Source organism: Apodemus sylvaticus, chromosome 5 (assembly GCF_947179515.1).
Source record: "Apodemus sylvaticus chromosome 5, mApoSyl1.1, whole genome shotgun sequence".
Classification (NCBI taxonomy): domain Eukaryota; kingdom Metazoa; phylum Chordata; class Mammalia; order Rodentia; family Muridae; genus Apodemus; species Apodemus sylvaticus.
Genome location: NC_067476.1, coordinates 12,673,744 through 12,943,297, shown reverse-complemented (window position 1 = coordinate 12,943,297; position 269,554 = coordinate 12,673,744). Strand labels below are relative to the sequence as shown.

Genomic DNA, 269,554 nt, shown 5'->3' with positions numbered 1-269,554 from the left:
ACTGTTTGTGTATCTTTCTTTGTGTCTGTGTGTGTGTATGTCTGTGTGTGTGTGGTTTTGTGTGTATCTTTGTGTCTAGGTATGTGTGTGTGTGTGTATGTCTGTGTGTGTCTGTATGAGTGTGGACCTGTGTATCTGTGTGCCTGTGTCTGTGTGACTGTGTGAGCCTGTGTGTCTATTTGTGTGCCTGTGACTGTATGTCTGTGTGTGTATCCTTATTTGTGTCTGTGTGTACTTGTGTGTGTTTGTGTGTTTCTGTGTGTGTTTTGTATGTCTATGTCTGTGTGAGTGCGCATGTGTGCAACCATGTGTAGACAGGATGCCTGCAGAGACAAGGAAAGGGTGTTGGATTCTCTGAAGCTGGAGCTATATGTGGTGTGAGCCACCATTTGGGTTCTAGAAACCAAAGTGAAGTCCTCTGGAAGAGCAGCAAATGTTCTTGGCTTCTGAGCCATCTCTCCAGACCTGGGAGGGGTCTATTCAGTACTGAGTCAACTGGATACCCATGGGAAACAAGAGTTTCTTTCTTTCTTTTTTTCTTTCTTTTCTTTTCTTTCTTTCTTTCTTTCTTTCTTTCTTTCTTTCTTTCTTTCTTTCTTTCTTTCTTTCTTTCTTTTTTTTTTTTTGAGACTGGGTTTCTCTGTGTAGCCCTGGCTGTCCTGGAACTCACTCTGTAGACCAGGCTGGCCTCAAACTCAGAAATCTGCCTGCCTCTGCCTCCCAAGTGCTGATATTAAAGTCATGCGCCACCACTGCCCAGCACAAGAGTTTCTTGATCTTTGCCACACATTACATCAGCCCCAGATGATCAGCAAGTAAACAACAAAAGATTGAAGCATTGGCAAGACAGGAAGGAAGCCATCTTAGCGCCAAGGGCCAGGCCAACATGTCTGAAACTACCACACCAGGCTAAGCATGGAATATAAACACGTAAATAAAGAGTGTGTGCTCCAAGAAGATTATAGAAACAGGTACATAGCTTCTGGGAAGCAGGAGAGGTGTGTACGTGTACATGCACATTTAACAAGGAACCCAGGTCATCTGTGGTGGCACACACCTGTAGTCCTGACATCCATAAAACAGAAGCATAAAATCAATCACATCAGAGTCAAAGCCAGCCAGGTCTACACAGCACACTCCGGGCTATCCAGGGCTATGTAGTGAGACCTTGTCTCACAAAACCAAACCAGGGACTGGGTGTGATGCACACACATTTAATCCTAGGACTTGGAAGGCAGAGACAATTGGATCTCTGAGTTGGAAGCCAGCCTGGTCTATATAGGGAGTTTCAAAATAGCCAGGGCTACATAGAGAGACTCTGTCTCACAAAACCAAAACCAACCAACAAAAACCAAAAACAAAAAATTCACCAAGCCAGGGCCTGAAGAGATAGCTCAGTGGTTACAAACAAACAAACAAACAAACAAAAAACATATACTGCCCTTGCAGAGGGCTTGAGTTAGGATCCAGTAGGCATGCATGGTGGCTCACAAGCACCTGTAACTCCAGCTCCTGGGGATCTGGCGCCCTCTTCTGGCTTCCATGGGCATCTGTACTCAGGTGCACACCCTCACACAGACATATATGCACACATAATTTAAAAATAAACTAAAAGTCTGCTGACCAAAGCTCCAGACCACACTTTGGTCTACCCAATATGTTGCCAGCACTGGCTGTCCTGAGAAAGCCAGTACCCTGGGCCACCAAATATTTCCTGATTGGTTGGTGCTTAGATCTAACCTACTCTGCTTCTCCAGCCCATGTCCTATTAATGGAGCTTCTCACAACAGGTGAAGATTTCTAGAAATCCCTTCTATAAATTTACCTGTGGATACGGAAGGACAGAAGAGTTGGCACATGGTCAACTGGACAGTTATACACATCATAGTCTTTGGTTCACCTCAGTTTTCACTAAATTTTGAAAATGTAGTGGAAGTATGGGGTTGTGCGTGCTGGTGACCTCACCCTTTCAGAAGCTGAAGCAAGGGGGTTCCAAGTTGAGACAAACTTGGGCAAACAATGAGAGTCTGTCTAAAAATGAGTTAAGTTTTTAAATAGTGGACTTGCACATGCTTTTAATTCCAGCACTCAAGAGGCAGAGGCAGAGGCAGGGGCAGGGGCAGGGGCAGGGGCAGGGGCAGGGGCAGAGGCAGGGGCAGAGGCGGGGCAGGGGCAGAAGCAGGGGCAGAGGCAAGGGCAGAGGCAGGGGCAGAGGCAGGGGCAGAGGCAGAAGGATCTCTGTGAGTTTGAGGCCATCCTGTTCTACATAGTGAAATCCAGGACCACCAAGACTAAAGATACCCTGTCTCAAAACAAACAAAAAATGGAGTTGTTATACAAATCCTTTGCAGCCCTACAAAGCAGTCTGTACAAAAATGGCAATGTATACTAGGGAAAGTGTTCATGATTCAGCTAAGAGCCCATTCTTACAAACAATATTGGCATTAGCCCAGCTAGGTGTGTATTCTGTGTGTGTATATGTAAGATACATATAAATATCTGAGATGTATACATTAGATGCATGTGCACATAAATTTATATATACCAGCTATGCGTGTGTGCAGATCTGAGTGCATGTTTGGGAAAATGCTCTGCTGTTAAACACACCATAAATGGTGGAAATGGTTATTATTGGTGATGAGAACTCCAAGCATCATTTACTTTATTCTTTATAGATTCATGGATTGGCTGAAAAACTTTAGATGTGTGCAAATTGCCTTTTGAATATTTTTTGTAGTAGTTGTATGTGAGCTCAAACTTACAGAAATCTACCTCTCACTCTTCAGTGTGAGGATTAAAGGGCATGCATTACCACACCCGTCTTGTTCTTTTTTGAAGTAAGATATTTTCGACATACACAACATATTGACAATGAAATGAACTAGCAGGAAACTGTCAGCTAGCATAAGACACAGATAACTTTGGTTAAGAGAAGAATTATGCTCAATTATTCCAACAAATGCTGTTCCTTACGTTTCAAACAATACAAAGACACACAGAATATTCTCAACTTTACCTGGATTTTCATTGAATTGTGAAAAATGAATTCATGTCTTTAACAATATATTGCTAAGAAATTGAAACTATATACTATATATTTGGATGGGTTCTTGGTATAAGTATGTCAGTTCTGAGCTGGGAGATGGAGAGATTGGTAGAGTGTTCTCTGTACACAGAGTTCAAGGCCTAGAACCTGTACAGAAGAGGCAGGTGCAATTGTGACCTTAGGATCTCTGGCCCTTGTGATCTTAGCTTCAGGAAGGCAGAGACAGGTAGATCCCCAGCCTACCCTACTTGGTGAGTTACAGGGCAGTGATGAACTTTGTCTCAAAAAATCCCAGGTAAATGGTTCCTGAGGAATGTCACTTGAAGTTGTTCTCTGTCTTCATGTGTACATGAACACACACATGCTCATTCACACATGCATGCGTGCGCGCACGTGTGCACACACACACACACACACACACACACACATTACAATTCAACAAACAGTATTTCATTTTAGTAAGGGGGCAATAATTAAGAAATCACAGAGTGGGGGGGTTGGGGGTGGGGGCGGCGGCGCATGCCTGTAATCCCAGCACTCTGGGAGGCAGAGGCAGGCAGATTTCTGAGGTTGAGGCCAGCCTGGTCTACAGAGTGAGTTCCAGGACAGCCAGGGCTACACAGAGAAACCCTGTCTCGAAAAACCAAATCCAAAAAAAAAAAAAAAAAGAAAAAAAGAAAAAGAAAAGAAAAGAAAAGGAGAAAGAAAGAAAGAAAGAAAGAACGAAAGAAGAAATCACAGAAGCAAAAGAAGCTCTCTCTGAGAGTAAATGACAGAAGAGAAGCCATCCCTTCCAAGACTCAAAAAACATTTCAGAAGAGGGAGTGGAAGTAATATAAAAGCCACATGTTAGGGAGAATGGCTGTGGAATGCTATGTTCTGGGAATACAGGTCAGCTATGGGTGCCTGGAGGTCTGACAAGAAAGGGCCAGTGAGCAGTCAGGCATGGCTGGAGGAGGGGCTCACGAGGCCCCGCCCCCACCTCCTAGTCGCCCCCAGCTCCCCTACTTCCCCCGCTCCCCCCCTCGGAGGACCCATGGCTCCCATGGACAGCTCCCACCAAGGCTCACAGAAATGGCCCTGGTTAAATGAAGCAGGTCACAAAACAAATCAGAAGTCATGATCTGGGAAGGAGGCGATGGCGACAGGACTGGAAGGGAGCTGAGAGGGCGTGGGGGAGAGAGTCATCAGAATATTGTTAATTCATGCGTGACATTGCCAGAACACAAATTTAATAAGAAATGGAGAGGAAAAAAAAGCAGCAATCTTTTTGTAAGAAAACGGGATTGAATCCTAGCCTCGTAGCAAGAATACAATTTAAACTCAAATAGGAAATGACTCAAGGCAGGAACTGGAGGCAGGAACCGAAGGCAGGGACTGAAGCAGAGGCCAGGAAGGGATGATCCATCACAGGTTAGCTCGCTCTGTGCTCACCGACCTTTCTCATGCAGCCCAGGATGCCTACGGATGGCGCCGCCCACAGTGGACTGAGCCTTCCTTTAACAATTAATAAAATGCCTCACAGACATGGCAACAGGCCAGCCTGAGCTGGGCAATTCCTCAGCTGAGGTTTTCTCTTTCAGGAGACTTGAGGTTTGTGTCAAGTTGACCATTGAAGCCAACAATGACGTATACCTATTCCTTTGCTTATGTTTTCTTTTTAATCATTCATTGCTAGTATACTTGAACTTCATGCCCTTGAGCAGGGGCAACAGCCTTAAAATATTTAAAATATTTGCCTCTCAATTACAAGGTGTGGGTCACCTTGAGTTCGGCTCCTCTGATAACTGTTTCTATTGAATATGAATTACATTATCTTATATCTTCACATGTCTAATAACTTTAGAATATGACCTGGTCACTGTCCTTTATTGGTACTATATTGTTTGGAGGAGGGAACATACTACATAAAACTTAATTTTAAAAATTCATTCACTCATTCATTCATTCATTCATTCATTCATGTGCATCACTCTGGAGGTCAGAGGATTTTGGAACCTGGTTGTCTCCTTGCACCATGTGTGTCCTGGGAATCTGACTCAGACCTTCAGGCAACCTGGCTAGCTCCTTACCCACTGGACCATATAAAATTTAAATTTAAACACGTTTAGATTTCTATAAACAGCATTAAAAGACACACAGTAAATTGGAGGCAAAGGTGTTCCTGGTGCCTGTGACAGACAAAGGGTTAATTTTCAGCTCCTACAAATTGTTAAGAAAAAGACAAAGCATCCGACAGAAAATGGTTCCCAGGACATGAATAGGCAGGAGAAGAGTAAACCCCAATGGCCAATAAACATATGGCTGGAGCTCCTGCTCTCAGGGAAATGCAAATTAAAATAACAACGTGGTGGCGCTTCTCACCCATGCGATTGGCAAGGATTCAAGAGCATCCACACCTACTCCGAAAGAGAACACAAGAGAAAGTGGATTTTTAAGGATAGCTGGTGACAACAGAATTAATTCTGCCTGATGGGGAAAGCAATATGGGAAAGAAACTATTTTAAACACACACACACACACATGCACACATACTCATACACACAGTGTGTCACACACACACACACACACACACACACACACACACACATCTTTCAGCCAATAGCCCTGATCATAAGAATCTCCCAAAGAAATAAACAAAAGCTCTCAGGTGTGGGCATAGATGGTGTTTAATGTAGCAGGTTTTACTGCGGCTAAAGAGCTAGGGAGAATTCATCTATAGTAGAATGTTTAAATCATGGCAATTTACATAACAGAAAAAATAAGCCTTAAAAGAAAAAAACCTGACAATAGGGTTTCCACCATGTATTGCTAATTGAGAAAATCAAGCCAGGATGTAATAATGTTCAGCAATGGCCAGCAAGCCTGAGTGTATCTGATATGCAGGAGTGTGAAGTGTGGGCCCTGAGTGTGTCTGATATGCAGGAGTGTGAAGTGTGGGCCCTGAGTGTGTCTGATATGCAGGTGTTTGAAGTGTGGGCCCTGAGTGTGTCTGATATGCAGGAGTGTGAAGTGTGGCCCTGAGTGTGTCTGATATGCCGGTGTGTGAAGTGTGGGCCCTGAGTGTGTCTGATATGCAGGAGTGTGAAGTGTGGGCCCTGAGTGTGTCTGATATGCAGGTGTTTGAAGTGTGGGCCCTGAGTGTGTCTGATATGCAGGAGTGTGAAGTGTGGCCCTGAGTGTGTCTGATATGCAGGTGTGTAAAGTGTGGGTCCTGAGTGTGTTTGATAATGCAGGAGTGTGAAGTGTGGGCCCTGAGTGTCTGATATGTAGGAGTGTGTAGTGTGGGGAAGGGCGCAGACCAGGATATTGAGATTGGTTTTTGAGGACAAATCATATAACTAGAACAAACACTATTTTTTAAATTATTGTTTTATGTGTAGGAATATTTTGCTTGCAAGTATGTTTGTGTACTACATGTGTACCTGGTGCCCACCTCAGCCAAGGAGAGCCTCAGGTCCCCTGGAACTGGAGCTATGGAAGGTTTGAACTGCGATGTGGGTACCAGGAACTGAATCCAGGTCCTCTAGGAGAGCAGATGGTGCCCCTAACCACTCAGCCATATCTTCAGCCCCAGAACAATATTTTTATTATAAAGAAATATTGTTAACTACAGAAGTATAGAATACAATAGGTAAAAACTAGGGAGCTTCCCAGACTTCTGTTACTCAGATGCTCTATTTTAGGAATGAACTCTGAGATTAACTATATTATATATGCAAATATGCACACCCATAATATATATCATAATATATATACATATATTTGTATTATATATCAAGTGTGTGTGTGTGTGTGTGTCACCCGGGCTTTCTATTTTAGTGAGATTAACTATATCATATATGCAAATATGCACATCCATAATATATAAATTACGTAATATACATTTGCATGTACATATCCTGTGTGTGTATGTGTATTTGCACACATACATGTATCACTTACTTTCTATTGCTGTGATAAAACACCATGACCAGAAGCAACTCACAGAAGGAGGAGTTAATCTGGGATGACTGCTCCTGAGGGAACGTCCACCATGGTCGGGAAGAATGGCAGCAGGTAGCCAGGGGAGGTTGAGAGATCACATCGCCATGCACAAGCAGGAAGCAAAGCTTGAACGAGAAGTAGGGTGAGTCTATAAACGCTCAGAGCCCGCCCCAGCAATGTGCTTCCCCAGCAAGGCTGGACCTCCTAAGGGTTCTGTAACACCCCCAATCCAAACAGCACTGTCAACTAGGGATCAAACATTCAGATACCTGAGTCTATGAGAGACATTCCCCAATCAAACCACAATATGTATACACACATCTTTATTAGATTTGCTTATTTTACATTTGTGAGTGTTTGCCTGTGTGTATCTATGCACCACACGGGACTGCAGAGGCCAGAACAAAGCATCGGATCCCATGGAACTGGAGTTACAGGCGGTTGTGAGTCGCTGTGTAGGTACTGGGAAACAACCCAGGTCCTCCGTAAGAGCAGCAAGTCCCCTTAACCACCGAGTCACCTCTCCAGCTCCCATACACTATAAATACATATACTTTTTAATCTGCAAAAGCTATTTTGTTTAAAATGGAAAAGGAGGAGGAAATAACAATTGGGAGGACACCACAAAGGATGACAGACATGCTTTCTTACAGGACTGGGCTGTAACTCAGGTCTTGTGCATGCAAGCCCAGCGCTCTCCCTTGGATCTACATCCAGCATTTTCCTGATATCTATGTCTATGGCCTTGATGGTTTCGTGGGTATGCGCTTATCCTGAATCGAGTCCAGTTTTATATAGTAAGTATATACTTTCTGTATGTCAACCACACCTTACTGGAGAGTTTAAAAACTATCAAAAATGAAAGAAGAAAGACATACACTACAGGGTTAGTGGGGTCCCGGGTCTGCTCCACCACGGGGTTCAGCCACTTGGGGAGGCATGACAAGGGAAGTTTGACCGCTTCCCCCCACACCATTGCCAGGTGAGAGCGGGGCTATGGGGAAGCCTCAGGACAGCGCTCCTGGGGCGGGGGAATGCAGTCTGAGTTGTGGGACAGCCAGAGCTGGCTTGGGGGTCCCTGGGCCTGCAAGGAGGCCGGTGCCATCTGGCTCTGGGGGCTCTCAGGCACTCAGGTGCCTCTGGGAGCTGCCGAAGAGCTGAGAATGAAGTGGGACTGCGGCCTGGATCTAGCCGGGGAGTGGGGGGGCCTCTACCTGGTCCTGAAGGGAGAGAGTCCTTGGCTTGTCAGTGGGTGGCTTGGATTTGGCTTGGCTTGGTGGTAGCTGGGAGGACAGAGAGGCCTCTACAGGAGATTAGACAGTGGCTCTAGAGGTGAAAGCCTTCTCCAAGGCAGATCCCGATAAAAAGAGGCAGTCTATGATTTTAAGACATTGTCATGGCAGAAAGTGGATGAGTAAAACTGTACCCTGCTTCTCAGGGCAGGCCTGAGGTTAAATGCCTTTTGCAGGGAATAGTGTCTGGGAAGGAGTTTATTGGCTAAGTCTTCAGGCCTTTAGGTACCTCATTAAAATAGAGATCTGTCTTGAGGCTACCACAGGTCACGTTCTCTACCTGTGGAGGGGCTTGGGGTGTTGCCCAAACGTGACTGATAGCCACAAATCTATGGAAGGCTATGGCCTCATGCCAGAAAACTGGTGTCCAGGAGCAGGGCCAAAATACCTTCTGTCTCTTTAGGGTCACCAGGGTTTCTATCCTTAGTTCAACTAAGAACCAGGCTGCCTTTCACAGTCCTACAATACACAGTAAGGTATTATCCTTCTAGAAGTTTCTGAGTAATGGTGTCTGACCTGTCTGTTCCTCTGTCCTATCTCTCCTGTTGTGAGTCTCAGACTCAGGTGTCTGGTGACCCTGGACCTGGGACCTTCACTTAGTTTTATAAGAAACTGTCGCCTAGCATGAAGTATCCATAAAGGAGAGGGCATTCCAGCTACACGGTACAGGGCTTCACTCCACAGCCTGGAACAGCACAGTGTAAGGGAGGGCACCCAGACAACCAAGTGTGATTTATGTGCATGGGTGTGTTGCCTGCATGTATGTCCTGCACCACATGCATGCAGTGCTATGGAGGCCAGTCTTCCGGCAATAGATTCCCTTGAACTGGAGTTACAGAGGTGTAGCCACCATGTGATGCTAGGGACCAAGCCCAGGTCCTTTGCAAGGTCCCATGCAAGAAGTTCCATATCACCAGTACCCTATCCCTCAGGCCCTGAACATCTCTCCAGCCCAGTTAGTGACTCAGTGCTTTTCTAAGAAAAGGCACTGGAGTCCTCTGTGTGCCCTGAGGACACACTCAGAAGGTAGTTGTCCACAGCCCAGAGAGAAGGGCCCCCCAAGAAACACAATCAGCAGCACCTGACCTTAGGTGTCTCCCTCCACAGAGCTGGGAGAGAACTGACCTTTGTGGTTTGTTACCCAGTCTGTATTTGTTGTTGTCCTTGATGGTGGGGGTAGCAGTGGGGGGGGAGGGTAACTTGCAATGACTGGTTCTCTGGTGCCCTGGAGAGCTGGGGGCCACGTGATTACAGAGGGCATGGCTAGCATGAAGGCCTCCAAACTGGCTTTCCAACAGGCAGCCTTCCCTCTCCCCAGTGATCTTTCTAAAGCTCTAATCCCTAATGTTACCTGTTAAACTTTCTAGGATCCATTAAAACTTGGATTAGGATAAAACTTGGGTTAGGGTTAGGGTTAGGGTTAGGGTTAGGGTTAGGGTTGGGGGTTAGGGGCTTAGGGTTAGGGTTAGGGTTAGGGTTAGTTTCAACATCCCCATGCAGTCTCTCCCTCCTAGACTGTGGGTTTGTTTTACACTGTTTCTGTAGTTCACAGTCAACTGCAGCCCACACTACCAGACTACTAAACTGGCAATTCCAGAGATAAGCAATCTATACATTTTGATTGTAAGCTCTGAATAGCACAGTGAAATCTGCCAACAATGCTATCCTGCCTGTGTATCCACTGTTTCTGCTGCCCACTCTGTGACGTACACAGGGTTACAGAACAGCCTACCTTCTGCTCGGTGGACTCCAGACTCACATTCACACAGACTGAGATAGGCCCACTTTTGACTCCCTCTCGCTGAAGTGAATGACGAAGCAGCTCCATCTCACCTATGTCCTATCCTTGGTAGCTTGGTTACCTGCTGGAGACAATGGCTCTGGCAATTCTTCCTTGATGTCCACTACCATCTGCCATTCCCTCCCTCTCCTGGGTTATGGCTATCAGTACTCAAATGTCCCAGCCCCTGGACCTTCCCCTACCTAGAACTCCACTGGCCCAAGCATAGTTTTGATCTGGAATCTGTTTGGGAATGCTAAAGATCCTGGTTTCCAATTGGTCCTTGATCAATCAATAAAGAAGCTAGCGGCCAATGGCTGGGTGAAAGAGGCGGGACTTCTAGGTTCCTACTGGTCGTGCTTCAGACAGGGGAGAGGTCTGGGATGGAGTGGCCATTGTCCGCTTCCCTAACTAGGCCTGGGGTGGCAGCAGGGAGGTTAGAAATGCAACTAAGCCGAGGGCAGATTTAGTTTGCTGAGGAAGAAGAAGGTAACTGGACAACTAAGTTGAGGGAAGATTTAGAGGTGTTGAGCTGGGAGTAAAGGTAAGGTCACGTTAGCCAAGGGAGGCTTGGAAGTGCCCAGCCATTGAGTCAGAAAGCATATTAAAAGTAAGCTTGTGTGTGTGTGTGTGTGTGTGTGTGTGTTTCATCCACAGATCCAAGGAACCTGGGAAGGGCTAGTAGTGTGGTCAACCCGGAGCTTATGCTACACATAGTAAGTAATAACTTGGAGTTACCTATAGGAAAGTAGATTCTAATAACATAAACGGTAGATAGATGCCTAGCTTTTCTGATGTTTAAAGCTTATTGGAAATATAAACGTTGTGTGTGTCTTTTACCCAGGAAACTAATTTGATCAAAATTCTCAAAGGAGGGGTAGAAACCCTGGATCGGGACTCAAAACTTCTACAACATATTGGGGTCCAGCATGAGGCCTAGTCTGGTTCCACTGAGTCTCCCAGCCCACCATCTAGTGAGAGGTGCTGGCACAACCAAGCCTGATGGCAGAGGCCTAGGCATGCCAGCCTAAAGGCAGAGCAAGTTGGAAAGGCCTGGCCAGGGCTGGCAAAGGCTGAGCAAAGGGCCCTGAACTAGCTGAACAGCTAGGCGGGGTTAGTGCAGCACCAGGTACAAACTGAAAGGTCCCAAGAGTCTAAACAGATAAGGTATTAGATTTAAAGAACAATATAAAAAAAAAGTGTGAGGAGGAAGAAGAAGGCACCATGGTTAGGTGAGTTCATAAAAACGTGGCCCTGAGGGCTGGAGTTAAGGCAGCCCAGATGAAGCATGGTAAGTGATAACTTGAAATTACCATTAGGAAAGTAGATTCTAACAGCATAGAGGGGAGGCAGCTGCACAACTCTTGTGCTGATAAAGGCTTGTTGTAAATATAAAGGTTGTGTGTGTGTTTTATCCGGGAACTAAATGATCAAAGGCTGGGTCAAAACCCTGGATTGAGATTAAAATTTTTTCCAATACTGGTCACATGGTACAGAGACTCCTGAATTCCCCTCTCCATCTCTAAAGGACAGCCATGAGCTACCTCTCATAAAGGTCATAAAGGGAGCTGCCTCTTCAACAACTCTAACTGTGGAACACATAGGGACTTGCGTTTCATCCCCATCTTAATAAATACCACCACCTCCTACCAAATTGATCAAGTCCCAAATGTAGAAGCTAATCAATATTCTTATGAGCTTTTCAATGCCTCATTCAATCCAAGGGCAACCCCTCAGGGTCCCTGTCCAAACTATGTCCTGTAGTCCACCATCAGCAACACCAATATCTCAACCACTTAACTAATGGGCAGCTGCCAGATTCTGCCCTGGGAAAGAAGATTCCCTATTTGAAACAGGGAAACAATCTGCTGAGTAATATTCGAAAATTATGTGTCCATATCGCATTCCTTGAGATTTCATTCAAAGGTGTTAGCATCCACCTTACCTGGAGCAGATACTGCTTTGCTGACTGCAAAACGGTAAGTCCCGTAATCTTATCATTTCAGTATCAGCACTGTACACTATCTTTAAAGAACTTTCCCCTGTCCTCTCTGGGAATATTGATAAAAATTATGGATTACTTTTTAATTCTGTGTGCTATAACCCATAGTGGCCATTTTTTTCTAATATTTAAACTGTTAAGAATTTGGCCAAATCCTTCAAGCTATTTTTACCTTGCGGCAGGTTGCCCTGACCACCATTTTTGTGATCGCTAATCTTGGTTGTCAACTTCATTGCATCTGGAATCAATTAAAGCCAAAGAAGCTGGATGCTTCTGTGAGGGATTTTCTTGATCAGATTATTTGAAACAGGAAGGCCCACCCTTAGTCTGGGTGGTACCTTCAGGTGGCATCCCACATACAAGAAGAAGGAATCTTTACTCTTGCCTGCTTGCTCTCACTCTTGCTGACAAGAACATCTACTCTGTAGATGTGGCTTCTTCAGGATTCCAAAGCAGACTGAAGGCCAGGAGCTCTCCAGGAGCCTTTAAAGGCACCAGATTGGGACCACTAACACATTTGGTCTTGAGGACTAAGCAATGACTGGATTCTTGACCTCTCTGGTGTGAGACAGATGTTGTGGAAATACCTGTATCATATCCTGAAAGCCAAACTATAAACCCCATTTTAATATATTTAGTCATCCTATCTGTTCTGATTCTTTGATTAATATTAAAATAGCATCCCATTGTCACCCAGAGTCTTTCTTGACCTAACTTAATGTGTATGTGCATGCACATGTGTGTATGTACATGCACATGTGTGCATGTGTACACATGCACACATTATTTATACTTCTGTTCAATGTCACTCTCCACTGAGAAGCCCTCTCTGAACACTCTGCCAAAATAGCATCTCTACCCCAACCCAAAGTCTGTCCCCTGGCCCAGTTTAATCTGTGCATGTGCTTGCGTCTCTGAGGGCTTGCGTGTCTGTGCAGATATATGTGGTTCTGCAAGTGTGGTGGCCAGAGGCAAACCTCAGGTGTTACTTTTCCCATGGCACTCATGTTGGTTTTTCACATGGTCTCTCACTTGCCTGAAACTTGACAAACTAGGCTCATGTTGAGCACCAGTGACCCGTGTGTACCACCTCCTCAGCCCTGGAATTATAAGTGCATACTCTCAAGCCTGGCATAAGCTAAGATTTTTCAAAACCTACTTTAATTAGAGTTCTTAATGCGTCACCTTCTCTTCTAGCCTACAAACCAGAGGTAGCAGAGAAAGAGGGTTGATAGGAAAAGAGGGATATAGATCTGTTTAGAAGTAATTCTTTGGGGCGATTCCTATCTTTGTTGTCAGGATATCAGCAATCCATTCCAATAGCAACACCTAACACGAATCAGTAGCTGTCTGAAAGCACAAGGTTCTACTGAATCAGCAGGAGTTAGCAGAAGTGGTAACAAGAGCCGGAATAACACGAGAAGTTCTTTGGCACATTACTCTCTGCAGAGTGAAAACCAGCAACGCAAGAGCGGCCTCTCACTGTGGGGTTACATCACATGCCCTCTCAAACATCTGCTCCAGCAAAACATCACTTGCCCTCTCCCGTGTCTGCTTCATCAAAACATCCTCTCATGTGTCTGCTTCCAGAAAACCATCACGTGACACAGCTGAGTTTCCAAAGAACCCAAAAGTTTCTACTTCAGTCTGGCTTTTTAAATGTCGGTTCTGGGGACTGAGCTTAATGTCAGTGCTTTCATGACCATTGCCTTACAAATTAAACTGTATCTCCAGCCTCCAACTAATGCTTTATTGTTTCATCTTCCTGCCTGTTCCCCCCATGAAGTATAAGCAGAGACTGTTCAGTACTGTGACGTCAGCACCAAACACAAACACTTACATTGTCCTGATTAAATGAAGAGACATAGACATTGAGGACACAGACACTTAGGGAGCCTCTTACAGGCAGGCACATGGCAGAGCACACACACAGATTCTTAAGGAAGCAGAATCACATAGACATGTTTACAGGCGTGTAGCACGTAGTTCATGTAAACAAACACTTGTGCAAGGTAATGTATGCCTCCCTACCCCATGTCTGTGCAAGCATTGATGTACAACACAGGTTTGTACATGACACAGGAACAAACATGTTCTCATGGATACACGTATCCAAAGGTAGACATTTGGGTACACACGCATGGATGAACACCTACACACATGTACACACATGCATCCACAGCTGGCTATTATCCGGCATGCTCTCCATGCCCTTGCGGAGCCTAGTTAGAATGGAGGATGCTGGCCACTTGCTAGCTCCTAGCCAGGAGAACAGCATGGCTCCTGGCAGTGTTTCCTCTCAGGACAGATGATCTGAGAGGAGGTGGGGGCTGCTGGGGAGGCGCCCCCTGATGGATGACCTCTCTGTGGCCGTTGCTGGAGCAGCAATGTCACAGAGGCCATTAACAGTCTGGGCAGAGCCATAAAACATGCCTGGCTCCAGCAGCTCCTGCCCCGACTGTGATTGCCTCTGTAGTCACCCTGCCTCCAGGCCAGGAGGAACCAAAGGTAAAGACCTCTTACACCATACACTGAGGAGTTGAGGGTGGTAGGCCAAGCCCTGGGGCTTCTGCACTATCTCCTCAGCTGAGGACAGGGGAGTGACCCTCTGGGGTAGGAACAGGGAGAAGGTAGTGGTTGTCAGCCAGGTGAGGAAACCAGACAGAGCTAGCCCAGCAGGGGATAGGGGCCAGAGAAATGCTGTGTTACCAGGTGAGGAGCTAAAGTTTCCCAGATTGGCTCCATTAGTGTCTAATGTCCCCAAGTCATACTAGAGGGCTGATCCCAGACAGGAAGCTAGCTCCAGAATCCAATGGCTAGCATAGCATCCGCTGCCCACAGTTCCTTATGGTCTACGTAGGACTACAGTACGAGCCCACGAAGTCTCCACAGGACTGGACAACCTCATCCTTTCAATGAAGTTAGGGATCCCAAGGGGTTCTCCCCCCACAGCCATCCTGTTCAAACAGACCCTTTGGTCTGTGCTAGCTGAAGAAGGGGCAGGTGCACAGCATTCCTACTGGATCTTCAAATCCTAGACACAGCCGAGGAAACTGTGTAGATCTTGAGCTTAGAGCTGTGGAAGACGAGGGCCAGCATGATGAAGGGCAGGGTGGGGTGGGAGGATGGTGACATAAGAGGCTGTGGAGTGGAGGGATTTAGGAAGACTGACCAAGTTGGAGGAAACAGAAAGGTGGGGCCTCGGAGAGGCTGAAGAGGAGGTGTTACCTACTGAGCTGACCCAAGGAAAGGTTTGGGGCTTCACACCAAGGTGTTGGGGTTCCAGGAAAGGACCTTATGTGAAGGACTAGGGTGACATAATTTGCCATTCCTTCCAGACATGTCTGCCAGTACAGAAGGGCAGAACAGACCAAGACCACAAAGGGGAAGAACGTGGGAAGGACCATATAGCCTCCCTCCCTGTTTATTTTTCCTGCAGAAACTGTGTGTTCTGGGCTGGGAGGCAGCTCAGCCTACAGAGTGCCTGTTGTAAGCACAAGCATGAGGACCTGAGGTTAATCCCAAGAGCACAGCTTTAAAATGTTAGGTATGGTGTAGGTGCTGATGAACCTTGTGCTGGGGATGCAGGGGATGCAGGGGATGCAGGGGATGCAGGAGACGCAGAGACAGGTGGGCTCGCTGGTTAGCCAGCGGAATCTACTTGTTAGGCTCCAGGTCCCTGAGAGACCCTGCCAAAAAACTAAAAAAGGTGGATACCCTGACGGAACACTAGAGGGTTGTCCTGGCATCTACATTCAAGTTCATGCCTGCACAAACATGGATACACACAGAGAGAAGCTAATTTCTTCCATTCGATCATTTGTCCACACATGCTTTCACCATGCTTCATGCTGGAGGCGAAGGTGAGCCCTGTTTGGCTGTCTGGGGGCGGGGGTAGGCTGGGGGGGGAGTAGGTTGGGGGATGGGTTGGTAGAATAATAAAGTGGGGGCAGCAGTGATAGAGCATCTACTGGGCCTGGAGTGAGACAGATAGTGCCAGGTGTCACTTTAGCTCCGCAGTCCCCGGGAGGGAGGTCTCCTTCCTGCATCATTTTACAGAGAAACTAAGGCCCAGAGTGGTGAGTCTTCTGCCCAAGTTCCCATGAAGAGTTCCTACCCTGGCAGAGAGGCTTCTGAGGATGACAGAGAGGTCCTGAACCACTCCAAGGATGGTTTTCCATCCTTGTCTTCAGACTTGGCAAGGTTCTGAAGTCCCCAGAAAGGATGGGCCCCTGGGGATTGGTTCAAGAGCCCGACACTGCCTCTCCATTGGCCGTGATGGATGCCTGACAGCCCCTCCACTTGCTGGGAACTCATCAGACTAATGCCTCCCAGTGTGAACTCCTTGTCGCCTTTGGATGAGAAATCCCAGCCTCCTGGCGTTCTGTGCCCCCAGACGGATGGGATCCCGTCCCCAAGCCTGTGAGCAATGCAGCCTCATCTGCAGAGAGAGGTCGATAAAGGCCCTTCATCAGGACCACGGAGTCTCCCATCAGCCACTGGGTGATACGGTGTCCCTTCTGCATGCTTCCCCTTTGAGGCTGACTCCAGCTGCATACCAGCATGTGAAAACCTGGTGCCCAATGAACTGAGTCCCACGAAAGAGAAGAGGAGCAGGTCTTTCTCAGCCTTGCCACAGAGTTAGCAGGCCTAAGGGCAGGGGCGGGCCTGGTAACATTCTGCCTCGATGCTGAAGCTCCCGAGAGCTGTGGAGAGTGAGCATGAGTATACACTGGGAGGATCTGAAGAGAACAACTGCTCTAAGCATCCTGGGACCTCAAAGGTTCTGCAGACAAGGACAGGAGATGTTGGAAGACAGCAGCTGGAAGGACCAAATGTCAGTGTTTCTAGTACCAAGAGGCCATAGAAACGCATTCAGTGCCACCGACATGATGTTGGCATTGATGGCACTATCGTGTTGACCCTCCTGAAACCCCATGGAGAGGGCAGCATCTCTCATCTCCCTCCACAAGTGAGGCCCAGAGCAGCTAAACGATGCTCTGAGTGAGACAAGATCCTACCATAGATTTCCTCACCTCAGAGCTGGCCCTTTAGCTTCCTGTCATCCAGCCTCTCAGCTGGCGTTTGTAAGGTGGCACTTCCACACCAAGATGGCATCAGGGCAGAGCACTGGCAGAAGGACAATGGGAACCAATCAGGGTCCACCCTGAGCTGAGGCCATCGGGGAGGCTGCAGGCCGTGGATTTCTGCTTGGTCTGTGGAGTTGGGAGGATCTGGCCATGCAGAGCTGCCTACCTTTGGGCTTCAAGAAAGGACAGATGGGAAGGGAAGCAGCCTTGACCGCACCTTCACGTCTTGGCAGGACTTTGGACCCTCGGCTCGGTTCACCTTCTGGTGCTGTAAGGTTTGGGTCGCAGATTCTTCCCACCCACCCCACCCTGTGCCACCCCAGCTCAGGGCTCCTCCTGGGTCATCCTTCATCCCTACCCTGCTCTGGATCTCCCTCTGATTCCAGAGCCTCAACCGTCTTAGTCACCGTTCTGTTGCTGTGAAGAGACACCATGATCACAGCAACCCTCACAACAGAAGGCATCTCATGGGGTTTGCTTCAGAGCCTTTGTCTGCTACAAGCCTGGTGGCACACAAGCAGACATGGAGCTGGAGAGGTAGCGGAAGAGAGACACACTGGACTTGGCTTGCGCAGTGAAAGCCCACCCCCCAGTGACACGCTTCCTCCAACAAGGCCGTAACCCTCTCAAGTATGGCCACTCTCCAAAGATCAAGCGTTCAAATATTCGAGCCTATGGGGCCATTTCTCTTCAGTCAGCGCACTCGGCCCAGCCCAACCCAGCTCGCTGTCTGAGCCTGAGCCCCTATAACTCTCCATCCCTCCGTCTCCCAACCACAGTCCAGGACTCTGTGTACCCTGACCCCTCTGACTCCAGTCCTACCTTGCCTTCCCACACCCCCACCCCAAATCCTTCCTGTCAGATCAAAATCCTCCAGAGGAGAAAAAACAACATCTGCTGATTATGCTCTTAATTTGCTCTTCCCTGCTTTCTCTCCTTGTTATATATGTATGTGCATGTCCAGATGTGTGTGTGTGTGTGTGTGTGTGTGTGTGTGTGTGAGGCCAGATGTCTATGACACACATCTTCAGTTTCCTTGTTTTTTGAGACAGTGTCTCTCACCGAACCTAGAACTTTTGGCTAAACTGGTTTGCTGGTGAGCCTCAGGGATTATCCTGTCTCTACCTCTCTCCACCAGCATCCCCCAAAGCTAGGGTTACAGGGGTGTGTATCACACCCAGTGGTTCACATGGGTGCAGGGGACAGGATTTTACGGTAAGTGTTTTACAACCGAGCCCATTCCCCAGGTCCTCTTCTCCACCGCTAATATTTTCCTTGTTTTCAGGGTTCGGGCGAGCCCAGCTGTTGCCAGGCAAGTCCTCTGCCACTGAGCTGCAGCCCACACCTGCCATTTGTGAATTATATTGAAGACAAAAGACTCTTCTTTAACTTTGGGGACCAAATAACAGGTGGGAATTTCACAATGATCTCATTCAGCCACCATGGATAAAACTGAACCAGTGTCAGCCACCATCAGCCCTGTCCTGTGGAGGAGGACTTCTGGGAGTTTCTGGGGGTGGGGGTAAGGCTTTCTATTTGAGAGTCGGGAACACAGGTATGTTTTGTCTGGTTGGAAGGATTAACCAAGCAATGCATTTATGATCTGTGTGCTTTTCTGGATGTATATCCTGAATTTAAAGGCTTTTTCTTATTTTGGTTTCTTGTTTTAAGGCTGAGAGTATACCTCAGTGGTAGAACACTTTCTAATTTTTATGAGGTCCTGGATTCCATCTCAATACACCACACACACACACACACACACACACACACACACAGAGAGAGAGAGAGAGAGAGAGAGAGAGAGGAAGAGAGAGAGAGACAGAGAGAGACAGACACACACACAGAGAAAGAGAGAGACAGACAGACAGACAGACACACACACACACACAGTTCCATGGCCTGGACAGGTGGAGCCCTCGGGGCAATAGAGAAAGGCAGGTGGGTTTCTGTAGCAAGTGGGACATGGCTACCTGGGAGGCTGGTCAGGCCATTCTACCTTGACTTGCAGAGCACAGGAGTCTGGTCCCTGGTAGTCACAGCAAGCTTGCAGTCCAATGGAATGCTGGCAACCCCCCCACTCCCCCACCCCTCACCCCCACCCCCGCCACCACTAAGCACCCCACTGCCCGCTGGGACCCTGCCGTGGTGCCACCTGCCTCTCCTCCCCAACAGCTGTATTTTTCAGGTACGATATGACAGGCTCAATCTATTCCTGTTATATATTTCCCAGTAAATGGACAAGGTGAAAACAGTGTCAGTTCAAATCACTATCATGACACTTAGTTCTGATTTACGGCACCTTTTGCCGCAATCTTGAGAGCGCCTGCATCCATGCTCAGCTGGATTGCCCGGCAGGCCCCACGGGGTCAGTGTGCAGATCAGCTTCAATAAAAGAATTTAGGGTAAGGCGGCCCCAGGTGGGCAGGGGGCAGGCTAGGGGGCCCAGAGGAGGAACTGGCGGAGATGCTGAGGCCACCATTTTCTCCCACGCCTCCCTCCCTACGACTCTTTGTCCCCGGCCCTGTGGTTTGCAGCATCTGGGAAATTTATGGCGGCTCCATAAACGGGTTTTACAGACAGCTGTTAGAGCGTGTGGAGCAAGACCTGGCTGTCGGGGGAACCTAGTCTCAGGCTTACAGCCAAGACACTTAAATATTATGGCCACACATATATAAAAATTGTGCTAGGCGCGTCCTCTGCTGCCTCCCTCCTCCTGACCCGGCCAGAGAATAGGAGCTGCTTGCAGCTGCCGCCTCTGCAGAAGCAAATGCCCCCAACTCCCTTGCTCCAGCCCCTGCTATGCCTCCATAAGACTCAGCCTGGGCTGGAAGCATGGATGCAGGAGTTGCTGCCTCGGGGGCAGAAACGGATGTGTGGAATCCTAAGCTTTGTCTTCCTGGTCCAGGTTCACTGTACCAGGTTCTCCGAGCCTCCAAATCTTGTTGCTGTGAGCACTATCTTCTGCCTTCCTATTCCTCCAGCCAGTTTCGATTTCCGCTACCCTTCCAGAACTCCAGCTAACACTGCCTTCCTGGTGGTATTGTTCCCCACCCCACCCCACCCCACACACACTCCTGAGTCACTTCTCTGGTCATAAATGCTCAGAGCCCCCCTGGACTTCTTCATAACATCTCTAACAATTGCAGTGAAATAATTATTAGTGTCATTATCTGTTTAATGTCTGTCTTCCCCACTGGACAATAAAGCACAAGGAAGTGGGGTCCAGTGATGAACAGAACCTGGTACTCAGGGACTACACACTGAACAAATGGAAGTGAGTGTGTGTGTGTGTGTGTGTGTGTGTGTGTGTGTGTGTGTGTGTGTGTGTGAATGGCTCGTGACCCTCAGACAGAGCACAAGGCCACAGAGTTCTGTTCTAATAGCAGGAGAGAGCAGAGAGATCAGCAAGGGGGAGGTTTTGGGGAGAAGGAACCCCTGGACTTCACAGTATAATTTTCATGCGAGAGAACCAGTTGAGAGTCTTAGGATGTGAGACAGGAGCTGCTCCCGGAGTCTCTGACCTTTCCTTCACAGGGAGGCTAGAGATGACTTCACAGGGTTGTCAGGGTCCGATGCACTCAGTATGTGTAACAAAGAGCTCTTGATGCTGCATTATGACTACACGAGGCTTGAACTCAATAATTCCAGGCAAAGTTATTTATGGGGGGGGGGGGGGGAAGCCATTTTCCAGACACTCTGCTGCCTCTGAAGTCACATCGTGTTATTGCATGATTCCCTGCCTGAGTCATTTGACCAGAAGGGAATATATGACCCCACTGAAACCAATCATAGTGGGGCTTATAACCTATGACCCCTGGCAGGCCAGTCAGATGTCCTCTCCTGGGACTGAGGAACTGCGGGAAGACTTGTTAATGGGTTCAGAGAGAGCCAGCCTCACACACCCATAGCCTGGGATAACCCCGACTCCCATCCCAGTTTGAGGAGGAAGTATAAGTGGTTTAGATTCATCTCATCGCTAGAATATATCTGGATGTGTGATTTGGGGATTGAAACCTTAACCTCTGTGAATGTGCTTCCCCTACCCTTGAAATAGAGACCATTAAAAAAAGTGGATTGAATGATTCCACATGATAGAATGTTTTACCATTCACGATGTTCTCCTTACTAATACAACCAGATATTCCACTTTCTCAAAACTTAAGGTTATCCTTGGGCTTCTTTTCTTTATTTAATATGTATTGCATGGACCTGACTTTATGAGTACCACATGTTGCAGTACCCTTGCAGGCCAGAGGAGGGCATCAGATTCCCCAAGAACAGAAGCCACAGGCTGTTGTAAGCTTCCGGGCGGGTGCTGGGACTTCTGTGAGGTCTGGAGACTGGAACCCCCTGTCTTTTATAGATAGAAGAAACTACTGAGACATCTGCTCAACTTCCACACGGGCCAATGGGAAATTGCCAGTGTTCAACGACTTTCACCCCTCCCATCCCCCCCATGATTCTGCCTTAGACAAAATGGAAACAATAGGAAACATTAGGTGAAGCCGCTGCTGGCCTTTTAGCCAGGAGAGAGAGCTGATGAAATCTGCACTATCTCAGTCTCTCTTCCGTGAGCCTCTCCTGTCTAACTACGCTCACTTAACCACAGTACAGCAGACCTGTAAATGACATGTGAGTCGCTTTGCCTCATAGAACTTTGAACTGAGATAGAGACAGATTCCCAAAGCTCACTGGCTAACCAGCCTGACCTAAGGAGTGAGCCCCAGGTCCAAAGACAGACCAGACTCAAACACCAGCATGGACTCCTTCCTGCCCCATTCCAGTTGCAAGTGACCTCGGCTGATGCTAGGGTAGACCATCGAGGATTCCCCGAAAGGAGACTGACCAAGAGTGCGTCATCCTCGATGGGGTGGCGTTGTGAGGTGATGCAGGAATTGCAGGGTTACCCATTCCTTGTGTTAGTAGGGACACACAGGGCCACTGGAAGGAGAATTAATACAAAATAATAATAATAATAATAATAATAATAATGATGATAATCAGGTCTTCTGCCCTATAAATCCTTTAAAGTTACTGAAAGGGCTTAAAAGGGTGGATTATAGGGGGTTAGGTGAGTGTGGCTAGGCGGTGTGGGGGAAGGTGTCCAGGCGGGCCCTTGCCTGGGCACCTCTGCCCCTGAGGGACCACACACACAAAGCATAGTATAGAATAGAGTTTATTCAGAGTAGGGGATGGGAGTTAGTGGGAGAGAGAGAGAGAGAGAGAGAGAGAGAGAGAGAGAGAGAGAGCCGGCCATGACCACATGGAGGGGGGGAAAAGCCCCAGGGGCAGAGAGGTGAGAGAGTGTGGGAGAGCGGAGAGCAAAGAGAGAGAGGAGGAGCAAGTAGCCCCTCTTATAGTGGGCCAGATCTCTGGGGTGGGGCATACCTGGCTATTGCCAGGTAGGTGTGGGGTGGAGCTTAGACAAAACCCCAACAGTTACTTCTCCACAAGGGAACACAGAATTCCATATATGGAAATCTTCCATGTATGGTCCCCGGAAAACCCAGAGACTGATGTTTTGGAAATGAGGGGCGCCCTTCTGTGAGCTGCACAGTGTCTAGTCCATGTCTGTAAGCTCACACTTGAATAACTCAAGTATCTCCTTCACCAAACAAACAAGGCAAACCACTCCAGCAGAACGACGTCTGAGGTGGACCTCTGGCTTACACATGCACAGATACACATGCGCATGTTGCACACACACACACACACACACACTCACACACACACATACACACACAAAGAGAGAGAGAGAGAAACAGAGACAGAGACAGACAGACAGACAGGAACAGAGATTGAGAGCTCTGAATCAAATTTTCTGTTCTCTGACAAGGGCATCCCTTTCATTATACAAAGTGGTCGACTTCACGTGTGAACCTGACTAGTAGCTGAATGGAACGCCGGGTTGCTTGCCTGAAGATGATCATGCTCTACACACGGGAGACAGGAGTGGCCAGAGGAGCTGAGCCCCCACATGATGCTGTCACTCAGTCACTCATGCCCCAGTCTGTAAAGTTAATGTTAACCCCGCAAACTATTTTCAGCATGTCACAGTAAATGGCGACTGTGAGAGACAGGCTGTGCTTGCCACGTCCCTTTTCCTATTGAAACAATGTGTTCCAAACCTTCCCTCACCCCCACCCCGCCCCTGAAAAAAACAAAAAAAAAAAAGCTCTGGTATGGATCCTGGAAGAAAAACAAAGCAATAAAACTCAGGCTGCCAAGCTCAGCCAGCTTGCTCTGAACACAGAGCAGGAGTCCCTGGAACATTGGGATCCTTTGTTCCTATAGCTCAGCCTAGCTGATCCTGCCTGGTAAGAGGGTCAGCAAACAGCCGAGCATGCGGGCTGGCTGTGAATAATGCCACAATCGTTCCTTTCCCCTCCTTTGAAAGCCAGAGAACCACTGTACTAAATGGCAAAAAAATAAATAAATAAATAAATAAATAATAATAATACCAGGAGCATTTGGTTGGTGAAGAATTCAATGAAAACTGGCTCATCGGGTAAAGGTGCTTGCTGCGAAGCCTGACGACCTGAGTTCAATCCCGGGGACTTACATGACAGAAGAAGAGAACTGCCTCTTAAGTTGTCCTCTGACTCCACGCCATGCTGCATGCTGTGCATGCTCACAAATAGTGCAATAAAAATATTTCTTTAAAGAATACAATAAAACTGAAATGTGAGGCAGCAGTTGACAGTATGTGAAAAAACAGAAGGGCTCGCTCGGAACGGAAGTTGTATGCCTGGCCTCGCCAGCACTGAAGTTCTACGCCTGGCCCCCACTGAAAGACAGACAGATGCCCGCCTTCTCCCTGCCCTCTGCCCCTCATCTGCCCCCACTGCCCCTCAAGCTGCTGTCTTGAGGAGGGAGTTAGAAACGCTCCTGGGTCCCCAGGTTTGTGTTTCTGACTGCTTTACTCGGCCCACCACGTCACAGCCAAAACCAGCACGGCCCAGGGCAAGCAGAGCAAAAGAAGCAATTGATAAATGTGCTCAGTTAAAATGTAAAACTTCAGTGTGACAAGAGACACCATAAACACGCTAGAAACAGCTATCTCCAGGGAGAAAATATTTGCAATTTATATTGCAGATAAGGGATTAGCATCCAGAATATATAAAGAATTCTAACAAATCAATAAGAAAAAGACAAATGGCCCAATAGAACACCCAGCAAATGATTAAAAAAAAAAGTCGATTTATAGAAAAAAGAAGTTCAAATGGCCAATAAACTTGAAGAATGTTCATTTTCAGTAGCAATCAAGGGACTAAACCATTAAGCTATAGCGAAACATATTTTACTCGTCAGATTGGTTTTAAAAAACTAAGGTTTGGACACTAAACGTTAGTGAGGGTGCACAAAAATAGGGGTTCTCAAATACTATTGGCAATAATGCAAACCTGTACAACAAATTTGAAGAGCAAAAAAAAAAAAAGATAAAAAAATAAATAAAAATCGAATTTCTCATCTCTCTCCTGGAGAGGGCGTTTGCATGGGGGCCTCTGTGAAGGTGCTGTCCATCGAGAGAAAGCCTGGGACGGAGGCGGCTCAGTGGCACCGGAGCTCTCTCTCGCCGCCGTGCTAGAGTGCCTGATTGGTTCCCAGCACTCACATCAAGTGTTAACTCCAGTTCTAGGGGATCCAACGCCCTCTTCTGGCCTCTGTGGTCACACACACATTACACAACACACACACACACACACACACACACATTACACACACACAGATGCAAACATACACAAGAATAAAAACTATATTTCCTTTTATAATTAATAATAAACAGAGAATGAAACCTTAAATATCCACGGATGGGAGATACATTAAGCCACTATAGACGTGGGCCACCATTTAAAAGACCAAAGCAAGTCTCATGCAGAGGTGCCGTTGGGCAGATAACACAGGAAGTAAAACAGAGGCTGAATGGTATCTGGCAGGGCATCACCAGATAAACAGCTGATCTGCAAACATGAGGATCTGTGGAGTTCGGGTCCCTGTAGTGAGAATTTTGCTTTCTTTTAAAACACAGAAGTGTTATGTGATTTGTCTCGTGCTCTGGCAGGAGTGTGATTTTGCCAGCTGAAGATTGTTTATATTTGGAATTCTGGGGACTCTTGAGAGGGTATTAAAAATGCCAGAGCCCCAAAAGACACTGTGGTGGTGGCTGCCCTTGCTGTTTCCTGCGGATGCTGATGCTGATGCTGGTGCTGGTGCTGGTGCTGGTGCTGGTGCTGGTGCTGGTGCTGCTGCTGCTGCTGCTGCTGCTGTTGCTGGCTGCTGGCTAGAGATACATTGCCAGGTGAATATTGGATTTGTTCCAAGGAACTAGATGCCCCTAATCAGCTAAAGAGATCTATACCCCTTCCCCGCATAATCTTCTTTCTTGCCTACCTAGTGTTGGAGGGTTGGGAGGGATCAGGATAGAGAAGGGTGGTAGGTATAAGAACCCAATAAAATAGCCAAAAAGTACGGTTACAGATCCCCAGCACCGGTGTAAAGCTGGGAGCGGCAGCGGCACACACTTGTGACCTTAGTGCTTGTGTGGAGAGCAGAGACAGGCTGAGCTCACTGGCCAGCTGCACTAGCCAACCAATGAACACCAGCTTCAGGAAGAGGCCTTGCCTCACAAAAATAAGGTGGAAAGAGAAAGAGATCAGCCTCTGGCCTCCACACACAACACCCGTATACAGGTGAACCCAAAGGTACAGGTGCACACACATGCAAAGATGAGCACGTTTGCACACACAACCACACACTTTATAGGTAGCATGGTGGTTTGAATATACTTGGCCTATAGGGAGTGGTGTTGTCAGGAGGTGTGGCCTTGTTGGAGGAAGTGTGTCACATGACAGTGGGCTTTGGAGCTCTCCTAGGTTTAGGCTCCACCCATTGAGGAAGAGAGCCTCCTCCTAGCTGCCTGAGAAACTGTCTTCTTCTGTTTGCCTTCAGAATAAGAGGTAGAACTCTCAGCTCCTTCTGTGCCACACCTTCCTGGATGCTGCCAGGTTCCTGCCATGATGATAATGGACTGAACCTCAGAACCTGTAAGCCAGCGCCAACTAAATGTTGTCCTTAGAAGAGTTGGCTTGGTAGGGCTGGAGAGATGGCTCAGTGGTTAAGAGCACTGACTGCTCCTGAGTTCAAATCCCAGCCACCACATGGCGGCTCATCCGTAATGAGACACCCTCCTCTGGTGTGTCTGAAGACAGCTAGAGTGTACTTACATATAACAATAAATAACATCTTTTTTTAAAAAAGAGTTGATTTGGTCATGGTGTCCTTTCACAGAAAAGGAACAACACTAAGACAGGTAGGGACAAGACAGTCAGAAACAATATTTTTATGTTAAAAAAACACTGAAAAGGACAATTCAAATGAAATAAGGCTGCTTTTGGCATGAAGTCATAGATTGAACATACTTGGAACAGACATACAGGGTGGCTGGTGGTATGTCTAAAGAGCAAAGGGACAGGCTGGGAGTGGGACAGGACATAGTGGCGCAGTCTGTAATCTCAGCTCTTGGGAGACAGAGGTGGAGGTGATCAAGAGTTCAAGGCCAGCCTGGTCCACAGTATGTCTGAGGCCAGCCTGGGCTACATGAGACTCCGTCATAGAATAAGCAGGCGAGCAAACACATACATCAGAGAGGTTGGGGGTTTGTTGGGAAAGAGAACAATTCCATGAGTTGTTTAGACACTGATGCTGGGAGCTGGTGAACTCTGGAGTGCAGCAGCTGCTGGGGAAACCTGTGGGCCATGGAGATGGCTTGTTGTTTGACTGTGTCAGCGCTGGGGGGTGTCCATACAGACTCAGCTACCTGTCCCTGCGCTCTGGGCTGTCCTCCTATGGTTGTGTAGTCAGTAGTGGTTTGGAAAGTTGTCCTGTGGTCATTGCTGCCACCTGTGACTCCTGTGTGATGATCCTTCTTTTAGGCCCTTTACGGCTCCTTTTGCCAAGTCTGACAGGAGCGTTGCTGCTTTGTTTTTGTTTGTTGAGAAACTATAGTGTGTGTGATGCCCTTTTAAAAACTTTATTCACTTTCCATCCCAATGTCAGCCCCTCCTCCCAATACCCCATCTGAAGATCCTCCCCCATTCCTCCCTTCCCTTCTCCTTTGAGAAAGGGAAGCCCCCTTCTAGGTATTATACCCACCCTAATCATGGCACATAAAGTCACTGCAGGACTAGGGGCATCCTCTCTTACTGAAGCCAGACAAGGCGGCCCAGTTAGGGGAACAGGATCCACAGGCAGGCGACAGATTCAGGGACAGCCCCTGTTCCACGGTAGCCTGTCTTAGGGTTTTACTGCTGTGAACAGACACCATGACCAAGGCAACTCTTATAAGGACAACATTTAATTGGGGCTGGCTTACATGTTCACAGGTTCAGTCCAATATCATCAATGCAGGAGGATGGCAGCCTCCAGGCAGATGTGGTACAGGAGTAGCTGAGAGTTCTACATCTTCATCTGGAGGCTGCTAGAATACTGGCTTCCAGGCAGCTAGGACCCTGTATTAAAGCTCACACACACAGTGACACACCTACTTCAACAAGGCCACACCTCCTAACAGTGCCCCTCCCTGGCCAAGCTTATTCACACCACCACACAGCCTCAGCTCCTATTTACAAGGCTGTTTAAGAAACAGCCCATTCACCTTCTCAGAACACAGCCATTCCCTGCACTGAGCTCAGCCACGCCCCCAGCCACGCCCACACTGAGTGCCTAGGAAACGTTCCCACTATGACTGTCCAATAAAGGTAGGCCCACATTCTGTCTTAATCCATTATCTTGTCCCTGTAGCAGAGGGATATCCCACCCTACTCCCTAAAAACAGATGCTCAGCCTGGTTTCAGTTTCTAGGGGATGATTGTATTCTACCCTGTTACCCAGGTTAAGGACTCTAAATGTTTCCAGATGCCCTGGGGATTCCAGAGACACCGCTGTGAAGAATCAATGCCTCCGAAACTTGTGGGGCAGAGGTGAGGGGGTGGACAAAGTCTAGTGAGAGAAAAGGCAGCCACAGGGTCAGGTGTAGGAGGAAGGCCCTGGGGCAGGTGTGAGCTGTCAGATATGTGTGGACTCTGTAGGATGTGGTGGGAAGGTTAAAACAGAGACACAACGCTGCTTTCAGGAGGCTCCTGACACGGAGATGGAGACAAGGCTGGCGAGCAACGTCCAGGGACATCCATTTAGAATAACCCTGCAGGACGTCCATCTAGAATAACCCTGCAGGACGTCCATCTAGAATAACCCTGCAGGACGAGTGGGTTCAGAGAGACTCGGGCTGGGGTGGCGCCTGAAGGGACTGAGTCATTGAGGTAATTCTCTGGCATAGAAGCACCCAGCTCCCCTCCAAATGGGCAACAAGTGTGTCCTTGTTACACCTAAATCCCGAGATGAACTCATGGAAAGTTGGCCGAGCGGGGACTGGAAAGTGGACAGGTCAACAGATCACAGGAGCATGGGCCTAACCCTCGGAGAGTTCGCAGGCCCATTGACGGGCTAGCAGGAGCCCTTTGGCCCGGTGTGAGGTCTGTGGATTGCCATTGCCTTGCAGGCACTAGTGTGCGGTCTTTTTAAAATATTTCCTGCAACAGATTTTGGTATATTTTCTCCATCTCTGGTGTAGGACAGAAGAAGCAGGCTGGCTGAAGTAGCCCTAGCAAGGGAAAGGCACAAAGGCTTCTTGAGACATTGCTGGGAGCCCCTCAGGAGTGCCTGAAGTAATCCAACGAGGGATAAACAGGGCGGTCAGAGCGAGCAGGGCCAGACTTGGTGCAAGCCCAGGAAGGTCTGTCTCAGCTTAGGGCTTTGCGTTGACATTTTGAAATGCTTCGTGATTTTATCCAAATGTAATGAGTCAAAGGCACATGGAAGCAAACAGAGATGCTAGCAAACCAGTGTGCACCCACTGCCTCTGCCTCGTCATGCACGCAGAACAGTGCAAGCCTGGTGAGTCCAGGGAGACCGAAAGCCACGCCCTCCAGCCCATAGGGCACCACAACTCTAAGAGACCACATTTGCCTCTTGGATCAGAATGAGCTTACTTTTTGGAAAGACGGTGTGATTCTAAGCTACATGAATGGCTACATGTCCCTATCATGGTCCTTCTTCCTCATATTATATCCCCGGTGTATTGAAAATATTGACAAAAGTAAAGTCGGTCAGGCCGGATGGCAGCAGTGTCAACTACTTGGAAGCTGTCTTAGAGCCTCTTGCTGTGACAAAACAGCATGGCTAAGAAGCGAGTTGTGGAGGGAAGGGTTTATTTGGCTCACGCCTCCACACTGCTGCTCATCACTGAAGGAAGTCAGGACAGAAACACTCAAGGCAGGGTCTGAGAGGGAGGAGCTGATGCAGAGGCCATGGAGGGATGCTGCTCACTGGCTTGCTTGCTCCTCATGCCTTGCTCAGTCTGCTTTCTAGAACCCGGGACCACCATGCCAGGGATGGCCCCACTCACAATGGGCTGGGCCCTCCCTTCTTGATCACTAATTGAGAAAATGCCTAATAGCTGGATCTTATGGAGGTATTTCCTCAACTGGGGCTCCTTCCTCTATGATGAGTCTAGCTTGTGTCAAGATAACACAAAACCAGCCAGTACAGAGGCTGAGGAGGGACACTCACAAGTCCAAGGCTTGCATGAGCAACTTAGTGAGACCCTGTCTCAAAAAGAAGTGTGCTAGGCATGTGTCTCTCTTGGTAGAATGCTTGCCTAGTTACCATAAGCCCTAGGTTAAGTCCCTTGTACCATGTCAACCAACTGTGGTGGAGCAGGCCTGCACTGCTAGCACTTTGAGGGGTAGAGGCAGGAGGATCAGAAGCTCAAGGTAAATAGGGATTGCAAGGACAGCCTGGATGATAAGAGAGCCTGTCTCAAAGAATGAAAAGAAGAAAGCTAAGGGCCAGTGAGATGGCTCGGTGGGTAAGGTGGTGCCTGCTGCCAAGCCTGATGCCTGGGCTAGCCCCCGGGGTCTCTGGTGGGAGGAAAGAATCAACACATAAGAGTTGTAGAGCTTCCTCTACAGACCGGCTGTGACAGGGGCACACACAGACACATATACAAAACAGAAGGCTGGGACTGTAGGGTAGGCTGCATGCCTGGCATGCCTGAGGCCTTACTAGCAAGCCCGAGTCTTAGAAAAAAGAGGAGGAGGTGGGAGGGGAGAGGAAATCATAGCAGCCGCAGTTCCTTCTTCCTCTGAGTCGGTCCTTCCTGTCTCTGGGCTAACATAGCATTAGGAGACGTGTGCACTAAGACAGGGGATGCAATCAGTTAAGCTGGTTGGAGGCAGCAATTCGGTGTCTAGAAAGAGCGAAATGCATCTGTCTGCACGAGCTACGAAATCATCTAGGCAATTCCACACAGAAGTTAAACGCTCTCCTGTTTGCATTTAAAGGTGACTTTGCAAACTGCAAAGTAAAATCCACACGATAATTTTAAATTATATTACACTCTTTACTTACAGTGATATTACACAGCAAATAAAACCATCAGGCTAAGTCAAGAGAAAGGACGTTAGAGACAGGCAGGTGCTTTGGTGTTTTGTTTTGTTTGGTTAATATTTTAATTTAATTTAATTTAATTTTTTTTGCAGCTTCCTGAACAAAGCTCATTTAGCTCTGGGACCTGGGTCAGCTGGGACCTCAGGCCCAAAGGACCTGTCCGGAAGGCATCTTGACTCAGTTGCTTTGTCACCAGGGGTTTGAGACCATTTATCCCCACAACCTTGTCTCCAGCTCTCACGGCAGATCCGACCGGAGCCTCCTGAGCCACCAGTCCTGCTTTTGCTGACTACGTGTCCTCATGTCAGTGATTGGATATCTGCTGCGGTTAGGATAAAGGCCCAGGTGCCGATGGCTCGAAAACCATCCGTGGGACTCTGGAGGAGGGAGTGGGGCCTTGAAGAGGTGAGAGCTACTAAGAGAAGCTGGTTTACCAGGCCCTTGAAGGGAATGTTAGAACCTCATGCACCCCCAGCCTACCCTCCCTCACCCACTCCTCCCTGTCCCACCTCTCCCCTCCCTCCCCCCCTACTCCTCCCAACTCTCTGGCTCCCATGAAATGAGCAGCTTCCTTCCACAATGGGTTACCCACCATGATCCAAAAGCAGTGGCACCAACTAGCCAAGGACAAAACCTCAGCCAAAATAAACCCCGTCCCTTCCAGCTGATCGCCTTGGGTATTTTGTTGCAGTAACCGAAAGCTAAGGCAACGTGTATGTGCCTCATTTTGCTCCCTCTGGAACAGGGAGTTTTCTAGAATTACCTGCTTTAGAATGTTGGGAGGTCAGGGACCTTTGTGTAAACAGTTGGGGCTCAACACGTGTCACACAACTGTCACAGCATTTTCCAGTTTTGCTGTGGCGTGTAAGAAGCTTCTCATATCTCAGGGATGGTGAAGGATGGGTCAGACTCCACGCTGGTGCTGAGGAAGGTGCTCCAGGGAGCACAGCTCACTAGCAGGCCCTGGCTGCTCCTTGATGTGGGGTTGATAATCTGCCTCTGGCTCTGTGTGAGATTGTGATGCGGAAATGGGTGTGGCGTTGCTTTGGGGGTGGGTGCTACAGGGGACTTCTGGTCTCCTTGTCTGTGCTGGCCTGCTCAGGTTGTCCTAACAAAGTTCAATAGGCAAGAACAGTGACTTAAATAACAGACATTTTATGGCCTCATACTTCCAAAGGTCACAAAGGTAAGGTTGAGTTATCAGTCACTTCCATTTATCCTGAGGCCTCTTTTCCCTGTAACTTCACTTGGTTGACACTGTGTATCTGTGTCCTTGTACTTTGTAAGGACACCAGTCCCACCACTTGGATCCACCTTTGTGACCTCACTTAACATCAATGATCTCTGTATGAGCTCTGAGTCCATATACTGTTGCATTCTGAGATAGTTAACATGGAGACGCAGTTCAGATCCCAGTGTCTATGGATGTATGACTGCTCCATCGGTCTCCGTGACTCTAGAAATGACATCTGTGCTTCTGTGTCAGGTGTGTTTGTGTGTGTGTGTGTGTGTGTGTGTGAGCATCAGACCTGGTGGGACTCCATCTTTGTAAATATCCATTGCTGGAGCTCTAGGGTCCGGTCCTGCCTTTGGCTGTGAGATCTGATCAGCACTCTACATCAGCTTGTTGGTCATGGTATGTCTGTGAGTCAGATGACGTCAGAGAGAGCAGGATCTGTTCTCTGGGGCCAGAGAGAACAGGATCTACTTCCTTCTGAGTCTGAGTGAATGTGGGCACACACAACTGCATGGCTGTTGCAATTATCCCGGCCATCCATGGCCACTGGGCTGGATGGTGGCTTTTGAAGGAAGAGGAGAGGGTCCTACGGATTTGAGAGTTGGAAGAAGACAGAGAATCTGTGTTAGCAGAGAGCAGTGGGTGGATTCACTGGACACTGTCACACTGGGACAGCAGCTGAGTCAAGATGAATTCAGTGGCATTTTGGGTCTTGAAACTCACAAAAGCAGGCGCGGTTGCAAAGCAGTGGGCCTGAGTGGAATGTGCTAGAGGGGGTGTTGAAGTCCAGGAGAGGGTGTGCAGCCATGAAGGAGCCCTGTTGTCTCGGCACACTGATCTCACAACTGAGCCCTTTTCCCTGCTCTCTGAAGCCTGGGGCTATGGGTAGCCAGGCCCTCTAGGACTCTGGTCAGCTTCATATGCAATGTTCTGTTCTAGACTACAGGTCTGCAAGAGGGAAGATTTTATCCCCAGTGAGTAGGGGAGAAATTGATACCCAAAGAGATGAAGGGTGTTGCAACCTGGGTCTTCACAGATGGCTCCCAGGAATCTGGGGGTGTTGCTTGGAAAGGGAGAAATGGATGAAGGGATGAATGAATGAATGAATGAATGAATGAAACAAACATTGCCTTGCATTGGAATTGAGCCATGTCTAAGTGCTGGTGAAGAGTGAAGTTCGTTGCTAACTAGACTTTTCCCACCATGCGTGTCAGCCCTGAGATATGAAGCTAATCATGTTGTTGCTCAGTCCTTTTTGAAAACCAGTAACAGACAAGAGGCAGTGATGTTGGTCACTCGTGGCCCAGAAAAGAGGGATTCATCTGTTCCTGCCCTCAAAACAACCACATAGACACCAAGGTTCACTCTTGGCTGTTCGGGTCTGGTGTGTGTGTGTGTGTGTGTGTGTGTGTGTGTGTGTGTGTGAGACAGCCTGTGAACATCAGCCTGTTCCCTGTTCTTCCTTTTCTGTTCTGGGTTTATGATATTACCACTGTTTTCATCTTATCAAACAGGCTAAAATGCATGATTCCTCTACACTTAGGGTATAGAATGTCATGTTGGTTGTGCCTGTTGGGTCTTTCTCTTGGTATCTGATTTCTGATATGACTGTCATTTTTGTCTGTGAGGTCACACTGAGCAGAGCCTGTATTTACAGGCCTAGCTTGAGACTCTCATGCAGTTTGTGCTTACCTCTAACTTCAAGGCTTCACTCTGGGCCTAGATGAGGCTACTTATTAACTTCTCAGAATAAGTCACGGTGACTCCAGCCTCCAACAGAATATGGCTGCTCAGGCAAGTAATCAATCCAAAGACCGTCTAGGTCTGCATGATCTGGCTGGAATATAGACTCACCCTTAGTACACACCTTTAATCTTAAACCATGACATCTAATTGAGGGGCAGACAAAGTGACAAATCAGAGAAGGATTTGACAGACTGAGTCAGAGATAGGATATGCCCAACTTTCACAAGAACAGACACAAAGGAGAGGCTACATAAAAGCAGTACAGAGAGAGAGAGGTTGAGATGAATTCAGTTGAGTTCAGTTGAATTCGGTGCAGTTCAGATGAATGCAGTTGAGTCCAGTTCTGTTCATTTTGTGCAGTCAATGCAGTTCAGTTCATGAAATTCAGAGGCAGTTTTCCCAAGCAGAACAATTCAGTCAGAAGCCAAGAGAAGCCAATTTGAATCAGTTAGCTAAGAGAGGAGTTTGAGCCAGAACAGCTGAATTGAACCAGCCAGCCAGAGTTCAAAATGAGTCAAAAAGGATGAGTAAGTCTCAGAGGCTGAAATGTTCCAGCCTCAGTTAGCATATAGAAACTGGAAGCTGAAAGCTTCAAGGTCTGGGCTTGCAGAAGATTGTATGGATGCTAGAAGCTTCCAGTCCTATCCTAGAGATAGAAATGCTCTAGGCTCAGTCCAAGCCATGTATTCATAAAGCCTGGATGAGGCTCTCATCCCACTCCTCCATCTGAGGAAATAAAACCACCACTCACCTCTGATAGTAAAGCTGTTGTCCTTGTTCATTTCCAAGTCTGGCATACTTTTCTTGTGCCTGAAACACAGATGATATCTGTGCTAGTTAACGTTGTCAACTTGACACAGGTTAGAATCACTGAGGGGGAAAGCCAGATTGAAGGATTGCCTAGATCACACTGACCTGCAGGCATATCTGTGAGGGATTGTCTTTGCTATAATTAATGCAGGATCCATCCCTCTGTGGGCAGCAAGACTCCCAGACAGGTGGTTTTGGGATGCACGAGAAAGCTAGTTAAATACAAGCCTATGACCAAGCCACCAAGCAGAGTTCATCTACTATTTCTGCTTTGACATCCTGCCTTCATGTTCTTGCCTTGAGTTCCTGCCCTGACTCAACGATGGAGTTTGACCTGAAAGTATAAGCTAAAATAAATCCTCTCTTTTCCTAAGATGCTACTGGTCAGTGTGTGTTGCTATTGGTCAGTGTATGTTGTCATAGCAATAGGAAAGAAATTAGAACAATGTCTAATAAATGACTGATGCTGTGACATCAGCTCCCATTTTATAATAAAGGTCTGGGGCTCAGAGACATTAAGTAACCTGCCTGAATTCACACAGCTAGGTCATAGCATAAACACTGAGCCAAACACTGAACCCAGCAATGACTCTACTAGCCTCAGAGCCAGACATCTGGGCGATGAGGTCTTCAGAATGTCCTGGGCCCTCATCATCATTTGAGTATGACCTTGTGAGAGGCCCCAACTGAGAATGGTCTAGCAGAGCTTGGTGATGCACCAGATTTGTAAACCAAGAAATGTGAACAAATGATTACTGTTGCTGTAGGCCACTGTTTGGGTAAGGCTTATCCTACAGCAATACATCAGGGACACTTTCCCATTGCTCACTAGACATGGTTAACACCTTGGTTATCATCCAGTCACTCAACAGAGTCCTGCTGTGCACCAGGCTCTTTGTTAGGCAAACAGGACCAACAAGATAAGGAAGGCTGCAAACAAGCCATTAAATAGAAAACACCAGGCAGTGACAAGCAGCCATAAGTATCGGGATGAAAATAGAAGGGGCTTTCTGCTTAGGTGATGGGAGAGGCAGCTCTGGGGATTGTGATGTTGACGTTGAGATGGATGTTGATAGGGAATGTGGCAGCAGAATAGTCCAGGCAGGAAGATTTGATCATTCAGATGCTGAGGTGAGCTGGGCCAATGAGATTGCTTAGGTCAAGCACCCCTTCCAGGGCAAACGTTCTGCAATGGCATGACCTTGGAAACAGAGGACTGGAGAAGTCTGAGAGGTGGACAGGAACCACCATGAACAGACTTTGTAGCCAATGAAAAGTTTATGGATTCCCCTCCCACCCCCCAAATACAAGGAAAAGGTACTGGAGAGCATTTTAGCAAGGTGTGTCATTCAGATTAGGATGGGTTTTGCTGCAGAACAAACAAACCCAGCTATCGCTGTGGCTTCCTCTGACAGATGTTTATATCTCTTACATCAGTCTTGTATGTGTGGAGGATTTCTTCTAATGATGATTTAGCTGTCAGGCTGCCACCATCTTGTAGCTACATGTTAAACCTTCAAGACATCATCTACAGGGGCAGTGGAAGGGGAATAAGGGCTCAGAAAGCACCGCCAATGTTTCCACACCTTGGTTTGAATGTCTGTCTATCTACCTGTCTTAGGATTTCTAATGCTGTGACAAAACAGCATGACCAAAAAGCAAGTTGGAGAGGAAAATGTTTATTTGGCTTATACTTCCATATTGTTGTTCATCACTAAAGGAAATCAGGACAGGAACTCAAACAGGACAGGATCCTGGAGGCAGGAGCTCATCATAGGCCATGGCGGAGTGTTGCTTACTGGCTTTCTCCCCATGGCTTGCTCAGCCTGCTTTCTTATGGAACCTAGGACCACCAGCACAGGCATGGCACTGCCTGCAATGGTATGACAGCCCCTTGATCACTAATGAGAAAATGCTTTATAGCAAGATCTCATGGAGGCATTTCCTCAACTGAAGCTCCTTCCTCTTTGATGACTCTGGCTTATATCGAGTTGACACACAAAACCAGCCAGTACACACTATCATCTCTATCTATCTATCTGTCTGTCTGTCTGTCTGTCTGCCTGCCTACCTACCTTGCCATTCTACTTACCACCATGTGTTGTAATGGCAAGAGCCATGCTGTTGGGCTTCCCAAGTCCCAGAACCAGGAGCCTAGATCAACTCTATCCCTTTTGATTATCCCACCTCAGGTATTCTGTTACAAAAACACACTATTATGAGTCCCCTAGGGAGAAAACCCTCACACAGGTACAAAGTTGTTAAAGAGACCCATCTGACATTCAACAGACACCATATGAATAAAAAGATTCCCCAGTAGAAGAAGACAATCTGGCTTTAAATGTGATTCTCACACTGACTGTATTGAGGGAGCTCCATTGAGAAATTGTCCCGACCCGTAGGACAGTCAATAGGGTCCCCGGACCACCTAAGAGTAGGTGAGAGACAAGATACGTGAGAGATGGACAGCAAGACAGTATTCTGATCAAGCTGTCAAATTTTATTTTTATACAAGGCAATATAAAGGGAAGCAAGCAAGGTGTAGGGAGGAGTAAAGGGGGAACAATCTCGGGGGGCTGGCATCATTTCTCAGAAACAGTTTCTCAGAATTTCTGGGAAAAGCTAGCTATTGCTGCATAAATCTTGGCACAATAAAGGGTTCATGATAACATAACCACAGGTGAGCTCCGTTTGATCTAGCCCACTCAAGTGAGCTCTGCACGCACTGATTATCTAACCATTTGATTATCTTTAAGCTAGGATATTTCTGTTAACTTTATATGAGAAAAATAAAGACTATCATTTCAGTTTGTTCATTAAAAAAAAAAAAAGGAATAAAGAGTTACCCAGCCAAGATAAGATGCAGAGTAGCCTTCTGTGTGCTGAAGTGTGTGTGTGTGTGTGTGTGGGGGGGGTGCCAGTTTGGGTATACTACAGTCTGCCTGTCAACTATGTGACATTCTGGAAAAGGCGAAATCATGAAGATGAGGTGTTTTTTTGTTTTGTTTTGTTTTTTAAAGTCAGTGGCGGGCAGGAGTGGGGGACAGAAGGCTGCACAGGCGTCTGTGGGTGTTCAGGGCCAGGAGCAGGCAGTATGATGCTAGGCACATGTCATTATATATCTATCTGAAAGCATGGAATGCTTTCAAAGACAGCGCCCTGATGTAAGTTCTGGATTTTGGGTGACAGTAGCCTGTTAATGTAGGTGGGGAGTGTGTGTATGTGTATGTGTGTGTGTATTGATGTCGCAGAATTTTCCCTGTCTAATTACATTAGTACAGAGGAGGCCTGTGATTGGACAGAAAAAAGGGAGGCAGAGCTAAGAGTTGCAGAGACAGAGAGCATCTCAAGAGTAGGGAAGAAGCCAAGATGGAGGCAGATGGACAGAAAGAAGATCCTGATCCCATGTGGTTTTAACAGTCACAAGTAGCTGTGATTTCACAGGGTTGGGATTAAGCTTTTATCATTATCAATTGGCTCTGAAATTACTGTATTGGCATCTTGTAAATTGTGATCTTATTGATATATAAATCTGATTGGTTAATTAAGCTTTAAAAGTCTTTATTCTGCCGGGTTACTGGGTATTGTGGTATGCAACCTCAAGGTTCAAGATTCCATTTAGTTACTGGAATGTGGGATCATCAACTACATGGGATTATGGCAGGAAGTGCTAGCGGCTCCTGGGACAAGCGAGCCAGATGCTGGGGGAGCCAGCTAGAGAGCGACAGGAGAGTGTGGTCTGGCCCTACAGAGTGTTGGCGGGTTCATTTTTTAATATTTCCCACAATATGGTGAGGGCAGGGGTTACATTTGGAGACATTGTGTTTTGTGTTCAATTTTTCTACAAACCAAAAGCTGCTCAAAAAGTAGTCTCTCTAGGTAGTGCACACCTTTAATTCCACCACTCAGGCGGCAGAGGCAGGCAGATCTCTGAGTCTGAGGCCAGCCTGGTCTACAGAGTGAGTTCCAGAACAGCTGGGGCTAGACAGAGAAACCCTGTCTTGAAAAATAGAGCCAACATCAACAACATCAATAAATAAATAAACAACTCTCCCCAAAATGTTGAGTTTTAAAAAGAATCCATATAGATAAATGGTCTGAAAGCCACTATGCTGTTGAGTCACCAGGACCAATTTCTTCAAAGAGAAATGATGTTTGAAGTCTTTCATTGGAAGACTGGCAATTTGACCCAATCCTAGGGTTTAAAGGTCATAGGAGAGGCATGTAGTCAGTTATCTACCCAGGCATATACACAGATGCACAGAGAGATGGGAGAACAGAGGAAGGAGGGAGGAGAGAATCTAGGAAGGGAAGGAAAAGTGAAGGAAAAAGAGCCAGCTTACTTCTCTAGTATGGCTAGCTAACTTCTCCAGCATAGCTAAAAATGTGGAGATTCTGAAGGGCGGAGCCTCAGACCAGGACAAGAATGAGCAGCTGGATAGTGTGGAGGTGATAGAGCTCTCCCTGAGCCTCCGAACTATCCCTAGGAGGGTGTGGTAAGGAATAAAGCAGATGCAATTGTAACACTCACTAAATCAAAACGTTGGTGATCTTGCCTAGGACAACCCACCGCGCCAGCTCCAGCTCTCACCACTGAAGCAGCTGGGCTCCTATGACATGGCTGGCTTGGTTAGGCTAGGGTGGCCATCAGGATAGATAAACTAATCAGAATCTTTCCCTAGGATTAAAAAAAAATTGTTACTGGTGTATGTGCTTGCTCTGTGTGTGTGTGTGTGTGTGTGTGTGTGTGTTTGAGGTGTATGTGCAATGTTGTATGTTTAAAAATTAGAGGTCAATTTGTGTGAATCAATTCATTATACCTGTAGTGTGGGTCTCAGGGATCTAGTTCAGGTCCACTTTATCCACTGAGCCATCTTGCCAGCTCTGTAAGGATATACTTACTATCACAACCTTTTAAAAAGTCGTAATAATCGCTTTCTTCTCTGATAACAGAGTAGTGTTTTAAAAACTAGCCTGTGTTTTAAAAAGTAGCCTGGCTATCTTGCTAGTCTTGAGAAATGACCAAAACTATTGAAGCAAATTTCCCAACCTCCCTTGAAGTGAGGCACAGCCATGTGGCCATTTTGGTCATCGCCCCAGGATGCATACTCTTAACGGTTCTGTTCCCACACAAGGACTCTGAAAGAAGATACCTGGTGTCTCGTCAGACACATGCATCTATATTTCTAAGTGAGATGAATACCTTAAAATACAAATGATGCTTTGTGTGTAGACTCATCTCTAAGAGAAAGACGAAGTTAAAAGTTAATGTTTGGCCTAAGTATCTTTATGCATAACAGAATATTTATAAATAAATACAAATACATGTAAAATTGATGGGTTTATATGCTAAATGCATTATATTGTATAATCTGGTATGACATGTGTACTGGCTGGTTTTGTGTGTCAACTTGACACAGGTTGGAGTTATCACAGAGAAAGGAGTTTCAGTTGGGGAAGTGCCTCCATGAGATGCAGCTGTGGGGCATTTTCTCAATTAGTGATCAAGGGAGAGGGCCCCTTGTGGGTGGTGCCATCCTTGGACTGGTATTCTTGGGTTCTATAAGAGAGCAGGCTGAGCAAGCCAGGGCAAGCAAGCCAGTAAGTAACATCCCTCCATGGCTTCTGCATCAGCTCCTGCTTCCTGACCTGCTTGAGTTCCAGTCCTGGCTTCCTTTGTGATGAACAGCAACGTGGAAGTATGAGATCAATAAACCCTTTCATCCCCAGCTTGCTTCTTGGTCATGATGTTTGTGCAGGAATAGAAACCCTGACTAAGACAACATGCATGTGTGCATGCATGGGTTATCTGTGTTCTTACATGTGTGGATGCATATGTATGTGTAGATAAGTGTGGGGGTCAGAAGTTAGGTGTTGTTTGTAACTATGGTGGGATTTTCTATGTTCACCCAGTTCACATATAATGACACAGAGGCTTAAATGTATTTACAATGCTAATGGCTTGCTCTCAAATTAGCTCTTATATTTAAGTGGCTCTTATATTTAAGTGACACATGGCTGGCTACCTCTCCTCAGTTTTATACATCTGACTTCTTCCATGACTCAGTGGTGAATCTTCCCAAGCCTGACTCTTTTCCAGAGTTTCCCTATCTCTCCCAAAAGTCCCCCCTATTATCCCCTGCTCTGCTATTGGCCATTCAGATCTTTATTGACAGGTGATGCTTTTACCCAGTGCACAAGAGAATAAATATCCCTACATCTCCCAATTTTAGTCTGAAAAAAGGCTCTTTCTCTAACAATGATAAATTGTATACAATAAGCACAATTATAAGAACTATCAGGTCAGAATTACATTCATAATGTCCATTTGTATTTGGTAACCTTGGAGACAGCACTTTATTATTTATCCTATCTTGTTGAGTTCAAAGTTCTATACCTAAATCACTTTCTATCCTCACTTCACCAATCTAAAAACATCTTCTTAGACCTTAAATCATTTTCTTAAACCATAAACAACTTAAACTTCATCGTGAGACTGTAACTATCTAGTCTTCAGCCACATTAGAGACCTGGGAAGGGTAAGTATTACCTTAGGAAACAGGAAGTGCCGAGCAAGCAGCATCCAAGACTGTAGAACTGACAGAGACTGCTGGGCCTTCCTGACAGTCACCCAACGCAGCTCTGCATCATCTTCCGCCTACTGGCCTAGGATAGCTGCAGACTTGTCCGTGAAGCTGGATGATGCAGGGCCAGCCTACTTTGTCTCTGTGAAGCAAGGCAGTTAACTTCCTCTGTGTCCTGCTTGCTCACGGCTTGGCAGCATTCTGTCAGCAGCTGAAGAAGCAAGGGCAGTTTTGTTGCTGTTTTTGTTTGTTTGTTTGTTTGGGGGGTTGTTTGTTTTGTTTTTGTTGACGGCTAGCTGTGCCACATTGGAAGCAAACTATATAGAGGTTCTTCAATGCCCATCATCTCCTTTGAAGTAGTATGGGTATGCTGCTCTGAGCAGACCTGTCTCACTGTCATGAAAAGCCTCCTGTTAATAAAGCATCTTTAAATGCCATATTCTGTAGACCCCTAAGGTTTTTGAAGACCATCTCCCAATTTTATGATCTATAGTTCATCTGTGGTTGTTTCTAGCTGTATACTATCTGTCCAACCTATCAAACAAATTTCTGTGACTAACTATACTAATATCTAACATGGCCATAAGTTTGATTGACTAACTAGTAATTAAGATTTTGTAATTATGCTAAACAGTTTATAATAGTAGCTTTCAAAAGGACTGGAACTTCATATTGCATTTTTAAATGAATTGCATAGGAACAATACCTTATACAAGAGTTGAAACATGTATACAGTATGTTTTAGCAAAAATAACCTAAATTTGTATCAATATATAAAATCTGTACTTGATGTAAAATATTTGGCCTGTTAACATTCTTTAGTCTAAAAGCCAATTCGGTAACTTACCCTTTTATCAAATTATTTCTATTTCTCCCTTTTTTCATCCCTTCTTCCCCCTTTTCCTAATATTACATAGAAGAGAAAGAAGGATAAAAGAAAGAAAAAAAGGAAAAAAAAAACTAAATCTAACCTCATATAGTTTATTTTCCTCCCTGACCAAGACCATTAACAACTTGTCACTAACCCCCTTAAAATGGCAACAAACATCTGTCACTCACCAAATGACAGAAACCCAACCTCCCCACCTCTTGGGAATGGGGCATCATTCTCTTAAAATTGTGTCCTGCTGTCTGAGGGTGACTTTTGGGGTCTTTAAGGATATTTGCTAAGTCCTAAGAAAGCTAGGTGTATCACTGGCTGCCCAGTCTCTGTGTGGTGGGAAAGTGCAGGGCTCGACTGAGGTCCCCGCTGGAACGCTCTGTGAAACTGGACCAACCGAGAGCGCTTTGAAGTTGTCCCAGACGCAAGTGTTGACAGAAACAGAAGCTAAGGCAGCTTGTAAGGTAAGATCACCTGGGCTCTGTGTCTTGTTGGCTGTGGTGTCTGGTCCTTTTGTTCTCCAAACACAAAGCATTTCAAAGGTAGTATACATTTCTGTATTAGCACATGTGTGGAATGTGGGCGTGTGCACAATTCAGCTAAAGATGATAATGTTTGAGGAGGAAAAAGGAATCGACTTTATAAGGCTGTTAGGAATAATGTATATCCAAACTGTAATATAAATTTCCATCCATGTCATATGAAAGGATGGCATGATAGTCCTGAGGACTCTGTAGTCAGCAGAGTATTGGCTCTGCTTAGCTGAAGTCCTGGCTGGAGACACTCATGTCTCAGAGCTGCTACCACACACAGGGATCAGCGGTCATGATACTTATTTTGTTGTCCTTGGTTTTTCTCTTATGTCTGCAGCCAAGATTTTCAGGAGGTCTCCTCTGGTTAAATCTAATCTTTATTAATTTTGAAGGAATCCACAGCTTTTCATCTCCTATTGAAACAAAGACAAAACCTCTCCCCAAACGCAACATATTTCTTGCCTTCCATTCTGAGGTTATCATAGATAAAGGCTGATTTAACTCAGCAATCCTTCCTAAAACCCAGTGCTTCTCGGCATCTGTGCTATCTGTCACACTGACATTTTAAAAATTTAAGTCATTAAAGCATTATTAAATCTGTCTCTGGGAGATCCCATATCCTCCTCTGTTCTCAGAGCACTTCCTTTAAAGTGTAGCTAGATCCTTTTATAATTTCTTGACCTGTAGGATTTTAAGATACATTTATAACATGTTCTATGTCATAATGTCTAAAAAACAGCTGCATTTTAAACATATGTGGATATATATGTTTCATTTGCAAAGACATCTTCAAGATAGCTGCCGTCTCTAATAAAATGGGTAATCTTAGAATCCTCCTTTCCAGAATTTAAGGCAAAAGCCTTTTAGAATTCTGAACATGTATCATCTGTATGATGTAGTAACACATATACATGCTTCAGATTTTCAAGCTTACAAAATAAAATACATAATCTAAGGTATGATATTATGCTGAGGTAGCATCATTAAACAGACTCTGCATTTTTAATTCAGACTGTTACATCTCTATGGGTTACCATTCTTGTAATTTCATCACAAGGTTCTGGATTGGACTGATTTGAAGATGCTTTATTCTGATTTAAAGAATCCTCTAGCTTTTCGGCTTTCAGCTTGGAGGAGGCTATGGTGATTTGGGAATCTGTCATCCCAAATCCAGGTTCATCCAACACCAGCCACCTCCACCATGCTGCCCAAGTTGGACCCAATGAGATCAAAGTAGTGTTCTTGAGGTGCACTGTAGGCGAGGTCTGTGCCACATCCACCTTGGCCTCTAAGATTGGTCCTCTGGGTCTGTCTCCAAAAAACAGTTGGTGATGACATTGCCAAGGCTACCGGTGACTGGAAAGGTCTCAGGATTACAGAGAAACTGGCCATCCAGAACAGACAGGCCCAGACTGAGGTGGTGTCCTCAGCCTTTGCCCTGATCATCAAAGATCTCAAGGAGCCACCAGGGGACAGGAAGAAGCAGAGGAACTTAAACACAGTGGAAACATCACTTTTGATAAGATTGTCAATATTGTCCGACAGATGAGACACCGGTCTTTGGCCAGAGAGCTTTCTGGTGAGAGCAAGTTACTTTCTCTGAAAGACTGCCATTTTGCTGTTGAAGGTTCAAGATTTGGATGCATTGTTTTTTCCTCTGTTCCTGCAATGGAACTCTTGAATTCCCTTTCCCCTGCCGCTGAGACCACCATTCTTACTGTAGGAACTATCAAGGAGATCCTGGGTACTGCACAGTCTGTGGGCTGCAATGTGGATGGCCGCCACCCTCATGACATAGATGACATCAACAGTGGTGTGGTGGAGTGCCCAGCTAGTTAAGCAACAAGAAAATATTTCAATAAAAGACTATCTGATCAAAAAAAAAAAAAACCCTCTATTCTTTGTACCATGGCCTTTAATGTAGTAATCTGTTCTTCAGTCCTTTCATTATCTAAGTCTGTTTTATTTTGATTTTTCTTAGAGAGGATATAGAAAACTGTGGTCATTACTGAACATATTGTAATTAATTCCACGACTGCAGCAACTAAAATGAAATTATATGGGGTCCAAGTGCCCTTGGAGTGACATTGTGTTCTCCATTTTTAAATACAGAAAATATTTTTTTCTTAATCTCTCCGACTCTCACCTTCTTTTGGAGACTTCGCTTTTTTTTTTTTTTTTTTTTTTTTTTTTTTTTTGAGACAGGGTTTCTCTGTATAGCCCTGGCTGTCCTGGAACTCACTCTGTAGACCAGGCTGGCCTCGAACTCAGAAATCCGCCTGCCTCTGCCTCCCAGAGTGCTGGGATTACAGGCGTGCGCCACCACCGCCCGGCAACTTCGCTTTTTTTTTTTCCCAAACTAAATATTTGCTTCTCTTTTACTGTTTTCAAACTTATACATTGCCAGTTCAGAAGTCTGAGGCTTTTTAGTCCCGCTGCAGCTCCAGGAAAATGTTCCGTTTGTCCTTCTGTGCATCTGCGGACTCCTGCCAGCACGTGTCTCTGGCAGCTGGCTCTGTCTCCTCGGCTTGGTCTAGCATGCTGCCTTTGCTGGTTTGGGGGCTGGAGCCACTGCCTGCCATTTTGTGAGAGCGGAGCCTCATGCTAGCAGGCATTTACTGGAAGCCTCGCCTACCTGCCCCAGCTCTGGGTTGGCGTTTGTTTGCTGTGTTTGCCCTTGGGCAGCTCTGCACAGCCGTGCCACAGCTCCGGGAAGTTGCTCACCCGCCTGGGGCAGTGCACCGAGGCTCTGGCTGCCCACACACTACCAGCTGCTAGCAGGCCTCTGCTTGCTCCCTCTTAAAGGGATTTAGTGTCTTGTCCTAGGAAACTGCATCCAGTTCTGGGGAGTGTCTGTTTCCTGCTTTTCCACGGGGAGCTTTTTCTCAGACTCTAAGATAGGATTTTGCAAGCCTTGCTGAGGACCAGTTATAACCATTATGGGCTCCTCTATGTCCACCCAGTTCACAGATAATGTCAAAGAGACTTAAATTTATGTACAATGCTAATGGCCTTACGGTAGGCTTTCTCCCCAGTTAGCTCTTAACTTATATTAACCAGTTTATACTAATCTAAGTTCTGCCACATGACTGGTTACCTCTGCTCAGTTTCATACTTCTAATTTCCTCCAGGTCACAGTTGTAAATCTTCTCCTGCCTGAGTCTTTCTTAGAGTCTTTCTTATCGGCATCCCTCTCTCTGCCGGAAGTCCCGCCTATTCTCTCCTGCTTTGGTATTGGCCATTCAGCTCTTTATTGATAGGTGAATGCCTTTACACAAGATACAAGAGCCTATCCTTACAGTTGTTCTTCATGAGACATCCTCCTTATTTACAGGGTCTCTGAGTGGGACCTAGGGCTCCCTAGTTAGGCTTCGATCACTGGCTAGTAAATCCAGAGACATGCCGGCCTCTACCTCCCCGGGGTTGGGATTACAGGTGGGAAACCATCATACCAACCTTTTATGTGGGATCTGGGGACTGAACTCAGGTCCTCACGCTTGCAAGATGCAAGACTGAGCCATCTCCCTATCCTCATAACCTTTTTATTTAACAGAATACCAAGGTATGTTATGCTTACCTTAGCTTTTTTTTTTTTTTTTTTTTTTTGTAATTCAGCTTTTTTTTTTTTTTAAAGATTACTCTGTCATTATTAAACAGGGCATGTCTAATATTTTCACACCATTAGCAGCAACAAAATGTGCTTGTCAGTTTACTTTGAATAAAGTTGTGGACATGAACGAAGGGTGTGTTCATTTTAAAAGTTGATGCCTCTCCATGCAGATGCTTGCTAACTAAGGTGCTGGTACAGGTAGCATATATTTATGCTTAGAAAACCAAACAGCTTTCAGTCTGGAAAAAGGTCTGATCGCAGAATAGGGAGGCAAATCTCTGTAAGTTAGGGTGAATGATACGTGGGAATGAACTAATGCAGTAGATAGAGACCTATTTTACAGACTAGAAGCAAAAGTTCCAGGTAGTGGCATTTAAGCTGGGAGCTCAAGGCTGCAGACAGAGACACTTTAGTCTAACAGCCCAGAGAGAAATCTTGGAGATTTCAAGTCCTCAGAGAAAGCCTGTCTGGCTAGAGCAGTTGCCTAAAAGGACACAAGGTCTTGCAGCATGTGCCTGAGCATCAGAATTGTATTTTATTTCATTGGATGTTATTAGAAGGCATTAAAGCAAGGAAGTGACCTGTCACATGGCATGTTGACATTCTTTAATTATTGATTGAGTTGCTATTTTGTGATGGGAGCAAAGCCGAGAAATTCATTAGTTTTTGGAGTGATCTAGGTACATAAGGTGGTCTGGAATAGAATGCATAGAAATACACAAATTTGTATCGCCCATTTCTATTGTATATAAACAAAACAACAAATTAAAAGAAAATACTTGCCAGTGAAATTCAGAAAAAAACATGTATTTTCTTGGGGTCAGAGAGATGGAGTAGCAAGTTAGAATGCTTGCTGGGTTTACAGAGTACCTAAGTTCGGTTCCCGGTGCCCACAGTGGTCTGCTCACATCCACCTGGATTTTCAGCTCTAGGGGATCGAACGCCCCCTGCTGGTCTCTCTGGCCATGTGAGCATGCGCACAAGCGCAGTGTGTGCCTGCGCGTACCCACACACTTAAAGTTTATATCCCTACACTAGTGACCTGGTTATATTTGTCTGCCAGAGTTTTACATTCTATTTAGTAGCTGTTAAAACAAAATCCCCTCATAACTCTTCCATGTCTGAGATCCTTCCCCAATATTTATTTACCCAGATATACTTTACGATGATTTCGTCATGGTTTATCTCACTTCATTCCAAATATCCTACTACGTTTTGATGTAGATTTATGCATACATAAGTTGTTCTGGGAGATATTTTGCAGTCTTAAGACCTCCTGGCCAGGAAGTTATGAGGTTTCCATTCATGAACATCTTCTGTAAGGGTTTATGGTTTTCTTTGTCATTTCTTATTATACTTGTGATTAGCAATACACCTCATACCTACTTATCAGTAGTATAAACATAATTTCCTACCATACGTTCTAAGAGGTAGTCACTAACAAATCATGCTGTGTATGGGGCCTCTATAGCATTGCCTTTCTGCCTTCTAGCCTTCTACAAACTGAGGCGTAGAGGGAAAAGGATACGGGACATAAAAATCCTACCCTCAATGCTGCCAAAGGTGCTTGGGAAGTGCGGGTATTGCTCTGGAGCCAAATGGACTTGCTTTTTTTTTTTTCTCCTGTGAGTAGACAGATTCATTTCTGTAGTTTCAGGAATAATGGGACAGTGATATGTCCGTGCCTCCGAAACAGTTCTGCTCAATAGTGAAAGCTTATGAAAAAAAATTCTGTCTGCAGTCAATTCAGATCCAAAACAACTCAGAGCCATCTGCTCTGGTTTTAATTCCTTCACCAGCTCACTAACTCTCCCAACCTACTCCCCATCCTCCACTAGTGGGGAGAGGCTGGAAGTCTCTCCCTATAGAAGAGAAAGCCAACCACCGTTTTTGGTGTTTATCTTACTAGCCACCTTTAAAAAGGTCTGTAATGTTTTAAGTTGATGTTTTTGAGCTTTATTCATAGGGAAACAAGCGTGAACAAATCACAAAAATGTTCTCTTTGTCTCCATTATCACTCTCAATTACTTCTCTTATTTTACTGCATTCTTTTTAATAACACATCTGGTGTTCTTGTTTTTGACTTCAGTGAGAACACGCCCAGTGTTTTTGCCATTAGATGTGTATGTTGATAGCATCTGATAGATTAACTTTGCCATGCTGGGATACATAAATGTGACCAGGTATGGTGGCGCGTGCACATCTTTAGTCTGGGCACTTGGAAGGCAGATAGCGGTGGCTTTCTGTGAATTTGAGGTCAGCCTTGTCTTCATAGAGAGTTCAAGGCTATCCAGAGCTACAAAATGAGACCCTGTCTCAAAACAAAACAAAACAAAACAAAACAAAATCACCACAACGAAAACCTTCGGATTTCCTTTCTAGTTTACTGTTTTGTTTTAATAAGCCATTGGCATTGAGATTCATTAAGTATTTTAAAAGTACCCATTTTGGGATTGGAAAGACTCAAGCTAAGAATACCTGCTGCTCTTACAGAGGACCAGGGTTTTGTTCCCAGCATCTGCATAGTGGCTCACAACTATCCTAAACTTCAATTCCATGGATCTATTGCCCTCTTTTGGCCCCCATTGGCATGGTACACATGTGCTACACATACATACATGCAGACAAAACATGCACACAAAATAAAAATACATGTAAAATTTATAATATTTATCCTATTGATATATCTAGTTTTAAAATTAGTACAATGAATTATAAATATACACATATCTATCTATCTATCTAGATACTGATATCAAGATAGATTTTTTTAAAATAGGTTTTAACTATGTATCCCTGGTTGACCTGAAACTCTCTATGTAGACAAGACTAGTCCTAAACCCAGAGATCCAATAGCTATTCTTCCAATAGCTATTCTTCCAAAGGTACTAGGTTCAATTCTTCAAAAAACAGTGTCCTGTAAGGGATTTTTGGTTGCTTTATTGGGTTCTTTTTCTTACAGCCCTTCTGTACCCTTCCAATCCAACACTAGGTAGGAGAGAAAGGAGGATAGAGGGGAAAGGGGGCGATGATGTCATTAGACTGCTTCCTGCTGATTAGGGGTGAAGTGGAAACCCAAGGGTTCTTTGGAAAGTCTGTTGGATGGTGTTCTGCTGGGGCAAACATGTGAAGGAACGTTTTGTTAAAGTGGACACAAGGCTAAGGCTGCCTCGTGAAGGGACGTTTCCTTGGAGCAGACGCAGGAGAAAGACTGTTCTGCTAAAGCAAGCACATGAAAGGACACCGCATGAAGGATTCTTTGCCAACAACACGTATGTATTGGTCTGCCTTACTTTGCATAGTTGAGCTACATTTCTCAGGACGCCATAGAGAGAAACACACCAAAAAAACCCCTCTGGTGGTGTGCTGCATTTTTCTGCCGCTTCTGAGGACTCAGACTGATCGGAAGCACGTGCTGAAGCAAGACACAGAGGTGAGGCACTCGGGGGACACGCGATGTTTGGAAGGATAAACAGGACTCCACAGAGTGACGGAGACAGAGCTTGGCTTGCCGGTACAGTTGGCTGTGCAACGCTTGCGGGTCTCGTTGTCTTTGCTGATCTTCACTTCCCTGAGGCACAGCGAGAACTTCTGATGTTCTTCAGGGTCCCTCCTGCTGACTAGAGCCAAGGCTGAGGCCTGGCTGTCTCTGCTAGGTCATGTCACTGCTGTTGCTAACCCAACTCTACCGAACTGAACCAATGTTTTAGAGTTTGAGCTGGTTTTTATAGCCAAGTGGATCAGAAAATGCTACCATTTTAATAGGGCAACAGCTATGTGTGTATATATGTATTGTATGTATGCATATGTATGTATGTATGATGTATGTCAGATACGGTGGTAATTCTCAGGTAGTTAACTGATGGGCTTTGGGGAGAATGGTTTTCTTGGCCCAGATGATTCTGGGAAATGGCTGACTAAACAAATGAGCCAGGTTTTTGTTTTTACTATGGGAGCTCCCGGAGGTGTCCATAGAGTCTCCCAAAGGTGGACAGATGGGTGTCACACAGCACTTTCTTACTTTGTTAGACAGCAGACATCCTTTATAAAAAGTACATACATTCAAGTCTAGGGATAAAGCTCTGTACTTGAGTTCTTTTTGGTGTTATCTGATAGATCTTGATATCAGGGTTATGATAAATCTGGAAAAACATTTTCTTTTGCCTGTAGCAAGTTTTTGTTGGAGATAGGGTCTCTTTTCAAATCCCTTTGTGGCTGTCCTAAAACTCACTATGTAGACCAGGCTGGCGTCAAACTCACAGAAATCTGCCTGCCTCTGCATCCCGAGGGCTGGAATTAAATCAAGCACCGCCATGCTGGGCTCTGTACCAGTTTAAAAACACAGATCATCTGTTTCCTTATGGTGCATTTGGACTTGTTACAAACCCATTTGGATCAGTGGTGTTTCTGAGTGACACAAATACCTGGATTGTATGCACACATTTGAGAATTGTCCCCATGAGATCTTTTCCTCGACAGCCTGCTTAGCACCCTTTGCTTCAGGATCTGGCTATTTTGGAAAAGCATGGGATGTGTGACTATGAGCTACAGTGTGATCCTCTGTTTTAGATATCCAGTTTAGCATGCGTCCTCTCCAGGGCACGCAGGCAGGCTGGGCTGTGTTGGGGCAGGTGGTTCAAGGATCAAAAGTTGCTGCTGCCTCCTTTTCTTACAGCCGGAGGGTCCCGCTCCATTTCTTCCTGACTTCTGTACCTTTCCCCAGGCACTGAAGGGGCAGGAATCCTACTCTAGATGCCTCCTCAAGGCTTGCCCCCAGGCCTCTGTGGGTAAATCATTTGCCCAGCAAGAGGGGCGAGCTCTGAGACCTGCTCTGAGAGTGGGGTCAGTCTAAGGCCCGGCTGCACCGCATTAGGTTAGCCGGGTAGTGGGCAGAGCAGAGGGGACCGCCCCGGGGTGCAATCAAGCCTACTAGGGACAGGTGGGAAGGCGTCTCTGCAAAGGGCCACTCCGGGCCTGCAGGCCTGGGTGTCAGAGCGTCTAGCAGGGACCTACAGCCGAGCTGAGCGGTGGACGAGGGGGACGGCGAGGCCTAGCAGAGCCTAGCGGAGGCCGACTGGGGGCGGGGGACCGAGGGCGCCCGGGGCCACAGGGCGGTGCGCTCCCGGGCTCCGCCGCAGGCTGCGCGCCCCTCCCGCCCCGGCCCCGGCCCGAGCCGCTGCTGCTGTTGCAGTCGCCGCCGCCGCCAGGCCGCGCCCCGCCCCTCGCCGCCGCCGCTCCCGGGGAGGCTGCGCTCGAGCTGCGGCGCCGGCTGCAGCCGCCTGGGCCCCGGGCCCGGCTCCTCCCGCGCCGCCCGGGCGATGAGAAGCTGCTTCTGCGTGAGACGGAGCCGGGACCCGCCGCCGCCGCAGCCGCCGCCGCCCCAACGGGGAACAGTTAAGTGAGGCCCGCGCGGGAAGACGGGCGGGGGCGGGCGGGCACGGGAGGAGCCGGCCGGGCCCAGGCCTGCGGGCGGCTCGCGCGGCCCCGCGTGGGGACAGGCCCCTGGAGGGCGGCCTCCGCCCGGCGAGGTGCCGCAGGCTCTCGGGGCTCCGGCTCGGCCTTGCGGCTGGAGTGAGCTGGGGACTCGAGTGGCAGCAGCGCTCCGAGGGTGGAGCCAGGTGAGGGGCGACGATCTCCACCGGGGCACACGCTGGGGACAGTTCCCTTGACTCGCCTGGCCTGGGGTCCGGCTCTCAGCTGTCACGTGGGTGCGGATGAGTGTGCACCTGACCCTCAGACATCATTACCTGGGGGCACCCGAACTGTAGGGCACCTGTCTGCAAGGTGACCAGCCATCCAGGCGGCGTGGTGGGCATGTTGATGAGCCTCCCCTTGCAATGACTCCAGCCAGGGCAAGCGAGGCCCAACGGGCTGCTTAACACAGCACCGGGGACCACATCCTCACAGACAGACACAGTGAATAAGGTAGACCCAGGAGCATCTTTGTTTCCTTTGTCTTTAGCACACAGCTGTCCCTAAATTATCAGCCTGTCTCTTCTGTCCCCTGACCCCAACGACCTGTTCAGCAAGACAAGGCAGGCCCAAGGCAAATGGCCATAGCCCCTACTCCCTGCCCCCATGGGAGACCCAGAGCGCCTGGATTTCAGCCACATAGGCAGACAGCAGGCAAGGCTCCTCTTTCAGGGCCTTTGTCTCTGGTGATGCCTTGTTGAGGTAATCTGTGTTTCCCGACAGCTGGCTGAATCCTATCTCCCTTTAACTGGGCTGGTGAATCTTATCAGCTGCTTTGGAAAAGTTAGAAGATAAGCCCTGTAGAAACCTATACTAACTGAAAAACTCCCAGCAGGCAAGAGGTTAGTTACCAGAGACGGTGGCATCTTTCTTGCCAGCTGAGGAACTGTTCAGGAGTGCTTTGAGAATTTGTGCCACACTCAAATATAATGGGGTCTCTCTGAGAATTACTGCTTCTACCCGGGCACCAAGAGCCACGGAGGTCGACTGTTAGAGCGATAGCTGGTTCATTGACTATAAAATCACCCTTTCTTGTCTGCATCACCCATTGCCGTGCCTATATTGGTGGACCTACACCGCTCTAGAATATTTCACCCAAGTTAAGTGCAAGAAGTTTAAGAATAAAACCCTGGCCCGTGTCTGGTTTTCTACTCAACAATGTGCCATTGGTGCAATGAATGAAGTCTTCTGAGTCACCATTTCTTGGCATGCAGGCTGAAGATATCTGTCATAGAGGGTCATGGTGGGATATAAACGAAGTGTTGCAGGAGACGTTAACGTAGTGCCCGCCTTAGTGTGGTGAGTTTATCAGTAAAAGCGGTTCTTAGGGCTCAGCATCACACTTGTGCGCGTGGGTGAACTATACCATTGAGCTATATTCCCCAACCCAGTCAGCAATTACTGTTAGGCATTGGGTGAAGAAGTTTGTAGGCATAAGAAAGGCCATGCTATAGTAAACGTGGGTTTTGAGGGCTTGGGTTGAGTTCTCTCGCACCCTTGAGACCTCAGGTGGCCCTAATAAAGCACTATCCCTTTCTTGAATCCCCATCTTCTTAATTGTAAAAGTGGCTTACAAATAATACTTTTGCCATAAGGATCATCAATCAGGACGGTCCTTCATCCTTCCGGAGGCAGAGGGCCTCATGGAAATTAAGTGGGATCCAGCACTTGGCAGGCCTAATGCTTACGTGATTTGTTGCTGGGGTCAGGCCCTGTCAGAGAAATAATTCAGGAATATCTTGAGCTTGTGTGTGTTACAAGACCACATGGCCATGTGAAAACAGCCACTGGCCGCCTCTCAGGGATTAAGGAGTACGGGAGAATCTCTGCGTTGGATTTCTGCCTGTTTCATAGCAGATCTGCTTCATGGGGATCAGAAGCCGGTGGCTTGGGTCCCTCCCTCTGCAGTGGCCGGTTAGAAGTGTTCCGTGCTTCGAGTCCACAGAGCAACGGCCTCACACAGCCACACAATGATGGTGCTGGGGTTGAGTGTGGGGTGTGGAGTACGGTTGGCACAGGGGATGACAAATGATTGCATGGCTGGATGTGGTTGGGCTGAGGCTACTGGCTGCGGATGGTGGGAGCCTTCTGTGCCAGTTGGGGATATGGGGCGGTAGGGGGCCTGTAGTAAACTGTTTCCTCTCTGGTCTTTTCTGCTGGCCCTGGGGCTCTCCCTGGCCTCACTTCCTCTGCTGCCCCAGGGAACTGTGGTTTCTCAGTGCTGTCTGCAGGGCTGGGGTGTGTATGCCATTACTCCCTTAGTGGGGACATCCTATGGGCATGTGTCTGGTTTAGTTGACACACTCCTGGCAAGATACTAAGCTTGTCCTAGCAGAAATATGAGAGCCCCGTGGGCCCAGATCCCAGGGCCACACACAGGAGCTCCGTGACTAGGCTTCCTTGAAGAAGGAGGGCCCTCTAGTTGGCCTTCTAGCTGGGATTTTTTTTTTTTTTACTAATATATTCCTGTGTTCTTTTTATCTGTAGATACAGATGTGTGCACATGCTACATCCACTCTTTTAAAAAGTAAACAATAACAACAAAATAACAAGATACTAATCAGGACAGAATCAGGTTCAAAAGAGTGCCAGTATAGTCATGAAAGGAGAGAAATACATGATTCTTTTTAAAAACCATCTTTGTGTGGGATAGTGAGGTGAGAGTTACATGTGGGGCGGGGTCAGAAGGCAACTTGTAGGAGTTGGTTATCTCCTTCCACCAGGTCCCAGGCATCAGACTTGGGCTATCAGGCTTAGCTGCAAGTGCCTTTATTTACTGAGCCCTTTTCTTGGCCCATACAAGAGTTTGTTTTAAGATTTATTTTTAAGTATGTGTGTGTGGGGGGGGGCAGGCTTATGCACATGACTGCAGGTACTCTTTGAGGCCAGAAAAGGCTGTTGGAGCCCTGGCACTGGAGTTGCAGGTAGTTGTGAGCCACCCAGTGCAGGTGCTGGGAATTGAACTTGGGTCCTCTGTAAGTGCAGTCTTAACTACGGAGCCATTTCTTCAGCTCCAGGCCCAGTGAGCCTGTGGAGTTTAAGAAAAGGCAGATTCCAGGACTCCATCCCCAGAATTCACAGAGGTAAAAACTCTAGGAAAGGGACTCTGGAACCTGTGGGAGCACATTTGGGGTGTTCTATGCCTGCTGAAATTTGAGACCCCTGGTTCTAGATGCTTTTAGAAAAGTGTTACATGTGGACAACATAAACTTCACCAGTGTATCCAGTGTTAGCAGAGCAGTGACGGCCTAGTCACACTTGCTTTGCAGCCACTCTGTAGAGCTTTGCTCTCAGCATGTGTTTGTGTACATCAGCATGTGTGTGGAAGCCAGGACTCAACCTTGGGTGGTTCCTCAGAACCATCCACCTCATTTTTGAGGCAGGTTTTCTCATTGGTTTGGATCCGTGATTAGGCTAGCATGGCCAGGGTAGCCCAGAAAGCTGCCTGTCTCTGTCTCCTCAGTATTGGGACTATGGTGTGTGTTACCTTGGTTTTTATTTATATATTTATGTAAAAAATATAACTTTATTGTATCTTATGTGTGTGAATGTTTTGCTTGCATGTATGTCAGTGTGCTGTGTGCATCCCCAGAGGAGGGAACCCACCAGATCCCCTGGGACTGGGGTTGCAGATGGCTGTGAGTCACCAAGTGGGTGCCTGGCACTGAATCCAGATGCCGTGGAGGAGTGCCAGTGCCTTTTACAGATGAGCCGTCTCTCCAGCGACACCACTCACCTCTGTCTGGCTTTTTGACATGGGCTCTTGGGACTAAAATCAGGTCCTCTTATGTTTTCAAAGCTGAATCATCTCTCTAGCCCTAATCTCCAGACCTTTTTTGGCCTCAAAGTTGATATCACTAAAAAAGTCCCTTTCTTAGGGGGCCCCATTCAATCTTCTGTCTCCCTAGATGTGACCATGCTGGGAGCCTCATGGAGCCGGAATCCTAGGATGTCTAACTTTTTCGGACCGGCTTATCTTACTTAGCACAATATCCTCACAGTTCACCATGTCATACTATGGGTCAGATTTCCCTTCCTTTTGAAGGCTGACTGATGCCTGATTGGACGTATTGACTGTATTTCACTTAGCCATTTATCATATTTTGGCCATTGAATGAGGCTGTTCTGACAATTCTTTGTTCAATTCTTCAGGAGATATAGTTGGAAATGGATCATATGGAAACGTTATTTTTAATCCTCAGGGGAATTAACATTCTTTCCCGCATAAAGCCATGGCTGCGGTGTACTTTCCCATCCATAACATCAAACTTCTGATTTCTCCACATCCCCCCAACATTTGTTCCCCCCTGGGTCCTTGCTTCTTGGAGGTATCCAGTAGGATGTGTAAGACACTTCACTGTGGTCTGGGTTTTACCCGGCATTTCCCAGGGACTTCCTAGTTGGACATCTATGCTGCACGTGGTCCGTGCATCTCTCAGCCTTGGAGAAATGTTTGTTCTAGTCATTTGGCCACTACAGATGAGTAGGCTGACTCTTGTTTAGCTGAAGCTCTTTATAGATTTGGATATAACTCCTTGTCACATTGTGAGCTGATATGGTTGGCAAATAACTTCCTTCATTCTTCAAGTTGTCTTTTTACTCTATAGAGTGTGTTCTCTGGTGCGGTTCTAGAAGTTTTATGTGCCTTGTAATCCCATAGACAAAATATACCAAATACTCCCAGCTTGGTGAAAACTCAGGCCTGGGTTGATTGATGTGTTCGAGCCCCACAGCTGTGAGTGTCTGAGCTTCAATTGGCATTCTGGTCTGACTCCAGAGCTGTGCCTTCTTCATCCGACGAGGCTCTGGGGCCATACCTACACTGGCTAGTAACATAGGAGGCCTGGGGGGGGGGGGCTTGATGGAGACCATGTAGGCAGGAGAAACATAGAAATGAAGTCTTTGTCCACCCTGCTTTGGACCACTGGCGTCCTCCCCCTCTTGCCCTAAGCACGCTTGCTTAGTCTGAGGGATGGGCAGCAGTGCCATTTTTTTTTTTTAAATGGAGTTTAGTTGGATTTATTCGTTTGTTTGGGCATTTCACAAACTTGTTTCATAGCCCATCTGTTGCTTGCTGTGCCTCCAGAAGTCCATGCTTGTTCATACCACCATGCCTTTGTTGATGTCAGGAGACTCCCACAGCTGTCTCCAGGAGGGCAGTTCTTCCCTCTGAAGGAGGAGTCTCCTCATTTGCAGCCCCTTGCCTTGGGGATACTCCCTGTAGCCTGGGTTCACACCTTTCCGCTGCTACTTAGCCTTGTGGAGCTCCTCCCAGTCTGTGTGGCATTATTCAGTCTCAGCCCAGAGCCAGCACAAGCTCCTCAGGACATTGCCCCTGCAGCCGACTGGGACACTCTGAGCCCCTGCAGCCGACTGGGACACTCTGAGCCCCTGCAGCCGACTGGGACACTCTGAGCCCCTTGCAGGCCCTCATCCATCACCATTGCATCGAGATCCAGACTTTGCCAAAGGTTGCAGAACCTCCTCCCCTCCACACACAGTGCTTCTGGAGTTGAGTTTGTCCTTCCAGGACCTCAGTGACCCTGCTGGGGGTCCCATGAGGAGTGGCCAGGTAGGCTCACTGTCACTGTTGTTTCTGCAGCGTGATGCAGTCTCCTTAACCCACTGAAATTTGGGCAGTATTTGAGAGGGCAAGAACTTCATTCATACACTCTTTATATGTAGACCATGTATTGAGCACCGACTATCAGGATGTGCACGTGGCATGCCTTTGAACAACGTGAGGAAAGGGTATAGCCTGAGTAGCAAGGCTGTGTGTGCACTCGTCTTCATTCATGCTTGTGTGCACATACATATGTGCATGCTAAGACCACGTGCTAAGAATATTTATACTAGCTGGTTTTGTGTGTCAACTTGACACAGACAGGAGTTATCACAGAGAAAGGAGCTTCAGTTGAGGAAATGCCTACATGAGATCCAGTTATAAGGCTTTTTTTTTTTTTTTTTTTTTTTTGATTAGTGGTCAAGGGGGCGGGGCTTGTGGGTGGTGCCATCCCTGGCCTGGTAGTCTTGGGTTCTATAAGAAAGCAAGCTGAGCAAGCCAGGGGAAGCAAGCCAGTAAGTAATGTCCCTCCATGGCCTCTGCATCAGCTCCTGCTTCCTGATCTGCCTGAGTTCCAGTCCTGACTTCCTTTAGTGATTAACAACAATGTGGAAGTGTAAGCTGAATAAACCCTTTCCTCCCCAACTTGCTTCTTGGTCCTGATGTTCTGTCCATGAATAGAAACTAAGAGAATATTAGAACTCTGGGTGATACATTTGTCTGCATGGGCAGTTGGAGAAGGCTTGGGAAAATTCAAGAAGTGCCTGGCATGTTGAATGGTGGGGTGGGTGTCTCTGGGAGAGAAGCTGACCTGTAACCAGAACGCAGAGGACAGGAACCAGACCTGTAACCAGAACGCAGAGGACAGGAACTCATTCTTCTCAATGGGAAGTCACCTTCAAGTTCATTTCATTTCACTCATTCGCTGTTTGCTTATCAAACATAATAAAGACCAACCTTTGGGCTCTTGAATTGCAGGTCGTGACCAGCAGTGTCAGCATCAGCAGGGACCCTCTGAGAATGCAGCTTCTTGGGCTCCTTGCCCCGTCCCTGGCAGCCCCCGGGAGTCTATTTCTAGTATGGGGCTCGTAAGTTTTAGCAGCTTCCCAGGAGACACTCCCACTCCTGTATCCCAAATGCAGGACAACATTCCTCTCATCCTGGCTGTCCACAGATGCACGGCCCTGTTAGGGAGGGAATGTAGGAGAATGTATTGAGGTGAGCCACAGTGGCGGAGCCAGTGAGATATGTAGGGAAAGTCAGGCAGCAAAATACTGGCTACGCCCCTGAGTTTTAGGAGAGAACTGGAAAGCCCTTGTGGGATCTGTCAGCTGTCAGGTGAGCTGGTTGGATTGATGAGTGTCCTAGAGAAACACTCAACATGGGAAAGCCAAAAGGATATGGGATGTGGGAGCCCATTAGCCTGACAACGAGGTAACACGGCATCCATACTCTGACACTGGCCATCAGGGCGATGTATGACTTAATTATAACACCAAACATAAAAGGACCTTTGCTCTTGTGACCTCCTGGGATGATTTTGTTTTCTGGCCATTTTCTCTCCGTCAGGGTCTTCCTGTGTGGTAGATCAGGTTAGACCTGATAGGAACTGGTAGGATCAACCCTTATTTGCTGTGATCATAAATTAGGCAGAATGAGGTTCGACTGTGTTCTGGTAGACTCTCTACCTTCCGGCTGTGTTCCAGGGCTTACGTGGAGCTGGGTTCCTCCGGGCAGCTCTGTCTGGGCAGTGCTGGAAACTCCACCCTACATTTGTGTCTAGAGAGAGCCTGCCCTGTGTGCTTTATGGGAGGTATGTGTGGTCCTCAATGATTAAGTGAGAAAGGTCTGGTTGCATTTGATGCATGTGTGCACCAGACCCTTCCACTAGGAAAAACCGAGATCTTTACTGGGGGAAAGGGAAGTGCTTACCATTGTTCGCTTCCCAGCTGGAAAATTCTCTGTGACCTAGGAGAGCTTAGAAAAGTGTTTGCTATCATTCCCTGGTATCAGTACAGTCCTCCCAATAGTTAGTGGCCTGCTGCCACCTGCCTGGTCAATCCCTGACCCAGGGATTTCACTTCTGATGGGTCACCAGCTACTTAGCTGTGCACACACCCAGGTGCAAGTGGACCAGGCCCCCTCCTGAGGTTCTGTGGCAGATGCCTTCCAGCTGTGCACTCTCTCAGGCAGCCTGGTGCTAGCTGCACGCACACTCTCCTGGGTGCCTCACAGCCCCTGGTCTCAGCTTGCTGCCTCCAGGGGAGGTAGGTTCTGTACCTCTGTGTTCTGTGCAGTGTGGTGTGTTGAAGAAAATGGCTGCGCTTTTGGTCTCTTGTCTGCAGAACAGTGCTAGTCCTTGGGAGGTTCCACCCTGAGCATGGAGCCACTGGGAAAGAGGTGCAGAGTCCTCCCAGTCAAAGGATACCTGGCCTGAGCAGCAGCTCCTCAGGGGAGAGTCTGCCTCTTTAGCCATGGAGCGGGGAAATGTCTCCCTTTTCTTTCCTGCCCCACAAGCAGCAGGGTATGGGCAGTTCGTCTTTGGGCCCCTTGAGCTTGGACCACAACCAAACTGCACAGTTCATCTTCCGTAGGGACTTATTAACCCACTGGGTTTGTTATTTCAATTATAGTGGGCCGGTTTAACCTGCAATCCTCTCCCCCTTTGGTGCTTTGAGATGACTCTTTTCAGAAGACGTGTGATCACTCCCTGGTGGACAGGTGCTGGCATTGCTTCTGAGTCAGCCTTGCCCGTGCTTTCTGCAGGGAGGCTGGGATGGTGGGGGAGGCCAGGCCTTCCCTGAAGGCAGCAGCTCCCACCCCCTGCAGTCCTTGCTCTGGAAAGCACTTTAACTCCCTTGGCCCCCTCCCCACCGCAGCAGGGCTTCTGTGGAGGGACTGCATGGTGTTAGCTGGGTTTTGATTTCAGTTCTGGAGTTGATAAAACGAGATAAGCCCCAGGCTCACTAAGGCCGTGGAAATTAAACAGAGATGATCTCAAAGTTCCCCTGAGTCTTCAGCTGTGCTACAGAAGCTTCACTTTCTCCAGGCTGGGCCGAGGCAGCCTTTGATTCTGAAACAATGAGCAGCGTCAGTTAAGCCCAGAACTGCTGACTTTTAGGGATTAAGTGCATGGTTGTGGTAGTTCTTTGATCAGCTACAAGGGAGCAGTGTGCTGTGTGCCCGCCACACTGTGAAGGGCTTCATAGTTAAACTATAAAGTTCGCTCCTCTGTGAGCCTGGCATGACAGTCAGTGCTGTAGGGGTGCTGTGCTGTAGGGAACCAGACCTCCTCCTGGTCGGTCCTCCATTGCAGATGCACGTGGTGTGGTGGGGAGGGGAGGGGAGAGGAAAAGACCCCTCTCCCTTGGAAGACCAAACTCATGCCATGGTTCGCAGTGCATGCCCACAGTCTTGCCTTGAAGAGGGATCTCTCAGACACAAGACCAGATACCTGGAGCAGGGCTCTGCAGCCCTCAGCCTGAGAATGATCTGGCAGAGGCCACATGCCCACTCAGGAAAGGTTACTGGGGACTGACATCTGGAAGGTTACCTTAGGAGAACAGCTTCAGGTCACTGTCATCATGGCCAAGAGCAGATGTGACTCCCAAGTGCCCCATACCTTCCTTCCTTGCCTGGCCTGTGTTGAGAATCCACTGGTTTCAGATTGGCTCAGTATCTGCCATCCAGTCACCAAAATAGGGACGCCGCTCTGGCTTTCCCTGTGGACACTTCTGTGGCCACAGCTGGATGGCACAGTGTTGCTCTCTGCTCCCTTCCTCTAGGTCGGCTGGTCCCGCCACTTGCGCCTGGTAAGGGAGCCCCTGTGCTGTGACTCCTGCACATGCTAGGCCATAGATCAGCCATTCCCTCCTGTGCCGAGCTCAGATCTCCCTCATTAGGCCTGAATTTACCTCTGTCCTACACAAACATGGCCTTAGCTCATTTTTATTGTTGTAAATTATTTATGAGGGGAATGTTGAATCTCGAAACTGAGGTGCGAGGAAAATTAATCCCAGGTTACTTTTATCTTTCCGTACGTTTCTCCCCTTTGCTTTACTTATTGAGCTATGGCCAGAGGAAAAAAAGTGCTCTGGCATTTTAAAATATAATTAGTGTTGAACCCGCTTCCCCATTTGGGCAGGACGTTGGTCTTTGTGTGCAGTAGAACAGTGCAGAGACTAGACTGAGGAGGATCCCCTGCCTGCTATCAGCAAACAGCTGGGTGTCTGCGACAAACCTCAGTGTCTGCTTATGTAAAATAAGGCTAGCATGTTGGGGACCCTCCAGCTCTGAGGCAAGCTGATAAGGAACCTGAGAAAGTCCTGTGGATGTTCAGAGTTCTGTACAAATGTGGCCGTGGAGCCACTGTGATGGAACCCAGAGTTGTTGCAGGAAGGCCTTTTGTGTTTTATCCGTAGCCACCTCCTGCCCGGCTGCCCATCCTCAGTGTGGGTCTTGGCACACGCTCCCTTGCTCTCCGCTGTGGCCCTCTGTTGGGTTCACATTCGTGGTCCCTCTTCTTCCCTGCAGAGGCCTGGCTCAGGACCATGGACTACGGGCTCCTCCTGTTCTGCTCCGTGCCTTCTCTTCTGGCTGGAGGCTCCAGGCAGCCTGAGGAAACACGGAGTGCAAGTTAATAAATGGCCTTTTGTTAGGAAGGTCAATTGAAGTGACTGTAGAGACGCTGTAAAAAGTAATTTGCAGTCAGAAAATATGTAATTCAGGGCAAGCCACTTTGAGCGATGGCCTCTGCCATGGATATCTTGGGCGTTTCTCATTAAGAGGCTCCTTGGCTGGTGGCGGCCATGCCCCACCGCCAAGTGGGCCGCAGCCCCTGCAACAGCCATTTGTCTCCGAGGCACAAAGGCTGCCTTGATCCCCAGGGCACAGCAACCGGGCAACCAAGGGAGAGAGGCGGGGCGAGCGAGGAGAGGACTGTGCAGGCTGAGCCAGACCTGCAGTGGGCTGGGCAAGCTGGGCTCCTGAGCTCGGACGCCCTGTGCTTTGTCTGCTTCAGCTGGAGGCTGCCCGCAGCCATCTTGGAAGCTGCTGCTGGATGCCTCCCGGGGTGCATTATGGGAGCAGTACCTTCCCTTTGCAAGCATACTCACCCTCTTGCAATTGACAGCAAGCTAGAGAATCGAATCGTTGTCATTATGCCTCGTGGAGTGCATTGCCACGGGGAGCATGGATCTCCCAGCAAATGAGCTGTTCCTTGTCTGTGCTCACAACCTCGCTCTTTCCGTCTCCCTCCATCCCTTCTCCTTTCCGTCATTTCTTTTTCTCCTCTTTACTCCCCGTCCCTCTTTCTCTTTCATAGTAAAGGCAGTAGGATTTTTTTTTAAACATTTTTTTTTTTTGCTTCACATGTTCTTTATTAAATTCACAGCATGATATTTAACACTGGCAGGATTCGTACATTCTGCTAATGAGTTGTTAATTGCAAAGCATCTTTGGTAACAGACATCAGGTACCAATATTTTTGCAAACTGCAGCCGTGTGATTTTTATGTGCCCCCCCACCCCCCAATACAGGATTTTTCACGGACAGAGGCATTTTGTTTAGAGATTTGCTTTGAATTGGGTAGGTGCAGATATTTAACCCTAAACCCATATTGGGGTCACAAGTGTGGAGTCACCTGATAAATATTTACTCAATACCTACTGGGTGCCAAAGTACTAAGCATTGAGCAGTCCTAAATAAAAGCTGCCTAGAAAATGAAAATCCAAACCAGGAAAGGATAGAGAGGTGCAGCGGGGTCTCCACTTCCTGCCCCCAGCTATTGTACACCTATTTTTGGTAGAAGCAAATAAAATATAACTCTATAACTTGGCTAAGGGGCAAGGTGCCAGGTACTGCCAAGCCCTCACCCAGACCAAGTCTGTTTTCAGTGTGCTCTGTGGGTTCCGCTGACTAAACAGGTGACCTGCGTGTAACATCTTGATGGTTCCTGTGAGGTAGGCAGCAGACATCCTGAGTGGCCAGCACCTTTTGATAAGAGGCTGAGGAGCAAGAAGGTGCCTCCCACTGCCTCTTCAGACAGGATGTTTGCTTGAGACGCTGTAGCTGGCTCTGAGAGCTCTGCAGCCGGCAGGGTTTAACTGCTGCAGAATGTGGTGGGATTTAGTTTGTTCCTTCTCACTGCTTGCCCACACCTCTCTATGTCAGGTGTGGAGGTTTTTATTTGGATTCTGGGTGGCCAGGCCCACTGCTCTCTGTACTGGGTCAGCCTCCTCCTCTGGTCCTGGGCAGAGGCAGCGAGCAGCAAAATATTAATTCCACACATCGTCTTTTCATCCAAGTGACCAGTGAGCATTAGGATCGCTGTTAGTGCTTAGCTTTGAGTAAGTGCCACTTGACCTGGGGGTTAAACTAGACAAAGAAATGGGCCAGACCTCCAGAGCATGGTGCCTCCCGTCTGGCTCCAGCCAAAGTGCCCTTAAGCCCTCCAGTGTACCTGCTGTTTTCTGAGTGCCTACTGTGTGCCTCTCTTTTATATTTTCTCTCTGTTTTCACAACAGCCCCAGAGTGGGTCAAGACGTCATTTTATAGCTGATAGAAAGCTGGGGCTCCCCAAGGTTTAATTTCTTTTTCTTTTTCTTAAGATTTATTTCATTACATGAGTACACTGTTGTTACTCTCTTCAAACACACCTGAAGAGGGCATCAGTTCCCATTACAGATGGTTGTGAGCCACCATGTGGTTGCTGGGAATTGAACTCAGGACCTCTGGAAGAGCAGTCAGTGCTCTTAACTGCTGAACCATCTCTCCAGCCCCAGTTCAATTTCTTGTTCAGCCACTAACTTGTAAGTGTGGAGTCTGGAGCCATATCTACCTCCTGTGCCTGTGGCGGGTGTCTTCTCTGGAGCTCACTGAATTCTCTGTCTGCAGAATGTCTAGCTGTGCTTTGGAAGCCTGGCTCCATACAGGAGCACTGTGTGAGGGACAGACTTTACCAGGGGAGGCTTGTCCAGTATTGGTCCCTGGTCAGAAATCAGGTAGCTGGGAGTAAAGAATAATGTGGGGCGGGGCAGGCAGCACACTCAGTAGGTGGCATGCTTGTCTAGCCTGCATAAAGGGTTCCAGCCCTAGCACCACATAAAACTAGGTGCACACACCTGTAATGTGAGCACTCAGGAGGGAAGTAGAGGCAGGAAGACAGGAGTTCCAGGCCAGCCTGGAATATATGATAATGTGCTTTTGTGTTTGAGTGGAAATTACCTCCTGGTATGAGCCCTCAGCATTCCACACTAACAGCTTGAGGTGCGGTAGTTGAATTCTTGGTCTGAGTTCAGGGTCGGATAAGGCCAGTCAGGAACATAGAGCTCACTGACGAGCTGCCCTAGCACTCTCCGTCTACTTGAGACCTTGCTCACTCACATTAGATACTGACTATTGAATTGTTTGCTCTCCATTTCCTTTTCTAAACCAGGACCAAGCCACCATGCCTGAAGTCAAAGAGCTCTCAGAAGCCTTGCCAGAGACACCAATGGACCCCATCACGGGAGTCGGGGTGGTGGCCTCCCGGAACCGAGCCCCAACAGGCTACGATGTGGTAAGACACGATACCAGCTTGTCTGTTCTGCTCTCTGTCTCCTTCAGCTCCTGTGTGGAAACTGTGCTTCTTCCCTCCCAGAATTTAGGATGACCAGAAGAGGAAAGTCATGACCAAGGAGTGGCTAGGAGTGGGAGTCAGGGGACCTGCCGAGGCCATGGAGTGTGGGAATGATTTCCTGGCTTTGTCTGTGACAGGCTTTTGACATCTGTGGTGGTCACTTTTCACCTTTAATTAGATTCATGGATTTCTAAGTCACCTCTGGTTCTGATGCTTCGTGAAGAGAATTCCGGGAAGGTCCTGGGTGTGTAAATGTTCTGAGTGTGTTGCTTTTGCCCATAACCAGCAGGGAACTTGTACAGTGATTAGCTTCATGTGTGGACAGGAACTCTCAGTCAGGGCTTCTCAAAGTCAGAGCTAGTAATCAGGTAACTCTTCGTCATGGGACCGTCATGTGCATCCTAAGCTGTGTGCAGCAGTGGCCACGGCCTCTGCTTAGCTGGAATGAAGCTGTTTTGAGATGTTCCTGGGAAGGATAGCTGAGTAAAATCAGCCCCCATTGAGAACCTCTGTGGTGTGAGTCCGCATCAGATCCTCACTGCAGAAAGAGGAGTCCATAAAAAAAAGTCAAGAAAACAAAAACTCTCCTTCCCTTCACTGAGATGCTTGTGAAGAGATGGAGAGGACCCTTGTTGACAAAGATTTGCGGCTGGCCAGCCTCCTGTCTTCAAAGCCCAGTTGGACCGTCTAACTTTCCATAAAATAGAATCATTAGGTATGGCTTTCTGCCGTAAAACTCTTGGGGAAGCTAATAAAAATACTCCTGACCTGAGAAGCTGAAGTGTGTTTTGATGAATTGGGCTGAGGTGGCACTCTGTGTATCAGGCCTGCCGGGGAGCCCCTGCTCTGCCAAGGACCGGCCAGGGGCCCTGGGGGCTCAGGCCCCGGGCCTGGGTCTCACAGCTTCTTGCTGTTCTCTGTCCGTCAGTATCCATAGCATTCTGGCTGCACTTTTGGGGTCTTGCAGACTGCTTGGCTGTGGGCGGCAGATGGCCTTTGATAGCTTGGCTCTCTGGAAGCCTGACGGGGCACAATCTATCCCTATCATTTTCCTCTAATACCGAGCTCAAGGCAGTGGAGCGGGGGTCAGAGAGTGGAATTAATAAGCACATTTCACCACCACGCTGCACTGTGCATTTCAGTGGAAGGTGAGCAGGGCAAGAGGCTCACCAGCGTTCGCCTGTAATTACTCAGCCCACACATGGGCCTAACTCCTCTAAGAGCTCTTTCTGGGAGAGGGTGGCCAGTCCTCTGTTCATCTGACCTCTAGCCTCTTCTCAGATAAACATCTCATTCCCAAGAGCTCTGGCCCTAGTTCAAGGGGAAAGGTGGGGAGGGCAGGGTGAGAAGCAGCTCTTCCCCTTCTTCTCAGCTGGAGTTCCACATGAAGGCAACATGTGCAGGAATGTTTTGGGAAGGCTCCAAAGACTGTCCAGAGAAGGAGGAAGCCCTGTAAGCAGGAGGCTAGGATTAACCCCCCATCCTCTCACACACAGTGAGGCACTCTGACCACTCCTGCCATCAGTCAGCCTTAGAAAGGCTACTCCCCCACCTGTCCACACTCAGCCCCCCTCCCCTCCCCCACCTGTCCACACTCAGCCCCCCTCCCCCACCTGTTCACTCTCAGCCCCTCTCCCCTCCCCCACCTGTCCACACTCAGCCCCCACCTCCCCTCCCCCACCTGTACACACTCAGCCCCCCCCCCCAGTCACCTCCCTTCACTCTTCTACCACTGAGCACACTGGTGTTTATGTTGCTACTTTGTGAGTTCTTCCTTTTTCCACCCCTTTCCCACTCCTTCAGCCCCTGAACATTAGGAGAAAAAACAGAGGGAAGGGGCGACCTTACCCTTAGACCACTTTCTGCTGATAAGGGGTGTCAAGTTCCTTGGGGCAAATTTGATATTCACTGTCAGGATATCTAACTTCTTCTTGTTTCTTCTTTGTACATGACTACTTAACAAACCATACCAACAACCTAAACCCACCTCAAGCATCCCTAGCATTTATATACCCTCTGAAAAGTCCCCAGAATCACAAACGTCACGCAATATCAGAAACTATCTGCAGCTGGCAAATTTCACCTTTGCTAGAGCACGAGGCAAATCATAGTCAGCTGCTGTGGACAGTCTGAAGCAGTCCTGTATCCCCACCCCTGGGATTACAATGAAAACATATTCCTATTTCTGTGTTTTTAAAAAACAAAATTCTCACTACACTTCCAGCCCAGCAGTCTTGCTTCTGAGCCTTTTCTGAGACCCACCCCAATCTCTGAGAATGGGCACATCAGACTGTCACTCCAAGTCCTGGGCATGTGGTTGAAAGACAGACATGGGAGGCTGTTCTCAGAAGTCTGCAGAAATGGAGACAATGTATCGAGACAGCAAGTGATTTCCAGTGTCCTAGTCCAAGATGCTTCCCCAGTCCAGTGCACCTTTGGCATTTTTAACTTCAAGCAGCAGCAGTACCTAGAAAGTCTTTCTAAGGCAGAGGTGGGGGCTGAGTGTGGACAGGTGGGGGAGGGGAGGGAGGACTGAGTATGACAGGTGGGGCTGAGTGTGGACAGGTGGGGGAGGGGAGGTGGGGCTGAGTGTGGACAGGTGGGGGAGGAGAGGTGGAGGCTGAGTGTGGACAGGTGGGGGAGGCGAGGTGGGGCTGAGTGTGGATAGGTGGGGGAGGGAAGGGAGGACTGAGTGTGGACAGGTGGGGCTGAGTGTGGACAGGTGGGGGAGGGGAGGTGGGGCTGAATGTGGACAGGTGGGGGAGGGGAGGGAGGACTGAGTGTGGACACAGGTGGGGGAGGGGAGGTGGGAGCTGAGGGTGGACAGGTGGGGGAGAAGAGGTGGGAGCTGAGTGTGGACAGGTGGGGGAGGAGAGGTAGGGGCTGAGTGTGGACAGGTGGGGGAGGAGAGGTGGGGGCTGAGTGTGGACACAGGTGGGGGAGGGGAGGTGGGGGCTGAGTGTGGACAGGTGGGGGAGGGCAGGTGGGGGGCTGAGTGTGGACAGGTGGGGGAGGAGAGGTGGGGGCTGAGTGTGGACACAGGTGGAGAAGGGGAGGTGGCAGTGGGGGCCTGAGTGTAGACAGAGGTGGGGGAGATGACCGCTGGATCTGATATGGTGTCAGGAGCAGCCGTTTGAAGATGGGCAAGTGACAGGCTAGCCTAGGTGCAAATGGAGAGGATTCCAGGGTGAGACCTTACAGGTGGGCGGGGCCTGTGTGGTAAAGTCAGGCTGGGAGGTCGGGGGAGGTGCTGTCCAACAGCGGGTGATTTCCGTCCTGTGGCTCTTGTTCCTTCCTTCTGCAGTGTGCTGGGAAGCAGCCTTGGTGGTGGCCTCCAACTTCCACGTGCCTCCCTGGGCAGCATGTGAGCTACCCCCCTCCCTCCTTTCTTTCCCCACCTCTTTTCGTCTCCCTTTCTTTCAAGACTGTGGAAATTAATTAGGCAACAAAACATTTCCTCAAAACTGCTGGTCCTAGCCGGGGCAGTGGTGGTGCATGCCTTTAATCCCAGCACCTTGGGAGGCAGAGGCAGCTGGATTTCTGAGTTCAAGGCCAGCCTGGTCTACAAAGTGAGTTCCAGGACAGCCAGGACTACATAGAGAAACCCTGTCTCAAAAAAAAAAAAAAAAAAAAACAAAAAACAAAACAAAACAAAACAAACAAAAAAAAAAACAATCAAACAAACTGCTGGTTCTGCATTATTTATAGATACTCCAAGTCTCCCAGGTGTCTCCAGAATCACTGGAGCTGCTAATGTTTGAAGCATCAGGTATAGGGTGCTGTGACAAGCCAGCTCTTCTCTGGGCAGTGGGTTGGGTTTTAAAAGGACACACAGGTTTAAAACTGGAAACCTGCAAACGAGGAGCCAGTTATCAGGCACCAAAGCAGGAGAAGAAAGAAAACAAAAATAAATAAATAAATAAATCCCTCACAAAACCACCTGCTCAGTGTTGAAGCCGGCTAAAGAAAGCTTGAACATTCCCATCATGCTCAAGGAGTTAAAACCCTGGGCAGGAGGGTAGTGACTCTTGCCAAAAGCCTGTGGTACAAGTCAAGTGGAACACATGAGCCACAGTTGTCACTCAGTCACAGATGTGGCTGAGCCGTTACCCAGGTCTCCACAAAGGCCACGTTGTAGTAATAGGCCCTTGTTTCTCATAGCTAGAGGACAGGAGACCTCAGATGGGTCTGAGGTGCTATCCCTCCCATGTCTTACCCTGCAGCAGGCGAAAGGTGAGTAGCTTGCCCCTGTGGGCTCCTATGGGCCCCTGCTGGCCCCTGTGGACTCCTGCTGGCCCCTGTGGGTCCCCGGACCCCTCAGGGTGGCTCTGAGGGCAAGGGACTGCTTCTGAGCAAAGTCACGGAACTTGGAGGTTCCCACACCCCACAAGCCTCTCCTCATAGGCTCATTTCTGTTCAGAGCCAGCTAGTTTTGATAAAAGCACCAGGTGTTGCTCTTTGTTGTTTTGATAGAAAATACATTAGATCAAGATTTACTGAAAACACGGAAAGTGGTTTTATGACCAGCCTTGGGCCCTGGCTTCCTGCAGAGTGAATTTGGAAAGTTCCTGTGGACTGTCTGGAGACAGACCTGCCTTGAGAGGAGGGCACTTGGCGCTTGCTGTAGTGAATGCAGTGAGGCCAGCAAGACAGCTTCAGGAAGTTCTGTCAGGAACAGTGGCTTCCTGTGCCTGCAGTCAGTGACCAAAGCTCAGTTAGACAATGGGCAGGACAGCATCTTGATACTTCCTTCTGCTACAGAAGCGGCTGGCTCACTCTTGCAGACTTGTGGAAGATAAAGCCTCAATTATTTACACTCGCAGAGAAGTTAATTGTTCTTTTTTTTAATGTAGGATTTGTTTATGGATTTATATGGATTTATATGCACTTTAAGGAGTAACTCAAGCATGCTCATTCCTTACCTACAATCAAGTGACAAGGCAACAGAGGTGCGGTGTGAGCTTTGACCCCGTGGTAGTGTCTGAAAACACCAACATGGCTTCTGAACCAGGACTCTGAGTTTAATCAAATAATTTCTGGCCAGTGGATCATGAGATTGCTCTTGGAAAGATGGTTTTCAGATCATGGTTCCCAAGAGGAACAGTATGTCCTGCTGCTGGGCAGGGTCAGATAGGGACGTGTCAGGGCGGACAGGAGCCTGCAGAGCAGAGGCAGTGTGGGCATGAGCTTTCCAAGTAGCGTCTGCGTGCAGAGCAAGGCAGAGGCGGGGTAAGCAGACTTCAGCCCACCTAGAGGAAATGGCTGTGGCTCTGTGCCACAGGTGTAGTGTCTACTTGTCAGGTGTCTGGTGTCTTGGATGGCAGGAGCCTGATGCCTGAGAATGTGCTGGTTCATTTTTGTCACCTTGGCATATGCCAGAGTCATCTAGGAAGAGGGAAACTTTATTGAGGAGTTGTCTCCATCAGATTAGCCTGTGAGCGTATCTGTGGGACGTTTCCTTTTTCTGTTTTTTTAGGATTAATTTATTGTTTTTTATTTATATGTATATGGATGAAACTGGAGGAATTTGCATACACCCCATGAGTGCAGGTGTCAGCCGAGGCCAGAGGACATCCTGAGTTGCATGTCCCTGTGAGCAAGTTGCATGTGGGTGCTGGGAACTGAACCCGGAGTCCTGTAGAAGAGCAGTCCCCAGTACTCTTATCTGCTGCCCCGCATCTACCAGCCACATGTATGGAGCCCCCTGTGGGGCATTTTCTTGACTAATAATCGATGTGAGAGAGCCCAGCCCACTGTGGGAGATGCATCCTTGGGCAGGTGGACTTGAGTTGTATTAGAAACTCTGAGCAAGCCATGGAGAGCAGGTCAGGAAGCTGCATCTTCCTTGGTCTTTGCTTCAAATTCTGCCTCCAGGTTTCTTTCTGGTTCCTGTCTTGGGTTCCCTGGGGTATGGACTACTCCTAGAAGTGTAAAGTGGGGATACCCCTTTCCTCCCCACACTGCCTTCGGTCGGTGTTTCATTACAGCCACAGAAAGCTTACAGGGACAAGGTAGATGGGGAATATGGAATAGTGTCTTTTGGTTGATTTGTCAGAAGTGTGCTGCAAGGGAAGTCACTTCCTGTCTCTAAGACTAGCTGATCTGAGAGAGGCGGCTTGTCTTTGGGTTTGCTTGTGAAGCCAGCAAGATACCGAAGTATCATAAGCTGTGCTGTTCCTACCATAGTACCATTCCTACTGCTGGCCCCTGACGGCCACGCTCATCCCCGCTGCCTCCGCCAGAACCCCAGGATCCACTTCTCTTGTCTGCCCACTATAATTTTGTCATTTCTGAAGTGTGCTCATTAGTTTTTGTCAACATGACACAAGCACCTGTGGTCTGGGAAGAGGGACCCTCCACTGAGGATCTGCCTCCATCACACTGGCTTGTGGAGAGTCTGTGGGGCATTTTCTTGGTTGATAATAATTGTTGTGGAAGGGCACAGCCCACTGTGGGCAGTGCCATGCCCCAGGCTTGTGGCCCAAGGTTTTATAAGAAAGCAGACTGAGCAAGCCACGGGGAGTAAGCCTGTAAGCAACACGTCTGCTCCAGGTTCTGCCTTGAGCTCCTGTCTTACCTTCTCTCAGAGACGGACTATAATTTGTAGGCCACAATAAATTCTTTCCTTCCCAGGTTGCTTTTGGCATGGTGTTTGTCATAACAACAGAAGCCTGATTAGGAAAGGCCCTGTGTGAATAGATGCTGTCTTTAGAGTTTGGCTTTAATTTATCCAAACCACAGCCTTACTGAGAACAGCCTCATGTGCTAAGCGTTAGTTTTATTGATAAGTAACCCAGGGTGTGGCTGCACCACTCTTGTTTGCTCGCTGATGGAGGGTACCACTGTTGGCCTAATTTGAAACTATTGCAAGAGCTGTGCTCATGTGCAGGTTCTCATGCAACGTCAGCTTTTATTCCTGTGGCATGGAAGCATTTGCTCAGTGTGCAGTAGTTGTGTGTTTAGCTTTTAGGAGAAAACTATTCACTTATGTGTGGCTGTGGCTTATGAATGGTCTAGCTCCTCGGGGTCTTCTCCTGCCCTTGTATGTGTTTTTGCTGTTGTAGTCACTCCCATACGTGTGCAGTACTTTCATGGTGTCATTGTGTCCCTAGTGACCTGTGCTGTGTGTGCCAAGGTCTTCACAGGCCAATCCCTCTTCGGTGGGTCTCTGGGTAAGTCTCTTTAGGTTGTTTCTTAAATGGAGCACTTGATTTTTTACTGCTGACTTCCCAGGGTTCTTGACAGTCTAGTTGGGACCCCTCTGTGTGTAGACACTTTCTTCAGTAGGCATGTCTTCTCCCCTTAACACAGTGGTTCATGTGGTGAAAGCTTTAAAGTTTGAGCAGGTTCAGGGTCTCTATTTTGTTCATTTATGAATTGTTTATTTATGAATTATTTAAGTATAAGAACCTTTGCCAAGTATAAGAACTTTTCTGGAAAAGTTTCTAGTTTTCTACACATTTTATATTTCATGTAATATTTAATCATAATATTCATTTTAAAGTTAATTTTTATATAAGATGTGAACTTGAGCCGAGGTCCCCCTTTCCCCTTAGGAAAACAAAATGCCCGCAGCATTTGTGGCAAAAGTGATCTTTCCTTTTGAACCTGTGGCAGAAGTTATGGATGTGGGTCCCTTTGTTAGTACCGTGTAGCCCTGTTACTGAAGCTGTATAACAAGTTCTGAAGTCAATAGAGCTCGCTCCCCATCCCCCTCCTCCCTTCTCCCTCCTCCTCCTCTGCTTTGAGACAGAGAACTCCAATATGTAACTCTGCTGGCCTGGAACCCACTATGTGGCCCTGTCTATTCTCAGCCTCTGACAATCCTCTGCTTCGGCCTCCCAGGTACATGCATACATACATACATACATACACACATTTATTATTGGTATTTTTATTATTGTGCTTTCAAGCTTGTTAGAGTTGTCTGTCCTATAACTTTTAGAATAATTTTGTCTATACCAAGCAAACGTCTCTTGGAATTTTGGAGGGCATTGCCATAACCTCTGTGTAGGAGTCTAACGTCTTCGTCTTTCACATTGAACTTTCTTACTCATCCACAGTATTGGGCTCTTTGATTTCTTTCACAACATTTTCACTTTTTAAGCATACAAGTATACCCATATTTTGGTAGATAAGCGTGAATACTTTTTGAAATTGCATTTTTATTTATTGTACCTGTGGGAGCAAAATGTAGTGCATGTGTGGAAGTCAGAGGCAGCTTGCAGGAGTGCCCTCTCCTTTTCTCTTGCCCCTGAGGGAAGAACTGAGGTTTGGCTTTACCAACTGATCCATCTTACCAGCCCCAGAGCACTGAATGATTATAGACTGAGTTGTGCCTCTAATTTTGAGAGCTGATAGTCTATAGGAACATCGCTACTGACTGTGCTCCCTGACTAGCCTTCCTTTCTTGCTCTTGCTTGAAGCAGAAGCAGGGCAGTGAGCTTAACAACCTTGCTGAGTGGTCGATCACAGGGAAAATATTCACTATCAAGATTTGACTATGGAGTCAGCTGTAGATATCTGCACCAAGTTGAAGTTTCTGTTGACATTTTTCTGAGAATATCATGACTAATGGATGAATTTTTAGATGCCCTTTCTAAAAGATGCATCAATTGATCATGTGTGTGTGTGTGTTTTAATCCTGTTAACATGGTAGATTACATTGAATATTGATCAACCTTGTATTCCCTAAAATCTCATTTGGTGGCGATTTATACTCGTTATTGGCAAATTCTCTTTGCTAATTTTGTTAAGAACTTCTATGCTATGTTCATGAGGATTATCATTAGCTGTTTTATTGATTTTACACTACTTTTGTCTGTTTGATAACTCTAGATTCAAAAAATGAATTGGAAAGTACCTCCCCCTCACACACACACTGGTTCTACTTCCTAGAAAAGACTGTATAGTTGGTATTAATTATTCTTTAAATATAAAATGAAAAACTTTCAGGAAGCCTCCTGAGTCTGGGGATTTAACCTCTTTGAAAGTTTGAAAATTTCAAATTTAGTTTTCTTGATAATCAAAGGTCTGTTCACACGCTCTTAGTGAACTATGGCAGCTTGTGTGTTTAAGGAATTGCTTTGTTTGATCTAAGTTATCAAATGTGTGTAGAATTATTTGTAACAGTTCCTCATTCTTTTGATGTCTACAAAGGTTGTAGTAACTTGTTTTGTATTGATAATTTATATCTTCTCTTTTCTTAGCCTTCCAAGAAGCTAATTGGTTTTACTGATAATTTTCCCAAAAGCACCTATTTCATTGATAGTTACATATTGTTTTTTTCTTTCAATTTCATTGATTTCTGTTATTTTGTATTTGCTTTGGGTTTATTTTGCTAATTTTCTAGATCCTGAGACGGAAACTTAACAGACTGATTTGAGGCTTTATCCTTTTTATTCTTATTCTTTGAAAATTTAATGTTTTTTTAATCCTGTTCACTCCCTCCCCTAACTCCTCCAAGATTAACCCTTCCCATAGCAGTGAGCTTAGCTACATCACATCACCCACCCGGGATCTCTTTGGATTTGTGAATGACACGCACGCATGCACACACACACACACACACACACACACACACAGCAGTTTATGACATGCCATCACTAGCTCAAAGGCTGGGCACTCCTAAACCTTCCCCTGCTTCCCCAGGCCCAACAAGGGGAGTGGCCAGTGGCTTACATGGCTGGTTGGCTTTCTCTCTGCAGCTCTTACACCCCAGTCTCTTCCCCGAGAGTCATGGCGATTCCCTGCCTCCTTTCTTTCCCTCTCCCTAACTCCTAGCCTAAGAAAATCTCTAGGTCCCACCTCAGTCTAACTGTCCAGCCATTGGCCATTGGCTCTTTATTGATCAATCAAAAACCAATTGGGGACAAGGACCTACAGCATTTGGACATGCAGGTTCTAGATTTTGGGGGCTGGATTAATTCAAAGCATTAGAACCCACCCCCAACACCTTCCTTCCCTACCCACCCAATGTGGGGTCCTCTTTTTTTTTTATATATAAGCCATCAAGTCCGATTAGTGCTGCCCACAAGCTTGTGTATGTGTGGCCTTCCACTGGGGTGTGGTAGACTTCCCAGAGACTGCACCACTCTTAGAGAAAACAGATCCCCTCTCTCCCAGTACCCACCAGTTACCAGGAGCTCCTTAGTCCGAGGAAGAATGATGTACCCACTTTCCTGCTCCATTTGTGGATTTGGGCTAGCTCAGCCTCGCATGGGTCTTACACATGCTATCACTATTGCTGTGTGTTCACATGTGCAGCTGCCCCACTGTGCTCTTGTAGTCCTCCCTTGTAGTCCTCCACCCCACTTCTGCAATGGTCCCTGAGACTTGGGAGGAGGGGATATGAGAGAGACACACGTCCCATTTAAGTCTCTTACTCTGCAGCTGGGCCAGTTGTGGGTCTCTGTGTTAATTGTCATCTACTGCAAACAGACGTTTCTCTGGTGAGGGCTGAGAGACTCATAATCTTCTGTCAGTTTTCTTTTCAAGACTCATTTATGTATTCTATGTGTATGAGCACTCCATCTGTATGAGTGCCTGCACACCGGAAGAGGGCATCAGATCCTGTTATACTGGTCTGTGAGTCACCATGTGGCTGCTGGGAACTGACCTCAGGACCACTGGAAGGGCAGCCAGTGCGCTTAACCACTGAGCCATCTCTCCAGCCCCTTGTCAGGTTTATTTATTTATTAAAAATTTAAAGACACACTCTTACTCTGTAGCTCAAGCTTGTTTGGAACTTGCAGTGATCCTCCTGTCTCAGCCCCCTACATGGTAGAATTATGGATGTGAGCCTCCATGTGCAACTTTTCCTCATTTCTAGTGTGTTTTGTGTCCATATCTCCCTCTTGGCATTGGTCTCCTTGCTTAGCAGATTTTCAGGTTATTTACACTTTTCGGGACATTTAAAATTTTATTTAGGCGATGTATTTGATACATAGATACTTAAAATATGGTTTCCATATACAGAGAGGATTTAGTTACTGATTTCTAGTTCGATTCTGTTGTGTTTGGGAAGAAGGCTGATCTGGTTCTTGTAAACCCATAGCAGTGTGACAGTCTGCTAAGGGTGTGTGTGGTCTGTGCCTCGGGCACCTGGGGCCGTGCGTGCATTCACGCTCTGCAGTTGCTGGGTGAAGGTCAAGGAGACTGTTAACAGTGTTCACGGCCTCAGTGTCCTTGTTCGGTTTTGTAGGGTCCAACTGTTTTGTCAGTTTTTGAGAGAACCGTGTTGAAAGTTCTAATCGTATTTGTGAATTTATCTACTGATTTCTTTTCAGCTCTGTCAGTTTTTGTTTCACAGATATATGTTGCTTAGGATCACCATGTCTTCCTAGTGGACTAACTGATGAGTGTCACTTTTGACTGTTAATTACATTGTTTTATATGAATATAGATATTCCTTTCAATTAAGTACTCTTTTTTTTTTTTTAAGACTTTTAAAGCTACTCTGTCTATAGTCTTAGGGTTTCTATTGCTGCAATAAAATGCCATGGACCTAAGCAACTTGAGGAGGAAAGGGTTTATTTTGCCTACATTTTCTTTTCTTTTCTTTTTCTTTTTTTTTTTTTTTTAAGATTTATTTTATTATTATATCTAAGTACACTGAGGCTGTCTTCAGACACACCAGAAGAGGGCATCAGATCTCATTACAGATGGTTGTGAGCCACCATGTGGTTGCTGGGATTTGAACTCAGGACCTTCGGAAGAGTAGTCAGTGCTCTTAACCACTGAGCCATCTCACCAGCCCTTGCCTACATTTTCATATTACATTCGTAATTAAAGGGAGTCAGGGCAGGCACAGGAGGCAGGAACTTTTGCAGAAGCCATGCTTACTAGCTTACTCCCCGTGGCTTACTCAGTCTGCTTGCTTAGAGCACCCAGGACCCTCAGCTCTAGAATCTTACTGTCCCCACTGGGCTGTGCCCTCCGACATCAATCATCATGTAGAAAATGTAGAAATGAAGAAATTCTTACAACTGATATATCCAAAGTATACTTCTGTGTAGCCACCATCATCTCCAAAGGCTTCCTCCTGCCTCAGTTGTCTGTCCCTCACCCCCATCCCCATCAGCAGGGAGGCACTGATCCACTTCAGCCCTCTGCCTGCCTCCCCCACCCTCCCCTGCCACACCCACTCCCTGCCAAGTACAGTGTAGTTATTTGGTGATGCCCTCGCATTGTGGAGGATGTCAGTAGTTCTGGCCTAAGCAGCTGTCCTGCATTGCATCTCTGCTGACATGTTTCTGTTGGGGCTAACCAGAATGAAGCCACTGTGAGCAAGCACACAGACACGCATTCATTCCCTTTGCTAATTAATACCCAGCAGTGGAATGGCTTTAGCATTTACAGTTAAGGCAGTGACTTATTGGAGTTAATTTTTGTTTACCTTGATGTGTGGGTCAAGGGACACTTTTTAGCCCATTGTTTATTGTGTTGTAATCTTTGAAGATTACCCTTTCTTCAGTGAGTTAACATGAGCCTATTGTCTAAAATCAGTTGCTTGGTAGACACCGCCGATTGTTGTGCTCTGTATTCCAGGGCCTTTGGTGGCCTTGGCTTTGAAGCCATTGTTGGAGTGGGGTGGTCCTCACCTCTGTTCTCTTCAGCTTTTCCTTGGTTGTCCTAGGACTTTTGCATTGTAATAGAAGCTTAGGAATCCTTACCTCAGTGTCTAAAATACTCTGCTGGGACTTTGTGTGGCTGTGTGGAATCTGAGTCAGTTTGCAGGCTCTGGACATGTTAACAATTCTGGGCCTTTATGTCTATGAATATGGTATTTAAATATTTTAAAATTCCAACTACTTTTTCTTTTTCAGTGTGTAATTTGTGCAGATATTTTGTCAAAGTTATCCTTAGTTATCTCATATTTTCTAGTCTCTTGTGAAATGCTACTTATTCTCATTAATAAGAGTACAGGTAGCTATTGTTGCTATTAAATTAGTTCTTAAGGCTTTAAGAACAATCCCTTAAATAGCTACATAAGTAGCAATGGTGTCTATGAATACAAAGTTTTATTTCTTCCTTATCTCACAGCCTTTACAGCTTATTTTCCTGCCTTATATCAGTGGCTAGCATGTCCAGTGCACTACTGACTAACAGTTATGATTAGATAACTATCAGATTTCCATGCCCTATTTCCAGCCTTGGGGGAAAAGCCTTCAGTGTTTGACCGTTTAAATATGGCGTTGGCTGTAGGTTTATCTGTGGATACTGTGTAGCAGGGAGTACCCTTCCAGAAAGCTTTAGTTTTACGTGGAAGTTTAGTTTTGCCCAATGTTTTGTATGTTCCTGCTGCTGTCATATGAGTGGGCTCTCTTTAATTACTGGTGTGATGGAGCACACTGATGTGTGAATGTTAAACCAAACGTAAATTCCTAGGGTAAATACCATGTGGACACAAAAGATTGTCCTTTTTTCACGTTGCTTGATTTCATTTGCTAGAATTTCATTAAGAAATGTTATGTGTGGTGGGGGAATAAAAGATGAAGCGTGAAAAATAAATAATTTATAAAGAGAAAAAAGAAAAAAAGAAATGCTATACAGAGCTAGAAATGTAGTTGGTAATTGAGCACTTACATAGCGTGTATGAAACTTTGGGAAAACAGAAAAAAGGAAAGGAAAACAGAAATGTTATGCACATGTGCATGAGAAGTATGGATTACTGTGGCTCTCTGATCTTGTAATCTCTTTGGCTCTGGTACTGTGAAAAGGTGTCACTTTTTTGCTTTCTGAAGTGTTTACTGTAAATTTGGTATTTTTTTTCTTTAAATATTTGTAGAATTTACCCTTGAAAACTCTCTGGGTCAGTATGTTGAAAAGTTTGTAATAGGCTAAAGATGTAGCTAAGTGGTAGAACTCTTGTCTAGCATGTTCAAGGCCCTGGGTTCAATCCCTAGTGGTCCGAAAATACATAGAAGGATGGATGGATAGATGGATAGAAGGATGGACAGACGGATGGACGGACAAGGTGGATGGATGGATAGATTAAATAATTTGTAACATTTGCTTTTTCTTAAATGGAGGGATCTGAGTATATGTACGGGGGCCTGATGAATGTGTGTACATGTGTACATGCTGATAGCTGCAGGATATTGTGACACCGCCCCCCCCCCCCACACACACACACACACAGACAAGGACTGGAGTTACAGACACTTGCAAACCACCTAATCTGGGAACCAAACCCAGGTTCTGTGCAAGAGCAGCTAGTGCAGCTGATGGCTGAGCTGTCTCCGTAGCCCATGTTGGCTCTTCCTGATGAGCATCAGTAATTTATGTCCAACAAGACATCTTCCAATCAGTAGGTTTTCTGGTGTCCAGGCATAAAGTTCTTCATTATGTTCCCTTATTTTGTTTTTAGTTTTATAAGATCTGATAGTTACTTTTTCTTTAATTCTCAATAATGATAATTGATATTGTCTCCTTCCCCCCCCCCTTAGACTAGAGTTTCTCCAGTTTTATTTTCTCAAAGTTTTATTGGTTTTCTTTTCTCTTTTCTTGTTTTCTTCTTATCATCTTTAGACTTAGCGGCCTGGTTTCTAAGGGGGAGTTCTGTCCACTGACTTGGCAACCCCCCATATACACAAACATTAGTGATAAACATTTCCTTCTGGCTCTCTTGCCTCTCTCTCCCTTGCCTCTCGCTCCCCCTCTCTCCCCATTCGCTTCTCCCCTCTCCACATGCTCATGGCCGGCCTCTACTTCTCTCCTCTCTCCCTCTCTCTGCTTCTACTACCCTCTCAGTGTCCCTCCCCATGCCCTGCATTAGCTATTCTATACTAAAAAAAACTTCTTCTCACCTCAAAAATGATCATATCAGAGAATTTTAATTCATTCACAAAACTGTCTAATACCTTCTTTATTTGTCTCTTGATCAGTGTTTTATTTTAATGTGTGCTGTTTTGCTTTCCCATTTGGGAACTTTCTAGATGTGTACATTGTTGACCACTTGCTCTCTTCATGTGCCGAGAAAACATAGCAATAGGTATTGGAAGCCTTCTCCTGTAGACCTGATAATATTTTTAACATTTATGAGTTGTGTATGATCTCTGTGGCATATGGTTGTGTTTTAAATCCTTAAGGAATATAAAAACCATCTGCAAATCGCGGGATATACACAGCCTGCAAGCTGTATTTGCCCTGTCCTGCAGGCTGTGTATAAAAACCCAGGCCTTCCAGGTGATCAAGACAGCCAGGCAGTTAGACCCAGGTAAGGGGTAGCGGACTGGGGAAGACACATGTACACTCAGCTGCCGTCCAGGGCGGTTTGTCTCTGGTCACCCATTACAAACACTATCCGCTCCGCAGCCAGTGCTGCTGTGGCTCCTGTCATGAGACCTAAGTCACATATGCCCCTTCTTAGGGTGATCTGAATCACATGTATGCCGTGGCACAGATCAGACGTTAACCAAGTGGCCTAGTTACTTCTCTGTTGCTGTAATAAGCACTTTGACCAAACCACGTAGAGAGAACTGTTGACAGGCCATCATCAGGGAAGCCCAGGTAAGGTCTGCGACAGGAGCAGATGCAGACACTGGGGGATGCCGCTCACTGGCTTGCTTCCTCTGACTTGCTCAGTGACAGTTCTTTCAGCCCAGGACCACCTGTCCAGAGATGGCGCTGCCCATGGCTGGGCAGGAGGAAGGCTGGGTCCTCCTGTATCAATGTTAGTTCAGAAAATGCTCCACAGACGTGCATAACGCCCGTCTGATGGAGGCTCTCTCTTCCTGGATGTGTCACGCTGACCACTAATGCTAATAGTGACCCCAAGCTACTTCCTCGAGATGCAAGGCCCAGTGCCCTTCCTTGGGAACCCTTGGGAGTAGAGACGCCACCTTAGCTTCCCATGGTGGGATTACGAAAGACTTTTACTTGAAAGGACTGATCTGGGTCCTCTTCTCCCTCCCCAGTTATCTCACAGCCTACCCTGTGGTTTGTCCTGGGAAACATTCTAGAACATCTGGAAGCATATTCTGTTGTTATCACAGCTGAGTTTTCCACAGGCATCAGGAAGGCCTGGTGCGTTGACTTCATGTCTTCTAGATGCTGACTGGTTTTCTGTCTGTTTTTTCAGATATCAAGAGACAGATACTGGAATCTCTGACTATAATTAGGGATTAATGGTTTGTTTACTTTTTAGTTCTTGCTTTCTGCATTTTGCAGTTCTGTTAAGTTCATAAATATTAGAATTGGATACCATTCTTCTTGGTTGACCTCTTATCATTTTAAGTGACTTTGCCAATGTTTTTTTGCTCTGAATGCACTTTGGGGTATAATAGGATACAGCAGTAACTTTCTTAGGATTAGTGTTGGCATGAAACATCCTTTTCCATGCTGAATGAATCGATCTGTGTCTTTATACTTAAACTGGAATTTGTATAGTCTATTATCTAATCTATTTCTTTAGATCACTTAGCTTTAAAGCAGTTTTTGATGTGTTTGGGTTTCACTCCCCCTGGTTTGCTGTTATCCATTGTTCCCCAGTCCCCATCTGTCGCTGGTTCCTGTGGGGTTTGAATGAGACATGTCTCCAGTAGGCTCAGACATTTGAACACTTGGTACCCAGTTGGTGGCGATATTTGGGGAGGTTTAGGGCATGAGGCCTTCCTGGAGGAGGCAGACCATGAGAATATATAGCCTCACCCAGTCATCAGCTCTGTGTCTCTGCCTCATGCTTTTGTCTGAAGATACGGGCTCTGTTGTCAAGCTTCCCACTAGGACAGACTTACCCTGCAACTGAAGAGCCAACTCGTTCATAGCTCACTTTTGGTCATGGTGTTTTATCACAGTAACAGAGAAGAAACCAGCTTCCTTCCCCCTCCCCCTTCCACAGCGTCTTTCCTCTTCTCTTTAGTGCTGGGAATAAAGCCCAGAATTTGGCTTGTTACAGGCAAATCTCGTACCACTGAGCTGTATCCCCAGCGCTCCCTGAATTCTTTTACATTATTTTTATCCCGTCTTATTTTCTTTGTTATCTTACTATATGGATTTTTTAAAAAAGATTTCTTTTATTTTATATGTATGAGTGTTTGCCTGCATACATGCATGTATGTCCCTGGTGCTCACGGAGGACAGAATTGGGCATCTGATCCCCATGAGCTGGAGTTAGAGATGATTGTGAGCCACAGTGTGGGTGCTGCAATTGAACCTGGCCCTATGTGAGAGACCTTAACTGCTGAGCCAGCTCTCTGGCCCAGCGCTTGTCCAGCGTTCCTCAGTAGTTACTCTGGCTTCACCTCTTTAGCACACCACAGTCTGTCTTTCACAAGCAGTTCAGTGCTTCCTTCCTTCCTGGCTTTTGTGCTGTGGTTGCTATACAGTTTCCCTCTATGCATGCCATAAACCCCACAAAGCACGTGTATCAGCTTCTGTTTAAATTTGTATTATCTTATAAAAAGACATAGGAGTAGTGACTTCCTCACAGCTGTCCTTATATATCGCCATGTCTTGTATTCACCGCTCCCGGTTTCCATCTGATGTCGATTCCCCTCAACCTGAAGAACACGCTGTGGAGGAAACTTCCTGTGCTCTCTGCTAGCAATGTAATGGCTCTTCATTCGCATGCTTGGATAATTTATTGTTTCCTCTCTGTTATTACTTGTTCTCCTTTGGTATAGAATTCTTACCAGCATTTTCTTTCGCTGTGTTGGAATGTGGCCCGTTATCTTTCAGCTTGCCTTGTTTCTTATGGAAGTCAGCTGTTGCTCTTCTATCAGCCCTCTGTCTTCTGAGCCTGTGTGTTTTTTATCCCCACCCACCCCAACCCCCAACGCACTGGATATATAAGCACTTTGATGAGTTTCCTAACGGTTATTCTGCCTGCCCGTTATTTATCTGGAATCTGCGGGTTTATAGCCGTGGCTAAGTTTGGACTGTTTCTGTCGTGCATACAGTTCTTTCCAGTGCTCTTTTCTAAGGGCTCTGGCAGCTTGTGTATCTGACCACTACATGTTGTCTCACAGCTTAAGTAGCCAGAAGATACAGAAAGACAGAAGGACAAAATTAAAATTTTAATTGTTAATTAAGAATCAAGTCTTTGTAAAAAGCACAGTAACCCAGAAAATCTGATAGTAAAAAGAAACTAAGCAACATATAGATGAAGAAGAGGAAAACTAGAAAAGCATATTTTAAATGGTGTGAGAATATCGTGGGCAGTTTCCACGCGTGACAATGTGCCAAGAATGGGAGGCCTTAGTGTGCTGAGAATCTATCCTGCTTGTTGCTGGATTTTAAAAATGTGTTTAAATGTTTTTTCCATGTGTATAAATGTGCACCACATATATGAAGTACTTCCAGAGGCTAGAAGAGGGTGTCAGAGCCCCCAGAACTGGAGTTACAGATGGTTGTGAGCTGTAATGTAGGAGTTGGGAATTGTATTCAGGTCCTCTGCATGAACAGCCAGTGCTCTTAACCACTGACTCATCTCTTCCTGCCCCTTCCCTCTAGGTTTTGTTTGTTTGTTTGTTTGTTTGTTTGTTTTGTGGCAAGGTCTCTTGTAGCTGATGTAGCCAAGGCTGGCCTTGAGCTTCTGGTCCTTCTGCTTCTCCATATCAATGCAAGATTACAGAAGTGCATTGCCACACTCAGCCTCTATTGCCATTTATGAAGAACTCCAGCACCACCCCTGATTCCAAGAAAGAAACCAGTAATGTTGTTAGAGAGTTATTTCTGCAAAAGAACAAATCCTAGTGGCTTTTAGGAAACATTCCTGTGATGACAATTCTTGGCTGTCTACATCTGGAATTAGGTAAAACCCAAGCAGCTGGGAACACCTGTGAAAGACTTTTTCCCTAATTACATCATTTAAAGTGGGAAGACACATTTTTTTTTTGTTTGTTTGTTTTGTTTTGTTTTGTTTTTGAGACAGGATTTCTCCATGTAGCCCTGGTTGTCCTGGAACTTACTTTCTTAGACCAGGCTGGCCTCAGACTCAGAAATCCACCTGCCTCTGCCTCCCAAGGGAAGATACATTTTTAATCTGGTTCTTTTGAGACGGGAAGATCTGCCTTTAATCTGAGCCACACCTTCTGCTCGAAGCCTGTGTAAAGGCCATGGAAGAAGGGAACTTTTGCTCTTTGCCAGCTACTTTCACTAGCACGTCCATTTCTTCACTGACATTAGAGTCTGCTTTTATGGAATTCTGGTGTACACTGAAGACCAGCTAAGACATCCAGCCTTGGGGACTGAACACTCCTGGATTCTTGGACTTCCCGTTGGTGGACAGCCATGGCTGTACTAGCTGGGCCCAACCTGTAAGCCACTGTAATACATTCCCACATATGTGTTTTTTCATATATATTTATATACACACATAATAGTCATTCTATCAGTTTTGCCCTCCACAGACACCCACCCTGACTAATACAATCCACTTCACCTGCCTCTGCCTCTGTCCTAGTGCTGGGAATAAGGGTGTGGTCCACTACTGCCCCAGAGCGAGGGTTCGATGTGGGTAATGGCATCACTCCTGAGTACCGGGTTCCTGCTGCATAGTCAACTGGTTGTTGATTGTAGTGTGCATATTTTGCTTAGGAGAGAACTGGGTGGTGTTTGTTGTGTTTTCAGTTGATGTTCTTGTATACCCACAAACTTCATCGTCTTTCTCTCTGGTCCCTGTTTCCCACCTCGCTTCCCTCTGAGTTATCATTTAGGACCACATGTCTGCAATGTCTATGAAACTTTAAGACCTGGGAAGGACAGGCCAGGACGCAGGCTTAGAGGGAACAGTCTGCTCTGTTCCTCCTTGGTAAGGACTATTTTCCCAGAGTTCCCCAGCTCTGCTCTCACCTCCTCATCCTTCCCTAACCACTGACTGGCAACTCTCCCCCATCCGCAGCCCCACACCCTGCCCCATCCCATCCAGAACAGGGCCCTGGTTGTATGATTTTAACTTCAAGAGCCAGTTTATTGCTCTCCTTTCTAGAATAACTCCAGCATCCAGCACTGGGAAGATGTTTAGCAAAAGCATGGGATGCCCTGACCTGTAAGACTGCCTTCGCTCTGCCCCCCTGAACTCCATGCAGCTCCCCGCCCCCCAGTGCACTGCCGCTCCTGTCTCTGCGACTCGCACTTGTACCCTGCCCCTTTCCCTGTGCAGTTAGTCCTGTGTCTGTGAAGCAGCCTGTCACTCCAGCCCAGCCCCAGTGCAGCCTGGGTACACACTGGCTCCACCAGACCCGTGAAGAGTGCTTACTGAATTAGCTGGCTCTTTTCCGTTCTGCCTTCCTGTGCCTGGGATATTGGATGCCAGCATCCAGCTAAGTTATGTGTGTGTTAAACATGAATTGAAATGCAATTACAGCTGGCAATGTGGTCTGAGAGGCAAGTAATAGAGTAAATAAGAAGAGTGACTCAGTCAGCCGCCAGTTCATCTCCTTGGCCGGCTCGCTTGCTGTCACGGGGGTGACTCATGAGTTCAGCTTCTCTCAACTCCGTTCCCCTCACCTCTTGCTGCCTTCTCTTGTTGGATCTCTTCAGAACCTCTTTATTCAAACCCAAAGAAGCTCAGGGCCACGCCTGATGGCCCAAGCAGAGAGCTGGGCAGGGAGGAGCACACACAGGGGAGGAGCCTGGGGAGAGGTATGCAAACAGACACACTAGACAAGGGCCCTTTGTCAGGGGTGTGGCCTCCTGTTCATCTTAGGCACATGGTCTTTACAGCCTGTTTGATTGTGTTCAGAACTGTGTCCAATGACTGGGCCTCCCTAGAGTAGCTTGGTTTGACTTGATTGATGACAGAGCTGCCTCCTTGTCCTGTAGAAGGCACCTCGATGTCTGAGGGTTTTCAGGATCAGTGAGCGGCACATGTGGCTTATGAATGTAGACTCTACATACCAACCTGAAGGTCCTTCTCAGCAGTCACCCTCCTGGGCTCAAAGGGGCCTTCTAGAAAGCTCTGGAAGGGACTGGCTGCATGCATAATTAACAGTGATGTATACATTCAGGGCCACCTTGTGCTGGCCCAGGTGGGGTTCTGGGACTCAAATAGTGAGTTGGGATAGTTCCTGCCTGGGTGGAACTTGCATTCCCAGGCAGAAAGATACATAAATGGAGAACTGGCAAAGCCTGGCCCCTCCCCCTCTTCTGTCCCAGGTCATTTCCCTCAGGTGTGTCTTCTGCCTGGAGTCTCATTGGAAAGCCCCTCTGCCAGTCTCTTTTAAAAACCTTTTTTATATTTATTTATTGTAGATCATGTGTTTGTCTGCATGGATTTATGTGTACTACGTGTGTTCCTGGTGCACTTGTGGGTTAAAAGAGAGCATTAGAGAGCTGGAGAAATGGCTCAACAGTTAAGAGCACTGACTGCTCTTCCAGAGGTCCTGAGTTCAATTCCCAGCAACCACATGGCAGCTCACAACCATCTGTAATAAGATCTGAGTCTGAGGATAGTGACAGTGTACTCATATACGTAAAATAAATAAATCTTTTTTTTTTTTTTTTAAAGCACTGGGATAGAGAAGAACTAGATTGAAGATGGTCATTAGCTGATTATGTGGGTATCGGGAATTAAACAGGAGTAGCACATGCTCTTAACTGAAAAAAAATGTATGTATACATGTGTATGTATACATGCATGTATGTATGTTATGAGTATTTTGTCTACATGTATGTTTGTGTACCTCCTGTGAGCCTGGTACCCACAGAGGCCAGAAGAGGGCATTGGAGTCCCTAGGGCAGTAGGTATAGATGGTTATAAAATACCATGTGAGTGCCCGGAAAAAAACCCAAGTCTCTGGAAGCACAGCTAGTGCTCCTAACTGTTGAGTGCTCTCCAGCTCCCATTCTCTTCCTCCTTTGCCCTCGCCTGGACATAAAACCTTTCTGCTGTCCCCTGGGCAAGCAGGCATGACCAGTGCCTTCCCTGTCCTGCTGTCCTTCCCTGGGTTGTCCCTCTCCATCATCTCTAGCTCCTCACAGCTAGTCTCTCTCATAGGTCTCTAGGTCTTGCTCTCACCGTGAGTGGGTGGGTGGGGGTGCGCTACTCTTTGCTCCGGCTCCTGCTGCACCTGTCTCCTTCCTCAGTGGCCACAGAGACCCAAAGCTGTGTCAGCCAGCCAGCCTGCCCTTTCCCTAGTGACTGGCTTATGTTCCCTCCTGCCTGAGAGACTAGCCCACCAAGGATGGTGAATGCTAGGTGCTGTGGCCTAGCCGCAGCTCTCTTTTAGTTCCAGCCTCCAAAGCAGGGTAGCCCACTAGTGTTCCTCACAGAGCCTGAGATCCCTGTGGGGCTCCTCACCAGCACCGTACCCCACCCAAAGCTGGCCCTGGCTCTCACACCACTTCTGTATCTTACACAAGACAACTTTCAGCCAACTAATTATGTTCTCTGTGTTCCCTATGCACAGTTAGTTAGTATATGAATCTTTTCTGGGTCCATTGTCTGAGTTTTGTTTGGTTTTGTTTGTTTTTTTGAGATAGGTTCTCTCTACTCCTGACCTCCTGACTGTTCTGGGGCTAACAATGTGGACCAGGCTGGTCTCAAACTCGGAGCTGGTCTCAAATCTCCTTCTGCTGGGAGTAAAGGTGTGTGCCACGATGTCTGAGGGTTTGTTTTTTAATAAAAATTATGTTACAGACTTATATGAGAAAGCATCAGAAATAACATAACAAATGCCTAAAGGACCATTGGCAGCCTCCTCGAGTCTAAAAGGCCCACTAGGCTCAAGCAGCTTTTTAATAAAGAAAATCAAGTCTGGGGAGGGGCACTGTGCCCCTTTCTGCCAAGAATTCACACGGCTTGAAGTTGGTGTTGGATACCCTCGTGTTTCTCGAGGTTCCAGCTTGCCCGGGTTCTAGATAGCATGGATAACATGGGGCGCAGTCTCCAGTTCACGTCCCTTCCCCACTCGGTCCTGAGGGCTGCTGTTGCTCCTGTGTGTGGCCTTAGTGCACGGCCTTGTAAGACTGTGCCTAAGACTCTAGTTTGTGACTGTCCTTGAACTTAAGTCTGTTACTCTGTGGGATGTGGGTCCTTCCCAGTAGTTTCCTACTTCTAGGAAGACCATTGACATCATAGCCTCAGGGTTTGATTCCAGAGTTTCTTCTAGAAACGATTTTGGGGTAGTCATGCTGGATCCTTTGCACCCCCTGGGTGCAGAGAGGAGTTCTCTGAAGTAGTGTGATAGGTCGAGCTCCACTCTGACATCAAGGTCTTCTCAGCTGACTTCCAATACACATAAATTTTGCCAGACATTTCCTCTGAATAGAAGTCACTGTCATTTTGAATTTACGTTTTCTTCAGAGGTGAGCTGTTTTCTTCTATGGCTTCTCCAGCTTTCTTTCTTTTTAAGATTTATTTATTTTATGTGCACTGATGTTTTGCCCGAGTTCATGTCTATTCAAGGATGTCAGCTCCCCTGGAACTGGAGATACAGACAGAGTGTTGTGAGCTGCCATGTGGGTGCTGGGAATTAAACTTGGGTCCTCTGGAAAAACAGATAGTGCCCTTGACTCCTGAGCCATCTCTCCAGCTCTGGCCTTGTTTCTTAATCTTACTGAGTTGAGGAGTTCTCTGTATCCTTATTTTGGTTGTTAACCCACATGGGTTATGCACTACTGGATACAGATGTCTTGGTTAGGTTTCTATTGCTATGATGAAACACCATGACCAAAAGCAAGCTAGGGAGGAAAGGGATCACTTACTTGGCTTACACTTCCATACTGGAGTCTGCCACTGAAGGAGGTCAGGACAGGAACTCAAACAGGGTGAGAGCCTGGTGCAGGAGCTGATGCAGAGGCCCTGGAAGGGCGCTGCTTACTGGCTTGTTTCCCATTGTCTGCTCAGCCTGCTTTCTTATAGCACCCAGGACCACCAGCCAGAGATGTCACCACCCACAGTGGACTGCCCCCCTTCACTAATTAGTGTAGAGTATCACTAATGCTCTACAGGCTTGTCCTTATCTTACGGGGGCGTTTTCTCAGTTGAAAGTCCCTCCTTTCCAGTAACTCTAGCTTGTGTCAAATTGATATCAAACTAGCCAGCACATGTGTCCTTTGTAGTTTGAGGTTTTTGATTTTACAGCTGGATAGATAGTGTAAGGACTTGAATTTGATCTCCAGAATACCTTATTAAAATTTTTTTAAGGGGCTGGAGAGATGGCTCAACGGTTAAGAGCACTGACTGCTCTTCCAGGGGTCCTGAGCACCCACATGGTGGCTCACAACCATCTGTAATGGGATCTGATTCCCTCTTCCGGTGTCTGTGAAGACAAATCACTCATATATATTGAAATAAATAAATAAATATTTTTAAAATAATAATAAAATCTTTTTGAAGCTGGCTGCAGTCGTTGTGCCCATTTAAGCCTGGTGATAGGGGAGCAGAGGCAGGCACAGCCCTGAGGCTCACTGGTCATTCAGCTGGCCCACGTGGAGAGTTCCAGGGCAATGAGAAACCCTGTTTCAAAAATAAAACTGGGGGAGCACCTGAGGGATGATGCCTGAGGTGGTCATCTGTCCTGTCACGCGCTCACATGTGGGAACACCAATTTATTTTAGGGGAATAAAATAAGTCAGAGCCCTTGTACACATGTCTACTTCTTTAATAATTCCTTCTATTAAAGCAAAGATCTATTTGAAAACTGCTGAAAGTTTTCAAGTTTTGCTTGGTGTAGATTTTTGTCCTGTGGTGGCCACACTAGCCTCTTTCTGCTACTGACTGGGTAGTCCTTGCCACCACCCTTAGTGTTCCAGCTGCCCCAGAACTGAAGGGAATGGCTCTCCTGTGCATGCTCAGCAGCTGTGAGGCCCTCTCAGGACCACCAGACCATTTCCCACAGCTCTGTGGAGGCCTGGGGCCCGGCCCTGCCCGCCCTGGCCACCTGTGTGTGGTAAAAGCTAGGCGGCGGCTCTGGGCCAGGCCTTTCTCTCCGGCAGCCTCTCCTCTCCTGAGGCCTAGCTGCCGACTCTGTGTAATTGCTTCTCTTTGCCAGGCAGGGCTTCCTGGGGGCCTTGAGCACTGCTGCACCTTCAGGGTTTCTGCTGGGGTTGTGGCTCTGCTTCTTTCTATCCTGCCCCGCCCAAGGGGCTACTGAAGCTGGCGCTTAAGCTCTGGGTGAGGAGGGCTGCCTTGTGTGTGCTCTGCCACGCCAAGCACCAATCTCGCCATTGTCCACGCTCTGTCTTTTAAACCCCGCCATTTGGCAGTTATCTGAGTCCATATTACTAAGCCTCTGGGCTGGATGCCTGGGAGGCGTCCACTGCGTGAAACAGGACCCTTGACTGGAGGGCCAGAGCTGAGGAGCGTGTGCCCTGTGCCAGGCCCCCTGCTAAGTGCTTTATTGAGACAGTTCATATGCTGTGGTTTATCCTTCCGGGATTTACTGTTCAATCCATCTTAGAATATACACAGAGCTACCCAACAGTTATACCAATATCTAATTGTAGATCTTTGTTCCTAGCTCCCCTCGGTTCCCTCCCTGTCCTCCCTCTGACAAGGGCCACCTTCTTCCTTTCTATCCCTAAGGATTTCCCCTCTGGAACATTGTAGGAGAGCAGAGCCGCAGTGTGTGATTTGTGACTGTCTTGTTTTACTTAGCATAGTGCTTCTATGGCATGTTCTCTTGGGACTTCCTATAATATGGTTCTACTGGGACTTCATTCCCTTTTCGTGGTCCAGTAATATTCCACTGTGGATAACTTCGCGATGTCCATTTGTCAGTGGACATTTATGTTGTTTCTGCCCTTCAGTGACTTCCCTCATAAGCATGTTGTGTGTGAATGTGCTCAGTTCTCTGGAGTATATACTCAGAGAAGGAACTGCTAAGTCCTGTGGTGATACCATGAGGAACTAACTACCCTACCATTTTCACAGTGACCGTGCCAGGTTACAGTGCCAGCAGGATTCTTCTTTGTCCATGCAATGGTTGCTATTCTGTCTGTCTGCTACAGTTTTGTAACAGATCTGATGGAGATAAGTGATTTTCTGTGTTTTATTCCGTCGTTTTAATCCTATGGGGCCTACTCATTAGCATTTCCATGTTTTAATGAGGTGGAATGAGTCAGTATGACTTTGGGGGAATGTTTGCAGCAGAGTCAGGACTTGAACTCAGCCCCAGCTCACTCCAGAAATCCTGGTTCTGCCTGCGGAGTTCACAGAGGCTGTGAGATGGGGGTTCCTTCAGCCACAGCCCAGACAACAAGTTCATTCTATCATGGAGCTGTGTTGGGGGCTGGCAGGAGACAAGGTAGAGAAGTGTCTGAGAAAAGAACAAAGGGGAGCAGGCAGCCAGGGCCTGAGGGTGGGAGGCCTGATGTGTCCTGTGCCCGTGGGAGAGAAGCCTGCCCTGAGACTGGCAGAAACTCCAGTCTCCAGGGCAGAGCCAGGCGTTCACTTCTGAGAGATGTTAGAAGACATTTCAGCACAAGGTCTGTGGCTGACCTAAGTTCTCCATGCAGAAACCAAATTATGAATGGACACAAAAGCAGGGAGCCAGGGCAAGGCCAGGGCAAGGCCAGCCCTTGATTTCACCTAGGCCGCGCTCGTGCTCCCTGCCTTCTGGTGGGCTCCACTTTGTCTGAGGGAGGATGTGAGGCTTCTGCAGGCTGACCTGCGCCACGCTGCCATGTCTGGAGCCTTTGAACTGCACAGTGTCAGCCAGAAGTCGCCCCTGGAATGTCTGCAGAATTTCCTGCCCCTCTCCACCTCCCGCTGCCGTCTGCCAAACTCACCTTTGAGTTGTAGGTGGGCCTTCCTGAAACCGAAGGTGTGAACTGGGGCCCCTGCAGACTGCTCCTCCTCAGGCCGGCCCTCTGCATCCTACTTTAGCTGGGCACCAGTTCATTCATGGGATTTTCTCAAGTTTTAGTCCTGCAGATTTTCAATTTCTCACCTCATCAAGCAAAGCTTACAATTGTTGTTTTTCCATAAAAGCTGTAAGTGTTCATTGACCAAAAAAATGTGACATACACTAGCAAAGCAAAGGAACGGTTTAAAATTCTCTGTCTGTCGTTATATATTTATTTGCATGAATTTGTGGTGTGTGTGTGTATGTGTGTGTGTGTGTGTAAATGTGTGCTCTGCTGCCCTCCTGGCTCACTCTGCCCCTTACGGGTTGCAGCAGGATTTCTCACTGAATCTGGGACATGCAATTTTAGCCTGTGCCTAGACAGCTTGCTGTGGGCTTCCCCCACCTCACCTCCCATGCACTGAGCTGGAGCAACAGGCTGGGTTCCACATGTATGTGGTTTTTACATGGGTTCTGATGATCCAAACTCCAGTCCTCATGCTTGCCCTGCTGAGGCTTCTGACTGAGCTGATCCAGGTCGCTACCACCCAGCCGTGTGTACGTCTCTCTGTATATCCCTACTCTGAGCTGTTAGAGCCAAACAATGCTTTGTGGGTTAGTTTCTCTGTCCTTCTCTGTCCACAGCTGTCAAAACACAAAACTGGATCCCATGAGCCATATTCCTAGTTGTCCTGTAAGAAACGTCTTACTTTTGTTTGTCTTTGTGAACAGAGAGCCCTGGTGAAGACCAGGCTGGTCCCCTCACCTGGCTCCTCCATCTGCAGGAGGGACTCCCTCTCCTTCTCCCTCCTTCTCTCTCCCCCTTTAGTATGTGTGTGTGTGTGTGTGTGTGTGTGTGTGTGTGTGTGTGCGTGCGTAGGTCAGAGGACAACTCTGGGAGTCAGCTCTCTCCATATACTAAGTGGATCTCAAGGATTAAACATGGGTGTCAGTGCCCCTACCCACAGAGGCAGCTCACTGGGTGCTGGCCTCCCTCTTGTCACACAGCAGTAATGGGTGTGTCTGTTCTTAGGGTCTCTTTGCATTGATTGATCTGCTTTAAATGTTAGTATCAGTTGGGCAGAGCCCCTTTGAGATCAATAACTAGCCAAGGCTAGGGGTTGCTTACCCTTTGCATGGCTCTGCACCATTGCTGGTTGATGTGTGAGGCCTGCCTGTGGACTAGAGTGTTCGCCTTTTTCTATTACCTTATGAAAGCTCTCCACACATATTCTCTCATGTGCTTTCTGATAAGTAATTTTTCCTCTAACATATTCTGGGCAGCTCCATAGGCACGTGCTGTCCTGTGAACATGCTGTATTTGTGTAGCCAACACTCTGTGTCTTGGTTTCCTTGTCTAGAACTCAGACAGTAATTTTATCTCCTCATAGCTTTGTTATGTGCACTGCGGTGGTCCATGAATTACTTATACTGATGAGTTAAGGAAAAGAAATGATGTGAGGTGAGAAGAAACTGAGGGAAAAGAGCATCCGGCCTCAGATGGTCAATGTGCTTTCTCTCCCGAGGGTGTGGTTGAGACTCTTCCTGGTTTCAGTGAGCTTGATCTTTCCATTGTCAACCTGGCCTGGTAACCTATGGCGTTCACCCCTCTCGGCTTCTGAAGAGCCTGAGGACACCCTGCGTTACACCTGGATGTAGAGATCTTTTAAACCATTCAGCACCCCTCTTTGATTCAGGTCTTATAAAATAAGGCAATCGTTTGGCATGAAAATGTGTGTTGCCATGTCATGTTTGCTACAATGCTGCGGAAATAATTTGCTATTGCATCCACAGGCTGGGTGTTTAGAAACAATGGAAGTTATGGCTCTGGGGTCTTGAGGCTGGGAAACCCAAGATGGAGGAGCCATGTCCCATGAAGGCTTTCTTGTGGATAATGATCATAGATGATGAATGTGCAGAGGAAATGTATGAGGTGAACACCTGCCACAACAACCTCCCCAGAGTAACATGGGTCCCTCTCCAAGGGCAGTGGCCGTTTGGCCTAAGCACCATCTATTAGGCCCACCTCTTCAGCCTCACAGCACAATGGTGGCCACGCCCCAGTCTGGGCTTTGGAGGGGACACTGAACCATAGTACAGTTTCACACCTCTACCATCAAAGCAAAATCCTCAGCACTGCCATGCCTCCAAATGTGCCTCAAGTGTTGCTGTATCTGCAGCCTTCAACACCTCGTTGTGTTCCCAGCTTCCCCTCTGCACAGTGACAACAGCTCTCCCTGCCTGCTTCGGTGCTTCTGTATTCCAGCGAAGCCTGCCTGGGGCCTGTCAAATGTCCTGAAGGCATTTTCCCAAAGTGGCCCTAGGGGTCTGGGTTTGGCCCTGTAGCTGAGCACTGAATGACTAGAGTAAGTGTGCTGCTGTTTGCAGGCTCAGTTATCTAAACCGGGGTGGGGGTGGGGCTCCATGTCATTGGACTGTCAGGACCCTTCAGTGAAAAGCTATAGGTGGCTTGCTTAGACCAGAGCCTGACAAACAGCAGGCTGCTGCCCCATGTCTCCCCTAGCCAGGGGGAGAGCATCCCACTTGGCTTTGGTCCTTCATATCTAGGCATATCTGCTGGCTGCAGCAGCTGGGACACTGTTCAAAGGGCTGCTTGAAGCTCTCTGATAATCGCTTATTTTCTGTGACTGCCAAAAGGCATCCCATGTACTCAGCCAAGGAAAGAAATGGGAAGCTGGGTCTATGAGGGCCGCATAACCCTGTTGTCCCTGTTACCCCCTCTTGGGGCTCCAATGCTGGGCACTCAGAGGTGGATGCTGGCAGTGAGGAAGGCTGGAATCAGGAGCATGTGCCACCAGACATAATCACCAGTTGTGAAATGTGCTGATACCATCTAGCAAGGCATGAGCTGGTGCCACTAGAAGGGCCCGTGACTCTCATACCACAGCTCTCTGCTTCTTCAGACTAGAATGTCCCTTTATTTTAACAAACCAACATTTGCATGCATAGTCTGGTGGTGGTACATGCCTATAAATCCCAACACTCAGGAGGCAGAAATAGGCAGATCTCTGTGAATTTGAGGCCACCGTGGCCTGCATAGTGAGTTTCAAGCCAGCCAGGGTTACAGAGAGACCCTATCTTAAAGAGTAAAAGCTTCTGGCTTACACTAGCACTCAGGAAACTGAGGCAGGAGGATCATCAGGAGTTTAAAGTCAGCTGGGCGGTGGTGGCGCATGGCTTTGATCCCAGCACTTGTGAGGCAGAGGCAGGCAGATTTCTGAGTTTGAGGCCATCCTGGTCTACAGAGTGAGTTCCAGGACAGAGAAACCCTGTCTTGAAGAAAACCAAATCCGAGAGAGAGAGAGAGAGAGAGAGAGAGAGAGAGAGAGAGAGAGAGAGAGAGAGAGAGAGAGAGAGAGAGAAAGAGAGAAAGAGAGAGAGAAAGAGAGAGAGAAAGAGAGAGAGAGATTGAGAGATTGAGATTAAAATCAGGATGGAAGGAGAAGCTCTGAGAGGGGAGACCAGGATTGGTAGGGCAGCATTTGAAATGTAAATAAGTAAGTAAGTAAGAGTTTAAAGTTAGCCTTGGCTACAAAGTGAGGGCCCTGTCTTAAACAAAACCTAAAATTACAAAGCAAAGCAAATCATGAAAGCCTGGCCAAGGCTTATGAGGAAAGATGTCACTACCCAGTGGTGGTCGCTCTGCCAGGCTGAGCTTGCTTGGTTTGGTTTGGTTTGGTTTTCTCTCTGCTACTGGATCTTAGTGGTTTGATGGCATGGTTTCTTAATTGAGTTGCCTGTTTGTTTCATGTTCTCGTGCCGCCTGTAAGGCAGTGCCACAGATCTCTGCCGAGTCTCTACTCTGCAGTCACATCTTCTGACGGCATACGTTGGGTACAACTGAAGGAATTGGTGTCCTCTGGGTACCTGCTGACCCCAAGTCTAGGTTCTCAGGACAAGTCAGCCTCCTTCAGAGCCAGAGGCACTCAGCAGCAGCCTTGCTGGGGTCAGTGCCCGGGACAGCATGCGCCTTGGAGAGTGGAAGGTGGATGAGCCTCCTGCCTGGCTTGCTGGTTCAGTCCTGGGAGCACCGCGGGAAGCTGCAGGAGGCGTGGCTTCTTATGGCTCTGGCTGGATGGTTGCCCGCTCACTCATTCCTTTAGTGAGCATCCACTGAGCCTTTTTGTGTCAGGCACGGTACGTGGCACAGAGTGGCACCTTCTGGTCCTGGTGGATGGTAGGAGAAGATTCATGTTTGAAAGGACAGATTGAGTCCCAGAGATGATGCAGGAATCTTGGGACTAGAAAACACAAGTAACCACTGTGGGACAAGTTAGGACCTGTGAGTGATGGTGTGACACTGTGTTAAGTGCCTGGCTCCGCCTCAGCCTGAGCAGCCTCACATTTGGTCTAGAAGCAGAGTCAGCTTTGCAGGTGCTCAGCGGCGAGAGCCTTGCACCTATAGCATCTCCCGTGACCCCTGGGGAAGGCAGCGGGACCACTTTACATAGGCCGTGACTTCACTGAAGCTGCTGGGTTTTAAGTTCAGATCTGCCTCTGAGTTCTAAGCCGCCTGCTCCCTGCACCCTGGTAGGGATCCCCGTCCTCTTCCCTGTGCCCACAGACTATTAGCCCATCTGACGTGGGCGAGACATTCAGGTTAACCTGTAGCTTTGTGTGAGTGGGTCAGAAGTGGCTGCCCAGAGCAGCGGTGACTGCGACTGCGGCAAGGCCGCTGCCGCTGCTGTCGCTTCTCTGGAGCCTCTCTCACGTGGCTTTCAGGTTCCTCTCGCCATAATGACCTTTTCTTTACCCACAGGTTTGCTGACTGACAGTCATTCCGTCTGAGACATAAGTGTCTTTCTCTTGCTGCCTGGCCATCGGCTTCTCTGAGGCAGCTTCCAGGGTAGCAGCTGTGGTGGGCCTGGGGATGTAGTGAGAACTCCTGCGTGTGTGTTAGAAGCTGTTGACCATTTACAGTGCCTTCATGGGAATAGCGCTCCGTTCAGCTGTCCTCCATTGATGGCCTGGAGCTCGTCAGCCCGAGGCCACTTCCCCATGCGCATTTGAGAAGCACAGCCGTGGCTCCATGAGAAGACGGGCTGCCCGAAGCCCGTCCCATGTCTGCTCACGTGTGAAGCTGCTCCCGGGGTCCTGCCTCTCTGTTGTGATTTGGGCCCATGGGTGAGGTAGGGAGTTGTAGGGTCCTCTCTCCAGTCCCCTTGTCATCTCCGTGAACTCGGCACTCAACACTGGATGTCATGCTAACACCACCTGCCCAGTGAAGCAAATAAAGGCTCGTTTTACTCAGGATTGTGTCCTGAAGGAGAATTGAGAAGAGGCTTCCTAGCGAGACCAGAAATGGAATCAACTGAGTCTAGTTTATTTCCCTATCATGATATAGTTTCTGACCTTGAATTCCACTGTGGGAGCTTGCATCAAGAAGATGTAGTGTGGAGCCAGCCTCCTGACCTACCACCCCAGCCCCCAACAGCACCTCCGACTGAAGCTCCCTCGGGCTCACTCCTCCGGGCAGGAGGTCACATCATCCACGCCGCAGGGAGTGCCCCTTGCAGGTGCATTTCCACCCCATGGGTTTTCTTCTGTGCCCTATGTCCGCTCCCATGTAAATAGCAACCAACAGCCTAATGTGCTGCCTGTCCAGTCCCTCCCCATCCGTTAAAACAAAAGCTATTCTTTGCTCGTTAGAACCATTTCTGTCAGGGTGTCTTTAATCAACGGCTTCCCCGGGGACAGTATTTTTAGAAGTTGTATTTTTCACAGTCTCCCCCTTTCCCTTTTGGAACTGTTCTTCCCGGTGCTGAGTGTGGTACACTAATGAGATGCCAGGAGAGTTGGGGCCGGTGCTAATTGGAACAGGTAGAGGAGCTGTGGGCTCCTGCTCAGGTTCCGTCTCCTCTTACCTGTGACCCTCTTCTCTGTCTCTCTGCTGCAGGTTGCGCAGACAGCTGACGGTGTGGATGCTGATCTCTGGAAGGACGGCTTATTCAAGTCCAAGGTTACCAGATACCTGTGTTTCACAAGATCATTTTCTAAAGAAAATGTGAGTCTGACCGTGGTTCCCGTTTGCTGAGTGGGCAGGACTAATTTACATTTCTGGTTGGGGCTTCCTCTTTTTCATGTGTGGTTTATGTTCATTGTTGTATTAATTTATCGGTGGTTTCAGAGAACAGGGTAGAATCAGCAGCCAGCACTGTGTCATTTATTAACAACATTATTAACCATATCCCCAGTGCACAGTGAATCCTAGTAAGATGTGTTCTCCATAGGACACCGGGAAGTTTCCCTCGCTCTGCTTTCAGTGACAACTCCTGGGGCCCTGAGGACCGGAGGATCTGCCAGGGCCACTGGGATGGATAGCATCCGGCAAGGGGCAGACCAGCACAGTGGAGAGTCTGTGGAACCCACTGCCCCATGACAGTCCCCAGACATGACGTGGCCTTGTTTCTAAAGAGTGTCTGCATGACAGGGGGCATCTCGTCATTACGGAGAGGTGGCTCCCCAGGTGCAGTCCTTTTATGCTAGTTTTTAGTACTTGAGCACATGAACTAGGGAACCTTAAGGCTGACTCCAACAGTGTCCCCAGCAAGGCCAACCTGTGACGGCACCTCACTTCTTCCCAAGATGACCACTTTTGCTCCCCACCATGACCCTCTGGAGGAGGTGTTAAGTTATCTCTTCTGATTCAGATACTTATTTTTGGAAGCATTTTTACCAATTTCTAAGTATTATTATAATGGTAGTATAGGTGGTAAAAACACAATAATCTAAAACATGCCAAATAGAGAAACAAAAGAAGCCTTCTTCAGCCTCCCCGTCCCTCACAGCCTCCCCGGCCCTCACAGCCTCCCCGGCCCTCACAGCCTCCTTCTCTTTCACAGCCTGTCCCTTTATCATAACTCTCAGCCTGGGATCCCACTGCCAGGCCCAGGTTGTTCGCTTCAGCAGTTCTGAATGTGGACTGTAATATAATATAATAACACAGCACTTGTTGCTCACTGGTAGTCTTTTGTCCTGAATATTGTTCCTGGTGTGTTTAGGATGAGGGGCGAAGTCATCCCATTAAGTTCCCTCTAATTATAAGAGCAATACCTTTGCTGCTTGTAACATACAGAGTTTATGACTGCATAGGGGAATCTTTTTACCAGCAGCCTTTGAATGCATTTTCAGTAACAGGATGGTGGCAGCTGAGGCAGAGTGGGCACCTGCACAGGGCTTGGGGTGCATCTGCACAGATCCTTTGGGTTAAATGTAGCCTGAGGGGACTCCCCGTTACAGATGCTGAGCTCAGGTTTTCCTTCCCACCAGCACCCTCAGGCCCTCTGTCTCTGGGGTCCACCCAAATGCCATTTTGCTTCTCCCTCCTGTTGTCTCTGCTCTGTCTGCTGACCCCTGCTTCCCGTGGAGTACCAATGGGTTCCCCACTGCTGGACTCTCAGGAGGAAGTCCTGAAGACTTGGTCAAACACCTTGTCTAAGTTACTTTTTTGTTGCTGTGATAAAACACCAAGACCAGGGCAACTTATCAATGGAGGGAGATATTTTGGCTTATGGTCCGAAAGGGATAAAAATCTATCGTGGCAGGGAGGCATGGCAGTCTGGTAGGCATGGTGGCATGGAGGGAGGCATGGCAGCCTGTGGCAGGCATGGTGGCATAGAGGGAGGCATAGCAGCCTGTGGCAGTCATGGTGCTAAGAGCAGGACTCTGAGAGCTTCCATCCAGGAAGCAGAGCGCAAGCTAGAAGTGCTATTCACATTGACTGTCAAAGTCCGCCCAGAGATGAGCCTCCTCCAGCAAGGCCACACCTCCTTGACCTCCCCTAACAGCCCCACAAGCTGGAGACCAAGTGTTTCCATCTCAGAAGGACCACAGCCCTGGGAAGTGTTGCTGGCCTCAGAGGATGGCCATGGTCCCTGGGTCATGTACACTGGGCCCTGCTGCATTTACTCCTGGGTCTGTGAGTTCTCGCTCTTCTCTGCAGGAGTTCACGAAGCCCACAAAGTTCACGAAGGCCCAGAAGCTGGGGCAGCAAGTCCGTTGTGGTTCAGGGAAGGCACTGGACCTGTTAGCTTGGGGTGGATTATAGAAAACTCAGTCCTCAGCTTGAGGGTGATGGTAGAGCAGTTGCTTAATTAGTGTGCATGGGAACTGCCAGGAAACACATTGCTCCCCATCAGTAGCCAGGCTCTGGGGGTGATAAGGCTTCCAGAAGGGCAGCAGGAGAAGCCCCTGCCCTCAGCTGAGGCCTAGGTGCGTGACTGTGTCTAGCGTTTGGGAGACATGTTAGTAATTCCATCCTCAGCACCAAAAGAGGAATGGGTGTGTCCTTTACGGCATCCAAATGACAGATCAGGGGATGGAATTGCTTTGGGATCAAATTTTGGGGAATGACAGAGCCCACTTGCCAGCCCTAAGTGAGGCAGGAGCCAGGCACATCCCCACCGGTGGTGGCTGCCTGTCTGTCCTGGTATAGTCAGAGCACAGGCTTGGCAGAGCACGATTTTACAACCATCTGGGAGAGTGTAGGATCTCCAGAGCAGGCCAAGTCTTAATTAGGTGACTTGAGACTCCCATCATAGGAGTTTGGGGAGCTTCCTTTGAATCCTGAATTCCTTTCCCCCAATCAGGCCATTAATATGGAAACCTGGCTGGAGAGTGACACCGCTTCCTGGGAAGGACTGAGAGTAATTGCACTTTTCATGCCCCGCACTTTCTGTGTTACCTGTAATAATAATGTGCATAGATTAGGTAGGGAGGATGTTAAACAGAAGGATTTATGAACATTTGAATATTAAGTTGGTTATCTGTGGCTACCTTAAATGCAAAGTTGTCAAAAATAATTACAGTATACTAGCAAATACTGGCTACCAGAGACAATATAAATACCCTGAGTCAGTGTATGCCGGGCTCCTGGTATGAATCATGTGCTCAGCAAGGATCGGGAATACGTTCTTCATATTTATGAGGAGGAAATGAAAGAGAGCACAAGTGGGGGAGGGGAACCAGGAAAATTAATGGTGTTGTAAGCCTATGATATATAAAAAAGGTGGGGGTAGGAGGACCCTGCAGACTGGCAGCCCCGTGGAAGAGGGCCACACCCTCGGGCCGCAGGAAGCTTCCATAGGGCAGCCTCCCATTTTGTATGTGTGGAAGGCTTTCCCAGCACTTGTAAAGCGGCCACACCACCAATGCTCTGCTTTGAGGATTAAGGCATTTTTTTCAAGAGTGCAGAGGGTGAGGTGGCTAAGTGGTTGCAGTTGACTTCATGGAATACAGCGTGTCCAGCCGAAGACGGTCAAGCACGATACTGATGAATGCCCAGCCATCTACAGGACACCGGAGCATGCCCAGTTGTTAATTTCTCAGTGCAGGAAGCAGTGATAACGTGGAAGAGCAGCAGCCTGGGCAGGGCGGAGGGGAAGGGGGGAGGGGGGAGGGGGAGGAGAGGGGGGGAGGGGAGAGGAGGATAGTCAATGAGACGGCTGCTCCAGAGGGCAGCTGCTGCTTCCACGGTTCCCAGCTGGGCCCGGCCTGCATGTGTAGTTAGGGGTCTATTCCACATCAGGGAGGCCCACTCCCCACATGCCACACCTCAGTGCATACTGTCTTCCTGAGCCCTGGCCACCTGAGCACCGTTGGCAAGCACACGGACGCTGAGAGAGATGGACAGATGTCTGATGGTACAGGCACGGATGTGCTGGCCACAGGCTGCACCTGCCACTCTGGCTTCCGAATTTCAACTTGAGGCATATTTAACTTACAGGCCATAAGAACTAATAAGGAACTTTGGTGATGTGGTTTCCATTTGAGAAAGTCTGAGTCAGTTTCTGATTGCTAGCACCCCACACTGTTGAAAATTTTGCCACAAACATTAATGTTTTTAGCCAATCATTATTGAGTGCCTACTGTGTGCCAAGGACTCTGCCAGCTTGGGTGGGAAGAAGGAACATCATTTCAGTTCCTATTTAGTGGTGGCAGCCAGGAGCCATCGTGCAGTTTCTTAGAGATGTCTTTCAAGGTGACAGGTAGGTAGCCAGCTGCTTTATGAGGCCTCTCTAGTCACTGTTCTACTGCTGCGGAGAGCGCCACAGTCAGGGCGTCACTGTCAACATGGCAGGGAGCACAGCAGCACACATGGGGCTGTGTCAGTAGTTACAGCCTCATCCCCAACTCAGACAGAGAGATTAGTCCCAGCAAGGGCTTTTGACACCTCAAAGGCCACCCTCAGTGACACACTTTCTCCAAGGCCACACCTCCTAATCCTTTTCCAATAGTGTCACTTCCTGATGACTATGTATTCGGATATGTGAGCCAGTGGAGGCCATTCTGACTCAGTTCACTGCAGTGTCCACTTATAAACTGATGGGAAGTTAAAAGGGTCTTAAAGAGAGAGTGTCTGGCTTAATTCAGAAAGCAAATATTCCCTGGGTGGATTTCAGAGATGCCTGTGATATAAAGATGGAAGTGGAGCCAGGGTTCCCCAAGCCCAGAAATGAAGTTAGGTCCATCTCTAAGTAACAGGGGAACACTGGCCTGAGAGGTTCCTGGGACGACAGAGCCTGGGCTGACCTTAGATGTTAGTCCAGGACTGCAGACAAGGAAAATAAGCATGCATCCAAGCTGGGCTTGCGGGGACACTGTGCTTCTGTAAAGTGGGCACATTGCTGGAATCCTAACAGGAGAGATTTGGGCCAGGAACCCATTATTCTTGCCTTAACTGGCTCTGATGAGGCTGAGATGACTCTGAAGGCATGAATGTAATCTCCACAGCAGCCCTCATGTTTAAGATGTGGGGCAGATTTCTTAAGGGCTGTTTCTAGCTTGAAGTGAAGGCTACAAAGGCTGGCGTGCTTGCAAAGAATTCTCTCTTGCAATTATAGAATGGTGCACCACCAACCATCTTCAAAAGATGTCTTTATGGAAAGTGTGCACTGCGGACCCCTCTGCAGCACTAGATAGCAGCTCTTATGAGCTCCCCTAGCCAGCTCTCTCAGAAGGCGTGGAGTGGGAGGTGGCCAGGCTGGTATTCAGTTAGTTTATGATCCTTGGGATTTTGTAAAATGTATCTTGTAGCTGAAACTGCCAGTCTGTGACTGGCAACCCCTTGGGTGTGTGGTCAGACCTTGTTCAGTTCACATGTAGTTCCTCTCTTGCAAGCATGCCAGAAGCGCCTCTATTTAAAGCGCTCTGACCCTGAGAAGTGGTGGGGTCCAGGGATGTGCGCACACCTGCCCTCGGCTGAATGGCTTTGAGGTTCCACAGATGAAATCTCCTTTCTGAGGTACACTAGAGTCCCTGGTAAATGCTACTATCATCTTCTCCAATTAACCTGCAGGGGTAAAGCTGCAGCAGCCATGGTGTTAATCATACTTCTTGGAGCCAGAACCGCAAGCAGACTGAGGCAGGCTCCCATTCACAATGTGTCTTTTCTGTCCTTCCCCAGAGCCACCTGGGGAATGTGCTGGTGGACATGAAGCTCATCGACGTCAAGGACACCTTGCCAGTGGGCTTCATTCCCATCCAGGAGACCGTGGACACGCGTGAGTCGGCACCTCGCACCTTGCCCTGGGAGCCTCCTCCAGGCGGGGGTGGGGGGGGGTGGGGGGGCTGCACTTGATTCTCTGTCTGAAGAGTGTGTGGGTCCTTGCCTGCAAGTGTGCAGTCTTAGATTGATGCCTCCTCACTCATGGACAGAGCAGTGAATCTAGGGACAGTTGGTTTGCCCTCAGCTGGTGTTAAAGTCAAGCTTAGCATAAGACCCTGAAGCAAGAGGGAAGGAGAGGGGAGATCACAGGATGCCCTGGGGCTGCAAGAAACAGCTCTGTGCCTGGTCTGGGGCTCACAGAGTGAACCAGAGGCAGGACCCAGAAAGACTTCAAGTCAGAGCATGCAAGACCTAAATTGGAGCGAGATGTGGTGGCTCATACCTGTAATCACAACACTTGGGAGGAGATGGGGGGCAGGAAAATCAGGATTTAAGGTCATCCTTCACTACATAGACGTTCTGAGCCTGGCGTACATGAGACCCTGTCTAGTCAAAGAACAAAAGAACAACAGCAACAACTAAACCAAAACAAAACAAAATAAAACAAATCTGTTTAAATTAGACCAGACGTTCCAACCACTGAGCAACATTGCACTGAGCTAAGCTGCAGGGAACTGTGGGAAATGGAGAAGCTGCTTCAGGATCCTGCAGTGCTGTGGGCTCTGATCCTGGAGTGCTGGGAGCTGAGGTCTCTGAGGGCTGGGGCTGTGGTCCTGGAGTGCTGATTGTTATAGCAGGGCTGGTAAGATAGTATCAGGAAGCCTGTGTATCTGAGCTTCTTCACTTGGGTGCACATGAACTTGCTTAATTTGTGATTGCTTGTAGCCAGTCTTTGCTACTTTGTGGATTCTTTTCCTGACCTTTATCTCAGTCTCCCTATTTCACCCTGCCACTAGAGAGAAAGAAGGAGAGAAGAAAGGCAGACAGACAGACAGACAGACAGACAGACACACACACACACAGAGAGAGAGAGAGAGAGAGAGAGAGAGAGAGAGAGAGAGAGAGATCCCTGCATCTAATTTCTTTCCTTTTGTTTCTTTGACGATGGCCGCTAACAAACCACAACCAATCACCGTGAAGGACCACCAGCCACCAGCCCTGCTTCTAGGGGTCCTAGCATTTATTATACACCCTCTGAAAAGTTCCCAGAATTTTAAATGTCATACAATCATAGAAACTATAATCAGCTGGGAAAACCATTCCTCTCCTACAGCACAAGGCAAATCATGAATCAGATCCCTAAACCTGGGATTAAAACTAAAGCACAGAATGCAGGGCTCTCTCTAACTGCAGGACTCCCTGCAGGTCAGCTGCTCCCTTGCAGGATACGTGCCCAGACAGCTGTGGGGCTGCCCAGCTCCTCAGTGCAGGTGGAACCCAGGCGGACTGTGTCCTGAGCGATCTTTCATTCTGGTGTTCCCTGAGTACCTAGCTAAGCTGACTGCTTGGTCACAGGAGCAAAGATGGTGGCGACCTCAGAACACAGGGCTCCCTTTAACGGCAGGGCTCCCTGCAGGTCAGATGCTCCCTTGCAGGATATGTGCCCAGCATGTAATAAGGATATATGCTCCACTATGTTCATAGCAGCCTATTTATAACAGCCAGAAGCTGGAAAGAACCCAGATATCCCTCAACAGAATAGATACAGAAAATGTGGTATATTTATACTATGGAATACTACTCAGCTATCAAAAACAATGAATTCATGAAATTCTTAGGCAAATGGGTGGAACTGGAGAATGTCATCTTGAGTGAGGTAACCCAGTCACAAAAGAACACACATGGTATGCACTCACTGATAAGTGGATATTAGCTCAGAAGCTTGGAATACCCAGGAAACAATTCACATATCAAATGATGCCCAAGAAGGAAGGAAGGAGAGGCCCCTGGTCCTGGAAAGGCTCAGTGCAGCAGTGTAGGGGATACCAGGACAGGGAAGTGGGAGGAGGGGGGAACAGGGGGAGGGAAGTGGGCTTTAAGGGACTTTTGGGGAGGGGGGATCCTGGAAAGGGGAAATCATTTGAAATATAAATAAAGAATATATCAAATTTAAAAAAAACTAAAACTCATTCTTATAATATTTCTGTTATTTTCTAAGAAACCAAAACTCCAAAATTGTCACTACAATTACTCATGAACCCACTCCACAGCAGCGGGACAGGGAGTAAGAAAACAGAGATCCTCATCTATGAGATTCCTTTATGGAATTCTGTACCCCGTTCTTGGTCATTATTTATATTATGTGTGTGATTTTTTTTCAACTTTCCACGGTGTGAACATTTCAGGACCAGCACTTGCTTGCCATTTTCACACTGAGCAGCCTCTGTGTCTCCTCAGCCGCCCGCGGCGAGGGCAGTGGCTCCACACTGTCTGATTCTGTTGCTCACTGGGCTGGGTCCTAGCAAAATGTCATGGTGCTGGCCAGCCACCTTAGAAGGGGGTCTCAGCTGAAGGAGAGCTGGCCTCTGGGTGTGTCTGGGTGGCGGGGGATTGTCCTGATTGTTAACTGACTGAGCCCACGGTGGATGGTGCCTTCCCTGGGCAGGAAGTCCTGGGCTGCCTGAGGCGCCCAGGGAGGAAGCAGGGATATGTTTGTTTCTCTCTGCTCTTGACAGATGTTGGGGCATGACTAGCTGCTTGAGTTTCTGCCTTGGTTTCCCCTCAGTGGTGGACTCTAACCTGGAATTGTAAGCCAAATAAACCCATTCTTCCTCAGGTTGCCTTTGGCCAGGGTGTTTTATCCTAGCAACAAATACGAGGGCACTGATATCTGCTATGTTTTATGTAAAGCCCCATGTGAAATGCTGTAGCCTCATGATGTCACTTTACCTTGGGAGACCTTGGTAGAGATGGGTGTTAGGCCTGTTTTAATATGAGAAATATAAGGCACAGTGACTACAGCTTAGCCAAAAGCAAGAACACACCCATATACACATACATACACATGCATGCACACACACATGCACATATGTACCCACAGACACTTATGCATACACCTGAAAATGCATGCACACATACACATATGTGCATAAATACACATGGTTACATACATGCATATACATATACATGCATGTACATAGTCATGCATATATACACACATGTACATGCACACAGGTACATATACACAGGTATACATACACATACATACATATACATGTAGCTGCACACACATGCACATGCACATGCACAACATATATATATGCACATGCATATACATATGCATACACAAACACACAGATACACACATACTAAGCACCTTGCACATCTAGATTTTATGTATCTATGTAGCGGGGTTTGTTTTAATCATTTATTAAGATACAACTTCAATACCATGTAATTCACCCATTACAGTACACAGTCCATGGTGCCTGCCACCGCAGTCCTTTTGTCGCCACATGGAGACATTGCTTCCCAGCCCTCACTTCCCTGCCCCCACTGGGACTTTCTGCATAGCCCTGCCTGTTTCTAGTAATTCCTACACACATGTCATGTCAGGCTGGGGAAAGGACCCAGTGGATCAAGTGCTTGCTGCACAAACAAGAAGGCCTGAGTCTGGATCCCAGTGGGAAACCGAGAGAAGGGCCCTGCCTGCCTTTGATTCCTCTGGGGTCCAACCTGGACTCTAGTTCCTGTGCCCTAGTAGACAGCCTGGCTCTGCTGCTTGTGCTTGTAGAACCCCAAGCAGCCCCCCTGCCTCAGTTTACCCATTTGTCAGGTGAGAAGTATGCTCCCTGCCTTCTAATTTTGCTGGAGCACCCTGGTCCCATGCTTCTGCTACTTCTCTTGTTTCTTGAGGACAAGACGGCAGGCCCGGCCCATCACTGGCTCATCCCAGGCCCCACAGGGCCACACAGGGGCTTGTGAGCTGAACAAGTTCTGTCAGGATGGGCTTTACCGCTACGTGGACATCTCTCAGCCTTATGGTCACTTTGTTTGTTCAGCCCTGCTGTACTGGTGCTCTGCCTTTTACTTTGTTTTACTGTTTAAACTGTATTTCCTTTATAGTTTGCTACTTATTAGCAAGCCTGTGCGCTTTTGTAAATGTCTGCTTGCTAGTTTTGCCTCTTCTTAGGTGAGGTCTCTGCTTACAAATTAAAATCACCTTGTTGATTTGCATCCAACCATGGTCTGTTTTCTCCCTAAGTATTTCAACGTTTTTATATTTCCTTGATGTTCATTTTTGACAGCTGACTGATGTGTAATGTCTTTTGTATGGATGTCTGGCACAGACACAAAGGATTTCCTATTCTGAATTTTCTGTCTGTTGAGCTCATCCAGACAGGAGGTCCTGTTGTGGGAAACCAGTCCCCATGTTTGCACTAGGTGCTGCCCAGTGGGTCCTGTGCCCTGCATCATGGTGTAAGCTCTTCCAGTCAAGGACCATTTCTCAAAGGCTTCCCAAGGAACCAAGAGCCTCATGGTCAGCCCAGTGTCTCCTGAGAGTACTTAAAGCTTTGATTTCATGAAGTCAGCCAAAAGGATGAGACTCCTGTAATTAATTTAAAATATAGCCTGCTGCAGTCCATACAGCACTTAAATACTGGAAGACTGTTTGTTTTAGTAAAGTGTTGTGTGCTCTCCCTGTGTTCATTAGCATGACTGAACACATTTCTATTGACTATGTATAATATGTTTACTTAAAATGAGGCCTGCTTAGGCGTGTGGAATGAACGAGTGCATCCGGTTTTCACCGGGCTGGCTGCAGTGGAGGCATGGAGCCCAGTGGGGCAAAAGCGGGCCCAATACCTGCCCTGAGGTTTACCGCCCTGAAGGTCTCTAGTGTGGCCCCTCAGGGCCTGACCTTGGGAGCTGATGGTGGTAGGTTAGGTTGCTTCTGCACCCCATTCTTCTGATGCTGTCGCTGCCTCAGGATGATGTTTGCCATGTGGATTAGAGAGATTTCTACCGCTTGACGGTGCCATGCGGTCCTCTGCTTTCACTTCTGGGAAAGAACTCGTGGGACTGGGGCATTTCAGCGTGGCCTTTTAAAAAGACATCTCCCTTTTCCTAAAACCTAGCAAGTGCCCAATAGTGCTCTGATTCTACAGGCCCATAGGACCCCCCTCCTGCCTGCCTGCCTGCAACAAGACGGTGCCTCTGGCTTTTCTTTATCGAGCACTTACTGTGTGCCTAGAACTGCCCAAGAAACCACATTACCACACAGCATTTACCTGAATTGCTCTGGAGCGGGCCTCCACTGGACAGGTCCCTTGTGCAGATGGCAAAGCTGAGACCCAGAGGGTTTAAGTGTGACTTCTGAGGTGCCAGTGCCAGCAGTGGCAGATCTAGAACATCTAACACAGGTGGAGCTAGGGGAGGTCGCACACACCTGTGATTCCAGTACTCGTGAGGCTGAGACAAGAGGACGAGGAGTTTGAGGCTGATCGAGGCTACATACAAACAAAACTCTACGGGTAACAGAATAGAAAGAGTCTCCCCGGGGAAGAGCCCTTCCAGTTGGTTATCCAGTGACAAGTGGTAGGCCCTCAAACTGCGTGCACACAAGAAACATTATAGAGACTGAGCAGGAATGGGGAAATGATATAATTATGTTTTAATTTCAAAAATGGTAAAAAAAAAATTTACAAAAAAAACCACAAATCCAACTGAAAGTTTTATGGATTGTTGATAAAAATTCAGAACCACAAATGAGTTGATGGGCACTGTCACCAGTTGCTGGAGCACCAGCCATTGTGCCCAGACTGAACAAGTGGCCACACAGAGCCACATGCGGGCTCTCCTTCCAGTCCACAGCCTGCCTCAGGGGCTCAGAGAATTGATGAAGCAAAGCTACATCTTAGACAGAAGGATATGAACTCATCAGTGCAGAAGGAGTGGCACAACAGGAGATTGCTGTTTTGAAACCTAGAACTGATGCGTAGCTCATAGCCAAGAGCGTCCTTAAAAGCCACAGGCAGAGCAGTGCCCAGGAGGGCGGGCCCAGGTCGGCAGTAGGCCAAAGCTCGCCAGCCCTGATATGCTCCTGGACGAGGGCGCAACAGCTGGGCCTTTTGTTTCTGTTTTTTGTTGTTTTGTATTTTTTTTCCTGCCTTTCTCTGCCACAAAGGAAGGGGGCATATAGAGGGGCTTATAGAGTAAAAGGAGCCAAAGACACCTGACAGCCCACTCCAGAGCGCACACCTCTGGATGTAAATCCAGACAGTGGGCATCATGGCGCAATCAGACAAAGGGGCTGGGCAGGGCATGGCGCATTGATGGAGGAACTTGAATTTCAGACCATGGATGAGTTCAGGAGTTTCCTTGTTGTTGGTAGAAGTGGCAGGGACATGGCAGCCTTGGTGGGGCAACATGGCATAGAGTTGGGAATTTGTACCCTATGTCCAGGAAAGGTAAAGGTGTATGGAGACTGGACCAGAGCGCTGACCAGGAGCAGGTGGTCCTACCTACAGGTCTCACTCCATGTTTGAAGACTTCTATATTAAAAAATGGAAAAGAAAGGGGCCTTCCAGTGGGAGGCTGTGGCCTGAGGGACGTGGCGGCAGCTTAGAGTCTTGGCCAGCGCCTCTAGAACCAGGCCCTGGGTGCAGGGCAGAGTGACTGGTGTACTCAGCTGTCATTACCTGTCCTTGGGGGCTTCACAAAGGGCAGGGGGTGGGGCTTAGCCCCTCAGCCAGGTGACAAGGTGGCCCTCCCCTTCTGCATCCCTGAAGGGAGAGGAGGGGCATCTCCACCAGTCTCACACCTTTCTGTATCCTTTCCTTAGAGGAGGTGGTCTTTAGGAAGAAGCGGCTATGCATTAAGTTTATTCCCCGGGATTCAACCGAAGCTGCCATTTGTGACATTCGCATCATGGGCCGGACCAAGCAGGCACCTCCCCAGTACACGTTTATAGGGTAAGTCTCAGCAGTGTTCCACACCTGCTCTCTCCTCCCCTGAGAGTGGCTGAGGCGCTCGTGGGACCAAGACTGAGAAATCAGCATGGCTCAAGGCTCAGCTGTGCTCTGTGCTGGTGTTCACCACAGACTCCACCTCAGCCTACGTCAGCTTACCCTGACATACCTCACGCTAGGGTCTGCTCTTCCCCGTGGGGTCACCTTTCAGGCCCCTCCGAGTTCTGCCCCGAGGCCACTGTGGGCCTCAGCTCCTCATGCCGCTTATCAACCTAGGCCATTTTATAGCCAACCTGTTTGCGCCACTGGACAGATTGTGGGGGGGGGGGGAGAGTAAGGGAGGAAGGGAGAGGGGCCCTGCCCTCACGGAGAGGCTGCTCTGCAGGGAGAGGTGAACACTGAGCAAGAAGATGAGCAAGGCTGTCTCTGACAGTGACGGGAGGTGACTAATCCACGGCCTGTTAGTTGCTCGGTTAAGATACTAGGCAGGGTTACTGAGCAAAGATCTCCGAATGAAGAGAACCAGCTCTGAGGAGAAGGCTGACCTGGGCGGGTGGAGGGGAGTGCGTGCGGCACATCCTGGGAAGAGAGGCCACCTGTGGACACACTAGGGCAAGTGCTGGGCCACCGGGTCCTAGTCCCCTGCAGCCTTGGCAGTGGTCAGGGCCTGGCCCAAAGCTGCCCCATAAGCTCCGAGTGCAGATCCCAGAACTTCATTTTGGGCTCCCATGAGACTGAGTGACAGGAAGCCCCACCCCGTGTGGCTTACTCCAGGGGAAGCGTTTGTTGGCTGACGCAGCAGCCAGGCTTGAACTGGCAGAAGTAGGAACTCAAAAGGATGAGAATACCTCATTTCCTGCCCCTCAGTCCTCTGGTGGGACCCTACTTGATACCTGTTCCTCCAGGGAGGCATGACGCTGCCCTTCCTTTGCAGCCGCCCTTCAGCGGGTGCAGAGATCAGATGTCTGCCTTCCTGAGCCTCCCATCACAGTTCTAGAATTCAGGGTCCTGGAAGCCCTTCCTGGTTACTGCTGCCCCGGAAGGGCCATTCCCTCACTGATCAGCCTGAGCTGGAGTAAGGACCAGTGTAGTGGAGCCCAAGGAAGAACAGTGAAGGGGGCTGGCTGTGTCAAAAAGAGCTGGGAGGTAGGTGGGGCTGGGCGGGGCTGGGCGGGGCTGATGCGTGCTGCACTCTGTGGGTTGAGACTGGGCTCTCCCAGCTCAGGCCGGTCAGCCCTTGCTGCTGTGTATTCACAAACTCTCAGGACAATGAACATACTTTTTCTTCTAAATATTTATTTATTTTATGTATATGAGTACACTGCAGCTGTCTTCAGACACACCAGCAGAGAGCATCAGATCCCATTACAGATGGTTGTGAGCCACCATGTGGTTGCTGGGATTTGAACTCAGGACCTCTGGAAGAGCAGTCAGTGCTCTTAACTGCTGAGCCATCTCTCCAGCCCCCAACTACCACACTTTTAGAGCATACTTAGATCTACTGTTTACATCTCTCATTACAATTCTCTTTTAAAAGGATGCAGTTCTGTTTTAAACAATTCTGAAGAACTGATTTCATTGGTATTTATCTTAATATATAAAACTAGAATTTTCTTCCTTGATAATATTTTTTAATTGCTAAAGTACAATTTTTATTTCATCTTGGGCCTAGTATCCTCTCCTAGAGGAAACATGATTTTTAAGTAAGAGAAATAAATAAGTTGAGAATTTAGAACCAAAGTCACTTAATCCAGGTGCCACATGATGAAGGTCTGCACTTGCCCTGTGGGAAGCAGATAGCTCAGATAGGAAGGACACAGGCTGCACTGAAGTGGGCAGGCATCCTGAGGCCTGGTGGAGGTGGGCAGGCTTGGTGATGCCGTAGTTGGTCTCCCTCTTCTGATGAGGCAAGGTCAGGTTGGAAAGAGCCCCCAGCCTACACACAGGACCCACAGAAAATGTCTTTTATTTTTGGAAGAGATGCTGTTCCTCAGCTTCTGGTCCCAGAGACACAGTTCTGGGGCTTCAGGGAGGGCCTCTGCGCAGCAGAAGTGTCCTGTTTATTGCCGAGGGTGAGCTTGCCTCATCACATCAGGGTACAGTGCTGGGCACAGCCACAGTGGCTGTCACCCCACATGCGGCATGCATCTTCTCTCTGTTGTGCTGGTTTGTGAGCTGTGAGCCTCCAGTTTGATGGTTTGCGACCATTTTTCCCAACGGGCCTTGGCATGGCATTTAGTGATTCCTAGCTATGAGGGGCCAAGTCTTGACAAAGCAAAGGGTGCTTACAAGCCAGCAAGCAAGGCAGGGCAACCAGAGCGGGCAGGCCAGCGTGCTCCGTGGTGAAGATGGTCATGTCACAACGGCTTGCCTCCGAGGCACGGCTGCACTCCTGCTAGGCTCTGGTGCAGCACCCAGGGCATGAAGGCAGGAGATGGGGCCTCCTCGGGGTTTGCGGCAGCTCACCAGTGTGGTAGCCATTGGCTCAGTGGCTCAGGTCAGGGCCCCAAGCTCAGCAGTACAGTGAGGTTTTTCTTCTCTTCTACAGGGAACTGAACAGCATGGGCATCTGGTATCGAATGGGCAGAGTGCCAAGAAACCATGACTCCTCTCAGCCCACCACGCCCTCCCAGTCATCAGCCGCTTCCACCCCAGCCCCAAACCTTCCCAGGTGAGGTTTTGTTGGGATCTTACCAAGCACTTACTTGGTCTTAGGTCTGCCAAGCCATGCAACAACTTAGAAAACACCCACTTAAACATCTGCTAAAATAGTGCAAAGTATAGCTGAAAATTTGCCAAGGTCTGAACTTGGGCCTTAGAAAGTCATGGTTAGAAATCCATGAGTTCCACTGTGTAGAGGATACTCTGTAGTCTATATTGTGTGTATGCTACAGGTTTGTAACACAACAGGAGGTGCTGCTGGCTGAGCCAGGCATGGTAGTGCTCACCCTTAATCCCACACTCAGGAGGTAGAAGCGGGCAGATCTCTGTGAGTTCCTTGCCAGCCTGGTCAACACAGAGAGTCCAGGCTAGCCAAGGACCTTAGTGAGACCCTGTCTCAAAAACCAAACCAAATAAAACCAAACAAATAGGCAGACAACTGGCTTGCCAGTCAAATGGATGTGTGTCAGCCAGGTGGTCAGGGCCCAAGGGCAGAAATCCCTTTCTGCTCTGCCAGCAACTCCTCTGACACCCAGCAGGCTGGGTCAGCCATCCCCAAAAGCACTCCTTAGAAGTGAGTTTTCAGAACATCACATTCATTATAATAATCATTCATTCCAGGGAGTCCCTGGTGACCAGCACAGCCGCTCTGCAGCTGACTGCACTGGTGCTGGTGGGGTAACCTGTCTATACTCTGCATAGTAGCAGTTGAGGAGAGAGTCCCACGAATAAGAAACAGGGCATCCCTGAGGAAACTGATAGGGACACGGCAATAATGAATTAAGTCTGAGAGATTGCAAAGCTAATGGGAGGAGGTATGGCAGATGGTTTGCTGGGGGTTGAGGTGACTTGAGACCACATGGAAGAACTCTCCACAGGAAGAGTTGAGTGTTTGTCTTTAGCAGGTCAGAATGGGTGCCAAGGCAGCCCCTCCCCCTCCCCATGGAGCAGCCGCCCTCAAGAGGCTGCTCCGCCCTCTGCAAGTTGTCCCTCCAGGCTGAGCATCCACTCTCTGGGTAGAGGCTACCTTAGTGACCCCAGGCCAAGGACTCTGTCTTTTGGACTCTGTGCAGGCCACCCAGTCCTCCCAGTGACAGACTCCCACACCAGGAGCAGTCTTTAATTAAAGGTGAGCAGTTGAGTCTGTCTCTGCTCAGGAGGGTGGGGCTGGGTACGCCTTCCTTCCTCACTGACTGGTAATGCTATCGTAGCTCTGTCCTAGACCAGTGCTCAGGGCCACCTACCATTTCAGGTCCTCTCCTGTGCGGGCTGGGGGCAGCTCAGGCTCTGGCTCACGGTCAGCCCGAGTTTGGATTAACTGCAGAGGCTGCTGAGCCTTTGGGGCTCAGTTGCCTTGAACAAATAGAATCAGTCCCCCAAGACATGTGGTCTGGGAGAGCCCAGAAATGGGCATCACCTCAGGCTGGTGCTAATTCCTGTCACATGGAATGAAGCCATTCTTATTTGTTTTCGATTGCTGTGGAAAAACACAGACCAAAAGCAACCCCAGGGAAAACAGTTTACTTGGCTTATTCATCCCAGTCACCGTCCATATTTGAAGGAAGACAGAGCAGAAACTGAAGCAGAGGCCATGGAGCAGTGTTCTTTTCCCATGGCTGCTCAGCCTGCCTTCTTCGGGCACCCAGGACCGCCTACCCAGGGCAGCACCATCCCAGGAGCTGGGCCTCCACACAGGCCGATCCCATGGAGGCATTTTGTCAATTGAGGCTCTTTTCTTTCCTTATTGACCCTAGCTTAGTTTGAGTTGACAAAAAACTTAAGTACAGGGCTCCTACTGTCCCAGAGGAGACAGGGAGAGTGCTTGTTCTGAGCTTGCCAGTCACAGGAGAGCCAGGTCACCTACTATCACAGCAGGTGTCACAGCAGGCACCAGGAGAGAGTCCCCAGACGCTGGGAGCTGGTGGGGTTGGAAGGTGGCACAACCCAGCAGAGTGCTTGTAAGACTTACGCATTTTATGACCTTGGTGCAGTTTATGGTTTACAATGGCTGCAAGGAAATTGGATCAGTTCTGTTTTCCTTGCCAAATAAAACAAATGTCAAAATAGTCAATATAAAATGTATTCTAATCTGGCTGAGTTAAGCTTTCGGGAGGAGCACCTCCTATATGCAAATGCCTGTGTGTCTCCCAGTTCTCTCTGTGGCTGTGTGTCCGTTACAGGCAGTGTGCATGCTGTGGGAACCTCTTAAGTCATCTGGGTTTGCTGGTTTTATTTTTTGTGGGTGGATGTGGATTTTATTCTTTTCCTATTCAGCATCTTTGATTTTTAAAGAAAAGAATCGGTAGTTACTTACTTGAATTTTCCATTAAAGACAGGAAGAGTTGGGTGCAATTTTTTTTTTTAACTTTTTTCTTCCTTGAGATGCTGGGTCTCTGTAAGAGACAGTAAAGAGTGACAACTTTAAGGTAACATGATGACCGGATCCCCCCATAGACTGCACCCCCCCCCCCACACACACACACAGTGACCTTCTGTCGCCCAGCTCCAGGCCCCAGAGATAGGTCAGATGTGTACCCGGCACCCCCCACATACCCCATTCCTGTTTTCTTCTGGGTCTGAGCCTCCCTTGAGTCTGGTTGCCTTGCGCAGGTCACTAGGGGAGCCCCTCTCACACTGGCTGGGCAGTTCCCCGTGAAGTGTGAAGCACATGCCTCTCCAGCAGCGAGGACCCCATGTCCTGCCCCCAGAAGACTCCCCATCCCTGAGCACTGCAGAGTTTTCAATCACAGGGCAGTTAGTGCTTGTGGGAAATTGGCAGAATATAGAATATAATGGGCAAGCAAAGCCCGTTTCCAGTGAGGAAATTCTCATAACCTTTTGTTACATTTCCTTCGAGCTCCTTCCCCTGTGTACTTTTATATAGGTGACATCATCGCATATATAGCAAGTTTGTAATTTTCCCATGGAGCCTTAAACCGCAAACATCAGGAACACTTTCCTGGTCTTTGTGTGGGGACACCTGATCCGAGCACCAAAGCTTAGCTGCCAGGAGCGTGGTGATGGGGTGCCCTCTACTGGCCAGCTAGGAGGTGGCAGGAGGCTTACTGGGTGGGAGGCAGCCGGGCCTGGGAGTCAGGCACAAAAGCAAAGGACACGAAGGACACGAAGGACACGTGCTCTGCCAGCACTTGGATTTAAGCATTCCCAGCAGCTTTCTGGAGAGCTGTCCTTTCCAACTTTACTTTAGACAAAAGGGGCATTTGCTGACCTTTTCACGGGTGACAGGCCGTCACCTTTGTCATCTTTCCCAGGAGCAGGCTGTTCCCACCTGGGCCTCCCCACTGCTACTGAGGCATTCATGGTGAAAGTTGATCTGGAGCCCTCCTCCTCGCCTTCCTGCGTGGAGCTCTCTGGGCAGGCAGGTGCTCACTCCGATGTCCAGCAGGTTGGATACTGAGTTCAATGGAGTGTGTCAGAAGCCACGTAAGATGGCCAGCCAGAACTCACCCTCTGTCCAGTGAGCCCTGGTTTCACCCACAAGCCTCTGCGTAGGTCTCTGGTCTTGTCCCAGACCTGGAGCCTGTATCTCCCTCCATGCAGTGGGCATCCATCCCCTGCCCACTAGTTTCTCTCATTATCCAGTAGGATGGGGTGCCTGAGGGCTGAGGGCTTACCTATCTCCCCGCCCCTCTTCTGGGCTGGCCTCAGCTAAGTGGGCCAGCCTTAAAAGGGAGAGGGTTCTGTTTTGTTCAGGGCTACCACCTGGGAGCATGTGTACCAATAATGGAATTGTCTTCCAATAGAGCACCCCATACCCTCTCACATGAGGACACAGGTGACCACAGAGCACCCATGCCCCCTCACACTTGGGGACACAGGTGTGACTCTGCTGGGATGGAGAGCTTCTGCAGCTGCCTGTGCTCAGATTTGAACAGCCCCAAGAGTTCCGGTTGTGAGAGTGCCAGGAGGCCCAAGTGGATGAACGAATGCCCCTGGGTTGCTTGGTGTAGATCTTGGCAGACTGCTGACCCCAGATTGTGAGCAGTAGACTCAGAAGCTTGGTAAGAGTCAGAGTTGTGCTTATCAACCCCACAGATGGCAGTCACTAGGGAGAGTGGATGCCAAAGGGTAGGATTGATCCAGTCGATACAACTCCATAGCCACAGCACTATGGGGACCAGGACCTCTCAAAGGTCACATGGTATGCAGTACAGGACCAAATCCAGGAGGCCTGACCCAGAGGGTGTGTGTGTGTGTCTGTCTGTCTGTCTGTGTCAGTATGTGTCTGTTTGTGTGTGTCTGTGTATGTCTGTGTCTTGGTGTATGTGTCTCTGTGTGTGCCTGTATGGGTGTCTGTGTGTCTCAAAAGTCCTGATCAATCTTTGGCCATATTTCTTCCCAACCACTCTCTGGTGTAGTTGAAAGGTTTCAGCCCACAGGGCCACCGTGCCATCACTGTCACAGTGGCTGCCACAGTGAGTCATGGCAGAACCCCTGCAGCCTCACCCCTGCCCCGGCTCTGGAGCCCAGGCCTGGCCTCTCCTCTATCAGCTAGCTGCTGGTCCTCTCTTGGGAGTGGTGGAAGGCATAGTGGTTTCAATCGCAAAGTTCTGTGTGTCTGTGTGTGTGTATGTATGTATGTATGTGTGTGTGTGTGTGTGTGTGTGTGTGTACAGAGGGGCAACTGGCTCCCGAGAGCTAAATGGCTGGCCAGCAGAGAGGAGGCACAGCACTTGTGAATGAAGGGGAAGGGAAAAACTAACATAGGCTGATATTGCAAGGCTGCAGATTTGGGAGTCAACAGTTTTCTTTTTGAGACTGGGTCTCTCTCGCTCTAGCTCTGGAACCTAACTTGTTATGTAGACCAAAGATCCACCTGCCTCCCCAGTGCTAGGATTAGAGTGTGCACCTCCCCAGGTACACATTCCTTTTTGAAAACAAAAGAACAAAACTTCACAAACATAGATTAAGTGGCTTGAAGGAGCTACTGCTCCAGGTTAGCCGGAACCGTCCCTCAGATGCTCAGATGTTGAAGGCGTGGCCGCCAGTGAGCGTTGGGGCTGAGACTGTCAGTGTGTGTATAACTAGACCATGATGGTGCTGAGTTAATCAGTAACTAATTTACTGATGGATTTAGTCAGATGATAGGAAAATGTTAGACACTGGAAAGGTGGGGCTCAGTGGGAGGAAGGAGTCTCTCTCTCTCTCTCTCTCTCTCCACTTTGAGGTGAGAAACTTTATTCAGTTGCATGCTTCCCTCCACCCCACACTGGTCCCCAGAGCAGCAGAGCTGGCCCGTGAGAGCCTTGCCCCTGCGACCCCATGAGACAATCCTTCCCTCTCTAGCACTCTTTACCAGGTGTGTTGTCCCAGTAGTGAAAGGAGCCAGGACCTCAGACCTCTTCCTAGGCCTTAATCAGGAAATGTCTCATCAACCTCCTCCCCTGACCTAGTGTAGTTCCCAGTTGCTGTGATAAAACACCCTGACAAATACAGCGTCACCTCAGTGGGAAGACACAGCAGCCGGAGCTCAGGGGAGCCGGTCACGTCCACAGCCAGGGACAGAGAGCTGTGCACGCCCCATGCTTGTGCTCAGCTTGTGCTCAGCTTGCTTCTGCTCTCAGATCTCCTGCTAGGATCTAGATCTAATGCATCCACCCACTTTTAGGCTGGGTCTTGTAACATCAATTAACATACTCCAGGTAATTCTCCATGAATATGCCCATAGGCCAATCTAATTTAGACAGCTCTTCACTGAGATGCTCCTCCCGTCTAGATTGTGTCAAGCTGACAAATTAAGACCAAGCATCAAACACCCTTTCTTAGAAATTCATGTCAGTAGTGCTCAGAGTGAGTGTTGGCCAATGGGGCCTGCTCCAGATTGCATAGGCACTGCCTCTTCCTCTCAATGCTAGTGGTAGTTAGTGACAGAGGTCCTGGTTGGAGGAAAGTTGCCACCAAGGTATATCTCTGAGGCGGGTACAGACAGGTCTTGCCCAATGCCCAGGCCTCAGTGGTGCTGGCACCTTGTCTCAGACCAGTGTTGGCACATGTGTAAGCAACAGTTACTGTGTGACCTCAGAATACTGGACATACTAATACAGTTTATTTTGGTGGCTGAGGGCAACCTAGAAACTGGAACACATGCACACAGTTGGCTGTGCTCTGCCCTACACGGTTTGGTTACAGCATCTTCCCTCCCTCCAGGTGCAGTGAGCTAGGAACCATTCCCAGGTGTCAGGTGAGCTTGCCTCTCTCTGGCCTGGTGTTTGGGGCTGTCCCAGTGACTTGTGAGCTACCAGAAAGTTGTCAGTCACAGTTTCCAAAGTATGTTTCTCAGTGACAGACATAATTGTACTTAACTTTTTACATGGATATCAATCTGTGACAGATCCTCTGGAAAATGGGGCATTTTGGTGGCAGAAGATCTGTCACACACACTTAGTCTTCCTCCCAGGATTCAGTCACAGCTTTTGCATGTCGGTGCCAGGTTTTGAGAACATAGATCCTGCTGACCTCAAAAGTGGTTCATCATTCGGGTCCCAGGGCTGTCATCTAAAAGGTTAACCGCCTTTCCTGCAGGAGACAGGAAATCACACCCCTCCTCTCATTGCTGTCACATCCCTTGTCACAGCCCGTGAGCTGTATGCCATCTTGCCTGCCCGATCCTGCCTCCCTGCTGGACCCAGGGCCCAGTTCTGCTGACTCATTAAATGTTCTGGTTGACTAGCCAAGTAGGCCTCACGGAGCTGAACCCTCAGCTCAGCTCGGTAGCGGGATCCCCAGGACAGCCTTGAGCCCTCCTCCTGCCCCCTGGCAGTCCTCAGTTACAGGGTGTCTTTGTACCACAGATGTAGCCCCCACTTCACCTGCTGAGGCAGGAGTGGAGCAGGAGGCCTACACGGCTGAGGCCAGCTGTCTTCCTCTTTCTGTCGTGGCATGAGCTTCCTATTTTTCATGGTAGACGAGTACTGCAGGCCTTAGCCTGTGAGAGTGCCTGGCAGATTCTGCTCTGGCAGAGGAAGGCTCTGCTCAGGCTTGGGGTGAGATGCTGCCAGGTTCATCATTTCCTGAAGGATCTATGAATCCTGCCTCCTGGTGGGATTGGAGACAAGGCTGAGAGCTGGTTCCAAGGAGAATTGTTCCTCCCTGCTAATAGCGAGTGGGCTGTAGCATGGTGAGTCGTTCTTCCATGGTGAGCCACAGGTAATTCAGAGGCGGTGGGCACTCTGCCCTGATCCTGTCAAGAGAGCTTGGGGCTCAACACCCCAAAAGTTTGATTTTCTTTCCTTCACATGAAACCCACCTGAATTTTGCTTAATAAGATGTTTTTTAAGGTGTAGAGCTTTTTACTCAAGGCACACAGACCTTTGCTGTGAGGTTTGAAACCACTATGCCTTCCACCACTCCCAAGAAAGGACCAGCAGCTGACAGAGGAGAGGCCAGGCCTGGGCTCCAGAGCTGGGGCAGGGGTGAGGCTGCGGGGGTTCTGCCATGACTCACTGTGGCAGCCACTGTGAGAGTGAATACTCACCTGTGAATGCTAGCCTCTTCCCTCCTTAAGAGTTAAGCTGGACATGGTTGCTTCTGCTGGTCCTGGCCACTTTCCTGGCCATGGTAGCTCCCAAAGACTGGCTACACAGAAACAGTGACAGTGATGGCACAGTGGCCCTGTGGGCTGAAACCTTTCAACTACACCAGAGAGTGGTTGGGAAGAAATATGGCCACAGAGTGGGCAGGACTTCTGAGTTTCAGGTGCCCAGTGTTTGGGAAATACCTTCAGAAAGTATCTATAGATTGTATAACATGAGTTAGTGTAGAACTAGAAGTCAGCGTGCACTTTCCTACCCTTGCTTCACCCGTGGTTCTATCTGCCAGATATGCAGTCATCAGCTGCAGATGGCACAGAACCCACCCCGCAGTGCCAGGCTGCCCAGCCCCATCTCCAGGACCATATGAGCAATCAGCAAATGCCCTAGCAAGAGCTCCGTGGGCAGGTGCTACTGCCAGCCCTGCTTCAAGGGGAGAAGTGGAGATTAGGAAGTTAGGCCTTTCCTAGTGTCACACAGCTGGTGTCTCAGAGCCCAGGTCTCAGCCCATAGGCTAGTTCCCGCCAGCTCGCAAGCTCCCCCTGTGCCCACTACCTGTGGTTACACGGCCCCTGGTTGTTGAGTTTATTGATCTTTTATTAAGAGCTGGACCTCTGCCTGATTGAGGGACAGCCCTCTGGTACCCAACTATCTTAAACAGGCTGCCTCTCCAGGCTCCAAATCAGCTGCTAGAGGGGAAGTGGGTGGCAGGGACTTCCCAAGGTCTGTAGGGTTAGCCTTAGCCTCCAGAGGCCCCCTAGCTGGATATGACACCAGCAGTCCAAATTCACACGACAGGGGCGGGGTTGGTGCCACTGAGCTGTAGCTGTTGACCAAAGACGGTACAGTCCATCCCTAAAGGTCTCCGTGTCACATTCCTTTAGCACAGCCCCAGGACCCTGCTTTGGCAGGATTGTCTCTGGAGGCATGAGAATACTGTGGGTGCCACCTGCCCAGTTAGGTGCTCGTGGACAGAGCCTGTGGCTAGCTCTGAAGCCAAACCCAGCTTAGTATTGGCGTCAGGATAATTTTGAAGGAGAAATTCCATTAGAATGCAGTTTGGTATTGTTAGATATGAGTGATGACTTTAGGCTGAGCAGTACACTTTTAGATATTAATTTTTAATACTGCTTCTTAGGAAGTCAGGGCTTCTATTTAATGAAGAATTGACTATTAGTCAATATGGTTCCCACCTCTGAGCCACGGCAACCACGATTCTCTCACACCAGGTTTTAACAAGGTGTCTGCTGCTTGCAAATTTGGTAGAACTCTGTAGACTGTGTGACATAGCAAGTGTCTTATTTCTCACAGTGGCAGTTGTGTGGCTTCTGCATGGAGCGTGTCCTGAAAGCTGGGTTGTGGATGCCAAGTCCTTTTTGAGGCCCACCGTCTGGAGCCTCTCTGCTCTGGGCTCCTGCCCGCTCTGAGGCCCACCGTCCCTCTGTCCTGGGTACCTGCCCGCTCCTGGCTTTGGAGAAAGGCTGTTTCAGGATTATGGAAATAGTTGTTTGTGTGTCAGACCAGATTTCTCAGCTCACTTTGGGATTGGTTTTGAGAGCCTGGCCATTTAGAGGAGAATATTTACCTTTTCTCAGTGGGTGCTGACAGTGTGTTTGCAGGTAACTCTATGGAATATTTCACCTGGCTCTCCAGGGGAAGTCTGGCAGCCAAACAAAGTAAAACTGAGCGTTGCCCCAGCACTCTTTCCTGAAGTCTTGCCTCGCTCCACGATAGACTGCTCTGTTTCAAGACAGGGTTTCAATTATTAATTTGGATATTTAATAAAATCCGTTGCCTTCGGTAACTTTCAGAAAACCTTTTGAGTTTATTTAGTTTGGGTTTTTGCCCATGGATTGGGTAAAATTCAATTCAGATATCCTCCTTGAACAGTATATGTTTTCTTTCTAGTTGAATGATATTAATAGTGATTATTAGAATAAATGCCTTTGTTATCATTTCAGCTACAAGTTTTTTAGCATCTTGTATTAAGCATCACGTAAACACTTAAATGCATGTGTGTGTGTGTGTGTGTGTGTGTGTGTTTTCATTTTTGCAACAAAGGTACAGGGTAAATAATCCAGTCCCTTTTTTGAGAGAAGACTGACCTTGGAGAGCTCATGACTTTAGGAGAAAGCAGCGGGAGAGCCCAGGGCCCTCAAGCACACCCTGCTTGCCTGCAAGGAGCCTCCTGGGGTTTCAGCCCTTTGCCCCTGTGTTTCCTATAGCCAGCAGGTATGAACTGGCACCAGAGCAGACACAGCTGTCCAGCCATGGCCCACATCCCACCCCCTCCTTTGCCAGGGCTTTATTCTGCTAACCAAGGTGTTTTCTGCAGCTTGTAAGATGGAGGGGGCTGGAGGAAGAAAGTGTTGCCTGGGTTCTTGGTCAGGGGTCTGGGGCTTCAAGCACCGACCGCCTGGCCGCTCGCCTGCTCTGGGCTCTCACGCATGCAGCTCATTATGAGGCAGCTTGGCCCCCCTGCTCTGGAAAGGCGGCCATGTCAGCTGGAAGGAGATGAGAAGCCAGCCGTGCCCATGTGTTCTTGGTTTTAGAAGTCAGGTCAGTGAGGTTTAGAGACTCTTTAAATATTTCAGTTTATAAGATTAGACTTGATCATCGGGGACGGGAGGGTGGCGCCCCAGGCCCGGCTTGGCTTTTCTCTTCATTTCTTTCACAGGAGAGGTAGGTGTTTTGGCATTGCAGGTTTCAAGTGTAATAAAACCTAAGGGTAGTGAACAAATTCAGTGATTTTGGAGTGCCACAGCAACTCTGAGAGCTTATTCTTTTTATTTATTTTTTTACTTTTTGGAAGGAATTGTGAGTTGAAATATAGCAGATTGGTACAATCCTTGTAAGCTGGGAAAGAGAAACCTCCCAGGCTTTCAGGGAATAGAGAGTCTCTGGCCAGAAAGTGTGTCCTCTCCCTGCTTGGCTCTTCCCAGTGGAGGATTGACAGCATCCTGCAGTCCTTTGAATAGGCGGAACTCTATCCACTCCATGCATGTTCATGGCTGGTGAGCGAGGCCATCATTGTCATCATTGTTGCTAATCCCAGGATCTTAAGGAATCGGGGCTTCCAGTGCTCCCTGTCGCCCCACAACCCAGCAAGTACCTCAAGCTTCCCACTGAAGATGAACATGCCATGAGGATATGCTCCCCTCTCCCCGGGATGTGCCCTCAGTCACCATAGGAACGTGGCGGGGGGGGGGGGGGGGAGTAGGGGAGGGGCAGTCAGCCCAGTGCCCCAAGCAGGGGGACCCTGCCCCTTCCGCCCCAAGTCAGTGGGAGCCCTCTGTTGGCTGTTATTTCCTATCATGTTCACTCTTCATACCTCTTAGATTCTAAATTTCACAAGTAATTTGTCACTTTCAAAGAGCATGTCATTAATAACCATTATTTCTAACTCTTGAGTCTTGTGTGTGTGTCTGTGTGTCTGTCTGAGTTAAAAAAATTGGCCTTGCTGATGGGAAACAGTGCCTCCACATTGATAGATCCAACCCTCCCCACTCCCAGCCCCACCCCCAAGTGAGTTCTCCCCTGTCTGCCTTTAATCACCATGAGGGTGGGTGGCCGCCACAGAGCCTGGCCAAAGCCTACTGGAGCTCATTAGTATTATTGCCAAAGACAGGATTAGAAATTGAGATTTTTTTTTCTTAACTGCTTGGAAAAATTTTCTATTTAACGATTGCATTTTGTTGTTCTTATAAGAGATAGAAGGAGAGAGAAAAAGATTTTCTCATCAAGCATTTGAAACAATAAATAAGGAACCCAAACTTCAGATCTCCCTGGGTGTGGACCCTGAGCCGTTGTCACAAATGCTGCAAAGATGGCATCTGGTCACCCGGGGGCTGGGGTCGAGGGAGCACCTTCAAACCTGCAGACGGGTGGCAGTTAAGAGACAGCATCGCCATCCAGTGCATGCTAATCGCGCTGTTATTCTTAACATTAAAATTCCACTAAAGCACTAATAATTACTGTTAATACCGTCTAGTGGAAAGTTCCAGTAAAGGAGCAGTGGTAGAAACAGTATTTAAGGGAGAGCTGGCGGCAGGAGAAGAATGCAAATAAGCGTTATTAGCCTAATGATTCTGCCGTCGCCATGGTTGTGCGGCACCAGTGTTGTGAATATGTCATCCAGCACCCGTGAATTTGGAAAGTGTGTCAAAACACAACTTCAATTAGTTTGCTCTAATTATGGCTCTGGAGAGTTTGTGACTACATCACTCCTCATTAAAAGAGATTTTCTTATATGGATTAATGTAACATACAAAGGAAAGTTTCAAAGTTCCTGATGCCATTTGCTCCCATCATGAACTTGCTCAGAGCAGGCCTGATAGATCCAGGAGTGTCCTGCTGTGACCGGATGCCGGCGGGAGGCCGCGTGGGGAGGCTGCGGGGAGAGGGACAATGTGGCGGCCTTTATAGGAGGAGGTAGGAGGTCCTCCAAAGGCGGTGATGAGCCGCAGGAATCTGTTAGGAGACATTTGCCACTGTGGCCCCGTCAGTCTGTCGCTGTGCCTGGGCGAGTCCATGGAGCTCAGACGAGGATATAAACCTGAGTGAGGGTGGTGGGAAGACGCGCTTGGCCGTGGGATCCTTCCTGGCAGGGGGATGTGATGAAAGCCAACCGAAGCGTTTTCAAGGGGGCTGAGCTCTGCGCTCAGCCCCCTTGAAGTGCTCGCCATGCACACATACAGGCCCGAGGTCAGCGCGAAAGCCAGATGTGGTGGGTGCGTGAGCACACTGCGCCAGAAACACGGATGAGCAGCTTGTAACTTCTCACAATGTCAGAATTTACTGAATAACAACAGACTCACAAGGCTGAGCGGTTCTGATGACAGCAATTTGTCATGAACCTGCCTTCCGTGGTAGCTTGGCCAAGGCGGATGCGAGCTCTCTCCTTCCTATCTTAATTACTAATGTTAACTCTCATATCACACAGCACGCAGGAAGCAAGTCTGTGTATCTTTTACACGGACGTGGCTTACAGACTGAATATATGCCAAAGAGGCTGCAGCGGGGACCACAAAATCTTAGGAGTGGGCCGAGAGACCATGCTGATTAGCTGATGAACTGGCTGGAGGGAACTGCTGTCAGAACTCCTGGGTGATGAGTAACTGGACTGACTTGACCCTCTAGGGCAAGCCTCAGCACTCCTCCAAGCCTCTGTTTCTCCTTCTCTAAGATGGGGATACAGGCACTCTCTCCTGGTGAGAGTTGAATGGGGGATGGGGATAGACCTGTTGTAGCTGGTGCTCCAGCCTCCCCCTCCCCCGCTCCCAGGGCAGAACAGAACAGGCGTCCTCCTCCCTGCAGAGCTCCAGAGTGTTCTCAGGGAGGGAGCAGCTGGGAAGGGGTTAAGGTGGTAATTGTGTAAGTCTTCCAGGCTTTCTCCCAGTTCTGCGATAATTTGATGAAGAACTTCACCCTAATTAAATATTCAAATTAGGAATAAGTGTCAATATGGCTTCCCATTGCCTGGAACGATGATTAATTGTATTCAAAACTCCAGTGGCCGCTGTAATCTGAGCTGAACCATTGTACCTGATTATTTCTGTGCTGCATTTGCCATGTTTTTGTTTTAAGATTTAAACTAGTAATTGATTTGCCATATGCCGTGGAGCTGCGCACACTTAAAACCTGCGCCGCAGGAACTCGGGGAGTTGTGATTTCCTTAGACTTCCTATGACAGATTTTGCTTTGGTTTTTTGGCTTGTCTAGTGCGTTGTGCTCTGGTGAGGGCTTGGGGATTGCCCATGAGGGAACTCGTTGTATAGGCTGGTAGGCTGGAGTCGCATTGACCAAATGGGCGGCTTGGACAGAAGTCGACAATTTGTGCTTTACAGTTCCTTGGTAAGGTAACACGGTGTGGTAGAAAGATCATGGTTTCCATGACAGCCCAGCCATTTTCTTTAGCTCTGTGACCTTAGGCAACTTTCTTAACCCCTCTGAACCACCGTGTCCCCACCTGTAGAGCATTGTGTACCCTACTGGGTTGTTTAGAGATGGTTACAGGGCATTTGAATAGTGGAGACCATCTTGCTTCCAGGAGCCCACAGGGACAAAGCCTCTGTCATTCCTTCCCCAGAAAGCCCTTCCTTCTCCACCGTCTGACTCCACGCTGTCACCCAGCTCTCAACCCAGCATTGCTTGTGTCTGTGGCATTTTTTGGGTTGTCACTTTGACCCAGGAATTGGTGTTTTGTTGCTTGAGCCATTTCTCCCTTCCTAGGTGAGGCCGCGCAGGAAACTGTCGACAGGTGTTGGCTGTCCCCAACCCCCTATTATTTTAAAACCAAAGCCTGAAACCTTATACTCCTCTAGTCTTTGAGTTTTAGAGATTTTCGCTTTGTGATAGATTTATATGTGTGTTTCGGTTTGTGGCCAGTAGACTGCCGCTGGGAGAGCGTGCTTCACTCTGGCTTCTAGAACCATCTCAGCGCTTAGCACAGTTAGCTCATAGCCGGAGACCTGTTAAAGGCAGATGGGCAGGGCTGGTAAGATGGCTCAGTGGGCAAGGTTGCTTGCCACCATGCTTGACAGCCTAAGTTCTATCTCTGGACCCATGTTAGGAGAGAACTGACTCTCACATGCTAACACACACACACACACACACACACACACACACACACACACACAACCTAAAAAAAAAACCAGGTGGACAGTCTGTGGCTCCTTGTTAAGAGACTGCAGCCGGTTAGGAGAGAACTGACTCTCACATGCTAACCATAGCACTAACACACACACACAACCTAAAAAAAAACCAGGTGGACAGTCTGTGGCTCCTTGTTAAGAGACTGCAGCCGGTGCGCACACCTGTAACAACACTTGTCTCTCAGTGGAGGACCCTGCTCACTAGGACAGTCAGAAAACTTTTGTGGTAAGCACACAACACTCGCCTTCGCTGGTGTGGGAAAATGTCATATCAGACGATAAAAACCGTGCCACCAACAGCGGTGGCATCTGGGAATGGCCTTCAAGAGCACAACAGAAAACAAGTTGGGCCTGTGGCTGTTGAAATTCCGCCTTTCTGTTTCCCAGGACCCAGTCTAAGAACGAGGAGCCTCTGACTTCACTGGGACTCTTTTGGAGGACCTGGAAGCAGGAACATTCTGAGAGGTCTGAGAGGGGTCTCGTGCAGGCCAGGTCCTTGCAGCTGAAAACGATGCATTTTAATTACCTTCAGGGTGAGCCAGCCCCTGAGCATATGGTCCTTAAGAAGCAAGGGTCCCCAGACTGTCAGTGAGTGTAGTCACTGGCCAGGGACCTTTTTCTGACACCGTTGACCAGCTTGTAGTAGGGATGCTCCAAAAGGTGCTGATTAAAACGCCAGCAGGTGCAGGGAAGGCCCGTCCCGCGACTCCCCCACCCTGCTCTGCTCGCACCCTGCTCGCACCAGGTGTTTTCTCAGAGCCTTTTTCTTCATTAAGTGGTGTTCATTAAGCACGTCCTCACACCTGGTGCTGAGGCTGTGCATCGCAGCCGACTTCTTCCCAGTGGTGGTTTGCAGGAATAAAAGGGAATTTCATTTAGCCATTTGCCACCCCACCCCCAGCACTTCAGCTCAGCTGCCATTGCTTTTGAATGGTCCTTCTGCTGTCTCCAGCCCTCCTCCTTGGACTGCCTGAAGGAGCCCCACGCACTTGGTGTAGATGATGAGACAGCTCTTTTACAGCAGTGCCGTGCTGGGGGCTGTCCCCTGTGCCATCTCAGAGTCTTCCCCGGCTTTGCCATCGTCAACTTTCCCACTAGAAGGGAAGCAACATTTCCTCAGAACATTAGCAACGAAAAGCATGAGGTGCGTGTGGTGGGTGCAATCACCCTCCCCTCAACTCAGGGTAACTGCTGATGACACCACAGTCATGTCCCAGAGCCGAACATCCTTCAGGCTCGTTGGCACTGGCCCTGTTGTGCACAGGAGGAGGCTGTCCCTCAGGGCTGTCTGTGACATGCTGTTTTGGAGCTGCCTAACAGCTGTGTTACAGAACAGTATCCAGCTCATCTGTCCCTTCTACTTGTTCTGCCCCTGGCAATGTTAGGAGGTCATCAAAGCTGCCCCATTTTTCTGCCCAAAGCCCCAGTTGGTGCCAGTTGAGGTTCCGCTCCACACACAGCCCTGCCACCAGTTCCTCAGCCCTCTCCCAGCCCTGACCCCCATGGCCACCGTTCTATGTATGTACAACTTTCTATGGTGATCTTACAGTGTTGTCTTCAGGTTTTAGTGAACCCTTATAGGCAGCGCAGAGTTGGCACCCAAGTCCAATCTCCAGCAAACTATGTGCCCACCTGCTTAGCTGGGTACCTGAGGAACTCCCCAGGTACTTCTGCAGGCTGGGCAGCCTCAGCACCTGGCTACCACAGGTTTGGGGATTTTGTACTGACTTTCCAGGTAGTCGTGAGAAGGCCAGCCAGCCATGTGTCCCATCTAAAGCACACCGTTTCCCTCCTCCCTCGCTGTCCTCATGGGTCCAAGGGAGAATGAATAAGCTCTAGTCTGTTTACCCTGTCTACTTCTAGTTAATTCCAAGCTTAGGAGGCATGTGCCACCACACCTTTAATCCCAGATGACCTTGAACTCAGAGATCTCCCTGTCTGAATCTTCTGGGATTCATAGCCACTATGCCTCGAGAGCTCCATGCCAAGATCCAGGTCAAAAACTTGTATCTCTCAGCCTCCAGATTAGGATCACAGGTGAGCCTTCCAATGCTTCCAATGTTGTAGTTTATTCCAGGTCTAGTCAAGCTGGGAACCAGGAAGAGCCACTACACCTGCTCTTACCTAGATGGGAGAGTGGTCAGGCTTTGTTGAAGTGGGATGTGCATATTGTACACTGCGCATATGCTTTGCCGGTGTGCGTGTGTGCACACACATGGGACACAACAAAACCAAGGTCTTGAGTGTGCCCCCACTGTGTGTCTCTGTAAAGCACCCTCCTTCCTAGGTCTAGCCTTTGGATTAGTTTGCATTTTCTAGAGTATTCTAGAAATGGCATCATAGTGTGTGTATTATTATCTGCCATATTTTATTTAATCTAGTCTCCCCAACATTGACCCATCTTGTATGTCAGTAGTCTGTCCCTTTTTGATTGCTGAATTTGATACAAATATAACAAGTATAACAAGTTACTCTCCAGTTACCGGGCTGTACATCTGTCTGTCCTTAGTATTGTCAAAAAGCCTGTAGTGCTTTTGTGAATAAATCTTGGTGTGGAAACGCACTTCCATTTCCTTCTCTGGGTAGAAGTCTGGGAGTGGCTGGCTTGTTTTGAGTGGCTGTATTTAACTTTTGAAAACTGGACTAAAGCTGCTTTCTGATGTGGGTGTGCTGCTGTACTCCTGCCAGAGCTGCCTGACAGGTCCCCTGGTCCTCGCCAAGGGTTGACAGTGTCCATCTCTGATATCTCCCTCTGGAAGGTAGAGGGGGTCGTCGCATTTACTACATTAGAAACTCACATGCCCCTCCCAACTCATGATCAAGTCTTTCCACGGTGAATTTGTATTTTCCTTAGGGACATGTCAGTTCCAAAGTTGTACCCACTTCCATGCTGAGTTGTCTGCTAAGTTGTAAATATTCTGAACAGGCCCCTGTGCCTGTCTTCTCTGGTCTAGCATTTATTGTCATTTAAAAAAATATTTATTATTTTTTTAATGATGTGTGCAAGTACTTCTGTGTGTGGTATATATACAGGTGAGTGCAGATGCCTTGTAGAGTCCAGAAGAGAATGTTGTGGGCCCTTGGAGTCAGAGTTATGGATGGTTATAAACCATCTTACACAGCTGCTGGGAACAACACTCAGGTCCTCTGCAAGAGCATACGCTGTTCTTAGCCGCTGAGCCAGCTGCCTAGGTCTGTGTGTAGTTTGTGATGTCGTGTGTGTGTGTGTGTGTGTGTGTGTACATATAATATATATGTATATACATATATATTATAAAACCCAGGCTGGCCTGGAGCTCGTAGTGATCCTCTTGCCTCAGCCTTCTGTATGCTAGGAGTATAGAGAGGTATATGACACCTCACATGGCTTAGCTTATGCTTTTTAATATCCCATTTAAGGAAAGTCAAATAGCCGGGCGGTGGAGGTGCACACCTGTAATCCCAGCACTCTGGGAGGCAGAGGCAGGTGGATTTCTGAGTTCGAGGCCAGCCTGGTCTACAGAGTGAGTTCCAGGACAGCCAGGGCTATACAGAGAAACCCTGTCTCGAAAAAACCAAATCCAAAAAACAACAACAACAAAAAAAAAAAAAAAGAAAGAAAGAAAGAAAGGAAGGAAGGAAGGAAGGAAGGAAAAAAAGGAAAGTCAAATAGCTCAATATTGTGGAAGTGTTATGACCTGGCATCCCACTCGAAGTCTCAGGAACCCTAGGTCTCTGAAGCATACACTGGAATCTGGTGCTTCAGAAAGTGACCTTCACCCTGGGAGAACAGAATGGAGAAACCCTTACGTGTATGTACAGGGACACAACACAAAACAACAGCCATCTCCACCTGCAGCTTTGCCCCTTCACTGCTGTCCCCCACAGTCTGAAGAGACAGCTGGGTCTGCTGCCACCCAGAAGAACCATCTCCCTTCTATGTGACCATGGGGTCTGAAAGATTGATGGTTGCATTTAAAACATTCACATAGACCTGGAATCAACACTAGAAAATACAGATTTAAATTAGCAAGGAAAAGGCAGAATGAAAGGAAATAAATTGTGCTGGCAACTACTGTCACGTAATAAAATGTCATGTGTAACTGAAGGGCTTTTGTACAGGGCTGTCTGAGGCTTAGTGGCCATGTTAATTGAATAAGGTGCCTCATATTGACTCGGGGCAAGAATGAAATTTCCCTTAGCATCTATTTAGCTGGAGTTGTTGTTGGCAGCGGCCTGATGCTCATCTGTTACAGAACCGCCAGCCCCTCTATGCTGATGCAATGGCTCCGGAAGCAGCGTCCAGCCCCAGCCCTGCAGCTATGGCCTGTGTGCCCAGGGCTGGTCCTGACAGGTCCAGAGGGAGGAAAGCTGGACAAAGGCTCTGTAGGGCTCAGAGGCTGCCCTGTGCCTTTCCATCAACCAGGTGTTGGAAACATTGTTATCTGAGCCAAGTAGCAGTTGTTGGTGTCTGATGATCCCCAGACTCCGAAGGAGAGGGTATCCTGCCCTCTAGCTTTCCTGGTCGTCAGGGGATGTCTCTATGGTCACCGTGTCTGCCCGTGACGTGACCCCTGTTTCTGTTGCACAGTGGGCACCAGACATGGCTACCTCCTGGGATATCTTAGTAGTGGCTGAAGCAGTGCAGCCCTTGACCCAGCTTCAGAATAGTCAAGTGACCAGAGCAGCCCTGGGACAGTCTGCCCCTCCCACCCCGCCGTGCACAGGGCCTGCCGTGCACAGGGCCTGCCGTGATCTCTCCTGGATTTGGCAGGAGCCTGGGGTTGGCAGGTTCAGTTTCAAATGTAAGAACTAGATTTTTGTCCTTGGTTTCATGGGTGCTGCGGGTGCCAGCGTGGTCTGTCTAGCAATTTCCTAAGATTTGTACAAAGGCCTTGAACTATTTCAGCACACAGTTGTATGTGGCTGCAACTGTGCCCCCAGTGTTTGATGTCCGTAGCTTTATAAGTCGTGTCATGAGAAGAGTGTGTACTGTGTATGTAAAGTTATCCTTGAATCAGAGGGAGCTACATTCTCCAAACCATTAACCAGCCCACTCTTGAGGACGAGAAAGAGGCAAGTGGGAAGCCTCGCTGGAAGATTCCCCAAATTATCCCTAATTACAAGTCAAAGTCAAGTTCATTCAACAAGTCCTAGACAACTTTATAGAGGGCTTTGTTCTCAGCACTGGGGGATTGAGAGAAGAAAACATAATGCAAATCAAACCCTGCCCCACAGAGGGAGCAAGGTGGGCAGCACTATTGGAAAAGAATTCTTGGGGGCTGGAGAGATGGCTCAGCTGTGAAGAGCACTGGCTGCTCTTCCAGAGGTCCTGAGTTCAATTCCCCGCAACCACATCTGTAATGGGATCCAATGCCCTCTTCTGGTGTGTCTGAAGGGAGTGACATTATACTCACATAAAATAAATAAATCTTTAAAAAAAAAAAAGAAAGAAAGAAAAGAGAAGAGAAGAGAAGAGAAGAGAAAAGAAAAGAAAATTCTTGGGATGGACCTAGGGTGGTCAAAGCCGCTTTAGGTGAGGCAGCCTGGCCTGGAGAAGCCAGCCTCTGCAGAACAAGCACAAAGGCCTGGAGGAGATCTGAAAGCCACTGGGATGGGGCACAAAAAGCTGAGGCTGGGATTGGCCAATGTGGGCGTGGGGGCTGGGCTAGCCGACAAGACCTCACATCCATGGGGTCCAGTTAAGGCAGAGGAAAGTCCCCAGTGGATTTGCGTGGGCTCCTCTCTCAGGCCCTCAGGAGCCAGGGCCCGGATGGCTACAAGGAAGAAAGGGTTTATTTGGGCTCACACTCTGAGGATACAATCTATCCTGGTGGAGAAGGCACGGGGACAGGGACTGAGGCAGCTGGTCACATTGTGTCCACAGCCAGGAAGCACAGAAAGATGGCCCGGGTGCCAAGCTTGCTTCCTCCCGATTGTTCAGACAGGGCCCCATTGCCGTGGGATGTTGCTGTGCAGAGTTAGGTAGGTCTTCCCACCTCAGCCTGATCCGGGAAACTCCCTTCCTGCCATGCCCAGAGACTTGTTTCCATGGAGATTCTAAGTCCCATCAAGTTGACAAGATTAACCCTTGTACCAGTTTAAGGGGTTGGCTGATGCTCACCCCCTGGTTCTGTGACACTTGTTTTGTTTGCACCACGACCTGTGTCTGCTGACAGATGACATGTCTCTTCAGAGGCCACCCAGCTCCCAGGTGCTAGCATTGAGACCGGATCCCGAATCCAGTGAGCTCGTGGCCCTCTTACCCACAGTGCACTGCTGCCTGCTGGGGTTGCTATGGTAGGTTGTGGCAGGGATCGTGAATCTGTGGGATCACTGGCTTCAGAACAATGGCCAGGACACTGCCACCCAGCATGAGTGACCTCTCTCTCTAGCCTGGGTCCAAGTTCTGAGGCAGCATAGCTTTAAATAAAGTTATTGCCTCCAGAAGATTCAGGGATCTGTGCTCTCATTCCCATCTCTTCAGAGACCTCTCTTCTCTGAGTCACCTTCTGTGGGAAGGCTTAGGCCTTGGGTATGAGGCTGGCCACCCTGTGTCTGGCACTGGGAACTGCAGTTGAAACTTGCCTCAGATTCAGTTCCTCTCACCTGAGGATGTGTCCTCGGCCCCAGGTCTCCGCTTCCTTCCTGAGAGAAGAGGTGGCGAAAGTGTAGGGACTTGAGTTCACTTTAACATCTGCCTGCTGAGTGGCTCTTCCCTCAAAGACTTGGGCTTCTGTCTGCCCCCTTATGTCCACACTCCCATGCCCCTCATGTCACCTCATGTATGTATACAGAAACCGTCCCTCTCTGAGTTCTGGATGCTGTGGCCACTCCTTTCTTCCTTCACCCACCCGCTTCTCTCCATGGCAGAGAGGCCTGGCACCCACAAGTCCTTTTGGGAAACACCCTGCAGAGAACTGCAGTGCCTGAGCCAGCAGCCCTTGATGCTGCAGAAAGACCAAGGGGATTATGTCCAACACTTGACTGGGCCAACAGGCATCCAGGAATTGGCCTGGGACAGAAACTGTCCTAGCAAATAGGGAACAGAGTTGACATGTGCCCCTGCTGTTGAGTTGACATCTGTCCTGCCGCTGAGAACATCTCAGCCCTGAGAGAGAACATCCAGGCGGCTGGGTGAGGCCTTGAAGGGTGAGCCGGGATTCGATGATTGCCCCACCAGGATCTTTGCACTAATAGCTGGATGTAGCCCACACACTGGTAACTGAGCCATCCAAGGCAGTTGCAGGCAGGCCTCCAGGAAGCTGGCAATGCCCCTGCGCTCCCCAGACCTGCTGGGCCTGACTCCCCATCGCCGTGGTTCTCCTTGCAGTGTTGTCTGAAGGCAGCTGTGAGCATTGAGCGAGTGGGTGCTTGCGCTGGACTCAAGCTCACTTCCCCATGCCGGTCACAGGCTCCTAGCCAGCTTCGTGGGCCTATGGGAGGTGCTTTCCATGAGCATATACTGTGTGGGTCAGGACGTACCAGGGGGACAGGACACAGTGACTCAAAAACAGGTGCCACGCTCACTGTCAGAGGTTGCTAGCCTCCTACCTGAGTGAAATCCTTTACACCCTGTGGTGGATGTGGAAATCACTCTTCCCAGCCCAGGTGCTGATCGTACTGATGCTATGGGTTAGACTGTTGATGGAAGAAAATGGCTGTTGGCTGGTTTCTTGAGAAGGCTAAGGCTGAGGAAGAAGATGGAGGTTTACTGCCCTGGTCTGCATCCTTCGCCTGTCCCTGCCTGCTCTGCCACTCCAGAATGCTGTTCAGTTATGGATGGCATCATGTACTCTCTGAGGCTAGGGGCCACAGCACCCTCCTTGTAACCACCTTTCTCCCGTCTCTCTCAGGCACATCTCCCTAACACTACCGGCTACCTTCCGAGGCAGAAACAACACCAGCACAGACTATGAGTACCAGCTCTCCAATCTGTATGCCATATCAGGTATGTGAGCCATCATAGGCCAGTGCAGAACTGTGCCTGTGGTCACTTTCTGCATGCTGCTGCCTCTCAGCCCCTGGCCATGCTGTCCCCTCCCCGCAGAACCTGGCCTTCCCTTTTGTTTGCGTTGGAACTTTGAGAAAGGCCAGTGGCGTGTTTGGAAGCTAATGAGGTGCACTGCGTTGCTTTCTCAGCTTGGGGGGACACTCACCACATCCAGAAGGCAGGCCCCACTGGAAAACAGCCCTGCCTGCCATGTCCCTGCCTGTCCTCACCTCAGGTTCTCACAGGCGGTATGTGTCCAACAGGGACACAGCCTGTTCCCCTTGCACACCCAGAGTCCGTGTCTGTGGTTTCTGAGCTCAGCCTGGAAATGGATAGTGTTCCTGAGGCAGGAACTTCACCAGAGAGGAGAAATGGGGCAGCCTCCCTGCAGAACAAAGATTCATGAGGTGTGAGGCCATACAGGTGACTCGCTAAGAGCCCAGGAAGCCCACAAACATCCCCATCACCGGGGCCCCAGACAGGGGTGTTTGTCTGTCAGGGGAGCAGGGGAAAGCAGCGCCACTTACCAGCACACATCCTTAATGCTGAGTGACATTTCGAACACGGGAACATGACATCCATTCATGTCCCATAATGAATCGGTTATTTAAAAGGTAATCTCTCTCTCTTTTCTAAAACCTGCAACTTTGGGTTACTAAATAGGTGAGCCCCCACAGCGGCGTAGTTCCTGCCAGTGTGCATTCCTCTCGCGATGATCGCTCCCTAATAGGTTTGGAAGTGAAAGGAAAGGCAGATTGGTCCATTTCTGGGTGACATTCCTGCTGGGAAGGGGGAGCCCCAAGTCCCAGCTCTGGCTGTGCTCCAGAAGCCAGGGCAGGGGGCGAGGGGCAGGTCATGTGTGTCTAAGAAAAGTGTCTCTGGAGAACACTGCTTCCATACCACGACTATTTCAGGAGAGTCATCGGGACCTTAACAAGTGTGGAAGAATGGCCTGTTCTGTAGCAAAGCTAACTGTTTCCCAGATGCTTGATGACAGAGAGGTGCATACCAGGACTGGGGAGCCCAGGGCCACTCCCCACAGACCCCCTCACACACCTCCTCTGCCTGCAGCTTGCACATCTCACAGCTCTGGCACCAGGCAGCACCCACCCCCACCCCCACCCCCCACCTCCCTTGTCCTCTGATGGCTTTCCCAGCTGGTGATGCTGCCTCAACAAACAGCCCACAGGGCACATGCTTTGGTCTGGTAAGAATGTTATCATCTGCTCTGGACCGCCCACCGCTTCCTCAGTGCAGTGTTGATGAAGTGTTGACTGGGCTCATTTCAGCTGCTGGTTTAGCAATAGCAAGGTAACAGCCTCAGGACATGGGGGAAGTGGGTCAGAAACTTCCTGTCCCATTTAGATCCATGACAAACTGTGGGATTTTCATCTTCAGAGGTGGTGGAGGCTCTAGCCTGGGCCACAGGCAGCTCCGGTCTCCTCAGCAGCTGCAGGGCCCAAATCACTCGGCTAGGAGCCGCCTCTCACAGGGCCACCAGAAATATCCTGCAGGCCCTGGGGCGCCATGGTAGGCCTACAGGCTCACCGTGGCAACTAGTGGAGGGGGAGCTGGGAAGTCCATCCACTCCCTTCCATTCCCCCATATCTTCTCCCCACCTCTATCTTGCTCTAACTCAAGGGTACAGAGACCACCCTGTCTCTGGCGCCCCCCACATCTCAGTTTGGTGTGAGATAAGGGTTTCTAGACGTTTAATCCAAAATCAGTTAAGGTGACCCATGCCCCAGGCACCAAGCCCCGTGCTGACTCCCCAGCAGTGGAAGTTCTGAAAACCATGGCATGACTCCTCTCCTCCCAGCCACCTGTGCAGACCATGACACCCTTCCAGTGCTGAGCCCTCGATGCATGCTCCCTGTGGTCCCTGAAGATAGCCATAGTCATTTGATAATGTTGGGCCCTTTCTGAGATAAGGAGATGTCGGAACAGTGTGGCTAGGAATGTACAATGCAGCCCTGGTGAATAAGTGTGGGGCATTTCCTCTCCAGTTCTCTTCCCTGAGCCAACACAGAGCACACACAGAGCCGCAGCTCCGAGCTCCTGTGGCAGCAGAAGAGACCATACAGGATGCTGCCAGGCAGACATGTTGAGCTAGCATCTGTTCTGCCCAGGAACACCAGACAAGTCCCTTGTCATGTGACCTGCTACCTGCATGCTTCCGGGGTCAAGGGCCACCACCTCTGTCAGCCTGTTCCCTGTCTGCAGCCTCCCTTCGCCGAGCCAGGCTCTGCGTTTTCACAGCTGTGTAGTGGATTTCGGGGCTCAGCACACACCAGGCACATCAGCCATGACCTACCCAGTCCCGAGAATAGTTCTTGTTGGTGGAAGTGGGTGAGAAACTCGCTGGCTCGGTGCAAGAGTCCTGAGTGCTCATATCCCTTTAGCTGCCATCTTGACACCCCCTCCCCCCCCAAAAAAAACCATGAAGCAGTCATTTGGCCCTCAACCTTCTTCTCCTGGGGAATGTCTTCTAGAAAATTCTTACAGATGTGCAATCTTATCAATAGAAGAGCTGGGGACCCACAGTGAGGACTGTTGCTTTTTAAGTTAATACCCTGAAGCAAGGAGAGAAAATGTGTGGGGGCGTCTCTCAGTTGTTCAAGGCAAGGGTGTCCTACAAACTGCCGGTTCAATGCCTGGCTTTTTAGCTAGTCATAAATTAAAGCAACGTACACAGAATGTCATCTTGTGATGAAAAAAACTAGTTGAATCTTCAGTGAAATCTCTTTTTTAAAATATAAATTCTAGAAAGATCCACACCAACGTGTTAAGGCATTTTCTTCTTGTGTGGGTGAGCAGTGGCTTGTGCCTCTCTGACTGTCCCCTCTCATGCTGTCCTTTCCTGAGTGAGCTCCAGAGTCACATGACTGCCGCCTGTATGTCCCTCTGAGATATGTCCCTCTTGGCCTCAAATGGATCTGACTAGACATTTCACAACCAACCCTGAAAATGGTCCCCAGCTAATTTTTTTAGCATATCTTATTTTGTTAGGATACTTTTTAAAAGATTATTTTTATGTATATGAATATCTGTATTGTGTGCTTATGTTGTGTGCCTGACTAGTACTCACAGAATCTAGAAAAGGGCACCAGATCCCCTGGAAATGGAGTTACAGATAGTTATGAGCCCCAACATGGGTGCCGGGAATTGAACCCAGGTCCTCTGGAAGAACAACCAGGGAGGGCTCTTAACTACTGAGCCATCTTTCCAACCCAGCATCTCTTATTAATGAAAAGTCTTCTATGCTGGCATTTTAGCCCTGTCAGCAGGGGGCAAGGACAGAGGCACAGCTGTACTATTTTGCCCACAGTGCCTAGGTTCTTTTAGGATCCTAGACTCAAGTAAAGCAAGAAACACTTGACTTTGATATAAAAAGGAATTTCAGGATGAGACAGCATGAAGCAGGGTCATGGTTTGTTAAACTAGAAAGGCATCTCTGCAAAGAGTAAGGCGTACCCAGAGCACGGGGCTTTGGGGTGAGGAGTGGGGTATGGGGGTGGGAAGGTTCTCAAAGCAGGCCTCAACTCAGCTGCATACCCAGCAGCAGCTGTGTGCAGCGTTTCTGTGGCTCTGGAGCTGACCTCAGGTGTTCCTTAAGGTACCACCCCTCCTTTTCTGATAAAATTGGTTTCAGACTCTGAATGTTTCTTGGATAAAACTTAGAGCCACTGCAGTCTCACAAAGAGTTCAGGATGTTTCCTTTCTCTGTAGGGGGTTTCTGATTATACTTTTAGAAAACTAGGTTTTGGAGAAGTGTGTTGGAATTCTGGAGACTCAGATGGTAAAAGCTTCATCCAGACCCTGGAGTGAGGGGCTCCTCTCCTGGCCTTGCCTATCGTGTTTCCTAGAGGCTTTCTTCTTATAACTTTCTTCAGATGTTTAGATGTCTGACCATCCAGTAGCTTCTGTTTCACCTGGTCTAAGGATGATTTTAGGTAGAGCCCAAAATACATACAACGAAATCAACCTGGATGGAAGAAAATGATAGGGTAGGGCCAGGGGAATTGGGTACGGCTGGCAGTGGGTTCTGGGTTTGGCCCTGATCTTGGGTGAGTAAGATTGTTGGGAAGGTACTAAGTATCCTTTTCCTTGATCACAGAGAATGGTCTTTCCTCCCAGAACACTGCAAGTGGAGGACAACTCCATGTATGCAGTCCTAAAAGTGGAACGAAATGAGCCGAGAGGCCATGGGTGCGCGCCTCGCTGCAGCCAGCCCTGTCTCTTGAGCTCTGCTCCAGGTGGATAATAATCCCACAGATACGTATTGAAAATCACAGGTCCGTCAGGCAACTATGGATATGGGTGAGAGAACTATAAATATTTACATTCATGGGCATTCAATTCTATTCATAGCACACCCTACTTTCTGTGCCAGTCATGGCGTTTGATGACAACAGTCGACGTGGCCTGGGGAAGGTATACGTTCTCAGTTGAAATGGCCTGCATCACTGGAGACCTATGTGAGAAAAATAACCTAGGGCACTGGGTGCACCTCCTCAGCTCCTGCTGTCCCACACTATGCCAGGCGACTACCAGGAGGGGCACAGCTATAGCAGAGGACTCCTGAGGGAAGGGTCTCCATGCCATCTCCTCACCCAGGGTGCTTCTTCAGCTGCATGGCAGACAGACTTAATGGCTGAGCCTCCAAAGCAGCGGGAGCTAGGTGCCCAGGCCGTGGTTGACTGCAGTTATAAGCTTCACGAAATTGCCTTTTTAAAATAGTTTTTGAAATTAAAATATAATTATAGTTTCTCCGTTCCCTTTCCTCCCTCTAATTGCCCTTTAAACCCCAGAAAACTCTTTTCCTTTTTTTGGAGGGAGGGCATTGAAGGTAGAAAACTTAAGCAAATACAAATGAAGACTGACAAGCGAGGAAACCCAAATGCCTCCGGCCAGAGGAGGCACCACAGTGCAGAAACACAGGGTCCAGTGCTGAGAAGAGATGGGGCTCGTCCTTGTCACCCCCCAGGCAGGGGCCCAAATTCTGATCTGCCCTGGGTCAGTGGGGGCGGCTCCATGGCCTCTGCTCCCCACTCGCCAGTGTTGGGATTTTCCACAAACACCCCTAGTTTTCTCTTTGATTACTAAAAGAACATCTTCCTGGCCTCTGGGGCTGATCACTTAAAAACAAGATCCTTTCAAGATGCTTGGTCCCAAGGAGGGTTCAAGGTACCTGGGTTGAAGTCTGTCCTCTTGTTAGGGCAGACAGGAGGACACTTTTCTCTGAAACAGAGATCTATGGCTGAGCTGAGGAGCTCTGGCATGGGCGGCGAAGGCACGAAGCAATTAAAAATAATTAATGATTTCTGAGGATCAGCCTTTCTCCATGCAGTTTGAATCCAGTTCTCATTTAAATTAGAAGATGGACATTTAATTATCAGTATTATGAAACTCGTGATTTATACATTTCATCCAATGGGATAAAATGTCTGCCAGCAGCTCTTCATCTTGTGGCAGAGTCTGTCTGTCTCGGGAAGGGGGTCATACTTTATGGCAAAGAGACTGTGTGTCTGGGTGGGAGTGCGGCTTGTTTGGAATTACCAGCTGCACAAACAGAACATTCCACCCCAAACATGGTTCCTTTTATTTCCAGTGACTTGTCTGTCTATCTGTCTCTCTCTCTCTTTCTGTGTTGATCTGTCTGTCTCTGTGAGGAAGGGAGATGTGATTGCTCATACCTGTAATCCCAGCACTAAGGAGGCCAGGCAAGGCTCGAATCGCTGTGAGCTCTGGCTAACTTGAGCAACACAGCATGGCCCAAACAAACCCTGAGACTCTGCCTGCCCTGTGCCTCAGTGGAGCTTTTCAGGCTTGGCGTGAGGCTCAGACAGCAGGGTGGCCCAGATCTCCTGTGGTGTGCAGAGTGTGGACTTGGGCAACACTTGGTTCCACTTGTGGCACGCTGTGGGTCTCCTTTTAGTTCATACATGAGCTGGATGGGTCACTAGTGATTGCCACCAGTGCTGCCTCTGTGTTCCCAGCATCCCTGTGTTCCCAGCATCCCTGTGTTCCCAGCATCCCTGTGGCCTTTCTCTTCTGTGGACATGCTCTTGCGGCCTGAAGTGATGTTGCATCTCCCACCTCTACTTTCCATTATCTCCTGGCGTGCTGGGGATACCTGGGGTGACTTAGAAAGGTGTTAGGAGAGTGCCTGTGTAGGCATCGAAGGTCCCAGTCGGGAGTGGCCACTTGATGCAGCCGCAGAGTGCATTGTGGGAAGTTCCGGAACACCTCTGACAGCAGTGCTGAGGCCCAGAGGGAAGTGAGTGGCGGCATGGTGGCAGGGGTGGGAAGGACTTTTGTTACCACAGTGGGATCTGTGGCTCACAGTGTGTATCCTTGGCCCAGCTGTGACTGGCAGTGAGATCAAGTCTACAGAAAACTATAATAAGGAGAAGATGAGCTGAACAGAAGGACGGGAATTGATCACCCAGCGTATTTGTAGATCCTGATGTAAAGGGGTGGCTGACAGGTGGCCAGGTTCGCTCTGTACACAACCATGTGTGTGCTGTCAGGCGCACGCACACTGCCTTGTTTCGATTGATGAATTGCCTGCTTTCTTGATTAAACCTTCCGTCACTTAAGAAACAAAAAGCCTGTGTTTAGATGGCAGAGTGGGACATGTCAAAAAAATCTGTCTCCTTTACCTTTGTGCAGATGTGGGCACAGACTGTAACATGTATTATTAAAATGAATGTGGCATTTACTGTGCATTATTCCTTCCCTGGGAGAAAGGACTGTAAATTATATGCTAATAATAAGCTTTAACCCTTTCGAAATGCAGAAAGATTTAAGAGTGCAAATCCTCACCGAGGCCTGGCTAATTGGATATGCTCGGTACATTCCCCGTGGCCGCCATGTCACAGGAGTTAATGAACACTACGCATAGGCACGTTCATGGGGCACTCACAGCTCGGGCCAGTGCCTGTGCAAGGCTCCATGGAGGGGCTGAGCCTGACACCCTGCCCGTGGCCCACGACTGGCCTGTGCCCTGTGAATCCTCAGCTGGAATGTTAGCATGGCCCCTCCTCATTTTCTACAACCGACCTTGACTGGGCTTGTGGTCTAGCCCAAGCAGCTGCTGAGACACAGGAGCGCTCCACCACTTGCCTGCTTGAGCAGACGTTCTAAGCTGCTGTCCTGCTGTCCAAGTGGCAGACGCTCCCTCCAAGCACCTTCTGAGCTCTTCATCTGCCAGTCAGACCTGCATGTCTCCATGTCCCAGGTCACCAGTGACTGCGTCCTTCCAGACCTCCCCTGCCCAGGACTAGTCTGCCCTTTGACACATCGCCCCTGTCCTGCCGGCCTCTGTGTCCTTGCTTCCGGCTCTCCGTTTGCACCCAGCACAGCAGCAGCTCCACCCACCTCACCTTTTTGTGTCTTTCCCAAGCTATCTTCAAAGACCTATTGTCAAGTTCTCTTCTCAAAGCCTTTAGGGTCCCTCTGCCCCAGTCTGCCATCCTCCTGGCTCACCCTACACTTGTCTTGTGCTAAGCATCTCCAGTAGACAGAGGCCTGTTCGAAAGCCTGGGGGTGGGCTTCTCCCCTTTCTAAGTCAGGAAGATGTAGGTAAAACAGTCCCAAGAAGGAGTAAGGCTGCTAGCCTCGGCTCATCCAGCTGACTCTGGGGGTCCATGGCAGGCTCTGTGAGCAACAGGAGACCTGTGACAAAGGCTGTCACGTCATATCCAGAATTTTGACACACGCTACCCAGCTTTCAGAGAGAGAAATGCTGGGTGCAGCCTCCCAGGTCGTACACTGCAAGCATGCATGAAGAGCGTCCCCTGGAGGCTTGAAGTATGCTCAGGCAGGTGATGCACTGCTGTAGCTACTCTCACACCTGGGAAATACAAGAAGTGTCCGCCCCCTCCCCCTCCCTAATTGGTGGGAGGACTGGGGCTTAGTAAAAACAGTGTGTAAGGCAGGAAGTCTTGTGGGAACATGGCGCTCCTTACTCACTTTCTCTACTGGATGTGACCTGTGGAGGAGCCCAAAGATTTGAGAGGAGTCGTGACTCAGGACACACTGGCCCATGCCCAGCATGGTCGTCACTTCAGCCTTGTGCTCCCTCACACAAGCCTGATGGATATGGTCACTTCTGAATGTTAGGGAAATCTGTTCTCCCCACCGCAGGCCAGAGAAATGGGCAGGAAAGGCTCTCTGCCACAGTTGAGCCGGCGTCTCTGGAAGCCAGGGTGCAGGCATGCATCACTTAGAAGTGGGCTGTTTTCTGTGGCAGGCAGCCCACAGGCCCTTCTGGGGAGGCGACAGGATGACGGCTCAGGGGCAGGAAAGAGGGGAGTGCCAGGCAGGCAGAGCCTGCCAGCAGCATCTATAAAATCTTCCTGTATGTGCCTTTGGTGTCTGCAGGAAAAATCCTTGATGGAGCTGCTGGCTGCCAGCGCCTTTGTGTGCACTGCTGCCCGCTGCAGGGGGGGGAGCACCAAGACCTATTCCAGCTTCGTCATTGTGGAAATAAAAATATTATGAGGTGACAGGTACTTCAGAGCTCTTAAGAAGGTGGCTGACTCCCACTGCGTTCTCAGTATGTGTTTGGTTTGAAAGCCTGGCAGAGCTTGGGCAGCAACACCTTAAACCCATAGGTGAGGCAGACAAGGGGCCTTGGAGGGACCTTGGCAGGGACTTTCAGATCGACTTCAGGCCTGAGTTTCCTACAAGGGATCTAAGCAGAACCAGACCTGGATGGATGCCCCATCTCCCAGGTCAGTTTGACAGAAACAATTGCAGTTGTCTGAGACAAGGTGTGGCCGCACCCCAGCAGGGCCACAGGTACCCTAGATACATGTAGCTCAAGGTGGTCCAAGATCCTGCCTGGTGCTGTGTAGCTACAGGCCCTAGACCTCACAGGTACTCTCTTTACACACCACCCTGACAGAGAACAGATTTCTGGGCACTCCTTCCTCCCTGTGCGTTTATCTTCTCACAATTTCCTTCCTGGCAGAGGACCTCACTGCAGGCCTAGCCCAAAACATACCAGTAATCAAGGAAGTGTACTTAACCCCGGCGCTTCATCTGCTCCTGACACCTCTGCTGGAGTTTGTTCTGGACACTGCTGTCTGCAAAGGCTTGCGTATCAAGATTGCCTATTGTTCTGTTCCCCATGGATGTGTCTCTTGCAGTAATCAACCATCAGCTGAGAAGGGAGGAGAGGATATTAAGGTAACATCTTTCATTTAAACACATTTAGGGAGCTAAAATAGATGAAACATATCTATTTTATTAAAATAGATGGAGTTAATAGAAATAATGTATTTAATTATACCTGCACTTCCCCTGGTTCTTCACGTGCAGAACCCCTGAGTGCACTGTTTGTGCATTTTGTCACTAATTTAAATCCCAAGACAATTCTAAGTGGGAAAAGGAGTTTAGAAAGATGGGCCCGCCCAGGGTTGCACCCAGGACTGAGATTTAAATCCAGGTTTGGACATCAGGCCCTGAGGCCATGATTCTCGTTCAGTCCAGATTGTTGTATGTTTCTCTCCCTTTGTCAGCCTGAAAGTTGAATATGTACAAGCCCAAATGATTTGTGAAAGCACTCAGATGTCAAGCTATCCCCCAGTATGCTGGAAATCCCTAGCACCCCAGCCTCTCGGAGAGGCCTTGAACATGTGGCTGACTAGAATCACTAAGTCCCAAGGGCATCAGGAGCAGGCAAAGACACCATGGGAGTGACTACGGCACTCTAGACCCATTCGCAGGTCCTTTCTAGGACAGCTGGGGGACGAAGGCTGCGCCTTCAACAACCCCTTATCAGGAGGCTGGGCCTGTGACTTGTGCTCTAGTCTTGGTCTAGAGATCTCTGTGCACCAGTCTCATCTCTCCTTGCTGCAGTTTTCTCTGGACCTTAAGATGATAGGAAGTGGCCAAACCCACCATTGCCACTTACTGGGATTCAACCCTCAATTCCTTTCCCTGTTGTGAACGTTACAGCTCCATGAGTTCCTGCATCTGTCCACCAGCATCAGGTCCCATCTGAACCAGTGACCACCTCAGTGTCACCTGCCTGTCCTTCCTCAAAGCTTCATTCTCTAGATCAGGCCTCCAAAGAGCCAGGGACGGTGAACAATGGCACCTCAGTGCTCCAGCCGCCTCTCTGGAGAGGCCCCAGCCCATGACCCACCATCTTTTAGCTCCTGTGTTCTGGCCGCCTCTATGACCCACGGTCTGCCAGCCCCGGTCCCCTCTGCTTCACAGTCTGTCTTTCTCCATCTGCCTGGGCCGGAAGGTCTAGGGCTCAGTCTGGCATCGTGAGATTTACCCGGCAATGATGCAGCTGCCCAGCGGTGGGTAACCAGCTCAGAAGCTGCCCAGTGCCTCACTTCAGAGTGCCCTCCCTCCTCTGGGGACACATGCATCCAACTTCTGGCAGCTGCCCAGAAGAGAGCTCAGCCTATTTACCCTAGCAGAGCTAACTTTCCCACAGACAGAGCCCCTGAGTCTACCTCTGCCCCCCTCACCTCTTTCCTGCAGTGCTGCCCTGCATGCCCACTGTGCCTCCTTCTCAGTGATAACCTACGATGACCCTAAGCCTCTTTGTGTTATTTATTAGAGGGAAAGAAAGGAGGGGGGAGGAGGAGGAGAAAGAGGAGAGAGAGCGAAAATGGAGGGGTGGAGAAGGGAGCGAGCCTTTGGTCCAGCCTGTGTTTAGATGATATTGTTTGTCACATGTCACAGAGAATGAGGCTCTTTACACCCTGGTCTGTCTTTGCATCATCTCTGGGATGGTGAATGATGCCAAACTTCCCTCCAAAGGGAGAGCCTTTGCTGGCACGTGCTTTCTCCTGCCTGGTGTGCTTTCCGGCATGAGTGGTCTCTTGACCCACTGGTAAGACAACATGGTAACCTCAAATGAGAGAGTGAAGCTTGCCTTGCTGGCCCTGCACGTCACTTCGGTGACACACATCGGCATCTATTATTGCTCATGCTCTAGAGTCAGTGGACACGCTGGGGTTTATGTGCCTTGCCTTGCATATTTACTTCATATACATCCGGTGCCAGCAGAACGCTGTCTCTCTCTGGGCCAAAGGTGCTGTCACCTCTGTAGTCTCAGGGCAGGTGGCTTCTTTGGCCTCTGAGCTTCCTGGTGGCATATGTTTCTTGTATAGCTCAGGCACTGTGCTTAACTGCCCGGGTCTGAGGAAGGAGCCCTACCTTTAGCTAACGTGTCTTGTTCAGGGTTATTCAGGACTGAAAAGATGGTTCAGTCAGTAGAGTTTATGTGAGGACCTGAGACCAATCCCCAGCACCCACAGACAAAAACTGGGAGCAGTGGCTCTCATTTATAACCGCAGTGCTGGGGAGACAGAGACAGAGGACTCCCTGGAGCTCTGTGGCCAACAGTCTGGCTGAGTGGAGAGATCTGGCCAGGAAGAGACTGTCTCAAAAAACTGAGAAGGATAGCCTTCCTGAGTAATGACCCCTGAAGCTAACCTCTGACCTCCACACACATGTACACACACATACACACACATACATGTACACACACACACAATCAGTAGTTGTCCTCACAGCCAAAGTTCAGGGTTCATCTAGGAAAGCAAAACAAAGGCATCTCATTTCCCAGTGTGCTGAGCACCCAGCCAGGACCAGGCATACAGAAGGTGCTCAATATTTATGGTCTTGTTTCAGAGAGGAACTGGTCTTGGGGCCATTCCTGCCTCGATGCTGTCCTATTCAGATGCATGAATAGGGACGTTTTATGTAACATCATTTCCCCTTATCTCTATTGTAAGCTTGAATCACACTTTCTATTCTGGCTTTAGTAAATTAGAAATAACATCCACAAAAGGGTACTCCAGAAATTGTAGCTGTCATGTGTACCTTTAACCTGGCCCAGAGGTCCTGCTCTCTCTTGGCCTGCGTATGGCCTCCACGGGCTGTTAAGTCAGCCCAGAATAGGTCCTGCCTGGATTTGGGGTCTTATTGCATCCTGCAGGCAACCCCCCACTTTCTGCCTTCCCACTGCTTGCTTGAGATCCAGTTTACTGGGTTAGAGATGTTTGAAGGTTTCGGGGTTTTACAGCCTTGGATCTGTTCCTCTTTCCCTACTCAGCTCCAGTCTGAGACAGGATCTTCTATGAAGGCAAGTTTTCTTCTAGTTCCTTCCTTCCTTCCTTCCTTCCTTCCTTCCTTCCTTCCTTCCTTCCTTCCTTCCTTCCTTCCTTCCCTCCCTCCCTCCCTCCCTCCCTCCCTCCCTCCCTCCCTCCCTCCCACCTTCCCCACCCTGGGCCCCTTAGCAAAATAACATCAACAATTATAAGGGCCCCCGTCCTTGCCATGAGACCACATTCGATCAAAGTCTGTCATATCACAGTCCTCTAAGGGCGGGTACCACACTGAATGCTTCCCTGTGTCCTCTCAGACAGAGGACCTGCTCGTGTCCATGCAGGAGGACACGGTCACTGTTACAGGTGAGGCCACAGAGGCTGAGGTGGCTCATTTTCTTAGGCTACTTTTTTTTCTTTTTAAGATACTGTGCCTTTTATTTTGATTTAATGAGGACAGACATTTTAATCAGAGGTTAGTCATTTATTGTTGCAAACTATTGTTTTGATTCATCATTTTTGCAGATAATTAAATGGTTGAGTTGGCACAGTGTGTCTACTTTATTAAAACAAGTAATTTTGGGGGGAAAGAGATGCTATTTTTTGGATCACTGCACAAGAATTGCTTTTATCTTCATCTCTGAACACATTTTTCAGCTATTGGGCAGGAAGCTCTCGTGTTCTCTCTGGCCTGGAGGGGACTGGCCGTGCCAGATTGGATGTTGGCCACTCTGCCCTTTGAAACGAGAGCTGCGATGTAAATCCTACATTCTCACCTTCTCAAAAGACCTGGGTTTTAATTGGATTAGGGGAAAGAGCCTACAAGTTATGAACTTTGCTGAGCAGCAGTTCTTAATTGCAGCCTGGCGGTGGGTGGAGTTTAAAAGTCAATTACTGCTTGTCCTATTATACTTTACACACCTAGGATTTGAGAAAGTCTGCCACTTAGTACAGAAATGAAAAGGTTACTCGCACTGGTTGGCACGCACTTCTGAGTCTCCATTTGTAAATGTGTTCGCTACATGTATTTGTGTGTTTGCAACTTGTAGCTTGGGGCTCTGCCCACCAGCTGTGTTTCTCACCAGGAACAACCTTCCAGGCTGGTCCTTCAGGGCCTTCAGAGCAGTTTTGCACACAGCCCTTCATCTGGCCATCCCGTGCTCCTGTAGACACTGTGGCTGGCTGGTGCCAAAGAGGCCGAAATCACTCCACTCAAGGGCTATGCATGAGTCAGGCAGCGGCCCTTTGGGGTCCATTTTTAAAGAACAAATTGCTCACAACGATTGCTTTCTTTGATTTCCCACGTTTGTGTCCCAAATCAGTTAATTCACTCATTAAAAGGATTTATTTTGGGTGTACCAATTAAAACTTTGGAGGCTAATTTTTTGCTGAGCGGTGCAGACCTCTGAAAGCACAATTTATAACAGCTTCTGCCCTTTTCCACAGAGAGCCGCCTGCAAGGACCGTAACAGCCCCACCCCATCCCCGGCTGGTGAAAGTACGAAATCACGGTTCTTTGTCCCGCAGCTCCAGGCTGCTGTGTGTGCTGGTGACAGAGCCCAGCCCACCCTTTGTTTTAAGGTGCGCTCTAAGGCGTCAGCGTCCAGCCCAGCCCAGGAGTCCTCACTCTGTTTGTTTGCTTGCAGGGAGCCTATAGTTAATTTTTTTTAATAGGAAGCTGCTGTGTAGTTTGGATATTTAAACAGTTATTAACCGAATGACAATTAACAGATTGCATAGACAGATTTTCTTTTGAAAACCTCTGAAATTGAGTACAGTTTGCAAAACTATCACGGCATAGTAATGACAATGAATTTTGATTTCCCGGAACTGATATTAGACTCTTTATTAAACTATGTGCATCTGCTTTTAATTTACTCCAAATAATTGGAAAATGCAATGAAGCTTTCCAATTAAAGCAGGGCTTTATGCTGTTTAATAATACCCCATAATATTATAGCTTACGAAGTGACAGGTGAGCTGGCATATGAATAAAACATAAAGGCAGCAATGAGGGACAGAAAACCAGAGACAGTTGTGGGGATTTTAAATGCTGGATGTAATTTGCATATATTAATCTCTTCTTTTCAGCCTTATCAGGCGTTCTTCAGTATTTGAAGTTAAAATAGCGTTGACAGGCGGGAGTACGCTTAGTTTTTTCAAGGATTTATTACTTGTATAATTTCTGATCTTTAATAAGCAGATATGACTGATCCTCATACTTCTATAGAAATCGGTTAATTGTTCCAGATGGCGTGTACTGATTATGCAAAATTACTTTTCACACCGTTTTTTTTTTTTTTGTGATGGAGTTTGGAGTAAAATTAAATTTTTTATAGCCTTCTTATCATGCTGTTTTACAGTGGTTTTTCCACAGAAGTTGAATTTAATCTACTATATTACATTGACCAGCACAGTTATTCTAATGTAGCGTTTTGTGATTTGACAAAGAATAATAGAACACATTGCTCATTGTTCATCACTGTGTCCCTAATAAAAAGGAGCTCCTGTACATGGAGCGTGGCTGTTATTTATGAAGAATGCCCTCGTTTGTGCCGTTAAAAACGCAAAATTGTATTATGGCGTAGTTTCTTTTTGGGAGAGGCGATCTGGGGAGAATAAGTGGAGAGAGGCTTTTTGCTTCCGGTTTCTATGCAGGGGGAGGAGTCCTCTTTTAATGACTGCTGTAGTTGAATTGTGTTACTTTCTTCTTTCCAGGGTGGGGGGAGCCTGCACAATCTCGCTCTATTAAGAGCAGTGCCACGGGTTGACTTGTCTTGATTTACATAATCCCAGAAGCCTTCCGTAATTGAATAGCTTGCATAAAAGGTGGTCACACTTGGGCACAGGGCATCAGGAAAGAGAAACGCACCAGACAATTTAGTTTTCCTCCAAGTATCAGCTTATTGCCAGGCACCTGAGCCCGGATCAGGTCTGAGTCTGAGTCGCCCTCACTGCCACTGAGACTCCTGACAGCCAGTCCTCACCGGTCTCCAAGCAGGAGACACACCATGAACTCAGCCTAGAAGAGCCCTGAAGTCACTGCCTCGATTCAAGGGTCATTCGGATGGGTGTAGACAGTTTTCTTTTGCATTAAAATTCTTCCTATTTGGTTGATGCTAGGTGTTTGGGTGTGGCTCATGGCAGAGCCGTGACAAAGAAGAAATCTCATTAAACTCCATAGCATTTTAAATATAGTGTTGCCGATCAGAAGTTTGACTTGTCTTCAGAAGAAATGCCTGTGCTTGTAGTGACTCACCTCTCCAGGTGCAGCCAGCACCACGGCCATGACACAGTCCTGGAGGCCTCTCTTGTCTGAGCAGACTTGGAGACAATTTGGTCTGTTTGAGGAGTTTAAATCCCGACAGCCCTGGGGAAGCCAAACCCTTTTCTTTAATATTCTTGCTGTAACCACACCAAGTGTTCTTCACATGGGAGCCCTAGCGTGGAAACAGGGCTTCACTACGTCTCCACAGGCTCCGGTGAAGCAAAGGCAAGCAGAAGGCCACAGACCCCGTGACAGAGCGCACCCATCTGGATCTGCCAGGGAGCACTAGACACAGGCAGAGAGCAGCCCTGAGGAAGAGCGCAGGTTGCCTGGATACACCTGTCACCTGTGCAGCACGCACGCTCAGAACCATGTCTATTTCTGTTTCGCTGATTCCAGTCTTTAGAGCATATTTGTCTGAATTCTGTTTTCACTCTAATCTGAAGGAAATTTAAAGTAAAATATCTGTGACTTCAACCCATGAAACCTCATCACGTGGAAATAATTCAAAACCCAAGCAGTGGTATCTGACAGTACGGAGATTCTGTTTCCACCTTCCTTCCATAGTACTTCCAAAAAACTTGGGCTCTTTCACATATACTTTTTCGTAAACTACAAATGGATTTTTAAAATGAAAGTTATGCAAAAAGGGGAATGAATAAATCAGACATGATTAAAAATATTTGTTCTAATGCAGTATAATTTGGTAGTAATGTGTTCATCGGGGTAGCTTACAGCTACATTAAGTGGACAGACTTTATATGGATTCTCTAATTTTAATCTTCAAAATGCTATCTAATGTCTCATTAAGACTTGCATATAATGTATCTTAAGTACAGTCATTAAATATAGTTTAGGGAGATTTATGTTCAGATACTGCTTAAAGATGTTTTAATAGGCCCATTTACTCTGATGATATTAATGAGCTCTTAATCCAGCTGAAGCTTCTCAAACTAGTGGTAAAGACTCCAGCCCGAGTTTGGAGACTTGGGATTGATACCTGCTTTGGACAAGTGCCCAGAGCTTAGCCCCACCGACACTTGGGTCAGGGTGAGCCACTTACCAAGGCCTGGCATGTGGAAAGGGGCCTTCCCTTTTCTTGTTATGACCGCTGTCCATGGTGACACAAGGACAGTCCCCTTTGCTCCCCCAAACCACGTGCAGGACATGCAGGGGCTAACTTGGCCAAACCTTTCATCTCCACGGTCATCTGTGAGGACCCCAGTGTCACAGGGAGAATGAGGGTTAAAGAAAGCTGTCACCATCCTTGTGGGAGCATGTGCCAGATGAGGTCCGCACAGCCTGGGGTCCTCACGGAGCCGGCTCGATCCACTGTGAGCAGCTGTAAACGGTCACAGGGCTGTGTCCATCTCTCAGGAGTTCGGCATGGCCGAAATACACATACTACTGTAGTCCTGCTAATTCAGAGGCATAATGGGAGGACACCTGTGAGCCGGGTGTCACCAAAGCGGATACACGGTGATCCCAGCTCCACACTAAAGATGCCTGTGAGGTGAGGCCGGGCATCACCAAAGCGGATACACAGTGGTTCCAAAGCTCCATTTTTAAATGTCTCTGTATTGCACCCTCTTTCAGAGAATTATTGAAAAGTACATTTTTTGTTTGAATTATTTTTTTTAAGCAAAAGGGGAGGAAAAGAACATGTGAGTTCAGAGACTTTTCTAATTACTAAATTGGTTTGTTATAAAAAGATAATAGCAAATTTCTTCTTTTTGTAATTGGACATTTCTTCCCTGTAGGCTAATTCAGGCACAGCCCGTGCATACACAATCGGTTGTACTTCTGAAAAGCCATAACTAGCTAATAACAGCTACAGTGTCATCAGAGAGTAATGGTGTGCTGATTAGCATAATTAATGACAAATGGTGGTGCGGAATTGGTGGATTGGTTTAGCGGATGATGAATGCGGCGAGGCCCTGGCTGGGGCCTGCCAACGAGGCCTCGCTGGCTGTCAGCCCTTCTGTTCTCGCCCAGGCAGGTCTCATTAGTCACGATGGGAGGTGCCAGTCTGTGTTCTGTTGCAGCACAGAAAACTTAATAATCCAAGCAAACGTGATTCTTTTTTGCCTGTGTATTTACTCACAAAATTCTCTGCTCCTCTGTTCCCACTGTGGCCAGAACATAAGTCACTGCTGCTTCTAGGGTCCTTCCTGTCGCCTGAACGGGAACAAAAGGATGACAGAGGCACAGTCGTGTGGCCAGACAGCACTTCTGTTTATCTATATATGTAGCGGGGAAACCCAGTAAGCTATACGTCCTGTCCTGATAGAAGACCAGCGCATTTATCTTCCATGTGATTAATTTGCATTCGCAAATGAGGCTGATAAAAAAGGTTTACCTTTTTAACCTTTAGAGGGGAAAGCATTTCTCTGCAAGATTTCTTAGGAGACCGCTCCTTAACCGATAAGAAATAACTCCTTTATCAATATAGATGAAAATCCTTCATTTGCATTACTGAATGAGACTAATTATTATATAGTTAATTAGCATCTGGAAATGAGGATTATCTTAATTACAAAGCACAATTTCCCTAATAGCTACAAAACTGTAAGTTTGATCTGTGTGGAAATTGGTAACTATTATTATGTAATTAGTGATAGCATTAATAGTACAGAATATTTAGACATAATTTGCATATGCAAATGTCATTTACCTGAGCCAAACAAGTGGACCATTAATGATTAGAGCTTGATGCATCCAGACAGAAAGTTCTAGATCCCTGAATGGAAGGCACTGTGCTAAATCAGAGGTGGAGTCAGTAAGCCCTTTTATGTTTAGGCAGTCCACTGGGTTTTGCTGTAACAGGAGTTAATGGCTGGGTGATTTCATCATGAAGCCGCCTGCTCAGGGAACTGGACTCTTGACTTTGATTTTTCCATGTTTCCTCTTGATTCTTGACATACTTTGCCTACACATTTAGCAATCCTGAGACTGGAATCTTTCTTACAGCTGATACAAACACTTAAAAAAAAATTAGTGCACACACACACACACACACACACACACGCAAACATGCCTCTATGTGCGTGCGTGCGTGTATGTATATGTGTGTGTGTGTGTGTGTGTACATGTGTGCTCCATACAAGGAGGACCTATGGAGATCAGAGAAACCTTGTGGGAACCAGTCCTCCTGCCAGTCCTCCACCTCAGGCTTGGTGGTCAGAGTGTAGTGGAGATGCACACAGGAGCGCAGCCAGCAGGAAGACCGAGATGGAGCTCCAGGGTGGAGTCTGATTCCAACCTCCCCAGTTTGTCTTTATAGCCCTGGGGGCCCTCTCCTCAGAGCTGCGCTCTCTCTCTCTCTCTCTCTCTCTCTCTCTCTCTCTCTCTCTCTCTGTCTCTCAGATTGCTGAGTGTTTCTCAAAGGCGTGTGCTATGAGGATGTGATTTTAAAGTAGCTGCAGTAGACTTTTGAGTCTCTCATTTCATCCCTGTAGTGTCCAGTGGGTACCATTGCTCAGAAGGTTGAATTAGTATACCCGTCAGACTGTGCCGTGGTGTGCTGTGTAACAAACAGCCCCAGCTCATAGGGCCTGTCATACTCCACTTCATGTCTCAGGAGACACGCTGGTGGCTGTGAGTTGGCTGGGACCCTGCCTCATGCACCATCTTATTCTGGGGCCCAAGCTGAGGGAGCAGCCCCTAGCTGCGGCTGTTTCTACATCCAGTGGCTCCTGCATCCTCTTGTGAGGCGTGATGACACCCCCAGCACAGCGCAGGGTCTGTGGGGCAGGAGGCTCCATCCTGCCATGACAGGGTGAGGACAGTCCTACTCATAAGGGCACTTGGGGTGGTAGAGCCCCCCATTAGTGTTAGGCATTCTGAATTTAAAAAGTGAGTTGCATGTGTAAGAAAAATACAAAGTCATTGAACTGGGGAAATCCATGAATCCGGGTCTGAGACAGTAGTTCCTGGTCTGGAAAGCATTGACTGGCAGTATCTACAGAGCTTTCTGCAGTCTGCTTTTATCTTCAGCACATCAGGAGCTGGGTTCTGATGTTAGCTTCTCTGTCGCTGTGACAGATGTCTGAGAGAAGCAGTTTTAAAGCTAGAAGGATTTACTGGGTTCTGTTGTTGCGAGCTCCATTGCTGCAGCCTGGGTGAGGCAGAGTGTGTGGCGGTGGCAGCTTCCACCTGGAGGTGTCCGGGAAGCAAAGAGGAAGATGGGAAGGGAACTGGGATGGAATTCCAAGACACCTCCAGGGAGTGACCCACTTCTCCCAAATGGTGCCTTCAACACCTGAGACTTTGCCAGACCTCCAGGGTGGGCAGGTGGGTAGGTGAGTAGGTGAGTAGGTGGGTAGGTGGGTAGGTGGGTGGGTGGGTAGGTGGGTGGGTGGGTAGGCAGAGCCAGTGCATCTGGGCCATGCTGTACTGTTCACAGGTTAGATGCTAATGTTAACCAAATTTGAGTCCTTGGGTTTGCTTTCCCCTCCAGACTTTAGAAGGTAGCCTCGTTTCTCCAGGGTTTGTTTTCTTGGCTGCAGGTGAAGCTTTTGGACCAGGCAGCTCTCCTGATAGCTGTCCTCACCCTCACTGCTCAGAGTCCCTGTTGAGAGCAGAGACATCCATCATAGGTGCTGGACTCGGGTGGCTGATGGGCTCCCTCAGCCCTCGTGGGACTGATGTGTGCGCTGGACATGAGCTTGGCCTTCAGTCCTGTAAGAAGCAGATGCAGGCGGCCTGGAGAGAGTGCACACTGCCCTTACAGAGGACCAGGTTCAGTTCCCAGCACCTCACGGCTAGCTGCCTATAACTTTGTCTTCAGCAGGGACCCAAGGCCTCTGGCCTCCTTGGATAACTGTGCTCATGTGCACATAACCCACACACCAACACACAGAAATACACATACTTAACAAAACTTGATCTTTTTTTGAAAAAAGATAACTAAAAGACCTTTTGTCAGATACATGGTTCACTGATAGATTTTTGTTCATTTTTTTCTCTTTGTTAAATCAAAACCAGATGCAAACCATTTCTTTTCTAAATTACAAAAGTCCCATGTTCACTACTAAAAACAAAAGTTGAAAAAAATACATGGAAGTGTGGGAAGAAAATAAATGTCACTCATAATCTCTTTGCTCATAAAAGCAATGTTTTAGAGACTATCTTTTCTTGACTTTTTTTTTTTTTTTGAGGGGAGCCTGGGCATTTAAATGCAAAGGTAGTTGTCTATTCTGGATATTTTTTAATTTGATTTATTGGAGTCCAGTTTTACATATAATGCAATCCATTACTTTTATGCATTCAACTCGGTGGGTCTTGAAGGATGTAGAGATATTTGACAGCCTACTTCCGGAAGCAAGATATAGAATATATCCATCACCCCCAAAATTTCACTCGCAGCTACTCCTGGCCACGCCCCTCCCTGGTGGACAGTCCCTGGAGACCTCACATCTGCTTTATGTCATGCTTACAGTGTGTGTCACCCAGCCTGACCTCGTGACACCTCCTGTCTTGCACATGTAGACAGTTTGACCCTTCCTGTGGCTAAATGTCTGCCTTCGATGACATCTCACTCCTCGTCACAGAGTCTGGCCCTCGCCGCTGAGAGGGATCTATATGCAAATTATTTCTTTGAGATTCATGAGGATTTGAGAAACCTCTGCAGATGACACTCAAGCCCTTAAAACTATAGAAAGTTGGAAAAAAGTCAAGTGTATCATGAATCCGTAAAATATATGCAGACAATCGTCTGTTTGATTGTTGACTGCCATAAAACATACACACCTATTATAAGAAGTTACACATTCTCAAAACTCGTACACCCAGCCGTTCACAGATGGTACTTGACACCATTTGCGTCAGGAGAAATGTAAGCATAAAGCTGCCGTGTAAATCATGGCTGCATGAAGGGGCCGCTGTGGCTCCTCAGCTGCCGGGATGAGTTTCCTAAGCCCGTCACCTGTGGGCAGCCAGAACTTCTCTCGTGTGCCCGTGGGTTTGTGTGCCTGTGGGGAGTCAGCACCTGTACTTTGCCTATTCCTTTAGGAATATGTATGTAGGTAAATCGGTTCTCACGGTTTGTGTGTATGATGATAAGCCACCCAGAATAGTGACTGAATTAGAACACATTGCTGACAGATACACAGAAGTGGATCTGTTTGGGATCCCCCCCCCCCTCACCTCACGACTGGTTGTTAATGTCTAAAAGCCATGTCTGTCTGAGAGACAGCATTGTGGCTTCTTGTTAGTGTGTGCTTCCTGGGTAACTAGTGTGGTCCCTGCCCACCCCCTAATTCCCGCCTGACTGAGATTCCCAAGGTGGGCAGGGGCTCCTTGTGAACCAGTCCTTACTGCTTTTTTAGTCTGCATATTGTTCTTTGGTTTGGGTTTTCTCTTCTGTCTTGTGTGCTGCTAGGTGTAGAAAAACCTTCCCTGCCTCCTGGTAAATCCTGGAGTGCCGTTACTGTTTTTCACACTGAAATCTAAAACTCGCCTGTAGTTTCCATTGTATGATGGGGTGAGAATGCACTGCTCGTCCGTGCAATGTTCTGGGGCTCCTTCCCTGTCCTGGCTCCTTGGCCTAATGCCAATCACACTTTTATTTATTACAAATGTGTACATTATTTTGAAGATTTTTTAAAAGTTGATGTGTATGTGTCTGTGCATGTGGGTGTGTGCAAATGAGTGCAGTACCCGTATCAGTCAGAAGAGGGTGCCAGACACCTTGGAGCAGAAGTTCCAGCTGGTGTCAGCTCCCCTGCAAAACAGGAAAGTGCCGTAACCCCTGAGCAGCTCTCTAGCCCAGGAAGTGTGTTTTTGACTTCCTGTCTTGCTGTTTTTCAAAATGGTCTTAGCAGTCCTAGCTCATTTTTTTTAATCCAGTTAAAATGTAAAGTTACTTGAAGTTCTAAGGAAAATATTCTCTATCTAGATTTGCTTGAAAACCATTGAATTTAAACTTTTGAAAGGCCAGTTACCTTTAAAGGAGCACAGTCCTTCCTTCTGGAAGAGGAGTGTTCTGTGTACCACAGGTCTCTCTCTCTCTCTCACATACACACACACACACACTATACACACACATACTGCACAATACATAGTACACACAGCACACACTACACAGCACACACATGTTACACACATGTGCACACCTTTGCACACACACACACACAGTGATTCCTTTTTAAATTCAGGTACTAATTTAAGTTTCATGTTTTAAAAAGTCAGAATCTATTAAAATGATAGTGAGGGTTTTTTTCTCATTTGGTCTATTGAGATGAATCACTTTGTTTTGATGATGCTGCATTTAGAGTCTGTTATTGTTTTCTGAAGTAAATCTTGCTTTAGTGGGTGTGATGTTCTTCAAATGTACATTAGCTCTAGACTGCTGTTGTCTGTGTTATGATTCAAGCATTTATGAAAATGATTCAGGCTTGATGCTTATCAAAATACTGCTTTGAATGACTGAATGGTCAGGGATGTTTTTCAAATATGAGAATATTTCTAAAATATTGTCATATCTGTTCCTTGGGGGTTGGGAATGAAGAAAATTTCCCTCTAAGCATTAACTGGTCTTGGAAACCTGTGGGTCCTGGCTGGAGGATTCTGAGGGAGGGGCACAATTTCAGTTTCTTTCATAATTATTGGGTTTTTTTTTAATGTTATTGCTTTCCTTAGGTCAGTTTTCTCGTGTGTATTTTGTAGCGTTATTTATGGAGGAATAGATGAAGATACCAGGGTCTTAATGAGTAGCCCAGGCTATCCTCAAGTACCAGGAATAACAGGCCTATAGCACACCTCCAGATGCTGCTCTACGGGTTAGCACCATGCAGACTGATCCTAGCTGTGAGGTTTGTGCCTGAATCAGGCCCTCTGCAGCTTCCTTCGCAGAGACAGATGTGCTCCTTGAGGTGCAGGTGGCATTGGTGGCCTTGGGATCTGTGACAGTCTTGGCCCAGGAAACTGTGCAAGGGCCTAGAGGTTCAAAGGATCTCTTCCTTTGCTTCAAACCCTTCCAGCTCCCTGCTGGTCCTGGAGGCCTCGCCTAGATAGGCTGCCATTCTCCCAGGCCAGGGCACAGTCCCAGGAAACCATCCCCCTTAGCCCACTCCGGGGTGTGCGGACCCTTGATAACCAGGGCAGGAGCCCCTCCGAGGCCAGCCACAGCTGTCCCTCCTTTCCAAGCCCCAGCAGGAAGGATGGTTTCCTGGGACTGTGCATGGGCACATGGCTTCCTGCTGGTGGCATGGCAGGGAGGTGCCAGTCCTCGTGGCCCAGAGGGACAGCTGAGGCTAATGTAGCCACTGGCTCCCTCTCCTACCAGCGGCTCCTGTGTCTCTCAACCTGGACAGGGCTCTCCTGGGCCCAGTAAGTACCTAGAGTCTGTGCTCATTGGGTAACTGTGTGCCATGGGTGGCTTTTGTCCTCCTGGTTGGCCTTTCAGTAGAGCAGCAAATGACCTGTGCCCGTTTACAGAACTAAGCCACCTTCATGGGTGGACTCCCTTATCCCTCCTGTCATCCCCATCTTACAAATGAGGAAATGAGAGTCAGAGAAGTTGCTGACTTCTCCAAGGTCACACAGCAAATCCAGACGATGCCCTCCCCTCACTGTGCCTCCTCCAGAATGCCTTTCTTTCCTGCTAGTGTGCCCACGAGGCACGTGCCCGGCTCCTGCAACCTTTGTGTGCTCTCACCTGTGTTCAGACAGCTCTGCTGTCACATTCATGTAACCCTGTGGACAACAGCCTGGCACGGTGACAGGTACTTCTGTCCCTGCAGGAGCTGGTTAACTCTGCCGCCCCTGTGGGGAGCAGCCCGCAGCCTGTCCATCATGTAGCCCCAGCGCTACCCTCTCTGTGTGAGAGTTGTTTACATGAGATGGAGTAGGCACTGATTATTTCTTTCCTTTTCTGGAAATGAACACTAACAGTACCAGCTGCATGTACCAGTGTCGGGACTGCTAGCTTGTCCCCAGGGCCACACTCACCCCTGCTCCATCACACAGCAATGCTAAGAGGCAGGGGCATCATTAATCCCAGTCTGTGATGTGCAAGCTAAGGCTCAGAATCTGGTTAACTTCCACATTCATGGTCACACAGTTTTCCATGGTAGGCCAGTGTCTGCTAACTACACTCCATTGCCTGGTGTGCAGTGTTCCTCACGGAGCTCCTGCCTCTTCTGAGGCCTGGAGTCAAAGAGGAAGACTGAGTGAATGGTGCCCGGGCTCCAGGCGTGGGCTCCGGATGCTCAGGTGCTGCTGAGCTCACGGGGTCAGTCACAGGATCAGTCTCTCCCCTGCATGCCCCTCTTTAGGTGGCAAGTCCTGTGGTGAAACACTTTCTCTCCCCTGAGCTGGAACTCTGCTGATCCCAGGCTTTTCTCGATGTGGGGATGGATCAGGAACCAGGCCCCTTTCCCATGTGCCTGGGCTACCTTGGATGGAGACTTCCCTATAGGGTGGAGAAGTGGGTAGGACCCAGGGGAGGGGAGGATCGGGGTGTCAGAGCCTGTTCACAAGTCTGAAGAGAGATGCCTGTGCACCTCCCCTCTCTTCTACTTACAGGAAAATGTAGAATGTAGGCATGACAAAGTATGCACACCTAAGGCTGCAGGTGTAGACACATGCAGGTGGGCATATGTGTGTAAGCACACACATAATTTTCCCATTAAATAATAGGAAAGGTGTAGTTGCTGTGCTTTGGTGCAGATGATGGCCACTTTACTAAATCTAGTGGCTCTGTTATCCATGGGCTGCTACTGCTAGATTCTGGGACCTCAAAAGCAAACATATTACAGCACTGTCCTCGGGACCCTGTCCCTGCTTTAGCTTGAGCTAGGGCGGGCAGTGTTTGGCTCCAGGCACAGCAGGGTTATGGCAACTCAGACTGGCCTAGCAGCACAGAGCTATGTTTCCAGTCGAAGTTCTGTGGTCAAAGCCTGGGCCATAGGGCCTGGAGATCAGAGAGTTGTCCCAGAATCCCGGCCGTGGAAAGAACAAGGCAGGTACCCAGGCTCTGCTCCCAGCTACGCTAAGTGCCCCACAGTCTAGGACAGCCATCTTTGATCTCACTGACAGGTGGGGTGGGGTAATCTGAGGGTTTGGGGGCATTTGGGGCTGAATGTAGCGTCTCAGGAAGGAAGTTCAAGGATAATTGCTAACTGCCTTGAGAAATAAAAGACCTGTGAAAGACTTGGCAGCTTTGGCCGTTCTGGAACTAAGCCCTTCTTAGGGACAGGTGGCCTGCTCAGAGCTTTAGAGTGCAGTCCCAGAACAGTGGGCCTGCGTGCCACCTCAGACAAGCCATTGTCCAGGAAGCTTCAGGTCTTCCCTATCAGAAGGGAAATGGCCACCCAGCCATCTGTCCCCTCATCCGGAGCAGTTAGGTGCACACTGAAGTGCTGTCGACTGTGACCTTCATAAGGAGGAGACAGATGCTCCCCTTTGTTGGGTTGAGGGTGCTTTGTTGATCATTGTCTCCCCTGTGCCATGTCGCCCTCAGGAAAAGCCATCTTCCATGAGCACCTGGGCTGCCATGCACTTGTCACAGCCCTGAGCCAATCCTGCTGAAAGGATCGATTTGGCCAGAGAGGCTTCAAGGGTGGCACTGAGCCAGGGCCTGGCACAGGAAGAAAGGGATCCCAGGAGCTTGGAAGTGCTTGTCACCACTGTCCTGCCCCTGTTCTAAAGTTTGGAATTTGGGTTTGGCATGGGGTGGTTTGGTTTGGTTGGGGTGGGGGTATTTGTTTTTGAGACAGGATCTCTCCCTGTAGCCCTATCAGGCCTGGAACACACTATATAGACCAAGCAGTCCTAGAACTCACAGAGATCCTCCTGCCTCTACCTCCCAGGCCTAGCTAAAGTTTGGAGTTTCATTCTTACTTCTGAAATTAGAAATTACACATATGATGTCCTGCCTGCCTGCGCACTTGAACTGTAGAGGAGTCCATGTGGCCAAGCCCCTGCCTTCTACACTGAGGACAAGGTGTTGACCATGTGCTTGACCTATACTCACCTGCTAGGCTTGTCTCAGAACCACTTCCCTCACATGCATACAACACACATGTACACGTGCTACATGCCTGTAGCTCTACTGTGTGCATTGTCCCCACACTGTCCAGCTTTCATTCCTGGCCCAGGAAAGGCTCCTAAGCCTTGATAGGACAGAGCAGAGAGAAAAAGAGAAAGGGGTGCATAAGGCAATCAGGAGGAGCTAGCAGGGGCAGGGCTGAGAGACCCCACACCCCACAGTGCCCCTGCATATTACAGAGCTGTGGCCCAACTTTCCAGACCGAGAAATAGCCTTTCTGCTTCCATTTTCAGACTTCAAAGATCACTCTGGAAATAAAGTTTTTTCCATTGAGATTCCAAAGGTTTTAAGCACACATGAGGGCAGCGTTTGCCTGGAGGCTGCCTCCTGTGAAGCAAATGCCAGCGTCACACTCCGGCTGTGCCAGGCGCTCACTCCTGTGGTGGGTCCTCACCACCTCTTGCCTTCAGGTGCTAATTTTCATTCAGCTAGGAATGAATGCGGCAGGTGGGTTCGTGTTTTCCTGGAAGGAACCATTCCTGTCTCCGCACTGTTCACAGCAATTCGGTCATCACAGTGAATGTCTCAAGAGCAGGTGTCACAGTGACCCAGAAAACAAAGGTTTCCGTTCTTGACCAAAGGAGACGTCCGCTGAGTCAGGGCAGGGGCTGGGGAGATGGCTCCACAGTTGGGAAGGCTTGTTGAACCATTCCTAACACCCTGTCAGGTGACTCAGAGCCCGCCCGTCACTCCAGGGCAAGAGTAAGGGAAAGTCTGTAGTGGGGTACCGGGCCTCGTTTCGACCCCCACACAGCATCCTGAATCCCCAATACTTGTAGTTGACTACAAAGTGCAAAAGGTCATCTCAAACAGCAAGTATTTTGTAGAATATGTCTCTAAAACGTCCCCAGATCGCCATATTTTAACAAAACAAACAACAGCAACAAGAAACCCTCTGTAGTCCACATGTCTCTCACAAAACTCAGCAATGCAGGAACGAGAGAGACATTGGTGAACTTGAGAATGAATGATTTAGTAAGTAAAAGATGACGTCATTTATCAAGTCATTTAAATAAATTTTCACCGAAATGAATTCCTTGAGAGGTGACATCATTGTTAATAATTTTAACGGTGAGATTTCTTTACATAAAAACGAATTGACTTTTTTTTAACAAGTTGACAGTGTACTTGGCTAGGGCTTTTACTAACTTAGCTCCCCTACCCCCACTTCCTGTCTAGAGTGTTCAAAGCGCAGGCTGGGTGGACAGGCCTGCTGAGAGCCAGGCAGGAAAGAAAGAGTCACACTGTAACCATCGTGAGCTTGGAAGCAAATGCGGCCGCAGCCAGTCACCTCCAAGGACAGGAAGTGCTCCTTCCATGACAGACTCTGCATGGCCTGCACCACCTCTGAGATTGTCCTCTGGTGTCCGTCCTCTGTCCTCTGGTACCCTCACACCAAGAGCTCCTGTCCCTCACAGAGGTTTCCCCTCAAGGGACCAGCAGTTTGCAATCAAAGCCCATGAACCCCACATTTGTCCCTTCTTCTTTGCCTCTCAACAGACCCATCCCTACAAGGGAGCCCAATGTGCTCCCAACAGCAGTCCAGTCTCCCTCACCTCAGACGCCATTCATCACCCATCACCAGAGTCCTTCCTCTGCTCAGGCCCTGAAGAGCCCGAACCTCATCAGTAGCATTAGCTATTGACCCTGTGACTCTCTCTCTCTGTCTCTCTGGTGTGTGTGTGTGTGTGTGTGTGTGTGTGTGTGTGTGTGTGCGTGTGCGAGAGAGAGAGAGAGAGAGAGAGAGAGAGAGAGAGCACTGTCCTGTGTGCACTGTGCAGGTGTGTACATGCTCTGGCATGTGTGGAGGTCAGAGGGCAACCCTGAGTATTGGTCCTCGCCTTCCTTATTTTGAAACAGGGTTTCTTTGTTACTGTCCCACTGAGTACCCCAGGATAGCTGGCCATTGAGCCTCTGAAGTGTCTCCTGCCTCCAATTCCCTACAGGCTTCTACATGGGCTCTGGGGCAGAATGTCAGAAGGGCTCGCTCACTAGCCAGTGAGCACCCTATATGATCACCCTTCGTGCAAATCCCAGTGCACCTTTGCAGAATGACAAATTCATTCATTTTCCACCTTCTGGATTGCCGTCGGCAGAATGTTCTTCCGTGGATGTCAGCATCTCAGATCCAAGCAGCCATGTGTTTAATGTAAGGACATTCTGTCTTTCCTACACTGTCCTGCTCATACGACTGAGACCTCAAGCATCCATGGAAGCACCTTTTCCATGTTGCTCTTCCCAGAGGACTCTGTGGGTGGAGTGGTGCCCTGTGTCCTGGCCACCTGTGCTTTCCTCCGCTCTGGACACGAGTGAAACCACAGTTTGGTGCTTGTCCAACAGCCTTCGTGGAATCGAACTGAGAGCTGCCATTGCCAGCTAGCCTGTACTCCACCAGGACTTACACGGTCAAGACAAGCAAAACCTACTGCTTTCCACATGTGTCTGTCAAGAGACAGTTTGGGGACAGTTCATAAGAAAGATGGAACAGAAGGTGAACGAACGGCTGTTGTCCGATATGCCTGAACTGTAAGCCTTTGTGAATGGCTGTTGTCCCATATCCCTGAGTCCCAAGCCAGAGCCTTGATATTGCGCTCTGGAGTCCCTGCCAAACCTAAGCTGAGGCATTTTTTCCACTGGCCCAATAAATGGTTATGTAGCCATCAGGAGATCCACATTCTGCACCTGGTTCTCTTAATACCTACTGGGTGCACGAAGCCACTTCATAAACCCGTCTGTGGCAGATGTTATTACGGCGAAGCTGGGACAGGGAGGGTTGGTCTTAGTGGAGCCCAGGGGAGAGGCTAGTACCAGCAGAATTCTGCTGGACTGAATTCCTCGGAGTATCCAGAGGTACCAGGGGTGCAGTGTCTGGGACATCCCGATTCTGCTCCAGTCCTGGCTCCTGCAGGGTTTCTCCTCCCCCTTGATTGACACCACGTTCTGTCTTCCTTGGAGCTTTTAAGAAAGTGTTTTGGAACATAGCCCCACTTCCCACTGGGGCTTCTGTGGTTTCCCATGGGGTCTTGTCTCCCGCTAAGCAGTCAGCCATCCTTGGCTTCTGAGGGCTCTCTTCATGAGGTGTCACCTGCGTGGAACCTTCTAAGCCAGGAGACTCTACAGAAGTATGTCCTTTCACTTTGTTCTGACCAAAGAGCCTCTTTAAAAACATCAGGGAAGGTTTTCCAGTGGCTGCAAGTGATTTCCCACAGAAGCACAGAGGAGACCGAAGCCTCCGGTCGCGGTTGGAAGTGTCACGTTCCTCAGCCCCAGACTACGAAGAGCTCACTTTGAATTATACAGAGAGGGAGGGGGGAAAACCAAAAATAAAACCCTGTCTGGATTCCAGAAGAGTCATTCACAAGGTGTCTGCATTTATTAATGTTTTCCCCCTACTGGGGAAAGTAATAAGCCACAGAAACCCCTGGCATTAAAACCACAGTGCACAAGTGCAGACCTAGGCTTAAAAGCACAGTGCCTAAGTGCAGACCTGGGTCCTTTCTGGGGTTTTTTTCATACTGCAAATTTCAGAAGCCCAGTCCCTGAGAGGTCTGTAGCACTGAGGCTGCCTGTGCCACAGAAGACTGGTAATCTGCTAGTATTGGCTCTACTCAGGAACCAGTATCTCTAAACATCTTGTCTTGTATTCGTCAGGAGTGTTCAGAGCCTGACTGATCCTGTCTCCTCACTAAGCGCTGTGCCTGGTTACAAAGGTCACAGTTTAACCAGCTGTCAGCGGTGGCCATCCTCACCAGGTCACAGAGGGCCTGTGTGTGCAGAGGCACTTCAAGGACCTGCTGCCTCTGGAGGCCTGATGCAGGCATGCATGGAGGCCTCTGAAATCTGAGGGCCAGAGCTGAGGGCTGCGAGTTTAATGAGCAACCGAGGGGCTATGACTGCTGAAACACTTCAGAAGGAACCATGTTTCTGGTATCCGGGACCAGTTGTAAAGACTCCATCTTTAAAGCAGTAAGGACAGCCGAGTCCACTTGCACCCAGGACCAAACACTGTCACCTGGACTGCCGCCTCTGACAAAGTAGTGCCACTTGCTCTGAGGGTTGAGGTCCCTAGCTCCCTACCACCATGGAAGGGTGAGGCTGCTCTCCAGAGGAATCTGCTACAGATCCAGCTTAGTCCAGACTCCCTGCTGCGTGGACGAGCGTTATTAAGGACTCCTTTGTTCCCAGCCTGTGGTATCTGTGGTCTCATGTGACTTAGGAAAGCCTGCCTGCCTCTCTCAATGGTCCCTGAGGAGACCCCTAGGTAACTGTGTATCTGCAGCCTGTAAGTCTGATTCAAGTCCACCCAGCAGTCCTGCAAGCCAGGACTCTGCTCTGCTCTCCCATAGATGACGCTCCACTCGTCTCTGAGATGTGCCCACCACGTGAGGCAGCTTCACCTTAGCAGCCATCTATGGGAATGTCACAGGCACTTGGCCCCAGTGTCCATCTGCAGGAGTAAGGTGTTCCACAAGACAAACCATCCGCCTAGGCTCTGGCTCCACCTCATGCACCTGCCTTGGCCTGGGCCCGTGTGTTGTGTGTGCCCTGTGCGCAAACACTTCGCTCCTTGCTAGTCTACATTTGATGTCTGGTGTCCAAGTCGCCACGTGTTACTTCTGTGTTGATGCAGTCAGTAGAAGGGTGTAAGCATCATCCGGGTGACAGGCCTTTGTGCACACCTTACAGGACTGTCTCATGATTAACAGCAAGTACAGGAAGTTGCTAGGAGGTCAGCACAGCCGCTTCTTCCACCATCTTCTTGGTGAGCCTAAACTCCGGCAACTAGTGTGGCAGACAGAAAGGAAGAAGGAGGCCCTTTTGTTCCTGCATTAGGCATCCAAGCAGGTGGTGAAGCTATTCCTGGCTGCTCCAAAGCTGGGACAGGAGGCCTGTAAGACAAACCAGGCATTTCCTTTCATCTAGCAGGTTCGAAATAGCACCTGGCTGCGTTGTTCCCTTGCTGTGGCCCCTCAAGGGCAGCTCTGCAGCTGTCAGAGCAGCCTGGCAATTCCACAGGCTAGGGCTGGCTCGGAGGTGATCACCAGCCACATCCTCTGGCGTTGGGTGGCATTGTGGAGTCACTGTAAAGACTCCCAAGTTTGTAATTAAAACAAGAATGAGGGTTTTCAAGCTCAGAGACAAAAGGAGCGAACCAGGGCATCTCTTTTAAGTAGACGCTGTGCTGTGAGCTGTGTAGACGTGGAACTTTATCATCAACCCAGCCTGGGCGTCTGCAGCCTTGAGAGTAGCTAGGAACATCTTTTCTCCTAACCCAGCGTTTTTAAGCTCCTAATATTATTTCACATTTAAAGGTGACAGCAATATCTTTAACGTTCTTCTATTGGATTAATAACGTTTAATGTTCAAAGCAATAAAGCGAAATGTTTTCATGAGACTGCTTTTATATCACTCATGGAAAACCCAAGTTTAAGAAAAAAGAGACCACACACACAAAAGCCAAGAACTGTACACTCAGGGAAAAAAAAAACCTGTTATGCCTAGCGTGAGTGGTCAGTGGGTGGGTGTGTGCCTAGCGTGAGTGGCCAGTGGGTGGGTGTATGCCCAGCGTGAGTGGTCAGTGGGTGGGTGTGTGCCTAGCGTGAGTGGTCAGCGGGTGGGTGTGTGCCTAGCATGAGTGGCCAGTGGGTGGGTGTGTGCCCAGCGTGAGTGGTCAGCGGGTGGGTGTGTGCCTAGCGTGAGTGGTCAGCGGGTGGGTGTGTGGGTGTTCTGGCTGCGGCATGAGGAAGGGAAGGGCAGCCCACTCGTGGCCGTGAGCAAGCAGAGCCCTCACCCACTCTCCTGCCATCCGTCTCCACCAAGCAGCAGAATATGACAATGTTAGCATTTTTCATTCCCCCGACGTTACCCATTAATAAAGCAATGATCCAAAAGGGGCTTTGCTGAGTCGGTTCTTTATGTGCCCATCACTCACGACGAGATAATTTCACACAGGATCGTTTTAAAATTAAATGACGATAAAAACGCTCTGCTGTTCTGTGTTCACCAGTTCATGGAAGTCTATCAAGTCATTAATGTGTCATGACAAACTGCTCGATGGGTACAAGAGTAATTAATTATTTGAATAAATAACAAGTTGAACTTGGGGCTTTGAACCACAATGACACCAAGCAGCCCATTAAGGATGTCTTGGAAGCCTCTTCAGGGCACCAGTGTGAAGAGTTAAAATGTGGGCCAGGGAGTGATGGAAACGGATTTCATAAACACAGGGTAAGATTTTGCGGGGAGAAAGGCACAGTGACATACTCCCGTGCCCACCTGCGGTTCAGTGTCAAAAGTTCCTCGGCAGCGGCCGTTCCGGGATACCACTTGATCAGCGATGACTTCAGAGAACAATTAGACAGACTTTCATAATCACCATTAATCTCTGCATATTTTGCAAGATAATTACAGCAATTATTATTTGGATTTCTCTTCTATGTGCCCATTGTAAAGGGGAGCAAGTGCTTATTATCCCGGAGAGTTCACAGAGCCTCGCGTGCGAATCCCCTGTCATCTCTGTGCTCATTATTTCAGCTGTGTCTGCCTGGAAAAGTTCATCAGCTCTAGAAACAAGAGCAATCCCACAGACGCTGTTATTAAACCTCAAGGCTGAGGTTCGACCGCTGGCTGAAGTGGAGGGTGTCAGGGGAGATGGCCACAATCCCTTGACATTGCTGTCAGGTGACAGGGAACATGTGTGACTGGTACAGTCAGGAACCGGAGGTGGCCGTATACCTATTTTTTTCTGGAAGATCTACAAAGTGATCTACAGCTGCCAATATTTAGAGGGTGTGTGTGTGTGTGTGTGTGTGTGTGTGTGTATGTACACACTTGCTTCTGTATACATGTGTGCACATATGCACATGTACTGCCTTTATGCCCTTTAAAGGTTAATATTACACCTAGATAGCTCTTGGCTTGTACTTCACAGACAGGACAACTTGATAAACATCGTGATGTTTGCAGATCACAGTGGGTGTCACCTTGGTCACTGGTTCAGTCTCAGGCGGCTCCTTCATCCCGTCAGTCACTGCAACCCAGAGAGCTTACGTGCTAGGGCACTGTGTGGGAGGGTGGCTGCGGCTTACTGTGTGTTTCCATCAGGACACACCTCTGTGTGGATGAGGTGCCCTTCTCTGACACATCGCCCTGGCCTCAGTTAGTGTTCCGGCTTTCATCCTTCCGTGGCCACACCCTGGGAGTGGTCAGCAGTATCCACTGCGGCCATGGGTAGGACTTGATTTCATTTATTAGAAGAGAGGAAGATCTTGGGGGATAGGATGACACCTCTGGGGTCTGTTGTTGTTGTGACCTGTAGGAAGTCTCTTCAATTTTAAGTGAAATTTGGAACACTACATCTTTCTAGTGTGTGCTTTTCAGAGGCTCATTATGGAATCAAAGTAAACAGCATTGGCGTGGGCCGGGGAGATGGTAAAGTGCTTATCTTCCAAGCATGAGGACCTGAATCCCAACCCCAGAACCCAGATAAGTGGTAATGCAGCGGTGAAAGCTTGAAACCCTACTGCAGGGGACGTGGAGGCAGGCAGCTCCGTGGGGTGTGCCTAGCCAATGAGAGATCCTGCTTCAGAAAAACAGCATCTGATGACTGACACCTAAGACTGACCTCTGGCCTCTACACACATGGGTGTACATGCACAGACGTGCATATAAAGGGATAGGATTGTCCCTTTGTCACGGAATCTTTTTAAAAAAGTATTATGAAGCAGAATTAATTTCTGTACCTTTCTTCATGCCATTGTGATGACAGACCCATAGTTCAAAGAACTGGTAATCAGGATGTCCGGCAAATGCTTGCAGTGGAGGCTACTGAGCGAGCGTGGTGGTTGGTGAGGCAGGATGGCCCAGGCCGTCGTCGTTCTGTTGGTTTCAGGGTTATACAGACAGGGAGGCACACAAGTCAACAGTCAGATATGCTGAGCAGGTTGGGGTGTCTGGGTGCTGGAGGGCGGGGAGCCTTGAGTACGTAAAACAGTTGGGATCCACACGCCAGGGCCTGTGAGCTTATGGAAAGGGACAGAAGTCTTCAGGTAAGGGGGTGGAACAGTGGGACCTGTCATTTAAAGGAGACTCTGGTGGCCATGAGGGACATCCCCCTGGAGACAGCCATGGCGTACCACTATGGTCCTCCTAGCATCTCCATTCCCGGAGCAGAAGTCCACTCTTCTCAAACATGTCCAGCTCTCTGCTATCAGTGAGGACTTGTTTGATATCACCTGGGCCCCGCTCATGAGCACCACCCACAGTGGACAAGCCTCTGCTCACTGGGGCCTACCTAGCTGTCACATGCCAGGTACTGTTGTAGGAGCTTGGGACACAGCTGTCATTGAGCCATATACGGGTAGAGCTGGGGTGAGGGGAGCATTGAGACGCACCCCACCCCAACCCCCAACCCTGCCCCCAGCAGCCAGTCTAGTCCAGAGAGCTTCTGGGCTTTGTCCCTCTACAGAGATGGGAGTCATGGCCAGAATTTTGGATGTTCATGTTACACATTCTCCTGAATCCTTGCCTCTCAGGGGAATGGCCAGCCCCGTGCGCAAAGGCTCCGTGAGATACAAAAGTGTCTGGAGAGATCTACGGAAAATTCCCCTCAAAGATGCAGCTCCCTGTTAGATTGTTTGCCTTGTCATTATCTCCCAAGACTTAGGGCTTGAGCTGGCCTACAGTCACCACTACTCAGGGGTCTGTGGGTCACCAGTGGCTCTTCTGATATGTTCATCATGGCTGGACTAGATGGCCATGCATGGGGCCATCCACACGTTATGTCAGAGGTGACAGCTTGGTTGGGGTGGGGAGCATGGAGCCAGGACTGTAGGCCTTCACTCCACATGGTGGCTCTGTGGCTGTCACTCAGCCAGCCCAGCTGGGGCCCAGCAGGGAACCACACTCCCAGGTACACAATATGGTGTCACATAGACTAATGTCCAATTACCCCAAGCAAGTCACATAGCCGAAGAGGAGAGGGATTGCTTAAATTTCATGGTGGCATCCACGATGAAAGTGCTTTGTGGAGGGATGTGTGTACAGGGTTAGCAGCCACATGTGGCATGTTCAGCCTGCCAACTCCTACTCTTTCTCTGAGAGGCCTCTGTCCTGGCACAGGGCTTCCTCTAGCTGGTACAGGGCAGTCACTAGGGAAGAAGGAAAGATCCCAGTGTTGAATTTACTTACATCTACTGTAGAGCACTTTCTATGATGCCCCAGAGATATATACTTTATAATTAAGAAATCTAGTGTTTGAGATAATTCCTATTAAAAGTCGGATGTCAGCCCTGGGGTAGACATAATAACCTTATGTGCACATTACAGACTTGGCAGGAAATCAGATTTGATTGAAGCCCCATCACCTTGCTCAGCCTGAGGCAAGTTGGATGGTGAAGGTCCTATCTTCCTCAGGACTTTGTGCTGAGCCACCGTCCTTCAGCCTGGGCTTGGGATTGACTTCTTTTGTCTTAGGTGTATGCTGTGTGTGCCAGCAGCAACAGCACTGAAGTGGGTCTGTCTTCTTCCTCAGAGTGGACATCAGGGATCCATGGGCTATCCTTGGGTAAATTTGTGAAGTCACTGTTCTCCCTTCCACGTGGCCACGTAGTGGGATCTGAGCTGTGCCTGTACAGGGAGAGTGGCCTGTCCCTCTACAGTCCCTGACCTCTGCTCACAAGGATTGGCATCTGCTAATCCTTGTCACTATTGTTCCTTCAGTATTTATGGGTTGTCATTTGGTGAGGAGGAGGCCTTCCTTTCATCCTGTGTATATATTTATCACTTTGCATCAGTATGAACCAATAGGTTTCTCATTTGTTAATCTTTCCCCCAATGAGGCAGTCTAGCTATGTAGCTCAGGCATATTTTGAACTCCCAATCCTCCTGCCTCAGCCTCCTGAATGTTGGTTTCATAGGTATGTCCACTGCACCCGACTCCATCATCACTTTCTTAGATGCTCAGATTGTTCCATATTTAGCCAATGGGAGCTCCATCAGGCCAGACTCCAGGCCCTTCTGTCATGGTTCTGTGGTTCTGTGAGGGTATCTTTGGTTTCAGGTATAAGATGTTTCTGTCTTTCCTGTCCAGTCTAGAGTCAGCCATGTCCCCAGGAGCCTGCTCCTTATAGAACAGGGTGCAAGAAACCAAAGCAAGGGCTCCTAGTGTGTGTGCTACTTGCAAGTGCCCTCGCCGTAGGCCAGCGCTTCTCAACCTTTGTAATGCCGCGGCTCTTTAGTACAGTTCCTCTTGTGGTGACCCCAACTGTAGAATTATCATTGCTATTTCATAACTGTACAATTTGCTATGTGTTTTCCGATGGTCTTAGGTGACCCCTGTGGAAGGGTCATTCAGCCCTCTCAAAGGGTCTCAACTTTCAAGTAGAGAACCCTTGTTCTAGGTCCTTGGGGCTGAGAAACGTGTGTTTGTCCATGTGCACCTGTATCCACACGGGACTGTATTTACATCTGTGCATGTATACACAGCTCCCCCTCCTACACATCGAAACCTGACACCCTCCCATTCTGGTCCATATGACACAGTGTATGCTGAACTTGTGGGCTTCCTGACAACTCCTGGAATCTTTCTCAGTGGAAGAACTGGGTCCTACAGTAGCCTCCCTCGGCTCTGTCCTGGGGGCTTCCAAGGGTTTCCTCCAGGGAAAGAGCCAGGTCACTTGGCCCTTCTGTCACAGTGCTAGCAGCTGTCAAATTCTCTTTCTGCACAGACATTCATTCTCCCTCTCCCTCTCCCTCTCCCTCTCCCTCCCCCCCACTCCCCACCCCCCCCCACCCCCCGTCACACATACACACACACAGTCAGTGCACCAGGCCAAGTACTTCTTGTTTCTCTTGTCCTTAACTAGTTACTCCTAACCTTCTTGTCCATGGTTATCCAACTCAGATGAGCCCATTTTCTTCTGTTGGGCATCACAAGTGCCCCACAAAAAGACAGGTCAGATGGAAGCCCCAGCTCAGCCCAGCCACCTCCTGGCTTCCCGTCCTCATAACAATTCCTGGTGTCCCGTTCTGTCACCCTCAATCCCTCCTGTCCCTCTAGCCCAGTTCCCAGACTCAGCTCTTCCATTTATGCTGCTTCTGATCCCTCTTCTATTTCCTTTGCCCCAACCACCTGCACCAGCCTCATTCTCGATATTAACTAGGGTTTCATTAATATAACAAAACACCACCACGATCAAAAGCAACCTGAGAAGGAAAGCGTTTGTTTCATCTTATACTTCCACATCCTAGTCTATCATCAGAGCAAGTCAGGCAGGAATCTGGAGGCAGGAACTGAAGCAGAATCCATGGTTGAATGTTGCTTGGTGGCTTGCTCTACATCAACTGCTCTCCTTGCTTCTTTGTACCAACCTGGATCTCAGACACAGGGAGCACCGCCCTCAGTGGTCTGGTCCCTTCCACATGGAGCATTAGTCAAGAAAAGGCCCCCACAGACTTGTATGGGCAGCCTGATTGATAGCCTGTACTGTCTCAATGAGTTTCCTCTTCACATATACCTCTAACTTGTGTCAAGTTGACAAAAAAAGAAAAAACCTAGCCAGGACACTTGATTTCTTGTCAGCTTGACACACCATTACATAGCTAGTAATCCATAACCTTTCCTTTTATGTTTATCCACAATGTCTCTGTACCAATATCACAAAATAAAGCCCATTCCAAGTTTTTAAAAATCCCACAGTCATTAAAAATCCAAACACTTTAAAAAGTCAGTCTCTGCTAGGTGTGGTGATGCACACCTTCAATCTCAGTACTTGGGAGGCAGAGGCAGGTGGATCTCTGGGTTTGAAGGTAGCACAGTCTACAAAGCAAGTTCCAGCACACACAGGGCAGCAGAGAGAAACCCTGTCTCAAAAAACAAACAAACAAGCAAACCAAAACAAGCAAAAAAGTCTTTATGGAACCTATTACTATGTACAATGGATATATGCCAACAAATTTTTAATTAAAAATAAATAAAACAAAATAGAAAATTGGACTCTTTAAAATAACCAAAATCTCTTTCAAAGTTGTAAGTCTTTCCAAAATATCTGAAGTCTCCTAACTGTGGGTTCCTGTAACATAAAAAAAAGAAGAAAAAGTGTGTGTGGAGGGGGTAACATTATATTTCAAATAGGAAAGCCAGGGCACTGTTATAATCATATCAAAGCAAAACCAAAGGCCAGCAGTATAACAGCAAAAGCTTAGTGTGTGCTGTGTGGAAATCTTTTAAGAGCCTCTGGAGTCCGTGGGACTCATAAGCTCCACCCCTCAGGCTTTGCTGTCATAACACTCATGGCTCCTCCCACAGGAGGAGCTCAGGCTGGCTCCATGCTGTTGTCCTTGCTGCATTCATGGTACTGCATCCCCCAGATGCTGGAGGCTTCACCACACTGTGCTGCACCCTAACCAATAGCCTTTCCTGGGTTCTATTCAGGGACTCTTCCCTGCCACATGGTGCCAGGCTCAACTTCTCTTCATGACTGCTTCAGTCCTGGGGCTTCTATTGCAACTGAGACTGAGCCTTCGCCAATAGGCTCTCTGTGCTCTCATGATGCCAACTCTCCGCTGCTCTCAATGACCTCTTCATGCCTGCAAAGCCAGTGCCACCCGGAAGTGATGCAGACATGACCAAGCTCTGCTTACCAGCATGAGATGCAGCCCAGCCCCTCCAGGCCGTGACTTCTGTGTGCTGGCTGAGGAAACACACACACACACACACACACACACACACCCAGAAGATTTTGCCCCAGTGGTGCTGTTCTTTTCTTAATCACAGCTTATTCTTCAGCTTCACATGACCAGTATTAGTCGTACCAGCAAAGCAAAGACTCCACTGTAGGGGTTCTGGTCTCCTGTTAATCACAGCGAGTTCTTCAGCCCCGGGTGACCCCCCATAGTGACCTGGGGCCTTGCTCATCAGTGATTAATTAAGAAAGTGCTCCACAAGGAAGGGGAAAACATGATCAAAATGTATTGTATACAATTATTTTTCAATAAAACAGGAAATATTCATAGACTTGCCTGCAGACCATCTGACAGAGGCGTTGTTCCATTGCAGGTTATTCTTTCCAGATAACTCTAGTGTGTGTCAATTTGGCTAAGGCGAGCCAGGATAGACTAGGTAGTTGGGAATGGCCACCTGCAGGCTGAGACTGTCCCTAGTCGCTCCCGCCCACGGGCCTTTGTATGGCACGTCTCGTGGCCTTTGGGATGACAGTCAAGGAGCCTTGGGCACTGGCTGTAGGCTCTGCCCCATACCCCTATGAACTGTTAAAAAAGTCTGAGTTAGAGCTTTGCCTTCTGATGTGGGAAGTTCCACAACTAAAGGGAAAGGTGCAGAACAGTTACACTGTGGTTCTGGGTTTATTAACATGTGCATGCATGTGCATGCGTGCATATACACATGCACACACACACATATATTTCTTTACACATGAAGATACATATAAATATATAGAAAACAGGTAGGGGCCCAAGGCCTTTGCAGACCCCTGTCTTGGGGTTGGGGCCAGGAACTTCAGGATATTTTAGCTTAGCTGGCCTTTAGGAATGGATTCCTTGGAAAACTGATCCATATATTGAGACATTTAAAAAAGTACAATTTAAAATTGTGTTGGTGTTAAAGGGAAAGGGAGCCCTGGAAGGGAAGGTGCGCTTCCCTCCTTGGGTGTCTGTCTACAGGAAGCTGGGTGCATGTGCTGCTCACCCAGCAGGGCCTGTCCACTGGCCACCCAGCCTGACTCCAGTGACAGTGACATAACAGTGACACAGAGGAGACCCACCTCACTGAGCCCTGGAGAGCAGGCCTCCCTGGGCCAGATTCTGCTCTTCTGTGCACAGTCGGGCTCCCTGCTTCATCTCCAGCTCCCCAGCAGGCTCTAGAATTTCCGTCTTGGAGCAGCAGGTGTGAGCACAGCCTGCAGGGCCTCCTGACCACAGAGGCCTCCAGTTACCCCCATGGACAAGATCCCCAGACAACTGTCTTCACCTTAAGCCAAGTGCAAGCAGTCTTGGAGAGAAGCTGTTACAGAGTTGTAAAGTTAGAAGGCTTTCCCCATGGAGGAGTGTGGCTTCTCTAGCCAGGTTTCTAGTCCCTTCTGAGAGCTGGACACGTCCTTCTGTCCTTTCTGGACTCAGAGCTCCCCAAGACCCCCCTCACCTAACCAGGTGTCTGCATTAGAGGAGGGGCTGCTCTGAGCAGGGGCCTGGAGTCTCTCAGTACTCAGGATGTGGAACATGGTACTCTGGACCTGGAAAGGAATTGCCCCTCTATTAAAGTGAGAGTGTCAAGCACTTTGTATAGAGATGAGATCTGGAGATGGCTGTGTATATGTGAGGCCCGGGTGACCTGTGCTTTCCAGAACTTGGGACTGTCATTTGTGGGAGGCACCTGTAGTTTAACCTCTGACTTCTTTACAATAGTTTTGGTTTTGTTTCCACTTCTGCCTGCAGTGCTGGGGGTGGAAGTCAGGGCCTCACACACACCTAAGCAAACCCTGCATCACCGAGCAGTCCTCCCAGCCCTTTAGAATTCTTTTCCAAGTCATGTCAATCAAACAGCTGAGCTCGTTCAGGTTGGGGAGTATCCTTAGTTCTTGTCTTCTTGAAGGAAAGAAGTCAGTCAAAACACAGATATTTTAAGCCGAAGTTTATTTAGTAGAGCAAAGCCAGCAGTCAGACACAGTGTGAACTGCCCCCAATGGAATGTATGATATAGATTTAAAGGATACGGATTTATGAGGTGGCACATTCATAAGGTGATAGTGACCCTTTTCCTTCCCAACTCATGATGGACCAGGTTCCCCTTTCATGGCATTTCTTCCCATGATCCTCTAGGAAAGCCCATGGGACCAGACTTGAGACCAAAACCACAATGCAAATGGTATTTTAATGGTGCCAGGTCTCTCGAGCATGTGGACCCTTCATTAGTGCCTGCAGAGGATATAGCACAATCCTAGCTGCAGCTGCAAGGATATTTCACCACAACAGCATCCTGTCGGCTGGAAGACTGAGCCTTGATTTTCTTTAGTCAGCTCATAGCTAACTCCTTATCTACATGGCCCTAGACTGCACTGGGACCTCCACTCCGGATCAAGCTTCATCTGTAACTCCAGAGAGGGCAGATGCCAGGGAGGGCACTGTTGGGTACCTGTAAGTCACTCCAAAAAAGGCACTGCATCTGTGCCTTTGGATTAGGACCCCTGGGTCAGATGGTTTAACATGGGTACCTGGAGTGTGCGGAGGGCTATTTCCTCTGCAGCAATGATATTACCAGCCCTAAACCAACTGAGAAGCTGCTTGGACACCAGCTTTGAGATTTTATCCCATAGCAACTTAAGAGTGGCCCAGATTTTATCCTTTACAGTTGAAAAAAAGGCTCAGACAGATCAACCTCTGTACTGATCATAGGGGGCAGGAGGCTGTGACCTAAACTCATTCCCCGAAAAATCAGGCACTGCTTTATATATGAAAATCCGTCGTGAATGGCTGCTGCGTGCACAGCTCACTCATGTCTGCAGTCTCTCATCCCCGCCCAGCACTGCAGATGGGGGCTTACGTATCCTGGGGCAGATAAAACTCTGACTCAGGGCTGAGTGACTTAAAACGCCACATGGCTAACAAGCTGGCGCCATTGCACGTGCGCCTGACTCTGACACCCACACTCCCCGCACGTCCTCTTGTGCGTGGGCCTCTGGAGTCTCCGGCTGTGGCTGATAAATGGCTCCTTTTGGCTTCTGAATAACATGGCAAAACAAATTGCTTTGGGGACCTAGAAGGAAGTCGTTGTCCTTGTGTAAACTCAATTGGAGTGTCACCGAACAGACAGCTCTGGAGGTGTCCATAAACATCTTCCAAAGATATCCCCAAAGTGAGTCACCCAGAAAGCACCCATGCTTTGGTTTGCAAATGAGTTTTGAGAAATGGTCTTGAGATCTTGGGTTGTTGGCACCTCTTCCATCCCAAATTGCAAAGGACTTTAGAAATGCCACCGGAGAGGAGAGAAAGGGGTAGGGTCCTAGTTATTTACTACTCCAAGCCCCAAGCAGGTACACAGATTAAAAGGCCTCCTGCCACTCCAACTGTACTTAAATTTCACTCCAACAATCACTGCCTGCCAGTAAGCCAGTTCGCCACTCCTTCTGAGGGTGCCTGGGCTCTCCTGACACTGTGACTGTTAGCCGGGACTGTTAGCAGGGAACAGCTGAAGTACTGGGATTGAGACCTTGTTGTAAAGTTTATATTTTCACAACTCGATGTGAAACTTGTATGACTCTCTATCAAGCATACTAAGATGAAATCCTTCCTTGTGCCTTCTGCTTGTGGAGATGTCAAGGAAACATGCCCCAGGGCATGATGGGGCATCAGAGGAAGCCCTGGGGTTGCTTTGGAAAGTGAAATGATAGTTTCCACACAGAAAGAAGGAGCAGGACCTGGGGTGGCGGTGGAGGGTAATGTCCAAGCAGATGCAGCCTGTGAAACGGACAGTTTCCCTGAGAGCAGCAAAGACAGGATCTGGGTCAGCTGAAGAAAGGGAGAAAACAAAGCCCTAGACGTGTAGCCTCTTTCCTGTGGGGGTGGGGCACGCAGCAGATTACAGCTTTATTTGTTTAAACCTTGGGATCTGTAAGCATTCACAGTCCTCTTGACTTGTGCTGCCTGGTTGTAAAAAGAACAGTTGAACGAGCTCATTGTTTGGGGGCTTCTTTCTTTAATGTATTTTACAAACACTCGCAGTGACAGGCCTGACATGCAGATTTCTATGCACTCGCTCTTCAGTCTGGGATTACAGCATTAATAACACAGTTCCGTGCTTCATGCCATTTTTAAGCATGATCGTTATGATAAAGGGCATATACTTAATTACAGGCCTGCTTAATTACAGCTCTGTTGAAGCTCGTTTGTTTAGGAGAATGCTAATTGTGCTACGGAGCCCGCGGCACATCCTCACTTTGAGCTGCTCCGTGTTGCTCCAATCCATGGATCAGCGTTGGTTAAAACTGCCACCATCTTTTGCTTTAGGTAAAAAGAAGAAAGCAGCGGCCATACACTGAAGGGACACAGTTTCTAGTCAGTTATTGGGAGCCACCGTACCAGGGAGCTCTCCCCACGTGCCAGGCCTGTGACTGTTGTCAAATGCCACCTCTGTAGCTACTGTAGTGTGCCCATTTTACAGACAGGCTCAGAGGTGTGGTAACCCTGGCATGGACAGCCACCATCTACTGAACTGTGAGGGACCGAGAAGGGAGCTGGCTTCTGAGCTCCCAGCCCGTCCTTCTAGCACAGGCCAGGCCAGGAGCCTGAGCCCCACCCAGTTCCATCACCCCCCAGAACTTGGTGCCTGACTTCGGTGACTAGAGGCTGCAGTTGGGAAGGTTGAGCCAATTGGAGCAAGTTTGCCATGTTATACTGGAGAGGACCGTGGGCTTCCTTCCTTTCATTTTGGTGGAAGAGCCCTTGGTAGGACTGTGGGGCCTGTACCTTTCTTCTCCTCTTTGCCTATGTTTTCTTTTAATTAATTAGTTAATTAAATTTTTTACACTCCGTATTTTATCTCCCGACCCTGTCCACCCTCCGACTGTTCCACATCCCATACCTGCTCCCCCTGAGCCCCACCTGACCTCTAGTCTCCCGACGGTTGTGTGCGCCATCCCCCAATGAACACAGACTGGCAGTCCCCTGCTGTATGTGTGCTGGGGGCCTCATATCTTCTTTGCCTTTATAAAGTCACCCTGGGAACCCTACCTGCAGAAAGGGCCAGTGCCTGTTCTGGTGTCATGCCTGATTCTGCAACATGACTGTGCACGGTCCAGGCAGGATGGGGGAGGGAAGCCCTTGCTCTTGCTGATTGGCTGGTGGGGTGACCCGATGAGCCGTGTCCTCCAGCAGTATCGTGGGGTCAATGAGGGCCTGGCAGCTAGGGCAACCATCCACACTTCAGCTCTAGGACAGTGGTGATGGAAGCATACCAGCCCTGACTGGGGAAGGAGCGAGGCGGGAGGGCTCCCCGGGAGAGGGAGGACAGAGATGATTTATGAGCAGTCTTGGGAATCACAAGAAAAATGGGTGCCATCATTTTAAGGATTATGTTTGCCAAACCTCTGAATATTTTCATATATGGAAGGCCATCCAGCTAAGGCTCCCAGAAAGGATGCTGTTGAATCAGAAGGGGCCTTACCTCCTACAGCTAACCGCTGCAGCACAGAGGCCCTACCCGGTTCCCCACAAGCAAACAGCTCTGCCTGTTGACTCTGCCCTGCGTATCTGCCAAAGAGACTAGTGGGGCCCTGAACTGTGATGGGTCTGGGCAACCCTTTTCCCCACAGGTGCAGCTTCCTTGCAGATGTGGGCCTTTGTCACCTCTGGCCTTCTCTTATCTAGACAGGAGCCCACTCTGACTGTTTCCCATTTCTCAGATGTAGTGCTGGGTTGCTGGGCAGAGTCCCACCTCCTGGAGCAGCAGGCCTGACTCAGCCTCTCCATCTCCTTATGGGTTTAGTTTAGGGTCCCATGACGTCCTACCTCTCTTCAAGGTTCGCAAGATGATCATGAGAGAATGCCATGCTAGCCCAAGGTGTCACTCTCAAGCTCAGAGCAAACCAAGTGGCAGCCTGTGGCCGAAGTGGCAGCCTGTGGCCGGCTGTGGCACTGTGGCCTGGAGGGGGGCTCCTTTCATGTTCAGTAGTCAAATCACAGTGCTGTGTCCAACCAACAGAAAGCCGGTTCCCCGTTTGCTACTGTGCACGTCTTCCATTCATCCTGATTAGCTGAACCTAAACCACAAGGTGTTGCACGGACCTGGTAAATTCCATGCTCCAGTGTAGCCCAAATGCCGCCATTCTGAGCTTTTCATCAGATTTCACTGTTTATCAATTAGCAAACATTCACTAGGTCCCCAGCGACACTTCATTTTCACTTCCTACACATCTCTTTTCAGATATCTGGTGGTGTCCCGACCCACTTCACAGCAGTTGCTTAATCTTCTCTAGTGCCCAGGCTGTGTCATATGGAAGGGGGCATGTATGCCACTTGTGGAAGCACCGTGACGACTTTGTGGTGTCATTTCTTTCTGCCTTCATGCAATTGTGGGGCTCAAACTCACATTGTCACATTTGTGCAGCAAGCACCTTTACCCACTGAGCCATCTCGGCGACCCCTGTTAGACTTTTTAAAGGATTTATCTATTTTATGTGTATGAATGTTTGCCTGCATGCCTGTCTTTGAACCATGTAGACACAGTATTCATGGAAGCCAGAAGAGGGTGTCCGTCCTCTGGAACTGGAGTTAAAAATGGTTGTGAGCTGTCACGTGGGTTCTGGGAATGGAACGTCGTGTCCTCTGCAAGAGAAGCTAGTGTTCGTAACCACTGAGCCATCTCTCCACACACGCACCAACACACACACACACACACACACACACACACACACACACTCACTCACTCACTAGATTTTTATAATGCAGTTTGGTCAGTTAGTATGGCCTGGTGGTCACATCTGCTTCAGTGTGTCCTGCACAGCTGGGAGCCCTGTGCTGTTCCTCTTGAGCCTCTCCCCTGTTGATGGAGAGGCTGTGTGGAGTGAACAGAAGCTTGGCGCTCACACTGGATGGTCAGTGGCAGGCTGGTGTGGCCTCTCCCTGTTGGTGGGACTTGCCGCCCTCCCTCTCTGACAAGCTTGTGGCTTTCCAAGGATTCTTCATTCCCGGGAATATGTCTGTTGTGGCTGGTTCTCAGGTGGTGCTAGGATGTTGGAATGTGGGCCCATGAAACTGTTTGAGACTTTCTCCCCGCTTCCTGTGTTAATGTCACATACACCATGTGACATTAGCCTTTTCTTCTGGGTTCTAGGGCCCAGCTGCAGTGGGAGATGGCCCCTGCCACAGGTGTTTGTTGAGCCCAGAAGGCTCACACAGGAAGTGGCCCTCAGAGAGAGGGCTCGTGGTGCAGGCCAGCCCTCTTCCCTGCGGCCATTATGGACACAGCCTAACATACACCGTGGGGCCCATCCCCACAGACACCGGGCCAGATTTCATTCCTTCCTCCTGCGTTCTTCTTTCCACTTTCCCAGCCCCGCAAGCTGGCCCCAGCATTTGAATACCATGGAAGCCTTCATTTTAGGAAACATTTGGGGGGATGCACAATGTCATTTAAAATCACGGTCTGCAACAAGCCGCCCTCTTACAGGCTGCAGGTCCCTACACTAAGGGACAGATCTGTCGGCTGAAATTTGCCTCAGCTCAGGCAGCAGCCCGATTCTCTGTTCACAGGTGACACTTTGAGGGCCAACATCACATGTTCCTCCTCTGTGGCAATCCTGCCACCAGTTTGGCGGTGGAGATCTAGACACAGGTGGATTGTAGGGGATATGGTATAGGAAGGCAATGGCTTCCCAGTCCCTGTACTTCTCTCTCACAGGGTGATTGTTTCACAACCTTCCTCATGTCCTGTGGAAACTAAGCACATGGGGCAAGTCTTAATTCAGCCCTGAAGCCATGACAAGGAATCAGTAACTGTGAGACTGTGTTGTAGTTCATTCTCCCAACCCCCCCCCCCTCACACACACACTGAACCCACCCTTCCAGGCCTGGGTATGCTCCCTGCAGACTCTAAGCACACACACCCCTGACCCCTGGCCATTAGCCAAGCATCTTTTATACAAGACTTCAGATGCTCACTGCAAGCCCAAGCCAGGTCTCAGGCCCAGCCGTCAGACTGCAGAACTACTTGTCTTTCCGTGGGGATTGATGAGATGAGCACCCAGCACCACCAGGGGCTCAGTGGCTCAGCATGGAGAATGACTGTGAACACGCCCCTGCCAGCCCCTCCCAGGACACCCTCTCACCACTCCACCCATGCACCACTATCTTCCTGCTGTCACCTTTTAGGTCCCACTCCTGGCCAAGGGTAGGAAAGGGCTTCCACGCCAGCCCTGGGCCACTCCCTAACTGACTGCCTATACTCAGAGGATTCACACAGGCATCTGCATCCCTGGGTCGGATGGGGCACCCTGTCCTGTTCCACTGTAGCTCCCAGCCACTTGACCTGGGTAGCACCTGCCTCCAGCCAGGTACTCCCTGGCCCTCTGTACTGACATCTTAGATTCTTGGACAGCAACAGTGTCTTCAGTGCCTTCTTCTCCTCTCTTCTCTTGCAGCAATGGATGGTGTGCCTTTTATGATTTCAGAGAAGTTTTCCTGCATTCCAGAAAGTGTAAGTTTTATGTATGATCCCTGACCTGAAATCCTTCAGCTTCTGTGTACACGAGCTACTCTTAGCTATATCTAGCTGGCTGGCTGTTCATTTGTTTGTTTGAGATTAGGTCTCACAATGCAGCCCTGCTGGCCTAGCTTTGTGCACCAAGCCAGACTTGCTTACAGAGATGCACCTGCCTCTCTGCCTCCTGAGAGCTAAGATTAAAACACGCACCACCCAGGCTCAATGATATTTCTTGAGACATATAGCTCTGGCCGGCCTGGCATTCACTATACAGATCAGGCTATCATCAAACTCAGAGATCTCCTTCCTAGTGCCGTGCCACCACATGTGGCCTTGGTTTTTCTTCATGGCAGTGGAGTTGGCTGTAGTGCCCATTGTCACTGCCCTATTCTATGTGCACACCGCATGCTGCACAATGACACTACGGCTTATGCCAGCTGCCCAGGTTGAGCCCTGAGCCCTCCTGAATGGCAGGGGGCTGGGTCAGTGAGCCAAAGGCAGAGGCCAGGAGCCAGACCAGGAGCAGTGCCTGCCACAGCCAGGACCCTGCACTGAGCCACATCCCCTCGGGGAAGCACCTGGTCCTCAGGACACCTTCACCCCTCTCAGCTATGCAAGCCTGAGCCGCGCTGGGTCACTAAACTTGTTTCTGGCTTTTAGCCTTCCTGCAGAAGATTGCTTTGAGGCATCACTAAACACCACGGCCCTAGTTTGGCCCAGCTAAAGACCCCTTCAGTGTTTTTCTTGGACCCAGTTTAAAACCACCCGGCTGGCGATCCAACCTGCTCTGTCGTTTCCATTTTTATGAAATATAATAGGCCTCCTCTGAACCCTTCTGGTAAGCGCTTAATCTTGAAAAATGCTCCTGACGTGACACAGGAAGCCTGAGGAACTTCAGCAGAGCCACTTGGCTGTGTTGCCATGGCGACGCTGGCACTCTCCTCCATGCTCCCTGGGAGAGGCCGCGCTGCCCTGCTCTCCAGCTCCAGTTGAGAAAGTTTAGTGGAATAGTTAGAGCCTAATGATGCAACAGCTGGACCTCTGCTGGCTCCTGGGCCAGGTGGGCAGGCAGCCCCGTCCTCACACCACGCAGCCTGGCGTCTCCAGCATAGCCAAACTGTTTTGTGGCTACTGGTAGCACAGCCCCAGGAGCTCAAGGTCTAATTTGGTGGCCCTGTCCCAAGTTCGCCCTCACAAGTATGTTGCTGCCAATTCAGCACCCGGATACAGGCCAAGCCCAGTGTTAAGCTCTTCCAAGCTCTTCTCTGTTTAATCCCCCTGCAGCCAAACCAGAAGGGCCTGCCCATGCCACTGTTAACAGGCTTTTAAGTATGGCTTTTAAAGTAAAGGTGATGGGGTGTCCAGATGCCTCCGAAGGTAAACGGCCTATGGCACAAGTCCAATCACTAAAATTCAGTCCCAGGGATCTGCAGAAAAAAAGCAGGATACAGTGGCATGCGTGTGTAATCCTAGCACTCCTAAGAGATGGGAGCCATAGCCAGCAGGCCTAGAGTGCAGAGGACAGCAGAAACAAGAGAAACCTGCCTCAGCAAGGTGCAGAGACCCAGCTCCTGAAAGTCGCCCTCAGATCTTCATGTGTGTGTTCTCATCACACACACTCTATAGATCACTAACTGAGTAGGTATGTAGGTAGGGAGAGAGGGGGGAGAGAGAGGGGAGGGAGGGAGAGAGAGAGAGACAGACAGAGAGAGAGAGAGAGAGAGAGAGAGAGAGAGAGAGATTAGACTAACTCATCCTCACCTTGAGGCAGCCAGTTTAGACTCCAGAGTCAGCACCCACCAGCCTCTCCCCCGTGGCCCTGTGCAGACACACGCCCTACACCCACCAGCACTTCGAGTCCAAACCCCTGGGTTCTGTGGGGTTCCCAAACTTCACCTTCTGAGCGAGGCTGTAGAAAGCCAGGCTTTTGCCACTTCCAGGAAACACCGAGCTAGTGTGCCTGGAAGGAACCTGCAGCCTGGCCTACAGAGGGCTCGTGTGACTCAGCCCAGGCTTCTCTGGACCTCCAGCTGACCTTCTTGGCCTGTGTATTTGCCAAGAAATGTCCCAATGTCCATAGGATTGCAGAGCCCCACGATGTGCAAAACTTTCCCATGCACCACCTTTGACCTAAAGGACAGGGATCTCCTTCTCCCGTCACTACCAAAGGTCTGGGATCTACCTGACACTCCCCTATGCACTGCAGACCCCTGCAACTCCTCACCCCTGACATTGTTCTGTAAGAGACGGCAGTCAAGATGGTCGCTGATTTAGACACTTCCAACCCCATACTCTGTCACAAAAGCATCAGTCTCAGTTTCCCCTTTGTAGCAAATGAGAGGATGAGGTAATTGACTGCAGGCACACCTTTCAGGAGGCCATGACCCCCTCACCCCCCAGTGCTGTGGATATGTGGCAAAGCAGTCTAGTGATATGAAGATCTAGTCTTGTAAACATGTAAACCCACCATGTCTTTGTGGTTCCTCTCTGGACCCCATAACGACTGAACGTCACAATATTCATTCCCATGGGAGAGGCCAGCTTAGACATCACGCATGTCATAAAAGCAAGGGGGGGCATTCTCCAGCCATTCAAAAGGGTGACTTGCTCTATATTTTCAGATGCAGCCCTTTGATCTCTTGGGAATCACCATCAAGTCTCTGGCGGAAATTGAAAAGGAGGTAAGTATGATGGACTCAGGGCTCTGTTCACTCCTCTAAGGCCCCTGGCCATCCATCAGGGCTCTGTTCTAGGAAAGAGGGATGCAAGAGCCCTTCTGAGAGAAAACTCTGAGTCATATCGCGTGCACACATCCTTGACATAGACTAAGACTAATGCCTTCTCTGTCTCACCATTGCCACCAGGACTATATCTCAGAGATTTAGCCAAACCTCTTTGTGATCCAGAGGAGTGTCCTAGGTCCCTCATATTTAGACAGACCTCCGTGTGACCAGCTGGTTTGATGGCATCTGGGCATCATAAGAAAGACACCAGGATCAGGGTTTAAAGGAAAGGTGCAAGGAGATAGGCCTGAGACTGTGGGTCTCATGGGGGCCTTGCTGGGCGTGTCCCCATTCAGAGGCCAGCATCAGTCTGCACCTCCTCTCTGTGCAGAGAAGACTGCCACAGTCACGTGCTGCCGCCACAGATCCTCAGAGAGGAACATTTGTCTCAAAGATGGAAATGGCAGAACCATTTCAATATCCTTGGTTCCTTGGGGTTTTCTCGTATGTACCCAGCCAGCAGAAGCAGGCTGCATTATTGAAAGATGGCTGGAATCAAGGAAAATTGAATCAATGCAGTACAACAAATTTCTAAACCTGTCAAAGCAAAAACAAGACGAAATCCTCCCCCTTTGTCTTTGATTCTCCGTAAATCATAAAAACCTGATTGTCACCTACAGTTTTGTTTGTTTGCTTGCTGGTAACAGCAGAAATGGCTGGCTGTGATGCTAGAAATTTGGTGTGCAGAATTTCACATCTACCCTTAAAATGGTTCTGCAGTCCATCTGCTCCAGAAGAGCATTTGCCAGGAATGTCCTCTAGGGACGAAGTCTGTGGCTTCCAGGGGAGGCTTTGAGAGGGTGGCCTGCGCCAGGTGCAGAGGTAGATAGAACAGGGTCACAAAGACGGACATTGGAGCAGCCTGGCTGCCTAACCTAGGCAGCCACCCCTGCCTGTGTGGGGCAGTGGGAGACGCTATCTCAAAGGTGTCAGCCGGTGCTATGTGAACAGGTACTGTACCACTGCTGGGGCGGGATGCTGGAGAATGGGGCATCAGCATCCCTGTATCCCTCCCCTTCTGCCCATCCCTGCCCTTGCCACCTTAGCCCTTGGCAGCAGCATCTTTTTCTTAAGCATGTGCTGTGGGCACAATCCTAGAATTTTGGGCTGTCTTATTCTCACCCAAGTGACCAAGTGACCTTCCTCTTTTGTCTAAGGCAAGATTAGGGGCTAGCCCTATCCTATGGCTGAAAGTCCCTCAAAAGGGGGTCTCTCCAGACTGGGAAATAGTGGGGATGCGAAGGCCCGTCCACCTGGGTTCTGGACGCAATGAGTAGATTGACTCCATTGTCGGCCCGGGATCTGATGTCAACATCGAATGACTAGGTTCTCCCTCTACTCCAGGCGCTGGCTGCTAGTCAAGCATGTCCTTATCGTGTATTTTCTTCACCTCAGCACTGAGTCGGGGTGTGACTTTCCCACCAGGTGTTAGGGACAGCTCTGGAAGGTGCTCCTGGGCCTGATCCCAACCCTGCTGATTGGCTTTTCTGAGTCTTTTCCCATCAGGTGGCGTAGTAATGGGAATACAGCCAGTGCTTAGCAGGGCTCTGCTGAGATGCCTGGGTCTGGAGCAGGGCCCGTGCCTGCAGAGTGCATAGCATCACTGTCTCCACCGTCTACCTCTCCCTGGGGCTGGGGCTGGGGCAGGAGGCAGTGTCCGCCCGTCCAGGTCTGCAGCTGAGGGATGCCATCGGGGCTGTCAGAGCTTGTTCTGTTTCTCGCTGTCAGTCTTGGTAAGAAGCCAGCCTGCATTTGGCGCTGAGTTACACTAAAGTGCTTTATGGAGGAGAAGGAGGAGAGGGCGGGCAGCGTGGTGGGAGGTGGGCACTGCAAGAATGGTGTCCCTGGGAACCCATGTCCCTGGGGCTGACACAGTGGGTGCTGCCTGGGCCGGGACAGCTGTTTTTCTCTGTTTCTTCCCCTGGGGGCCTGGCCGCCTTGGTGAAGAAGCCCCGGGCTGTTAGAAATGTGCTCTGCTTACTGTTTGTATATACTCTTGTTAAACCACGCCCCAAACAAAACTAAAAGAGTCCTCAAGGCAGGGATTACCCCTAATTTTTTATCTATTTATTTATTTTGTGGCAGTGGGCACCTGACACACAGTGTGGGGTCAGAAGATAACTTGCTTAAGTCTGTTCTCTCCTTCCATCATGGGAGCTCCAGGGATAGAACGCAGGTTTTCACGCTTGGCGACAAGCCTCCTTCCCCAGTGAGCCATCTCACTGGCCCAAATAACTACCTTTGAATTTGGGGCACAGGCTAAAGACCTGAACATCTCCTAAGATCCTGCCCCTGGCTCTTTCCCACAGTGGGGAACAAGGCGTCCAGCCACCCTGCAACAGAAACCTGGACTGCGGTGGAGAGAACAGGGAGTCCCTGGCCCTAAATGAACTGTCAGCAGGTGGCTCCTGGGGAACACAAAGACCACATGTGGCCTGATAGACCCCTCCCTGCCGCCTGCCCTTGGGGGGCTCAGCTGGAGGGCAGCCAGTCATTCTGTCCATCCAACATTAGGCTGAGTATCTGAGTCATTGTTGTATTACTATGAAGAGACGCCATGACCAAGGCAACTTATAGAAGAAAGCATTTGTGGAAGGCTGGCTTACACTGTCTGAGGGTGAATCCAGGCAGGAAGTGTGGTGGCATGCCCGCAGGTGCAGGAAGTGTGGTGGCAGGCTGGCCGGCAGGCGCAGCACCGGAGGGAACAGTAGCTGAGCACTCTGTCTGATCCACAATCTCCTGGCAGAGGAAGACTCAGTCTGCTTGGGCTTTTGAAACCAATGCCCACCCCGGTGACACACCTCCTCTGACAAGGCCACGCCTCCTCTGACAAGGCCACGCCTCCTCTAACAAGGCCACGCCTCCTCTAACAAGGCCACGCCTCCTCATAGTCCCAAACTCTTCCACCATCTAGGGACCAAGTATTCAAATATACAAGCCTGTGACAGCCATTTCCATTCAAACCACTTCACGGAGCATGCTCTCCTGACACCCCACCCAGCCATGGGGATTTTCTGAAGCTCAGCCCAGCCCTGTTTGCCACTCACCTTTCCCAGCAGGTCTGCCATGGGGCCGCTGGCCTTGTCAGCCTAAGAATAGTTAGAAACCAAGCAAGAACCTCAGACAAATGGCGGCACCAAAAAGCTCACACCAGCTGCTAGCAGACACCTGCCTGGTGCAGGGACCACCACTGCCTTGACATACAGTGAGTCCCACAGTGCTGCACAGCAATGTATACACTCAGGGACGAGTGCAATGTTATCCCGGCAGGCAGGGAACATGAAGGAAACAGCATGCCTGACTTGCAGCATGACCAGCCTATCAGCACTCAGACTCCATGTTCCACAGGTTCCCTTGTTATGTTGATGGTGGGGGTGACGTGGTATCATGGACGGAACAACGTGGAATCTGCGTGTCTACGGTCAGGTACCATGTGATGATGGTAGAGGTTACATGATGCTTTTATAGGCAGGACATGGGTGTGCAGTGCACATGTCTGTGGTCAAGTATCATGTGTTGATCTAAGTGATAAGGTGTCATGGACAGTCTGCCTGTGTAGATACCACATCTACCGTAGTTGTTTGGTGGTTTGAGTCAGGGTCTCAGTATATAACTCTAGCTGGTCTTGAACTTACAGAGGGCTGTGCAGGCCCTGCATGCGCAGAGGCAGACCAGGATGCCAGCAGGTGGCTCCAGGGTCCTCCTCTCGCTTTCCCACTTCATTGTTTTGAGCCAGGGTCTCTCTCAGAGCCTAAATCTTGTTGGAAGCCAGCAGGAATCCAGTGGTCATCTCATCTCTGCATCCGTGCCTAGACTTCAGACAAGTCCCTTTGCCTCCCCAACCCCAGCTGGAGGGCAGGCCTCACGGGACCCATAGCGTAGTGTCAGCATCGGGCACCTCACAGCTGGCGGAGACCTTCAAGTGCCTCCGCTCTCACATCCCCAGACTTCCTGGCAGTGCGGCACATAGAGTCCTTATATCACAGGAGACACCCAGGAAAGGTGGTGCGTAAAACACGTACCCTCGAGCAGCATGGGGGCAGGGGCAGGGGCGTGGAAAAGACAGAGCCTCAGCACTCAGGCACACACCGAGATGTGGCGGCCGAAACCGATGAAGCCATGGTTAATATAGCAACTCAGCTGCCTCTCTCGCCTCTCAGAGCTTGGCCACGCACTCCTGTCTGCTCATCTTCACAGAGGCCTCCCAGCAGGATACCTGTTGATTGGGTCAAGGCAAGAGAGTGGTTTTTCTGTCTCTCCTTCCCATGAGACGTGACCACGGAGTCACAGCAAAGTTTTCTGGCCTGACACAGTATGTCTTCCATCTTGTCTTCTTGCCTCTGTGGGAAGGTACTGTCTCCACAAAGCCACACTGCCCACCCCGCCTCTGCCCCAGCACAAGCTGCTCCATTGAGGATCGAGTTAAACATGCAATTCCACAGCGATCCGTGATGAATCCTCTTCCCTCGGAGTGAGTAGATGGGCATATAAATATTCCCCGGCTCCGCGCTCCGCTCTTTATTTCCCTTGTAAGCAGTTGTCCCATTTCTCCATCTGATGGATTCCCTGTCACAGCTAGGGTGGGCGTGCCCCGGCTGTCGCTGTCCCGTTTCCTTCCACCTGCCTGTGCTGCCATGGGCCTCCACCCCAACCCGACCAACCACACCACCCGCTCCATCCCCGGGCTCATGGGCTGAGATGCAAGCCTTGAAGGCTCCTCTGACACAGACACAGACCTTTTAAATCAGAAGCAACGACCCCTGTAATGAGAGGGCAGGGGCACAGGGACGCCGGTCTCTGCAGACTCCGTGTGAACAGGCTCCCCAGAACCCTTCGCGAGGTACCTGGGGCTGCGGCTGGGGGCTCTCTCATTCGCCTGCCTTGCTTCCTGGTGGAACAGACAGCCTCCATTTTCAGAGGACTTGGAAGCTGAAGAAGGAGAGTCTCATTAGCAGAGGGACCATCTAATATTAATCACCCCTTAAAATTGACAAGGGAGGCAGCTCATTTAACCACTTAATTGCTACAGGTTTTTATGGGCTGCTGTTTGCAGACATATTTAATGAAGAAGTTATAAATCTAAGAGAGCTTAAAATTTTAATTTTATCCCTAAATATTATCCTTGTTCTCGAGTTTGTAGTCAGGCCTCAGGAGTGTAGTCACGTGAGATACTCTTTAAATGAACATATTTGCTAACTGGCATGATTTCAGTTTTTAAAACATTGGTTCCAGCAATTAGGCCTTTTTTTTTCCAGTTCCCAAATGACTAGAGGAATTCGTCTTGATTATAATTGCTCTTAGCCACGCATATCTAATTTGTGTCTTTTTAAGTGTTAATTAGTAAACAGTTTGAGCTGACATCTTTATGTGTTTGCGTGTTGAAAAATGGGGCTGAGTGCGTATTTAGCTTGGGGCCGGTCCCGCTAGCATTTACGTCACGACTCAAAGGTGAAATTAGTGGAACCACATTTGGCAGCATGAGGTTAAAAGAATTTTCAAATTCAACTTCTAGATGTCCACTTCGTTAGGGCCTCTTCAAATGAACGAGGCAGGGTGGCCAGGGAGCCGTGACTGCTGGAGGGAGGCCAGGTAGGTTTTGCATTCATAATGAAATGGCAGAGTCCCAATTTTATCACAGTAAAGTGCTCAGATCCAGCCCAGTTGTTCCTTCCTTTCTGCTTTTGGAAAGCTTTCCTTGTGCTTATGAGTGTGAACTGTTTTGATGGCGGTTGAGTTGCAGCCACAGAAATGTGTGGTCCCTTTGCACCATCTACTGGCCGTTCCTTGAACTGCACTGGATTGCATGGCTGCCTCTGCTAGGTAAGATGCTCTTCACCCTCTGTCCTTTCAACAGCTTCATCATCGGCCAGGAAGGCGAAATATTTGGAAAAACAATTCTTCCTACGTCGTGCATCAAGTGTGATTAATGCAGTAGACGCTTGTAAGCTCCTGTATATTCTCCCAAGGCCCCAGCTACCATCCAAATGTTTACAGAGCTCACACTGGCTTGAGACCATTCCTGCTCAAAACAAAGAAACTCCAAAAGATGGTGCATGGTGAGGCAGGGGCGTGGCCATCAGCTGACCGCACCAGTTTATACTGTGCCTCACTGCACCATCAGCACACATGCAGGGACTGCAGCTACAAAGAAACATCTTAAATGTGTTAAAGAACCTAGTAGGTGGGTTAACTGGCATTTATGAAGGCTCTAAAGAGTCATTCCAAAGTGTGAGGGGTGTCGGTCCCCCCAGCACACCCTGCTGACCTCAGGCATACACCCGCGGCCCATGCCGCAGAGCAGCGCTGATCCGATCCTCTCCCGCTGAGGGGACCTCACTGGTATGGTGCCGTTTGCAGCAAACTTGGGGCCCCTCCCAGCTGGAGGTCATTAGGGGGGGTCTTGATTCCTCTGTACCTCACTTTCTGAGGCAGCATCTGCACTGAGCCTGCCGCCCACTGGTTGAGCTGGGCTAGCTTTGCCAGTGAGCTCTGGGCTTCTACTGGGCTCTCGGTGGGTGCTTGTGATCTGACCTCAGTTCCTCGTGCTTGCATGATGGACACTTTCCCAACTGAGCTAGCTCTTCCTGCCCAGGCATCAGCCCTAAAATCCTATGTGTTTTTCCCTACACGCACACGCATAAAAACACAAACTCAGAAACACGGGAAGTAAAGAGTGAATGTCCCCTGCTGCCTACCTCAGACACACACAGTCACCGTCCTGTAACCCGCCTCCCGCCCCTGCTCGTTCTAAGTCCTTCCTCTTCATGCCCACGATAAATGTAGCCTTCCCTTCATCAAAGAGGCTTCTTTTGCTGCAGATGGGGACTGATTCAGAAGCCACAGCTGGCCAAAATTCAGTTTCTACCCATTCCTTCTGCTGGCTGTATTCCCTGCCTTTAAAAATAACAAAACACTTTTCAAGAAGTTTATACAAGAATACTGTATTTCTATCACTATACTCCCCTTCAGCTTCTCCTGTTTCTTCCACTCCATTTCAACCTCATGACTCTTCAATTACACACACACACACACACACCCTCCTGAGTCCATTGAGTATTGCTGGTTCGTCCTGTGTTAGGGATGACCGCATGGGTTGGCTGACCACATAGGACTGTAACCTATCAGGGGCTCATCTTCTAGACGACCGGCTCCATCTTTCAGCGGTCACTACTTGCTGATAGCTCTTCCTCTAGTGCTGGAGCCCTGTGGGATTTCCCCACCCACGTTGGGATGTCAGCTAATGGCATCACCGGGCAGGTCTTGTTTGAGCAGCCACGTTGTCGAGTTTTAACCAGTACACCTACCTCTCTTGTAGCTGGCATCCTGGCTCAGTGGCTTTGACAGTGTCCCCTCCTCTGTCCCCCTCCCCATGCTGTGTGTCTGTAGTGTTCCTCGAATCTTTAGGGTACAGGTTCTATATCTTTATCAGCTGGGCCTGGGCACCCACAGTCAGGCGGTCTCTGCATTTTGGCCAGCTGTGGTTTCTGTAATGGTCTGGTCTCCTGGATGAAGAGTGCGAGCCACGCTTATCTGTGGGCACAAGGGGAAGGATTTAGAACGTTGACAGTAGCACGTTCCTTTCTGGGGTCCATGGTCCCACCGGCCACAGGTGCTTAGTTGCCTGGGTTTACAGTATCAGGCAAGAGGGTCCTCATACTGAGCAGGCGTAGATTGACTATTACCTCTGGGGTACAGGCCCACTGCTGCCGTGGCTGCATCTTTCCATGCCGTTTCTTGGCGCCTCACAGGCTTTCCAGCTGAGGAGGATTTTCCTTCTCTTCTCCCTGCCAGCCCAGGTAGCACCTTGTCTATTTGCGGGCTAACCCCAGGGGAGAGGCTTCCACTCAGCTCCAGTGTTACCTTCCAGCTCTCGGAGGTGAACAAGAACCCAGCAACAAGCTGTATAGTAGCTCAGAGTTCTCATGCTTGGCACTGGGGGTTAGTCTTTGGCTTTGTGGGGTACATCCTCACCCCCCATGCCACACCCCTGTATGTATGTACTTAGCCAGTCACCTGCTGAGTGAATTTGAGGTCATCCCCAGTGACTCTCTCTCAGTATGTGATACTTGATTTGCTGTGTGTGTGTGTGTGTGTGTGTGTGGCTTTGCTCCCCTGGGTGTGGCTTTCTTTAGAAGGGAAAATTTAGTTTGCTTTCCAAATGGCAATGGGCCCACTTAAGCCCCAACCAAAGGGCCACAAGGCTAGCTCTCGCTACATCCCAACCCAGCCCAGAGACACCGTGCGAGCTACTCTAGAGGGGACGGTCCCCACGGTGGTCCCCACACTGTCTGTTGTCATCACCGGCTGTCCGCTGCCTGCTTACTTGGTGCTCCTGATGTGGTGGCTTTTCTCCGGCTTATGCAATATTCATCCTCCCTCCCTTTCCCCCACCTTCCCATCCTTGGGGTGCCTGGGGGTGCACTCACCCATGCAGAGATCTGGGCAGCGTCCAGAGGTGAGCATCAAGTGTCCTCTCTGTCACCCTCCACCTAACACGTGAGATAAGGTGTCTCATTGAACCTGGAGCCAGCTGGCCTGTGAGACCCAGGGACGCTCCTGCCGCTGCTGGGCCGTGGGCTTTACAGGAGCACACTGGCAAGCTCGGCTGCGTGAGGTCTGGGGAGCCACACTCGGGTGTTCGTACACACACAGCAAACACGGCCCTCTAAGCCAGTGGTTCTCAGCCTTCCAAGTGCTGCCGTCCTTGATACAGTTCCTCTAGTTGTGGTGACTCTCAGTCATAAAACCATTTTGTTGCTACCTCATAACTATAGTTTGCTACTGTTATGATGATATTGTAGATATTTGATTTGCAGGACATGCAACTCCTGTGAGAAGATTGTCTGATCCCAGTGGGGTTGCAACCTGCAGGTTAAGAACCACATTTCTAAGGCATTTTTGCTTTTTGTTGCTTTTTAGTGATACTTTTATTAATTCTTTGAAGTTTTCATAGGATGTATTTTGAATATATTCAGTCCCCAACTCCCCCCATTTTCACCCTCCCACCCCTTCCCACCCAACTTTGAGGTTTCTGGGGTTTGTTTTTTGGTTTTGTATTTCCATTGAGTCTGGCTTGTGCTACCTAACTAGGCTTCTGTGACAGTCGCATCAGCCACAGTGTGGTCATCCACGAGAGGTCACATCTCCCTCTTCCAGCAGCTATCAAAGGCCAATACTTTTCATCTAGGAGTGGGATTTCATGTCCGCCGTAACCCCTGATGCGAGGCTTCTGTCCGGCCTTAGCACACCAGCACAGCTGTGAGCTCATGTTTGTCCTGTTGTCTGGGAAACACCATTTCCTTGATGCTACCATGGGCCTCTGGCTGCTTCTGTTTAAGAATTTATTTTTAGTTTCATGGGGATGTGGCATATGCTTGTGAGTGCACCTGAAGAAGACAGAGGTGACAGACCCCGCCGCAGCTGGAGTCCCAGGCACTGGGGACAGAACAACAGACTGTGGGTCCTCTGCTGGGGACCATCTCTCCAGCCCCAACTGCTGGCTCTTAGAAGTCTTTCGGGCCCCCTCTTCCTCGGCCTTGCTGAGGGGTGTGACACAAATGGCCCCTTTAGGGCTGGGCTTTCCAGTCTCTTATTCTCTGTGTTCAGTGTTTGGTTCTTGTTATCTACTGCAAGGAGATTGGAGATACTTCCCTGATTGGAGAGGATGTCTTCCCCTCTCATGCTGACCCCACCCTCTCAAGCTGACTCCACCCCTCTCAGTTGGACTCTGCCCCTCACAGACTCCTCCCCTTGCGGACCCCACCCCTCTCAGTTGGATCCCACCCCCGCTCAGTCGGACTCCACCCCTCTCAGGCTGACTCTTCCCCTCTCAGTCGGACCCCTCCCCTCTCAGGCTGGCCCCACCCCTCTCAGACTGACCCCTCCCCTCTCAGTCGGACCCCACCCTCTCAGTTGGACCCCTCCCCTCTCAGGCTGACCCCACCCCTCTTATTTTTAAGAGCCCTTTATCCTTTAAAGATGGCAACCTTGGGGCTGGGGAAATGCTTTGAATTCTGTTTTCATGGCATTCTTACAATAAAAACCACCGCATCCCTTCTGTATTTATATTTTAAAATACTAAAATATTAAACACTTACCAACTCCTTGATCCATTTGGCATGTACTAGAAAGTAAAAAGTTGGCTTTATTTCTAAGGCTTCGGCAGCTTTCCGATCATTTTCTCCTGTGAGCTCTCTGTCTCTTTCCCCATCTTTCCATGTGCAGTTGGGGCTTTCCCCGAGCCTCGGTTCTGCCTTGCTCTGTGATACACTCTCACATACGGTGGGTTAGTTGAGTTCCCTCTGCGCCCCTGGGATTCTCCTAATTAGAGGCATAATTCCATCTGAACCTTCCATCCAAGGAGGGGCGATTGTACAACTGTTTTGTTGTTTTGTTTTATTTTGAGAGAGGGTCCCGATCGATGTATGGTCCAGGCTGGCCTTGAGCTCATGAATCCCCTGCCTCCGCCTCAGAGACCTGGAATTACAGACGTGTGCCACCACCACTCCATCTTCCATCAGCAGTTTTCAGTCATTGTTTATTTTGGACGCTTGCGCACAGAGGGCAGACGGCACTTTGCGCCCTTCCACCATGTGGTCCAAGCGTGGAACTCAGGTCGGCAGGCTTGGTAGGCAGCAGGCACCTGTACCTGCTGAACCATCTCACCATCTGCCTGAGGAGTGGGGTCCACCCGGGAGGGGTGGGATCCGACTGAGGGGGTGGGGTCTGACTGAAAAGGGAGGAGTCTGCCAGAGAGGGGAGGGGTCTAGTTATCCCCCAATCAGGGAAGATCTTGCAGTAATAACACGAGCCACCAAGCACTGAACCCACAGTGAATGAGACTGTGGAGAGCCCAGTCCTAGAAGGGCTATCACAGGCCTCCCCAAGGTTCTGTTTTTGTTAGACTGTACCAAACTCTTGGATAACAGGATGGCTGACATTTTGCATGCACGTCCCCCTGCTTCCCCTGGTCTTTGCGTATTGGCCAAAGAGCTTTCTTTAATGAGTTCTCGTGTGTTTCTTTCTGTTGTTCTTTTGAGATGGGATCTCAAATAGCCCAGGCTTCCCTTAAACTCTGTATCTAGCTGAGGGTGATCTTCAACTTCTGGTCCTCTTGTCTTGACTTCCCAGTGCTAGGTTACAGGCCTGCAGCAGCATGCCAGGTTCTTACAGTACAAGGGATCAAACCCAGGGCACCCTGTGCATTCTGGGACAGCACTGAGGACACCGCTGGGTGTTCTGTGTCTCTATGACTCCTGTCTGCAGGGCCATTGCTGGTGCCGCCTCATCTGTCACATGTGTAGAGAAAGCTCCTGGTGCTGGCTGTGGTTCTGGAGCAGGCCTCGCCTGACTTCAAGCAACAGTGACGTTGCTGTCCTTGTCATCTTACCCACCGACAAGCAGCCCAGACACTGGCCTGGCCTCTCCGCTAGTGTTACACCTGTCCCCTTCCTGGTGTGCCCCTCCCCTCAGCTGGCCCTTCCAGGTCCCCAGGCCTCTTCAGTGTCCATTATGTCACCCTGTGTGTTTGTCTTTTCTCCTGTTTGGAGGTTGGCCATGTGTTCTCTTTCCCGCACACTCTCACTCGGACGGGGTGCGGCCTCTCATCATGGCGTTCGGTCACCTGTGGACAGGGCTGTTTTCTCTCCCTGTGTGTCACCATGCAGCACCATGCCGAGTCCCCAGCTCCTCCCCCACTGTCTTTGGGGGTTTGTATGTTGCCTCTTGTGTATCTGTGTCTGTGTGAGGGTGCACTCACAGGCCAGAATCGGACCCTGTGGAGCTGGAGTTATGAACAGTGAGCCACCCAGCGTGGGTGCTGGGACCCAACTCAGCTCCCTAGAAAGAGAAGTCAGTTCTCCCAATGGCTGCGCCTCACCTCTGTGGCAGTGGTCCTCAGCCTTCCTGCTGCTGCAGTGCTGCAGTGCAGTTCATGCTGTGCTGACCCCCCCACCCCATAGATAAAACTATCTCGCTGCTACTTTGTAACTGGAATTCTGCTACAGTTATGAGCATTTTTGAGGTAGAGTTTTGCCAGGCGTTGGGCCACAGGTCGGGAGCTGCTGCTCCCTCTCTCGAGTTTTGTTGGAGGCAGCAGCACCTGAGAGTGGCTACCACAGGTTGTCAGCGTGGTGGCCTGGAGCACCCAGCATGGAGGTTAAAGGGCTGTGGGATTGTAGCTGCTGCTTTCTCTGTCAGGGTTCCGTCATCAACACACCTGCTTGTGCTAGAGCAGAGGCGAGCTGAGCAGTCGGCTTTTGCCAGTCCTTCAAAGGACGGTTTCCACTTTTTCTTCAGGTTTATGGGACTTTTACCCCGCAAGTTAAAGTAGAGCAGTCCCCCAAGCAGAGCTAGAAGTTGCCAGGCAGAGGTGACAAACTGGAGCACTACAGCCAAGATGGGGTGGCACAGGACTCCACAGAATGCCCCCTGTGGCCTTCGTCCCTGCCTGAAGGCAGAGTCTCCCCAGGTGTTTGCTGCAATGACCTACAGGAGGGAACAGACAGACAGACAGACAGCCTTGTTTTGTTATGAATTCTGAAGTGCCATCTCAACCACAACTGTGCTTCCCCGTCATCTGCACACGCATGCACGCACGCACGCACGTATGCACCCACATGTATGCACCCACACGCATGCACCCACGGTCCTGCCCAATCCCAGGCCTCCCCAGCAGGCAGGCTACCCCCACAGGTGCCTGCTGCGGGAGCACAGCAAGGGAAGGCTGTTTTGTATCCGTAGAGGAAGCTTGTTCCCATGATCTCAGCTGTGCAGCTCCTCGGCCTGTCTTTCACTTTCAACTTTTTTTTATTGGATATTTACATTTCAAATGTTATCCCCTTGCCCGGTTTCCCCTCCAGAAACCCTCTTCCATCCCCCTTCCCCCTGCTTCTATGCTGGTGTTCCCCACCTACCCACTCCCGTCTTCCTGCCCTCGAATTCCCCTACTCTGAGTCATTGAGCCTTCACCGGACCAAGGGCCTCTGATGCCCGACAAGTCCAACCTCTGCTACACATGCGGCCGGGGCCATGGGTCCCTCATGTGTAGGGACTCTCCTTGGTTGGTGGTTCTCTCAACTTTTAAGTCGTGGTACAGAGCTTTTCACCTTGCTGTGTGATGTGTCCCTGTTGCCAGTGATTGCTGCCGCCGTAATGTGGTGTCCTCAATCCTCTGCCTAGCTGAGAGGTGTGTGTGTCTCTCCAGGAGAGGCATGCAGGCTGATGGTCACTCCCTGGGGGTCAGGTAGCATGTGGCTCTGCTGAGTCCACATGGAGAGGACAGAACGGGTGCTCTGCTGCCATGCCGCTGGTCATCCCCGCCCCAGCGGGGGCCCGGCTCCCCCACTCTGTCGGTGACACTCTTGCTGGGCCTTGCTGTCACCCAGTCTGCCCATGTCTAAGGGGCAGGGGACACAGACTCACATAGAAAACATCGACAAGACATGGACCCCAGAGTCATCCTCTGTCATTTAGCCTTGCCCTTCAGTTACCTGAGGACAGTCTGGGTCCCGATGTTCCCAGCCCTGCACGCCAAGTGGAATATCTGGGGTTCTCCTTAGAGGGCAGATGCAAAGTCTAAGCTAGCCCACCCCAGGAAAGCAGTGCAGCAGGCCCGCCCCACAACAGGCCCACCCCAGTCCTTCCCAGGGTTGAGCCCAGGTCCAAGACACAGCTTGGAGAACGTGGAGCCGTGAGTGGGAAGGGCGCCTGGAAGAAGGGCAGCTCACTGGAGGCCGAGCCGTGAGGAGGGCTGAGCTCTAAGGATGTATGTATGTAGAAATGGGATACAGGTGTGAGTGCGGGCTAAACAGTGCCAGGGAGGTGGGGGTGACGGGATAGCCCAAGGGAGCTCTGCAGAGCACGCAGTGGGGGGTGACAGGATAGCCCAAAGGAGCTCTGCAGAGCACGCGGTGGACGCCTGTGTCCAGCCTTTCACCTTCTCAGCCACACAGTCAGCTACAGAGCTCATCCTTAAGAACAATATGATTGACTTCCAAAAAATTTAAAACCTTGAGCTAGGGATGGCGGTGCATTCTATTGCTACCGGCACTGCAGAAGCAGGCAGGCCTCAGTGAATGTGGACCCAGCCTGGCAAATTCCAGACTATCCAGGGCTACACAGAAGAAACCTTGTCTTAAAAAGAAAAAAGAAATAGTAAGTGAACTACCTCGTGATGTTCTAATAAGTTACTTTTTTGTTTAGACTGAGTTCATAGCTATCCTGAGCTGCCTGGTCTAGCCTCTTCTACTCCCTCTGCCCTGGCATTAGGCCATCTGTGATAGCCCAGCCTTCCACCCCTGGCCCACCTCTCTCTATTGTTCTGGACCTTTAGCTCCCTACATTCATGGCCCTACCTGAGGCCCACAGACTCCAGGACCGTCTGTGATCTGCTGCCACGCAACCTACTTTTGCTCTGGTTGTCGCCTGGCCCCATGTCCCACCTGCAGCCCATCAAGGGGTGGGCATGGGCACCTGTCCAGCTCAGCATTTGCTCCAGGTGCCCCTCTGGGCCAGGGCCAGAACTGTCCTGGCTCACAATGGGGTCTCAGGAAGGCGGACCCTTCCCGCAGCCTGCTTCTGTCTGCAGAGTGTAGGGCTAGAAAGAGACCTTCCTGCCTTCCTTATCCTCCTGTGGATACGACTGGCACTGGGTCAGGAGAGGAGGAGGGCCTGAGCAGGCCCGACTTGTGCATCCCCCACCCCGGCCCTGCCCCCTTGGTCAGTAGCAAGCACTTGTGTGTCAGGCGTGCCTCCCTTTCCATTGAAAGGACCCTGGACCTTTCGGAAATGCTGCTGCTGTCTCCATCTCTACCTCTTGGGCACAAGCACTGCTGGGTGTGTTGGCACAGATCACCCCAGTGACTCCCACAGCTCCCCTGTGAGTGGCAGGAGAAGCTAGTCCCCCCATTTCCTGGAGGCTGCAGTGACCTAGCCTCTATGATGCTGCCACCTCCTCCTCCTCCTCACACAGCACTGGTCTCGTGAGAGCAAGGGCTTGTGGAAATTGTGACCCACTGTCTGACCTGTCTGCCCCAGAGGCTGTCTACTACAAGGTCCTGGGGCCTCTGGGAAAGTCCCCTACAGAGCCTCTGACAGTGATATCTCTTTCCTAGGCCAGGCCAGCAGTTCAGTTGCGATGATAGGCTGTTTCCACCAGAGGGCGCCCTGCCCTTCACTGCTTAGCCAGACTGGGCTCTGCACACCAAATGCTTTTTAATTGAAAATATTTTTAATTCAAAAAGGATTTGCTGTTTGTACTCAAGTGCAGGTTTTCCTTATGCAGGAGACTAATGTCTTGAGTAAACAGACCCAGGCTCAAATCCACCTTCAAAGGTGCTCTCTGTTTGCCCAAGGGAGTGAAAGGGCTTCCAGAAGCGGCCCTAGTCTCTTGGGCAAACATTTTGGGGACGAAGAATCCCCGGTGGAGGACATCGTCTGTGGGAAGGTTATCCACAGCCTAAGGGGGATTATGTCGGGGGACATATGTTGAAATTTCATTTGGGGAATTAGGGAAAACAAGAGTGGGGGAGGTGACTTTTTCCAGCCAAGATAACCTAAAAAGGAAAAAACTCCAGGGAGCGGGCGGGGGCCAAGGATCTGTGTGTTGTGTCAGCCCCCAGGGTCTCCGTGTGCTTGGGCTGCAGTGCAGGAAAAGGCAAGTGTGTGCTTGCAATTCCTCCTCCTCTGAGCCAGAGTGCGAAAGAAAGGAGCATTCAGATGGTGAACTGGAAGGCAGGGCCTTGCCCCCCCCCCCAGATCCGCTCCTGTGCCTGTACCACAGGCATGGACCACACGACCCCCCACACATGGAGGCCCCACTGCCTGGCCAGCCATGCCCCCCTCCCACTACCCAGACAGCTGCAGTTCCCATCTGCCCAGCGCCAGTCTCAGGCTAGGATATTCTGGGGCCAGACCAGCCAGACAGCATTAAATGAAGAAAGTTCCACTTCCCCGTGGGCTTCCTCCCACCCTGGGAGCCCACGGCAGAGCATACTTCTGAAATGGCGGCCCTCTGCCCTGGGAGCTGGGCTCAGCACAGTGCACTTCTGAAATGGCGGCCCTCTGCCCTGGGAGCTGGGCTCAGCACAGTGTACTTCTGAACTGGCGGCAAGGCAGCTCAGGCAGTGCCTCCAACCCTGGCCCTGCTGGCACCACATGGGAGTTTTCCTTCCCTCACCGGAGAATCACTGCTGGCTTTCAAAGTGGGGTACCCAACCCTCCCTGCCCCTAGCTCCTCCTTGTGGTACACCCTCACCCACCTGGCCACCCTAGCCTCTGTCCCTCCCACTCCTACCCTCCCTACCTCACCATGGTCACATTGGTTACATGACTGGTAACTGGTTACATGATTGGAACTGACCAATTTACTCCAGTCACCTAGAAGCCACTAGAAAATGACTATTTCAGACCCACCCCAGACCCCATGACCACAACTCAAAACTGCATCCCAGCTAATGCAGGGCTGGCAGGCTCCAGGTCAGAGTCTATTGTATCTCACCTCAGAGTGTCACCTCTCCGCTGCCGCAGGACCTCCAGCCCCCACTCCACGGGTGTAGACCTATCCTCTTTGTCTTCTGACTGCATGCTGCTGTTACTGTGGTCCAGCTACCTACACACACACACGCACACACACACTCACACTCACACTGCCTCTTCCCTTGGACAGTCCAGGGACTCTCTCCCAACCATCCTTGTCCTCTCCCCAGCCTGTACCTCCTGTCTGAACTGCTGTCCTGAGGCCCAGGCCTCTGTACTATTGGGAATAGCCCCTGGCCCTCCGCCCACACACCTCTACCATCAAGCCCCCTGCACCTCTGCCCTTCCAAAGGCTCCCTTGCTTGGGCCTATGCCTTGTACAACGTCCCTAGGAGGTGGTAGTCAGTCCTGGGCCCCTCTGCCACCACCCTATGAGCCCTAAGAACAAAGTATTGCACAGCATTTATGCCTTTACAGTCTTCCCAACATGACCCCTATCCTCCAAACATTCCTCCTCACGCCCACCACTCCATCAGCCCCAGCATAGTAAGATGAAGCCAACAGAGGCTCTGTGTTCACGGACTGCATACACCAAATCAGCCACCAGGTGGCAGTGTTGTGACGACCATTGCCCACAGCATCTTGAGTAGCCAGCTGGTTGTAGCCTGATAAAATGGTGTTAACCTGAGGGGATGGTGTCCTGTGCCTTCAAGAGTCACTAGAGGGTGGAAAAGTGGCAGGGGGAGCTGTGGGTGTCCTGATAGGCTCCCCTCGTAGCCACCAGCTCTTTAGTAGAAACTGCTTGCTACCAAAGATGGGCCTGTGCCACCGCCCTGGAACTGGCTGGCCATACCCCATGTTAGAAGTGAGGCCACCAAGGTCCAGAACAGGGAGACAGGACTCACAGGTCACATGGGCGCTATCTTGAGTGGCTCCTTGGTCATGACCTCAGCTACTCCTCTGTCTCAGGGCCGCTCCCTTTGTGTGTGTGGTGAGGCTGGCACACACCCTCCTCCACAGGCTGAGTGTTGTGTGGGTGTCCGCACAGAGTGACTGAGATCAAAGACAGCAGTGCATGAACCTTTCCAGAGCCCCTGCCGCTCACCACTTCTGATCTACTGAACATGTTCGGCAAACACTAACAGAAATGCCTAACAGGGCACCCCAGGCTATCCCACAACCCCTCTTCACCTCTGCCAGGATAAGGAACCCTGTCCTGCACCCCCCAGCCCCCCATGTGGGGTCCTTTTTCTAGACATTTGCATCTTCTCAGAGTTTTCACTGAACTTGGGAGTCTTTTACTGCCAGGATTTACTCTGTAGAATTGGGGTCTCCATCCACAGCAAGAGTTAATAATCCTCCATAACCTGGCTCCTGTCAGGATGGCAGGGTGGCCAGCAGAAGGCAGGCTCACGCGCGCTGGCACCCCTCCCTCAGTAGCTGCTGCTCTGTCTGTCTGTGGCAGTGAGGGTCCCTTGGCCCTCGGGTCACTGAGGTGGCCGTCATGGATGCTGCACAGTACGGAGTCCCAGGACCTAAGGGCTGAGGGAGCCGAGTCGGGCTCGGAGTCCACGCTCAGGTCTGTCTCCAAGAGCCTGGCAGTGGTCCCTTCTTTAGGTACAACTGGAGCAGGAAGGGACTTGACCCTCAGCGTGCCACAGGCTCTTGTGAGCCTGCCAGTGACGCTGGTAGTAGACACTGCTGGTGCCAAAGCCTCACCCTGCAGAGACAGGCAGACATTGTGAAAGCTACCTGCCCATTGTCACTTCCTGAGCCTGCCTGCCTGCCTCTCCCTCTCCCTCTCTCCGGTCCCGCTCCCTCCCCCCCCCCTCGTGTGTGTGTGTGTGTGTGTGTGTGTGTGTGTGTGTGTGTCTTTCTCTGTCTCTGTCTCTCTCTCACACACAGAGTGAAATCCTACCCCAGCTCCAGTTCCCGGCCTGGTGTCTGTCCTGCAGTCGCTCTGCCTAAGGCTCAGCAGGAGCCTCCCCTCTGCTCAGCTGGGTCTTCTCTGGGGTCCTGTGGCCTGAATGCCTCTTTCCTTCTCTTGCAGTACGAGTACAGTTTCCGCACTGAGCAGAGCGCAGCAGCCCGGCTCCCACCCAGCCCCACCCGGTGCCAGCAGATCCCCCAGTCCTGAGGAGCCCACAGCCTCCTGGGGGAGAAGACATCTCCTACCCGGTGCCCAGACTACTGATGGGGTGGCTGGGGCGAGAGTCACGCCTCCCCTCACCTGCCCGTTCTGCTTGCCCTGATCACTGGCCACGAGACTCTGGGCAGCTGCTTGGTCATACATGGTCATCAGCTCGCCTGACGAGACTTCCCTGCCTCCCCAGGATCGTTGTTCATAATTGTGACTAATATATGTGCTGTTAGTGACCAGAGGCTCCTGTGTGATGACCATGTACCCCTTCCTTACCTGGAGTCACCCCTGAGGGCCCAGGCTCATACTCCAGCCACCCAGTGACACCCACTGGCTCCCCTTCAACTGACCATCACCCACCATGGAAATCCCACAAAGCCACCGGCTCCCTCCTGGTAGACTCCAGGGTTGATTGCTTCACTTAGGACCCTGCAAGATGCACTGGCCTCTGAGCCCGCTATCTAGGAGCAAGCGCCATGGTCAGCAGGCTCCAGCGGCCCATGTGCATTTCATGATGGCACTGCAGAAACAGGACTAAGATGCACTTGAGACAGCCGGGGACTCTCCCCCCCCCCCCCCCCCCGCTCTACACACTGGACGCCCAGAGAGCACAGACGTACCCCGCTCTCTACGGAGGTGACTGGGTGCCTACCTGGATGGAAACTTGGCTGCTAGGGTACTGTGCCCAGCCACAGGTGCCAATCCCCACAAAGGGCTCATCTGTGGAGCACCCACCTGCCGACAGCAGCTCCATATGCCTCTGCCTGGTGCCCTGACCCGGGGGCAGCTAGCACACATGCGCTGAGAAGAAAGGTACAAGGGCACCAACTCGTCACAGCCAGACCCACCCCACCATCTAGAAGGCGTCTAAAAGCCCTTCTGTCCCAGGCCTCAGAATTTGGGCCAGGACATTTCACAGGTGTCCACCTGAGGTGCCAAGTTGAACCCTCCACATGTCGCCGTGAGAACAGCAGCCACCGCTGCCCAGATCTCAGCCTCACCACGATGCGCTGCTTTGCCACCATTGGCTTTTAGGTCTGGCATGACGCCGGTCCCTGGAGCATCTGTGGATATGAAGATCTGCCCAGTGGCCATGTCCAGCTGGTACAACCTCTCCAGTTACAGCTCTGTAGAGACAGCCACAGGCAGCTGGGGCAAAAGGTGCAAAAGAATCAGGAGCAAGAACAAGCCAGCAGGTGGCAGGGGCTGAGGCAGGGCCAGAAATACCTCACCAACCTACGCCAGCCCCTCCGCTGCAGATCCGCAGGCCCTGTGCAGACCACCCTTCCTTCCCAGGCAGCCAGTCTCTGCTTGAGGGCACTTCATTTCTGTGTGTCAGGAAGGCTCACCTTGCTTCCTCCCCTCAGACACGAGCACGTCCTATGGGGTCCCATCGCCCCCTTGCCTCTGGGCTCCGCATCCTCCGGCTAGCGGAAGTCATGAAAAGGTGGCGCCGCAGAGGCCCACGGAGTCAACATAGGCATCTCTAGCAAGACCTAGAGCCATGCTGGTGCTCAAAGGAGCTAATGAACTGACCCCAGATGGTGCCACAAGCTGGGGGTCCCAAGGACCCGTGTCTGCTGCTGCTAGTGACACATCAAGTGGCTTGTGTGTCCTGAGGCCCAGAGGGGACAACCACCATAGTCTGAGTTAACCGGGAAGGTCGGGCACAAAGCTCTGGACTCTCCTGACCACTTCACTTAAGTCCGTACACTTTGGCCACCTCTTTCCATTCCTCAGTTATGAAATCACCTGTCACATGACGCAGGTGACCCTCCTCTTCTTTGGAGGAGAATGTGGCTTCTCTTCAGCTCTCGCAGGTCCTGGGAGTTCAAAACCTCAGAATGTGGACTTGTTAGTGATTCAGACGGCCAAGCGAGGAGACTCCTAGAGAAAGGCCCAGAGCTCCGCAGCCCACGCATGCACTCCCACGGGACTCGGCCACTGGGCGGAGGGCAAAGCCTGTGCTCTGAGGGGCCTGGAGCAGTCTCCGACCGATGCTGCAGACTTAGAAGAACCCTGACTGAGAACGCTGCAGCACTGACAGCCTCTAGCTTTTGAAGTGTTGACGATTTGGTGTCTGGTAGGTTCTAGGTTGCACCCACCTCCTGGTTTCTTGTGTCCTGGTGATGGTGATGGCCGTGTGTGCGTGCCCATGTCCGCCTTGTATGGACCTGGCACAGGCAGACCTGGGAGGTAGGGCTGTGGCTCACAGCAGCACTGAGTGGCCTTTGGGTACCGTGTGGCAGGCACACAGATGAGCACAAGGATTCGCTAGGTGACAAGAAGAGCATGGCCTCTCCCGTGGGTCCCCCTCCCCTGCCAGCGTGTCCCACAACTACTGCTGTCCCTGCAAGCACACACATCTCTCTTGAAATGGCTAACCAGAGCACAGTTCCCTGTCCCCAACATCCCCACCCTGAAAAGTTGGTTCCTTCCTAAGGGCCTTGGAAATGGCACTTGGGTGACAAACATGGGGGGAGTAGGGGAGGTTCCAGGCTCACTTGCAAATTTATCATAAGACCAAATCTAAGAATTCATGTCAGCCTAACTCTGTCACATGGAGAGGTGAGAGCCCCACTGTCCTCAGGGGATGTGAGAGAGCTGTGACTCTTCTTCCTGGTGGTCAGCAGCGTGACCAAGGTCATGCCGAAGCCCCTCTGTCAGAAGCACATCCAGCAAGGGGGCTGGGGGCTGAGCACACACACCCTCCCTTCCACTGGGCTTGGCAATCTTAAGCACATTTCCTGTCATTCCCCGAAACAAGCCCAACAGTGGGTGCTCTTTGTCCTGTCACACAGGAGCCTGAGGCGTGTCTATAAGCTGCAAGGGACACAGCCAGAATCTGACCCCAAAGCCCCTGGGCTAACCACTGGCCTTTGTGTCCATCCCCATGGGCTTTCTTTTGCCATGGAGATGTCGTCACAGCATGACCGTGGGAGCCGCGGGTTCCTGGCGTGGGTCAGGCTGAGAGTCTGATTGTCCTGTGTGTCCACCCACTCCCAAGGGCTCCCCAGCCTGAGAGCATCTCACGCCACATTTGTGGCCTCCTGGCCAGGGAGGAGGTAGAAAAGGGCCTGGCTGGGCTGCTGGGCCGTGAAGGGCTGGAATCACGGAAGTAGTGTCCAGCTGAGCCGCAGAGCCGGATAGAGAGGCTGGGCTCCCGTTCCTGCACCCAGCTCCCTCAGGTGACCCGGTGCCCAGCCTTCTCCACCTGCTCTGGGCATGAGTCCCTGAGCACCTGCAGCATCTGCGCCAGGAGACCAGGCTTTGTCCCCTTCAAAAGCTTGTGAGCCGCTGGGCCACCATGTGGCGCTGGGACAAGGACCTTAGGCGCAACTGCCTTCCTGTGTATTTATACAAGGTGACTGCTTAGCAACGGGAAGTCTCACTGTGTGACTGTATCTTAATATGATTTGTTAAATAAATGTTTGTTTTAACCTCCTTTCCCTAGTCTGCTGTTATTTTTAAAGCCACCAGAGGTCAGTGTCCCTCAAAGGAGGCCCTCTGCCTAGCTGCAAACTGTCCCTCCTGCTTTCCAGAGTTCCTGGGGGCCAGGTAGCTACGACCCTAGCCTTTCAGAGGGAGCTGGCAGGGGATGTGGAGGCCTCGGCATGGGTAACATCCCTGACCCTCAGAAGCTCCCGGTAGCCGAGTGAAGAGCAAGGCCTGAGGGGACACAGAGGCTCCTTCAGTCAGTCAGTCAGTCGCTGTCCTGCCTCAGGACAAAGCTGCCCTGCTTGGGGCCTGTTCTGACAGCTCACACGCCATGGGTTGCCACTGTGAACCTGCAGAGAAGGCTGCGGGTCACACACACGGAGGCTCCTTGTGAGGGACCTGCAGTTTCATTATTATCACAGTGCCCCTCACCTCCTGCCTGTGACCTCTGCATCTCTGATCCGTCTCACAGTCGGACTGGCTGCCTGCAGTTTAGCACACCCCAATCTCGGTGGGGAGGAGCTGGAATGGTAATCTTTGATTCTCCAAGACTTAGGGCACCTCAGACCTACTGGATCCACTTTCCAAACCCAGCCTCCGTCTAAGAATCCTTTTCCCACACAGCAACGTCCTTCCCCCACATCTTCAAGGTGAGCCCGGTCTGGATACTTCAGCAATGGCACTCATCTGACAGAATGAAGGTCCCCTCCCTGCAGAGCCCCCTTGGCAGGAAGATGTCATAAGGACAAACATGTTGAGCACATGGCTGAGTGACAGGGGGACCCCTTGCTGGGGCCTGTGCGGAATGCAAAGTTCCTCCCATGTCCTGCATCTGAACACTGGGAAGGAAATACAAGTAATACTGAGTGGTGAGAGGCAGAGGCCTTAATCACCACTTGGGAAAGACAGAAGGAGCCCTGACACCTGGGCCAAATGTATCCCATGCCCCCCAACCTAGGCCAAAGATGGTGAGGTGGCCAAGCCAGGAGCTGGTTCGTGGACCCAAGCAGAGGCTGTTGCCAACCCTCATCAGCTACCACGTGGGCACCTGGCAGCCTCCCCTCCCCCACACCAGAGACCGTGACACCCACAGGCGTGTGGGCATGGTTGATTTGGATTTCAAGTGTCCTTCAAAAGCAAACTGACAGTCTTAGTTGTCGGCTCACAGCCTTTCCTGAAGTGTGAGGCTCACAAGGGCCTAATCCACTGATGTGCTTGTCATCTGAGGAGCTGTTGAGAGGCGATAGAAGGCGGCCTACTAGAAGGGACTCTCCTTGGGCCTGTATCCTGTCTCCACCTCCCCCTTCCTCCCTGGCCACTATGGCCTGAGCAGTTCTCCTCAGTCAGCCCTTCTGCCTCAATAATCTGCCACACCCCAGCCCAAAGCGACAGAGCTGAAAGACTATAGTGCTATATCCTGAATCCTCTGAGAGAAACAAAATTCACTTGTTAAAGTTGATGACCTTGGGTGTGTTACCACAGCAAGCAGAAGCTAACCTGATCCTCTGAGATTAGAGTCTCAGTTCAGAAATGGCTGAAGCCCCGTTCTCATCCCAAATCCAGAGTCCCAGGGCCTGGAAGGTCAGCTGGGGGACAATCCTTACTCTAAAGCTCATTTGTTCTTCGGGCTCCAGCACCGACTGGCCCAACGTTCTTCCTGGGCTGCCACATGCCTTGGGAACCCACCCCCAGCAGAGATGAGTCACCCCAGCCTCTGATCCTTTCATCTTCCCAGGGGAACCCCTGCTCTCACTGCCTAAATCTCCCTCACCCTAAGAAGGAAACCTGGGTCTTCCAGAGGCCTAGTCCCCAGGTCTGACTCACTCCTGCTGATGGCCTGGCATGGGTCCCAGCTTGCCGGGCCTCGGTGGCCTGGTGGTGGTGGTAGTGGTCCTGCTTCCGGGCAGGTGATTTCAAACTGCAGCTCAGATGAAGTCTAAGGTTTGGATCTTCAAAGCCCTCAGAAGCCCACACATTAGCAGCTTGGTTGACAGCCCCTTTAAGACCTTCAAGAAGTCATGGAAGTAAGGTCATCAAGGATGTATGCCAGAGGGAATTGTGGGAGTTCCCTCTCTCTTGCCTCTCTCTCACTCTTGGTTTCTCTGTTCCCTGGCTCTCATGAGGTGAACAGACTTCCTCTGCTTCAGCGACCCCATCCATAACAAGATCAAAGCAACCAGTCCAAGGTAGAAGGATCAGGAGTTCTAGGGTCAGCCTGAGATACATAGGAAGTTCTAGACTGCTTGGGGTTATTTGGTAAGACCTTGTCTTAAGAAAACTAACAGGAAGCCAGGCAGTGGTGGTGCACACCTGTAATCCAAGCACTCTGGGAGGCAGAGGAAGGCGGATTTCTGAGTTCGAGGCCAGCCTGGTCTACATAGTGAGTTCCAGGACAGCCAGGGCTACACAGAGAAACCCTGTCTCGGGGAAAAAAAAACAAAACAACCAAATCCAAGAAAACTAACAGGGCTGGAGAGATGGCTCAGCAGTTAAGAGCTCTGACTGCTCTTCCAGAGGTCCTGGGTTGAATTCCCAGCAACCACATAGTGGCTCACAACCATCTGTTGTGGGATCTGATGCTCTTTTCTGGTGTGTCTAAAGACAGCGACAGTGTACTTATATACATAAAATAAATAAACAAATATGTTTTAAAAAGAAAACTAACAAGGCAGGCACACTGGGGGCTCAGCCACCTATATAACTCCAGCTTTAGAGGGTCTAATGCCTCTGGTCTCTGAGGGCACCTACACATGCAGATATACCCCCACACAGACAGACAGGCAGACACACAAACACACAATAATTAAAATCTTTTAGAAATGCTGGAGTTGAGGGTATAACTCAGTGAGAGAATACTTGCCTAGCATGGGTAAGGCCATGGGTTCAATCCCCAGTGCCAGTAGTACTAGTAATAATAAAAATAATAAGCCACAAATAATAATAAAAATACTAAAAGAAAAACACAGGGCTTGAGAGATATGTTAGAGGTTGAGAGTACATCATCTCTTGAAGAAAACCTGAGTCTGGTCCCCAACACATACCTACATGTAACTCCATCCCCAGGGAATCTGACATACTCTTCCAGCTACTAAGGAGAGCTACACACATGTGCATGCATATATATATATACACACACACACACACACACACACACAGAGGAGGGGGAAGGGAGAGAGAGAGGAAAATAATTATTAGAGATCTCTTTCCACATCTTCAAAATATCCTCAAGACCAAGGCACCCTAAGGCTGAGATTACTCTGGCTGCTGCTGTGTAGACCCCACGAGCCATCTAGAGACCCACATGCTACTGGCTGGCTTGCTGGAGTTGAACTTTTGGGAGGTGGTAGATCTGCTAGATGAGGCCTCTTGGGAGGTCTTCAGGTCACTGGCCAGAGTGAGCAGTGGAAGCCTGGCTCCTCCCCTTTCTCTCTTGCTCCCACTCATGAGGCAAGGAGCTCTGCTCTGCCTCATGTTCCAGCACAGGCTCAAAGCAGCAAACCTCTGAGAGGATGAGCCAGGAAACCTTTTCTCTTTGTAAGCTGATTAGCTCAGGTGGTTGTTACAGTAACAGATGGAGAACTGAGCCAGGAAACCTTTTCTCTTTGTAAGCTGATTAACTCAGGTGGTTGTTACAGTAACAGATGGAGAACTAAGCCAGGAAACCTTTTCTCTTTGTAAGCTGATTAGCTCAAGTGGTTGTTGCAGTAACAGATGGAGAACTGAGCCAGGAAACCTTTTCTCTTTGTAAGCTGATTAGCTCAGGTGGTTGTTATAGCAACAGATGGAGAACTGAACCAGGAAACCTTTTCTCTTTGTAAGCTGATTAGCTCAGGTGGTTGTTACAGTAACAGATGGAGAACTGAGCCAGGAAACCTTTTCTCTTTGTAAGCTGATTAGCTCAGGTGGTTGTTATAGTAACGGACAGAGAACTGAGCAATCTATGAAACCACCTTTTCTGACACATCTAACTCTAGAACACAGGAGAAGGAGGAAGGTGGCTTGGTTCGTTGTAAGTTGATCCTAAACCAAATAAGGACAATCAATACACATAAATCAAAGCCCTGATTTGCTTTGGAGTCTGAGTACCAAATTCTCCATGAAACAGTATATAAAACTGAATCCACCTACATATTTAAATAGAATTATGATTTCATGTCAAGGATGCAGGAGGGGCCGAAGAGAGTCCTCAGCAGTTAAGGACAGTGGTTCCAGAAGACCCAGGTTCAGTTCCCAGCTGTCCTTCCCAACTGTCTATAAGTCCATATCTAGAGGATCTATGCCTTTTCTGACCCCCAAGGGCACCAGATACACATGTGATACACACACGTACATGCAAGCAATACAGTCATACATATAAAATAAAATCTTAAAATACCATTTTTAATGGAGACTGGAGAGATGGCTCAGCAGTTGTTAAGTACTGGATGCTCTCGCAGAGGCCTATCCATGGAAACTGGCCATGGGGTAAGTTCTCGGCACCCATACTGCAGCCAACAATGGCCTGTAACTCCAGTTGTAGGGGATCTGATGCCCACTTCTGGCCTCTGTAGGTGGCAGGTGCAAATCCGGTGCATACACATTCAGGCAGACATAATGCTCACATATATAAAAATAAATCATGTATTTAAATTCAAGAATGCTCAACACTGGGAAGGGGGCCTGGGAACTCTACACAGTGTACTAAAAGAAAGATGGCCACAGCCCCCTTCCCCAGTGCAGAAGACACATTTAATAAACACCTCATGAACCTCTTAAGCTCCAACCTCAGGATCAGGACAAGTCAAGCCTGCTACACTGTTTCCTCACGGTGCACAGGGGGTGTGAGCCAATGCCACAGACAAGAAAGGGGAAGGCAGGATATGGACCAGAAGGGAAGAGACAGAGCTGTCTTTCTTGTCCTGTTACACAATCATCTGTGTAAAAACCAAAGTGGATCCAACAAATGATTAGAACATGTGAGAGATATGTACAAGGGCGTCAGATACAGAAACAGCCATAGGAAATGAACAGTGCTCCTCTCCATATAGTCGGTAACTCACCAGGAAGTAAAATAGAAAGTCTTTCAAAGAGGTATAGTGGTTGTGAGCTGCTGCGTGGGTGCTAGGAATCGAACCCAGGTTCACTGGAAGAACAGACAGTGTTCCTAACTGCAGAGCCATCTCTCCAGTCTTGAAAATATCCTATGTTACAACCTTAACATTCTAAAACCATTTTATACTTTGTAAAAGCAAGAATTGTTACCCTTAGCTTAGATAATATGACCAGAGCCATTTTTGGCATAAAATAGGCTCTTGGTGATTATTTGCTTGCTAAATTGGTGCAAAAATGCTGCCTTTCCCTTCTAAGTGCTCAGTTCAAGTCAGCAATTGAATTACACAACTTAGCTGGGCAGTGGTGGCACATACCTTTAATCCAAGCATTTGGGAGGCAGAGGCGGGCGGATTTCTGAGTTCAAGACCAGTCTGGTCTACAGAGTGAGTTCCAGGACAGCCAGAGCTACACAGAGAAACCCTGTCTCAAAAAAACAACAACAACAAAAAAAAAACAACAACAAAAAAGAAAAGAATTATACAACTTAAAAATCATAAAGTTTCAAAAAGGAAAAACTAATGCAAGAATCCTACTAACATTTAATAGTTATTCTAAAACACTAAAGTGTCTAATAAAGAATAGAAATCTGCGGTAAGCTTTTTCAAAATGTTTTTACATTCATTTGTGTATATATGGAAAGACATTAGTGACAAAGTATGTGTGAAAGTCAGAGGACCATTTCCAGCAGCTGGTCCCCCCCCCCCCCCCCCGCCCCATCCACCATGTGGGACCCGGGGATTGAACTCAGGCCGTCAGGCTTGACAGCAAGCACCTTTAACTCACCGAGCCATCTCACCAGCTCAACCTTAGACGTTTTGGCACGTGTATATATGTCACCCAGACTTCTCGAATGCTAGGCAAGTAGAAATTTTCGGAGTTATATATCCCCAGCCCTAAACATGGTTTAAAGAGGGTTCATTCTTCCAGACAGATACTGCACAGCTAATGAAGACCATGTGTCGGGGGCTGGTGAATGCCTCAGTAGTTAAAGGCACTGCTGTTCTGTTCTTGGGAGGACTGGAGTTCAGTTCCCAGCCCTCATACCAGGCAGCTCACCACCATCAGTAACCTCAGGGGATCTGAGCAATGCCTTTGTTCTCCATGCACACACACACACACACAGAGAGAGAGAGAGAGAGAGAGAGAGAGAGAGAGAGAGAGAGAGAGAGAGAAACAGGCAGACAGACACACAGACACACACACACAGACACACACACACACAGAGAGAAACAGGCAGACAGACACACAGACACACACACACACACACACACACACACACACACACATGCCTTAATGAAAATCAATCTTTAAAAAAAAAAAACAGTCAACCATGGAGGGGTAGGGTGCAAACCTTTAATCCCCGTATTCAGGAGGCGGAGGCAGGAGGATCTCGGAGTTCAAAGCTAGCCTGGTCTATAGATCAAGTTCCAGGCCAGCCAAGGCTACAAAGAGAAAACCTGTCTCAACAAATCAAAACCAAACCAAACAAACGAGAAACCCGTGTCACCACACTCCTGAGGGATATGAATAGGAAGCAAGAACTGCACGAGAACTCTGGAAGTGGTGCTTGCTCCATGAAGTTGGAACTGGGCTAAAGTGTTCTTCCGAGCTGGAAGCACTGTGGCCGTGAAACAGAGGCGCCCTGATAAGACAGCGGGTGAACATGGGGTCCCCTAGCCCCATTTCCGCAACAGTCCTAGGTCTTATGGACTTTTAGTTGGTGTGAAGTTGCATCTTGCTGTGGTTGAACGGGTGTTACTCTGCTGACAAATGGGACTGAGCTATGTTTGAATGTAACAGGGTGAAACTTTCACTCATTTGCAGGGGAAGGGAAACCTGACCTTCTTTCCTTTACTCTGCTTCTTTAAGGCACAGGGTCCCACTCTGTTGCCCAGGGTAGCCTAAAACTTTTCAGCTCGGGTGATCCTCCTGCCTCAGCCACCCAAGTAACCGAGGTTCAAAATACATGCTGGCACAACGTGTTCATATTTTTTTCCCATCCAAAAGGACTCCTTTGCCGTATTTGTGTGCAGACACTGACCCTGCCCTGTAGCTTGCTTTCCCCCTTGGGGGTTCTGCTTGTGAATATGTAGTAATAAATCTGGGTCATTGATCCATCTTTTCCTTTTTGATTAGGGTCTTCTATGGCTTGTTTAAGAATCTTGGTCTACCAGGTACAGGGTGCAACGTCTGTGATCTCTGCACTCCAGAGGCAGAGAGGGTGGGGTCACTGCAAGTTTGAGGCCAGTCTGCTGTACATAGCACACTCTGGACCACCCAGGGCTACACAGCAAGACCTTGCTAATGTTAGAAACAAAGGGAGATACTGGAAAAATGACCGTGGTGAGGAACATTTACTGCCCCTGCACAAGACTGGACTTAAGTTCCCAGCACTCATGTCAAGCAGCCCAGGCAGGTTACAGGCAGTCCTGTAAGCCCAGCTCCAAAGGATCTGATGCCCTCTGCTGGCTTCCAGGAGAACACACACACACATATACACATACACATACATGTACACACACATACGTGCACATGCACACACATGCATACCTACATGCATGTGTGTATGCACATGCAAATGCATGCAAACACACACTCAAATGTGCACACATGCACACATGTCTGCACACATGCACACACATGCACATGTGTACACATATACATGCACACGTGCACATACATGCCATGCACATGTACTTATACATGCACACATATGCACTTGTACATGCCAATTTTTTTTAAATCTCCTGTCCTCCCAAATAGTTTCAAAATAGATGTTATCTTGACAATTTGTTTCTTCCAGGACAGGTGGGGTTGGGTGGGGATGCTTCCTGGAGGATGGAGGTGTGCCCAGAGCTTGGGAGCTGGCCCAAGTTGGTGGCCGTCCCTGGGCAAACACTTGCCAAGGGTAAGGAGGTACTGTTTGGAGATGGTGAGGGATGCGAGCATTCCACTGAGTGTCGTCCGCGTAGCCTTGCTGCTAGGGATTTCCAGACTTGGCAAACACAGAAACCCAGGCCTGGGTGGTGCCAGGAAAGCCCATCAAACCAAGAGCAGTGGCCACACCCCTCAGCTGCAGCACCTAAATGTGGCCCAGAAGAAGATGTCATCTGAAGGGAGGTTTCCTGTTCTAGAGGCTCTGGAGACAGACAGCTCCTGAAGCCAGGCAGGCCAGGTCTGCCATCTCCTCCCTACGTGACCCAGGAACTCCAGGGTAATAACAATCAGGCACTCCAAGATGTTTCTGATGGAGTGAGTGAGGTCAGGCCCCATCATCTGCCTGGACAGTGGGCAGAGTGGAATGGGCTGTCCAGAAGAAGACACTGGTCACTGAGGTAATCCTGACTCCTCCACTGCAGGTAGGGGGGAGGGTGTGGAGATATAAGGTCTATGACTCCCCCACACACACACACATCTGCATACAGGTTCTCTCTCTGCTCACCAGCCCATCTTACTAGACAGTCCCAGCTCCTGTTTGAAATCTATTTTCAAGCAGAAACTGAAATCAGATAGACTTACCCAAGACTGCAGGACCCCAGCACCAGACTCTACTGCCTAAAGTGGCCTCTGGGGTGAGTCCCTGCAGTACCAGGAGTCCCTTTTAGGTCCCCAGAGAAGAAGCACTTTGCAGCTATATAGAACCAACCCAGTCCCTTGAGCAGCTATGGGGTGGGTCTCTGGTCCTTTTCTATAAAATGAGGACTATTCTAGCACTGGATAGCCTGGGTGAGGGCCATTGCTCCCAGTTGGGCCTCACTGGATCTCTGGGCTAAGCACAGTGGCCTGGTGCCAGCCCTCACGAGACCCCATGGGGCTGCTTCTGACCTCACATGTGCTCCCACGAATCTGGGGCTCTCAGAACTTCTCACACAGAAAGCAAAGCAACATGGGGTTTCTTTAACAGATGGAAGACAAATCCACTGTCTGCATGCTGCTGACATGTGTTTGGAAAGACGCCAGCCCACTGTGGAGTCCCCGTCCTCACCGCTGAGAGTCCCACCCCTTGCCAGAGGGCAGGGCTTGGATAAGTTGAATTCTTGATCCTCAGCTTCTGCTTCAGTGAAACAAGTAGTTAACAGTCCTCACTTTGAAAAGAAGTTTAGAAGGCTAAGCAGACATGTCTCTGCTTCTTGGTTTCCATCTGTACATCCCTGAGCCTCAATTTACCCTGTTGGAAAATGGGCTCAATAAAAGTCCTTCCAAGGTTTTTTTTATTTCCAGGGTATGGATAAATATATAACATACCACTATAGACCTTTATACCCTCAGTATACAGGACTGTTGGAAACTTCAGGCCTGCCTGGCCATAGCCAAGAGCCTGTATCCCCAAGTTATTCCATGCTTGGAATCCCAGAGTCAGGTAAGGACCTAGATCCCCAAGTCTGAGAACTGAAAAGCCAGTGCTTCTGGGTGATTCAACTCCTGTCTGGGTAAAGGATATAGACTCAAGACCACCCCACCACCCCTCGGCTGGTCTTTGGGGTCCTCTCTGCTCCAGAGTCCAGGAGAAAACACTCAGCCTTTGACACCATCCAGAAAATAAAAATGCCCTAGGTTTCTAATCCTTTCCTTTGGCAACTCACGGGCTCTGAAACACAGCCAAGACCCTGAACACGGTGCAAGCATCCAAGTCAGCATGGCGGCCCCCTGCAGTGCCAGCCTCGGGACCCGTGCCTCTGAGCAATGGTCTTGATTGGACCCAGCCTCACCAGGTACATATATGTAACCTCCAGCCTCAGTGTTCTGCACCATAACTTGCCTCTTGGAGCCCAGCCCGAGGGACACCCCAGGAACCTGACTGCCTTCCCAGATAGGGCTTCTCCCCACCCCCACTCCCTCCCACCCCCAGAAAAATATTTGGAATATGGTCTTTGACTGGAGTGAGATTAATCCCCCTTCCCTGACAGTGTCTCTGGGCACGTGTTTTTATAACCTCCCTTTCAAACGAGAACCATTTGTCGTTGGGAGGCTAAGGAGGCCCTGCCCGGACTGCTAGGCCAGGCATCACCAGCACCTGATTGAATGTCACAGGCAGTGCAAGGGGGCAGGGCTGGGGCGAGGGCAGCTTGTCCCTTGTTGGTCCCTGCCCTAGCCATTGACAGAAGATTATGTGTTCTAGTCCCGACTTCTCCCCAATCACAATGCAGTCTTCAGTTGGTCACTTTGCCTCTCTGAACCTCACTTTCCTTGCCTGACAAATGGGGGGAGGATGTGGCCCACACATCCCAAGGGATGTGCCCAGGCCTATTTTGGGAAATTGTAGATCCTCAATGTTTAATAAAGCTATTGAACACAGTCTTAGCTCCTGGTGGAAGGGCAAAGCACTCTGGCTACAGCCTTCCAGGGGCTACAAAAACCCCCATTCTTAGAATGGCTTGTCTAGTCCGATTTCCAGGCTCACCAGGAAAGGTGGCCCTACAAGAAAGAAAGCAGCGGTCTTTAATGTACGGAGAAGGCTGAGTTTATAGGTGTAAGCACGCAGTCTCTTTAATTAACTCTGAGCCCTTGGTCGGTGGCCTTTTCTCTCAGCACAGCCTCCCCGCCCCCCACAACCCCAGGTCCTGTTTGAAGTTTGGAAAAAAAAAAAGAAAAAAGAAAAAAGAAAAAAAGAAAAAAAGAAACCCTTCCCACCATCCCTTCTTGCTGAAGCTAGCTACAGACCCTCAGGGCTCAGCTGGGAGGGATTTATTGGAGAATTTCAATCATAGAGTCTTGGCTCAAACTTGTTGCTTCCCCCAAAAAATCTGCCCAGAAGTTTGATACTCGTGGGATTGGGGCACGAGAGGCCAGTCTGCTGATCTCGAAATTCAGAATTCCACCTGGGCCTCTAGGAGCGGTGCAGCCCCGAGAGGAAGAGAACAAGAAACAGGACAGCCAGAGAGATGCCTGCGGGTTCTGGCACGATGAGGAGGTACTGGGGCATGGTGGTCGAAAGGAGATGCTTGGAACCTAGAGTTCTGGGCTGGGAAGACACAGCAGGCATGAACACTAGATTCCAACCCTAGCATTGTAGGGAGGACTGGGGCTCGGGGTTGGAGAAGAGAAGAGAGGAGATGAGAGGAGGAGATTATTTCTATTTTGGCCATCTCCCACAGCAGAGACAGGTCTGTACAGGTGCCTGAGCTCTGTATGACAGCTTCTTGCTGGCCCCTCACCGGGGAAAGTGGGGGAAAGGTCTGAGCTACAGAGTGAGACTGACCGAACCTGGTGACATGCGTTCTTCCTAAGCTGCGGCTTGGCTCCCCCCAAAGGCATTCCCTTCTCAGACGAGGAGCCCACGCCCTTCCCCGGGAGCCCTGCCAAGACCCAGCAGACAGGGAGCCCCTCAGTGCTCACTTTCTCCCCCTCTGGGCACGCTTGACTCTTTCCATTTCTCCGCAATGCCTCTGCAGTGACGGATACGCTGTGGTCCCAAGTGACGCGGCCCAGGGGACGACAAACATCTTTTGGTTTCTCATGTCGGCCTCCCACTTCTTGCTTAATAAGTGTGGAAAGAGGCACAAACAGAAATTCCCCGGGCTTCCCATGACTAACGAGATGACCACATCAGGCGACAGCGCTTGGGGATAAAGGTCCCCAGAGCGAGGTGTCCAATTCCCTCCCAAGACGCTCCTCCAACCAACTGCGCTTTGAAGCGGGAGCCGGGCCTCGGGCTCCGGTGGGCCAGTGGGGCTGAGCTCCGGGCCTCCCCACCCCGTGACGCGCGCAGATTGCCCCAGATAAAGGACCCTCGGCGGCTTCACCCAACTTCTGCTGAATCGTGCTTTTCAGAAACTCTTTTCACGTGTTTTCACTTCTCTGGCCTCTTTGTTGAAAGATGTAAAAATTTCAAACCACCACAAAGTAAACATTTCAAAACCCTCGCTTTTCAAAATCACTCACATTAAAAAAAAAAAAAGAAAGAAAGAAAGAAAGGGAAAAAAAACCCCTTAAATTCCATCTCTGCTCCACCACCGACACCCGAAGTCTCTCTTTTACAGAAAGTAGAATTGGCGTGGTTTTCATTAATCGCAAAACAGCCCAGGTAACGCCACCGATGACTCGGCTGTGTTTTACAGGCCGGAAGTAGCTTTTACTCAGTAGATAGATTAGATAAGTGGCTGTCTTGTCAGAATAAGCAGGTTTTCTTTATTATGGCACAATCCTAATGAACTCATCTGCTTCTAATATTTATAAAGAGAAGAGAGGCCATTAATTCTACTGCTTGTGAATAAAACCATCTGGGATTTCTCTCCATGTGATGGGTTTTGGTTTTAATATACATTTTTCACAAATAAGCGCAGAGATTTTTTTTTTCAGTGCGAATGTCACAATTCGGGATCTCATAAAGAAAGAATGCAAAGAGGGGTTGGGGGGGGGAATGGAATATTTTGTTAGCTAAGTAATTTCTCACCTTGCAGAGCGAAGGGAACATCAGAGCCAACTTTAGCACATTAGGTGACAGGCTCGACGGTGGACGCTAATGCAATCCATGGTGTGTTACAAGGCTAACCGCGTCCGTTTTGAAGTTTGTTTTCCTTCGGGAATTACACAGTTCGTTTAACCTAATCTGTCCTGACACTTGAATTATAATATTATGGGCTTCTTCAGGGAAGTAAAACAGTAGTTGCCTGCCTAAAAGCAGGGCAGAAGTTAATAAAGTGGGCAAAATGTCAAGGAAAGGGACTAATCGAATCATAGTGTCATTCTCTAGAGAAAATACAGTCAAGTTGTGCTTTGTTTTGTTTTCTTTCTTTTTTTTTTTTTTTCTCTTTCTCTCCAGTGGAAATCTTGGATGCTTAATGACGTATTTCTACCCAGGAAGAATTTTGAACTCTGAAGGCACACTTGATTAAAACCCCAAACCGTGAGCAGTTGCCGATGGAACCACCAGACTCTTTGACTTCTGGGTGTCAGAGCTTAATTAAAATATTCACCCAGCTGCTCTTCCCTTGCCAAGTGGACCCAAAGGAATTAAACCAATAAGCTTAATTCCGTTAGGTCACCTGCCTGTGTATACAGAGACACGGAAGACCATTTACCAGTTCAGAAATAAAGTGTCAGATCCATCCAACAAACCCAGCGTGGACCACACAGTGAACCAAGTCCCCCCAGACGGACAGCACCACTCTTTGCCATCTCCGTTTCCGACTTGGAACACACGTGGCTATTTTTAAGGTCTCTTCCAGGACAACCAAAGTGACACACTAATCATTACAAGGATTACTATGCAGAGATTGATTTACATGTTGTTTATAAAACGAACAGTGTTTACTGACTTCTCCTGGCTATGTTTGTGTCTCAGAGATGTAAATACTGCTGTTATGGGGTCATTCCACTTGACGATGAAGAAACAGTCTGTGTGATGAAGGTCTGGAAGCTCTGCCTACAGAGCCTGCTAAGCCCTCAGTACCTAGAACGGGAGAGCTTTGTGGCATTTTAATCTTTGCTTTAAATGTTGACCTATTTGCCATCTGCCACACGCACACGCCATGTGGCATTCAGACGGCTCAAGGGCTATGAAACGGAGTCAGCTCCGAGCCAGCCTGCCCTCAGCCTCCTCCTCTTCTTGCCCTCCAGGTAAGCCTTGGACAATTTCTCATGCCTCCCCCTCCAGAAAGCGCAGATAGCAGATAGCAGATAGCAGATAGCAGATAGCAGATAGCAGATAGGTACATGTCCTCTGGAGTTCACGACGGGTGCACAGCTCTGCAGTTTCTCTTTGCATTTAATAATATGACGTAGGGTTGCATCTCCATCTCTCTGCTAAGTCTGCAAGCCATCCCATTCAATAGACGCACTAGAAATACGTGAGTAACATTCCACCTCTGTTTACTAGCAAAGACACCAATTTGCCATTCACTACCCAATACTCTCTCCTTTGGTCATCTATCTTCAGTGATGGCCGTAGAGACAGCTCCACTCTTTGATGGCCTCCTCAGCAGAACCGAGGCAAGTGCCTTCTCTATCATCTGCAGAAACACCACTAACTCTTGAATAGATCAAGGCTGCATCCTCGGTCCATGGTCTGTAATCCTGCATCCTAGCTACAGCTTTCCTGCCTCAACCTCAAAACTGTCATGACAGCTCCAGCTCAGGGTCCCCCCAGATCGCTAGGCAAACAGATGTCTTTCTGCCAGTACCACTAGTCAGTCCCCAGATGGCCTTATTTGTCACACAGGAAATGAGACATATCCCTGTGATCAATACAAATGGAACTGAGATCTATCCGGGAACAGCCGTGAGCCCTGTCTGTAGGGAAAGGCACCTGAGGATGGTGTTGCGTTGCCCTGACAATGCCAACAAAACTCGTAGTCCTAGGTCATAACGGTTTAGTGCAGAGGTGTGAGCGTGGAAACTGTCCATGCTCCCTACAAAGCACAGGCAGGGATCACGCATGTGTATGGAGGCTGCAGGACCTGCCTGTCCTCGGCTTCCTGCAGGCCACCTGTTCCTAGACGCAGCCGAATTTGCCAGCTGGGCTGTGGTGGAGCCGGCAGTGGTGTCCGCAGCCACAGACCTGGTTATTTACAGCTTGCTATGGTCCCCAGCCATGTGTAGACTCAGCTGCAGAACCAGGTTCCTGGGCAGAGCCGCCAGCATGTGTGAGGCTGTATGGAATACATCTTTTCTTTTTGTAAATGAACCTAGCAACAGGGTAACCTGAGTCCATCCCTGCTTGCAAAAGCTTGGGAAAGGCCAGCTAGTTGAACATGTAGGGGAAACACACACACACACACACACACACAGAGAGAGAGAGAGAGAGAGAGAGAGAGAGAACTGGTTTTGCCCAAGGAGCCGTGCAGCTGTGGGTACCATCTCAACATCTCTCAGTCTTACTACTGATTTGATAATTATCTGCAGATACAACTGGGGACAGGGAGATGGGATCAGCAGCGATTTCTTCCCAAGGATTTGATATTTCCACATATTATTTGTTACCTGTGTGCAATAAATCAGATTTTTAAGTAGCTGTTGGTAGAGTCTTCCTCTCTCCCTATCTCCTTCCCCCAACTCTCTCTCTCTCTCCCTCTCTCTCTCTCCCTCCCTCCCTCCCTCCCTTTCACATTTTCTCTCGCGTGGATGGGTTGTTTCTTGGAGTCAAATGTGTCACTAAGAGGCTTCACTCCGTAATGAGAATATGTCACCACGTTCCTTTTCTGCCCACTGAGAAATTGATCTCACCTTAACCTTTAAAAAAAAAATTTAGAAAAATAGAGGCACTGTAGATTCAATACTTATGATACACTGTGCTTGAACAGATGTAAATGTATTTAGTACTCTGGCCTTTTAAGCACCAAATTCATTTTAAGAATTTTAAATACTGTGATGGACTGACTCTGTGCCTTTCCAAAAATCATATCCACCAAATCACTCACAGAGGTCCCTCAAGGAAGAACCCCAGTTGTGCCACAAGGCTAATCCCAGCCCCACCCTCTAGGGCACTCTGGGATCCTTGGGCTGCAAGTCACCCATGGGGGCTCTGGCTTAAAACTAATCTTGGTGGAGACTCCCTGGTCAGAGGTCAGCAGGCAGCTTTCACAGTAGGTGCTGGCTGCTCTCTCGGCAAGATCTGAGTAGGCTCTGGGAATATAGGGAGTATACCAAGTTGTGAAAGGGCAGGGGAAGGGGAGGGAGAGGGAGGCCGGCAAGGGGGGGGGGGAGAAAGGCAAAGAAGGAGGGCAAAATTAAATTTTCACAGTTAAGTATATTCATTTTTTCATTTAGTTAATTTCCAGCCGCTCACACTTATTGCACATTAATTATGCATACAGCTTTTGTGCAACTTAAAAAGAATGCGCTTCTTTATCCTTTGACAGGCTCAGCCGTGGAGCTAGGGTGGTGTCAGTGGCTGGGGGGAGCTTCAGGACAGAAGTGGCAGGAACCAGACTGGGGCTGGGGCACCAAACTCTCTATCTGATACTTCTGTTCCCCCCCACACACCTTGTCTTTCTTCAAGTTGTTTCAGCAAGCTGACCGCTCAGGGGGATTGGGAAATCCACCATGTGATTCTAGACCGTATGAGGGAGAAGGACCCAAACCTCCTCAGTTCCTTTTACCTAAAAATATCTATGCACAAAAGTAGAAATGCTGTGCCTGCCCCGGTCGTTGGGGGAAGGGGCAGAGGTGGCGCCTGTGATGGAATCCCTGGTCCCAGCAACCTCAGCGAGGAAAAGCCCCTCTGCAAAAGAGCTCTGTGATCCAGATCAGAGCTGCTGCGGGCTCTGTGCCCTATTCACAAACGAGCCTGCTCTGCATGCCTGCCCCGTGCCTCCCCCTTCTTGCAAAGTCCACTATAGCCACTGTCCTGCCCAGGTTTCCCAGCTCAAAACCCAAAAGAAAGCCAAGTCACAAGCTGGGTTTTCACTAACCCCAGCCAAGGGTGTGGACCCAAAGGTGCTCACCCCCACCAGAGAGGACGACCCGCCCAGGCTTTACAAAGGTACCCGCATGTGGCCAGGGCCACTTAGCTCTGCACAGCACAGGGCTCCCCCCACCCACCCACCCACCACAGCCCTGAAATCAGGAATCACCTCTGGGATGAAGAGCCCGTTTTTTTTTAGTCACATCATCCACCCAGAGAGGTGGGCACAGTGATCAGAAAGACCTGGAGATGCTTGCAGCAGCCTGGCAGGCTAAGTCCTGTGCTCTGAAATGCTATTCAGAAGACAGGCCTTTGGATGTGGGTGGAGCATTCCCTCCAAAGCGCCCAGCCCAGGAGAACGGTGAGCCTGTGTTCATGCAGCCCCAGGGGGAAGGAGTCCTGCCCAGCCTGCAGGCTTCAGGACCAGCTGTGGGGTAACTCACAGGTCCTTCCTGGGACCCACAGACCTCAGCATGCTAAAAGCTGGACTGAACCCAACCCTTGTCAGAGACTTGCAAAGGGAAAGCCTCTAACAGATAGCAGCCACCCAAACAAGGAGGTCTGAGCATATGTCACCAAGGTATCAGCCTGTTAGCAGCAGCCCCCTTTGACTCTGGTTACTATCAGTAGCCACCAGCCCAAGCTCCATGGCCGGAAACCCCAGAAGCATACCGCAAAGACCCCCAACAAAAGAGGGAGTGAGCCTCAGTAGGGCCGGCCCACTTTGTTTTGTTCCGGTTTTTATATAAAAGCTGTTTTCTGCACGGTCCTTTAAAACATCACTCCTCCCTAGAATTCTTCTAGAATCACCACATACTCCTGTGCTCATGCACGAGAGAGAGAGAGAGAGAGAGAGAGAGAGAGAGAGAGAGAGAGAGAGAGAGAGAGAGAGAGCGCACACAAACACAGAACTGCAGTGACTGTGACGAACTTTTAAATAAGACTGTCATCATAAAGAAATACGCTGTACACAATAATAAACAACACACTTAAAACATTTATGGCCCTGCGGCGTTCTGACAAACTGGAACGTGCGAACACACCCCAATTCGGGTTTCATGAAACAGTTTTTCATCAAGGTTCTTTCCTTTGACAAAATGCCTCTGACGTTGCTGGCTGGAGCGGCCGAGTTTCCGAAGGCAGAAGCCGTGGGTCTCAGAGGCCAGGAACCCCCACGGTCCTCAAAGCTTGCCTTCCGCTCCAGAGCTGTGTCTCTGTGACTGAGAGTATTCTGGCCTTCCTGGAAAACAACACTGAGCCTTCGTTTCCCCTGGAGGGCAGGGGCAGGAGATGGCACCCCCATCCTTCTGAAACAGAGAACTTGGAAGAGCAGCAGACATGACACCAAGATCTCATTGGTTTGGTTTAATTGCACTTCCCTCTTAAGTGGCTTTAAATCTGGTCCAGCGACACTGGGTTGCACAGTTCTTCCTGCATCACCTCCAGAACGCATCTTTCAGAACGAAACTCTAAACAAACATTCTTTGTCTCCCTCTTCCCACCCTGGCAACCTTCTGCCCTCTCAGGACCTCAACTTCAATGTTTCTTTGGCTGGCTCACTTAGAATAAAGTTTCCTAGCCACATGCAGAAATGCCAGTTTTTTTTTTCTTTCTAAAAATAAACCAACAAAAACCATGGTCTCATATAGCCCAGGCTAGCTTCAAACCGGCTGTGTAGCCAAAGATGAACTTCAGCTCAAATCCTCCTGCCTCTGCCTCCCAAGTACACCCTGCACCATTTTTTTTAATTCCTCCCTTTTAAAGGATAAAATCTATTCCATTGACTCAAATCCTATTTTCCTATTTGTAATATCACACAGGTCTGTGTTCCTGTATGGGGACCCACTCAGATATGCACCCCAAATGGTCACATATATAGATACACGCTACGATAATGTATTCTTTGCTGCATTTTTCTCACATGTGAGAACAGAGGTGGGCACATGCGGGCCACTCTCTTAGACCTGTGAGAAACACAGCTACACAGTCGTGAAAACACGCCTCTAGGTCTCCATATGCTGATGCCTTGTCAGGAGTGAACTTGGAGGGCCAGGTGAACAGCCCTGCCATGCTGCCTCAGGTAAGATGGACCTGTGGGAGATTCTGAGGCCTCTTAGGTATCATAACTGGAAGAGCAGAGAACCCATCACTGAGAACTGAGAGAGGAGCATTTGGGTGCTTGAACTCTGACCTTGTTCCATGTGTCCAATGCCATTTTCAGGTTCCCACCACAGGCGGCAAAGAAGGGGCCTCTGCTCCGGCTTGTCTAAACTCAGCCTCCGTGGTCCCAGGAGAGCCAGGACCCCAGTCAGCCTAAGACTCACAGGAAATCAAAACCAGTTCCAGGCCCTGGAAGGCTCCCGTCTCCCACCGGCTCCTCTCCTCTGACAGAAGGCAGTTAGAACAGTCTGGAGGGCTCGTCTCTGCAGGGGATAGTTTCCCTTTCTACTCACAGTTGAGAGGCACAGCTGAGAGTCAGCTCTGTGCCAGCCTGCCTCCGCTCCTGTAACCCTCAGCTTGGACTCTGTAACGCAAGCATCTGTCTATCTTCTCCCTGAAACTGAAGGGAGGCTGTGTAAAGTCTCCGGCTTCAAACTGTAATACTGTACTGATGTCCCATCAATCCCCAGGTCCCTCCCTCGCCGATTGCTGTTAATTTTCCTCAAATGGTTTGTGGTTAAGAGAATATCCTTACCCACAGAAAGGCACACTGAAGTATTTAAGAATGGTGTCTGAAGCTTACTTCCAAACAATATAGATATGTGTGTACACAGACAGATGGCTGGGACAGCCAAGGCTTTTACGTGTGTTGGGGTGGGGGCTGTGCTGTATGGGAACTTTTTCCCTATAAATATGTAGACATATATCTACTCTTCCTTGCACAAGACCCAAAGACAAACCAAAGTATAATTCCACCAAAGTCCCACCTGGGGAACCAACAAGTGGGTGCAGCTCCCACCAAAAGTCTTGCTCCATCCAGCGCAGGGGATGACTTCCCCATAGCCACATAAAGGGTGGGGTCTCCTCAGGTGAACATTCCACCCCCCCATCATCTAACACCTCCTATGACCACAAGGCCACGTGCGATGAGGACAGAACTACACACACAGCTGGAAGGTGTGGGACAGAGCAGCTGGGATCAGGACAGGGGGCCATGCCCCCACCCCTCCTGCCGTGAGGAACCATCAACACACATGAGCACACCTGAAGGGCTCACTGTTGCTCTCACGGGGGTGATGCCCATTAGGCTAGAAGGGCAGCGCCCTACAACAGCATGTGAGCATTCACTATAGCGTCAACGCCCCCCCCCCCCCCAACCACCAAAGACACAAATCAAACCCCTCATGCCTGGAATCATGATTTATTGCATATTGTGCATAGATATTTATGGGCACAGCATGTATTCTTGTATATGTCCCTATGATGAGTTTATTGTATAAATTAGACACAATATGTTACAATAAAATAATATGATAATATTATATAATAAAAGTTATATAAGGGGCTGAGGAAGTGGCTCAGCAGGCCAAAGGCGCTTGCCGATGGCTCGTGCTCCAGCCATAGAACCCTTAAGATGGAAGGGAAGACCCTGTGTCTGTTGTTATCCTTTGACCTCCGCACATGCGTGTACACACAGACACACGCATTCAACAAAGAAATGAATTGCATTTGTAAAAATAAATAAAGATGTGAATGTGGTCTTTCATTCAAGTGTGTCATGACAAGTATTTTTGTATTTTGGAACCCAGGTTTTTTTTTTTTTTTTTTTTGCTAAGGCTAACCACTGGAAGCAAGATGGCCAACAACGGGGGGCGGGGGGGGGCGGTGGCTATCCTGCTCTTTAAGCTTTTTCTTTTCCATATTTGGATATCTTCACATTAAAAATCTGGTAAGATTTTTTTTTTTTAAGATGAAGTTGGGAAGACGGGCATGCTGAGGAAGGATACGCATAAAGGAAATTGTCAAAAATAAAGAAAAATTCAGCCGAGGGAAGCTCTTTCCTCTCCCCATACCACCAGCCCCGCCCCTCCCCCACCTCTGCTTTCACTGCTCCCTCTGCAGTTTCCACCCTGGAGAACCCTAGTGGTGCTCACAGGCTGGCTGATGTGGAAAGGTGGACCTAGATTTCCTGCTTTTCACAGGGTCTGCCCACGAGCTGCAGAGCTGCCGTGGGCCCCAAGAAAGAAGCAGGAAACACCCGGTACGACAATCTTCACACCTTCCTTCTCCAGGATCAGTAGTAGGACGCCACCAGACATCAAGCCAGAGGATCCAAGGCTCCCTCTGCCACAGGGTGGGTGCACTCTGGGGTACCCCAACACCTGTGCAGAGGAGACTGTGATGCAGGGCCATATCCAACTACACACACACACATGCTGCCTCCTGGAAACAGAGCAGAGCGTAATCACAGTACCCAACGTCTGCTTCTCGTAAGTTGCAAGAGAGTCAAGGTTCCTAACAGAGCAGTGTGGCCTACAGGGAGAGGGCGGCATAAGCAGCCTAGCATTGCCCAAGAGAAGGTTGAGGAACCCTGGTGGAGAAGCCTAAAGCACTAGCTGCTGTCCAGGGCAAGAAGGGACCAGCTGGGATCAGGAGAGGAGACTCCTGGACTCTTCTCTCCCGGCCTGCCATGACCAGAGCTGGGCACTTCACAGCTGTCTTGGAATCAAGACCAGACTGGACACAGCGACCGCACTCTGTTCCATGTCTGCTGACCAGGAGGGAGGGCATCCTCAAAGGGGGAGCCGCCCACCCAGAGGGAGTTGGTTTTAATCACCAGAGATCAAAGCCAAGGCCCGCTGGGCTGCCATTCCTCCAGGGGACAGCTGCAGCAACAGACCCTTCCCTTGCCTCCTGCCCATGTGTGGCAGGCTCAGCAGGCACCTCTTCCAGGGCCTCGTGGGCCAATGAGGGCTCAGGAGAGTCTGGATGCTGTATTCTATCATAAAGTGGAGGAGGCGAGGGCAGGAGCCCTGGAACCCCAGAGCTAGGGTACAGAAACAAATACAGGCAGGAACAATGCACACGACGCACAGTGAAAAACCGAGGCTGTCGAGGGGTCCAGAAGCCACTTGGGGCCCTTAGTAAAGTCGGTGGATGTAAGAGGGGCCGTCACCTCCTGCCTCCGCAATAAGCCATCTAATTCTCTAAATCTGTTTCTCCTCTACCAAAGGGTGTGATTGATTGGAGGCTGTAATCGATGGTTCTTGTCAGACCATTGGCCCCAAGTCTAATGCAGAGAGATCCACAGTCATCAATGCTGCTGTGCGTCAGGCCGGTGGCTGCGCGGGTACTAGGCCGGCCTGATTCCCTAGTGCTGGCAACCCTGCTGAGTGAGCAAAGACATTGGAATATGCTGTTACCCCAAGTCCCCCCTTTACCCACTGCTATCGACCAGGGTTTCCCTATCCCCTAACACTGGGGTGTCCTGAGTGGTAGGATGACCTGTGCCAACTGAGGCCAGAGGCCAGACTCTCTGTCCCCACCCTCCCGGCCATGAAAGAACAAAACCACCACAAGGTTCAAAAGGGAAAGGAATAGAGCCCAGTAACTCGTCCCAGACAGTCCGTACACTTTATCAAACACAGTTTCAGGGAGCAGAGCTCCCACCGAGAGGCCACAGCCTCATTAAGGCATTCAGAAGGGATGAAAAAGTCAGGCCACTCCTTCCATCCCGGGGACAATTAGGCCTTGTCCTTCCTTCAAAGGCGAGGAGCCCACTGTCTCTGCTTGCATGAGCTTGAGACTGCTTCTATCTGTGCGAGGATCTCTTCTTCTTTGTCTCCGTTTTGTTCTGTGTCTCCCACTATAGCCTAGGCTGGCTGGGAACTCACTGTGTAGACCAGACCAGCATCAAACTCAAGATGAGTTTCCACAGTCCTGGGACTGCAGGTGAGAGCAGCTGGCACCTCTTTGACCTTGCTGTTCTGCAGCCTCTCCCTTCCCAGCCAGCCATTTAACTTTTTCAGCACGTGCCTTCCTCCCAGAGGGTTTACCTACTCAATGTGTCCCACCGCTACAAAGCCTCTCCAAGCTGACTCTGTCCAGGGAGATGCCAGGACCTTGCTTCAGCACCCAGCTTGCCAAAATGGCATGGAAGGTATGCTCTCCTTCCCCTGAACTCAGATCCCCCAAATCCGACTAGTTGCTCTGGGCTCAGGTTTCTAGAAGCTTCTCATAGATGCTAGCAACACAGGCTGTTAGGAATCCCAGCTAGCAGGCTCCCCTGGCCCACCCCTGAGGAATGTTTCTTACCCAAGAGTTATAAGCTAGGATAGTAACATTCTTCCACACCCCCAGATGCTGCCCTGGAGCCCTGGTTTGAAAGGTATCCTGCTTCCCACAGACACTGGGCTCACTTCAGGAATACCACCAAAATGGAGCCAAGGGCCAAAAGCACGAAACCGCAACCGAGGCCTGTCTTCACCAGGGCTGATGCCCGCCCTGGCATCATGGGAGCTCCCTGTAATGCCACGCATGAGGCACACACACATTCACATGGCGGGCCATTATTTGTGGGACCCGCCTGTTGCTTTAAGTTCCCCCACAACACCAGAGGAAGCAGGCGCAATATTTTCGAAATTAGAAACAGCCCCCAAGTCTTTGCCCCCTCACTGACGGTGCTTGGTATTAATCCATTAAGGCAATCAAAACAGCTTAAATAAAAGTCTGAAGCCCGCAATATACATGTCAGTGAACAAGCAGCAAAGCTTCCTGCAAAGGTGATTTCAAAGCCATATTGCCCACGCTTGGCAAATTGCATATTTAATTACTGTGTCAGTTCTCCCCCAGCTCTAATCTTTGGGGAAAATGCCTTGGGCCATGCGAAACCAGTTAGGATAATTAAGGGACCATGGGATTAGGTGTCGGCTGATTTCTCAAAAGATACCATCCTCTAACCTGGTATGAGATGTGTCTGCCCCAGAAGGCCGGCAGTGTGGTGATGTCTGCAGCTCTATGGCAAGATCAAAGGTCTTTTACCTCTTTCAAGATGTTTGTAGAATTTGTTTCCTAATTATCCCACATTTACGCACTGGGACATCCTAGTTAACTCTTTGGTGACACCTCTGGCACTGGGCTGTAAGAGGCATCAAGTGGCCTTCCCGACTCCCCGCCTCACCGAGGTTTTAGTCTGAGACCTGAGCTCAGCGGGTCGGGTCGGAGAGGATGGGAACCGATGGGAACCGGGCATAGGCCTGGGTGTGGTCCCTTGGGTAGCCATGTTCTCCGTTCAGCAACACACACCCATCCCCTCCGTTCTCTGCCTTCGATGCACATGGGTAGCAGCGAGAGCTGATGTCAGTGCAATCCAGGGGTTTACAAAATTTCATGTCTTAAGAGTAGAGCTTGACAGCCCCCAGAGACCATTCTAGAGAGGAAATACCTGGCTACGTCAGCTTCCCACGCTGCAATATTTCTCCTGGTCCCTGGAGACATTTTGTTTATAAGACATTTCAAATCTCTAGGAAGAATTTGAAAGAAAGTAACCTAGACATGAGCTGGAAATATTAGTTACGGCATGTCGGTGTATGGCTACCGGCGTACAAAACAGAAACTCAAACCTTAAACTGTTTCTAAGACAATCTAGCAGGAAGGCCCTTGCCGTGCTGTGACTGCCTTCAGTTGCATAATTCAGTTACTATTTATCATCCTCTAAATGGTCAGGTTGTTTTCCTGTCTGCTTAGTTCAAATAATAATCTGTCTTCAACATCGTTGTCTATGCTCAAAAAAGAAAGAAGCCCTAAAAATAAAATAAAATAAAATAAAATAAAATAAAATAAAATAAAATAAAATAAAAAGGAAAGAGGCCCTAAGAGACAGAAAGGCAAAAACCTTCTTAAGCAAATGGGACAGACTTTTGGAAATAATCTTTTCAAAAATCCCTCAACGATTTAAAAAATGAAATCTCACTGCTGCAAGGAACTCTGTATGGCCAGCACCATACGCCGACTGGCACTTTTGAATTTGCCTTTTTTTCCATTTTTTTTTTTTTATTCTTTTTTGAGACAGGGTTTCTCTGTGTAGCCCTGGCTGTCCTGGAACTCACTCTGTAGACGGGACTGGCCTCGAACTCAGAAATCTGCCTACCTGTGCCTCCCATGTGATGGGATTAAAGGCTTTCTTTACATTTTTAACACTGAAAAATGCACCTGTGTCCCAGAAGGAATTAAACGGAGGCACTAAGAATCCAGAACTTTAGTGAGGAAAATTCATCTTTTGCCCTGGGCTCTATTTTTTTTTTATCTAAATTGCAATATTACTAAAATCACAGACATACACGCACTGCTCTGAGTTCAGCCAAGGACAAACTGGTAAGGGAGTCCTCTAAAATACGTATGAACGAATAGATTTTATAATCTTTCCTAAAATACATATGAGTGGAAACTTTTTTCTTAAAGAGTGTGTTTCTTCTGCTCTTTGCAACTTCAATCTCCTGTTGTCATCGCAGGCTGAGGGCAGGCAGCTCTGTCTGGCTGTAGTTCCTGTTGTCATAGAAGGGACCCGGAAGGTCCCCCTTGTAAGGAATGGGACCATCCCCCAGGGAAGGAATCCTTGGTAGGGCAAATATTTAGCAAGTGAAATTAGGGCGTCCATTTCACATGAATTTCAAATAAGAATGTATTTATTTATTTATTTATTTATTTATTTATTTATTTATTTATTTATTTATTTGCATTAAGTATGTCCCAGAAGACAGATTGGTACTGAAAACCATCCTTCACTTGTTGGTAGGCGGCTTGCATGGAGGGTTGGCCCTTTGCTTCCTACTGAAGCCTGTGTTTTAAATAGGCTGGTAAAGGCTGAGTGCAAGCAGTTCTTTAAACAAAACAGAAAAGAAAAGAAAAATCTAGAAACAAAATTGACGCCAGCCAGTGCTTTCTCCAAGGCAGGAGATGAGGCGTAACTGGCTGTTGGGCTGCCGAGAGAGGGGTTCCCTCCTTTGCGCTGGTCTCCTTGATAAGTCAGAATTGCAATCTGCAGGGAGGGACGGAGGGACAGAGGGACGGAGGGACAGAGCTGGCCAGTTCCCACACTGAGAGAAGTTTTCTGTGTCCAGTTTAGCCTGTCTTCCTGACTTTCTGTGTCACGGGATGAAGAAACAAAGGCTCTAGGGAGGTTTGGGTCACCCAATACACAGTCCCAATGCCCATACTACCAGCTAACTTGAAACCTATAAAGGTCATAAAAACCCGGGGGACTCCTGGGTGAAGAATCAGGCCACGGAGGCCTTCCTGACACTGACCTGAACCGCCTCTGCACTGGATATGGGGAATGGGGGCTTCAGGGTGGGACAAGAACTTCTCAGAGGCACTGACTGCCAAAGGCTCTGATTTGACCTGGTGGTCACCTGTGAGTAGCTGCAACCTGAAATATCTCCCAAACAGCTCTCTTCACTGAACGTAGGGAAGAGGCTGCAGAGGGCTCTCTTTATGCAGGCCCTGCCGGGGACCACCTCCCTAGAAAAGGAGGTTGTAGGCTCTCCAGGGTCATCTTTTCTAAGTGTCCCCTCCTTGCACATATAAAAGGCACACTGACCAGGCAGGGTTCTGGGCCTACGCCCTTCTCGGCTCCCAGGAGCCAGCATCCCCACTCCTTACATCCTCTCTTCGGTATCATTCATTCATTCAACCAGTTCCTTCTCCTATCTACCTTAACTCCATTCTGCCGCAGGACAACCCCTTTGGTCCTGCTTGGCCTCCAGGGAGACAGAGAACAGCTGGCCAGCATCTGGTGCTCTCCATTAGCCAGGGCCCCTGCCCCCTGGGCCTTCCGCTCCCTGGGCAGAATAATCCCGTTTCCTCTAACCTTTGGGCTGGGCCCCATGCTTCCAGGCTTTCATCATGGCCAATGTGCCTCAGAAGCCACTCCAGGGGTCCCTGGCCCTCCTATGTCTTGACTGGGCAGAGTAGGCTGGCCGGCAGGGGTGGGGCAAGGGTGAGTGACCTCTCTCCCCTGCTGACCAGGGAGGGAGGAGAGGGCAGCCGTGCCTCAGGAAAGGGGGCAGATGCAGGGCCAGGCTCCCCCACGGCCAAGGTGAGCCTCTACCGTGTAACCTGCTGAGGAGGCTCTGGAGCCCAGAGGGGGCTCAGGTGGAGCTCTCACTTGGCCTGTGCCCTGGCTTACGGTTCTGCTCTCACCTCTCACTGGAAAACCTTTAACAAATGACTTTCACTTTCAGAGGCCGACTTCCAACCTTCCTGGATACCCAGGAAAGAGCTGGAAACATCTAAGAAGCTGATCTGAGCCCGGGCAAGGATGGAGCAGGACTGAGAGACTCCCCTCGACCCTGGTGACCACATCATATGTTGACATTCTCCATCCCAGGCCAGCAATGACGAACCTCCAGGCTCCATGTCAATGCTGGAACCTTCCAAGACTCCCTGCCTGCAAACAAAGCTTATTAGAATCCTATTAAGGATATCTTCTCTTTCTGGGTGCTTCTCTAGCCACAGTAACACACACACACACACACACAAGGGCTATGGGTGTCCTTCTCCTGATCTCAGCTGGGTGGTTTCCTCCAGGTCCAAGTCCCAAGCTTGCCCCTGCAAGCCCAGTGGATTGAACATTCACTTCAACATTTACAATGCTGACCAGTCGCCACCCAGACCTCATCGTGGCCCTCTGGGCCACCTCCACAGCAGTGCCCAGAAAACACCCATGAATTCAAACCCAGAACTGTACACAGTGCCCTTGAAGGGTGGTCAAACCATCCCAACTCCTGGTGCTCAGAGCCACCTTGTCCTAGAAAGGGTCTGCATAGATCATCTTGTGAGCCCTCAGCTCATGACCTAAACCTCTGTCTCTCTCCACTGGGGCCTCTATGAAAGCCCAGAACCCCGGGACTGGTCCCAGCTCACATCTATGGGCAGAAAAGAGCCTACAACAGTTTCCACAGCCACCCTGACACACCATCAGGACCCCAAGCGTGGACCCCACAATTTCTTCAGTCATCAAAAAATTGGAATGAACCCAAGAGCAGAGAGATACTTATTAAATTCAAACTTCTAATTATTCCTTTAGTAATTGTTTCTTCCCCCTACTGACTGGGCTACAACGTTTCTAGCGATCGTTGGTAATATTCAAGAAATTGCCCTTAAAATATGCAAGCCACATTTTTGCAGGAATCCCACTAGAGAGAGAACTCTCTCTCTCTCTTCCCCCCCTCCATAGAGATTATTAAGAAAACAGGGAAGTTAAGTGTGTCAATAATCACAGTGTCTCAGAGATGCATAACAGGAAGGACTGACAGCACACAGGCACACAGGGTAGAGGGGAGAAGGTGCCAAAGAAAATGGGTGTTCCCAGCTTCGGAATCCCTGCTAAGGCGCAGCTTCCGGGGCGGAATTTTCCTATGACGATGACAACAGAGCTGTGGCCCCTCCCAAGGCTCTGTAAGTGGACCGTGGAGGTTAGAGGCAGCAGAACTTACCTGTCAGTCGGCTGTCTTGAGGGGCAGGTTGGGGGGCAGGTTGGACTCAGGGGAGAGGACCAGACCAGGGCTGGGCCTCGGGAGGGAGAGGCTGGTACTGTGCGCCTTGGCAGACAGGTGCACAGCCCATTGGTCTGCCGTGGTTACCTGCAGTTTACTAGTGGTTTATTAGTGGTTCCCGCAATACCACAGGAGCACCTGCAGGCAATAAAAACCCTCACATGTGGGAGGCCTCTAGGAAATTAACGGCTCCTCCCTGGAGACGCATATTTCGTGAAGATGTTTATTACAGATGAAGTGCTCCCGGGGTGGGACATTAACAAGTTGTAGAGTGATAAAGGCACTTTTATCCCTTTTTCGGTGACAGAAGTAGGAAGAAGGCTTTAGCGGAATCTATAAAAGGCTCACTCCTAATGAATTTTCTCAACTCTTTATTAATAGGGTTGGAGGGAGGAGAGATGGGCTAAGATGTGGGACAGAGGAGATGAGAGTTGGGGGTGAACCAGAGGTGTGGGGCTGGACACCAGGTGGAAAATGCTTGGGAGTCTGAGTGCAAATCCTGAGCCTGGCAGATGAGGCCCGGACCCCTCTTTGAAGGCTGGGGAGTGCTACCCCAGGAAACTCGTTTGAGGGTCCTCTGATGCTGGTGAATGCATCCCAGGCAGGGGCCAAGCCTTTCTTAACCCCATGCTCCCCTCTCTGGCCTGCAGGCCATTACTGAGATGAAAGTCGCGGCCACGCCTCTGGACCAGGGCTGAGAAATCTAATTGAATTATGTGAACGCAGTTAAATGGCTGCTTCAGAGAGGCAGGGCTGCCTTCCAAGCCAGGCTGCTCAGGGAAACTAATGGGCTATTTGAACAATAGCGGCTGAGGGCCGAACACAGGTGGGCTGTGTTAATAACTTTATTTAGACCTGCTTTTTCCCCCCTTTGAGGCGCACAAGCCTTCCATTAATGCATTCATTAGAGTTTACGGCCGGGCTCTGGTTTTCTCCTAATGACAATGTCCAGACCCGCCTCCCAAGCTAATTGAGGCCAGCTGCCCGGCTTGCCCCACCCCAGCCTCAGGACCCAGTGTCACCAGGATTAGTGGCCCTGGCTAGAGTAGGGGCCGTGGGGAGGGACTCCTGCCTGGGGGAGGAGGGGTCAAGGGCACCTCCAATGGCCACTGCTCTTCTTGCTCCCTCCTGGCCTTTCTCCACACTGCAGCCACACTGAGCCTCACAGGCCAGTCTGGCTGCCTAGGCCCTGCCTATGGTGGCTTCTTTACTCTTGCAAGAAAGTGCAAACTCACACTTGGCGCTCAGCTTCTTGTTGGCTTTAGCCTCATATCCCAACTGCTGGGACCAGTTCAGAATCAACCTCGCCCAGGAAACCTGAACTTTCTCCTAAATCAGGATTCTGGGAAGGACTGAGGTGGTGGTTCAGCGGGTAGAGTGTTGCCCAGCATGCACAGGCCTTTAGCCTGACCCCAGCACCCAGATGTGGTATTAGCAGTGAAACCACATGACTGTTTTCCAATATACGGGGAAGAAGAGGGAAGAGCAGAGGTTCATGGTCATCTTTGCCTGTATACTGGAGCTCAAGGCTAGCCTAGGATACACGAAGCCGTGACTTAAAAAATAATCCTATAATAATATATATGTGATAATGTGTAGCATATAATATATTATATGTGATAATGTATACATATACACATACACATGCTGTCATCCACCTCCTTCCTCTGGAGCATAGCCCTGGATATCCTGGAACTCATTATGTAGACCAGGCTAGCCTCTCTCTGAGGGATTTACTGGCCTCACCTCCCAAGTACCCAAGAACTGGGATTAGAGGTAAATATGAGTATCCTAAGGGCAGGATCCATGTTTGTTGTTATTATTGAAATAACAAGGCTCACAGGATGGCTTAGGAGGTAAAAGCATTAGTGTGAGGCAAGCTTGAAGTCATGACTCTGATCCCCAGATATTATTGTGGAAGGAGAGAGCGGTTTGCTGAAAATTGCATACCCAAACACTAGCTCTATCTCACACACACACCAAATAAATAAAATTATTTTTAAAGGAAAATAAGCAATGATGTCACAACAGTGGTCTGATCTCCATTTACCGAACATTTCCTGCTTGCTAATTGTTTAGAAATAGCTCATTCTCCTGCAATACCCTGGGAGAAACAGTTCTTTGTCCCCATTTCACAGATTGGAAAACTGAGGCTTGTTAAAGATACCCAACTGTACCATCTACTGTCTAGGCAACTCCTTCTACCTCCTGGATAGCAGCATCTACAGCTGGGGATTGTCTTCATGTGCTGGAATTAGTTTATAGCCTTCTTGTTAGATGCTTAGGAAATAATGTGATCTAAGAGTGTGCTTAAACTTTTTAGTTATATAAACGTGGTGGTAAGGAGATGGGGTCAGTAAATGTTCACTTTGAAAGCTTGAGGACCCAAGTTCGGTTCCCAGAAACCATGTATCAAAAAGCAGGTGTGCACGCCATGGTCTCAGTGCTAGGAGGCAGAGCCAGGAGGACCCCTGGCCAGACAGCCTAAGTCTGATCAGTGAGTCCTAGACCAGTGAGATGCCCTGTTTCAAAAACTAAAAGAGTGGACTGAATACCCAAGAGCACCTCCTGTCCTTAGAGGACCTGGGTTGGGCTCCCAGCACCCAAATGGCAGCTCACAACCATATGTAACTCCGGTCCCTGTGTATCTGACGCCCTCTTGTGGCCTCCTTGGGCACTGCATACATGTGTTGCATATACAACATGTACACAAAATTTTAACACACAGAAAATAAAAATACAGTAATTTTTTTAAAAGGTGAACAGTGCCTGAGGAACCACACCAGAGGTAGTAGCCCTTTGGCCTTTGCACACGTGAACACAAGTGTGCACAGTCACCCACACATACATGAATGATCTAAACTTCCAATTAAATAAGTGATATTCAGATCAAAAGTAATAAGAGCTACCCGCTCATCATTTTACTGCAGACCAACGTCCCGAGGAGTCGCCTGTGGTTATGGTGTTCGTACTGTGGACAATGTGGTTACAGATGCATAGATGTTTACTTGACCTGCTGTTTGAGAAGTTTGGTTCACCGTTGCTTTGGGCCTGTGGCAAGGGTGCAAGGTGTGTAAGGTGTGCAAGACAAAGACATGGGGCAAGGGTGCAAGGTGTGTAAGGTGTGCAAGACATACTCTAGACAGAAATAGCCTTTTGGCTGCTGCCTCTTACACAGCCAAGAAGACAAAGATGAGACCAGAGGGGCTGCAGAGAGGCTCAGCCTTGAGGACTCTAGCTGTTCTTGCAAGATCGGAGTTTAGTTCAGTTCCCAGAATGTCAGAAGTCTCACAACTGCCTGCAACTCCAGCTCCAGGGCATCCAAACCCTCTTCTGGCCTCCACAGGCATCTGCACACGCACACATGCACACACACACACACTATATAATATTGTTCTTAAGAAAAGGAGCAGGTAGGGTGTCCTACATCTTAGTCCCAGCACTTGGGAGGCAGAGGCAGGAGGATTTCTGTGAGTTTAAGACCAGACAGGGCTACAAAGAGTCCCTGTCTCAAACAAACAAACAAAATTAAGAAAAGAAGTAAGGCCAGGTGATGATGTTGTTCACCTTTAATCCCAGCTCTTGGGAGGCTGAGGCAGGGGGATCTCTGTAAAGTTGAGGTCAGTCTGGTCTACAGAGTGTGTTCCAGGACAGCCATGGCTACACAGAGAAATCCTGCCCCCCCCCCAAAAAAAAAGGAAAAAAGGGAAGGAAGGAAGGAAGGAAGAAAGGAAGGAAGAAAGGAAGGAAGGAAGGAAGGAAGGAAGGAAGGAAGGAAGGAAGGAAGGAAGGAAAGGGAGGAAAGGAACCAGAGCTTGTGAGAGGCACTGAGGACTGTCACTGTGCACAGTGCTCCCTGCCACCACCGTGTACGGTGCTCCCTGTCATCACGTGCTCAGTTCACACCACAGAAATCACCACACTCCACAAACCAGGACCTTTCTCTTTGGAAAGCTAGGTGTGAAATCTAGAGATGCAGCAATAGATAAATCAACACAGAGCTCCGTGCACAGAGCCTGGCAGGTACTGAGCGCTTGATTTTTAAAAATAAATAGACAAAAAGAATCGTGAAGAGGAATTTTAACCCAGCAACATGGCTACTTGTGCTAGACTATAGACACACCCTTAGTACACACTTTTAATCCCAAACAATGACATCTGGCTGAGGGACAGACAAAGTGACAAATCAAAGAAAGATTTGGCAGAATAATGCAACTGTCTCATGCAACTGTGGTGAGAGGAACACAGGAAGGTGAGGCTGTTGAGAGAGCAGGGAGAGGCAGTTGGGTTGAAGAGCAGTGAATTCTGTTCGGGCAGTCGGTGGTCAGTGCAGTGCAGTGGGGATGAGTTCGTCTGGGAATTCAAACGGCTCAGTCAGCAGAGGAGGCAGTTTTACTGGGGCATTGTTTTTTACAGAGAACAATCTAGACACAGGCAAAGACAGAATGAGCCAGAGAATGTGAAGGAGCCAGAAGATTAGAACAGATTGCCAAAGTTAGTTTGAGGCCAAGCAGAGCAATTCAGTCAGAAGCCAAGAAAAGCCAGACTGAATCAATCAGCTTGGAGAGGAGTTTGAGCCAGAACAGCTGAGTTGATCCAGACAGCCAGAGATCAGAAAGAACTAGGAAGGGTGAGTTTATTCAGCAGTGAGCTTCCAAGATGACAATTACATCAGGCAATTAAGTTACTTCTACAGAATCGTTCTTGTACTGTTAAAGAAGCTAGCTGTCCAGGGGCTAAAGAGATGGCTTAGCTGTTAAGAACACTGGCTGCTCCTCCAGAGGACCCAGGTTCAATTCCCAGCAACCACATGGTGGCTTACAACTGTCTGTATGTAACTCCTGTTCCAGGGGATCTGACATCCTCACACAGAAATACATGTAGTCAAATCACCAATGTACATAAAATAAAATAAAATGTTAAAACAAAAGGAAATGGCTGCCAAGCTAACAACCTGAGCCCACATGGTAGGAGAGAACTGACTCTCCCAGCCTGCCTCCTAACCTCATATGCACACTGTAACATGCACACACAAACAAGTAAATAAGTGTGATAAAAATATCATTTATTTCTATGTGTGTGTGTGTGTGTGTGTGTGTGTGTGGCCTACCTAAATGTCTGTAAGCAAGGTAGGTGTCTGACCCACAGAAGCCAGAAGAGGGCACTAGACAGTTGTGAACTACAATGTGGGGTGCTGGGACTTGAACCAAGGTCCTCTGGAAAAGCAACCAGTGCTCTTCACCCTGAGCCATCTCACCAGGTCCATTGGTTATTAACTGTTCTGGAGAAGACTGTGATGCAGAAGACTGTGGTGAAGAAGAAGAAGAAGAAGAAGAAGAAGAAGAAGAAGAAGAAGAAGAAGAAGAAGAAGAAGAAGAAGAAGAAGAAGAAGAAGAAGAAGAAGAAGAAGGAAGAAAAAGAAGAAGAAGAAGAAGAAGAAGAAGAAGAAGAAGAAGAAGAAGAAGAAGAAGAAGAAGAAGGAAGAAAGAAGAAGAAGAAGGAAGAAAGAAGAAGAAGAAGAAGAAGAAGAAGAAGAAGAAGAAGAAGAAGAAGAAGAAGAAGAAGAAGAAAAGAAGAAGAGGAGGAGGAGGAAGAGGAGGAAGAGAAGAAGGAGAAACGAAGAAGAAGAAGAAGAAGAAGAAGAAGAAGAAGAAGAAGAAGAAGAAGAAGAAGAAGAAGAAGAAACAAAGAAGAAGCTGTTTGTGGTGGCACAGGACTGCATGCAGTTCCAGCTACACAGGAAACTGAGGCAGGAGAATCAAAGGTTCAAGACCAGCTTAAGCCACTTTGTGTGTAAAATAAATATGGAAAGGCTAACTGGGGGTATAGGACCATGGGTGAGCCCTTGGGTTCTATACCTGGTCCAGAAAAAAAAAATAGGAAGAAGAAAAGGAAGGGAGGGACAGAGGAAATGGTAACATTAGAGCCTTGCTTTGAAGGAAAATAAACTCTAGATTGATTGAAGATGTACGGTTTCAGAAAGAAACTGTTTGAACTACCAGAAGAAAACATTGGTGAACACTCACATACTCTTCTTGCGTGTGGGGAGAAAAAATATTCTCCTAGATATGACTCCAAAGATAAACATATTTGGCCGGGCAGTGGGGGCACACACCTTTAATCCCAGCACTTGGGAGGCAGAGGCAGGAGAATTTCTGAGTTGGAGGCCAGCCTGGCCTACAGAGTGAGTTCCAGGACAGCTAAGGGCTACACAGAGAAACCCTGTCTTGGAAAACCAAATAAATAAACAAACCAAAAAAATATTTTTAAATTGCTACAAATATTTAAAGCCATTAAATATTAGGCTGGTGTGATGGTCAACGCCTCTAAACCCAGCTCTAGGGAGGCAGAAGCAGGATGATCTCTATCTGTTTTGGGCCAGCCTTAGCTACATAGCATGTTCCAGGTCATACAGAACTACAATGGAGAGACCCTATTTATACATAAAATCATTAGATATTAAGTCATATATATTTCTAAATTAAATTACAAGATATGTGGTACATCAGAGTATTCTGAATGAGTAGGAACATCAAGGTTGCTCAAGAAATGTGAAACAGTCAAAGAGATTATGGGGCTGGAGAGATGTCCCAGTGGTTAGAAACACTGGCTGCTCTTGCAGAGGACCCAGGTTCCCTTCTCAGTATCCATGTGTGGCTCACAACCTCAGTAACTGCAGTTCCGGGGGATCTGGCGCCCTCTCCTGGATTCTTCAGGTACCTGTACACACATGCACTTAACCACCTGTAGATAGACAAATACACACATAATTTTAAAAATAAAAATAATTCTGGGAGCTTTCATATGCTCATCAGGTGCTTTCCCAACCGACTCAACTGGGAGCTGGAGAGATGGCTCAGCAGTTGAGAGCACATAACTGCTTTTGTAGAGTTCGAGGTCAGTTCCCAGCTCCAATATGACAGCTCACAATCCAGTGCCAGAGAGCTGATGCCCTTTTCCTGCCCTCCCTGATGCACATATTTACATTAAGGCAAAACACTAATGATAATAATAATGATGATGATGATGATGATAATTAATAGTTTTAAATAGAAGGAAATCTTTGAAAAACCTGTGCTAAACATGTTTATACATCTTTGCACAGAGAGCTGTCAAAAACAATCTGGTGCACAGATGATTCAAATAATATACCTAATCTTTGCAAGAAATGTATGTGCATATGGGTACATGTGTGTGGATGCCTTGTATTTATGTGCATGGGTTGTCTGTACCTGGCCAATCCAACATTTCCTCCCGCACAAGAATCCGAGTAACATGAACATTCATTGGACAGATATGTAGCACATATTCTTAGGATATAAACACCTGTGCGTTACTGTGTTAGCGGGTAGTAGGATTTTACACTTTTGCTTTCTTGTATTTATCTTCTTCTACTTCCTTTAAGGTTTCTCTAGTACAGCCATTCTCAACCCACCGGTCACATCCCCTTTGGGGGTAGAATGACCCATTTTTCCTAGGACCATCGGAAAACACAGATATTTACATTATGATTCATAACAGTAGCAAAATTACAGTTATGAAGTAGCAATGAAGATGATTCAACACGAAGAACTGTATTAAAGGGTCACAGCAGGAGGAAGGTTCAGAACCACTGCTCTAGTGGGTATTTTGTCTATTTTATAACATTTTTTATTGTGTTTGGGTTTGTGTGCACATGTGTGTGAACTGTGTGGGGAACACAGGTCAAAGGTCAATGTCAAGCATCTTTTCTCTTACCCTTCACCATCCCTTTTGAGACAAGATCTCTCCTGAACCTAGATCTCACCAATTGGCTAAGTTGACTGACAAGCAGGCTCTGGGAATCCACCAGGCTCCTCACCCATAGACTCGGCTCTAAGGTTACAGGTACATAGGGTAACACCCAGCTTTTACCCGGGTGGGTCCCAGGGACCTGTGTTTGCACAGCAGGTTTTTCCCGACTGACTCACCCTACCAGCCTTCGGAATTTTTCAGTTTAAAAATAGGCATAATAATTTCCCTACAAAATACACAGTGATGGTCAGTCTAGTGCACTGGCCAAGAGCCTGGCATCTGGCGACATCATGAGACTAGGTGCACCATGGCCAAGGTAAGCCTGTCCAGGACACAGTCCCACCAAGGCCCCTTCCCAAGCACCCTTCTCCACTACTTCGCTTCCATCCTGAGCAAGTGTCAGATTCCCCAGAAGCTCATTAGAAACACTCATTGTGGACCCCCAGCCAGGCTCTCTGGAAACAGCCCAGGGACCTGTGGCATGAAATGCCAAAGCCCCTTCCCCACCACCCCACCAAATATCTCACTCTGACCCAGCCCCTGACAGCTTTATACCTTTGCACACAGCTCGGGTCTGAGATGCTACCCACCTGTAGCTCCTGTCTCTCTTATCCATGGACCTATTTTCCAGGTGTGTATCCAGAGCCCCCACTATCAAGTGAGTCTGCAGATAGCTAACCCAAACCCAGAGTCCTAAGGTCTCCACGCTAGGTCCTTACTCACCCGACACCAGTTCTACCCCAAGCCCACTGCTGGTAGCTGTGTGTGCATCCCGGAGGCAGGTTGTTCTAGGCAAACACTTAACAACGGCCTCCATTTCATGTGGATACAGTCCCCAGTGCCCACAGTGGCCATCATGACCCTTCGTCTAAACCACTGGCTCACAGAAGTGCTGTACACATCAATGTGGAGCTTCCAGAGCAGACCAGAGGAGGGAGATGCTCCCCGGGATCCCGCCGTGGCATCTCCTAACCCGCCAAGCACCTCACACTGGCAGGAACCTCATCTTGGGTTCTGGAAGGACGAGGTCTTTGCTTTGACTGGTCCTTGGGGGCTTTGGTTCTCCTCTCTTGCCCTTTTAGCCCCACCCTCATCTCAAGCTCCTCCTGGCAGTAGATCTCACAACCTCCCCCAACCCTGGCATCCTCCTGAATCTTTCTCATTGCCCCAAGATCCCAGCAGGTGACAGCCAAGCCCTCGTGTCCTGATGTCAGGCAAGCAGTGACAGAGGGACCTGAGTTAGCTCTGGCTGTGCTGGGTGCGTCTGCTTGTGCAGGAACCCGATATCACTTTCTGCTCCCTGGGCTTCATCCCCAGCGTGGAGGGACCCCGCCCTGGGACGGACACTGGTGTGAGGTAAATCGTGACACTACTCTGACTATGGAGCCTCAGGGCTGCAGCTCCTCTGCCTGTCTCTTTGGTTTGACTCTCAGTTACCTAATAGCCCTGAGCCTGGCCTTGGCAAAGACACAGTCCAGGGCAGAGGTTCTCAACCTTCCTACTGCCGTAACCTGTTAATACAGTTCCTCATGCGGCGGTGATATCAACCATAAAAGTATCTTCATTGTTACTTTATAACTGTGATTTTGCTACTGATATGAATCTTAGTGTGAATATCTATGTTTTCTGATGCTCTTAGGAGAACCCTGTGAAAGGGTCGTTCAACACCCCAAGGTGGCGTGACCCATGGGTTGAGAACAGCTCCAGGGGAGCTGTCAGAGGCTCTCTTCCCAGGCAGCTCTCCTGGGCTTACTTGTCAGTCGGAGTCACCCTAAGATGTGGAAGAGCTTGCACTAGCAGTGCGCAAGGACGTGTGTGCTGGCTTGGGTGAAGGAGGGCATGAGCCTTTCTGGAGGGGAATACTTTGATTCTCTTTGGGATGCAGTGGTGTTCCCAAGGCCTCTACCAAAGACTGGCTTGTGAGCTGTGCAGCCTCAGGAAAAGTCCTGACCTCTCTGAATCCTGCTCTCCTCTGTTAGGTAAACATCATAGTCAGGCTTGAAACTGAGTTGTCATATAGATTAGATATGACCACGTTAGTTCTCATCCCTGAACTGTTGTGTCTGTGTGGGGGGTGCTCAGGACAGCCTAGATCTTCCCCCCTCACCCCAGTCCCCTCCCCCTCCCACACCTCCTTCATCCTCACATCTTCGTAACAGTACCAGTACAACGTCTGAGACCAGCACATTCCTCTCTGAAGAATGATACAGGGTGGAGCTGTCCCCGGCACCTGGAAGGGCACTCCTAGCACAGGGCAGATGCCAAGGAGGGCCTAATACAGGGATGCGGTCTTTGAGACAGAATTTTGCTACCTATTCTCAGTGCTGGACTTCACCTCTGGAAGGGAGGGTGGGGCAACATAGACCGTAGTGAGGGCAGGGTGAGCATCGCTAGCGGCAGGCAGCTCTCGGGAGGAGGCTGCTGACGTGGGGTACCAGCCTGTCTTCAGCAGGCCCGGCTCTGTCTCCACGCCCTTTGTTTCTCCATTCATCAGAGGTCCTCAGAGCACGGAGCAAGCATGTGCCACCAGCCATCTCCCACAGGCTCCTGCTTAGCTCATTCACCGCCAGCCTGGAAGCAGGTCCCTTGAAAAGCCCAATGACCCCACTGATGAGGAAGCCCGGAGCACAGAGATGTCTGTGACTGTAGGGTCACAATGATAACAAACAAACCTGAGCAGTCTGACTTCTGAACCTGTAGCCACAGCCCAGCCCCGCGGGATCCGTGCCTGCAAGTGCGCCCCTAGTGGCAGCCGCTGGACACTGATTCTCTGGAGTCATCCGCGGTAGAGCTTCCAAGTCAGTAGGGATATCCATAGTGATGCAGAAGGAGCCCTGGGACTATGGTGGGCTCAGCTTCGTTCACTCATTCATTCATTCATTCATTCATTCATTCACTTACTCATTCACTCATTCATCAGCCATCCCTGAGCCCCACTCCTGCCAGGCGCTTGTCTCCAGAGGGGGCACGTGACCTGTAAACTAGAGTTGCATCTGCGGCTTCTGAGGACAAGGAAGGATGCTGGGCTGCACAGAAGCGGCAGGCAGAGAGGCTGCTGCGGGCGGGCAGTGCTATCAGAGACCAATGCCTGACCTCCTCCTCCTCCTCCAGTGCGCTCGGACTTGGAGCACAGCTGGTGAGCTCTACTTCCAGGACAGAGATGCATGGAGTCTGCAGTTCCCCTACAGCTTCGCAGGACCAGGAGGAGGCAGAGCTATGGGGGATGGGGGGGGAGGGGGGATGCCAGGCAGGGGATTCAGCTCTGAACAAAGAGATCCAGAGGGGCCTCAGTGGAGCGTGGGGCACAAAGGACTTGAGGCTTGCTGCAGAGGTGGGGGCCACAGCTGCTACCCTGGCCTTGCACAGCGATGGGCAGGATGATAGTGGCGGCAGTCGAGGGGGCTCACAATCTCCTCCCCAGGAAGTTCTTTATCAGCAGGATGCGCCTGTTGCCAGGGAGCCCGCTGCAGGCCCCGCTTCAACCGTTGCGGGGGAGGATTATCAGAAAGATTTGAGACTTTTTAATTAAATCCAAGCCGAATGCAATTCTGTACCCGCTCCGAGAAGCCCATTCAGTATCCTGTCGTCTCCCTCCGATAGCTTTGTCCCAAAGGCCCTGCTATCGGGCCACTATCTGGCCATGAGTCTGTCACCCCTACACACGCAACCCCCAACCCCCATCCCTCCACCTGATAGCAGCGGGCACCTGGAGTTAACGTGCCGGAAGTGGTTCCTGCTGGCAGGGTGCTGACTTAATGGCCTCCTGGGAAGCTCTGTCCTGAGATGGGCAGAAAGCCAGGCCGTGGAGAGCCTGCTTTCAGCCTTGGGGTCCTCGCAGGCACCATAGAAGAGTCCACGCCTTTCTCAAGGCACCGGCACTGCGTTCTGGCTGGTGATAAAGGTTGTCTTTCCTCTTTGCCGATGAGCAGAGACCCAGGACCTACAAGACTGTCTAGCGGCAGAGTCAAGACTCGAACCTGAATCGTTCTGTCAGACCTCCACATTAATTCCTGTCCCAGCTGCCCCAGGTTCTATCCGGTTGTCTAACGAGGGACCACAAAAGCCACTCTAAGTAACCGCCAGGTGTAGAGTCCTCCCCTTGGTGTCCTCGGGACCTTTCTTAGCTCTGGAGGCAGCTATAGCTCTGCCATCTGGATGGCAGGGTTGAAGACCCCAGAGAACCGTCATCTGCCACCTCTCAGCAAAGCCACACAAACCTCACCTAGGTCCTCTGAGCAAGGCGCAGGCATAGTGGCCTCCCTCCTCCCACCCTCCTCCTCCTCCCTCCTCAAAGGCGGCAGTGCATGGCCAGCTCTGAGCCAGGGTTAGGACTCCCGGTCCCAGATTGGCTTCATACTGCAGAAGGCAAAATTAACTCGATAAATAACATGGGCATGGAGGGTGCACACTTCTCGGGAAGACCAGCGGCTCCGGCACCCATGCCTCGGTGCTGGTTTTATAAGGCTAAGCTTTAATTGCAGGTCCACGCCCTGGTCGTAGCCAGCCTGCAGCAGGGACATGTGTGCTTCTTAATTAAATCTGATCATACAACCCCTTAGCACAGTGTTGGCTGCTAGGAAACCAGTGGTCTCATTGGGTGCCTGTCCTCAGCATCCTGCCCTGGCCCAGGACATACTTCTCACAAAGTCAACATGCCAAGCAAGGCAACCTAGCCCCACTGTGTGCCAGGCTTCTGCCACTCAGAAAGTGGGTGAGTCAGAAGCCCCACCCTACCCCAACTACCAGAGGCAACCTAGGCAAGGCGACGGCCATCCCTTGTGTGACGTGTGGCCCTCCCTAGAAGAGGGCTCAGGTGTTAGCCCATCTGGGAACCTATTTGCTCCAGTTTCCCAGGGAGGAACTGTTGCTGCCCCCATTTTACAGATAAGGAAACTGAGGCTCAGAAATGACTTACTGGGGGCTATACCCCAGTGATTGTGGTTAGGCTAGGAATAGAAAGGTTCGTTGCTTCAGTTCATCTGCCCTGAAACTAAAGATAACAAGCCTCACTCAGGATTCAGAGCATCAAATAAGACAGTGGAGTGTGTGATATGAGTCTCAGTAACTGATAACACTTTCCCAGGAAACAGGCCTTGTGTAGCCCAGAGTGGCTACATTACCTTGAACTTCTGACCGACCTGCCCCCATCTCCCTTCCAAGTGCTAGAATTATAGCATGTGACACCACTCTGACTGTAGACTGCCTTCTCTGACAGTACCTGTGAGACACCCGGGCCCTGTTAACCCAGCTGAGGCTCTGTGATTTCCCCTTTGACCCCCACATCTACATTACCCCAGCACTTCCCGTTCTTTACTGTGTGCTATGAAAGTCTCTCAGTCTCTCCTTAAGATGTCATGTTTGACATGTGCATATACAGACACATTAATTCCAATTAATTCATTAGAACATGAAGCCACCTGTAATTGACAATATTTTTCTCTTTTTCTAAAAGAAGAAACTCGGAAGTGGGGGGCATGTGGGCAGAGGGGTTGTGCACATGAGTGCAGGTTCCTACAGAGGCCAGAAGAGGGCACTAAATCTCCAGGAGTTGGAGTTGCAAAAATTATGCAAGGTTCTCTGCAAGGGTACTAAGGACCAGACGCAAATCTTCTGTAAGAGCAGCTGAGCCTCCTCCCCAGACCCCACTACTATCTTTTTGGACTCATTTCTCCTGCTCATGTTTCCTGTTTATCCATTTGTTCATTCATTTGAAATATATGCATTCACTCATCCATCTTAAGAGTTGGGCGAGCCCCTCCTGGTGCCAAGCTGGTCACACAGCACTGGGGGAAGCTGAAGGGAGCGGGATCTTCTGGGCCCTGGGACACTACACCCCTAAAAAGGGAAGAGTCACCGAGCCAGGATTAGGTGTGTTCCTGGAGGAAGGACCACTCTACCAAAGCCAGGACACATGTGGACTCTACCTGTACCTCAGACCTTGGCAATGTTTTCTAGAACTTCTGACCTTGCCTCTCCCAGGTGCTATTTCATGCTAGTTCAAAGATACCAGCCTCCTGCTGCCCTCCAGCCCCCTCCACAGCTCAGTTCTACTGCACTGGCTGTAAATGCCTTTTTGTCTAAAAATGCCTTTTCCTTCCTTCTTTAGACTGTCGGTGAACTCCTATTCACCCTTTAAAGCCCTTGTCCTTTTCCCCAACCTGAACAAGTTAGGTTGTTTTTTTTTTCTTTTTCTTCTTAACTTAGCACAAACTAGTCATTTGGGGAAAAAAGAGGGAACCTTAATTGAGAAGATCCCTCCTTCCGATTGACCTTTAGACATGCCTGTGGGTAATTTCTTGGTTGTTTTCGTTCTGCCTCTGCTCCTGCTTGAGTTCCTGCTCTGACTTGCCTCCTCAGTAAGGAACTGGGATGGAGACATTGAAGGCCATAAGCCCCTTCCTCCCCAACATTCTTTTGGCCATGGTGTGTGTCACAGCGGCAGAGATCCAAAGTAGGATACCCAAAGATGTCTCCCTGGTGTGACAGCTATTCTTGGTTGTCAACTTGACTACATCTGGAATAAACGAAAACCCAACAGTGGCTGGGCACACCTGTGAGGGATTTTTGCTTGATCGTTGGAAGTGGGACGGTCCTCTCCTCATCTGGATCTTCCAGACGGGAGGATCACCTCTAACCTGGGCCACGCCTGCTGGCAGCCTCGTCCAAAGGACATGGAAGAAGGGAACTCCCTCTGTCTGCTTACTGTCATGGGCAGGTCCCTCCTGTCACTGGCACTAGAGCCTACTTGAGGGTCCCAAAGTCTACTGAAGACCATCTAAGACATTCAGCCTGGTGGGCTGAGCTATTGGATTCTTGGACCTTCTATTCATAGGCAGGCACTGTTGTAGTAGCTGGACCACAGCCTATAATCAGTTATTATACCCTCTATTTATTACATATAACATAATTATATATATACAATAATAATATATTTTAAAACCCTATATATAACCATATACATATATAATAAATAGCATTTAAAATATGTATTCTGTAAGTTCTATTACTCTAGAGGACACTGACAGTACACCAGGTGTCAGCGTCAGCTGCTTCTCCTTTGGAAGCAGCCCCAGCCCTTTGACTATTTTATGGGGTATTTTCCCCACCCGTCTGTCTACAAGGCGTCAGAGGTGAATTTTCAGCTCACTCAGCTTGAGTGAGTGGTGCGTTCTTGTCCTCTGCTCTGGCCTGCATGCACCCCAACTGGCAGGGAAGCCACTCCCCCAGGCCCATGTCCTGTACGGGGCAGGTAGGCATGCCACACTGAAGCCTGGTCCTGAGCCCCTCCCTTGTGTTTTGCTCACGATGGAGTGGTCCATCTGAGGAGACCCTTCCCAGGACCAACCTGCAGTCTAAGCTCATGTATATCACAACCTGATCGCCCAGGTGGGACATGCTGCCCTTGGCTGGTCTATTCAGGGTTGGTCTAGATTAATAAAACCCAAGTGGGGTGCTGTCCCCTCTAAAAGCCCTAAACAAATATCCAATCCTCTTCCACCTGCATTGGGTGGCTTGTTTAGACCAAGGGAAGTTGGCAGAGAGGATACACTAAAGGCTCAAGTGCAGCTCCTGTTACAGGTGTACAGCACTTGCCTCTGCACCTGTTACAGGTGTACAACACTTGCTTCTGCACCTGTTACAGGTGTACAACACTTGCCTCCTGCACCTGTTACAGGTGTACAGCACTTGCCTCTGCACCTGTTACAGGTGTACAGCACTTACCTCCTGCACCTGTTACAGGTATACAGCACTTGCCTCTGCACCTGTTACAGGTGTACAGCACTTGCCTCCTGCACCTGGTACAGGTGTACAACACTTGCCCCTGCACCTGTTACAAATGTACAGCGCTTGCCTCCTGTACTTGTTACAGGTGTACAGCACTTGCCCCTGCATCTGTTACAGGTGTACAGCACTTGCCCCTGCACCTGTTACAGGTGTACAGCACTTGCCTCCTGCACCTGGTACAGGTGTACAACACTTGCCCCTGCACCTGTTACAAATGTACAGCGCTTGCCTCCTGTACTTGTTACAGGTGTACAGCACTTGTCTCCTGCACCTGTTACAGGTGTACAGCACTTGCCCCTGCACCTGTTACAGGTGTACAGCATTTGCCTCTGCACCTATTACAGGTGTACAGCACTTACCTCCTGCACCTGTTACAGGTATACAGCACTTGCCTCTGCACCTGTTACAGGTGTACAGCACTTGCCCCTGCACCTATTACAGGTGTACAGCACTTACCTCCTGCACCTGTTACAGGTATACAGCACTTGCCTCTGCACCTGTTACAGGTGTACAGGCACTTGCCTCCTGTACTTGTTACAGGTGTACAGCACTTGCCCCTGCACCTGGGTACAGGTGTACAGCACTTGCCTCCTGCACCTGTTACAGGTGTACAGCATTTGGCCTCTGCACCTGTTACAGGTGTACAGCACTTGCCTCTGCACCTGTTACAGGTGTACAGCACTTACCTCTGCACCTGTTACAGGTGTACAGCACTTGCCTCTGCACCTGTTACAAGCATGCAGCTCAGCTTGCCCGCACACATTACAGGTGTGCAGAAGGGTCCTGAGAGCTACTGCTGGGACCTCCAGGTCTATGTGGCCTGGAGCAGGAAATGGACCAGGAACTCATGGACAGTGGTAGAAACAAAGATAGTGTGTTGAGGGAGAAAAACATTTCTGGAGTTAGAGAAAGATCAAATGTCCAGTAGCACTGGCCCAGGAGAGTAGTGTGGCTTCATTTACAAAGCCTGTTCCTTTTTCCATAATCGAATACTGTGGGTTCTTCTAAAAATGCTTTGTCCCTTACATGTAGCTTTTGGAGAGCAGGGTAGGGGTGGGGGAAGAGTTGAGGAGACACGTCCATTCATTTTCGGTCATTGATTTTATTCATATGCTAATGTGTGTCTGTCTGTGTGTGTGTCTGTGTGTCTCTGTGTGTGTATACAGGTGTGTGCACATGTCTGTCATGTGCGTGCATGCATGGAAGGCAGAAGTCTACATTGGTTTCTTCCTCTATCGTCTCTTGTTGTCCACCTGCCTTTCTGAGGTAGGGCCTGATACTGCACCCTGAGCTCACTGTTTCTACTAGACTGGATCACCAGAAAATGCAGGGCTCACCCCTGTCACCCCACCCTCCAGTGCTGTGTTACAGTCCATACACTGCTGTATCCGGCTTCTCATGTAGGGCTGTGGATTTGAACGCATCATTATACCTCTATAGCAAAGACCTTACTGACAGGAACCACCTCCTCAGCTCCTCTGGGCTAATCTCCATGCTGCTCTCCTCATATTACTCTCCTGTCATACACACGCATCCTTTCCGGGCCCTCAGATTCTCTTTGAGGACTGTGGGAAGCAGTCTGGGCCAGTCCGAGCCAGTCTGGGCCAGTCCGAGCCAGTCTAGAGCAGGGCCATAGGTAGCGGGCAAAGAAGGCTGCTCCTCGAGGCTCCTACAGTGCATATTAATTTCATACCAGCCTCCCCATAACCGAGTCATTAACACAGGTTAACACTGCCCAGGTATGACAGTGCACCTGTGACCCCAGCTAGTGGGGAGACTGAAGCAGGAGGATTGCTTGAGCCCAGGAGTAGCATTATCCTGGGTAGGATAATGAAAATATGTATCAAGATAAAGAGATACTTAGTAAAAGCGGGCTGGGGGTGTAGCACAGCAGGGCTTGCCTAGCCTGTGCAAAGCTCTGAATTTGATCCTGGCATCCAGTAAACCTATGTGGCTGTGCGCCTATTTAATCCCAGCACCAGAAGCTGAAGATAGGATTGCAGACTCAAGGTTGTCCTCAGCTCTGTATCAAGTTTATGAATATACCTGAGACCCAGTGTCAAAAAAAGGGGGGGGGGGGGGAGAAAGAAAAGAAAAAGAAGTAACATTTGAGATTTTTTTTTTCAAATAGTAAAATGTAAAATTTTTCTTTTTTATTATCCATTCGGACCATCACTTCCTAGCTGTATGACTTTGATGTGCAGCTCCCTCCCCCACCGCCACCCCCCCCTCCCCCCCACTCCCACCCCTGGGTTCTTTGTCTGGGTGTCTTATTTGTGTCTAGCACTTAGAGGGTGCATAGCTCCTCCTATCAATCTGCCTTGGCTGTCTTTATTCTCAGTCTAGCTGTGCCTGCCTTGCTCTCTGTCCACACCAGGGAGCTCTTTTAGCCCTGGCTTCAACTGGGGTCCCTAGTTTTGGGGGTGACCCTAACCATCTCTGTCTCCAAGCTGTCCTGGCCAGGAGGCGCCCCCCCTAGGAACCAGACATAGGCTTCCAAGCAAAGCCTCCGCCATGCAGGGAGCCTGCCGTCCTCATCATCCCGCTGCTTCTCCTCATCCCGCTGGCGGCAGCGTCTGAGGCCCAAAAGTGCGCTCTCCTCTCCGGACAGGGTGTTGGGGCTCTTGCTTTACGGTTCTGTAATCCTCACTTGGCAGAGAGGAAGTGTGGGTCAACCTGGCCCCTGGGAGGGAGAGCGGCTGGAGGGTCTGCCAAGGGGAGGCTCACAGCCCATCAAAAGCACCTTTGCCTCCAAGCCTGCCCCGTCCTTCACGAGGAGATAAATCACTGCGCGGATGAAAGGCTCAGGCCAGAAGCCTGTCTGAGGAAGAGAGAGGGCTGAGGCCTCTTTCCGGGACTCCCGCAGAGCTGGCCTCCTTGGCTCAGAGCAAGTGGCCTCCAGGCCGCCTCCCCTGCTCAGCTTCACACACTGTCCAAGCCCCTGGCTTCAGCCCTTAACACGAGCTGGGCTTGAGATGGCCCTAAAACGGGTTCCTCAGCTACCCACCCAAGTCAAATGGATCCTGCCTCCTGCATCCGACCCACACAGCCCAGAAAGCCTGGAGCTTAGAAGGGCCTCTGCTCAACACGCTGATCTACCATCTTTTGACTTTTAAAAAGTTTTATTTTGGCTTTCTTTGTTTTGGTTAGGTGGGGTTTTGTTTTGTTTTTAAGACAGAGCCTCGAAGTGTAGCTCAGGCTAGCCTGGAACTGACACCATGACCCAGGTTGGCCTCAACCTTTTGTCAATCTTCCTGCCTCAGCTTTCTGAATATTAAAATGGCAGCAGACCTGGTTCAGTGGAAATTCTCCATAACGTTTGCCCAGAAAGCACCACTCTGTTGGCTGTGGGCATCAAGGCCATAGACGCTCAAAGCCTTAGCACTGGGCAGCACAGGGCATGGCTGTCCTTCCCAGACAGCACCACACCTGGAGGACAGAAACAGGGCAGGTGCCTACGCCACCTCAACACCACAGGGCCTCTGTGCCTACTCAATGACAACCAACGGTCAGTGTATGCGATTAAGACAGGCTTTCTGAGGCTTAGGAGGAAAGAGGTAGAAGACAGACACACACACACACCGACACAGACACAGACACACAGACACACAGACACACACACACAGACACACACACAGACACACACACACAGACACACACACACACACACACAGTGGACAACTTCTGCCAACCTGGAAAATCAAACCTGTGGCTTCACCTGGGCTCCACCCGGCAGGTAGCTTGTTCTCTGCTGCCATCTGCTGGCTGGAACGGGAACTGCATCACAGCTGTAAAAAAAACAACATGAAACACCTTTTTATTTTTCTGATAATAAGAAAGTGATGGGACACAGGGACTGGAGAGAGGCTCAGCAGTTAAGAGCACCCGCCACTCTTCTAGAGGACCAGAGGTGAACTCTCAGCACCCACGTGGCAGCTCACACCTATCAGTAACTCCCCTTCCAGGGCATCTGCCATCATCATAGACATTCATGTAGGCAAAATACCAATGAACATAAAATAAAAAATAAATTATAAAAAAGAGTCACACCAAATATTTCCAGGGGGTGGCAGCACACATCTTTAATCCCAGCACTCGGGAGCCAGAGGAAGGTAGACGTCTGTGAGTTCAAGGCCAGCCTTGTTTACAGAGTGAGTTCCGGGACAGCCAGGGCTACACAGTTAGCACCCACTTAGAGCTGTCATGCATGTGGGGAGACATGAATGAGAAGTAAGGAAAATATATCGATCACCACCAGTGGTAAAGTTCAACGAAGGATGCGGTGAAGCAGCTGGAGAGATGGCTCAGTGGTGAAGAGCGCTGGCTGCTCTTCCAGAGGTCCTGAGTTCAAATCCCAGCAACCACATGGTGGGTAACTATCTGTAACTCCAGTTACAGGAGATCCAAAACCCTCTTCTGTCCTCCGCTGTACCCTGTGGGCACTAGGCAGGCACACGCCGAGCATGTAACCATGAAATAAAAATAAAAAACCAAGGTGGGAGCAGAGGGTGGGGAGAGAGACAAAGTGTGTGCGAGAGCAGCGGCCGGGATGCCAGGCTGAAGCTGTCTGAAGGACGAATGTGCGGCCCCTTAGCCTAGCTTCCAGCCCTCGTCCCTAACTCCTTGGGACAACATTGGGGAATGTCTTCTCCTGGCCTGAGCCTCAGTTTCCCCCGTCAGGAAAATGAGGACAGTAGCAGTGGAGTTATGCAGGCGTACTGGGGTCCTGGGTGGGGAGGCTTACTGACCAGCCTAATTCCTCCCAGCTTTGAATTGCTCACCAATGCTCGCTCTAGAGCCTGGTGAGCCCTGCAGAGGGGTCATCCCGGGAACCTTTGGGAGGCCTTGCCGGCTGGCATCCTGATGGGTTTGCTTCCCACTTTACTATGCACAGGTAAACTGAGGCCCGAGAGGTAAATTTACACATACAGGAGCAGCAGAGCTGGGCAGCAAGAGGACTATGGGTCCCACGTCCCCAGGACCAAGCTGTCTACTGCCTCACCCGGGGCCACCTCCATCTACCCTTGCAGGCTTCACCATCTACACCGGGAGGCAAGAGCAGAACCAAGGACTTGCAGTGGGCAGCATGGGAACTTCCAGCTCCCATATGTTTTTTGAGCCATGCTCCTTCATGCTGAGCCTGACTCCCTCATGCTGAGCCTGACTCCCTCATGTTGAGCCTGACTCCCTCATGCTGAGCCTGACTCCCTCATGTTGAGCCTGATTCCATCATGTTGAGCCTGACTCCCTCATGCTGAGCCTGACTCCCTCATGCTGATCCTGTCTCTCTCATGCTGAGTCTGACTCCCTCATGCTGAGCCTATCTCTCTCATGCTGAGCCTGACTCCCTCATGCTGAGTCTGACTCCACCATGCTGAGTCTGACTCCCTCATGCTGAGCCTGACTCCCTCATGCTGAGTCTGTCTCTCTCATGCTGAGTCTGACTCTCTCATGCTGAGTCTGACTCCCTCATGCTGAGCCTATCTCTCTCATGCTGAGCCTGACTCCCTCATGCTGAGCCTGTCTCTCTCATGCTGAGTCTGACTCCATCATGCTGAGCTGAGTCTGACTCCATCATGCTGAGCCTGACTCCATCATGCTGAGCCTGTCTCTCTCATGCTGAGTCTGACTCCCTCATGCTGAGCCTGTCTCTCTCATGCTGAGTCTGACTCCACCATGCTGAGTCTGACTCCCTCATGCTGAGTCTGACTCCACCATACTGAGTCTGACTCCCTCATGCTGAGTCTGACTCCCTCATGCTGAGCCTGACTCCATCATGCTGAGCCTGACTCCCTCATGCTGACCCTGACTCCCTCATGTTGAGCCTGACTCCCTCATGCTGAGCATTACTCCATTAGGCTAAGTCTGACTCCCTCATGCTGACCCTGATTCCCTCATGTTGAGCCTGACTCCATCATGCTGAGTCAGTCTCTCTCATGCTGAGTCTGACTCTCTCATGCTGAGTCTGACTCCCTCATGCTGAGCCTATCTCTCTCATGCTGAGCCTGACTCCCTCATGCTGAGCCTGTCTCTCTCATGCTGAGTCTGACTCCATCATGCTGAGCTGAGTCTGACTCCATCATGCTGAGCCTGACTCCATCATGCTGAGCCTGTCTCTCTCATGCTGAGTCTGACTCCCTCATGCTGAGCCTGTCTCTCTCATGCTGAGTCTGACTCCACCATGCTGAGTCTGACTCCCTCATGCTGAGTCTGACTCCACCATGCTGAGTCTGACTCCCTCATGCTGAGTCTGACTCCATCATGCTGAGTCTGACTCCCTCATGCTGACCCTGACTCCCTCATGTTGAGCCTGACTCCCTCATGCTGAGCATTACTCCATTAGGCTAAGTCTGACTCCCTCATGCTGACCCTGATTCCCTCATGTTGAGCCTGACTCCATCATGCTGAGTCTGACTCCATTAGGCTGAGTCTGACTCCCTCATGCTGCGTCTGACTCCCTCATGCTGACCCTGACTCCCTCATGTTGAGCCTGGCTTTCATGCTGAATCCAACACACTCAAAAGAAACCTGATTTTTGAGCGCATACCAGTTTGCCTGGACCTTTATGAATTGTAGCCCATATGACGGTCAATCTCAGTTGTCAATTTGAGATCCAGAATCACCTGGGAGTTACCTTGATTAGGGTAATTGAAGAAGGAAGGTGTGGCCTCTGTGGGTGGTGGCATCCTGGCCTGTATAAAGATTCTGTATAAAGTAAGCTGAGTGCTGGTATCCAGCTGAGTGTTTGATAACCTCAAACTGTGAGCCAAGGTGAGCCCTTTCTCCCTTAAGTTGTTTTTGGCAGATATTGTATCAACAGGAGAAGGAACACCCAAAGCCCCACAGCCTGGGACTCCCTAAAGATCCAGGCAAGCCTGTAAGAAAGCAGATCCTCATTCTCCAGGGGAGAACTGAGGCTCAGAATACACACACGTGTGCCTAGGGTCCTCTTCACCAGAGAAGGGCAGGTGTGTGGGCTGCAGAACTGCTCTCCAACTAAGATAGCTGACAGCGGGAGCCATAAAAGGTTCAAGACATTGGTAGGCCTACGTCTAGGATGCACTGTCTGCCCCAAAAGCCTGTGAAACCTCACTACTGAGCTTTAGGCTGTATGGCACCTCAAAGGACAATGGTGGGAGCAAATGGGAACCTGCCCAGTGCCTGGGGCCTCTTCTGCTCAGTTTCATCTTTCAAGATGCAGATGAAGAGATAAATTCAACCTCGGTTAGAGGCCCTGAACACTCAGGCCCCGTGTGTGTGTGTGTGTGTGTGTGTGTGTGTGTGTGTGTGTGTGTGTCTGTCTGTCTGTCTGTCAGGGCGGGGTGCTCTGTGTTCAGCACCTCTGGTTGGCTTTTGTGACCTGAGCATACATGATGGTAGAGGCAAGGGCCACAGTTTTCCCAGTTAACCCTTCCTATTCTACCTGAGATAAGTCAGCTTATAAAGAAAAGGCACAGTCCTCTCTGGGGCACAGCTCGGTAGCAGGGGGGCCTTCTGCTAGGCCTTGCCTCAGAAAGGTCCCCACTTCCACATAGCAGCACCCTGGAGAGCAAACTTTTCAACACAGGGGCCTCTGGGGACAGTCCACAGCAGCCATAAGATTGAAACCTTGGGCTTTGGGCCAGACAGGACTGAGACAGAAGCCAGCCCGGAGTTTCCGATGTCAGCCCTTATCTACCAGGGAAGCAATTATGATTCCCACTTCGCACTGTGGCCCAGTGAGACAAAGTCTATCGGCCCCACGGTTCACAGATGGCTAGGCTAAAGCTGGGAAAGAGGAACCAAAGCTTGGTTTCCAGACTCAGAGAGCCAGCCCACTGCGGAGCCCTCAGCCACTAAATGGAGAGCTGGCTTGAAGTCAGCTCAGTTTGACTGGGAGTTTGATTCTCCCAGTATGGAGAGCTGTTGGGGCAACTGGACCCCCAGGGTAGGCAAGAGCAGGACCTGGGACTCATGGCTTTCTAGAGTTGGACAGTTCTCAATCGCTAGGCCGACCCACTCCAAGCTCATTGTGACCCTGGGAAGCTGAGAACGTTCCCCTCTGATCTCTGTGAGGTAGGAGGCGAGGATCCAGAACAAACCTGCAGAGATGCAGGATGGGGGCGGTGTTTCCCCTCAGTGGCCTTGCTGAAGGGGCCACACCACAGAGTCCTGAAGTGGAGACAGAAGACTGTAAGGACCTGCCAAGAGTTCCATACAGAGACGGGGCACCTGCTCACAGAGCCCATTTCTCTGTGTAGAGCCTCAGTTTCTACATTTGAGCAGAGCCATGTTGGTTGATCTGGACAGGGTCACAGCCGAGACTGGAGACCCAATCCCAGGCAGCGATGAGCCAGGCAGAGCCAAGGGACACACCATACTGGGCCAACCAGGATGAATGGGAGAGTCAGAAAGGGCAGGGGAAAGCCAGACCTCAGGGATGGGGGATGGGGGAGATAGGGCGGGGCACCGCTTCAGCTGCAGTCTAAAACTCTAGTGAGGGAAGACAGGAGCCATGGGTTGAGGGTGCCGGCTGCAGAGCATGTGGCAGGCAGCGGGCAGGGCCCTAGGCCACGACTTTGAACTCTTCCCTGAAGGAGTAGAGTAAGACAGGAGCCAGGCTGACAGTACGCAGCAGACAGAGGGAGGGGCCGCAGATGAGTGGCAGGTGGGGGGCTGGGGAGGTAGGAGACAGATGCGGTCTGGACGGGGAGGAAACAGAGAACACGATGGGAGATAAGATGTCGGAGACTTCAGTGGCTGAGCTGCAAGGAGCAGTCTGCTGACAGGGAGTGGGCAGAGACACCCTAGGAGGGACCAGGGACAGCTCCAGGCCAGGTGTCCCCCAGGGTGCTTTCCTGCCAGATCCCCAACCATTGTCCCATTCTCTCTCCAGTCCAGTCCCACTGTCACCCTGTTCACCTTGTCTCCACTCGTGTGCCGCTGTGACCCTGACTATCAGTGAGCATGCCTGCCACTTACCTGTGTCTCCTTGTCTGTATCTCTGCATCACTGGCCGTCTTGGCCGTTACCCAGGGACACAACTTGTGCCACTGAGAGATCGGTGTCCCTCTGCAGCAGAAGGGGAATCCAAAGCCCACCTGGCCTCACTGACCACGGTAGGCCCATTCCAGCCTGACACCCACCACTTCAAAAGAGGGAGCAGAGGGAATTGAAGGTCCTCTGTCACCATGAGCCACCATGCTATGATGCAGCTAGAGACCATCCCCAGAGGCTGATGCCACCCGCCTTAGACCTTCAGCCTCCCAGACTGTGAACTACACAGTCTCTGAACCTCTTTTCCTTGTTAGGTAGCCAGCACCTAGTTCTTTGTTGTAGCAATATCCTGGAGCAGACTGGGCCATTGCTCTTACTTGGCTTTGGTTGCTAAAGTTTCCCCAACCTAAATCCTGGGCTTGTACTGTGAGGAGCTGACCTAAGAAGCCCCCCGAGCTCCAGCCTTACACCTCCACACAGCCCTTGTAAAGTGGAGCTCCTGTTTCCCTCGGACACCAAGATCCAGCATCCCAGTCAACACTGAAAGTCCCTTCTTCAATACTGACTCAAAGGCACCAGGAGCCCAAAGTGTCTAGGTGGACATCTTAACTTTCAGTTCAATAGGATCCTTGTTGCACCCTCTGGGGCTATCATCCTTCTCCTGGAACTAAGAACCCTAAGCCAGCAACATATAAAGACTCCAGAACAAGGCCAGCAAAATGGCCCAGCAGGTAAAGGCACTTGTCACCAGCCTTGGGGACCTGATTCCAATCCCCAGATCCCAAGTAATGGAAGGAAAGAAAGAACTCTAGCAGGTTGCCCTCTGATTTCCACGTGCATGCTGTGTTACACACGCATGTACACATACATACACACACAAACACATACAAAAAATGAATGGATGAATGAATGGATGGATGGATGGAACGATCGATATAGATAGATTGATAGATAAATAGATAGATACATAGATAGATAGTTTAAAAATCTAACCAGATTTTTAAAAGAGCAAATTCCAGAAACTTCAGAACCAATTTAGACAATTTTCTTTAAGACCTCGTTCCTCTAGAGCTCTTCTCAGTACCAAAGCCTGCTATCTGACTGCAGTGTCAGATGTATGATGTACAGAGCTAAATGCACACACAACTGTATGCATTCATCCCAGGTTTTCCTCACAGCTGTATACGATGTTACCATTGAAGAGAAGATGGCAACAGTGTGACCTCTCTGCATTTCTCCTTACAACTGTTATCTAAAATTAAAAGACCTAGTTTAAAAAAAAAAAGTCATGGGATGTCCATCTAAAATAAGGTTTCAACTGTTAATAACAGGGGGATTCTGGGTGCATCCCTCTGGATCCCTAGTGGCTCGATAATTGTGAGTAGGTGTTGGCAAGCAATGTTGGCCAATGGGAATACAAAAGGAATGTCATTTCAGTTTTCTGTGAGCTGGAGAGGTGTCTCAGTGGTTAAGAGCGCTTGCTGTTGCAGCAGAAGACCTGAGTTCAGAAGTTCCAAGCACCCACATGGTGCTGTAACTCTAGTTCCTACAGTTCCAGGGGGATCTCACACCCTCTCTGGCCTCCATGGGCACTGTACACACACGGTGCATATAGACATTTATGCAAGCAGAGCACCCACATGTACATAAAATAAAAACAAGTAAATTCTACAAAGAAATTCTAGCGCTGCGTTAGAAAAGAAACAATGGAAGGGCGGAGTGATGACTCAGTGGTCATTAGCCACATGGGCCTCTCTCTCAGGCTGGGCCCTGCGCCCAGTGGAAATCCACACACACAGCCTGAATGTTCTGTGTGCTGGCTGGTTTCATGTCAACTTGACACAAGCTAGAGTTATCTGAAAAGACAGAACCTTAATTGAGAAAATGCTTCCATCAGATCTGACTGCAGGACATTTTCTTAATTAGTGATTGATGTGGGGAGGGCCCAGACCATTGTGGGTGCTGGTCCTGGGTTCTATTAGCAAGCAGGCTGAACAAGTCATGGGGAACAAGCCAATAAGCAGCACCCCTCCATGGCCTCTGCATCAGCTCCCGCCACCAGGTTCTGGCTCTGTATGAGTTCCTGTCCTGACTTCCTTCAGTGGTGAACAGTGATGTGGAAGTGTAAGCCAAATAAATGCTCTTCTCCTCAAGTTGCCTTGGTCATGGTGTTTCATCGCAGCACTAATACATTCTGGAAGAATAGGCGGGAGGTGACAAATGACACCGTGGGACACGTGTGTCCCCTAAAAGTGTAAACAACATGGCAATAGCTGTCCTGTGAGACTCAACAACTGGCCAGCTCCAGATGCCAGGCCAGCTCAGAGACACACCTTCATTTTGGCTCTCACACCTCAGTCCACACCTGTCAGATCCTCACTCCAAGAAAATGCCTTTATTTAGGGCTCTGCTTTCTCAGAAATCCGGGCTAAGACAGCCCTACTACAACTGCTTTCTGTGGTCCTGCCCAGGCTCCCCGACATCAGCACCTGGCTCTCTCTCAGCTGCATCTCTGCTTTGACAGCCTTGTTCATTTGTTTGCCCAATTTTATTTCTCTTTCTCCTCGATGAGGCTGCAGGTTCTGTGAGACTTCCATCCCTGATGTGTCAGTACTCAGATTGTGGGGGCTTCGGGAGGTGGAGCCTTGCTGAAGGGATGTCATTGAGGGTGGGCTTTGAGGGTTTGCAGACTCACCCCACTTTGAGTTTGCCCTCTCTACTTCCTACTTGGTTACCATGCTCAACTTCTGTCTCCCCTCCCCCACTACCGTAATAGGCTAATGGACTCTCATCTTTCTAGAACTGTAAGCCTAAATCAACCATTGGGGGAGGGGCAGGGTTCTCTGTGTAGCCTTGGCTGTCCTGGAACTCACTGTGCAGACCAGGCTGGCCTCAAATTCACAGGGATCCATCTCCCTCTACCTCCCAAGTGCTGAGATTAAGTGTGAGCCGCCACCACCCAACTAGTCTCTAAGTTTGTCTTGGCTGTAGTATTTTGTTACAGCAACAGAAAAGTGACTACTACAGACCGAAACACTCGTTCTTCCTTAGGAAGGAAGACATCGCAGCCATATTGATTAAACACAACTGAAGTTGCTGAGGTGTCACAGAGGAGAAGCAGAGAGCAGCTGTGAACCCGCAGGGCCTTCTCCCTGAGGGGAGACAGGCAGTGGGCTCCAGCAGTTCCCATCAACATGCTGGGCACTTACAATCCACTCCATGCTTACAGTGATTTGAATGAAAATGGCCCCCATAGGCTCATAGATTTGAGTACATAGAATTAGGTGGTGTGGCCTTGTTGGAGGAAGTGTGTCACTGAGAGTGGGCTTTGAAGTTTCTAAAGCCCTTCCTGCTGTCTGTGGATCTGGAAGTAGAACTCTCAGCTGCTTCTTCAGCACCATGTCTGCCTGCCCACCAGCATGTTTCTCGATATGCTGATAATGAATCACACCTCTGAAATTGTAAGCAAGCCCCAATTAAAAGCTGTATTTTACAAGAGCTGCCAAGGTCATGGTGTCTCTTCACAACAAAAGAACTAAGACAGAAGTTGCCATTTGGGATCAGGGTATTGCTCTGACAGGCCTGACCACAGTGCTTGTCGGCATAATGTGGGCTTTGGGACTTTGGATTAGGAAAGAGGATGCATGAATTAAGCAAAGCCTTATGGGCCATCCTAGTAGGAGTGTGGAACACAGCCCTGAGAGCTATCTGAACTGTGGGGGGGGGGGAAGGGGGGGAATCCAGCTCAAGAAGTTCCAGAGAGAAAGAATATTAGTAAGTAACCCAGAGACCATTCTTATGATATTTGGGTGGAGAATGTGGCTCCTTTTGGCCCTGTCTTAAAAAATCTGCCTAAGGCTAAATTGAAGAGTTTTGAGTTAATAGCATTGGCAGAGGAGACTTCAAGACAGCCTGGTGTTGACTCTATGGTCTTAGTGCAGGCAGATTTATAATGGAAAGGAGTGAGCTGACCCAAAAAAAATGCAAAATATACAGTTTGGGGAGAAAAGAGGAACCAGAAAATATAATAGAACTAAGGGTCAAGTCCAGTGCCCAAGGAGATAAAGTTTATTTATTTTTTTTTTATTCAGCATATTCTTTATTTACATTTCAAATGATTTCCCCTTTCCTTGATCCCCCCTTCCCGAAAGTCCCATAAGCCCTCTTCCCTCCCCCTGTTCCCCCATCCACCCCTTCCCACTTCCCTGTTCTGGTATTCCCCTACACTGCTGCACTGAGCCTTTCCAGAACCAGGGGTCACTCCTTCCTTCTTCTTGGACATCATTTGATATGTGGATTGTGTCTTGGGTATTCCACGCTTTTAGGCTAATATCTGCTTATCAGTGAGTGCATACCATGAGTGTTCTTTTGAGTCTGGGTTACCTCACTTAGGATGATGTTCTCCAGCTGCATCCATTTGTCTAAGAATTTCATGAATTCATTGTTTCTAATGGCTGAATAGTATTCCACTGTGTATATGCACCACATTTTTTTATCCATTCCTCCACTGAGGGACATCTGGGTTCTTTCCAGCTCTGGCTATTATAAATAGGGCTGCTATGAACATAGTGGAGCATGTATCCTTATTACATGCTGGGGAATCCTCTGGGTATATGCCCAGGTATGGTATATCAGGGTCCTCTGGAAGTGACGTGCCAAGTTTTCTGAGGAACCACCAGACTGATTTCCAAAGTGGTTGTACCAGCTTGCAATCCCACCAGCAGTGGAGGAGTGTTCCTCTTTCTCCACATCCTCGCCAACACCTGCTGTCTCCTGAGTTTTTAATCTTAGCCATTCGGAATGATGTGAGGTGAAATCTCAGGGTTGTTTTGATTTGCATTCCCCTAATGACTAATGATGCTGAACATTTCTTAAGGTGCTTCTCAGCCGTCCAAAGTTCTTCAGGTGAAAATTCTTTGTTTAGCTCTGTACCCCATTTTTAATAGGGTTATTTGGTTTTCTGGGGTCTAACGTCTTGCATTCTTTGTATATATTGAATATTAACCCTCTGTCAGATGTAGGGTTGGTGAAGATCTTTTCCCAATTTGTTGGTTGGCGATTTTTCCTTTTGACGGTGTCCTTTGCCTTACAGAAACTTTGTAATCTTATGAGGTCCCATTTGTCAATTCTTGATCTTAGAGCATAAGCTATTGGTATTCTGTTCAGGAACTTTCCCCTGTTCCCATGTGCTCAAGGGTCTTCCCCAGTTTCTTTTCTATTAGTTTCAGTGTGTCTGGCTTTATGTGGAGGTCCTTGAAAATGAAGAGAAACTTGAAGCAATCCCACTAAAATCAGGGACTAGGCAAGGCTGCCCCCTCTCTTCAGTACTTGAGCAATTACTAGCTAGAGCAATTAGACAACATAAGGAGGTCAAAGGGATACAAATTGGAAAGGAAGAAGTCAAACTATCACTATTTGCAGATGATATGATAGTATACTTAAGTGACCCAAAAAAACTCCACCAGAGAACTCCTACAGCTGATAAACAACTTCAGCAAAGTGGCAGGTTATAAAATCAACTCAAGCAAATCAGTAGCCTTCCTATACTCAAAGGGTAAGCAGGCTGAGAAAGAAATTAGGGAAATGATACCCTTCACAATAGCCACAAACAATATAAAGTATCTTGGTGTGACTCTAACCAAACAAGTGAAAGATCTGTATGACAAGAACTTCAGGTCTCTGAAGAAGGAAATTGAAGAAGGCCTCAGAAAATAGAGATAAAGTTTAAAGAAAAACCTGAAGCTAAATGAAATAAAGTGAATGGTAACGTGGGGCAAGACCCCACCCAACTAAGCTTCCAGTTTGTCAGAAGGAATTAAAGAAAAGTTTAGACAGCAAAGGAAACCACCAAAAGCAGAAAAGGTTGCTGAAAACACGTCTAAAGTAAGGGGCCGTGTTCCAGCCGAGCGAATAGAAGACCTGACAGCTTCAGCCACATGGTTCTGGCTTTAGAGTCAAGGATACAAGAAATGGGCTGTTGAATCTTCCTCTGTGGATTTTGTTGGAGACCCCAAGATACTGGAAATGCCAGCGCCATGGGATACCTCTGAGGAGAGCTGCTAACAGGGAGTGGAAGCAGCCCAAGAGAGAGAAGTGTGCTGCAGTCAACAAGCCGGAAAGGAGTTGGAGCCGTGAAGAGAACTTTGGCATCAGATGTGGAGATGCAGAATTTGGAGTTTGCCCAGCTGATTTTCAATCTTGCTTTGGTCCAGTATTTCCTCACCGTGCTCCCTGTTCTCCATTTTGGAACTGTAATGTATATCCTGTGCCATTGCATATTGGAAATATGTGATCTGCTTTTTGATTTTGATCTTACAGAAGTTAGAGTGAAGAGATTGCCTCAAGACTCTGATGAGACTTTGAACATTTAAACAGTGTTGCGATTGTGATAGACTATTGGAACTTGTGAAGTCAGACTAAATGCATTTTGCATTATGTATGCACAACCCTCTGGGAGCCAGGAAGTGGGATATGGTGGTTTGAATGAAAATGCCCCCCATAGGCTCATAGTTGTTGGGTTTTTGTTGTTGTTGTTGTTGTTGTTTGTTTTTGGGTTTTTTTTTTTTTTTGGTTTTTTGGTTTTTTGGATTTCGTTTTTTTCAAGACAGGGTCTCTCTGTATCCCCTGGCTGTCCTGGAACTCACTCTGTAGACCAGGCTGGCCTCAAACTCAGAAATCTGCCTGCCTCTGCCTCCCAGAGTGCTAGGATCACAGGCGTGCGCCACCACTTCCGGCTGGCTCACAGATTTACAGATTTAAATACCAGAGAGTGGCACTATTTTAAAAAATTAGGAGGTGTGGCCATATTGAAGGAAGTGTCTCTGGGGTGGGCCTTGAGGTTTCGAGAAGCCATTCCAAGCCCAGAGTCTCTCTCTTCCTGCTGACTGGATCTGGATTTGGATGTTGAACTGTCAGCTACCGTGTCTGCCCGCATGCCAGCAGGACTCCTGCCGTGCTGCAGTGTCTCACAGAGTGGTGGGGTGAGGCTGTCCCGAGTCACAGAGCTAGGCTCACCTCTGTAGCTCATGTTGGAGATGGGGTTACTGCTGGCAGGTGCCCTGCTCTGAGGACAAGTGATGACAGCATTGTTCTGATAATGAGGCTTAGCCACTATTGAGCCACCCTGCCCTGTGCCCTGACATTATCAAGCCTGGCCACCGCTGCACCCTACATTAAAGGTCAAGAAGTAAAGCTTCCCCAGCTGCCGTCCCTGGGTACCACACACTGTGGCTGCACACTGCCTCCTAGGAAGAGCAGGTCCATACTAGTCAGGGTTTGCTAGAAGAGCCAATGGAATGAATATACATTACAGTATATTATTAATATATTATAACATTTTCTGATAGACATATATAACATGTTTTTATAAATAATGCTTGTGTATATATATATGTATATATATATATATATATATATGTATATATATATATTACAAAAGAGAATTTATTACACTGGTTTATATACTACGGGCTGGACAGTGTAAGCACAAGACCCTGATTTTGATTCCCCCAAACCCATCTGCAAGGCCAGGCATTGTGGCTCATTGGCCAGCCTGCTTGGTAAACTTCAGCTTGTAGAGACTGTGTCTTAAAAACCAAGAGTAATGGGACCTGAGGAACAACACTTAGAGTTGTCCTCTGGCCCCCACATGTACATGAACACACATGTACACCTATATACATATGACCATGCATGCATACACACATACAAAGAAAGAAGAAAACATTATATCATTCAATGGACATAGTAACTTTTAAATTTTTTATTACTTCTTAATCATATGAGAGTTTTGCCTGCATGCATGTATGTGCACGTATGTGTGTGCACTACATACATGCCTGGTGCCCAGGGCACTGGATCCCCTGCAATTGGAGTTATGAAGGGTTGTGAGCCACCATGCAGGGAATTGACCCTGGGTCCTCTGCAAGAGCAATGAGCACTCTGAACCTGTGAGCCAACTCTACCCCAGGACACAGTAACACTTAGGAGCTGACCCCAAGAAGAAAACTTACACATTGCCACAAAAGGAATTCAAAGTAACAACCCTAGGGAAACTCTGTAAAACCGGAGAAAATACAAAGTAGATGAAATCAGAAATTAGGTCATGATTAGAATCAGAAACTGAACAAATGCATAATGAACAAAAGACCAAACGGGAGCACGGAAGATCAGTGAGCACCTGCTAGCTCAGCACATAGGAGGTGCGAGCTGAAGGATCAGAAGTTCGAGGCCAGCCTCATCTCTATAATGAGTTTGAGGCGAGCCTGTGCTACATGAGGCCCTGCCTTTCTCACATACCAAAGGGAAGTAAACATAAATCTTAGAGCTATAAGAATTCAGTGATTGACGTAAAAATATAACCTACAGCAAGCTAAAGAGAGAATCTCTGAACTGGAAGATGGGTCTTTTGAAAAGACCTAGTTAAAAATATTGATAGTGGATAGATGGATGGATGGATAGACAGACAGACAGAGTCAACAGGACAGACAGGGCATCACTAAGTGACCAAACCCTCACATTTTAAGTTCAAGAGACAAGATAAAGATAGAAAAAGAAAGTCTCTTTAATTAAATAATGGCTTAAAACTTTCCAAGTTTTGGGAAAGTTGTGGACATTGAGAGACAAGAAACTCAATAGCCCACGAACAGACTGAACCAAACCCAAAGTCCTCACTATAAAATATAATGCATCACAGTGGTACATGCCTGAAATCCTTTGGAGGTAGAAGCAGGTAGATCATGAAAGATCATGAGTTTTAGGCCAGCCTGGGCTACATAGATGACTGTTTTTAAAGTGGGGAAAGGTAGCAAAAATGGCTTAAGACAATGATTCTCAACCTATGGGTTTGTGACACCTTTTATTGCAACCCTTTCACGGAGGTCACCTAAAGATGACCATCTGCATATCAGATATTTACATTAGAGTTCATGAAAGTAGCAAAATCACTGTTATAAAGTAACAACAAAAATAATTCTATGGTTAGGAGTCACTACAACATGCCGAACTATATTAAAGGGTCACAGCATGAGGAAGGTTGAGAACCACTGGCTTAGGAGGTAGAAGTGCCAGCCACAAAGGCTGACAACCTGAGTTCAATTCCTGGGACTCAGATAATGGAAGGAGAGACCCGAATCTCACTAGCTGTCCAATGACTTCCATGCATTTTGATAATTTTCTCCTCAGAGGGAGGGACTAGACAGTGTCTGTCCTTCTAAGGACAAACTAAACTTTGATTCTACCAAAGGCCTCAGACCTGGATAGCCAATGAATTTATTTGTGGCTTTCTTGCAGAGCATGGGTGACAGGCTGCTTACAGAAGTGTGGGACACCCCAAACCAGCTCCACAGGAAAGTCTTCACCCAGCATGCATGATGGTCTCCCCGTAGCTATCCAGACAGAGCCCTCCCCTAGTCTTCCCCAGTCTACAGATGCTGGCTCCTCCCTAAGGCCGCCCCCCAAGGCCAGATGCAATTCATCAGAACTGCACATAAGTGGCTGGGATTCTAGACTGATGGAATCTCAAGTGAGGGTCCAGTGACACCTCCCAGCCCTCCTTCTAGAAGTGAACATCAACAATCAAGCCCAGCTGTGGTGATCTTCTGCAGCAGACACAATTAGTCTCATGAAGATGGCAGGTGCTCTGCTCAGAGGACAGTGCTGTGCAACATACATGTGTGGTATCACACATGCACACACACATGTACATAGATATAAACACATATGCACATACATCCATACACACATCCATATACATATGCACACACATACATACATACACACAGACATGCATACACATACATGCATGTACATACATGCATGCATACATATACACACATATACATATACACATACACATAATACATACACACAAATATACATATACATACATATATACATATATACATACATATGCACAATACATACATACACACA

At 49.1% G+C, this 269,554-nt stretch overlaps 1 protein-coding gene and 1 pseudogene across 2 annotated transcripts; both read left to right on the top strand.

The window, feature by feature from the left end:
* Positions 1 to 43,658: 43,658 nt before the first annotated feature.
* LOC127684120 (60S ribosomal protein L12-like) lies at positions 43,659 to 44,332 on the top strand (annotated as a pseudogene).
* Positions 44,333 to 51,215: 6,883 nt separating this feature from the next.
* Positions 51,216 to 207,164, top strand: Mvb12b (multivesicular body subunit 12B). Of its 2 annotated transcripts, XM_052182243.1 has the most exons (10): positions 51,220 to 51,496; positions 64,574 to 64,696; positions 97,409 to 97,516; positions 102,917 to 103,013; positions 109,743 to 109,872; positions 112,418 to 112,540; positions 134,569 to 134,663; positions 182,259 to 182,314; positions 184,942 to 185,001; positions 203,630 to 207,164. In XM_052182243.1, exons 1-10 carry the CDS (start codon positions 51,422 to 51,424, stop codon positions 203,714 to 203,716), a joined length of 954 nt encoding a protein of 317 aa, XP_052038203.1. In that variant the 5' UTR covers positions 51,220 to 51,421; the 3' UTR covers positions 203,717 to 207,164. The 2 variants fall into 2 exon arrangements, with proteins under 2 accessions (XP_052038204.1, XP_052038203.1); XM_052182244.1 differs by lacking the exons at positions 182,259 to 182,314; positions 184,942 to 185,001; positions 203,630 to 207,164 and adding an exon at positions 149,912 to 149,958 and having other exon boundaries at positions 51,216 to 51,496.
* The last annotated feature ends 62,390 nt before the right edge of the window (positions 207,165 to 269,554 follow it).

What these genes read in the sequence shown, in the direction of transcription:
- Mvb12b (XM_052182243.1), top strand. Translation starts at nt 51,422, where the DNA reads ATGAGAAGCTGCTTCTGCGTGAGACGGAGCCGGGACCCGCCGCCGCCG. An exon ending in CCAGGAGACCGTGGACACGC is followed by an intron (nt 103,014 to 109,742) that starts GTGAGTCGGCAC and finishes TCCTTTCCTTAG; the next exon opens with AGGAGGTGGTCTTTAGGAAG. An exon ending in CCCCAGTACACGTTTATAGG is followed by an intron (nt 109,873 to 112,417) that starts GTAAGTCTCAGC and finishes TCTCTTCTACAG; the next exon opens with GGAACTGAACAGCATGGGCA.